Below are 288,358 nucleotides of genomic sequence, written 5' to 3' on the forward strand. Positions count from 1 at the left end.
TCACTTAAAATAACGCAGTGCTGTATCGCAAAAAATGGGCTAGTCATGAAGGGGGTAAACCTTCCGGCAGAGGCGCTCCCTCGCCAGCAGGGAAGCCAATCCATGTGGCCTGCAGCCGCGATTGAAGAGAGAACAGCGGTCCTCCTATTCAGGAACACAGGTCTCTGTATTGATTTCACAAGCCCATCCCCCCCACAGTTATAAAACACCCCCCTAGACTCACACTTAACCCTTTGGCCGCCCCTGGGTTAATCCCTTCCCTGCCAGTGTCATTATTACAGTAACAGTGTATATTTTTAGCACTGATTACTGTAGTACTGTCACTGGTCCCCCCAAAAGTGTCAAAATTGTCAGTTAGGGGTCCGATCTGTCTGCCGCAATGTCGCAGTCCCGCTAAAAATCGCAGATCGCCACCTTAATTAGTAAAAAAAAAATTACATAAATCCTTCCCCTAGTTTGTAGACGTGATAACTTTTGCGCAAACCAATCAATATACGGTTATTGGGATTTTTTTTTACTAAAAATATGTAACAGACAACAAATTGGCCTGAAATTGTGAAAAATTTTGATTTTTAAATTGTTTCTGAGAATGTTATATAGCAGAAAGTGAACAATATTGTGTGTGTATATATATATATATATATATATATATATATATTTATATATATATTTATACAGTGGGTACGGAAAGTATTCAGACCCCCTTAAATTTTTCACTCTTTGTTATATTGCAGCCATTTGCTAAAATCATTTAAGTTCATTCTTCTTCCTCATGAATGTACACATAGCACCCCATACTGACAGAAAAACACAGAATTGTTGACATTGTTGCAGATTTATTAAAAAAATCAAAAAAACTTTTTTCAAAACTACTTGTACTTTTACTTTCAGTACTTGAGTAGCAAAATTTAAAAAAAAACTACTTGCAATACCTAAGTACAAAAAATGTTGAATACTTTAGTACTTCTACTCAAGTCACTTTTTGATCGAGCACTTGTACCTTTATTCAAGTATGGGTTTCGAGTACTTTATACAACTCTGAGTATATATCAGTGCTAAATAATAGATGTAACGTTTATTTGACGGTGTACACCTCCCCTGCCGTGCGCAATTTTAAAGCATGACATGTTAGGTATCTGTTTACTCGGTATAACATCAGCTTTCACATTATACAACAAAAATTGGGGTAACTACTGGCGTAAATGCCATTTTATTCTCTAGGGCAGTGATTCCCAAACTATGGCCCTGCAGCTTTTGTAGAACTACACATCCCAGGAGGCATTGTAAAACTCCCACATTCACATACATGACTAGGCATGATGGGAATTGTAGTTCCTGAACAACTGCAGGGCCATAGTTTGGGAATCCCTGCTCTAGGGTATCTGCTAAAAAAAAAAAAAAAAAGATATATAATGTTTGGAGGTTCTAAGTAATTTTCTAGCAAAAATTACTGATTTAAAATTGTAAACAACAAGTTTCAGAAAAGCCCTGGTCTACCAGTGATTACACACATTACACATTGTTAGGCATACATTTAACCCCTAGATGTTAGCCATTTTCCAGCAAGTGTCATGTGACAGTGTATTATCATTGTATTAGTGTCACCAGCGATGTCAGCGTCAGTTAGTGCCAGATTGTCCGCCACCCTATCACAGTCACACTATAAGTCACTAATCAGCGCGATTACATTACAGTGTCCGTAGCTGCATACGTTTCAGTATATATATATATATATATATATATATATATATATATATATATATATATATATATATATATACCATAGTTTGTAAATGTTATAACTTTCTCACAAGCCAATTATAATATACTTATTGGGATTTGTTTATTTATTTATTTTTTTTACCAAAGACATAGCAGAATACATTTTTTCTTAAATTTATGAAAAAAATTGACTTTTTTTTTGTTTTTATTGGATGTTTTTCAACAGAAACTAGAAAATACAGGTTTTTTTTAGTTGATATAATAAAATAAAAAACCCAGTGGTGATCAAATACCACCAAAAGAAAGCTTTATTGGTGGGAAAATAAATACATTTATTTTGGGCACAGCGTTGCATGATTGAGCAATAACAAGTTAAAGTAGCACAGTGCTGAATCGCAAAAAAATGCCCTGCTCATGAAAGGGGTAAAACTTTCCTGGAGATCAAGTGGTTATTATAGTATTTTCTCTATAGGGTCTTTAATGTAAGCTTTTCATTTCTTGGAGTTGATTCATTTTTTTCTATTAGAAAGAAAGCTTCATTGTAATTTTCTTTTAAGATCAAATTAATATTATTTTGATCTGTTGTCGCAAGGCTTATAAATAGAGTTGAGCGGACACCTGGATGTCCGTGTTCGGCGGGTTCGACCGAACTTGAAAAAAAAGTCCGGGTCCGGGTCCGTGTCCCGGACTTTTTCCGAACTTTACCCGGACACCGAACCCCATTGAAGTCAATGGGGACCCGAACTTTCAGGCACTAAAATGGCTCTAAAACACCAATGGAAAGGGCTAGAGTGCTGCAAATGGCAGCAAAACGTAGTTAAGAGCATGGCAAGTGCTCTGAAAACAAATGTGGATAGGGAAATAACTTAAAACAACAAAAAAAAAACAGAAAAATAAAACAATGTTCTTCATCTGTGAAGGACGAGGCCCATATGGAGTAGGAGGGAGGTTGAGGTGGTGGTGGATGTGGCGGTGTCATAGGCGTGCGCACAGGGTGTGCCGGGTGTGCCTGGGCACACCCTAATCACCTAGGGCACATTAGCATTATCGCTCTGTTTGCCAGTGAGGAGATGGGAAAGATCTCCCTCGAACCTGCTCTGCCATAAGAGAAGTGCCACACACTTCTATTTCACTTTGCCAGCAGGGAGAGTAATGTACCGGGGCCATATACATGTAGGCAAACACATGCATGTGTATTTAAACTTTGGGGTGCACACCCTAATGCAATAGGCTGCGCACACCTATGGGCGGTGTAGGTGGAAGCGGCGGTGGAGGAGGACGAGGTAGCCAACACTGCTTTTTTTCAGTCATTTTAAATGAGGGTACACTCCAAAAGAGTGAGAAAGAAATATAAAAAAATAAAAATAAAATATAAAAAATAGAACAATGGCTGGGTAAGGTCAGTATCCATCTCTATTCTGCACAAGGTACGGAAAAGTCCTGTGGGATCCATGCCTGGTTCATTTTAATGAACGTGAGCTTGTCCACATTGTCTCTGGACAGGCGGCTGCGCTTGTCTGTGATAACGCCCCCAGCCGTGCTAAATACACGTTCAGATAATACACTGGCTGCAGGGCACGCCAGCACCTCCAAGGCGTAAAGGGCAAGCTCAGGCCATGTGCCCAATTTGGAGACCCAGAAGTTGAAGGGGGCAGACCCGTCATTCACTACATGTAGGCGTGTGCACACATACTGCTCCACCATGTTGCTGAAATGCTGCCTCCTGCTAAGACGTTCCATATGAGCTGCTGGTGCTGCTGTTTGTTGTGGCGTGCTGACAAAGCTTTTCCACATTTCGGCCATGCTAACCCTGCCTTCTGAGGTGCTGGCGGTGCCCTGGTTGCATTGGCGACCTCTTCCTCCTCCTCCTGTGCCTTGGCCTTGTGCTTCCACTGTGGCCCCGCTGTCAGGTGGGAATGCCAGCAGCATCGCGTCTACCAGCGTGCGCTTGTACTCGCGCATTTTGCGATCGCGCTCCAGTGAGTGAATTAAGGATGGTACGTTGTCCTTGTAACGGGGATCCAGCAGCGTGGCCACCCAGTAATCAGCACAAGTTAGAATGTGGGCAACTCGGCGGTCATTGTGGAGACACTGCAGCATGTAATCGCTCATGTGTGCCAGGCTGCCCAGAGGCAAAGAAAGGCTGTCCTCTGTGGGAGGTGTATCGTCTGTGTCCTCTGTATCCCCCCAGCCACGCACCAGTGATGGCCATGAGCTGGCCTGGGTGCCACCCTGCTGTGAACATGGTTCCATCTCCTCCTCCATCTCCTCCTCCTCATCCTCCAGAACTGTTCCCCTGCTGGACAATTGTGTCCCTGGCGTTTGTGGGTGCAGGAACCCACCCTCGGAGCCACTTGCGAATGACTGCCCTGAAAGCCTTGGAAATGTTACCTCTTCATCCTCCTCCTCCTCATCCTGTGCCACATCCTCTTCCATCATCGCCCAAATCGTTTTTTGAAGGAGGCATAGAGGTGGGATAGTTAAGCTGAGAACGGCGTCATCGCCACTGGCCATGTTGGTGGAGTACTCAAAACAGCGCAACAAGGCGCACAGGTCTCGCATGGAGGCCCAGTTATTGGTGGTGAAGTGGTGCTGTTCCGCAGAGCGACTCACGCGTGCGTGCTGCAGCTGAAACTCCACTATGGCCTGCTGCTCGCACAGTCTTTCCAGCATGTGCAAGGTGGAGTTCCACCTTGTGGGCACGTCACATATGAGGCGGTGAGCGGGAAGGCCGAAGTTACGCTGCAGCGCTGACAGGCGAGCAGCAGCAGGGTGAGAACGCCGAAAGTGCGCACAGACGGCCCGCACTTTCTGCAGCAGCTCTGACATATCGGGGTAATTTTTAAGGAACCTCTGCACCACCAAATTCAGCACATGCGCCAGGCAAGGGATGTGCGTCAAACCGGCTAGGCCCAGAGCTGCTATGAGATTTCGCCCGTTATCGCACACCACCAGGCCGGGCTTGAGGCTCGCTGGCAGCAACCACTCATTTGTCTGCTGTTCCATGCTCCTCCACAACTCCTGCGCGGTGTGTGGTTTTTCCCCCAAACAGGCAAGTTTTAAAACTGCCTGCTGTCGTTTACCCCTGGCCGTGCTGAAGTTGGTGGTGAGGGTGTTACGCTGACCGGATGAGGAGGCGGTAGAGGATGAGGAAGCAGAGTAGGAGGAGTTAGGAACAGGAGGCAAACTGAAGCGCCCTGCAATCCTCGGTGGTGGAAGGACATGCGTCAAATTGCTATCCGCCTCAGGCCCATCCACCACTGCATTTACCCAGTGTGCCGTTAGGGAGATATAACGCCCCTGACCGTGCTTACTGGTCCACGTATCGGTAGTTAGGTGGACCTTGGCACAGATGGTGTTGCGCAGTGCACACCTGATTTTTTCCCCCACTTGGTTGTGCAGGGAAGAGATGGCTTGCCTGGAAAAGTAGTGGCGGCTGGGCACGACGTACTGTGGGACAGCCACCGACATAAGGCTTTTAAAACTGTGCGTCTCCACCAGACGGAATGACAGCATTTCAAAGGCCAAGAATTTTGAAATGCTGGCATTCAGGGCCAGGGATCGTGGGTGGGTAGGGGGGTACTTCCTCTTCCTCTGAAGTGTTTGGGAGATGGAAAGCTGAACGCTTCCACGGGACATTGTGGAGATGGTTGGTGACCCAGGTGGTGGTGTTGCTGACAGATCGTCTGTTTGCGGGGTGGCAGGTGCCGGTATCACTACAGATGTGGATGGAGAGGCCGAGACTGCAGCAGAAGAGGAAGCAGGAGGAGCCAGAGACCTTTCTTGGTTTTGAAGGTGTCTACTCCACTGCAGCTCGTGCTTTGCACTTAGATGCCTGATCATGCAGGTTGTGCTCAGGTTGAGAAGGTTTATGCCTCGCTTCAGGCTCTGATTGCACAGGGTGCAAACCACTCGTGTCCTGTCATCAGCACATTTTCTGAAGAACTTCCATGCTAGAGAACTCCTTTGAGCTCGCTTTGGTGCGCTCGTTCCCTTGCTGCGTTGGGCAGTAGCAGGCGTAGTGTCTAGGGCACGGCCACTCCGCTTCTGCACCCTGCTCCCTCTTCTGCTGTGCTGGTGGCTCTGTGCGACCACCGCCTCTTCCTCCAAACTACTCAGGTCACCTGCATGACCTTCATTCCATGTGGGGTCGAGGACCTCATCGTCCTCCACATCATCTTCCACCCAGTCTTCACCCCTGCCCTCCTTGTCGGTCTCCACAATTCTGAATGCCGCAGCAGTTGGCACCTGCGTTTCGTCATCATCGGAGACGTGCTGCGATGGTCCTTCCATGTACTCATTTGAGAAATAAATGGTTGGGCATCGCTGCACTCAATCTCTCCCACTTCTGGGGCAGGGCTAGGTGGATGGCCCTGGGAAACCCTGCTGACAGAGTCCTCAAAAAGAAGAAGAGACTGCTGCATGACTTGGGGCTCAGACTGCTTGCCTGATTTGCAAGGGGGTGAGGTGAAAGACGGTTGGACATTGGCTGCAGGTGCCAACTCTGACCTTTCTGCAGTAGACTGGGTGGGAGACAATGTGAAGGAACTGGAGGCACTGTCAGCAACCCAATCTACTATCGCCTGTACTTCTTCTGGCCTCATCACTTCTAGAGGTGCATAATGCCCTACCAAATACTGCTGCAGGTTCTGTCGCCTACTCACACTTGAGGAAGGTGTTTCTCACACGTACCGATACAGACTATGCCATAATTTCATTTTTTACAATCAAACAGGGTGTAGGAGGAGTAGGAGTAGTTCGGAACAGGAGGCAAACTGAAGCGCCCTGCAATCCTCGGCAGTGGAAGGAGATGCGCGCCAAACAAATTTAAAAAGGTGTATCTCACATGTACCGATACAGACTATGCCGTAATTTAATTTTTTACAGTCAAACAGGGTGTATATTGAATAGCAGAATAGGAAAAATTTTACAAAACGGTGGTGTATCTCACACGTCCAAACACAGACTAGGCCCCGATTACAATTTTTTGTACCCTAAAGGCAGGATGAGGATGAGGAGTAGGAGGAGGTCCGAACAGGAGGCAAAATGAAGCACCCTGCAATCCTCGGCGGTATGAGATGCGCCCCAAAAATTGGAAAGGTGTATCTCACGCGTACCGATACAGACTATCCCGCAATTTAATTGTTTTTACCCCAAGGGTGTAGATTGAATAGCGGAATAGAAAATATGATATCAAAAGGTGTATCTATCTCACACGTACAGACCCAGACTAGGCCCAAATTACAATTTTTTGTACCCCCAAAGGCAGGATGAGGAGTAGGAGGAGTTCGGAACAGGCAGGAGGCAGACTGAAGCACCCTGCAATCCTCGGCGGTATGAGATGCGCCCCAAAATTTGGAAAGGTGTATCTCACACGTACCGATACAGACTATCCCGCAATTTAATTGTTTTTAACCCAAAGGTGTAGATTGAATAGCGGAATAGAAAATATGATATCAAAAGGTGTATGTATCTCACACGTAGAGACCCAGACTAGGCCCAAATTACTATTTTTTGTACCCCCAAAGGCAGGATGAGGAGTAGGAGGAGTTCGGAACAGGCAGGAGGCACACTGAAGCACCCTGCAATCCTCGGCAGTATCAGATGCGCCCCAAAATTTGGAAAGGTGTATCTCACACGTACCGATACAGACTATCCCGCAATTTAATTTTTTTTAACCCAAAGGTGTAGATTGAATAGCGGAATAGAAAATATGATATCAAAAGGTGTATGTATCTCACACGTAGAGACCCAGACTAGGCTCAAATTACTATTTTTTGTACCCCCAAAGGCAGGATGAGGAGTAGGAGGAGTTCGGAACAGGCAGGAGGCACACTGAAGCACCCTGCAATCCTCGGCGGTATGAGATGCGCCCCAAAATTTGGAAAGGTGTATCTCACGCGTACCGATACAGACTATCCCGCAATTGAATTGTTTTTAACCCAAAGGTGTAGATTGAATAGCAGAATAGAAAATATGATATCAAAAGGTGTATGTATATCACACGTACAGACCCAGACTAGGCCCAAATTACTATTTTTTGTACCCCCAAAGGCAGGATGAAGAGTAGGAGGAGTTCGGAACAGGCAGGAGGCAGACTGAAGCACCCTGCAATCCTCGGCAGTATGAGATGCGCCCCAAAAATTGGAAAGGTGTATCTCACACGTTCCGATACAGACTATCCCGCAATTTAATTCCTTTTACCCAAAGGTGTAGATTGAATAGCGGAATAGAAAATATGATATCAAAAGGTGTATGTATCTCACACGTAGAGACCCAGACTAGGCCCAAATTACAATTTTTTGTACCCCCAAAGGCAGGATGAGGAGTAGGAGGAGTTCGGAACAGGCAGGAGGCACACTGAAGCACCCTGCAATCCTCGGCAGTATGAGATGCGCCCCAAAAATTGGAAAGGTGTATCTCACACGTACCGATACAGACTATCCCGCAATTTAATTGTTTTTACCCCAAGGGTGTAGATTGAATAGCGGAATAGAGAATGTGATATAAAATTGGTGATTTATCAATAGCACATGTGAACAGCAGTGTCTTATATCAGTCAGCTCTGCTGCAGGCTATGGAGGGGAAAAAAAAAAGAAAATTCCCCTTTTAAGTTTGTAATTTTTAAATAGATTAGTACAGACTATGCCACAATTTAATTTTTTTAACCCAAGGGTGTATATTGAATAGTGGAATAGAAAAAAGTGTATAACTTTTGAAATCACTCAATAATAGCACATGTGAACACAGCAGTGTATTATCACAGTCAGCAGCACTGAAGGAAAAACGCTGCACACAACTGACTGATAAAAAAAACTTTTTTCTCCCTCCTCCTCAGCGGGCAAAAAGATTGTGTTCACACCACCCCACACACAACAAAATCGATGTGGACCACTGACCCTGCCTATCTCCAGCCTCTCCCTAAAATGATCGATAAGATCGGTCACTGCCGGCACTGCAAACCCCCCCCACACAGCAAAATCGATTGTAGAACACTGACCCTGCCTATCTCCAGCCTGGCCCTAAAAGGATCGATAAGATCGGTCACTGCCGGCACTGCAAGCCCCCCCCCCCACACAGCAAAATCGATTGTAGAACACTGACCCTGCCTATCTCTAGCCTGGCCCTAAAAGGATCGATAAGATCGGTCACTGCCGACACTGCAAACCCCCCCCCCCCCCACACAGCAAAATCGATTGTAGAACACTGACCCTGCCTATCTCCAGCCTCTCCCTAAAATGCCCTAATATCTCGCCCTGCCTGCAGCACTCCGACCTGTCCCTGAATTATTTTCGGACACAATATGATTTTTGCCTGTCTGTCCCTAATCAGCACTCAGTACAGTGCTCTGTCCCTGTACTACAGCAGAATGACGCAGCGGCGCTCGGTCTCGAACTTATAAAGACTTATAAAGACTTGGTCACATGCTTCAGATGGCCAATCAAAGCTACTAATACATTTGTAGGCATGGCTGGGATGGCTTAAGGCACAGCAGTTAAACGCTTGTTGATTGGCTGTTGAAAGCCCGCCATTAAAAGTGCGCCAATACATACAAACCCGGAAATAAAATGACCGAACATACAGTAAAGTTTTCGGGTCCGTGTTCGGGTAGCAAAAATCCAATCAGGGCCGGCCCTACCATGGGTCCCGGTGGGACCATGGGACCCAGGCGGCACTTAGAGAGGGGCGGCCCCCGGCCGCCTCTTCTCTTCGGCTATTGCTAAAAAAAAAAAAAAAAGGTCCGCGGCTGGCCTGACATGCACACTGCGCATGTGCCGCCGGCCACCGCCGCTCGGAAAAGCCCGTAAAAGTTCGGCTATTTCCGGGAATAGCCGAACATGTACGGACTTCACCGAGCGCCGGCGGCGGGCGGCACATGCGCAGTGTGCATGTCAGGCCAGCCGCGGACCTTGTGCCGACGTTCGTTTCCCCAGGCACTCGGCTCTGATCGGAACTCCGCCTCCCCAGCACACATGGATTCCGCCCCTCCAGCTTCCTCCAGCCTTCTGAACTCCAGCTCCGCCTCCCCAACCATTTTTAAAACCTAAGGCGCCCTTTAGGAACAGGTAAGTGAGACTGCTCCATACACAGCCACACTACCTGCCATTATGTGGGGCTGCATGCATGCTACAGAAGATGCAGTGCTGCGGCGGGCATGGTACATGCCCACAGCACTGCATCTCCTGTAGTATGCCCGCACCCTGCATTCTCCTGCACCATGCCCGCACCCTGCATTCTCCTGCACCATGCCCGCAGCCCCGCATTCTCCTGTACCATGCCCGCAGCCCCGCATTCTCCTGCACCATGCCCGCAGCCCCGCATTCTCCTGTACCATGCCCGCAGCCCCGCATTCTCCTGCACCATGCCCGCAGCCCTGCATTCTCCTGCACCATGCCCGCAGCCCCGCATTTTCCTGTACCATGCCCGCAGCCCCGCATTCTCCTGCACCATGTCCGCAGCCCCGCATTCTCCTGCACCATGCCCGCAGCCCCACATTCTCCTGCACCATGCCCGCAGCCCTGCATTCTCCTGTACCATGCCCGCAGCCCTGCATTCTCCTGCACCATGCCCGCAGCCCCACATTCTCCTGTACCATGCCCGCAGCCCTGCATTCTCCTGTACCATGCCCACAGCCCCGCATTCTCCTGTACCATGCCCGCAGCCCTGCATTCTCCTGTGCCATGTCCGCCACCCTGCGTTCTTCTGTACCATGCCCGCAGCCCTGCATTCTCCTGTACCATGCCCACACCCCTGTTTTCTCCTGTACCATGCCTAGAGCCCTGCATTCTTCTGTATTATGCCCGCAGCACTGCATTCTCCTGTACCATGCCCGCAGCACTGCATTCTCCTGTACCATGCCCTCAGCCCTGCATTCTCCTGTACCATGCCCGCAGCTCTGCATTCTCCTGCACCATGCCCGCAGCACTGCATTCTCCTGTACCATGCCCGCAGCACTGCATTCTCCCGTACCATGCCCTCAGCCCTGCATTCTCCTGTACCATGCCTACCACCCTGCATTCTCCTGTACCATGCCCGCAGCACTGCATTCTCCTGTACCATGCCCTCAGCCCTGCATTCTCCTGTACCATGCCTGCAGCTCTGCATTCTCCTGTACCATGTCCGCAGCACTGCATTCTCCTGTACCGTGCCCTCAGCCCTGCATTCTCCTGTACCATGCCCGCAGCACTGCATTCTCCTGTACCATGCCCTCAGCCCTGCATTCTCCTGTACCATGCCCGCAGCCCTGCATTCTCCTGTACCATGTCCTAGGCCCTGCATTCTCCTGTACCATTCCTGCAGCCCTGCATTCTCCTGTACCATGCCTGCAGCACTGCATTCTCCTGTACCATGCCCTCAGCCCTGCATCCTCCTGTACCATGCCCGCAGCACTGCATTCTCCTGTACCGTGCCCTCAGCCCTGCATTCTCCTGTACCATGCCCGCAGCACTGCATTCTCCTGTACCATGCCCTCAGCCCTGCATTCTCCTGTACCATGCCCGCAGCCCTGCATTCTCCTGTACCATGTCCTAGGCCCTGCATTCTCCTGTACCATTCCTGCAGCCCTGCATTCTCCTGTACCATTCCTGCAGCCCTGCATTCTCATGTACCATGCCTGCAGCCCTGCATTCTCCTGTACCATGTCCTAGGCCCTGCATTCTCCTGTACCATGCCCGCAGCACTGCATTCTCCTGTACCGTGCCCTCAGCCCTACATTCTCCTGTATCATGCCCTCAGCCCTGCATCCTCCTGTACCATGCCCGCAGCACTGCATTCTCCTGTACCATGTCCTAGGCCCTGCATTCTCCTGTACCATTCCTGCAGCCCTGCATTCTCCTGTACCATTCCTGCAGCCCTGCATTCTCCTGTACCATGCCTGCAGCCCTGCATTCTCCTGTACCATGTCCTAGGCCCTGCATTCTCCTGTACCATGCCCGCAGCACTGCATTCTCCTGTACCGTGCCCTCAGCCCTACATTCTCCTGTATCATGCCCTCAGCCCTGCATTCTCCTGTACCATGCCCGCAGCCCTGCATTCTCCTGTACCATTCCCGCAGCCCTGCATTCTCCTGTACCATTCCCGCAGCCCTGCAGGGCACTGTGGCATTATAGACAGTAGAAAGCCTGGTGCGCTCATCTGCCCAGTGTCAACTGCTCTGTCCTGCTCTTGCTGTCACTCCGTACACACTCACACCCCTCTGACTGCTTTCATAGTCCTATAGAATGTGGGGGCCTCTTGGAGGGCGTGAATTTTTTTTTTTTGGGGGGGGGGGGGGGGGCAGCATTTCATTCTCGGACCCAGGCAGCACAATGTCTTGGGCCAGCCCTGAATCCAATTATTCGCGAATAACACGAATAATACAGTCCGTGTTCGCTCAACACTACTTATAAACAGCATAAGGCCCATAGATCAGTGCCTACTCGGTAATCTGCAGTACCTATGCAAAACTACTGATTGAAGCTGATAGTATGAGGGGATAGGCGAACAGTATATTTTGTACTGGGACCATGGAATTTGGAAAATCGACATTGTGACAAGGCCACAGAAAATGGATTATATGGTTCTTCTCTGTCCTCTGTGTACGCAAATCTTCAATCCTTCACACCCGTTATCTCATTATTGTCAGCTGAGGACTGTCACCTTCATATCTGTACATCTGCTGATGGGGAAGTAGATAATACGGGAGTCCAATTTATTACATAGGAAAAATGTCTGATAAGATAGTGTACAATATAAAGTATTATCAGACTATAAACACTTATAGGGGGGCCCAAATACAATGCATGGGACCCAAAGCAATATTTTATTAGGGTCCCCAGCAATCTCTCTTTGTGACATCTGGAAGGCCTGGCAGTGTCAATTAAGACAATAGTGTAATTGATTTTGTCATAAAGTCTGCCTGACCAAGAACAAGGTAACAGGAGAGCTGTCAGAGGAGTCAGTACCCTTCATGGATCAGTGTGGGGGATAAAAGTGGCCAGGGAAGAGCAAAAGAGCTGGCAATTAAAGTCATATTAAAGGCAAGCTTTTTTTTTTTGTTTCTTTTTGAATAACATAGGTGTGCACAGCCTATTGTGTTAGCGTGTGAACCCCAAAGCTCAAACACAGAGCAACAGAGGCAGTGACTAGAGGTGTACACATGTTAGGGCCATGATGCTATGCTTCGCAGCTATGGCAAGGCATGTGGAAAGCACATGTGAACGAGTCCTTAATTTTTTTACATTATAATTTTTTTTCTAGATTTTTTTAAGTTTATTTTGCTTTTCTGTTTTTATTTACATTTTTTATTTTCTTTTACATTTTATTTAGATGTTTTACTTTTTGTTTTAGATTTTTATTTATTTTTCATTTTTATTTTTTTACATTTTGTTCTAGATGTTTTATTTTCTTACATTTTATTTACATGTCTTTAGCTTTTTTTATACATTTTATTTAGATTTGTATTTTTTTAGTTTTTTTTTATATTTCTACAAATTTTTTAATTTTTTTCTACATTTTATTTAGATTTGTATTTATTTTTTACTTTTTTTTGAATTTTTACTTATTTTTAATTTTTTTTTACATTTTTATTTTATTTTTTACATTTTTTAACTGCCCTTTTGGATGGCTTTGGTGAAATATCAAGGTTCTAAACAGACCCCTGATGTTTTACATTTAAGACTGAGAAACGGACTGAGGACGGGATGTAGGCGCAGATGCTAGAACTGATTCCCCCCTGAAGCTCAGCCAGAGGGAGGGACAGGAGGAGAAGCTGGCAGCGCTGCAGGGGGAGGAACAAGAGGATCGGTATCTGCAATAAGGCAGTACAGCCAGTCCTACTGCTCGGCAGGTGCCTTGGCCCTCCTTTTGAACTAATAGGACACTGGCCTGGTACAGGAGGGCAGGCTGTACTGCCTTATCATTGGCCCTGGAACACAGGGTGATTAGGGTGTGCCCAGGCACACCCCCATCACATGCCTATGTTTAATAACAAACATGATATCCTTCCCTGCTCTGTGCAATGGCTTTGCACAGAGAAGTCCCGGTTCTCCTTTTCTTGTTTTCTTGCCCCCCCCGCCGGGGCTGTTGGCCCCCCTCCTGCCAAGTGCCCCCAGAGCAAACAGTTTGCTGTGGGGTCACCCAAACAGGCTCCATTCCAAACTGCTGCTCTGTGTGTCCATTAATGTACAAAGCCGTGGCTTGGCCCCATCCCTCTCCTTCTTCATTGGCTCACTGGCTGTGATTGGCAGCAGCGGGAGCCAATGCACAGTGCTAGATTGCGTTGGGGCTCAGGTAAGTGCTGCACATGGAACTTGTGCCGGGACAATGTCATCCGGTGCCCAGGGTGAAGATGGCAAACTGCGCCCCCCCCCCCCCCCCCCGGATAAAGAAAGAGTCAGTGTAATTTCAAAACAAGGAAATACCTAAAAAAAATACAAATTAAATTAGGTTTAATTCGATAGTAACAGTGTTCGCTCACACTTTTTAAATATATGTATTCTATTAGAGGCACTTAAAGTGCCTTGAAATAATAATGCAGCTTTGGTTCCCCACTGACTGGACAGAGCTCTGTCTTGTGTGTCTTCCCAATGATCAGTGGTTGCCGGTGGTCATTCATTGGCCGGTACCCACTGATCAGCATCTGCTGTGTATTAACACAGCAGAGCTAGGTAGCCGCTGGCGCGCATGTGCCCCCTACCTAGGAGTGCTGGATTACGTACCTAGTGCGTGATCCAGTGCAGCAGAGCCGCCGTACTATTGCCACCGTAATAATGACCACCAACATCAGTCCCAGTTTCTGCAATTATATCCCCCAGCATTGGTGCAAGTTTAGAAAATAACAACTCTCAGTATAAATGGTAGTTTCCATAATAATAACCACCAACATTAGTGAAAATTTACAAAATAATAATCCACAGCATTGGTGACAGCAGCAGCAATAATAACCCCCAGCATCAGTGTCAGTCTCCCAGTAACTATAAACAAAATGATTACATTGTATCTTTTCCTTCCCTCTGCCAGGGAGAAAGGAAGTTTAACCTCTTAAAGACTAGACCTTTTTTTGACACTTGCTGCTTGCAAGTTAAAATCATTTTTTTTTTTGCTAGAAAAGTACTTAAAACCCCCAAACATTTTATATATATTTTTAGCAGAGACCCAACAGAATAAAATGGTGATTGTTGTAATATTTTATGTCACATTGTATTTGCACAGCAGTCTTTCAAACGCAATTAATATACTTTAATGAATAAAAAAAAAAAACGTAACAGTAAAGTTATCCCAATTTTTTTTGTTACACAGAGAATCGTGATCTTTATTCCAAGCTAAAAAATCGTGATTCTCATTTTGGCCAGAATCGTGCAGCTCTAATATATATATATATATATATATATATATATATATATATATATATATATATATATATATATGTGTGTGTATATATATATATATATATATATATATATATATATATATATGTGTATATATACACACACACACACACACACATATACATATATATATATATATATATACACATATACACATATATTTATATATATATACACACACACACATATATATATATATATATATATATATATATATATATATATATATACACACACATACATATATATATATATATATATATATATATATATATATATATATATATATATAGTATACCCCTATACAGAAGTTCAGATGTCATGCCTGCCCAAAAAAACGCCTGAAAAACGCCTGAAACAAAAACGCCCAGGTGTGAAAGGAGGGTAACACCATCCCTTGCGCTACTGAAATTTTAAGAAAAATAATCTGTGTTTTTTTTTCTGGTTCTGGACATGCTACAGAGCTGAAACTTCACAGGAACACTTTTTAGACCCACCAGACACTAAATCCAAAGAAATCTAGTTTTTTTTTTTTCAATTATTTTTTCAATAATTGTCGCTCGATCAAAAACGACAATTTTTAAGAACTTTTTTTTGCCTGATTCATAGTCCCTGGGGCATGATCCAGAACCTTAGGCACTTTTTAGGGGCATTTGTTGGGTTTTAGGGCTTCAAAATGGTGTTTTTTGATTCCCGAAGTTCGGGTCCCATTGATTTCAATGGGGTTCTGGAAGCCGAACTGAACTTTCGGGAAATGTGGGTGTTCTGGTCGAACCGAACTTTTCAAAGTTCGATCATCCCTAATTGGTAATTAAATAACCCAGGAGGCTATCCCACCTGTCACAGGCACACACTTACGACAGGCTGCTTGGTAAACCTCCGTTACCCTTGGTAACCACTTGTATCTCCACACCATATAGTCTCCTTGTACTGAGGTCTTCATACCCCAAAGTATTTTAGTGACCTGAGCTAAAGAAATGTGCTGGTTAGTAAATTCAGCCCAGGCGGGAACAAGATTCCAAAAGCTTTACTTGAAAAGTACAACATATTACACAGTACAACATGCGAGAACAATAATCACCATTTGCCCTAGCGCCGTCCAGTGTACAGAAATGTGTGGGGCACATGAGCACGAGGCAAGGGGGACCCATTATGCCCTGCCACGCACTACACACCCCAAGGAAACCATTGTATTTATCTGCAGCACTGAATCCGCTGCATCATCTCCCTTGCCGGCGGGGAGGAAGGTGCACTGTGCAGTGCTGATCCAATTGGCAGTGCCCAATACAGTGTGTACAAACAGGACCGAGGAAGCTGGCAGATTTAAATGCCATAGCAGCTATAGATCCTGGCTGCCTGGGCCTAGGAGAGACCAGCATGGGCCATGAATGTGAGTACAAGCATATTGAACACCCCCTCTCTCTTTTGCACCTCTCTCCCTCTCATCCTTGTTCTCTCTCCCCCCCTCTCTCTCACCCCCCTCCCTCTCTCTCTCATCCCCTTCTCTCTCTCACCCCCTCCCTCTCTCACCCCCTTTCTCTTACCCCACCTATTTCACCCTCACTCTCTCACCCCCTATCTCTCTTACCCCCCTCTTTCTCTGACCCCTCCTCTCTGTCATGCACTCTGCCCTCTCTCTCTCAACCCCCCCTCTCTCACTACCCTCTCTCACCCCCATCACTCTCTCTCACCCCCATCTTTCTCACCCCTCTCTTTCTCTCTCCCCTATCCCTCTATCTATCACACCCTCCTCTCTCTCTCTCACCCTCTTTATCTCACTTCCCTCTCCCTCTCTCTCTTTCTCTCTCTTACCCTCCTCTCTCGCGCCCCCCCCCCTCTCTCTCTCTCATCCCCCTCCCTCTCTTTCTCACCCCCCTCCCTCTCTCACCCCCTCTTTCTTACCCCACCTATTTCACCCTCACTCTCTCACCCCCTCTCTCTCTTACCCCCCTCTTTCTCTGACCCCTGCTCTTTGTCATCCACTCTCCTCTCTCTCACTACACTCTCTCACCCCCCATCGCTCTTTCTCACCCCCATCTTTCTCACCCCCTCTCCTTCCCTCTCCCCTATCCCTCTATCTCTCATCCCTCTCTCTCTCTCTCACCCCCTCTCCCTCTCTATCCCCTATCACTCTCTCTCAATCTTACCCTCCTCTCTCTCACCCCCTCTCTCCCCTCTCTCTTAACCTCCTCACTCTCACCCCCTCTCTCTTTTTCTCCTCTCTCTCCCTTCTCTCTCTCTCCCCTCTCTCTTTCTTTCTCCCCTCTCTGTCTCTTTCTCCCCTCTCTATTTCTTTCTCCCCTCTCTGTCTCTCTCTCTCTCTCTCACCCCCTCTTTCTCTCTCTGACTGGCTCTGCTATAAGATGTAAAATGTATTAAAACATTAAAAAATGTTTTTATACATTTCAACATGTTTCTTTACCATTCTTTTATATAGTATGTGTGTGTGTGTCTGTATCCACACTCGTGTTTTTTAAAGTGCACACCCTAATGGAAAAAGCTGCGTACACCTATGGGTGTGGAGGAACTGGGCCAGCACAGACAATAATTAGACACCCAACAGAGGAGCAGGGGGTTACGATGTCCAAGAAGGAAGGGTGCTGTGCTAGGTAACTGACTCTCCTGGAGTAATCATATTTGTGAACAAGAGGCGCAATCCTTTTAAAAAATAATTTAACGAAAGGAAAAATGGTGCAAAAAAGCATTTAAAATACTTGATTTTTGGTGCTTTTACCTGAAATTTTGTAAGTTGGTCACAGGGTCACTATAAGAATAAACTCCCAGTGTTTTGTGAAGTCAGACTGTAGTAGGTTTATATGGTACTGGATGAGATTTTAGGAGAAGTTTAATGCCCAGTAATTTTATTCATGAAAAACATTGCATGAGGAAGTGTGATTGAGTCACGGTGACCCTGTGCACTGTACCAAACACCAAGCCAAAATTAATAATGTACCTAGGGACTGAGAATGGCTTAATAAAATATCATAACATTAGGGATGAGTGAATCTACCTGGATTCAATTCGAGCCTGGTTCAGTAAACCCAGCAGGAACTTTACAAACCCCAAACTTAGTGTCACACCCCAATATATATGGGAGTTATCATTTTCAAGGCTAATAGACAAACTATTATTGAGAAAAGGGTGTGGGGAGAAGGACACTGCCAAGGGGGACATGTATCAATGCAAAAAGAAAAGGTTTAGCGGGTAGAGGGTATTTTCACGCAGTTACATTTTTTTATTGCCACTGATGTATGCCATACATTGTAGGCTTTGGGGGATTTTACACACACTCACTCCCGATGCCTGCAGCCATCAGAAGTGAATATATATATATGATTAGCCAACTACCAGTTGTCAGGTGGAAGCAATTGGGCAGTTTTGCAGCCACCAGATTGCATCCTTCCGGTATCAGGGGGTCTCAGGAAATGCCCCCTCCCCCTTGTGTAGGCAGGGCAGTTTATCCTCCCAGCTTTAGGTGAGGCTTTTCAGCTGGCCTTAATGCAGAAGGGAGTGGAGCTTTGAAACCTTCCTAGGTGTCATCAGGGGAGGAGTGTTCCAATTAGACATTGCTGCCCTAGCTGACCTCTGCGGCTAGCTTTAGTGAGAGCACTGCTAACAAATAACACTGCCTCACTGGTAGGCATTTGCAATGAGGATGGTGTAGGGCAGGATTCACAATTTCAAGTCCTGAGCTACTAGCCAGGCCTTAAGAGTTACTCGCCATCAGTTGCCCCACCTAACCCTTACCCTGCCTCGCCCCTAATCCCACCCCTAAACACGCCCTCATAAATTATCTGATTAAATGACACTTAAATGTTTTATGCAGAATTAAGTTACAAAAATAAACATTAACAACAACAACAACTTTATCAGTGTCCATCAATGAAGCATATAGGTGCCCATCAGTGCAGCCTCATCAGTGCAGCATATTAGTGCAGCCTCATCAGTGCTCATCAATGCAGCCTCATCAGTGTAGCATATCAGTGCAGCTTTATCAGTGCAATCTCATTAGTGCCCGTTAGTCCAGCCTATCAGTTCCCATCAGTGCCCATCAATGCAGCCTATTAGTGCCCATCAATGAAGCCTATCAGTGCTCATCGCTGCCCATCAATGCAGCCTACCTGTGCCCATCAGAGCAGCCTATCTGTGCCCATCAATGTAGCCTCATGGGAGCTGGTTCTCCTCTCAGCGATCAGCCAGGAAACAGTGGGGAAGGGAGAGGAGAGAAAGAGGAGAGCTGGCCAGATCACACAGAGGTGGGATCTCACCTGTCAAACAAAGCCCTGCCTCCTGGGTCGGCTCCTATGATAAACAGCACATTGGTCCAATGTCAGGACATTGAAGTAGTGTGCTGTCTATCATAGGAGCAGGTCCAAGAGGCGGGACTTGGATAATGGAAATCTCCTCTGTGTGATCCGGCTGGCTCTCTTCTTCCTCACCTCACCCTTCCTCACAGTTCTCTGGCCAATTGCAGAATCGACTCCCATTTAACCCCGCCTGTAGGCGGCGCCGCCCCGCCTATACGGCTCCTTACTCGCCCTCAGCTAATTTCCACTCGCCAAATGCGAGCAGGTGAGTGGAAATTTTCAGGGCTGATGTAGGGACAGGGTCCTCGCTGGCTAGAGATAGTGTATTTAGCGCTATAGAGAGGTTCTAGTCAAGGAGGCATAGTGAAGGGATATCACACCTGGCTCTGCTATCTGGGGACTCTAAAGAGTTGGAACAAGGACTTGTCATATAAGTTTAGTAAAGACGCATACACTGCTGTTCTGCCTATCAGCCCCCCTTCTTTAAATGCTGCTCTGGTAATGTAAATGTATCAAAGTGTCCTCTCAAGTGCAGAGACTGTGCATTGATTGAGACTGATATTAAGGTTTTGTTGCCATAGTGTTTGGAACTGTGACATGAGTCCTTGCTGCTTTCTTCCATGTGTTATTTGTTACTTAAGCTTATCCAAATAATATTTGTGCCACCTTCCTTGGTCTCTGTGTACCTTTACTCTTGAGTACCCAGTAACTGGCCCTGTTCAGGTGTGTGCCCCTTGTCATGTTTCCTGGGTTCTGTGTACCCATTGGTGGACCCGGAACCAGCATGGCAGGTGTCTCTGGGTGGAGGGGAGGGAGATCAGCGGACGTCCATTTGTTGATTTCTCCTTCATGTTGCTGACCTGGAAGTGATGTGTAAAATATTACTTCCGGGTCTTGGTGTCACTTTTCTTACCCAGTATGGCTGGGGAAGAAGCTAGTGGAACATAATCTGCACTCCATATGCTTTACTGGAGGGCAGGTGAGACATCGGGGGTCTTTTAGACCTCTGATATCTCATTCAGGAGAACCTGTCACCCAAAAAATCATCACACAGGGGACTTTTTGTCCTTAAATCCCAAAGAATGAATGTCCACATATAAAGTTAGCATCGCTGCCCTGTACTGATGTTATTTTCAGATGGCATTACAGTCAGATCACATAGACATATGTAACACTACCCCTGCAAGGGTTGTTGGTGATTAGGGGTAACGACTTGGATGGGGTGAAGGGATTTATGGGATGCCCAACTTGAAGTAAAGAACAACAAAAGAGCAGAGATGTATAGTAACTAAGTAGAACTACTTCACTACTGTACTTAAGTATCGAAAGGCGGTATCTGTACTTTCCTAGAGTAGAATTTTTTTCTTCTACTTCCACTTTTACTTCACTACATTTTTTCAATGATTTCAATACTTCTACTCCAATATTTTTTTTTTTTTGTGCTGCATAGTTACTCGTTACTATTTTAAAAATTACCACTGCCAGAACAGTAGATGGCAGGTTTCATGAAGCTCAAAACATGTGTATTATCAGCGCATACGAAAATAAAAGCTACTGTATGTATAAATAAAAGCTGCATTTGAAATAATAAAAAACAATATGATGTTCAAACTTTTGACTTCTTTCTTTAATAACTACATAACACAGTACTTGTACTTTTACTTTCAGTACTTGAGTAGCAATTTTTTTTTCAAAACTACTGGTACTTTTACTTTCAGTACATAAGTAGCAAAATTTAAAAAAAAAAAAAAAAACTACTTGCAATACTTAAGTACAAACAATGTTGAATACTTTAGTACTTCTACTCAAGTCACTTTTTGATCGAGCACTTCCACTTCTACTCAAGTCACTTTTTGATCGAGCACTTATACTTTTACTCAAGTATGGGTTTCGAGTACTTTATACAACTCTGCAAAAGAGGGACAACTTTCTTCTTCTGTATAAAAAGATCCTGAACTGCTTCCCTTCCTTACCTCACACAGTCCTTAGTAAGTTCGTAGCAAAAAGTCCATTACAGACTAGGAAGTCTTAGCCCCTCTTGAAGTAGCACAAAAAGGATACAAACTGCATGCAGGAGTGTATCCTTTCCTTGTGTGGAACTGCTCCCAGCCACACTACTTGCAGGCACTACCAGCCCTCCTGGCTGCTCTGAAGATCTCCCAGGGCAAGGATAAAAAGAATTTAGGACAACGCTGTCCTTTAACAAAGCTTACTACATGTGGCAGTCTCTCCCCTTGAAAATCCATGGGTGTGCTGATGTACTCACACTGTTCTCCTTGCTCCTGCTGCTCCTAGAAAAAACGTGATTATGTAAGGGTCTTCCCAAGCCAGCCTGAATGTAGAGACCCCCACCACCTTCCTCCTAGACCTAAGGGATCCCTCCTAGGACACTGTCATCCTCCTAAGCACTCCATCTTCCACCCAACTCCTCATCCATATTTAAGGCCTGACACAGCCACCCTGCCAGGTCCTGTGCCTGGAGATTGGCCAAGTTCCTTAAGTATGCAGATGCACCCTCCTGACCTTAACTCACTCATTTCAAGAAGTTTCTCCAAACTTCCAGATCCAGGGGGAGACAGAGACCTGCCTCTGAGTCATCCAGCCTGACCTGCAGTAAACTCTGACCCAGATTCAGATCACTTTATCATGAGTCAATAAATTTGCCTGCACTATTCTAGTGGCACACTAGAGGGTGCTACACATACGGGTCACCTAACAGCATTTTGTCAATAACAAACAGTGGATGAACCGCAGCAGTCGTATCTGAAAGCAGCACACAGAACATTTTAGTAAGCCATCTTCCCTATTGTCTCTCTCCTCCCGGGATCATCAGTATTCACACAGAGGCATAGTTTCCAACTGTCCCTGATTTAGAACAAAGTCCCTCTGTCCCTCTTTCCTCCTTATTTGTCCTTCAGTTTGGTCTGATCTATATAGTTGTATATAAAATGCACTTTTTATCAATCAAAAAGTGTTTCCCAGTGCTAAGCCTTTCATCCAATTTCTTATTTTCTGCATTTGTAAATTTCAAGAGCCAATATAAAGGAATAGTAGTGGTAGAAAAAAAGCACTTGTAGGTTTAACTGTTTAACTAATCATTTTTTTTAAAAATAATTCTACATTGAAGGGGCATGGCCGGGAGGGGGGGGGGGGGGGAGGGGGGTGTCCTATGCCTACATACTTTTGCTAATAGATGTCCCTATCGGGAGGTATGCAGAGGGTCCTGGTCTGCCTTAGGCTGTCTGCATCCAGCCCTATGTTCCTTTCAGGTAGTCTTTCTGGGGATCAATGCAGCAACCTTTGACTTGGGTACAATTCTCCCAGGTCCTCCAGGGGGACAGCCCACTCCAGGAACCACTTGGCTTGACTTCAAAGGCCTTTTGCAACCCACTCTAGCCTCCTCCATCAAGGTGTCTACAAGCAGCTCTTTTAGCTGCAGGTCTACCTCTCCCTGTCTTCCAGCCCTGTTGAAGGCCTCCAATTGCTGACTACATCTAGCTGATGGTGGGATCTCTGGCTCCCATGCCTCAACTGCCCCAGGGCTCCCCCCAACTTGGCACTAACTCACCCATTACATCACTTCAAGAGGGCTCTAGCTAAAAGAGGCCTAGCAACTGAGGACACCATAACTTGTAACCAGACACTATTCAGGAACAGAGCCACCTAGTGGCAGACTAGCTAACTGCTCCAACTTAAAAGCCAGGGTGTTACCTCTCAAGGCAGCTTCCTGCAGTCCTTATTACAAGGGTTTAAAACCACTATTGTCTCTGGAACCCAGGTACAGTAACAAGATCACATCAGTAGAGGTGGTACAGGCTTGGGTCGTGAGGCCTGGGGGATTCTCAGCATGCTTACCCCAGGATGGACCTTACTGTGAAAAAGCAACTTCAGCTCGCAAGTCCTATCCCGTGCTCCAGGCAGCTATCCCGCAGCAGCAAGTTCTGCCACCATTCTGTATCTGCACACAGTGCCAGGACAAGGTCATGCAGCGCCCAGAGCCAGGATGCCAAACTGCGCCCCCCTTTCCCTTAGGGTTAAGGTGCCCCCCCCCCCCCATCCCTGCAATAAACAATTGTGCCCAGGGCAACCACCCCCTCCTGCCAACCCCTTGTCCCAGCCCTGTCTGCACACATGAATATCCTCCAGCCCTGTCCATGGGACCACTGGTCACACTGGGGGAACACTTTCAGGGGTAAGTTTAATTTCTGAACAGGGTACTGGACAGCCGGAACTCAGAGTATTACTATCAGAGGAGATCAATCAGAAAATGAATAATTTATTGAAGTGTGTACGGCCATGATAAGTTCATCTTCTTGCAATCCTCTCTTTGCTCTTTACTATTCATTCTTGCACTCTGTAATCTTCCCTGATGAGCCCAGATGCTGTTTGTATTCCAGAACAAAGATGATGTGGGCTGTACTAACTAACCTTCGCATCCTTCAATCCTCCGTATGTGGAACAACGCGGCTCATGGGGGAGACTCAATAAAACCTCTCAATTAATCATCTTGTCTTTTTTTGGAAGAATATTAAACATGCACTCTGCAGCAAGGTTGGTTTTTCCACTACTATTGTAGATCTTGATGTTGACCGCCGTTGCGTCCTGTGTGTATTTTTGCAAACACATGTCTTCTGTTATGACACAATGTAGCAAATATGTCTTCGTAACATTGTCTCTTTTTTGCTTGGAGTGATTAGGTAATCTATTTATAAAAGTAAATTTTGTTGCTGCGGTTCCTAGGGCTCGTTTACGCAAATTTTTCCCTCTGAAAAGCGATTCACAGTGAGGGAGTTCCATAGGCAAGGAGGAGAAAATTTATTAACTTCCTCACCACCTGCTTTAACGTTTAACCACTTAAGCCCCGGAAGATTTTACCCCCTTCCTGACCAGGGCCTATTTTGCGATTCGGCACTGCGTGACTTTAACGGACAATTGCACGGTCGTGCGACGCTGTACCTAAACAAATTTGGCGTCCTTTTTTTCCCACAAACAGAGCTTTCTTTTGGTGGCATTTGATCACCAGTGCGATTTTTTGATCATGTGCTATAAACAAAAAAAGAGCGACAATTTTGCAAAAATAACAATATTTTTCAATTTTTTTTATATGAAATTCCCCCCCAAAAAATGTAAAAATCAAAATTTTTTAACATTTTCGGCCAATTTGTTTTATGCTACATATGTTTGGTAAAAAATAAAATCGCAAAAAGCGTATTTTGATTGGTTTGCGCAAAAGTTATCGCGTTTACTAACAAAGGAAAAGATTTTTGTCATTTTTGTTGGTTTTTTTTAACGCATAATGGTGATGATCTGCGATTTTTTTTGCGGTACTGCGACATTGCGGCGGACAGATCGGACCCTTGACTGACATTTTTGACACTTTTGGGGTTACCAGTGACATTTCTACAGTAATCAGTGCTATAAATATGCACGGTTACTGTAAAATTACACTGGCAGTGAAGGGGTTAACTTTTTTTGAGAGGGAGGGGTTATGTGTGTCCCTAGGGGCGTGATTCTAACTGTGACTGGCTGTGGCTTGAGGTGTAGGAACAGTGATCAACGGTCCTACATAGTAGAACCGTATGATCACCATTCATACACAGGGGAGAATGACAGGTGGCTTGTTTACATTAGCCGCCTGCCTTTCTCCCTCTCCACCGACGATTGCGAGTGACCGGCGGAGGATTGGGTCCGCTGGTCACACGCGCGGGGGGGTCCGTGACCGAGCGGGAGCTGGAGCGCGCCTCCGGCGGCGCTCGCTCCTCAGACCCTCACAGGCTAGCGACGTAGACCTACGTCGCTCTGCTTGTGAGGGGCTGACTGCCGCAGTAAATATACTGTGAGCAGTCGGCAAGTGGTTAAAATCCTGCACCGCCAGTCCACAACTACAGTATGTGCAATGGGTCACTTTCTGCGGGTGGTGCAGCCCACTGAAAGTGACAGGGGGGGATAATTTTTGTATATCCAGAGTTGTATAAAGTACTCGAAACCCATACTTGAGTAAAAGTACAAGTGCTCAATCAAAAAGTGACTTGAGTAGAAGTGGAAGTGCTCGATCAAAAAGTGACTTGAGTAGAAGTACTAAAGTATTCAACATTTTTTGTACTTAAGTACTGCAAGTAGCTTTTCTTTAAATTTTACTACTCAAGTACTGAAAGTAAAAGTACCAGTAGTTTTGAAAAAAAAAATTGCTACTCAAGTACTGAAAGTAAAAGTACAAGTACTGTGTTATGTAGTTATTAAAGAATGAAGTCAAAAGTTTGAACATCATATTGTTTTTTACTATTTCAAATGCAGCTTTTATTTATACATACAGTAGCTTTTATTTTCGTATGCGCTGATAATACACATGTTTTGAGCTTCATGAAACCTGCCATCTACTGTTCTGGCAGTGGTAATTTTTATAATTGTAACGAGTAACTATGCAGCACAAAAAAAAAAAAAACATCAAAGTAGAAGTATTGAAATCATTGAAAAAATGTAGTGAAGTAAAAGTTGAAGTAGGAGAAAAAAATTCTACTCTAGGAAAGTACAGATACCGCCTTTCAGTACTTAAGTACAGTAGTGAAGTAGTTCTACTTAGTTACTATACATCTCTGTGTATATCCCTGTATTGGAGATTGTGTACACATCTCTGTACAGCTACAATTGCAGCTTGGAGAAGAATGGAGAAGAAATAAAAACATGACTCAACTGCCTGTTAATACCAGAAAGTCCACCGAGGGACAAGGGGGGAATTGGGACCATGTAATACCAAATAAATAAAAATGTAATAGAGAATAGAAATGTAATTATTGGAAATGAATATTATATAAAAAAAAAATTATTGATACAAAACGCAGTAAAATACATCAATGAAAGATCATTGTTGGGTAAGATAAAAAAAAAAAAACATGAAAGCATACAAGAGGACATTAATGTATATATACGGGAAGGCCCCTGATATAAATATAAATACAGATGTCAAAAGTAGTGGACAGAGAAGGCCCGACGCATTTCAACCTGAAGTCTTCTTCTGGGGGTAGATGTCCACTTTACACAGTTATCTACAACAATTATATCAAAAGAGATAATAACCATACAAACATTTAAATATAAAACAAAGTAACAATAGTAAAACAAAATTGTCAGGGTGCCAGGAAACCAGACCACACAAAGATGCAAAAAAACGAAAGCGATTTATTTATGCAACAATAATAATCGCACAGCAAGAGAGAGGAGCAACATTTAGAACAGTCGGGGTTAAGTTCGGAAGCTGGTAGTCATCCAAGCCGAGATAGAGTCCAGAAGCGGGTAGTCTGCCAAAGCCGGGTCGCCGTCAGATGCGGGGTCGTCTGCCGATGTGGAATCCAGAGCCAGGAAGGTCGTCAGCCAAGCAAAGTCATGCACGGAGACCCCACTAAGACCAGAGGAATGCTAGCAGTGATGCACCTTGGCGCGCAAACGCAAGGGCAAGGTCTGAAAGCCATCAGGTGATATATATAATCAGGTGTGCAACATCATCACTGAGCGACGCCCAGGCAGCAGACAAGTGATGATGCAAACAGAGTTTATAAGAGACAGCAGTCTGCACATGTCCAAGATGGCTGCCAACAGGAAGGCAAGGTAAGACCTTGACAAAAATACTACATCCCATCAAACACCACTTACAGTGAATAGATCAACATATAAAAAGAAATCTGTATGAATGGTCAGGAAACCAACTGTGTGCCAGAGAATCCAAGAGGACCTCTACGGGATGATAGCCAGGGTTCCCGAAAACCGCACAAGGGATCAAGGAGCAAAAGGGCGACAGGGTCTCAAATTCTGGAAACGTAAAAAAAAAAAAATATATATATATATTGTAGTGCACAAAGGAGGCACCAAAGGTGTCCCAAATATGAACCAAAGCCTCTAGGGAAAAAAAAAAAAAAAAACGCACCAAAAGGTGTCCCAAATAGAAGCCAAAACCTCTATAATGAAAAAAAAATATTTGTATTTATATCAGGGGCCTTCCTGTATATATATATATATATATATATATATATATACACATTAATGTCCTCTCTTGTATGCTTTTATGGTTTTTTATCTTACCCATCAATGATCTGTCCTCACAAATAAAGTAAGAACAGAATAGAAAATAAAAAGAAATAGAATAAAATAGAACAGAAAAAAATAGAATAAAATAAAGACGATAGAATATAACCATCTTCTGAAATTTGAGTTTCAAATTGAATAAATTCAAATTTGAATAGAATAGAAAAGAATAGAATAAAAAAAAGAATATAACTATTTCCCAAAATTTGAACTAAAGAAATAAATATTTGAATAGAAAAAAACTAGATTAGAATAGAAATGACTAGAATAGAAAAAATAGAATAGAATAGATTAGAAAGAATTTAACCATCTTACAAAATTAGAAGAGAATGAATTCAAATATAATATAAACAAATAGAATAGAATATAAAATAAAATAGAAAAGAATAGCATAAAATAGAATAATAAAATAGAGTATAACAATATAACCATTTTCTCAAATCCGAATAGAATAAATTCAAATAGAAAAGAAAAGAATAGAGTAGAAAATAGAGATCGACCGATTATCGGCAACACCGATATATCGGGGGCCGATATGCACTTTCCCTGATATATCTGTATCGGCCTTTGGATATTGCCGATATTTTCGTGACGTCATTGTGTATGTTGCGTGCACACGTTCTGCCTTCTAACACCGCCTCCCACACCTGTGCAACCCATACGTGGCGCCATTTCACCGCGCGCTGCACACGTTCTCTGATTAAGACCGCCTCCCACGCCTCACACAGCCTCGTGTTACAGCCAGCTGCAGTCCGTTCCCGTCACGGTACCAGCCATCCATCCACCCACAGGCCCTCCCTGGCCTCAGCCACCCACCACAGGTTGCCAGCCATCTGCCCCAGAACAGAACAGGGTGCCAGCAGGCCAGCATCAAGCCACCCACTCCACAACAGGGTTCCAGCGAGCAAAGCAGCCACCCAGATGACACCAAGCCAGCCACCCGCCACCATGACCAGTGACCAAACAGTGTTCCAGCAAGCCAGCTAAGGTAACAATGATGGGCACTGATAAACTGCACTGATGGACACTGATGAGGCTGCACTGATAAGGTGGTAATGATGGGCACTGATAGATGGCACCAATGGGTACTGATAGGAGGCACTGATATGCTACACTGTTGGGCACCGATGAGGCTGCGCTGATAAGGTGGCAATGATAGGCACTGACAGACAGCACTGATGGGCACTGATGTGCTTGGCTGACAGGTACTGATTGGCACGAATGGGGCTGCACTGATGGGTACTGATTGGCACTGAAGGGGCTGCACTGATTATAAGTGTAATTGTGTGCTGTCACAGGAGAGCAATCAATAGACGTCCTTCCAGATCTAGACGACTTTCAGCTATAACGAGGTTGGCAACCACTTGACCAAACCAGAGTAAATGAGGGGGTAAGATTATCATTTAATGGCAGGTAGGCTTTAAAGCTGATATAAACCCTTAGTTTGCAATGCACTTCATTTGCAATGGTCCGAATGGTCAAACAGTAGTCTCTATTGGAAGCTTGTCTGATTGGGTGACAATGTAGGAGAGCAATTGAGAGACAGGCTGTCAGGTCACCTGTGGCCAGGTGACAACTGCACCCTGTTGGAGGCAGGGGTGCACCGCAAGGTAGTGAACCCCGTAGCTGACTGCTGCGGATGGACAGAAACGTGAACCCAAGATTCCCCAGAGCGTGAAATCTAAGACCCAGCAGGTGTTCACCAGAGCCTCTAGTGGTGAGGATGGACTTGGCTGCAGGTGGGTCCAGGTCACGGCCCCTGGGGTTCCCCGGGTCATGTTCCGTAGGGAGAGAGGGGAAGCAGCCACTCAGGACACAGGGATAGTGATGGATGAGCCGAGGTTGGGACAACAGGCAGACGAGGGAAACCAAGGGACAGGCCAAAGGTCAGGGTCACGGGCAAACAGGAGTAGTCAGAGACAAGCCAGAGTCGGTACAATGAAAGGTAGATCAAGCACACGGCAGACAAGAAACAAACACTGTTGAACAGCAAAGCAGACCTGCAGTGCACTGGTTAATATAGACTTCCTGTGATGGCCTGGGGTGGAGCCAAACAGGAAGGAGAGATGATAAAAAGGAGCCAGAAGGGGAATCTGGCCTCTAATGCAGACATGAAGGAACAGGTAAGCTGCCAAACACTATTGCAAGTTCATGACACAGGCACAGGGCATTGTCACCCAATAACAGGAATAGAGACCTTCGTGGGATGATCACCCGAAATTCTCTCAATGAAACCTGCAGATTAAAAAACACAATCTGTTTTTGCAATGAATATCTTACATCTTAGATGATAGTTAGTGAATGGGTTTGGATTTACATGAATAATCGGATAGTGGCCAGCCCAGTGTTGGAGGATCTGGTTCTGGTTTAACCAGTTACTGCCAATCAGGCACACTATGGATCAGTGACCTCAGTTGCCACTGCCTGTTGGGAAGGCTAAAAAACGAAAGACTTACACATGACTCGAGACGCATTCCGAATATGTACACCTCTCTATAGATAATCATACTTTATTATCCCTGTGCTGCAAATTATAGAGACGGGTTGTGAATTGTTAGCGGATTATTTGATGAACCATGTGTAGTTATATTGTGATTTACAATGAAAGTTGAAATTGCTGTTTTATTCATACTACTCATCTTTGGAAAACATTATGACGATCATTATTGTACACAAACTGCCCTGTCAGAGCTCTGCATTGAATTTGCTTTTTATTTCATCAAGATCATTTTTATAATAAAAAGAAGAGAAACATTTTAAGAAAGAAAAAAAGAAGACCTAAATTGCCATCCTTTTTTGAAGCTGCTACTCCTTTTCCTGATCCTCTTTATTCAATACATAATCCCCCAACCTTAGAACAAGTGTTCAGAAGGACTACATACGCTATATTGTCAAAAGTATTGGGACACATGAACTTTAATGGCATCCCAGTCTTAGTCCATAGAGTTCAATATTGAGTTGGCCCACCCTTTGCAGCTATAACAGCTTCAACTCTTCTGGTAAGGCTGTCCACAAGGTTTAGGAGTGTGTCTATGGGAATGTTTGACCATTCTTCCAGAAGCGCATTTGTGAGGTCAGGCACTGATGTTGGATGAGAAGGCCTGACTCACAGTCTCCGCTCTAATTCATCCCAAAGGTGTTCTATCGGGTTAAGGTCAGTACAGGCCAGTCAAGTTCCTCCACCCCAAACTCGCTCCTCCAACCTTGCTTTGTGCACTGGTGTGCAGTAATGTTGGAACATTAAGGGGCCATCCCCAAATTGTTCCCACAAAGTTGGGAGCATGAAATTCTCCAAAATGTCTGACACTTTAACCGGTTGCCGACCGCCGACTATATACTGCGGCGGTCAGCCCTGGCCAGGCAGAGTGACGTAGGGGTACGCCACTCGCCTGTCACTGACTTGCGAGCCAATTGCGCTCGCCCGCCCCGGCTCGTTCACTGACAAGTCAGTGCGTGTGACCGGCGGACCCGATCGTCCGCCGGTCACTCACGATCGCTCCGGTGAAGGGAGAAAGGCGGACGGTTTATGTAAACAAGCCGTCTGTCATTCTTCCCTGTGTAAAAATGAAGATCAGACGGTTCTACTATGTAGGACCGTTGATCTTTGTTTTTACACCAATAGCCATGTCCCACTACAGTTAGAAACACGCCCCTAGGACACACTTAACCCCTCCCTCTCCAATACAGTTAACCCCTTCCCTGCCAGTGTCATTTTTGCAGTAACAGTGCATATGTATAGCACTGATTACTGTAGTAATGTCTCTGGTAACCCCAAAAGTGTCAAAAATGTCAGTCAAGGGTCCGATCTGTCCGCCGCAATGTCGCAGTACCGCAAAAAAAATCGCAGATCACCGCCATTACGCGTTAAAAAAACCCACCAAAAATGACAAAAATCTTTCCCTTTGCTAGTAAACGCGATAACTTTTGCGCAAACCAATCAAAATACGCTTTTTGCGATTTTTTTTTTTTTTTTTTTTTTTACCAAACCTATGTAGCATAAAACAAATTGGCCGAAAATGTTAAAAAATTTAGATTTTTACATTTTTTTGGGGAATTTCATATAAAAAAATGTGAAAAATATTGTTATTTTTGCAAAATTGTCGCTCTTTTTTTGTTTATAGCGCATGATCAAAAAATCGCACAGGTGATCAAATACCACCAAAAGAAAGCTCTGTTTGTGGGAAAAAAAAGGACGTCAAATTTGTTTATGTACAGCGTCACACGACCGCGCAATTGTCCATTAAAGTCACGCAGTAAAAAATCGCAAAAAAAACCCTGGTCTTTTAGCAGCCAAATCCTCCGGGGCTTAAGTGGTTAAGAGTTACCTTCACTGGAACCAAGGGGCCAAGCCCAACCCCTGAAAAACAACCCCACACCTTAATCCCCCCTCCACCAAATGATTTGGACCAGTGCACAAATCAAGGTCCATAAATACATGGATGAGATAGTTTGGGGTGGAGGAACCTGACTGGCCTGACCTCAACCCAATAGAATACCTTAAGGATAAATTAGAGCGGAAACTGCAAGCCAAATGCTTTTCTGGAAGAATGGTCAAACATTCCCATAGACACACTCCTAAAGCTTGTGGACAGCCTTCCCAGAAGTGTCAAAGATGTTATAGCTGCAAAGGGTGGGCCAACTCAATATTGAACCCTACGGATTAAGATTGGGAAGCCATTAAAGTTCATGCATGTATGTAAAGGCAGGTGTCCCAATACTTTTGACAATATAGTATACTTTTTGGGTATGCAGTTGTTGGTTGAAGGAGGTTAAGAATGGCACCCTTTGTGTTTTTTCTTGAACAGGTAACTGACATACCACAATATGCAACAACCACCTTCACCCCCCCCCCCCCCCCCAATCACCTAGAGATCCCTACATCCCCCCTTCCACAGTACGAATTGGGGCTTTTTAAAAAAATGTTTATTCCTACTTCTTTTCCCACACTTTATGCTTAGTCCTGCCCACCTGCCATCATTCTTGCCTAGGCAAGAATGATATGTCTCTCAGCCTCCTGGGTTTCCTTATCACATATCCCAGGAAGCTGCAGAAGTAGGGATTGACAGCAGGCAATGGACAGAGCTGCGCACGTCATTGAAGGTTGGCTGCCTAAACCCAGAAGAGGCAGTCAGCTTCTGATTATTGAGGAGGACCAAGATGGCGGGTTGCTGCACCTGACCAGTGGACCACAACAGGGCAATGATGGATCCACTAGGCAGGTGTGTATCTGAATCGAGGATAAGCCTAGATAACCGGTAAGTGGGAGTTAAAAAAAAAAATGACAGTGCCTCCAAGTGAAGTTCATCTTTAACGTTTTATTATTAAAGAGCCATCCTGACTCTTCAGTCTTTGACTTTGCTTAGACTGAGATTGTCTTTTGTCTGCTTCAGGCAGGAGGAAGCATTTCCTCAGTCCCCTCCTAGACAGTGATCAGACTAAACATTGTAACTTAGTATGAAAGCACAAGGTGAGAGGCTCTAAAACTTCCACATTCCATCAAAAGCAGAAAAAGGCTATGGATATATTGTATCATGGACTTTCTCAACCTTTTTACCCCAGAGGAACCCTTAACCACTTTACCACTGGAGGATTTTGCTGTCTTACGTCTGGGCCACTTTTTGCGATTCGGCACTGTGCAAATTTAACTGACAATTGCGCGGTCGTGCGACGCCGTACCCAAACGAAATTTACGTCCTTTTTTTCCCACAAACAGAGCTTTCTTTTGGTGTTATTTGATCACCTGTGAGATTTTTACTTTTTGCGCTATAAATAAAAAAAGAGCGTTTATTTTGAAAAAATAACAATATTTTTAACATTTTTTTTATATGAAATTCCCCCCCCAAAAATGTAAAAATCAAATTTTTTTTTAATTTTTTGCCAATTTGTTTTCTGCTTCCTATGTTTGGTGAAAAAAAATCAGAATAAGCATATTTTGATTGGTTTGCGCAAAAGTTATTGCATTTACTAACCAAGGGAATGATTTCTGTCTTTTTTTTTTTTTTTTTTTTTTTTAACGCTTAATGGCGGCGATCTGCGTTTTTTTTTTGCGGGACTGCGACATTGCGGCGGACAGATCGGACCCTTGACTGACATTTTTGACACTTTTGGGGGTACCAGTGACATTACTACAGTAATCAGTGCTATAAATATGCACTGTTACTGTAAAAATGACACTGGCAGGGAAGGGGTTAATTTTATTGGAGACGGAGGGGTTAATGTATGCCTGATGCTTACTAACGTGTGGGGGGGGGGGGGAGGTGACTGAGTGACACAAGGACAGATCGAGGGTTCAGCTATGCTGAACCCTGCAATCTGACCCTGTCTGTCACTTAGGAGATCCGCCCGCTCTGTTTACACAAGTGGGCGGATCTCCAAACTCGATTCCCCGACGATCGGGGAAGAGCAGCGGCGATCGCCGCCGCTCCTCCCCTGGCCCGACTCCCGCTGTGACTGAAAACAGCGGGAGCGAGCCCCCAACGGCGCGCCGCCGAGAGAGGGGAATGTCTGGTGACGTAGACCTACGTCGCCAGACGATAACGAGCCACTGTGCCGCAGTAGCAGCACAGTGAGCAGTGGGAAAGCGGTTAAAATAGGGTTCCTCTGGGGTAAAAAGTCTCAGAGAACCCCTTCTAAGATTAGTCCATTGGGGTTGTTAGGAAAATGCCACTTACATTGGTGATGGTCAGTGGGAAGAATGCCACCCTTACAGTGGCAGTCACCTTGCAGTCATGTCACTGGCTCTGTCAAGTGGTGTTGGACCTGAAACTATCTAGGCAGCATTAGAATGGTGGTCAGTTAGTCAAAGCTCAAGGAACCCCTAGCAATATCTGCAGAAACTGTAGGGTTCCATGGAACTCTGGTTAGGAATGGCTGCTGTAACACAGGGGCGTAGCTACGGGGGCGCAATTTCATCCTGGCCCCATGCTCCAGGAGGCCTGTGCGGCTCCCCTGTACATACACCTGAATAGGAGGGGCGGCAGGGGTGACAGAGGAACAAAGCCCTTCCATTTTCATCCTGCAGCTGCTGACAGCCTGCTTTTTCTGCTCTCACTCCCATAGGCATTCAGTGGCTGCAGGAAGAAATTGGAGGGGATCGTTCCTCTGTATGTCGCTCCTCCTATCCAAGACCATCTGCCAGGTCTGTGTGCGGTGTCTAGCTCATCATGCCCCTGCCTTAGGAACTCTTGGGAGGGGGTAAAGAGGACCAGTCATTGGGAAAGGTATTAGAGACTGATACCCCCCCCCCCTCCCCACCCCTGTCACTGAGCCAGCTCTGCCCTCCTGTTCCTGAGCCATACACCAGACAGTGGAAGGGGAAAGAAGACCTGTGGTGGGCAAAGGGGATCCAGAGAAGACCGAACTACAAGTCGCAGAAGAGGGGGGAGGGGCAGAGGAGCCTACGAGGGTCAGCAAAGTATTATTTACTATGACTGACCTAGGTCCTGTTCCTTCCTAGATAAAATAACAAAAATAAAAACAACGGACACCAGTGGTGGAAATACCAGGGTAGGAAAGGTCACACTTGCGTCTGGGCCCTGAAATTTCACCACTGTGGGGCAGCCCTAAGATGGCAAGAAGGATGGCCACTGCAGAACATGTGAAAGGGTCCCACTGCGGGACTGTAATAAAGGGCCCTGCGCCAGGAGAAAAAAGGGACCCTGGATCAGTGGGAAGGGCCCTAGGCCCAGAAGGAAAGGCCACAGCTGGGGTTCGGGGCCCCTTCATGCTTTCTTGCACCGGGCCCTAATGGTTGTAGTTACGCCTCTGTTGTAACACAAAGGCTGGGGCCTCTTTATATAATTGATGGCTTTGTACTCCATGTTCCCTGGAAGGCACCTTTACATTTAGATTGAATTTCAAGATACACTTATATTTGTAAGGAAAGCTTTACCTGCTACTATTTATTTTACTTACATACAGTATGCAGGGAGGTGTTGTTATGGTATTTTGTAAAGTCTTTTGCCAAATGCTGTGCTTAGGGACTTTTTGTATTACACCATCTGCTAGACTCTGCTAAATGTGCTCCACAGTTCTGTGCAAGAGCAGAAAGTTCCGTCTGTCTTGTTAGCTGGTGAGTTTATCACTGGGTTGGACCAGTCCCTAACCAAACACTTGAGCACTCTTCTAGGAAGGGTCCTTTACCAGTTCTCTTTTCTTTGGGAGAGTTCCTTGTTAGTCCTTCCCTTTTTGGGAAAAGATCAGATGACACAAACCTTTGATCTGGGGGTAAACCCTACCATGGTCATGGTAAAAGGTGGGTGTTCCTAAAGTGTACCTGGGTGCTGTAACAGTGTAACACTCACCTTTCCAGGGTTCCAGCACTGGGTCCCAGTCAGGTGTCTGTGCTAGTGAGCCCTTGTATATCATCAACTCATGGTTCCCCAGGGCACAGAGTCTAAGCCCCAGCCTGCTTCTTCACCAGGGCCCCTGATGGTGGAGATGGACTTGAAGCAACTCGCTGCCCCCAGGTATGCCCAGCTGAGGATGCGAAAACCACTCATGTATGCAGAGCACAATGGCAGGAGATAAACTAAATCCATGAAAAAAGTCGAGGTCAGGCCAGGTGGCAGGCAAGCACAGATGGTAGATGAAGCCGGGGTCGATACACGGGAAGTCCGGTACATGTAATAGTAGGCAAACAAGAGCACAGAGAACTGGGAAGTTGCTCAGGCAACATGAGCTGCACTGCACATTTGTTATATAGGGAAGCAAACTGGGTGGTGTACCTGGAAGTGATGGAAGTGAAAGGAAATATAAACTCACAGAATACCAGACAAAACCTCCGTTATTCCTTTTACATGTGTTTGGCTTCTGTGCTCACGGGGTGTCAGCGAGTTGCTGAGAGCCTGAGCCAGCCGCTCCTGTCTCCTCCACAGCCCAGCTCTCCAGTGAGTGTTTGGGGGGCAGAGCAGACAGCAGTGACTGACAGTCACCAGCTCTCTGCTTATGGAGCACTAAGAATCGAGCGATCAGTGGTCTTTGATCGCTCAGTTCTCAGTCTTAGAGCAGTGGGAGACAGATGTACCAAGGTAAGTATGATTTCGAAGCCCCCCCCCCCCCAAAAAAAAAAAAAAAATCTTCTTTAAGTATACTGTTTCTCTGCTGACCCTATTTGGACAGCCCAATCAATCATGCCAACAGAGCAGGTGGTACCAGATACTTTCTTTAAGTTAAAAGACTTTTCTTCTGTCCTGCCAGCGACATTGACCGTTAATTAACTTATGCCTGACAGAGAACGTTCGTCTTGAGATAATTTGGCATTTTGTCTTCGCCAACGAGCCGTTCATCCATCAGGCAAGCATGTTTTCTAAATACATATTAGCTGTTTTAATTAACCTTATTTTTATTTGCTTTCCCAAAGCACAAATTAATCAGCAGGAGAGCAGCGGGTGGGTGTAATGCCGAACTGAATAAAGAACCGACATGTGTAATCTAATGAATATAATTCATCACTAAGCTGTTGTATTTTAACCGGTTGCCGACTGCTCACAGTATATTTACTGCGGCAGTCAGCCCCAGCCAGGCAGAGTGACGTAGATCTACGTCGCTTGCCTGTCACTCCTTTTAGAGCCAATAGCGGGCGAGCGCACGCCCGCCTCGGCTCGTTCACAGAGGAGTGCGGGCGTGTGACCGGCAGACCCGATGTCCGCCGGTCACACTACGATCGCCGGTACAGCGGGAGAAAGACAGAGCGGCTTATGTAAACAAGCCGCCTGTCATTCTCCCCTGTGTAAAAATGAAGATCAGATGGTTCTACTATGTAGAACCGTTGATCTTTGTTTTTACACTAGGAGACATGTCCCACTACAGTAAGAATCACGCCCCTAGGACACACTTAACCCCTCCCTCTCCAATACAGTTAACCCCTTCCCTGCCAGTGTCATTTTTGCAGTAACAGTGCATATATATAGCACTGATTACTGCAGTAATGTCACTGGTACCCCCAAAAGTGTCAAAAATGTCAGTCAAGGATCCGATCTGTCCGCCGCAATGTCGCAGTACTGCAAAAAAAATCGCAGATCGCCGCCATTACTCGTTAAAAAAAAAACACCAAAAATGACAAAAATCTTTCCCTTTGTTAGTAAACGCGATAACTTTTGCGTAAACCAATCAAAATAGACTTTTTGCGATTTTTTTTTTTAACAAACATATGTAGCGTAAAACAATTTGGCCGAAAATGTTAAAATATTTTGATTTTTACATTTTTTTGGGGGGAATTTCATATAAAAAATAGTGAAAAATATTGTTATTTTTGCAAAAATTACGCTATTTTTTTGTTTATAGCGCATGATCAAAAAATCGCACAGGTGATCAAATACCACGAAAAGAAAGCTCTGTTTGTGGGAAAAAAAGGACATGAAATTTGTTTAGGTACAGCGTCGCACGACCGCGCAATTGTCCGTTAAAGTCACGCAGTAAAAAATCGCAAAAAACCCCCTGGTCAGGAAGGGGGTAAAATCTTCCGGGGCTTAAGTGGTTAAAGGAAGGTAAGAATGAATTAGGAAAAAAATCCAGATTACCCAGTTTGGTGTTTTTATTTTGATCTATCTTAATTAGTAGAAATAAAAAAAGCATAAAAAATGTAATGGAGGCACCATCCTGGGACTGTAAATAGGTACTTGCTGTACCTCGTATCTTTCGAAGAATTATACAGGCAATATTTAATCTCTGTGTATATTTTGTTATTGCTTTATATCCACATTGTTCTTCAAGCTTCACAATCCAGGGGTCATAAGCTTTCTCCACCTTCCTCTTAGGCCCTGTTCACACCTGAGCGTTTTTCAGCTCGTAAAATGCTCATCTCTGAATTCTCAAAACGCCCAACCAGCAAAATCCCATTCATTTCAATGGCCCCTGTTCACATATGAGCGTTTTGTCGCCTGGAGCTCAAAAAAGTACATGAGCTTCTTTTTTGGAAGATTACCAGTATTTTTGTTAGATTTCAATGCCTGCCTTCAAACACCTGCAAAAAATGCCTGAAATAACGGGCTGAAAAATGCCCAAAGAAACGCCTAAAAAAGATACACGCAGGTGTGAATGGAGCCTAAGAGCCCATTCACACTATTACATTACCACAACGCGTAGCGACACACATTACATACTGTACACTGGTGCAGTGTGGTGCCAATAGGTTTGAATAGCGCCCCAACACAACTTAACCCCTTTACGACCACCCAACACATACACTATATTACCAAAAGTATTGAGACACCTACCTTTACACGCACATGAACTTTAATGGCATCCCAGTCTTAGTCCGTAGGGTTCAATATTGAGTTGGCCCACCCTTTGCAGCTATAACAGCTTCACCTCTTCTGGGAAGGCTGTCCACAAGGTTTAGGAGTGTGTCTATGGGAATGTTTGACCATTCTTCCAGAAGCGCATTTGCCAGGTCAGGCAATGATTTTGGATGAGAAGGCCTGGCTCGCAGTCTCCGCTCTAACTCATCCCAAAGGTGTTTTATTGGGTTGAGGTCAGGACTCAACCCAATGCGGGCCAGTCAAGTTCCTCCACCCCAAACTCACTCATCCATGTCTTTATGGACCTTGCTTTGTGCACTGGTGTGCAGTCATGTTGGAACAGGAAGGGGCCATCCCCAAACTGTTCCCACAAAGTTAGGAGTATGAAATTGTCCAAAAGGTCTTGGTATGCTGACACCCTAAGAGTTCCCTTCACTGGAACTAAGGGGCCAAGCCCAAACCCCTGAAGAACAGCCCCACACCATAATCCCCCCTCCACCAAAGGATTTGGACCAGTGCACAAAGCAAGGTCCATAAAGACATGGATGAGTGAGTTTGGGGTGGAGGAACTTGACTGGCCTACACAGAGTCCTGACCTCAACCCAATAGAATACCTTTGGAATGAGTTTGAATGGAGACTTTGAGCCAGGCCTTCTTGTCCAACATCAGTGACTGACCTTACAAATGTGTTTCCGGAAGAATAATCAAATAGACACACTCCTAAACCTTGTGGACATCCTTCCCAGAAGAGTGAAACTGTTATAGCTGCAAAGGGTGGGCCAACTCAGTATTGAACCCTACGGACTAAGACTGGGATGCCATTAAAATTCATGTGCGTGTAAAGGCAGGCGTCCCAATACTTTTGATAGTATAGTGTATGTGCGGCGGCAAAAGAGTGGGCTTTAATGCCCACACGCTACACATGTGTCGCTGGTTGGCTGATGTTTCACTGCGTGCTCCCAGCACAAGGACTGAGCTGTTAAAGCCAGTTCGCAGTCCAGACTAAAGATAGGTAGCTAGTGAAACCAGATTCTGATCTTTTACCGCTGTGACAGCGGTTGCGTGATAGCTGATCCTTTCTGCCCCCTGGAAGCTCTGAACTGTTATAAACAGGGGCTCCCCTAACCCCCAGAGCACAGACTGGTGCTGGTCTGTGGCCTGTTGATGGCTGGGCTGCTCAGCAGGAGGTGAGCGGTGACTGAAGTCCAGGACAATCAAAGGCCGCAGTCACCGCTCACCTCCTGCAGTGAGGCTGTGTCACTAAGCCCGTGTGTCTTCTCCCGGAGCTGGAGATCTGCTCTGGAGAGTGAGAGTCGTTCATAATAACAAGCGGGTAATCACCAACTTCACCAAATTGTTAACAGAATACATTTTGGCAGCTCCCGCTCTCCGTCCAGATCTGCAGCTCCTCCCATCCCTATCCTTCTGATAGGATGACATTGGCGGCGGGTGAAGACCTTGAAGACAACACACGGTTGAAAACTGCCTCTACCCTGCCACAGGAAGGACTGTGAAGGGGGAGGCAGAGGTTGAAATGGGGCACTGTGACAGGGTAGTGAGGAAGGAAAGAGGGGAGGGCAGGGGGGCATGACTGCAAGGGGCACTGGGACAGGGGGGCTGTGATTGCAAGGGACACTAATAAAAGGGGGACTGCACAGTAAAGGGGCACTGCAGTCCTCACAGTCAGAGCCAGGACAAGGGGTGGGCAGGAGGGACGGCTGCCCTGGGGACTGTGGTATCATTTGAGATAGGGGGGACACCACAAGGATATTGGGGGGGGGAGAGGATTTGTGTTGAGAAGGGGAATTTTGGGGGGTGACAGGGGGTAAGAATTGTTTTAGGAAGGAAAATTTAGGGAGGTGTGCATTTGGGGGGATTTGTGGGGTGATTTGGGGGGGGGGGGTTTGTGTTGGGAAGAGGATTTTTACAAGGAGAAGTGATTTGGGGGGTTTGTGCTATAAAATAAAAACGGAAGAGGGGAAATATTTTTTTAGGGGCTATATGTGCTAGGGGGATTTGTGCTAGAATGAGGGATTAGCGGAGAGGACTCGTGCTGGACATGGAGAATTTGGAGTGGGGGAGAGGATTTTGCTTGGAGGGGAAGTTTGAGAGGTTGAGGATTTATGCTTGGAGGGGGAAATATATATATATTTTTTTTTTGGGAGGAAGGGGGTGGGGGGGGGGTGGGATTTGGGCTGGTCGCATATGGGGTGAGGATTTGAGCTGGTGGGGATGGGGAGTAACAAAGATTTGTGTTGGGAGGGGGGATTTCAGCAGGGGGCAAATTTGAACTGGGAGGAGGGGGAATTTATGCTCAGATGGTGAGCATATAGGTAAGTGTTTAATTTTTTTGGGAGGGAGGTGGTTTTCGTTGACAGACAATGCTCATTCTTTTTTGGGGGGGGAGGGGGGCGCAATTTGGTATGTTCACCCTGGAGTACAGTGCTCCCTTTACACGGCAGTCCTCCTTTACAGTGCAGCCCCCCCCCCCCCCCCCGTTACATCACCATCCCCCATTAGGCCTCATGCACACAGGGTGTTAACCACTTCTGCACCGGAAAGGATTTGCCCCCTTCATGACCAGGCCATATTTTGTGGTTCGGCACTGCGTTAATTTGACGGAAAATTGCGGGGTTATGCGAGGCTGTACCCAAATAAAATTGATGTCCTTTTTTTCCCACAAATAAAGCTTTCTTTTGGTGGTATTTGATCACCTCTGCGGTTTTTATTTTTTGCGCTATACCTTTTGCAAAGTGAAGCTTTACCTCAGGTACTAAGTTCTGGAGCAACTGCACTTTGCAAAGTGAACAGTCTATTTGCCTTTAGTAAATCAAACCCTGTGTGTGCATGGACACATAGGGGTTGATTTATTAAGGGAAAATACACTGTGCACTTTGCAAAGTGCAGTTGCTCCAGAACTTAGTTAATGAGAAGGAGCTCTGCTGACTTCCATCATCCAATCATGTGCAAGCAAAAATGCTGTTTTTTTATTTTATTTTCCTTGCATGTGATTGGGTATTCTTTGCAAAGTGAAACTTTACTTCATTTACTAAGCTCTGGAGCAACTGCACTTGCAGAGTGCAACTGCACTTTTCAAAGTGCACAGTCTATTTGCCTTTAGTAAATCAACCCCATAGTGTATTTTCGTATGCGCTGATAATACACATGTTTTGAGCTTCATGAAACCTGCCATCTACTGTTCTGGCAGTGGTAATTTTTATAATTGTAACGAGTAACTATGCAGCACAAAAAAAAAAAAATATTGGAGTAGAAGTATTGAAATCATTGAAAAAATGTAGTGAAGTAAAAGTGGAAGTAGGAGAAAAAAATTCTACTCTAGGAAAGTACAGATACTGCATTTCGGTACTTAAGTACAGTATTGAAGCAGTTCTACTTAGTTACTATACATCTCTGGGGATAGGTGAAGGGAATAGTGGGATACTCCAAATTAACTATGCACAATTGTTTGAGGACTCCAATCTTCAGGTACAACCAGGCTGTTGATTTACTCTTGTCACTATGGATGAATTTGGGGATTTAGTCTCTTTTCCTAAGACGACTTGGTGAACTAACAATTATCTTCAGGACACTCTCACTAGCATCCTTTTTCTCTTCACTGCTGACACCCGTCCACTGACTATCCTACAGGTGGGGTGACCACCCTAAGGTCAGGCTCCTTGACACGAGTCTCTGTACTCACGATACTGTGGTCCCAGGGTCTCCAGTGTCTCCCCCTCAGTCAGCTCTCCTGGACCTCTGGGTTCAGCTCCTCTCATCCGTTCCTCTGGCCCTCAGGACTACCTCCTGCGACCGCATGCCTCTGCTACAGAGGAGGAGGCAGCCGCCCCCCTCCCTCCGGGACTCTGATCTTCAGCCAAAGACCTTGCAGCACATGTGCTCCTGGCTTTTATACAGTATACCAGAATGCACCGAGGTAACCTGCCCTCTGCCAATCACCAGGACCGTATCAAAGCCTATGGACCCATTCGTCAAGTTTCCTCCCTCTGTCCAACATGCCTTCCTATTGGACCAGTGGGAAACATTCCTCCAGACATAATGAATTGCATACTGAGCACAATGAGCAGACCTCACTAACAGATCCTGGTAGGCAGAGAACAATATAGATTTACCTGCAGCCCTTCTGGTAAGCAGACAGAGCTCAAAACTGTACTCTCCCACTAGCACCTACCTAGGAGGGTGCTACACTAGTAATGGTGTCGATCTGCGATTTTTAGCGGACTGCGACATTGTGGTGGGCAGATCGGACCCCTAACTGACATTTTTGACACTTTTGGGGGGACCAGTGACGCTAATACAGTGATCAGTGCTAAAAATATGCACTGTTACTGCAATAATGACACTGGCAGGAAAGGGGTTAAAAATGCGCCTAGGGCAGTGATGGTGAACCTTGGCACCCTAGATGTTTTGGAACTACATTTCCCATGATGCTCATGCACTCTGCAGTGTAGTTGAGCTTCATGGGAAATGTAGTTTCAAAACATCTGGGGTGCCAAGGTTCGCCATCATTGGCCTAGGGGGTGTTTTCTAACTGGGGGGGGGGGGGTATGGGCTTATGGAATCATAAGAGGAACCTGTGATCCTAAATGGTAGGAACACAGGAGCCCTGTGATGATTACTGAGAGAACAATGGTCGGCTGTGTTTACAACAGTAGACCACCGTTCTCTCTTCACAGGGAGCGATTGCGGGTGCCCTGCGGCAATCGGGGCCGCCAGCCCCGTGCGTCAGCTTTCCCACTGGCGAATGGGTGCGCTCAGGCAATTCGCGGGAACCTGCCACCGTGTATAGCCGTTCTGTCGGCAAGTAGTTATAGGGGGAACTGTGGACATTGTAAGGGGGGGGGGTGGTGTGGAGGGGGGCTAAGGACAGACTCCGTGAATATCCAGTCCACCCCCCGGCAGGAAGGAGCTAAGAAGCATGGAATCATGGCTTCACAATGAGGACATCCCAATATATACTTTATTCAGCAAAGGCTTCCTGGACAGTCCCTGCCTGTGGCCATGTCCCATTGACGCGTTTCGTCCCAGTTGGGCTTAATATTAAGGATATTTCTTTCTCCATTTAGAAGGTGAGAGAGGAAAAAAAAAGTACATGGGACAGGATTTACTGACAGATCCTTGTGATCTGCTGTACCTTTTGTGCTTAATTGAGAAAGCCCCCTCATCCAGATGAAAGAAGAAAATGCCCATAAAAACTTTTTCTTAATCAACATTACTTACAGTATTTTTAATCCTCATGCTGCTGGCATTAGTAAATAGACAGGCGGGTATATTATATTTACTTCTTTAAGTGCCGGTTCACACTAGGGCAACCTGTGAGGCTACCTGGTCGCCTCACAGGTCGGCACAGGTCGCCTCCCATAGGGAAGCTGCGGACCCGTTCTAATTGGAGCGACACAAGTCGCTCCGACTTAGAAAAAGGGTCCGGAGCTTCTTTGGGGCGACCCGGAGGCGACCGCCATAGACTTCAATGTTATGAAGTCCGTGGCGGCCGCTCCGAGGTCGCGGCGCGCTGCTTGCACTGCGACCTCGGAGGTCGCGGTGCGAAGTAGCGTCGCTGCAGTGTGAACCGGCGCTAAACCTTTTGTTTACATGTTTTCAGTTGCTTCCTGGTTTCCGGCCTAGGTCAAAAGGAGGTCATACATCCAAGAAGTCTTCATGGGCATTTTCTTCTTTCACAAGAAGAAGGGGAGGAAGCTTTATCTTAGATAAGCACACCCTCCTGCCTGCATGCCTAAGCTAAAGGCAGAAAGATTCCAGAAAGTAAATGCTACAAGAATCCTCTGCCCTTACTCAAGATAGCCACTTTAGGGGAGTGTTTTTCAAACTGGTTTCTCAACAAAATAAAGCACGGAGACATGGATGGACGGAGGCATTTGCTTTGAATGAGATATGACAGGAAAAAATGTTGGTAAAAGGCGCTACCTATAAATATGTTAAAAGATACTGAATATATAAAATCACTCAATGTGCAAGAATTAGAAATACCGTGGTATAAAGTGCAATGTGTCACTAAATCATAAAGAACAGAGGGGTGTGGGTCACACACTCCCCCTAAAAGTGCTGAGTAAATGATATACCGTGATTGTAACGGTGTGCAATAGGCAATAAATTAAAACACTTGTGCACGAGTGATAATACATTTTATTATAAAAATATGCTATATATATAGTGCAGGTGATAAGGTTAGAGTGCATTAAATAAGTAAAAAATATTAAGGCCCCGTTCACACAGGGGCGATCCGACTTCGGGGGGCAACCTCCGAGGTCGCGGTGCGAGCAGCGCGCCGCGACCTCGGAGCGGCCGCCACGGACTTCATAACATTGAAGTCTATGGCGGTCGCCTCCGGGTCGCCCCAAAGAAGCTCCGGACCCTTTTTCTAAGTCGGAGCGACTTGTGTCGCTCCTATTAGAACGGGTCCGCAGCTTTCCTATGGAAGGCGACCTACGGCGACCTGTGAGGCGACCAGGTCGCCTCACAGGTCGCCTTAGTGTGAACGGGGACTAAGTGTATATTCTGAAAAAATGTCGGTGCGCAAACAAATAAATAAATTATTAGTAGGAAAGGAAGAGGCACTTTCCTAAAGGTGCTAAGTGCATTGTCCGTGATAAACCAACAATATTCCAGTGAATGAGAGAATATAAAAAATATAAAAAGGAGGTGGTTACACCTGTGTAATCCACTTGGTGTCGCACCTCCTATACAACCTGTTGGTGTATAGTATTGGACAAGCTGATGAATCCAGGGGTCCCCTCTGCTTATTAGTGAGCGGCTGTATTCACTGATGGTCCTCAATCAGTCTGTGTGCTCAAACAGAAGGAAACCCCCGCGGGGGGAACCTTACGCGTTCCACGGCTCAGGCTCCGAAACCGGAAGTGACGTTAGACTCCACGCGTTTCGTCATCAGACGTCTGCTGGAGCCGCTAAAGTTTGCCTTGAATAATTAGAGGAGTTGTAGTTGGTGCATTCTATGCATTAAAAAACTTCTGGGTGTAGCAGCCTTCCCAGCACCCCCTAATACTTATATAAAGCAAACATGTAGCGCTTAACTAATGTGGATAAAGTGAATCCTAAATCAATAAAAAACATGGTTTTAAATGAGAAATATGTGAGAAAGTCCAGAAAAGTCCATATAAAAAAAAAGATGGATCAAAAAAAACTTGTGTTTGGAGGAGAAACCACAAGTCCCAGCATGCAGATGAAGGTAATAATCCTCTCACGACAGACGGGAAGAAGCCACCAGTGGAGTGCAAAAAAGAACAATTGGCTGCTTACCAGAGGCTGTTAGCCACCCAAATCAATGGAGAAGCCAAAAAGCGCTTTGTGAGGGATTGTAGACCACCAAGTACCGATCGCCAGGCACGGTTATTCAGGTATGCTCACAGAGAGGGCACATACCACATGTACAAAGGAGTAATAATAGCACATAGCATAATACAGTTTAAAAATTGCATTTATTAAAAAAGTAGTGCACTCTCATCAAAGCGAAGATAATCAGGCATGTAAATATCTCCAGAAATCAGTAAAATCCATACGCTGCAGCATTGGTACAGTAAAGTCAGCTTGGGGGCGTGGTACCATTACGTCTGGTCCAACCCCACACGCGTTTTGTCACAGGGTTGGCGTTGTCAGGGGCGTGGCTACCAGATGCACACCACGCCAATTTATATCCCAATAGACAAGCACAAGGGATGGGCAGAAATGATACCGCCCCTCCTCATCATGCTAAGGGCGAAAGTGCTGGATCGTGGAAATAAGCCATCTAAAAGGGCGGAAATGATGTCACACCAAACTATCAAAGAACTGGCAAAGATTCCAAATCTAAACTAATTTCACACTGAATCATATGTAAAATAGACATAGGGGTAGAGATGATATCATATACCAGCGTCATATAAAGGGCAAGGACACCACATCATAGATACGGCAAAAATATTCATGGCACTTGGGCCAAAATATAAATGAACACTTATGTACCTCCTCACACAAAAAGATGGAGCAAAAAGACAGAGAAAATATTGATATAAGGTACAATATTAATTTAAACAGAGACCCTAAGGAACGATGTATACTAATAACGCCATCTAGTGGTAAAGATGAAAATGTGCCCAACGGTATGTTATCACTCATATAACCCCCAAAAGAAGATTCATTGGCCTAAAAAAAAAAATATTTAATAATTTGCCACAATATAGCAACTTCACTAGAAGCCCTCGGTATATGATGTGTACAATACAATCATAAAAACCATATATAAAAGCCAGATAAACTAATGAAATAAAAACAATAATTAGAAAATAGAATTCTCTAAATTAGAAAAAATCCTTTTAAAAGAAATGGGAGGAACCATAACATAGCCATAACAAGGGGGGTACTAACTATTATTAATAAAACAGTTAATATCCCACTCCACGTTGAGACCATAAGGGACATTGGTTTTTAAACAATGTATCCAACGTATCTCAATACGGGAAATCTCCCTTTTGATATTAGAGCCCCTCCAATGCAGTTGAATTTGTCAATGGAAACAAAAAATGTGCGATTGGGATTCCTGTAGTGGCGAAGATCGTAATGCTTGGCCTGGAAAGCTTTTTTTGATATTTCCTACATGTTCTCCTAATCTTACTTGTAGGGCCCTGATGGTACGGCCTACGTATTGCTTGCCACATTTGCATTGTAGCAAGTATACTACATTTTAGGTGGAACAAGTAATGAAAGAATTAATGACAAACTCTCGGCCCATTTGTTGAGACCTACATTTTTCAATCCCCCTACCCCTAAAAGAATTTAAGGTGCAAATACTACATTTACGGCAGGGAAAATAACCCTTTAGATCTTGGAAAAAAGTGGGCCGATCAATAACATTTTTGCTACTCTGTGTCGTAAGAAGGCTACCCCTCTAAAAATAATGCAGGGTTGGTCAGGGAGAATTGGACCCAATACCCAGTCATTTTTTACAACGGACCAATGTTTATGAATAATGTTTTTAATCATAAAATTCTGAGTGGAGAAGGATGTAATAAATGAGTTTTTATAAGATTCATTATTTAGATTTCTCTAAATACTCGAATCCAGTAAAGATGTCCTATTGATACTAGCCACCTCTCCAATGGTATCTTCCAGGGAATTACTATTATAACCCCTGTCAATAAATCTAGATTTAAACTCCGAGGCTTGTAAAAGAAAATCATTAGGATGTGTACAATTACGTAGTTGACGCAGGAATTGACCCTTAGGTACTGCTCTTAACCATGACTCATGGTGACAGCTGCCCACCGGAATTAAACCATTACGGTCTGTTTTCTTGAAACGAGTGGTGATACAATGTCCACAAGCATTCAAATTGAGATCCAGAAAGGTCCCCTAATACTTACCGGAACCCCATCTCTCTCCAGCGATGTCTGAGTCCCTCGGCCGTCCAGGACTCACTCCTGATTGGCTGAACCACAGCTGCGGCACCATTGGCTCCCGCGCCTGTCAAAGTCAGTTAGCCAATCAGGAGAGAGAGGGGGCGGGCCAAACTGCAGCTCCGTGTCTGAATGGACACACGGAGCTGGGACTCGGCTCGGGTGCCCCCATAGCAAGCTGCTTGCTGTGGGGGCACTCGATGGGAGGGAGAGGCCAGGAGCAGGGAAAAGGGACCCGAGAAGAGGAGGATCGGGGCTGTTCTGTGCGTAAGTATACCATGTTTGTTATTAAAAAAAAACACAAGACTTTACAATCACTTTAACAATGAATGACATAGCGTTTTCAGTTTGTGGTGCTCAGGTACAGTTTAGTTCCACTATAAGGAAATCATGTCACACAGCAACAAGCCCTTAAAGCGGATCTTTACTGCATCTGAGAACCACAACCCAAAAAACACGATTTAATTCATTTTCAGTATTCAAAGCAAACCCCCCCATCCACGTCTCTGTGCTTCGCCCCCCCCCCCCCCCCACACATACACACACCCTTTTTCTTACCTGAGCCCGATCCGATCCAGCAATGTGCACGAGCACAGTGGCTCAAGCCGTTGTCTCTTCTCAGTGGTCAGATTGACAGCAGCAGGAAACATTGGTTCCCGACGCTCTCAATTAAATCCAGTGACACGGGAACAGGGGGCGGGCCGAGTCCTGCAGTCTGTATCAATGAACACAGCAGTGGGACTCAAGAGTAAGCTCCCCTGGAAAGCGGCTTTTTCCGTGGGGGCACCCAATGAAGAGGAGGGATGTGGAATGCCGACGGGGCACCCAAGAAGAAGAGGATAGGGGCTGCTCTGTGCAAAAGCATTGCACAGAGCAGGTAAATATAGGCATGTTTGTTTTTTTTTTATATAAAAAAAAACGAGGGCTCACAATCCCTTTTGGCATGTATGCATGCAGGAGAGTGTGCTTAGCTGTGAACCCCCCCCCCCCCCCTGAAGACTCCTGGGATGTATGACATAATTTATCTAGGCAAGAAACCAGAAAGAAACTGAAGAAATGTAAAAAAAAAAAAAGTAAAAAAGTTTAAAACAAGTAAATATAATGTAGCACCCTCCTAGGTGGGTGCTAGAAGAAAGTATAGTTTTTGTTGGGTTTTTCTGCTTAGCAGAAAGATTGCCAGGTACATTTATAATGCTCTCTGCCTACCAGAGAGCAGGATCCATTAGTGAGGTCTGCTCATGGTGCCCAGGTGCAGCTCAGCTTGTCTGAAATATTTCACACTGGTCCAATAGGGAGGCATATTGACAGTGGGAGGAAACCTGACAAGTGAGCACACAGGCATTGTTGCAGCACTTGCGATTGGCAGAGGAAAGTGCCTTGGTGTATGCTGGGTGACTGCATAAATGCTGCCTGGGGTAGTCGACCTGAGGGCCTGAAAGTCAGATAGGAGCTAAACTCAGATGTCCTGCAGAGCTGAAAACTGGACACTGGGAAGGATCTTATTCTGTGTACTGTGTCATGGGGGCCTGTCTTGTGAGGGGCATCCCTTCAGTGGAAGACTCCCTTCAGTGGATGGGTGTCAGTAAAGAGGATGCTAGAGAGTGTCCTGAAGATAAAGTAGTTGCATCAAGTCTGCTGCTAGATAGAGCAAGAGGACTTATTTCTTCCATACAAGTGGCATTATGGTCTAAGCAGTGTGACTACTTCCTTAGCGCTGTACCCAGGTCTGGGCCTACCATGGGTCCCGCTGGGTCCATTGGACCCAGGCAGCACTTTGAGAGGGGCAGCAATATGATGCCTAACATTTTTTTTCCAGCAGGTTTGTGTGCAATAATTGCCCCCCGGGCCGCTCCACTGCCCTGTGAAAGGGCCGCCCTGCTGCCCTCAACACACATACTCATAGTTCCTGGGCGCGAGGGTGCTCCCACCGGCTGTTAAACACCCGAGCACGCATGAAGAGCTTTGGGGGTAAAAAACATTAAATTGCAGCATAGTTTACATATTTGACTGTGAGATACACCCGTGCGATACTGTTGTTGTTTTGTTCCGCTATTCAATAAACACCTGGGGCTGTCGTTTACAGAGGACACAGACGATACACCTCCCACAGAGGACAGCCTTTCGTTGCCTCTGGGCAGCCTGGCACACATGAGCGCTTACTTGCTGCAGTGTCTCCACAACGACCGCCGAGTTGCCCACATTCTAACTTGTGCTGATTACTGGGTGGCCACGCTGCTGGATCCCCGTTACAAGGACAACGTACCGTCCTTAATTCACTCACTGGAGCGCGATCGCAAGATGCGCGAGTACAAGCGCACGCTGGTAGACGCGATGCTGCTGACATTCCCACCTGACAGCGGGGCCACAGTGGAAGCACAAGGCAGAGGAGGAGGAGGTCGCCAATGCAACCAGGGCACCGTCAGCACCTCAGAAGGCAGGGTTAGCATGGCCGAAATGTGGAAAAGCTTTTTCAGCACGCCACAACAAACAGCAGCACCAGCAGCTCATATGGAACGTCTTAGCAGGAGGCAGCATTTCACCAACATGGTGGAGCAGTATGTGTGCACACGCCTACATGTACTGAATGAGGGGTCTGCCCCCTTCAACTTCTGGGTCTCCAAGTTGGGCACATGGCCTGAGCTTGCCCTTTACGCCTTGGAGGTGCTGGCATGCCCTGCAGCCAGTGTATTATCTGAACGGGTATTTAGCACGGCTGGGGGTGTTATCACAGACAAGCGCAGCCGCCTGTCCAGAGACAATGTGGACAAGCTCACGTTCATTAAAATGAACCAGGCATGGATCCCACAGGACTTTTCCGTACCTTGTGCAGAATAGCGATGGATACCGACCTTACCCAGCCATTGTTCCATTTTTGCTCTTTCTCACTCTTTTGGGGTGTACCCTCATTTAAAATTTGTGAAAAGAAGCAGTGTTGGCTACCTCGTCCTCCTCAGGGCCAGATTAACATAGGGGCTATTGGAGCTGCAGCTCCAGGCCCCTACCTTAATATAGGCCCCGGGTTGGCCATATTCACTGTTACCGCTCTTCTGTCACTTGTAAACACAGAAGTCTGGCTTCTATGCTCGCTTCCCCAGGCAGCTCCCTAAGAACCTCCCCACACAGCGCGAAGGCCGGACAAGGAGGGACAGTTGCCGATGCATGGATGTGTTTATGGGTTCAGAGACAGCATCCCATGTTGAATTAGGCATGTATGGCTGCACCCTTCCTCCTCTGGGTGCATGCCTTAAGACCCTTCAAAATCCTCAGCACCAAGCCCATGATGCTCTTAATCCGGCTCTGGTCCTCCTCCACCGCCGCTTCCACCTACACCGCCCATAGGTGTGCGCAGCCTATTGCATTAGGGTGTGCACCTCAAAGTTTAAATACACATGCATGTGTTTGCCTACATGTACATGGCCCCGATACATTACTCTCCCTGCTGGCAAAGAGAAATAGAGCAGAGCAGGTCCGAGGGAGATCTTTCCCATCTCCTCACTGGCAAACAGAGCGATAATGCTATGTGCCCTAGGTGATTAGGGTGTGCCCAGGTACACCCGGCACACCCTGTGCGCACGCCTATGACACCGCCACATCCACCACCACCTCAACCTCCCTCCTACTCCATATGGGCCTCGTCCTTCAGACATGAAGAACATTGTTTTATTTTTCTGTTTTTTTTTTTTGTTGTTTTAAGTTATTTCCCTATCCACATTTGTTTGCAGAGCACTTTCCATGCTCTTAACTACGTTTTGCTGCCATTTGCAGCACTCTAGCCCTTTCCATTGGTGTTTTAGAGCCATTTTAGTGCCTGAAAGTTCGGGTCCCCATTGACTTCAATGGGGTTCGGTGTCCGGGAAAAGTTCGGCAAAAATCCGGGACACGGACCCGGACTTTTTTTTTAAGTTCAGCGAACCCGCCGAACACGGACATCCAGGTGTCCGCTCAACTCTACTCCTTACACTTGCCTTTGTTCAGGAATCCCTCTAAACAGATAGCTAAAAACATCAATGGGATCAGTGGGAACTTATCTGTAAGGCAGAAATTGCTCTTTGGTCAAGGAACCTCTAGCAACCTCTGGAGGAACCTTAGGGTTCTATGGAACCCTGCTCTAGACTGTTTATTGAGTAAGCAGGAGTTAGAATAGATGTGTGAGAATTCCCCTAGTGACTGTCTGCAGCAGTGGCGGCTGGTGCTCCATGGGCCGGGAGGGTGCAGCAGATGGACCACACCATACACACCCCCCCCCCCCCCCCAGCTCCAGCCCACTCACCAAACCTCCCCCGGTCGCCGACTCACTCACCTTGGACTGGCAGGCATCAGCAGCGGCTTCTTCTGCGTCTCCTCCCTCCTCCTTGGCCGATAGCATGCCTTCTACTTTTGGCCAATCGGGAAACGGGTCTCAGGACCCACTTCCTGATTGGCCAGGAGGAGAATCCGTGTGACAATAGCGAATATTCATTCGCTATTGTCACACAACTAGATGGGCTCAGGGCGCAGTGCTCTGCGCCCTGAGCCCACCCTTTTTTGAAGCCTATTAGAGCCTCTGACTCTAATCACGTTCTTAAAAAAAAAAAAACCCCATTGGAATCCATGCGTCTGGCGCCCTGCACGTAGATTAGGGGGCCGGACGCATGGATAGGGGGGGGGGGGCGCCCCTGCGCCCCCAATGAACGGGCCGCCACTGGTCTACAGGTAATCAGAGGAGACCCAAGAAGTCATCACACAGCAAGCCCTACGGGGACAGTGCTACAATAATATACTTTCTTATCTATTTACTAATGCTATCAGCATGAGGATTCAAACCAATCAATGCTGATTGGGAGAGTAAAGTTCCACTTTAAAGCTTAGAGCGCCCCCTTGATTAAAAACTTTTTTCTTATGCTCCTTTTACTTCATGGCAAAATTATTGCCATTTTTTGAAAAAAGAGATGCAAATAGTTAATTTTTCCGCTAAGTCAAGTTTTTGATGATCACTCCACTCATCGCTACTTTCCACTTGCAACTTCTTTATAAGCAGGCTCCGCAGCAAAACCGCGCTTTTTATTATAATTTTTTTTTCTTTTAACACAAATGTAGCAAAGGAATACCTAGTGAGAAGCGGTGTGTTTGTGCTGCCGCGTTACAGTTTAGCCTTGTACTCCGGAGCGTACCGCTGCAGGAATTTACACCGCCTGAGAGCTCGCTCTTATTGTCATCATGAAAGTACAGGGAATAATGCAACTCAAACAAAAGACAACATCCCTATTTTCTCTGTGAAGACAAAGGAACACTCACGAGAAAAGTACATTTGGAGGCAAATGTAAATTTTTATAAAAAAGAAAAAAAACGTATAAAAATGAAACCTGTCTACCTGCCTCTGCTTTTTGGTTGAGAATTACTTAGCAGAAAAGAGACACTATACATTTTTGGGACTGTACCAGAAAGCCTGTGTGCTGGTCAACATAGCAGCCATTACAAACAATGCAGTATGATCCAGAAGTAAATTCCTCTGCTTGCCTCCGTTCTTGATTAGAAGGTTTTGGTGTCAAATAGGGATGAGCACAATGTACAGTCCAAACACAAGTAGGCAGGCGCAGGCATTCTCACTTGCCAACATTTGAAAAAAAATTCCAGGGACACTTTGCAGCACAGCTATCAATTACTTACCACACCCACTTCCCTGAAGCTCCACCCACTCCACATAATTAACCACTTTACCACCGGAGGATTTTGCTGTCTTACGTCTGGGCCACTTTTTGCGATAAGGCACTGTGCGAATTTAACTGATAATTGCGCGGTCATGCAACGCCGTACCCAAACGAAATTTACGTTCTTTTTTTCCCACAAAAAGAGCTTTCTTTTGGTGGTATTTGATCACCTGTGCGACATTTACTTTTTGCGCTATAAACAAAAAAAGAGCAACAATTTTGAAAAAATAACAATATTTTTCACATTTTTTTTATATGAAATTCCCCCCCAAAAAATGTAAAAATCAAAATTTTTTATTATTTTAGGCCAATTTGTTTTCTGCTACATATTTTTGGTAAAAAAAATCGCAATAAGCGTATTTTGATTGGTTTGCGCAAAAGTTATTGCGTTTACTAACTAAGGGAAAGATTTCTGTCGTTTTTGGTGTTTTTTTTTTTTACCGCTTGCCGACCGCCGCAAGTAGATATACTGCGGCAGTCAGCCCCTCACAGGCAAAGTGACGTATATATACGTCACTAGCCTGTAAAGGCTCTGGGGAGCGAGCGCGTGCCGCCGGCGGCGCGCTCCCGCTCCTGCGCGGTCATGGACCCCCCCGCGCGTGTGACCGGCGGACCCGATGTCCGCCGCTCACTCACTCGATCGTCGGGGGAGAGGGGGAAAGGCAGGCAGCTTGTGTAAACAAGCTGCCTGTCATTCTCCCCTGTGTAGAAACACTGATCATACGGTTCTACTATGTAGGACCGTTGATCAGTGTTCCTACAGCTCAAGCCACAACCAATCAGAGTTAGAATCACGCCCCTAGGGACACACACAGCCCCTCCCTCTCAAATAAAGTTAACCCCTTCACTGCCAGTGTAATTTTTACAGTAACAGTGCATATATATAGCACTGATTACTGTAGAAATGTCACTGGTAACCCCAAAAGTGTCAATGTCAGTCAAGGGTCCGATCTGTCCGCCCCAATGTCGCAGTACCGCAAAAAAAATTGCAGATCGCCAACATTACGCGTTAAAAAAAAAACAACAAAAATGACAAAAATCTTTTCCTTTGTTAGTAAACGCGATAACTTTTGTGCAAACCAATCAAAATACGCTTTTTGCGATTTTTTTTTTTTTACCAAACATATGTAGCATAAAACAAATTGGCCAAAAATGTTAAAAAATTTTGATTTTTACTTTTTTTTTTTTTGGGGAATTTCATATAAAAAAATGTGAAAAATATTGTTATTTTTGCAAAATTGACGCTCTTTTTTTGTTTATAGCGCGTGATCAAAAAATCGCACAGGTGATCAAATACCACCAAAAGAAAGCTCTGTTTGTGGGCAAAAAAGGACATTAAATTCGTTTAGGTACAGCGTCGCACAACCGCGCAATTGTCCGTTAAAGTCACGTAGTGCCGAATCGCAAAATACCCCCTGGTCTTTTAGCAGCCAAATCCTCCGGGGCTTAAGTGGTTAACGAGTAATGGCGGCGATCTGCGATTTTTTTTTTTGCGGGACTGCGACATTGCGGCGGACAGATCGGACCCTTGACTGACACTTTTGACACATTTGGGGGTACCAGTGACATTACTAATGCCCAAAAAACGCCTGCGCCAAAAAAAAACGCCCAGGTGTGTTACTGCAGGCGTTTTTTTGGGCATTTCTTTGGGGTCTTTGGAGGCAGGCAAAACATCTGAACTTCTGTATAGGGGTATATATACACACACGCTTATATATATTTATACACATACACACATATAGGTGTTATAGCAGAGAAGCCATATGGGTGTTAATTATTTCATTAGCGCAAGCATAGTGTTCTGCTACTTTCACACCTATATATGTGTATGTGTATATATGCATACATGTGTGTGTGTGTGTGTGTGTGTGTGTGTGTGTGTGTATATATATATATATACCCCTACACAGAAGTACAAATGTTATGCCTGCCTCCAATAACCCCAAAAAAATGCCCAAAAAACGCTTGCTACAAAACCGGCAAGGTGTGAAAATAGCAGAGCTATATCCCTGTTCTAGAAGTGTTCTAAGAGAAATGATCTTTTCTCTATAGCGGTCACCCTGACATGGAAGGTTTTGGTCACCCTGCCATAGCAGTCAGAGTCAGTTAACCCTACACTACACTACGGTCACCCTGGCACTTAACACTTTCCCTACAGAAACTAGATTTTTGAATCTAACTAAAGTGGAATATAGCACCCTAACTACACTAGATATCCCTTTCCTCACACTAATAATTGCTAAATGACACTTTGTAGCAGAAGTAACAGAACTGCTTCCACTCTCTTCCACAGCCCTGTATTACAATGCTAGGAATTTGGCAGGGCTAGCTTATATACTGGGGGGCGTATTCACTAATGATTGGCCTCTGGACCCCCTAGTCACTCCAATCACATTCCTAGAATTCTCCTGCCCCCTCAATTGGCTTTTACTGATGGTTCTGGTCCAATCACGGGCTTTTAAAGCCCATTTCCTGTCCCATTGCATTTTGGTCGGTTCTGGTTGCCGAATTCCGAACTTTTTCAGCAAAAAGTTCGGAATTCGGCTGAACCTCAAACAGTCAATGCTCGGGTCGAACTGATGGTCGACCCGAACCGTTCGATCATCCCTACTTGTGACAGCAATAATAAAAGTGATCAGATCTTTTTTTTTTGTTTAACCGCCCCCATTGCTATGAGCTTGCGCACAAAAGTAAACCTATAAGTCGCACCCGCAAATTAAATTGTTGTTCAAACCACACATGTGAGGTATCGCCGCGATTGCCAGAGCGAGAGCAATAATTTAAAAAAAAGAGCTACTCTGTAACTCTAAACTGGTAACCGTAAACATTTTTTTAAGAGTCGCCTATGGAGATTTTTATTGACTGTAGTTTGTCGCCATTCCGCGGGTGTGCGCAATTTTAAACTGTAACATGTTGGGTATCTATTTACTCGGCGTGACATCATCTTTCTCAATATACAAAACAAATTGGCTAACTTTACTGTTTAGTTTTTTTAAATGCAGTGAAATGTAATTTTTCCAAAAAAATGGCATTTGAAAGACCTCTGCGCGTGACAAAAAAAGTTTTGCTAAAAAAAATATATATAATGTTGGGGGATCTAAGTAATTTTCTAGCAAAAAATACTGATTTCAACTTGTAAACAACATGTGTCAGAAATGGGCTCGGTCCTTAAAGTGGAGTCCCCCCCCCCCCTAAAAGTCAGCAGCTATACATACTGTAGCTGTGTAAACCGAATAGTGTAGCGCTAATAAACAAAGCAAAAAATGTGTTGTGAGTGCCACATAAATCAAAGATAAATGTTCTATTAAAAAATATATTATTAAAAATATATATACAGTAAGTGATAAAGTCCAAAAACATGAGTCCCAGAATGGATAATAGGTGGAGAGCTGTTATCCAAAGATGGAATCCCGATAGATGGTGAGGCAGGAGGGAAGACACCCGTGAGAGGTGATGAAAGATGGCTGCTTACCAGAATATATTAATTAATTAATGGATAGGCCACAAGAAGCTTTGTGGGAAATCAGCATTCAATCTTGCCTCCACATACACAGGGAGATCCATAGATCCATATACCAGTAATCAACCTTGACTCCAAATGCTAAGGGTGAAGCGGTGGACTCATATGCAGCTCCAACAGTGTGTGATATCTTACACATAGGAAGGAAGATTAAGGAAGACCATAGCGTAATCCAGTTTAGTGGAATAAAACATTTATTAAAATTGCACTTATATATGGGTAGACGAATACAGGCGAAAACATTAAAACCGCGGCATCCCGCAGATGTACAAAGCAAGCCGGTGTTCCGAGGGGCGTGGTCAACGTAGTGTCCGGTACCGCCCGGTACCGGACACCACGTGGCGGTGCCGGACACCACGTCGACCTCTCACGGGTGTCTTCCCGTAGCTGCTGACTTTTAATATAAGAACACTTACCTGTCCTGGAATCCAGCGAAGTCAGCACCGCAGCCGATGTTTCCATCGGCTGTCGGGTGCTCCCACCACCATTGCCGGTCAGGGAACCCGGCAGTGAAGCCTTGCAGCTTCACAGGCGGGTCCCTACTGCGCTGCACATTGGATTGGCTCGGTGGCGGAGGGTAGGAGGTGGGGACCTCACTTTGCCGCAGCGCCGTTCCTGGAAGTGGGGAAGGGTACCTGTCAAAAACAGGTACCCGTTCCCCCCCTCCCCCTGAAAGGTGCCAAATATGGCACCGGAGGGGGGAGGGAGCAAATGAGCGGAAGTTCCACATTTGGGTGTAACTCTGCTTTAAATGTATAGGTAAAAGCAAGAGAAGGAAGTTTACTTCCTCTTTAAGTCCTGAAGTAGCAGAAATGTGAAACGCGTTGACCTATGGAGACTCATTTCCACAGCATCATTTTATAATAATTGGATATTATGGTTTACACTCATACACTTTGTGTTACAGTGGTCAATGATTTGCAGTATTTTTTTGCATTTTTCGAATATGTTCTTTTATGACCCGATGGAGTTCTCAATGTTTTTATGAACTCCTTGTAATAAAAAATTGTGATCTATTTTTAACCACTTGCCGACCAGTCACTGGGACTGTACTGTGGCAAAGTGGCTCGTTCCGGTCCAGCGACGTAGACCTACGTCGCTGGACTCCTCCCCTTGTGGGCGGCGCTCGCACGCCGCCAGAGGCTTGCTCCCACTGTTTTCAGTCACAGCGGGAGTCGGGCCAGGGGAGGAGCGGCGGTGATCACCGCCGCTCTTCCCCGATCGTCGGGGAATCGAGTCTGGAGATCCGCCCGCTTGTGTAAACAAAGCGGGCGGATCTCCTAAGTGACAAACAGTGACAGATTGAAGGATTCAGCATAGCTGAATCTGTGATCTGTCCTTGTGTCACATAGCCACCTCCCCCCACACACGTCAGTAAGCACCAGGCATACATTAACCCCTCCCTCTCCAATAAAATTAACCCCTTCCCCGCCAGTGTCATTTTTACAGTAACAGTGCATATGTATAGCACTGATTATTGTAGTAATGTCACTGGTACCCCCAAAAGTGTCAAAAATGTCAGTCAAGGGTCCGATCTGTCCGCCGCAATGTCGCAGTCCCGCAAAAAAAATCACAGATCACCGCCATTACTCGTTAAAAAAAAAACACCAAAAATGACAGAAATCTTTCCCTTAGTTAGTAAACGCAAAATACGCTTATTGTGATTTTCTTTACCAAACATAGGTAGCAGAAAACAAATTGGCCAAAAATTGTAAAAAAATTAGATTTTTACATTTTTTTGGGGGGGGGAATTTCATATAAAAAAATGTGAAAAATATTGTTGTTTTTTCAAAATTTATGCTATTTTTTTGTTTATAGCGCAAAAAGTAAAAATCGCACAGGTGATCAAATACCACTAAAAGAAAGCTCTGTTTGTGGGAAAAAAAGGACGTAAATTTCGTTTGGGTACGGCATCGCACGACCGCGCAATTGTCAGTTAAATTTGCACAGTGCCGAATCGCAAAAAGTGGCCTGGACGTAAGACAGCAAAATCCTCCGGTGGTAAAGTGGTTAAAGTGTTTTTTTTTCCTCGTGCCTGTGAAGTCCGAATAACACTTTTCTTACATGATCTTGGTTCCTGGACATTGAATTGCTTTATTTCAGCAAAAATTACTTTCTTGGCTTTGAATTGGTACCCTGTGTTTTTGCAAGTAAACCGTATCATCAGGGCAAGGCGATATCCGTTATGTTTTGCTCAGTCCCATTCACAAAAATAAAAATAGAGATTTATGTTTTTCTCTGGTGTCTATAGACCAGATTAGAAATAAATAAGAGGTTATGTCAATAGAAAATGCCAGAAGCATTAAGTCTCCTCTGGTTTTCCCGAGCAGAGTGGGCGATGTGTTTGTGTTGTGGCGCTCACTGATGATTGGTAAATACATTTTCCAGCTTATTATTCTATTCATTGGCAAGGATGTAAAAATACTTCTTGATGGAGGCTGCCCATAAAAGCCTGCACAGATGGAGACATATTAGTTCTTCGCTGCTGTAAACAAATTATTTTTTTCCTTCTAATACTGGCTTCTTGAAAATCTGACGGCATGTTGATTAAATGTCCGAAATAAAAGGGACCTGTCAATATGGGTCCAGTCCTTCTCAACCATTTTGGAGGACCCCTTGAAATAGAATTCAGGTCTCAGGGAACCACTGCTAAAAAATGTTTTTATCTACTGCACATGAGGGGGGGTCAGTAACCGGTATCGCTATCTACCAGTAGATCACAGCCAGGTGACTGGTAGATGGCCGTCTGGGCTTGTTAACCTGCCATCCCAGAGCATAAAACAAAGTGCAATCCAAAGGGACTACAAGCGGCCCCCGGGTTACAAACAAGATAGGGTCTGTAGGTTTTTTTTATTCCAACATTAGTTTTTATTACATTTTGTAAAACATTACAATGATGTAGAAGCATGGTAGCTTATACAGTACAGAAACATGAATAAAACATAGAAATTATCATGAGTATACCATACAAAAACATACAGTGAATATCATGAGAAAAGTACAAAAGATGTCACTTGGGAGACAAGCTTATCCAATGGCTCCAAGATCTAGAGAAGATATGGAACCTATTACCTCTAATAGAAAGATCACGTTCATATTCAAATATCAGTGAAATATGATTGAGTAGGGCCGATATGTTTGGGGCTTGATCCGATTTCCATAGTCTAGTGATCAGGGATTTGGCACTTAGCAGTATGATAGCTATGATGCTGCAAAATTCTGTAGGGAAGTTGTCTATCCCTAGGCTTAAAATGGCAAGAGCTGGGTCTGGATTTGTGATAATACCCGTAATTTGGGATATGAGTTGGAACACCTTGTTCCAGAAACTCATCAAGTTTTGCATGACTATAGAATGTCCGAAATAAAAGGGACCTGTCAATATGGGTCCAGTCCTTCTCAACCATTTTGGAGGACCCCTTGAAATAGAATTCAGGTCTCAGGGAACCACTGCTAAAAAATGGATTTATCTACTGCACATGAATAGAGTGTAAAAGGGGGGTCAGTAACCTGTACCTACCAGTAGATCACAGCCAGGTGACTGGTAGATGGCCATCTGGGCTTGTTGACCCGCCATCCCAGAGCATAAAACAGAGTGCAATCCAGATGGACTACGAGCGGCCCCCGAGTTACAAACAAGATAGGGTCTGTAGGTTTTTTTTTTTTCCAACATTAGTTTTAATTCAATTTTGTAAAACATTACAATGATGTAGAAGCATGGTAGCTTATACAGTACAGAAACATGAATAGAACATAGAAATTATCATGAGTATACCATACAAAAACATACAGTGAATATCATGAGAAATATACTTAGTGTACAAAAGATGTCACTTGGGAGACAAGCTTATCCAATGGCTCCAAGAGAAGATATGGAACCTATTAGCACTAATAGCAAGATCATGTTCATATTCAAATATCAGTGAAATATGATTGAGTAGGGCCGATATGTTTGGGGCTTGATCCGATTTCCATAGTCTAGTGATCAGGGATTTGGCACTTAGCAGTATGATAGATATAATGCTGTGAAATTCTGTAGGGAAGTTGTCTATCCCTAGGCTTAAAAGGGCCAGGGCTGGGTCTGGTTTTGTGATAATACCCATAATTTGGGATATGAGTTGGAACACCTTGTTCCAGAAACTCGTCAAGTTTTGCATGACCATAGAATGTCCGAAATAAAAGGGACCTGTCAATATGGGTCCAGTCCTTCTCAACCATTTTGGAGGACCCCTTGAAATAGAATTCAGGTCTCAGTTTTTGCATGACCATAGAATGTGGAGAAGAGAGCCATTATCGCCGCAACTTCTCCATCACAGGGGTGAATTGTTTGGGGAGCACTTGGCTAGGCGGATTGGAGTTAGGTACCAGCGAGATAGTACTTTCTGGTTAAGTTCCCAGTGGTTGGTGCAATGCGTAGTTTTGTATGATATTTTTTTAGCTGCTTGCCATTGTGCATCTGAATATGCCTTGTGCAATTCAACTTCCCATTTTTGCATGGGAGTCGTTTTGGAGAAGGTGTTTTTGACATTTAGGATTGCATAGAATAATGATTTCCCTTTGTGCGTAGGTTTTGGGTTAGTTAGGTGATGTCAGACCGAGTGGATATATACTATCCTCTTAGGGTGGCGTTTTAGAAAATATTGTATACGCATGTATGCAAAGAGTTCTGTAGGTTTGTTCTTAAGTCGAATTTGTTTGTAAGTCTGAACAGGTGTTATGTAACAGTATCAGTCAAATGATCAGACCAGTGGCGCTGTGCAATTTCTACTTTACTTAACAATGAAAATCAACTTAGATTACACAGGTGATTATGTGAACATGGGTTTGCAGTACAAAACGGCAATATGAGGAGTAGGAAAACAGGTGTAACACATATGAAAACAACTCTACTGCTGTTCTACTAATGGCCACTGGATGGCAGCAGAGTGCTCTGAGTTCAGTTTACTGATAGGATAGAGAGCTGAAAAACCTCACATGTCCAAGACAGCAATCTTTCATTCAACAGACTGTGAGCTGATGGGATTTCCTGCTGGCACAGACTTCACACTGGCACTGCTGATGCTAACTTCGGTCAGGAGGCTCTGGGGGCTGTAGATAGGACCACCCCACTGCTTGGACAGCTTCTCCACATGGACTGTAACAGAGTCCTCTCCAGTGAGGGGGCTTGGATAGATGCTGCGTGCTCTTGTGCTCACTGCTGGTGGCCCGCACACCAGACGTATCAGGTGAGGACCCAGCACCTGGGGATAGCTCACTTGCTGTCCCATCAGGCAGGATCGCTCTGAGTGACGGAAGCTGGGAGGAGCTGGCATTTATACTCTCTGGGCATGTCCATGAGCTCAGGGGATGCTGGGAGCCTAGAGGATTGTGGGAAGTTGAGTTAAAGGGACTTGCACCTGAATCTGGACAAAGGGGCACACCACTACACAGGTAAATTTTTTTAAGTGTAGCTCCAGCCAAAATAATAATTTTAAAGTTTTTTGGATAGCATAGGGAAGGGTTAACACCCCTGTACCATTTTTTTTTTTTTTTTTGCTGTCTGTACCCCCATTCAGAAGATTCCACCTCACTTTCTGTCCCTATGACAACTGGATTTTGAAAATTTTGGGTTGTTGTGGAAACAAGGGTTGGTGATAAAGCTTTAGTGGAGACACCTTTTCCCCATGAGAACTTATTCAGGAGTGAATTTTCCTTCCTAGGGATAGATTTCTTCTTACTTCCTGTTGTCTCCTTCCGTTTGTAAGTAGGAGTCATTTGTAAGTCGGATGTTTGTAACCCGGGAACCGCCTGTACTTGTAAAGTTGGAGGTGTAGTAGAAAGATCCACATAAGCTGATGCCTCCTCTGTAGTGCCGGCTCCTGTCCCATGCAGAGTGATACCAACTGCACTCCCCCCTCTTATCCCAGCTAGCGGTCTCCAGAGTGTTGCCAGCAGCAGGAAAAAAGAGATTTTCAGGTCAGTGTGAAGCAATACACCGGGCATATTAGTATAGGGCTTCTTTCATACTGATCTGCTGCGGTTTACCCACACCGCGGAAGCAGTGCAGTGTACCTGCAGCTTTCCTGCAAGTTTGCTGCGCTTAGCCATAGACTTCTATTATATCCTGCGGGTTTGATTTTTCTTTTTGGCCTTCTGAATGCAGTAGTTTTGGTGCGCTTTCAGAAAGTGCACCATACCAGCAGGATATAATAGAACTCTATGACAAAGTGCAGCTAACCCAGGAAAGTCGCAGATGTGCGGTGCAGGTAAACTGCAGCACATCAGTGTAAAAGCAGCCTTAAAGGGGGGTTCAAAACAGTAAGGATTTATTTACATTTGTAGTTTCAGGGCTTGGTAAAACCCCATAGTTAGGATGTGTTTTTACCACCCCTGCCCCAACCGCACCTCCTTTAACTGCAGTAGCCAAGTGTGTACAGCTGTCACAGCTGCAGCAGGAGTTATACGCCCTGTCATGGTTGGTGGGTGTAGCTCCTGCCAAGCATGACCCAGTCATGTGAGTGAGGCTGCTCTGCAAATGCCCTGAAACCTCGTGCATTGCAGCAAACAAGGGGATAAAGTGGTCAACGTTGTGTTGCTTTCTCACCACCTGCATTCAACCCTTGGACCCCGCAGAAGCATGCAGTTGCGGGATGCTTGCAGAGTGGCCCCATTTGGCAGGCGGTAGCACCCACTAAAAACGGGGGCTGTAATTCCTGCTGTAGCATGTGTACACCTTTGACTGCTGCCTCAGTCAAAGGGAGTAAGAATTGGGGGGGTAAATCAGTGAATCAACCACAGGGTTTTAACCCCCCCCCCCAACTTTATGTGTGAACGAGCCCTAAGGGTGTCACAGTTGAATGCAACTTGGGGCTCATTCGCAAGTGCAGCAGGCACTTTTGCTCCTTTGACAGGTGGTGAGGAGGGGATATGTTGTCTCCTCACCACCTACGGCAATTAGAGGTTTAAACCAGGTGTGAGGAGGTGACACTGTGCCCGGTGATCTTTGACTTTTCCCCATGTTCAGGTCAATCTCCAACTCTTTAAGGTTGCCTATCCCTGGTATAAAAGATGCCTTGACATCCACACTGCCTGACCATCAGTCCATTCTTTACTGTCCGTTATACATTACACAGGTCGGAGTTCAATGGCCATAGCAGCCTTTTATTAACAAATCAACATATGGACCTTCAGTACAGTTCTAATGGGGTCCCAAGGTCCTTGTAGGTATTTACACCATATTACCAAAAGTATTGGGACACCTGCCTTTACATACATATGAACTTTAATGGCATCTCAGTCTTAGTCTGTAGGGTTCAATATTGAGTTGGCCCACCCTTTGCAGCTATATCAGCTTCAACTTTTCTGGGATGAATGTCCACAAGGTTTAGGAGTGTGTCTATGGGAATGTTAGACCAATCTTCCAGAAGCGCATTTAGACTTCTTAAATTGTGGTTATGAGTAAGCGATCATCTGTATCGTGAAACGCGTCAACCTGGCATGTCTTTGATGCAATGTCTGTATGAATTTATCCATAAAGGAATAAAGGACACCATTGATTTCATTTCTTTCTTGAGTGCGGTCATACTCTTTTGATTTTCAACTATTGTGGATCACGGATCCGACCTGCACCTGGATCAACGCCTCACCTGAGCAGCTTTCTCCCCTTTGTTTCCCTCTCTGGAATGAACACAGAGCGCCTGTTATCCTTCTATTTAGGTCACAGGTCTCTGTGTTGATTCTACAAGTCCCTCCCCCATACAGTTAGAAAACACCCCCTAGGCTCACATTTACCCTTTGATCGCCCCTGGGTTAACCCCTTCCCTGCCAGTGTAATTATTACAGTAACAGTGCATATTTTAGGAGAAGCAGCAGCACACTGAGCTTCCCGATGAATGGTTGTACAGCAGGGGCGTGTCAGGACAAGTCTGATCATTGGAGGAGTGTACAATTCTAGCATAGCAAGAGAACTGACCACGATGCGCTCTCCTGCTTAGTGTGATCTGTTTTTTAAATAGGAAAGCATAGGGACTGGCAGGAACACCAGGGATTTTACATAAAGGAAGCAATACAAAGAAGAGGGGGCTTTCTCATACAAGTATACGGTACAGCAGCCACATTTTAGGAATATGAAGTGTTGGGGTATCAAACTCTTTAACCGGTTCTTGACCGCTCACCGCATATACAGTATACTACGGCAGGCAGCCCCTCCTGCGCAAACAGACATAGGGCTATGTCAGTTGTGCTCCTGCAGCTAGGGGGCGAGCGCTCTCCCGCCCCCACTCGTCAGCGGGGACTCCGATGCATGGGTCAGGCGGTTCCGATTGCCTCCTGACACCCGCGATCGTTCCCCGCTGAGAGAGAAGAACGGTCAGCTGTTGTAAACACAGCTGACCGTTCTTCTCTCTGGAATAATCACAGAGCGCCTGTAATACTTCTATATAGGAACACATATCTCTATGATCATTTCACAAGCCCAACCCCCATACAATTATAAACACGCCCCTAGGTACACATTTAACCCCTTGATCACCCACAGTGTTAACCCCTTCCCTGCCAGTGTCATTATTACAGTAACAGTGCATATGTATAACACTGATTACTGTAGTAATGTCACTGGTCCCCCCAAAAGTGTCAAAAATGTCAGTTAGGGGTCCGATCTGTCCGCCGCAATGTCGCAGTCCCGCTAAAAATCGCAGATCGCCGCCATTACCAGTAAAAAAAAAAAAAAAACGATAAAAATGACATACATCTTTCCCCTAGTTTGTAGACGCGATAACTTTTGTGCAAACCAATCAAAATAAGCTTATTGCGATTTTTTTTTTTTTTACTAAATATATGTAGCAGAAAACAAATTGGCCTAAAATGTAAAAAAAATTTGATTTTTACATTTTTTTTTGGGGTTAATATTTTATAGCAGAAAGTGAAAAATATTGTTTTTTTTTTTTTTTTAGAATTGTAGCTCTTTTTTTGTTTATAGCGCAAAAAATAAAAATCGCACAGGTGATGAAATACCACCAAAAGAAAGCTCTATTTATGGGGAAACAATGACATCAATTTTATTTGGGTACAGCGTCGCACAAATGCAAAATTGTCCGTTAAAGTAACACAGTGCCGAATCACAAAATATGGCCTGGTCATTAAAGCGGAGTTCCGGGCACAAAATCGGTATTTTTTTTTTTGTGCCCCTCCGCTAGCTACACATAACCTGAAAAGGAATTGGATAGTTATTTTTTTTTTTTGTACACTCACCTTGTAATCGAAGATCGTAAATACTCACCTCAGGGTACTTCCTCCTCCAGCGCCGAGGCTCACCCCGTCACTTCCTGCCTCGCGATCATTCATGGGTGCTGAACGTCATCGCTCCCAGGAATCAATGCGACGGCACCGGCCCCGCACGTCACTTCCGGGCGACGCCGCATTCCCCTGCTAAACGGCTTCTGGGCATGCCGGAAGTGACGAGAGGGGCCGGTGCGGCGCATTCTGGGAGAAGAAGACGCGGAAGAAGACTCCGAAGAGGACCGCGCCGGCTTCAGCTGCCCACAAGAGAGATGGAAACGCTGTGGAAGAAATTTTCAAAGTAAGTATTTCTTCTAAAAGGTAAGTGCGAACCGGGAGAGATCAGAGGCTAGCCATTGTGGAATGTGCTAGCCCTGACTGTCCCGGGGGCATGTTCATTAAAAAAAGAGATCTGTGCCCGGAACTCCGCTTTAAGGGGGAATATCTTCCAGTCCAGAAGTGGTTAATAGTAACAAAAAAAGAAAAAAAAAAAACACCACCACACGTAGAATTCACAATGCAAAACAGCTCAATTAAGTTCTTTTGAAGACCTCCAAAACATATATCAAAATATCTGTCTGTGGAAATTTGTGCTCACTCAGCCTAAATAACATTTGTGGGGTCAAGTACTGATGTTAGAAGACAATTGGCAAGACCTGGCTCACAATTGGCGTTCCAAGTCATCCTAAAGATGTTCAGTGGGTTTGAGGTCAGGGCTCTGTGCGGGACATTCCAGTTCCTCCACACCAAACTGGTCAAACTATGCCTTTATGGAGCTGGCTTTGCACACAGGAGCACAGTCATGCTAAAACATATAAAAGCCTTCCATGAATTGGTTCCACAAGGTTGAATTAGCACAATTGTATAACATGTCTTTGTATCAAGAATAGGCCTGGAGATGGATGGCAACAGTAGGCGGAAGGCTGGACATGACTAGGTTAGCAGTAAAGAATAGGAGAATTTCAGGGGTTAAATAAACAAATTTGGTGTAGACATAGGGACAGTTTTGATTGGAGACAGGTAGGGTGGGGCAGGGTGGAGTCAATGGGAGAGATAGGGGTGGTTCTGGGGTCTAGGTGTTGGAGCAGGACAGCGTGGAACTAGCTTTTCCTTCCCTCCCTCATTTTTTTGCGGTTACGATTGTTTTGGGGTTTTTCACAGTGCTCTCCTGTTAAGGTCATGTTGTTCAGGGGATCACCCAGGATGGGAATGGACTGGGGGCAAATATGGTTTGGGAATGTCGGCTTTCGGGAGTTTTTGTCATAGCAGTGGGCAGGGGTCTTAGGGTCTTGGAAGGCTGTGACAGTTTTAAAAGGTGTAAAAGGAGGGGTGGGGCCCATCTCAGGTATGGGTGTATGTAGCTTGGTAAGAATTTGACGGTAATGGCTAAGAGTAACTGTATCGAGGGTATCCTAATAGTAATAATCCTCGAGCCATTGTAGTTGCGGCTGAGGGCCTCACAGTGTATTTTGATGGTAGATACAGCCAGTTGGTTAATATAAGTTTCCTTCAAAGACCCTAGACGTTGACGAGGTTAGTTTACAAGGTTAGTCACTGTACTGATTTTGGGTCATTACTGTTCAGTTAAGTTAAAACAATTTATTATGTAACAAAACTGTATTTGGTTTAATAAAATGGCTGCTATGGCCTTGCTAACCCAAGAAGTTGATGGTGTAGTTTGTTTACAGTTGGTAGATGTTGGTTGGGTTTTTAGGTAAAGCAGCCGTAATATCGGCTATACCTCAGTCATGTGGTATTAACAGTACCCTAAAATCAATAATTTGGAGGGGTGGTCTTATATTTTGGCCATATAGGAGGAATAATGGTTCTGTTGCCACTAACCTTTGGCCAGGGCTGGCCCAAGACATTATGCTGCCTGGGTCCAAGAATGAAATGCTGCCCCCCCCCAAAAAAAAAAATTCACGCCCTCCAAAAGGCCCCCACATTCTATAGGACTATGAAAGCAGTCAGAGGGGCGTGAGTGTGTATGGAGTGACAGCAGGAGCAGGACAAAGCAGTAGACACTGGGCAGATGAGCGCACCAGGCTTTCTTCTGTCTATAGTGCCACAGTGCCCTGCAGTGCTGCGGGCATAGTACAGGAGAATGCAGTGCTGCAGGCAGGGTACAGGAAAATACAGTGCTGTGGGCATAATACAGAAGAATGCAGGGCTGTAGGCATGGTACAGGAGAATGCAGGGCTGTGGCCATGGTACAGAAGAATGCAGGGCTGTAGGCATGGTACAGGAGAATGCAGGGCTGTTGGCATGGTATAGGAGGATGCGGGGCTGCGGGCATGGTACTGGAGAATGCAGGGCTGTGGGAATTGTATAGGAGAATGCGGGGCTGCGGGCATGGTACAGGAGAATGCGGGGCTGCGGGCATGGTACAGGAGAATGCTGGGCTGCGGGCATGGTACAGAAGAATGCAGGGCTGCGGGCATGGTACAGGAGAATGCGGGGCTGCGGGCATGGTACAGGAGAATGCGGGGCTGCGGGCATGGTACAGAAGAATGCGGGGCTGCGGGCATGGTACAGGAGAATGCGGGGCTGCAGGCATAGTACAGGAGAATGCGGGGCTGCGGGCATGGTACAGGAGAATGGGGGGCTGCGGGCATGGTGCAAGAGAATGCGAGGCTGCGGGCATGGTACAGGAGAATGGGGGGCTGCGGGCATGGTGCAAGAGAATGCGAGGCTGTGGGCATGGTGCATGAGAATGCGGGGCTGTGGGCATGGTGCAAGAGAATGCAGTGCTGCGGGCATGGTACAGAAGAACGTGGGGCTGCGGCATGGTGCATAAGAATGCGGAGCTGTGGGCATGGTGCAAGAGAATGCAGTGCTGCGGGCATGGTAGAGGAGATTGCGGGGCTGCGGGCATGGTACAAGACAATGCGGGGCTGCGGGCATACTACAGGAGATGCAGTGCTGCGGGCATCTTCTGTAGTATGCTCGCAGCCCCGCATAATGGCAGGTAGTGTGGCTGTGGAGCAGTCTCACTTACCTGTTCCTAAAGGCGCCTTAGGATTTAAAAATGGCGCAGCCCGGCACCAACACGTCACCACGCATGCTCCACTGCCACTCGGGAAAGCCCGTACATGTTCGGCTCTTCCCGGAAATAGCCGGACGTTTACAGGCTTTCCCGAGCGGCGGCGCATGTGCAATGTGCATGTCAGGCCGGCCGCGGGCCTTTTTTATTTTTTTTTTTGAGTATTAGCCGAAGAAGAGAAGAAGCCCTTTCTAAGTTCTGCCTGGGTCCCATGGTCCCACCGGGACTCATGGTAGGGCCAGCCCTGCCTTTAGCCATATGGTGCATAAGTAGCCTAAACACCTTTTAGTGCTTGCCTAGAGAGTCGTTTTCTATGTTATTTTATGTTAACACATGACCTGATCAATCTGAATGCTAATTGAGCCCAATCAATCAATCTCACAGATGGTTTTATTATGCCCTAGCCATTGCGAGATGATTAATGAAGGTTCTGGTATACACAAACTGGAAGGTCATTGCAATAGGAAAAATAAATATATAGAGGTGTTTGTCACCTGTCAAAAAAACGTGTGCACACGATTAGTAAATTAGCAGCCATCAAAGGCCAAATGCATAGAAATTTAAATACCTCAATAAATACACCAGCAGGCAATGAACAATATTTAGGCCTCTTGCACACGCTGCTGATATTTGAGCTTCTGATTTTTTAGACATCATTTTAGGTGCTTGTTTTGCATGAAGTTACACGTGTGTTTGCGAGTATATTCACGCTTACTCATTTGTGCGTACAATACCTTCCTAGGCAAAAACTCATTCATATTTATGTTCATACGCATGTATTTGCGCTCACCAGCACAAAATACTGACCAGGAACACAAATTTTCCTATATTCTTTTTTCTTACTGAGGAATACTCGGCGCTTGTTCATGCGCCTGTGTGCAGAGGCACATTGTAAATAATGGGCTATCTTTTAGCTCAGTAAAAAAAAAATGCAGTACTGAGCTATTTAAAGCCGAAGTGTGCGACACCAAGCCAGCCACCAACAACAGGGTGCCAGCCAGCCAGCAGCCACAGCAGAGCAGGATGCCAGCCAGCCAGTCACCCACACCACAACAGGGTTCCAGCAAGCCAGCCACCCACAACAGGGTGACACCAAGCCAGCCATCCACCCACCCACAACAGGGTGCCATCAAGCCACCCACCCCAAAACAGGATGCCAGCAAGCCAGCCACCCACAACAGGGTGACACCAAGCCAGCCATCCACCCACCCACCCCACAACAGGTTGCCAGCAAGTCAGCCACTAACAACAGGGTGACACCAAGCCACCCACCCTACAACAGGGTTACAGCAAGCCAGCCACCCATCCCACAACAGGGTCAGGGTGCCAGCAAGCCAGCCACCCACAACAGGGTGACACCAAGCCAGCCAGCCACAACAGGGTGACAGCCAGCCAGCAGCCACAGCAGGATGACAGCCAGCCAGCAGCCACAGTAGGGTGAAAGCCAGCCAGCAGCCACAGCAAGGTGCCAGCCAGCAAGCCAGCCACTCACAACAGGGTGACAGCCAGCCAGCAAGCCAGCCACCCACAGCAGGGTGCCAGCAGCCAGCAGATTTTTTAACCTTATATTGTCTCTTTCAAATTGCAATGGATATGGATGCAGACACAAAAAGTAAAAGTGTGATCTGGGACTTTTTCTCATCTCAACCATCTCCAGGAAAAGCAACAGTGTGCAACACATGCACAAACAATGTAAGCATGGGATCAGTAACTGCAACAAAAACAAAAATATGTCAAATCTTTGGGCCCATCTAAGAGTTCATCATGTTGAATTATATTATGCAGCACAGAAACAAAATGAATCACAATCACAATGTGAAATACCTCCTCCACTATCCCAGGCAACAATAGGAGATATGTTTCAGAAAAAAAAAACAGGTGGATAAATTCAGATGGAAGATCCCAACTGCTGGACAGAGTAATCACAGAGATGATGGTCACTGATAACCAGCCATTTACAAGGGTGTCTGACTCTGGATTTTAAGCAGTTAATGTCCATAGTTGAGCCAAGGTACACACTGAAGAGTGAGAGGTATTATTGAACCAAAATGCTGGAAAAAATTCACCAAAAGGTCATTGAGAAATTAAAGGCTATGCTGAAACCAGAGAATGCTGGCAACTCACTCTCATGACTGCTGGTCAGGACAAACAGAGTCATTAACCGCTTGCCGACCGCCGCACGACTATTTACGTCGGCAGTCAGCCCCTCACAGACAAAGTGGCGTAGGGCTACGTCGCTAGCCTGTGAGGGTCTAGGGAGCGAGCGCGCGCCACCGGAGGCACGCTCCTGCGTGGTCACGGACCCCCCTGCGCGTGTGCCCGGCAGACCCGATGTCCGCCGGTCACTCGCGATCGTCCATTAGAGCAGGAGAAAGGCAGGCAGCTAATGTAAACAAGCCGCCTGTCATTCTCCCCTGTGTAAGAATAGCGATCATACGGTTCTACTATGTAGGACCGTTGATCACTGTTCCTACACCTCAAGCCACAGCCAATAACAGTTAGAATCACGCCCCTAGGGACACACATAACCCCTCCCTCTCAAAAAAAGTTAACCCCTTCACTGCCAGTGTCATTTTACAGTAACAGTGCATATGTATAGCACTGATTACTGTAGTAATGTCACTGGTAACCCCAAAAGTGTCAAAAATGTCAGTCAAGGGTCCGATCTGTCTTCCGCAATGTCGCAGTACTACAAAAAAAATCGCAGATCGCCGCCATTACGCGTTAAAAAAAAAACAAAAATGACAAAAATCTTTCCCTTAGTTAGTAAACGCAATAACTTTTGCGCAAACCAATCATAAAAACGCTTTTTGTGATTTTTTTTACCAAACATATGTAGCATAAAACAAATTGGCCTAAAATGTTAAAAAATTTAGATTTTTACATTTTTTTGGGGGGAATTTTTATATAAAAAAATGTGAAAAATGTTGTTATTTTTGCAAAATTTACGCTCTTTTTTTGTTTATAGCGCATGATCAAAAAATCGCACAGGTGATCAAATACCACCAAAAGAAAGCTCTGTTTGTGGGAAAAAAAGGACGTCAAATTCGTTTAGGTACAGCGTCCCACGAATTTTCCGTTAAAGTCACGCAGTGCTGAATCGCAAAATAGGCCCTGGTCAGGAAGGGGGTAAAATCTTCCGGGGCTTAAGTGGTTAATGAATCTTACATGCCACTTCATTGACAGCGGATGGACAAAAAGGCAATTTGTGTTGGATACAAAAGTGATGCAAGGATCCCACACTGAGAAATGTTTCTAGACATGCTTGAAGACTGGGGAATCAACAAAGACAGAGTGATGCTTGTGCTCCTTCCAGACAGTGGAGCAAACATGCGGAAAGGAATGAGGCTTGCTGTTGTGTCAGACCTCCGTTGCATGGCACACGACAACACCCTCCAACTTCTAAATGATGGTCTGTCAAGCCAAAGAGCTTTCATTGATATATGTTTTGAGAAGCATGAAGAGATTAAAAATGTTGTGCTGGCAAGTCTTTTGGATCCTCGATACAAGAACCATGCTTTCTCTTCTGATGATGTATTGGCCAAGGCAAAACAATGGCTGACAGAAGATATTCAACAGGAGGTGCAGGAGGTTCCTGCCTGAAAAGTCAAGTCCAGAACAGCATTTTTATAATCTGGAAGAGCAGCAGGATGCTGCAAAAACAGAAAAATGTCCAAAAAGAAGACAACGAACAATCTTCTTCATCGTGGTCGAACTAATGGCATGTTCAGTGTTTTTTTGGGGCCCCATGCAAAAAAACATCTATTGCATTAATTCCTTCATTTATGATGCGACCAAAATACCAATGCATGCCCTAATCTTATCCTACCCTGACTATTGCCGCCTTTTTACCTGTGGAGTCTTATACTAAGTAGACCAGAAAACTTCCTGTCTGTTATGAAGGTGGGCTGCTCAGATGATAAATCTCTTCACCTGTCCTTTCCATGCTACTGCTCTTTGTCAGTCATTGTACTATTTCAGAGTAGTAGGTACAATTAAAAAAGTTCTGAATAATTTGGTGCCTATTAAGACTATAACCATGGTTACCGAATTTCTAAAGTTAATTTTTTTTTTATATATCCATTTGTGGTGGTATATGTTGGCTATTACTACATTAACCACTTGTTTTCTCTTTGGGGTGGAGGACATTTGATCCCCTAGTTGATATTGGCACTGGTATGTTTTCCCATCTCCTGATGACATTTGAGCAGCGTATACGTATAAGCCACTGGAACATAATCATATTTGGCACTGTTTACCCCAGAGACTGTACGCTTTGTATTTGAACTCATTTCTGCTTGGTTTCAACGTCACTCAGTTGAATAACACAACGTAGCAGAAGCTTGGGATTTTTCCGCAATATTGAACTCATGATACACTATATTACCAAAAGTATTGGTACGCCTGCCTTTACATGAACATGAACTTTAATGGCATCCCAGTCTTAGTCCGTAGGGTTCAATATTGAGTTGGCCCACCCTTTGCAGCTATAACAGCTTCAACTTTTCTGGGAAGGCTATCCACAAGGTTTAGAAGTGTGTCTATGAGAATGCTTGACCACTCTTCCAAAGAGCTTTTGTGAGATCAGGCACTGATGTGGATCAGAAGGCCTGGCTCGCAGTCTTTGCTTTAATTCATCCCAAAGATGTTCCATCAGGTTGAGGTCAGGCCAGCCAAGTTCCTCCACCCCAAACTCGCTCATCCATGTCTTTATGTACCTTGTTTGTGCACTGGTGCGCAGTCATATTGGAACAAGAATGGGGCCATCCCCAAACTGTTCCCACAAAGTTGGGAGCATGAAATGGTCCAAAATGTCTTGGTATCCTGACGCCTTAAGAGTTCCCCTCACTGGAACTAAGGGGCCAAGTCCAACCCCAGAAAAACAAACCCACACTTTTATCCCCCCTCCACCAAATGATTTGGACCAGTGCACAAAGCAAGGTCCATAAAGACATGGATGAGTGAGTTCAGGGTGGAGGAACATGACTGGCCTACACAAGGACTGAGTCCTGACCTCAACCCGATAGAACACCTTTAAGAATTAGAATGGAGACTGCGAGTCGGGCCTCTTTGTCCACATCAGTGCCTGACCTCACAAATGTGCTTGTGGAAGAATGGTCAAACATTCCCATAGACACACTCCTAAACCTTGTGGACAGCCTTGCCAAAGAGTTGAAGCTGTTATAGCTGCAAAGGGTAGGCCAACTCAATATTGAACCCTATGTACTAAGACTGGGATGCCAGTAAAGTTCATGTGCATGTAAAGGCAGGCGTCCCAATACTTGTAGTAATATAGTGTATGTTAATTTAATTTCTGATCTGGAGGAAGTCCAGTAGCTTCGGGCCTATCAAGGTTTTGTATCTCTCCCATTTGAGTTTCGTCTTGTGGCTGCTTTCTTTGTCTATGGCCAGTGCCCTTTTGTAGAACTCATCACAAGCGTTTTCATGTGATGTGTTATATGTCAAATATATTTTATATTTCTTTGCATGCTAAGGGTGTTATTAGCGTATTAAATAGCTTGGTATACGTCTCCTTAAAATTTTAAATAAAATAAATATATATTTCTCCTTTTTTTTCTTTTTTCTGTTTTGCGTCTGGGAAAGTTTTTTTTTTTTTTTTTTTTTTTTCAGCATGGATTCACAGAGAACAGAGAAATTAAAGGCAATTTTTGATAGGTTCTCTAATAAGGCAATGGGTGTTGCGGGCTCATCAGTGAAGGACTTAAGTGCTCCAGATGATAGAGCTAGCAAATCTCAACCACCCCATTCACAGGAATTTGAGGTAAAAATGCGAAAAACCTTTTTTGAAATTGGAAGATGCCATACGTATTAAATGCACACAATGGTGAGGCTTATCTTTCCTTACCAAACATCTAGACCTACACATAACCCCCAGAGGTTTAAGGATTAAAAAATATAGATATGGACTTAGGAAAGATTGGCAATTATTGGTGGAATTTTGCACTTTTCAGGAAATGAAATTGGTGGTTAAACACTTCCATTCCGGGCAAATTCTGACATTCCTCTCCTACATGTATAAAACATAATTTTCTTTCTAAAACTACTTAGAATCCCTAAACAATTCTATATTTTTTTTGTTAAGCAGAGGCCCTAGAGCAAGGGTGTCAAACTCAAATTCATTGGGGGCCGTATCAGCAGTATAGTTGCCCTCAAAGGCCTGGTTGTACGGAGTGCGGGGTTCCTGAGTGCGCTGCGTACAGAGTGCGGGGTTTAAGAGTGAGATGGGTACGGAGTGCAGAGTTCAGTAGTGCGCTGCATACGGAGTGCGGGGTTTGTGAGTGAGATGGGTACGGAGTGCAGAGTTCAGGAGTGCAGAGTTCAGGAGTGCGCTGCGAACGGAGTGCGGGGTTCAGGAGTGCGCTGCGTACGGAGTGCAGAGTTCAGGAGTGCGCTGCACATGGAGTGCGGAGTTCAGGAGTGCACTGGGTACGGAGTGCGGAGTTCAGGAGTGCGCTGGGTATAGAGTGCGGAGTTCAGGAGTGCACTGGGTACAAAGTGCGGAGTTCAGGAGTGCGCTGGGTACAGAGTGCGGGGTTTAGGAGTGTGCTGCATACGGAGTGTTGGGTTGCGTACAGAGTGCTGGGTTGTGCACAGAATTTTGGCGTGCGCTGGGAACGGAGTGCGGGGGTCAGGAGTGCGCTCTGTTTCCATCCTCCCACCTGCCTCCACAGCCCTCACCACCCCACCCCAGCCCCCCAAAAAAACTCTCTCACATCTGTAATTTCTCCTACCTTCCTATCTGGCCCAGCTCTGGTACAACCCCATATAGGCGGCTCCCTGCCTATGTATTGGTAAAAAAGCCCGCTCTCAGGGTGCAGCCCGCTGATGAAAAAAAAAAAAAGAGGCACTGACACTAATGGCCGACGCCGCTAGAGGGACTGTGGAGAGAGAGCAGGTGTCTCATTGGAGACTGGCCGGCCTGCTGCACATGCGCTCATCTCAAACAGGCAGCGCCGCTAGAAGGACAGAGAGAGGGGGAGATGGTTCCTTGGAGACCGGCCGGCCGCACACAAAGCCGGCGCAGGAGGATGTTTTCGCTTGTTGCCTGGGAGACAATGAGTAGACAAAGAGGTGGCAGGCAGCGGCAGCTACGCGGACCACATGAAAAGGTCCGGCGGGCCGGATTCGGCCCATGGGCCTTGTGTTTGCCACCCGTGCCCTAGAGAATAAAACAAAGTTTTCCAATAAAGTGGAAGTTACATATTTTTAGGTCACACATTATTTGCGCAACTGTTTTTCAAATACAATTTTTTAGGAAAAAATACACTTTCATGAATTTTAATGCACAAAAACACAATATAATATCCAACGTTTTTGGTAAAATATAAAAGATGATGTTACGCCGAGTAAATAGATAACAAACATGTTACACTTTATAATTAAACCATATAAATATAACCGCCAAACTACGGTACCTAAAAATCCCCATAGGCAACACTTTAAATGCCTTTACAGGTTACCAGTTTAGAGTTACACAGGAAGTTTGGAGCTAGAATTATTGCTCTCACTCAGACGTTCATGGCAATAACTCACATGTGTGGTGCGATCACCATTTACATATGCGTGCAGGACCGGAGCGCATGGGCCGTGATAGATAATCTCTAAGGAGAGATCTGGAGTCTTTTATGCCTCGTTTCCACTGAGTGGTACGGTACGGTTCGGTTCGGTACGGTACGCAATTTTTGCCATTTCCATTGTCAAAAGTTGTGAATGGTACTCTAATTCCCAACCGTACCGTACCGTACCACTTTTTTGGTACACTTTCGTTGGGGTACCAAGCACATTAGTACTGTACCAACAGGGTGGAGCTATACTGTTGAGGTACTGTTGAGCTGAGGTACTGTTGGGGGTGTACCGTACTGAAACGTACTGAACTGTACCGAACCGAACCGTACCGCTCAGTGGAAACGAGGCATTCAAGACCTCTCCTCTGGCCTCCAATCCAGCTGATCAAACACCGATCGGTCTGATCAGCTGCTTTCCTGGCCAGTGGTTGCTTCCAGTTTCTGACATCACACAGTAGGAGGAACGACATTTGTTTCTCTTAGTGTGTGCCCGAAGCCAGATGCTGATCGCTCAGAAGAGCCCGGTAAAGGCGGTGGAGGGAGGGGGGGGTAGGTACCCCTTCCAATTTTCAGCCTTCAGCACAAATTTTTATCATTTTTTTCACACAAATAGAGCTTTGTTTTGGTAGCATTTAATCACCACTGGGTTTTTTATTTTTTGCAATATAAGTGAAAAAAGAGCGAAAATTTTGAAAAAAAAAAACATTTTTTTACATTTTTTTCATGAATTTCGGCCAAAATTTATACTGCTACATATCTTTGGTAAAAATAATCTACAATTTTTTTGTAAAATTCTCTTTTATTGTGTTATATTATGCTTAACTTGTACTGTTCAATTTTCACGAAAATAAAAACTTTAATGGAAAAAAAATAAAAATAAAAAAATAATCTACATTTTTTGATATTATTTAGTCTGTGTGAAAGTTATAGAGTCTACAAGCTATGGTGCCAATCATTGAAAATTAATCACACCTAATCACACCTGATGTACCAACGGCCTATCTCATTTCTTGAGGACCTGAAATGTCAGGACAGTACAAATACCCCCCAAATAACCCCTTTTTGGAAAGTAGACATTCCAGGATATTTAGTAAGAGGCATGGAGAGTTTTTTTAAGTTGTAAATTTTCCCACAATTGTTGGGAAAATGAAGAAATAATTTATTTTGTTTTTTTACACAAAATTGTCATAATAACAAGTTATTTCTCACACACAGTATATGCATACTTGCAATTACACCCCAAAATACATTCTGCTCCTCCTCCTGAGTATGGCGATACCACATGTGTGAGACTTTTACGCAGCCTGGCAACATACAGAGGCCCAACATGCAAGGAGCACCGTCAGGTGTTCTACGAATATAAATTACACATATAATTTCCTAGCGACCTATCACACTTTTGAAGGCCCTGGAGCACCAGGACAATGGAATTACCCACAAAATGACCCCATTTTGAAGAGCAAACACCCCATCGTATATTCTATGAGGCATTATGAGTCTTTTGAACCAGTCACTTTTTTCCACAAGTTTTTGGAAAAATGTGGAAAGAAAATGAAAACTTATTTTTTTTTACACAAAGTTGTCAATTTATAAGATATTTCTAACACATAGCATGTACATAGCAAAAATTACACCCCAAAATATATTCTGCTACTCATGCTGAGTATGGTGATACCACATGTGTAAGACTTTTACACAGCCTGGCCACATACAGAGGCCCAACATGCAAGGAGCACCGTCAGGTGTTCTAGGAGCATAAATTACACACATCATTTCCTAACGACCTATCACACTTTTGAAGGCCTTGGAGCATCAGGACAATTAAAATACCCAGAAAATAAACCCCATTTTGGAAAGCAAACACCCCAATGTTCTATGAGGCATTATGAGTCTTTTGAACATGTAATTTTCTTCCACATGTTTTCGGAAAATGGGGAAAGAAAATGAAAACCTATTTTTTTTTTTTTACACAAAGTTGTCAATTTATAAGATATTTCTAACACATAGCATGTACATAGCAAAAATTACACAACAAAATACATTCTGCTACTCCTCCTGAGTATGGCGATACCCCACGCGTGAGACTTTTACACAGCCTGGCCACATACAGAGGCCCAACATCCAAGTAGCACCTTTAGGCATTCTAGGAACATAAATTACACATCTAATTTCATTACAACCTATCACACTTTTGAAGGCCCTGGAGCACCAGGACAATGCAAAAACCCACAAAATGATCCCATTTTGGAAAGCAAAGACCCCAACACATAATCTGAGGCATGGGCTGCAGATAGGTACTCAGGTACTCTGATGAGCTGCAGATAGGTACTCAGGTACTCTGATGGGCTTCAGAGAGGTACTCGGGTACTCTGATGGGCTTCAGAGAGGTACTTGGGTTCCTTTGATGGGCTAGACATAGGTACTCGGGTAATCTGATTGGCTGCAGACAGGTACTCGGGCACTCTGGGCTGAAGACAGGTTCTCAGGTACTCTGATGGCAGGTACTTGAGTACTCCAATGACGGGTACTTGGGTACTCTGAGTACCTGTCATCAGGGCACTCTGAGTACCTGTCATCAGGGCACTCTGAGTACCTGTCATCAGGGTACTCTGAGTACCTGTCATCAGGGTACTCTGAGTACCTGTCATCAGAGTACCCCAGTACCTGTCATCAGAATACCAGAGTACCTTTCATCAGAGTACCCGAGTACCTTTCATTGGAGTACTAGAGTACCTGTCATCAGAGTACCCGTCATGGGAGTACCCGAGTACCTGTCATCGGAGTACCGGTCATCGGAGTACCCGAGTACCTGTCAGCGAAATACCCGAGTACCTGTCATCGGAGTACCCGAGTACCTGTCACCAGTCCATCAGAGTACCCGAGTACTTCTCTGTAGCCAATCAGAGTATCCAAGTACCTGTCTCCAGCCAAAGTACCCGAGTACCTGTCTCCAGTCCAGAGTACCTGAGTACCTGTCGCCAGCCCAGAGTGCTCGAGTACCTATCTGCAGCTCATCGGATTACCTGAGTACCTGTCTTTAGCCCATCAGAGTACCTACAGTAAGTACCTCTCTACAGCCCATCAGAGTACCCGAGTACATGTCATCAGCGTACCCAAATACCTGTCACCAGCCCATCAGAGTACCTGAGTACCTGTAATCAGAGTACCTGATAGGCTGGTGACAGGCACTCGGGTACTCTGAGGGGTTGTGACAGGTACTCGGGTACTCTGATGGGTTGGTGACAGGTACTTTGATGGGCTAGTGACAGGTCCTCTTTATTGGGGGGGGGGGCAATCAGTGTGTTTTAGTGTGCACTGTAATTGGTAACTAGCTGTTACCGCAATCTCCTCCTTACACATGATTGGTGTGTGAGGAGGAGAACACGGTAACACCTAGTTACAGTGTTTTTTTTTTTTACATTCTGTCACCGGCTGTGATTGGACACAGCCGGTCACGTGGTAAAGAGCCAATTTCTTTCAGAGTGACACTCTCCATCCCCAATCACCGCTCTGCGGTCCTCTGGGGGCGCGCATGAGCGGCGTGCATGAGTACAGTGCATGTGGCCAGCTGTGATTGGACACAGCCGGTCACATGGTAAAGAGCCATTTTTTTATTGCCTCTTTACACCGATCGGAGAAGGGCTGTGTCCCGAGGGACACGCTGCATCCCCGTTCACCGCACTGTGCTCCCCTGGGGGCATTGGAGAGCGGCCAGAATGGGCGGACGTCATATGACATCCAGCCGAGAGAGGAAGCATCCCTGCCGGCGTCATATTACAATGCATTGGTAGGGAACTGGTTAAATAAATAAGTGTTTTTGAAACGTGTTGCCAGTGGCTAAAAAGACAGCTAAGGGCCAGGAAACAACATGCCGATTGGTACATGATTTAAGGGCTCTGAACAAGATTATTACAGTTCCGCAAGGAGAAGGTTACATTGCACATCTCAGGGTACCCGACATCTAACCACCCAGAGAGTAGAGACCTTGAAAGACATCCAGAGACCTCAGAACACTCGGCAATTGACACCTTCTAACCTGAATCTAAGACGATGCACCATTTTGAACCCAGTGTCTCTTCTTCCTGTTATTGAGGAGGATGAAGGGGGGTAATGGTGTGAAAAACGTCAATTTTCAAACTAACAATACTAATCTCTTGACCTCCAACCAAATTTCCAACCTAGTAGGACTACACGTTGAGGAGCAACAGGACTGCCATTCTTTGATGGAATGGGAATCAGCGGCTGTCAGTAGTACCTTCAATCCTAGATGTTGAGAACCTTTTTATTGATGGATCCAGGTATTTCACCCCAGATGGTAAGTTGCTGGGGTCTACCTGAAATGATCAAGTCAGATCGCGGCTCCCACTTTACCGGTCAGATCTTTGCAGAGATATGTAAGAATCTTCACATCAACCAGGGATTACATACCCCTTATCATCCCCAAAGTAGCAGTAAAGTTGAACAGCTAAATGGGATCATTAAGAACAGAATCTCAAAAATGATGGCTGGTACTGGAAAACCATGGCCTAAATGTCTCCCCCATAGCTTGCTACTCCATCAGTAATGCCCCTAGACAGCCCCATGGGTTATCACCCTACAAGGTTTTGTTTGGGAGTCCACCAAACACTGGATTGTATTTTCCTCAGCACAGCTGTCATCTTTACATTTCCAGATGACAGGGTAGGTACAGTCCCTGCAAAGGGAGCTCCAAAAGGTCCATCATAGGGTTCAGGAGTCCCTCCTGGACTCTGACATGATAACCGGTGTACATTCTATTCAACCAGGTGACTGGGTTGTTGTGAGGAAACATCAAAGGACAGGACTAGAACCGAGATACAACGGGCCATTCCAAGTTCAACTGACAACCCCGACTTCCTTAAAGCTTGAGGGACACGTCAACTGGGTGCACGCCCGCCACTGCAAGAAGCTGCTCAATTTCATCAAAGAATGAGGAGTATCATATTTATTTATTTCCTTAGCTTAGTGTATTTTAGCGAGGGTAATGATGAAAAACCTATTGTTTAAAATGCATCTCCAATTAGCTAAGACGGTGAACAGGACCAATTGCTGGGTTTGCTCTAAATCCTCATCAAGTCATTACACCCCAGCAATGGCAGCAATTCATGCTATATACGACATTCGTATTGGTATGAAGAAATATGAGAAACTTGCAAAGACGACCAGGAGACACTTGTCTACAGAATGATAGACACATTCCTAGAGGGTAACATCAGTTATAATTTAATGTTAGCTCTAGCTCCTGTTCTTCGATTTTCCAGTATGGGTATCGGGACAACTAGGTAGTCCACAGATGTGCTTCAACCTTAGTTTTGGCAAAGGGAATAGATTTGTAGGATCTACCACTTGTGAGAAAGGTATAGCAGTCAATCTTACCAATAAAACCCTTGGTTTCTTTATGACACCCATAGACCAGATTATAGCTGCTGGGAGAAAGGGTGTGACGTTCAGACTGAGGGAGCAATCCCCCAGTCTATTATGTTATTTCTTAGTGCCTGTGACCATCAGAGAAATTCTTCCTGTACAGTTCTGACCGGTCCTTATAATTTCATATGTGGTTCTGCCACTTATAAGGTAATTCCCCCTAATGAGAGAGGTTTATGTGCTTTAGTGAAACTTGTACCGGCATCCTAAATTGCAGCCAATCGTGAGGATCTGCTGATGTGATGGAAGGCAAGGACGTCAGGGAGAGCTAGCAGGGAACTGTTCTCCAACTCCGACCAGGCCTGGGCATGGTTCCCAGCTTGGACCGGGTGGGGGATTGAACTTATGAAGCGATTGAACAATTTCTCGTTTATTGTGGATGAGATGTTCAATGAGACTGTTGAAGCAGTAAGGGAGATTACTCAGGAACAATGACAACCGAAGACTCTTGTACTGCAGGAAAAGATGGCACTTTGTTATCTGTTACCTTCCAAGGGGGGTTTCTGTGAATTTATAGGAGAAGACTGTTGTACCTGGATAGCTGATACCAGTGACAAGTTTGAGGCCCATATGGATAAGGTTTCTTCCCTGCAAGGCAGAGCCAGAACTATAGCTAGTGAAGGTTGGAATCCTTTAAGGCTTTGGGAAGTTTTGGGGATTTCTTGTTCTCCATTAGATCTTGGTTGAAGGAAAATATAGGAGTATATATACTTATGTTGTTTTTGTTTCAATTCCTTCTATACGTCGTGGTGAGATTTTCCTGTTGCCTGATCTATCGAGTCACCAAAGCCCAAACAGATGACCACATCCTTATTGCTGAGACGAGACTTCTTGAAATCCAACCCATGCACCAGATGCTGAGGGTTCCAAACCGACCAACGATCAAGATGACCCACCACCTCATGTCCTCCCTCTGAGTCACCTCCTGAAGAACGGAACCTACGTGTCAACATTCGTTTTCTTTTGAGTCTATGTGACAACACAAATTCCGTTATCTTTTATCTTCTATCTTATTTTTAACTTGTTGAAATTGATTTTTTTTATTGTATGAGAAGAGCTGGTCTGTTTATTTGGAAGAAAAAGATTAAGATTCATCGAGGGACACATGGAAGCTTATGACAAAGGGAAGGGCCTGTTGTGGAAATTTTATTAGGATTAGTGTGGACATTTTTCAGGCTGTGTTTTATTTATATTGTCATTATGGCAATAAGTGTACAGGCAAACCGGCATTGAGGAAAGACTACTGGCAGTGAAAACCTTACCTTAGATGTGTAGACGTGTTTGCTCTACATAGACATCTCCGTCGGCGAACATCTTATGCACTATGCGCGAACCTGTTTGCCGATATAGATCTATGTGTATTGCTGTGTGGAGTCAATATCATTTTGATATCTATTTGCCTTTATAAAGGGAAACACGCTCATGTCTTTCTACTATACCTGATGACCATAATGGAAACCGCATGCCTTTTTCCCTGCAACTAGCCTCACGTCTATGGGAAAAGTAGTATAATCCGATTAGGCATTTGTAACGGAACAGGGCACCCCTGACTGGGTACCTCCATTGACAGATGCTCCTAGTGCTTCCCGAGGGCTCCAAGCACTCCACACCAGACGCCATAACCACTTCAGACCGCACGAACCGCCGCCGCTTGGTTAGGGTCTTGGCATCTCCTACCCAGCCTGGACCTATGACAAGGCTCCAGGTTCCCGTGGGTGAACCTCTCTTTCCCCAGAGAGTGCAGCAGAACAAGCTCTTACACAAGCTCTTACAAGAGCTTAGGGATTATCCAAGGGAGTATGGAGGACATAGCAATCCTTTGTAGCTGATTCCCCCAATGAGAGACAGGACTCTAGATTGAGGGTGAAGTAACTCTAGGACCCCTTTATTAAACAAGAAAGAGACTTATATACAGTTTTCACACACAAGGTTACCGCCTAGGTGGACCTTGTTTAAGACTGGATGTGATATTCACAATCCAATAGGAACAGAGTTTTACACTATCATACAGTGTACACAACAATATACAATGTGGGACAATCCCCCCTCCCCCTTAGCATCCAATCCACATACCTATACATCCCATAATAAGTTTCTCTTAAGTCAGACAGACAGAACAATGTGAGGTCCTTAACACTTAACATTGAGACAGGGCAATCCACATTCCCTCCCAATACACAAACAATAGGGAAGTCTTCGAATGACAGTCTCTGTGTCTCTCTCACAGCCAAGCATGGAATACACTGTGTAAGGTGGTATTAAATCTTCATATTTCTATATGAAGATTTTGCTGACAAATATTGAAGCAATCCAAACCATTATTTATCTGTCTTTCACTCATAGTGATGGTGAGTACTGTCACATAATTGTTCTCTGAAGCTTTGCTAAATGGGATTCACACCAGTAGTAGTGGTGGAAGTGCATGCTCGAGTTTGATCAGAGCAGCGCTCACTGTTCTACACGTTGGTTTCAATGTGTAGTTCTAGGCGGGAAGCAGTGCACTCTATTGTGTACTTCCCCTTTTCTATTGTACATTTGAATGTATACAAGTGTGCCATTGGCTGATTCTATGTGAGTAACTTGTGTCATATGACTGTACATTCGGAACTGATTGGCTGGTGTAGTATAGTCATCACTTCCTGTTGATTGTTCCTTTGTCTCATAAATAAACAAAGCTTCCTGTCTGAGACTGGACATTTCTTGTGAGTATCCGATTTGATAACAGCCTATGTGTCTGTATTACTGGGAACTGCTGCATTACCTTATACAAAAAAGCTGAGAACTGTGCTTTTTACGCTTGGCGTATATTAAATTCCAAAAGAGCACTTTTTAGCGCAGCAAAGAAGTGTATCAAGCGTAGAATAATTGTATCAAGCGTAGAATTGATACAATTGAAGTGTATCAAGCGTAGAATAATTTCCAAGACAATATATATAGTCTATACATTTATATACAAAGTGTATATATATATATTACATGAAATCCCTGTGCAGAAAATTCTTTCTTAAACATATAATTCCACTTACACCTTTACCTCATCACTCCATGCATATTAACTGCTCACTAGATTCTGAGACCCTATTAGTATACAGAAGTCAAAAAGCGCTCAAAATATTCAGACACCTAACGTTCTTCAGGAAAAAATGCCTCCAATTGTCTCCTTCTGTAATACCTGCAAATCACCTCAATGGCAATGGGAGAAACTGAAAAAAGAAGCCAAATCTTTTTCTTGGACGATGGCTCCGGCCCAGGCTGTGTCCCCCTCAGGGGGGCCCACCCTTGGTCGGAACCTTAGATGGTTTCTCGCCTGTCGGTGAGCTATGTTGGTCACTTGTAGTGGCCCATGTGTGTTTTTTGTGTTTTACATGTCTTCTCCTGATCTCTCATGTCTCCTACTTTTGTTTCCTCCCTATTTCTTTTGGTCCCCTGACGTGCCTGCCGCCATGGATCCACCCACTGCCCTGCACTTTGAGACGGGCCGGCTGCCTCCTGTGGATCCTCCTCCCCCTCTCGTCTACTGATGGCGTCGCTTAAGGTAATATCATACAATGTCCGTGGTCTGTGCTCTCTGCATAAGCGTAACCGCCTGTGGTGGGAGCTGAAACGGCTCAAGGCACAGGTGGTCCTCTTACAGGAGACCCACTTCACCCCTAGATCTCTCCCGAAGCTTCCCTCCCACCTATTCACACAGTGGTTCCACAGCACCTCCCCGATTAGCAAATCCCGGGGCGTGGCTATTGCCATCCACAGGGCATGTCCATTCCAGCCAGTGGCTCACCTGGTGGACCCCCTAGGCCGCTATGTGTTCTTGAAGGGAACGATCATGGGTAAGATGTATACGTTTGCATCTGTTTATGCCCCCAACACGGGTCAGCTTACTTTTATTGACGCGACACTTGAACGCCTGGCCTCGTTTAGGGAAGGTTCCCTGATCGTTGGCGGCGACTTCAATGTCTGCTCCGATCCACTCCTGGACACCTCTCATGGTCGCTCCTCCCACTCATTCTCCTTCCTGAAGCACTACCGCAAGACTCTGCAATCCCATCTCCTTATAGACTCCTGGCGGGTACTTCACCCCCAGGACAAGGACTTTAGCTACTTTTCCTCCCTGCACGGGGTGTATACACGGATCGATGCCATCTACATCGATCACTCCACCCTGGAGTCCCTCCTGCGATCGTCCATTGGTAACATTACGATTTCGGATCATGCTCCGGTTGTTACGGAGCTGTCTTTGCCCCATGGCTCTTCTAGGTCTTGGACCTGGAGGCTGAACGAAAACTTATTGGACGACTCGCAGGTGGTCTCCAGGGTCTCGGAGGTCTTGCAGTGTTATTTTGCGGAGAATGCGTCGGATGAGCTGAGTGGGGGGCTGATATGGGAGGCACACAAGGCGGTGGTGCGGGGTGAGGTCATTTCCCTGGGCGCTAAGCTTAAACGGGAACGCCAGGCAGACTTTAACCGTGTTCTGTCCTCCCTGCAGCAGGCAGAACTTTCCCATAAGCAGACGGGCACCCCCGATGCGCTGGCTAAACTGGTCGACCTGCGCCTCTTATTCTCCCGTCTTTTAGACAGACATACCTATGCCCGCTTGCGTCATGTCTCTCACAAATTCTACGAACAGGGCAACAAGTGTGGCCGCATGCTTGCCCGAGCCCTGCTTCGAAACCATGCCCAGATGTGTGTACACAAACTACGCTCCCCCTCCGGCGACCCCATTATTAAGCCTTCGGAGATCGCTAACCAATTTCGCGCTTACTATGCGGGCCCCTACAACCTCTCTGGCTCCTCCACGGCGGACTCCCACGCGACTAAGTTGACGGCCATTAGAGAATACCTTTCGGACCATGTCTTCCCCCTCCCTCTCCGCTGACCAGCGCTCTGACCTGGACGCCCCCATTACGCTGGCTGAATTGGAACGCACCATACTCTCCCTGCCTAACGGCAAAAGCCCCGGCCCTGACGGCTACACGAAGACCTATTACAAAACGTTCCTCCCTCTCCTGCAGAAACCCATGTGTGACTATTTCAATTCGCTGGCCACGGATGGGGAGATACCCTCGGAAGCCTTACTGGCCCACATAACGGTGATTCCGAAGGCTAACAAGGATCCCACGGCCCCACAGAGCTACCGCCCCATTTCATTGCTAAATGTGGATATCAAAATTTTCGCTAAACTCCTGGCAAATCGCCTGAAACATCTTATGCCCCAGATTATTCACCTAGACCAGACCGGGTTTATCGCCGGTCGTGAAGCTAGAGACAATGCCATCCGGGCGATACAGCTGATCCACTGGGCTACCACCCGTTCTGACTCCCCGCCCTACCTGATCCTCTCGACCGACGCCGAAAAGGCGTTCGATCAGGTGGACTGGACTTATTTGAAGGAGGTTCTGGAGTCGTTGGGCCTGGGGCCGCACATGTTGGCATGGATCATGGCACTGTACAGAGACCCGAGTGCTAGGGTCCGAGTTAATGGCTGTCTCTCCACCGGGTTCCAGATCCGGAACGGCACCAGACAGGGGTGCCCTCTCTCGCCCCTTCTTTTCGCCCTGGTCCTGGAGCCCTTCTTGGCCAAGGTCAGGGCGAATGGGGACATCAGAGGCGTGCGTGTTGGGACAATGGAGCATAAGCTCTCGGCTTACGCCGATGACATCCTGTTCCACCTAACAGATCCCCTGCTCTCGTTGCCGGTCCTGATGCGGGAACTCGAGCGGTTTAGCCTGGTCTCTAATTTTAAGATCAACCTTGGCAAATCCGAGATTCTCCCCGTCTGTGTGTCCCCGCCCCTGTCTGCTTACCTGCGGGCCGCCTTCCCTTTTAGGTGGACTGACTCTTCCCTGACGTACCTGGGCATACAGCTTACAGACCGCTTTGACTCACTCTACAAGACCAATTACCCCCGCCTCTTGGCTGACATCAAACAGGACCTCCTACATTGGACTAAAATGGCCTTTACCTGGTTAGGACGGGTGAATATTATTAAGATGAATGTCCTCCCCAGGGTGTTGTTCTATCTCCAGATGCTGCCTATACCTTTGCCCCGAAGTTTCTTCCGCCTTCTGGACGGCCTGATTACGGGTTTTGTCTGGAATGGTAAACGCCCCTGCATTGCCCTGGCCACCCTGAAACGCCCTAAACACCTGGGAGGCCTTGGCCTACCGCGCTATTGTCCTTCAGCGCATCCTCAACTGGCGCTTCCACACCCGATCCAAGCTATGGGTCCCTCTTGAAAAGTTCATGGCGGGTAGGAACCTTTCCTATGCCCCCTGGCTTTCGAGGGAATACCGGGGGCTGTCGGACAATGTCTCCCCCCTCACGGTCCACGCGCTGAAAGTGTGGGACCATGTGAATAAGCTCCTGGACCTGGCACCCCCTGTGTCCCCATTGGCCCCCTTGGGGGGCTACCTCTGGTTCCCCCCAGGGGAACAGATGGCCTTTTTTGACCCATGGGTGGATGATGGCAACGCCAGTTGCGGGAAACTGATGGAAGACGGTAAACTCCTGTCCTATGACGTCCTGAAGGCACGTCATGGTGGGTCCCCTATGAATTTTTGAAGGTACAGGCAACTTCACCACTTCTTCGCTGTCCATGGCCCGAAGATTCGTCCTCAGGCATCTCTTACACCCTTTGAACGCCTGTTCATTCAGGACGACCCTACCCCTCACATGGTTTCCGAGTTGTACCAACTGTTGGGAGCTGCATCCTCCGATTCTGCACCCATATGTATTAGGCTTTGGGAGCGGGACCTGGGAATGCAGTTTACTGCTGCTCAGCTTTCTGGCCTCTACCAACTGACCCACTCGAGTTCGGCGGACTCAAAGATGCAAGAAACCAATTATAAGCTCCTGACGCGCTGGTACCGAGTACCGGCGGACTAAGCACGCATCTACCCCTCGGCTTCCTCCGCATGTTGGCGAAACTGCGGCGGTACCGGTACCCTGCTGCACTTGTGGTGGGAGTGCCCGGTGATCGCCCCTTTTTGGCACGACGTCCGAGACCAGGTCAAAACTATCCTGGATCTGGATGTGCCATTTAGCCCCCTCCATTTTCTCCTGCACGTGCCCTGCATGCCGCTCAGCCCTTATAGACGTAGCTTGCTGCCCCAGGAGATTGCCGCGAGGAGATTGATCCCGATTTATTGGAAGCGACAGCAGGTCCCGGGCAGGGCGGAGTGGCGGCAGATGGTGGACACTATACGAGATGCGGAGGACTGGGTCGCTAGATGTCGTGGGACACGAGAGCGCAATGACTCGAGGTGGCAGCCGTGGACCGATCACTCTGGTGGTATGTCCGCGCTGCCCTCGAGCCTGGACCATGCCCTGCTGGTGTTGGCCGACCCTTCCCTAGCAGCCCTTCCCAGGCCCAGCCCTTAAAACCCTCCCCATTGGCTGTCCTTGGCCCTCAGGAGGATCCCGCAGGGGCGTGGCGTTGGCAGTGCTCCGGATTCCGGCAGGTATGCTCTTCTCTCTCCCTTCCTCCCTCTTCTTACCTAGGCTACTTTCTTTTTCTCCCTCGCCCTACCCTTCCCTCTGGCTTCCTTTTTCTGGTATCCCTGTTTCTGGACTTCTCTCGTTTTCTCTCCCTATATGCTGCCTCATCCACCTAGGGTGGGCGTTTATGATTAATGTTTTTTGACAGTCTGCCGGCATTAGACACAAAGCATCTTTCTTACCTTTGGTCCCCCGCCCGCGGGGCTGGCCCTAGGTCGACACAGCCCCTCTGTGTGGTACCTCCCAGTCGCCTACTGTACCCCCACGGTTAGTTAGGGGGCGGGTCTGAGTTGCCTGGGGGGCACCGGGTGGGGTCGTCGCACTGGGGGGCGGTTTGATGGAGGCTGGTGCCCCCCTCCCCCGGCGGCGTGCTCCCGCCTGGGGCTCCCTCGGGCTTGCTATTGCACCCTCTGGGACCCACAGTCGTCTGTTGCTGACCACGACGCGCGACACCCGGCAGACCGCCCTCTGCTCTGTCCCGCTGAATGTTGATTTGCACTATGGTGTGCTGACGCACGCTACTGTTTTTTTCGATATGTTCTGTACCGTATTGCACTTTTACGCCCCTTGGGGAGCGGCAATGTTATGCTGCCTCCCCTACTTTGTAGTTCTGTTGTTGATGTCTCATTTTTGTCTGTTCTCTTGTACACTAAATAAAGATTCATTAAAAAAAAAAAATGGTTTTGCCAAACACCATGGTGGTATCGGGCAGTATGTAAGCTCTCTCTATTTTTTGATCATATGTTTGTGGAAATGGTTACAGTCTTAATAAAGTAAACTCTTTTTTGGACATATCCATTTGTGGTGGTATATTTTGTCCATTACCCCATTAACCACTTGTTTTCTCTTTGGGATGGAGGACATTTGATCCCCTAGTTGATTTTGGCACTGGTATGTTTTCCCATCCCCTGATGACATTTGAGCAGTGTATAAGTATAGGCCACTGGAACATAATCATATTTGGCACTGTCTACCCCAGAGACTCTGTGCGCTTTGTATTTGAACTCTTTTTTGCTTGGTTTCCACGTCACTCCTTTGAGTAACACATTTTTTTCAGTTCTATTGAACTCATGATATGGTAATTTAATTGCTGGTCTGGAGGAAGTTCACTGGCGCCGGACTTATCCAGGTTTTTTTTTTTTTAAAGAACTAAATTTACCTAATCTAGCTAGCATCTAACTAGGAGGGTACTACATAAAAAAAAAAAAATATATATATATATATATACTGTATATATGTATATACTGTATATATATATATATATGTACATACTTGCACAGGCACTGGAGAGAACGTTATTCTGTAAGATGTCTTACATTACTTAACTGCCCTGCTTGTTGGAAGATGCCATTTGCATTAATGTTGCACTGTATTTGCAAGCTACTACTGGTATCATTGGAGTTACCTTGCTGTGGTGTGTCTGCTGTTTAGCCTGCTAAGGGTCCAGTAGTTGGGGTATTTAAGCCTAAGGGGATGGCTCTCTGGGGTTCTCTTTTGGGAAACTGGTCATGGGAAGGGAAACCATACAAAAAGAAATGTAGTGCTGCACTGAAGAAGGTGTCACCCCTTGGTGGGACCCTGAATGGAACTATTAGCAAGTAACTACCAAGAGATGGAAACCATTTAGAGCTAAAAGTATATGACACCACAGCATAACCCTAAAGACTCTGCCTAACTTAAAGAGGAGCGCTGACTATATAAAGTCAGAAGTCAGTATAGTGATAAACTGTTAAATGGCCATGTGAATGCTGAATCTACATTTTTTGGAGAAGTCCTGTACATTTTGCCAACTTTATTCAGTAAACAGAGTTGCTGGTATGATTTACTGGGAATGCTGAGTGAGATCCTACAGTGGTTAGGAAATGGGAACAATATACAGTATATGCCCAAGTGTTAACTTGTTGAGTAATGAAGAGAGAAAGTAAAAGGAAGGAGAGGAAATGGTGGTGGCTGGTGATGGAGATTCTGACAGAGGGGTGCATTGGTGGTCTACCCTTTTAGTGGCAGGGACAATCAAGTTTAGGACCCACTGCATAGCATCACTCCCCTATGGACTGGGCCTGGACCATGACTGTGTGAGGCCTTGCAAAATTTGCAGCAGATTCCCTCCATGCCTTTGGGTTGAAGAATAAAGTGTAAAGAGTGATGTGTGCTAAAGAACTGCTGGAGGAAGATCAGTGTTTTGTGCTATTCCCTCAAAATAGCTTCATAGTCAGTGCTGGGACAGGGGTCACCAGTGGAGAAAATGGATGATATTCTTCTGGTGTGGCACCCATTGTAGCAGGTTGGCCTCTGGCCATGTGAGAGTGTTAACTTCCACAGTGTATGGTATTATTATGCAAACACTAAGAAGTACTAAAACAGAGGGTCGAAGTATGCTGGTTCCTCCATGCTCTTGGTGGCCCTCCATCATAATACTGTACTGCTGTTTCAGGTGCTAGCTGCTTCTCCTTAAAGTGGTTGTATACTCCTAAAAAAAAACAAAAAAAAAAAAAACAAACCCTGTAAGACAAAGGCATCATGAGCTAGAAAGAAGCCCCGGCAGGGTCGTCTGGACAACGCTGAGGGAGCTGACATGCTCCCTCTGCGTCTCTTCCTGGTTTGGCGGCTCCAGCGCTGTGTGTGGCCGGAGCCGCGATGACGTCACTCCCGGCAAGATCCAGCAAGATCAGCCGGACCTTCAGAGCGCACGCACCACAGACATCAGCGGCTGCATGCAGGTTAAATATCTCCTAAACCGTGCAGGTTTAAAACATATTAATTGTACCTTCAGGTAAGCCTTATTATAGGCTTACCTGTAGGTAAAAGTCATATAGCGGAGTATACTACCGCTTTAAGTGCAGTGTTTTTTCTGGTTTGCACATGGCCCTCCAACATGCTTGATAATAACTTCTTTTCTCATCCCCCAAAGTCAATGACTGTTTCAATACTTAGAAGACACTCTAATCAAACAATCTAACTGTGTCTCAAGCTAAACCTTTTATTTTTTTATTTGGTATGGTATCAACCTTATAGTGATATCTTAATGTTTTATTGATTCTATAGAGTTAAACTAGCTGACAGTCTCTTCCATCTCTCAGCTCTGGTGAGATCGCTTCCTGAGTTCTCAGTTCTGCACACCTGTTGTGCCCATTTTTAGGAGCTTCCAACATACCTGCACGGAGTTGTCAGGTCTGCACACCTACTGTGCCCAAAATGAGGGGCTCTATCCATACCTGTTCCTGAGTTTGTACACTTGCTGTGCCCATTATGAGGGGCTCCCACCATCTCTGAGCTGAGTTCTCCTGTCTGCACACCTGTTGTGCCCATTATGAGAGGTTCCTTCCATCCCTGGGCTGTGTTTCCAGGTCTGTGCACCTGCGGTGCCCATTATGAGGGGTCCCACCATTCTTGCTGGATATCTTATTTATTTTACATTATGAAGAATGTGTGAAAAGGAGCTGGAACAAACAAATGTGGGTGGGAAACTCCAAAACTCCCAGGTGGAATGGAATCACCACAAGGAAGTCTCTCAGTTGGAGTGTCCAAGACATGCATAGAGCTGCCTCAACCTAACTAAAGGAAAATCATTACTGTCGGCTGGACTGCCCATTTACATCCAATGGTCAAAAAATGGCATATCACCTTGAACCAAGCAATTGCTCTCTCAACACCTGAATATATTGGACTTCCATGGAAGGACAAGGGGACCTGTGCAGATGAGGAACCAGGAGGTGGAGGGGGGGGGGGGTGTTTAACCACATAACGACCACTCACATTGCTGCTACTGCGGCAATGTGGCTCGTTATCGTCCAGCGACATAGACCTACGTCACTGGACTCCTCCCCTTGTGGGCGGCGCGCGCACGCCGCCGGAGGCTCGCTCCTGCTGTATTCAGTAACAGCGGGAGTCAGGCCAGGGGAGGAGCAGCGGCGATCGCCGCCGTTCTTCCCCGATCGTCGGGGAATCGAGTCTGGAGATCCGCCTGCTTGTGTAAACAAAGCGGGCGGATCTCCTAAGTGACAGGCAGGGTCAGATTGCAGGGTTCAGCTTAACTGAACCTGCGATCTGTCCTTGTGTCACTCAGTCACCTCCCCCCACACATGTCAGTAAGCACCAGGCATACATTAACCCCTCCCTCTCCAATAAAATTAACCCCTTCCCTGCCAGTGTCATTTTTACAGTAACAGTGCATATTTATAGCACTGATTACTGTAGTAATGTCACTGGAACCCTCAAAAGTGTCAAAAATGTCAGTCAAGGGTCCGATCTGTCTGCTGCAATGTCGCAGTCCCACAAAAAAAATCGCAGATCGCCGCCATTACTCGTTAAAAAAAAAAACACCAAAAATGACAGAAATCTTTCCCTTAGTTAGTAAACGCAATAACTTTTGCGCAAACCAATCAAAATACGCTTATTGCGATTTTTTTTCACCAAAAATATGTAGCAGAAAACAAATTGGCCAAAAATAATAAAAAATTTTGATTTTTACATTTTTTGGGGGGAATTTCATATAAAAAAATGTGAAAAATATTGTTATTTTTTTGAAATTTTCGCTCTTTTTTTGTTTATAGCGCAAAAAGTAAAAATCGCACAGGTGATCAAATACCACCAAAAGAACTATCTGTTTGTGAGAAAAAAAGGACTTAAATTTTGTTTGGGTACGGCGTTGCATGACCGCGCAATTGTCAGTTAAAGTCACACAGTGCCGAATCGCAAAAAGTGGCCTGGACGTAAAACCGCAAAATCCTCCGGTGGAAAAGTGGTTAAAATACTCCACAAATGATCGTTAAATATTGAAGCAGACTGGCAAGAGGTAAAAGTTCCCCTTCACCAGCTCATTTACAGTTGGCAGCCCATTGTTAAAAAACAGACCTGCCATAGTTCTGATTCACAGGATTGCCAGCAAAAACAAAACCTTCTTACACGTACTAATAATTAATTCCCATCATCTATAGCACATCATTCTTCTCAATTGGAGGATTGTCATTTTTAGGGTGTTTGATGTATATGTGTAATTGATGTTGTTATTTTCAGACATCAGATGCTCATTTTGTACAGGAAGATGTTGATTGTCTCCATCCATTATACATCTGGCTATATCATCTCTCCGGAATGTATAAATTTGGCATTTTTATTCTTGATGTACACATCATTGCAGCTGTTTGTATTTACACATTCTTTCGGCATTCCAAAGATGTCAACATCTTTACATTCCTACAGAATTCGGAGGATGTCACCGTCTTTGAGTAAATCCCGAAGCCTCACACACATAAAATGAGACCTTAGATGGGGAGCAGATGCATTTCTGTGCCTTGACATCACAAAAGGTGCTTAATGCTGGTGGACCACCCATGAAAGGCTGCTCTAATTTGCCTGCTCGTTCCAGGTTAAAGACTCATTACGGACCAGCATTTAGTTTTAAAAGGGTTAAAGAGAAATGTGGCCGGTGGTATATACAAATAAATACATGTTACTGGTTGGTTGACCCATTAACCTCTAGCCCAGTGGTCTCCAAACTGGAGCCCTTTGCTTACCTTTATCCGGGCCTTGGGGCACTTACAATTCCTCCCACTGATACAAGACACTTTTCTGCCAATGGACATCAGCAATGGGGCACCATTTCTCCCACAAACACCAACAATGGGTGTGACAGAACCCACTGTCACTGTGTGTTTTGGAGGGGACTGTGCGCAAGCCTCCTACCGACAGACTATGGGCCAGAAGATACTGGAGACCTAGGGACATTGCCTTTTATTTCATTTTATGTTCCCTTTATTCATCTTCTGAACAGCTGAAGATTGCATGACTCATGGCATTGAGTTAATGTAATGTAATGCTACAGCCCTTCTTCCCCCACCACCCCCCCCCCCTCCTGTTTCTATGTCTAATTGTGTGGATTCATGACACAGACAATGGTCTGGACTGGAGACATCTCTCCGCAGGGGGTGTGTATTAAGAGACTGCCTGTTTCAATGTACATATGTGCCGTTCCCATTGGCTGGTCCTTGTCCCCTCCCCCCCCCCCCCTTTGGCAAGGCTAAGGGGAGTGTCCCATAACTGTGTGTAAAACTGTTTGTCTTGGAATTTAATAAACAGTTTAAGCTCTGCATGTTGAACCCTCAACACCTGTGTGGATTGTCTCGTGATTGAGGGGTTAAGGGCTGGTTATGGCTTCTACGCAGGCTGTGGGTGCGTTTGGAGGACAGGAGACACAGGTCCGGCGGATGTACCCACCTGGGGTACTAAGATCCGTTACAATGGGGTACTACTCCTTCCAATTATACTAAAGATGGGGCACTATTCCTCCCAATGATAACAAATGTGGGGATGTTTACTCCCACTGATACCAGGAAAACTCCACTCCCACTGGGCAGTCCAGTCCCCCTAAAACCTAAAGAACAATAAAGTGGCCCTTTGCTTAGAAAGTTTAGAGACCCCGCTCTAGCAACCCGCTTAAAACATTTATGTGTCAGCAGGTAGAGCGGGCTTTTCTCTCCAGAAGAAGTACACTGAGTTCCCAGGTCTTCATCTTTGTTCAGACTGGGTCACCATTTCCTTCCTGGGCTGAGATGCCATGTCAGAGATGACAAAGTTAGATAAATCCCAGGCTGGCACTTCTTTGCCGAATTCACAAATATCTGAATCATATCAGCCCCTGTTGCAACCTCTCATCTTGTGACTTGCTACAAAGTTACAATGTTGCGGTCTGAGCACTGGGAGAGAGGAGACTGAAGAAATGCTTATTCCAGCCTGCAGCAGACTGATAACATCATCTCAGCCTAGAAAAAGTCATTGGAGCTTAAGGACAGCTTTTTATTGATAGAAGCTAAAGATTCAATGAAAAATGGTACTGTCGCTGTAAATTGTGACATATCAGGAATTTGTTTATGCAGACTCATAAAAGTACTGAAATGTCTACTTTAACCCTTTTGTTGCCAGGTCTGCACACGGGAGGGTGTAGCTTATCTCCTGGTGGGGGAAAGGGGGGTGGTTTGCAGCCTGTAACCTCGCGGGAGGAGTGTTGCCACTTGTCACCTCGGGGGGGGGGGGGTGCAGCTTATCACCTGGTGGGGGAAGGGGGTGTGGTTGCAAGGGGGCGAGGGTGTTGCAGCCTGGCCCATTCAGATGTGGGGGTTAAGGGGCATTTGCAGCTTGTCAACTGGGGGGGTGTTGCAGTCTTTCACCTTGGGGGAGGAGGCAGCTTGTCACCTGGTGGGGGAAGGGGGGATACAGCTTATCGCCGGGGTGGGGGGGGGGGGTGTTCGCAATGGTTTCACCAGTGCTATTAGATCCTGTCTCAAACCCAGCTCTCCTCCCTCTCCTTCTCCTTCTTCATGACCGCAGAGAGGGAAGAGAGTAGTGCTAGGAGAAAGAGAGCGGGCGCCCTCTGATGGCTGGAGGGTGGCAGTACAGGTTGTGCCAACCCCTACCCTGTGGCCTGTCTCCCGGCGACCACGGCCCAGGGGTTGGGGGCCCTTGCTTTAGAAGACAGGGGTAAGTAACAGAGCGGCAGCCTGTGAAACCCTGAGAAGCCCTGGATAATCAACCCCTTCTCCACTGATTACAAACTAAATTTACCTATAAGCCTGCTCTATATCTGGAGGGTGCTACACAAACAAGCAGTACAGGGACTATATCTACACTAATACATAGTTAAAACAACGCTATACATGTCTACAAAGTATAAGCTCTTAAAAAAATAAAATAACATTTTTGTACGTAAGAGATTATTAAAATGTTATTGATCCAGCTGTTTCTATGCCTATGCAGCAACGTATTCGCCAGGATGGTGTAAACAGTAGAACAGTTTTTGTTCTAATCGACTAATCATCATCTATGGAAGAAAAACAGCTTTAGACACACCAATAAGCCGAATAAAAAGCAGGAAACTGTGCAGCACGCTGCCCATTGTCTCACAGGACATTCTGTAATGTTCAAAGGATAAATCTATTAGGGACCGTGTAATATTCAATCTAATCCTTGCCTTTCGTTTAAAAAAAAAAAGGTCAGCGTTGTGTCATTGTCACTGTGACCGGAACATTGCTGTCACTCTATATGTCCTTCACTGCTTTGATAATGGACATTTGTGCCATCATGTAATTGTTACATTTCAAACAAAGGATCTCATGATCCTCTTCATGCAACGCAGCCTGCAAACAACTTTACGAGCTAAACTCCAAGCACAGGCAGATATAAAAAAAAAGACACAAATAATATATTTCTCTATCCAATAATACATGGTTACATTTATGTTTCAAATACAAGCCTAGTAGGCATGTAAGCAGGTGCAGTCTGCTTTCTCCACTGCAGGTGGTGCTCAAACCGCATCAGCCTTTCAGAGGGAGAGGAAGTCTAGAGGAACATGGTTCCTCTATGGTTTCCTGGGTGGGGGAGCTATCCGATTGGATGCTGGCACCCCATGTGACTCTTGCAGACATCTTGGCTCAGGCAGAGTTTATGTAAGACCCTGGCTCCTGGGTTTGGAGTTTATTTCAAGTGTGGGTAGTGTAGGGACAGAAATAAGCGGCAGGGAGAGGTTCCAGATGAGTAGGGAAAGTGCAGGGACATGCCATCCTTCCTGGAAGCCTCCCCCGATTGGGTACAGAGTGGCCAGGCCACATTCTGTCCCTCGAGAAAGACACTGTTGGTGCACCTTAGACCTACTGCTACTGAGACCTACTGTTGGGTGGACAACTAAGGAGGTCAGTGTGGAGCGAGAGGATTGGTTTCAAAATGACTGGACACTTCTTACAGTGGGAAAGGCGGAGAAAGAACTGAAATACAAGGATCCCATTTAAAGGGACACAAGCCAATTCTGACCTTACATTTCGTATGTGGGTCAAAAATTTAAGGTGAGAGCACAGCCAGTGGAGGGTGTATGTACTAACGGTGGATAGGAGAAATAAGTGTGCAGGATCACATGAGCGATTGGATGTTGGATGTTGAGGATCACATGAGAGATTGGATGTTGGATGTTGAAGATCACATGAGAGATTGGATTATATATGGACATTAATTTTATTTTGTAAACTTATGATAGTGCGATGTTATGTTAAAGGAATAATAGTGCTACACTTTATTTTTAGTTGATTGACACATGCTATATGTGGGATTTGGAATAAGTGTTGAATGAAAATTCTGATTGTAAGGTGATTTTGACTTTCACAATTTAAAAAAAAAAAAAAAAAAAGTTTTGACTTTATTTACTGTACAGTGCTTAACCACTTGCCGACCGCCGCAAGTAGATATACTGCGGCGGTCAGCCCCGGCCAGGCAAAGTGACGTATATATACGTCACTAGCCTGTGACCGGCTTGTAAAACCAATAGCGGGTGAGCGCACGCCCGCTGAGGCGCGCGCCCGCCGCGGCTCGTTCACTAAGCAGTCAGTGCGTGTGACCGGCGGACCCGATGTCCGCCAGTCACTCGGCGATCGTCGGTAGAGAGGGTGAAAGGCAGGCGGCTAATGTAAACAAACCGCCTGTCATTCTCCCCTGTGTAAGAATGGAGATCAGACGGTTCTACTATGTAGAACCGTTGATCTCTGTTTTTACAATAGTAGCCATGTCCCATCACAGTTAGAAACACGCCCCAGGACACACTTAACCCCTCCCTCTCCAATACAGTTAACCCCTTCCCTGCCAGTAACAGTGCATATTTATCCGGTTGCCGACCGCCGCACGACTATATACTGCGGCGGTCAGCCCCGGCCAGGCAGAGTGACGTATCGGTACGTCACTCGCCTGTCACTGACTTGCGAGCCTATAGCGAGCGGGCGCGCGCCCGCCGAGGCGCGCGCCCGCCGCGGCTCGTTCACAGGCAAGTCAGTGCGTGTGACCGGCGGACTCGATGTCCGCCGGCCACACTACGATCGCTCCTGTGAAGGGAGAAAGACAGAGCAGCTTGTGTAAACAAGCTGCCTGTCAGTTCTCCCTGTGTAAAAGTAAAGATCTGACCGTTCTACTATGTAGAACGGTTGATCTTTGCTTTTACACCAATAGCAATGTCCCTACACAGTAGAAAGCACGCCCCTAGGACACACTTAACCCCTCCCTTCCCAATAAAGTTAACCCCTTCCCTGCCAGTGTCATTTTTGCAGTAACAGTGCATATGTATAGCACTGATTACTGCAGTAATGTCACTGGTAACCCCAAAAGTGTCAAAAATGTCAGTCAAGGGTCCGATCTGTCCGCCGCAATGTCGCAGTACCGAAAAAAAAATCGCAGATCGCCGCCATTACGCGTTAAAAAAAAAAACACCAAAAATGACAAAAATCTTTCTCTTTGTTAGTAAACGCGATAACTTTTGCGCAAACCAATCAAAATACGCTTTTTGCGATTTTTTTTACCAAACATAGGTAGCATAAAACAAATTGGCCGAAAAATGTTAAAAAATTTTGATTTTTACTTTTTTTTTTGGGGAATTTCATATAAAAAAATGTGAAAAATATTGTTATTTTTGCAAAATTTACGCTCTTTTTTTGTTTATAGCGCGTGATCAAAAAATCGCACAGGTGATCAAATACCACCAAAAGAAAGCTCTGTTTGTGGGAAAAAAAGGACGTCAAATTCGTTTAGGTACAGCGTCGCACGAATGCGCAATTGTCCGTTAAAGTCACGCAGTAAAAAATCGCAAAAAAACCCCTGGTCCTTTAGCAGCCAAATCCTCCGGGGCTTAAGTGGTTAAAGCACTGATTACTGCAGTAATGTCACTGGTAACCCCAAAACTGTCAAAAATGTCAGTCAAGGGTCCGATCTGTCCGCCGCAATGTCGCAGTCCCGCAAAAAAAATCGCAGATCACCGCCATTACTCGTTAAAAAAAAAAAACCACCAAAAATGACAAAAATCTTTCCCTTTGTTAGTAAACGCGATAACTTTTGCGCAAACCAATCAAAATACGCTTTTTGCAATTTATTTTTACCAAACATATGTAGCATAAAACAAATTGGCCGAAAACTTTAAAAAATTTTGATTTTTACATTTTTTTGGGGGAATTTCATATAAAAAAATGTGAAAAATATTGTTAATTTTGCAAAATGTACGCTCTTTTTTTGTTTATAGCGCATGATAAAAAAATTGCACAGGTGATCAAATACCACCAAAAGAAAGCTCTGTTTGTGGGGAAAAAAAGGACGTTAAATTCGTTTAGGTACAGCGTCGCACGACCGCGCAATTGTCCGTTAAAGTCACGAAATAAAAAATCGCAAAAAAAACCCTGGTCAGGAAGGGGGTAAAATCTTCCGGGGCTTAAGTGGTTAAAGGTTTTTTTTTTTTTTTTTTTTTAATTAATTTAATTTATTTTTTATTTATTTATTTATATGTATCAGTGTTTTTATTGGATTGTTTTTGTGTACTGTCACTTAACCCTAAAGGTAAAACATTAATACTTAAGCACAATTTCGCAACTTTGACATGTGTTAGTAAAGCTGTACATATCATCTTCTTTGTGTATCCAGGTAGATTATACCTTGTTTTTTTTTTGTTTCAGGACAAATTGGGCTTTCATTTGGTGGCAAATGTTAATTGATTTCTCCTGTTTAGTTTTTTTTTATTATCAAAGGAAAACTGGCCCAAAATAGTAAAAAAAAAAAAATATATATATATATATATATATATATATATATATATATATATATATATATATTTTTCAATTTAACTGTATGTTTCTTGCTACTACCATAACCTTCCACCAAAGAACACCCCAGATTCTCCTGCTTCTAACAATCGCAGCCATACCAGATATGTATTGCTGTTTGTACCCGTAGTACAGCCCAGAAAAAACAGTGAACATTTTACTATTTTTTATCCTTCCTAAAACACAGACACTAACACTAATACTAATCCTGCCCAAAAAAGCGCTGACCCTAACTTTGACCTTTGACCCTGACCTTTGACCCAAACACTAACCTTGGCACTGACCTAGATCAAACCTTAAAGTAGGTTTTTTTTTTTTATTTATTTTATTTTTATTATTATTATTTCTTTTTTTTTTTTTTTTTTTACACATCGTTGTTTTTTTTCTCTCTGCAAGGAGAGAGCGAGATATGATGTATCTCTCTCCTTCATTCAGAAAGAGAAAAGACGGGCACGGGCTTCACAGTGACTGATTACTATGACAGTCAATCAAAGGCTATCACAGCGATCAGTTGACCTGGAATCGGGAGTTCTGGGTCCCGATCGTTAGTACTCGGTCCATCGCTCCCAGTACAATATGCGACCCTACGGAAAAAAGCCCAGTCCATCAGGGCCACATATTTGCATACGCTCGGCGCAAAGGGGTTGAAATTCTCTCTTTTACTTCTTTTTTCAAGATTTATTTTTATCTTACTGTAAAAAATAAATGAAAAAATAAAATAAAATAATGAAGGCTAATGATGTTCTGTTTTTTGGTAAAAGATTAGGTTCTAGATAGTTGAAGGGAACTTCTGTATACCTCAATTTAAAAGCCCATTGCAGTCTTAAAAACCATCAATAGCTAATTTATTTTGCTCTTCCCATTGACTCCAATGCATTTCACCAAAATGGGGACATTTCTGGGAAACTTCCCGATTTTTATTTACATTTCAAGAAAATTAAAACTTTCAATTTCGCTCATACTTAAATTAAAAAAAAAAAACACTTTTTTAACAACTCTTATGCGCTACAATAACTTTTTAGGTAAATTGTCAAGACTTGCCCACTAAGTCAAAGTCCTTCAGTTGACTGATATCCCTATAGTATAACATGCGATCGAGAAGACTATCACTTGGTGGACTGTATATTACCAGCAAACTGCTTATATTATATAACCTTCGGGCATGTTTATTTTTGCTGTTATAGCTGTCCTAATTTACATTATGAGGTTGTCTATTAATCGACCATGTATCCGGTCATACCGTGTGTGAAAGCTAAATGACTGGTGCTTTAATGTATTTGTAGTGCTACCCCTGCAGGGGCTCCTGATTTTTACTGTTTCTCCGCTAAACAGCACAGAAGCTACCAGCCATGCAAGCAACAGTCCATTTACTTTGGCTCCAGTAAGCAGTCTTGGTGTTGCCTTTTTATGATTTATTGCTGGTAAAACTTGGAACTGGATAGGGATTGGGGCATGGAATACTCCAAAATGCTCAGCTGTAAACAGTGAACCGTGGACAGTGTTTCTAGCAGAAGCAGCAGAGGCTAATAGTGAGCAGTCCAAGGCCCCCGCAGCTGAAGACCATGGGGCAAGTCTTTGGTCATCTATCAATACCCGGTGCAGCTTCCAGCATACAGTCTCGGTAAAGTAAAGTTCACCATTTGTGAACTACACATTCTACCGTCTCTCCTGTCATTTCTCCATCTTCCTTTCCTGCTCTGCCCTTATCATTATTATTATTAATTTGCATCCGGAAAAAATCCTACTCTACACCTTTAGTGATTATATTATATAGCATATATACATGCATTCTTTTATTTATTTATTTTTAATTAAGGAAATGCAGATTTATTTTGGAATCAACACACATTAATTGTCAGATACACCTTATTATTTATGGTCAGGTACACTTTAATAAAAGATTAAAATATATTGCATTCTTTTTAATAATTTAACCTTTTTCCCACCATACAGGACCCTTAAGGTCACCTACAAAAGAGAACCTTCAGAAGTGAGTAACTGTAATCTACCTGAAATATATATAAATACTATTAACAATACTGTGCTGTACTCTAATATATCACATATATTGTCTTGTTAATAATTATAGTCCAACCTCTACACCAAAAAACCCTTTTCTCTGCCCCCCCCCCTTACTAACATAGTTTCTTGCCCAAAAAATCAGTACATCTTGGTATTATTATTTTTATTAAGATTATTATTTTTTTATCTTATTCAATTTTAATTCTTTATAAATGTTATTTTTTTTGTAAAATAATTTGTTTTTAATTCTCCGATTGCACTGTGCATTACTTTTTCACCTATGAGCCACCATCTGCTGCGTGGTATCGATTGGGAGGTAGGCGGAGTCGGCAAGCTAAACCTTGTGATTCACCGACAACGCCACCCCTACTTAACCCCAGCTAAGTTGGCCATCCGGGAGGCCTGAAGAAGGATCACACATGCTCGCCATTTTGAACACGACCACCGCTGCCTTTTGTTTTCCCTGGTGACACTAGACTGACCGCTTCTCCGCCCACTCTCCGGTAATCAACCGGCTTGGCTAGCAATGTGGGACACCTCAGATTACAGTCCCTCATCCAGACTCTGGCACTATGTGGCTCTGTATCTACATGCCTTTATTCACCATTAAAAGATAAATAAGTGTAGCGCTTTGGATAATAAATTAGTCCATAAACAACACTTATTTGCAGGTGTGGGGGAGTGAATCAACCAATCAGCTAGGAGTGCAAATGAAGCCACCACCAGACACCAATCACACTGCCTCTTACCCTCCAAACGATTTAGTAGAGCATGAAATCTCCCACAGTAGACTCAGCCAATATTACTTAATGCTAGGAATGACAATCCAATCCTTTTAGTACTGCCTCCATATATCTCACGTGGCCAGAGACATAAACCAGAAAAGGCCACAAAAGGAAAAGAAGGTGCTAATAGAGTAGTACGTTCCAATCATCAAATATTTATTGAAGCAATGATAATATACACTCACATTAGGCAGAGTTCATAAGCGCTCTATGTGCTGGGTTACAAACCACAAAGATGGCCGCTGCGTCCCGAAGCGTGATGATGTCACACGTCCAAGTCCCACCCAACAAGTTTCGTCAGCGATGACGTTCCACTTGAGGACCCTGACGATGTCAAAAACGTTTTGGGTGGGACTTGGACATGTGGCGTCATCACGCTTTGGGACGCAGCGGCCATCTTTGTGGTTTATAGCCACCCTAAACAGGAATTTTGTTACTGGCTGGATCTCCAGGTGAAAATGAAAAATAAAAAAGCCTAAAAAAAGGAAAAAGTATGCAGCCACGACATCTACAGACCGGTAAGGTGCACTATATTACATTTTTGTTTTTTGGTTTATTCGTGTTTTAACTTTAGGCTCAAACTTTTTTCCGCTTCTATAATACTTGTAATGTTTTTTTTTTTTAAATTGTCCTTGATTTTAACCACCTAACGACCGCTCACATTGCTGCTACTGCGGCAATGTGGCTCGTTATTGTCCAGCGATGTAGACCTACGTCCCTGGACTCCTCCCCTTCCCCCTCCTCCCCCTCCCGCCGGAGGCTCGCTCCCGCTGTTTTCAGTCACAGCGGGAGTCGGGCCAGGGGAGGAGTGGCGGTGATCACCGCCGCTCTTCCCCGATCGTCGGAGAATCGAGTCTGGAGATCCGCCCGCTTGTGTAAACAAAGCGGGCGGATCTCCTAAGTGACAGGCAGGGTCAGATTGCAGGGTTCAGCATAGTCGAACATGCGATCTGTCCCTGTGTCACTCAGTCACCTCCCCCCACACACGTCAGTAAGCACCAGGCATACATTAACCCCTCCCTCTCCAATAAAATTAACCCCTTCCCTGCCAGTGTCATTTTTACAGTAACAGTGCATATTTATAGCACTGATTACTGTAATAATGTCACTGGTACCCCCAAAAGTGTCAAAAATGTCAGTCAAGGGTCCGATCTGTCTGCCGCAATGTTGCAGTCCCGCAAAAAAAATCGCAGATCGCCGCCATTACTCTTAAAAAAAAAAACACCAAAAATGACAGAAATCTTTCCCTTAGTTAGTAAACGCAATAACTTTTGCGCAAACCAATCAAAATACGCTTATTGCGATTTTTTTTACACAAAAATATGTAGCAGAAAACAAATTGGCCAAAAATGATAAAAAATTTAGATTTTTACATTTTGGGGGGGGGGGGGGGGAGAATTGCATATAAAAAAAATGTGAAAAATATTGTTATATTTTCAAAATTCTCGCTCTTTTTTTGTTTATAGCGCAAAAAGTAAAAATCGCACAGGTGATCAAATACCACCAAAAGAAAGCTCTGTTTGTGGGAAAAAAAGGACGTAAATTTCGTTTGGGTACGGCGTTGCATAACCACGCAATTGTCAGTTAAAGTCGCACAGTGCCGAATCGCAAAAAGTGGCCTGGACATAAGACAGCAAAATCCTCCGGTGGTAAAGTGGTTAAAGACCGTATTGAATGAGTTTGACCGCACACATCCGTAAAAAAACCCCAAAAAAATATGTTGGAACATAATTAGTAGAAGATGTTAATAATTTCAGAGAAAATTACACTTTGAAAGTTTCTTTTTTGATCTTCTGACGACAAAGAAGAAACAATGACAAAAAGAAAATTTGCGGTTATTATGTTGCCGCAGCAACCAAAAAACGCCATTAACAACAGAAAAAAATTTGATAAGACAGAAAGCTTAAAGGAGAGGGAGCGAGTGGTAAGTGTATATAATGGTGGATTATGTGAATTACCGATGACAATAACATTAAAAGCTCTCTATTATACAGTTATCTGGTAGCGAGCTGCTGGATACAATGGCTGTTTATACAATGAAGGCAGCATAAACTATATAAATATAAACCAATGACACTTCTGAAGATACACTGCAAAGTGAAAGAAAAAAAAAAATTGTTTTGCAAAGACGTCTCATAAAAATGCCTGTCTATTTTTATTGCTCCAAAAAATGCAAATTGGACAAAAGCACGCAATGTTAAAGAATAAATGGCAGGCAGTTAGCTATGATGAAGGTGCTTGCCGATACACATTAGCATCTTGTTGATCTCGTGGATACTCTGGATAACTTGCCTTTAAAATAAAGTAAAACAAGGAGTACAGACATACTCCGGCATTTGTGCTTATTTTATTAAATAGAAGAAGAAATCTATAATATTAGAGCATATCTATGGTCAAAATGTAAAATCATATATTTTTATTTCCACATTGTATTCCAATTATTTCTAGCTTACTCTTATTGATCCGAACCATCTTGAGGTTTGTAAACTTTTGAGGATTCCCCAAACAAGGAAAAAGAAAAATAGAGAACTTTTTTTCTCTTCTTTATTCTCTCTTGCTTTCACCATATACACTAAGAAGTAATTATTTATTTTTTTCAGATGCTACATTGTTCTGCTGGGTTTATAGGATATCTTGAGAAATGTCTAATCTTCTCTGGCTCATATGAACCCATCTGGGTTATTAGGTAGTGTAGCACCCTCCTAGGTAGGTGCTAGGAAAAAGCGTCTAATTGGGGGTAAGGTTGCCTGTTGCATGTCTCCAGGTGTGATTCACTTGGTCTGAGGGAGTGTCCCCACTGTATCCAATGAGGGAGCTTGTTGGACAGTGGAGGAAACCCAGCTAGTGACACATTGGGTTTTATGGCAGTCCCAGTGGACTGCATTCCTGCAATGCATCCTGGGATTTACCATAAATACTGAGGGGACATGTGACAGGGCGTCTTTGGGCGGGAAGCAGAGTCCCAGGAGGAGGAGGACGGCTGCCTCTCCTCCTGCAGGTGTGAGGAAGGTGGTTCAGGCAGTCGGCCTAGTGAACCAGGTGTGGAGCTGAGCTGCAGAGGATCCAGAGTGCTGACAGTGGAGCTGCTGGCAGAGTCTCTTGAGAAAAACAGTGTCTGTGAGTACCAGGAGATTTGCCAAAGGGTGTGCCCAGGGAGGGGGGCCACTCCAATGAAGTCAGGGGATCAAGGAGCTAGCTCACACAGAAAGTGTTACAGAAAATGGGGTGCCGTGTAGAGAACCCTGAAGCATAGGAACAAAGGTGGTGCCAGGAAGGGCCCTGAAGATTGTTCTGCAGTACAGTACAGTTTACCTCAGGCAGTTCACTTACTACTACTTCACTGCTATTGACAGGGTGAAGCAGCGGCCTGGCCGCACTCAGCAATATTCAGTCGTCCCAGCCAATTGTGCATAGTTATACAAGTTGAAGTATCCCACTCATCCCTTCTCCCATCCAAGTTCTCAATAATAACACAAGGCTGGTATACATGTCTATTCTGCACAAGGTACGGAAAAGTCCTGTGGGATCCATGCCTGGTTCATTTTTTTAATGAACGTGAGCTTGTCCACATTGGCTCTGGACAGGCGGCTGCGCTTGTCTGTGATAACGCCCCCAGCCGTGCTAAATACACGTTCAGATAATACAGGGCAGGCCAGCACCTCCAAGGCGTAAAGGGCAAGCTCAGGCCAGGTGCCCAATTTGGAGACCCAGAAGTTGAAGGGGGCAGACTTGTCATTCAGTACTTGTATAGTACGTAAGGAACGATAAGGAACTGTATATGGTATATATGGTAAGGAACGGTGATGGCGGCGGGGGGCCTTGGAAAAGGTATGTGTCCCTGGTTGTGGGCCGGGCTCTCCCAAAGCTGTCTAAGTTCTGAGGCCTTCTGGTAGGGACGGGGCTACACTGGTCTTGCCAGAAACCAGGATTCAGAAAAGGATGTGGTGTATGTGCCCCTGGAGTGGCAGTCCAGGGGTGCCATAATTCACGGTGGATGGCAACACTATGAGTATGGCACCAAGGACACTGAACTTCCTACACACGTTTTTCACACCTGCCTCTAGGGCTGGGCATTTTGGTCAGGAGTCAAAACCAGAGGAATTTTTTATTCCTGGCCAAAGGGCCTGCCATAGTATTGCAATGTGGCACTAACCTTGCACTTCTCCACTATCCCTTTCCCCACTTTTATGTGTTGTGTGTCTCACGTTTTGTGTTTTTTATTGTGGCGGTACACTTTATTTTGCACAGCCTGATTAGTAGGGTGTAGGTCCTTGGGCCTGTCCCTGAAAGTCTTGGGAGGAGGTAGATATGGCCTTTTGGCTTGGTTCGCCCTCTCTTATGGGGTCTCTCTTCGGGAGAGCCCCACCTAATACTTGGGGTGGTCTGTTTCAGCAGATCTCCTAAGGAACGGGGCTGCCTGGTTTCGGCCAGGTTAGCCAGTGTAAGTACCCCAGTCCCTGTCAGGAGCCTTGCACCCCGGATCAGGGTCAAGGACCATGTGTACACCCTGTGCACTTTTTGTGTTTCACTTTTTTGGTGTGCACTTTTTTATGCACCCACCAGGTGATAGTCTGAGTGTGTTCACACACCACGGGCTTAAAAAAACGAGAAAAAAAAAAAAAAAACAGCTGGTGGTCCTGGTTGTTGTGGTGTGCCGACAAAGCTTTTCCACATTTCATACATGCTAACCCTGCCTTCTGAGGTGCTGGCAGTACCCTGGCTGCGTTGGCGACTTCCTCCTCTGCCTTCGCCTTGTGCTTCCACTGTGCCCCCGCTGTCAGGTGGAAATGCCACCAGCATCGCTTCTCGACCTTTTGGCTAAGATCAAGTGTAGTATCTGTTGTTATCAGTTATCTGGGTGCCACCCTGCTGTGCACTTTGTTTACTCCTCCTCCATCTCCTCCTCCTCCTCATCCTCCTCATCCTCCTCATCCTCCACCTTGCCATCCTCCAGAACTGTGCCCTTGCTGGACAATTGTGTACCTGCCGTTTGTGGGTGCAGGAACCCACCCTCGGAGCCACTTGTGAATGACTGCCCTGAAAGCCTTGGAAATGATCACTGCTCCGGATGCGGAGGCGGTAGAGGATGACAATGAGAAAGTGGAGTAGGAGAAGTTAGCAACAGGAGGCAAACTGAAGCACCCTGCAATCCTTGGTGGTGGAAGGACATGCACCAAACAAATTTAAAGGGTGTATCTCACAGTAACATAATCAGCAAACGCTGCAACATTATTATTTTTCCCCTAAATGGGTGTTTATTGAATAGCAGAATAGAACAACAGCATCCAAAGGGTGTATCTCACAGTAACATATGCAGACTAGGCCGCAATTTAATATTTTTCCCCTAAATGGGTGTTTATTGAATAGCGAAATAGAACAACAGTATACAACGGGTGTATCTCACACGTACAGATACAGACTAAGCCGCAATTGAATATCTTTCTTTCCCCTAAATGGGTGTTTATTGAATAGCAGAATAGAACAACAGTATCTAAAAGGGTGTATCTCACACATACAGATACAGACTAGGCCGCAATTACATTTTTTTTCCCTAAATGGGTATTTATTGAATAGTGGAATAGAACAACAGTATACAATGGGTGTATCTCACATGTACAGATACAGACTAGGCCGCAATTTAATATTTTTCCCCTAAATGGGTGTTTATTGAATAGCGGAATAGAACAACAGTATACAACGGGTGTATCTCACACGTACAGATACAGACTAAGCCGCAATTTAATATCTTTCTTTCCCCTAAATGGGTGTTTATTGAATAGCAGAATAGAACAACAGTATCTAAAAGGGTGTATCTCACACGTACAGATACAGACTAGGCCGCAATTTAATTTTTTTTCCCTAAATGGGTATTTATTGAATAGTGGAATAGAACAACAGTAAACAATGGGAGTATCTCACATGTACAGATACAGACTAGGCCGCAATTAAATATTTTTTCCCTAAATGGGTGTTTATTGAATAGTGGAATAGAACAACAGTATACAACGGGTGTATCTCACAGTACAATATGCAGACTAGGCCCCAATTTTTTTCCCCCCTAAATGGGTGTTTATTGAATAGCGGAATAGAACAACAGTATCCAAAGGGTGTATCTCACAGTAACGTATGAATGAAACATTTTTATTTTTCCCTATAATTGGTGATTTTTGAATAGCAGATTAGAACAGCAGTGTCTAAACGCTGTATGTCATAGTAAAATATGAAGGAAAAAAGTTTTTTTTTTAAAAATCCAGATTAGGCAGACACATATGCACTGAGCTTGCATTACATGGCCGCTACACGCCGCACGCCACCCACCTAACAGGTTGGATACTGTTGTTGTTCTATTCCGCTATTGAATAAAAACACATTTGAATGAAAAACTGAAAAATAATGATTTTTCCCTAAAAACTGAAAATTAATTATTTTCCCCTTAAATTGGTGATTTTTGAATAGCAGATTAGAACAGTCTAAACACTGTATGTCACAGTAAAATATGAAGGAAAAAACGTTTTTGTTTTTTTTAAATGAAGATTAGGCAGACACATATGCACTGAGCTTGCATTACATGGTTGCTACACGCTGCACGCCGCCCACCTAACAGACTGATAAAAGTTTTTTTTTATCTCCCTCCTCCTCACTGGGATCAGGTCAGGGCAAAAAGATCGTGCACTGCACCCCCACACAATAAAATCAATGTAGATCGCTGTCTGATTAAAGAAGATTCTCCTATTCTTTCCCTGAAAGCAATTTCCAGTCTGCCCCTACAATAATCTCCTATCTCTCCCTCATATCAGCAGCAGCAGGAACCTGGCCCTACAGTAGTTAGAGCAGAGTGACGTGTGGCGCTATGTGACTCCAGCTTATATAGAGGCTGGGTCACATGCTGCACTGGCCAATCACAGCCATGCCATTAGTAGGCATGGCTGTGATGGCTTCTAAGGGCACACAAGTTAAACGATTGTTGATTGGCTGCCCTGCAGCTGTTGAAACCGTGCCATTAAAACCACGCCAAAACATGAAATAAAATTAACGAACAACGGACTGTATCCCGAATATACAGTAAAATGTTCGGGTCATCAGGATGACGTCTTTATGATGAAACGCGTAGAGCGTCATTGCATCACTTCCACCCTTTTGGAACGCACTTCCCGGATTGCGTGGAACGCATAGCGTTTCAGAAGTCCTACAGCGCGGCCGTTCTCCCGGCTTGTACTAGTTCTGAATGCCTGCATTTTTCATTGTAAATGTGAGTACATATTCTATTAAACTTGGAAGTTTTTAAATACAGTACTGCACTATACAAGTTTTTTCTCCTCATATGTTACCTGGACCACACCTGAGTATTTGAGAATATACAATGCATGATCCCCAGTACTGTCAATATCCACCTGATAGGACCCTTATTGAGGTCATTGGTACCAGAATTTTTATGCAGGCCCATTACCCCTGTAGGGGTGCCTACATCTGGTAAGTGCGGTCCTGGGAGAGTGGGGAGCACCCTGACTCACCACACCGGCCAAACTTAAAGAAGCACTGGAGACGCACAGATCACCCCTGCTGTGAAGTCGCACCATCAATATTTGCACTGAAGCTCTTTTGTTCATGCAATTTGGGACTATTATTTAATATTACACATCACCCTGCACTGGAATTTTTTAGTTGTGCGATTTGAACTGAATTTAGTTTTTGTAATCATATGCCTCACATATTTATTTTTACTGTTTCTTTTATTTTGCGATTTGTTACCGCATTTCATTGAAGTACACCAATTTATTTATTTATTGTCACCATAGTGTGGATACCAAATAGTTTCATCATCCATCATCCACATCTACTTCTCAGTGGCCCATTTAGATTTAATTTATTTAAGCATGTTAGCACCTTAAATTTGCACTTTTAACTTTAGTGCACTTGATTGATTTTTTATATTCCTTTTAATCACCCAGTCACCTTAGCAATTTTTGCACTTATTTAAGTCACACTAAAAGTCACTTACTTGCATATATTTTTATATATCTACATGTGCATAGTGTGTAGGTTTTTATGGTTTAGAGCAGTGTTTCTCAACTCCGGTCCTCAGGGCACACTAACAGGCCAGATTTTAAGTATTACCTTAGGGAGATTCAGACTAGAATACTGCAATCAATGAGCAGCAAATGAGATCAACTGTGGATGTCTTTCAGTTTTCTTGCAACCCTGGCCTGTTAGTGTGTCCTGAGGACCGGAGTTGAGAAACACTGGTTTAGAGTGTACTTATTATATCTACCCCATATAAGGCTGATTTGACCTAAGATATATAAATTCCAAGGATCTTCTTCCTTCCTAACTTCCATCTTTGGCAGCGCCATTCACCTCCTTAATTGTTTCACATATGGATCTTTATCAAGAATAGATCTGGCCTTGGGAAATGAAAATTTTCTTCCATGGGTAGATTATATTGAATATGGTCCTAGGGGCCTCTCAGATCACTCTTCTCTAGTATTGACTATGGAGATGAGGGGGCATTTATCCCCCCCCCCTCTTTGGAAAGTAAATCCAAAATGGTCAGCTATTATTAGAATTTCTTGAAAATAACAAGGGTACTGCTCCCCCACTGGTGATATGGGACGCTATGAAGACCTACCTACGAGGTATAGTGATTAAGGAAATTTCTAAAGTTAAGAGCTCATCTAGGCAACAAGAGGAGGAAGTCATGCAGATAGTGAAACAGGCAGAGCAGGATGTCATCATGGACCCCACTGACGATAGGTGACTAGCTTGGCAGGAAGCTCAGAAAGTATATAGAACGCTATCTCTAACAAAAGCAGAGAATACAAGATTTTTTCAAAGTCAGAAACACTATGAAGTAAGGGAACAGGCAGGACATATGCTGGCTGTGATAGCTATAGCTCAACAAGGCCCCTCAGCTGTCACGGCAGCTAAAGACACAAGAGGGGTGGTAGCGTATGATACAAATGATATCCAGAGTATATTTGCTGATTTTTATACCTTGCTTTATGAGTCTAAAATGTCTGAGGTAACAACTCAAATTAAACAGTTTTTATATAAACTCCCTATCCCTTAACCTAAATCAACAGACAGAGAATTCCTAGAAAACCCTATATCCTTAGAAGAGTAAAAACAAGCAGCATCACAGATGTGTAATAACAAAGCCCCAGGACTAGATGGACTGCCTATGGAAATCTATAAGAAATATGGTCAGATTTTATTACCGGAACTTTTGGAAGTAATAAATGTAGCTTTTTAGATAGCAAAAACTCCCTGAATCAATGCAGGAAGCAATATTAGTAGTAATTCCAAAACAGGGTAAAGACCCTCTAAAGCCGGAATCATACAGACCTATTTCCCTCCTTACATCTGATGTTAGGATTCTAGCCAGAGTACTCGCAAATAGGCTGTTCAGATATATTAAAATATTAATTAATGGAGATCAAATGGGCTTCATTCCCTCAATAGCTGCATCAATAAATATCCATAGACTATTTACTAATATGCAATTACCTATGGACTTACGTAGGTACAAGAGCTACACTGAGTTTGAATGCCCATGAAGCGTTTGATATGGTAGATTGGGAGTATCTATGGGCTGTACTCACTCCCTTTGGTATTGCTCCATGCTATTTAACTTGGTTAAAAATGTTATATAGAGAACCCAAAGTGAGGCTGAGAATAATAACACCTTCTCCACATCCTTGAATTCATTGTCTAGAGCAGGGGTCTTCAAACTATGGCCCTCCAGTTGTTCAGGAACTACAGTTCCCATCATTCTTAGTCATGTCTGTGAATCTCAGAGTTTTACAATGCCTCATGGGATGTGTAGTTCCGCAACATCTGGAGGGCCATAGTTTGAGGATTCCTGGTCTAGAGGAACTAGACAGGGTTGTCCCTTAGCCCCGCTTTTGTTTGCCTTAGCCATAGCCATTGGCTCTTGCTATTAGGCAAACATCTGGAATTATTAGGTTTCAACATGCTGGACGAGAGGATAAAATAGCCTTATATGCAGATGATTCTCTTTTTTTTTGGGGGGGGGGGGGAATATCTCAAATTCTTTATCAGAACTTATGAAGCTAATCTCTACACTTGGGTTATTTTCACGTTTTAGGATTAATTGCACAAACAAATGGTTACCGCCCACACCTGTAACTGGTCTCTGCAGTAAGGAGCATTGGAAGGGCAACGCATGAAACAAGACACAAAAAGATTCCAAGCTCTCCTTATCTGGTAGAGGTTATTTTACTTCATCCAGTGGTAACAATATTGATTTCTCCCAATTAATCCTAAATAACAAGACACAACAATACACCCCCTTTAAGAAGGGGTGGGCTCCCTTCAGGTATATCTGCCCTACACCTGTCCATTTAAATGCATGTGCTTCCATTGTTGAAGACTCACAGAATTTAGAGTTAGGACCACAGAATATGGGGTGCCTTGTCGGGGCTCTGTGGCTTACGCATGTATTTGCAGATGTGTGCAACTAAACCCCTGTTTTAACGCATACTGTTAGACAGGTCAATTTGGTTGGTCGCAGACTGGTCGGTAAGGAGAGCTTGGAATCTTTTTGTGTCTTGTTATTTAGGATTAATTGGGAGAAATCAATATTGTTACCACTGGATGAATTAAAATAACCTCTACCAGATATAGCTTTGGGAGTAGAGGTATCACGGATTGTAAAGAACTATATTGATCTAAATCTCAAGCCATTATTAGTCAAATTTAAGGATAAATGTCGGAGTTTGTGTAAACTCCCATTGACAGTGATTGGTAGACCCAATCTTATTAAAATGATATGGACCCCGCAATTACTCTATATACTCCATAATTCCCCCATATGGATTACATCTTTCTGGTTTAAGAAGATAGACTCACTTTTTCGAGAACATATTTGGAGGAAAAAACAACCCTGTATTAAATTGACCACACTAATGCTAGCTAAAGGTGCAGAGGGCTTAGCTATTCCACACGCCAAAATTTACTTTTTAGCTTCGCAAATAACAGCACTTTGTTCGATAGACAGAAATGACAGACTCAGACCCAATTCAGGGTCTGTTATTATCCATGTATGGTTATTATCCATTAGCTCTTTTGGAGACAAGAAACCTGCTAAGGGATAAGGGTTTTTTAACGGGTAAATTATTTGATAACACGTGGCAGGAAAGGAAAACCATCACAAGTGTTAAGGGGTATATGACACTTAATCATTCCAATTCCAATTATGGAGAACTACAGAAATTGGAGGGGGTTTAATTTATGGAAGACTAAAGGGTTGAGGTATCTATCTGGGATATTTCATAATGATGTGTTAAAAACTTTTAGACAGTTGAGTAAAGAATATGGGATCCCAAACCAAAGATCCTTTCAATATCTCCAGCTTAGGCATGCTACACAGGCACAGACTCGCTCTCAAATAGTGAAATTTAATAAATCTAAAATAATCTCACTGCTGTCTGAAAGGGATGTTAAGAAAGGTCTCATTTTGCAATTATACGGAAAATTATACAATGATTTTCAAGAATTGGTGAATATACCATCAAGGGCACAGTGAGTATATGATCTAGGGCCAATATCGGACGATCAATGTGGGGTGGCATTATCAGCATTGCCCATGGTCTCTTTATTTCCCACACAAAAACAAACTCAATTATTTATTATACATAGGGCTTACCAAACACCGGAAAAGTTATTTAAATGGCGGTGCAGGAAATGAGATAAACAACGGTGACCAGCGCTATGGAGTATGTAACAAGTGTGTATTGGTTATAAGGTGTAAGCTGCCAACAGCCAAACCCACAGGGGTTAAAAAGTGAAATGAGTGCAGAAAGTTGAAACAGCGCTACCTTTTAGGTGGTTGGGTGCCAAGTGAATAATATACCAGGCAAATAAATAGTGTATCAAAATAAATAAATAGTGATGCTCAAATTTGTTGGAATAATTAAATCCAAAATAAAGTGTACAAGTGACTTTGCGGTCTGAGGAATGACCAGTTCTTATCCTGGCCTCAGAATAAGGTGCAATAATAAAGTGCGAAGTGCTAGTGCAATAAATCAACAAAGCAAAATAGAGAGACAGTGAATTTTATTCCAAAAAACAAATATGCTATACAGTGTGATTAACCAGTGGTAAATAGTGCTTTATAAATTATAAGATTGTAGTGAAATGAATCAAATCAATAAATGGGGACATTTCTTCTTAGAAAAGAGTGTTTGTGCAAACAAAAATAAGTAAAGAAAAGTTCCAATAAGAAAACAAGAAAAGTTCCAATAAGAAAACAACCCAAATGAAAGAAAAATTCCAAATGAGTGAAAAATTGGGTTGCATCCACCAGTGTGACCACTAGGTGTCGCACCCTATATACGACCTGCTTTTTGTAGCTTCCGTGAAATAAGGGAGATCATTTTCAGGGGTTCCTCCGATATAATAAGCGTTTGCAGGCTTTCTAATTCCTCAAACAAACAGAAAAAGGAAACCCCATGGTGCCGTATACAATGCAATGGAGAATTGAGAAAGTAGTAACTCACAGGGTAGGCTGTCCGCGATCAGTTTGTTAGCCGGGAAGCTTCTGCATTCCACGGCCCAGGCTCCAAGTGCCGGAAGTGACGTTGTGACGTAATAGACTCCACCCTACGCGTTTCGTCAGAGGACGTCTGCTGGAGCATGCTCCAGGAAAATCACCCTTATGTCCTAGGTGTAATCGGGGATCGGACAATTTGATACATGTGCTGTTGAGATGCCCCAAACTACACTGATATTGGCAGGGGATTATTTCTACTATCAACTCTCTCTTTAAAACAGAGCTGTCTTTCGAGCCTGGTATATGCGTTCTGAGTATGTTAGATGAAATAAAGATTCCGGAAAAAGGCCTGGTTCCGATAGCAAGGAGCCTTTTTCAGGCTCGTAAATTAATAGCACAAAAATGGATGTCATCATATCCCCCTACAATAGCTTAATGGAGAATGCAAATAAAGGAAATTATACTTAAAGAAAAATATATATTCTTTCATAGAGGTTGTCCAGAGACATTTGAAAGGTGTGGAAGAGGTGGTTGGGCATTTTGGATATGGCAGCTATCCCGGGCCAATTAGAGAAAGGTGATAGTGGAGTAGAGGAATATAATCAAAGCAGCAGGTGATTTCTTTTTTTTTCTCGTCTTTGTCAAAATATTTGTTTATTGTGATTATAAATATGTGCATGGGTTGTATGTGTGTTTTGTATTGATTGTTCAAAAATTATTAATAAAAGGGATTTGATTAAAAAAACATTTACTTCCTTGAATTCTGTGGCACGCAGTTGCTATGCCCTGTGTGTCACTGAGGATAGGAGCGGCGACTGAAGCCAAATTGCAGTGGAGCTCTAAGTCACCAGTGTCTGCAGGTTTTTCAGTCATCCATACACCAGCTAGGGTGAGGTTATCCACTCCTATCCTCAGTCTTGTGGATATCATATCCTTTCCTTAAAGCAGAGTTCCACCCTGAAAAACATTTTTTAGATAAAAATACCCCTAGGACAGTCAGGGCTAGTGCATTTAAGCAACGATAGCCTCTGAACTGTCCCCTGTTTCACTTACCTTTTTAGAAGAAATACTTACCTTGAAAATGTCTTGTCCAGCGCTGCCATCTCAGGTGTGGGCAGCTGAAGCCGGAGCGTCCTCTTCGGTGTCCTCTTCGGTGACGTCGGAGTCCCAGAATGCCCCTGCATCGGCCCTACTCCTCACTTCCGGTGCAGGTGCGTCATCTCTGCACAGCTTCTGGACATGCCCAGAAGTGGTTAAGCAGGGAATGATGCGCCTGCACCAGAAGTGACGAGCGGGGCCGGTGCAGGCGCATTGACTCCTGGGATCAATGATGTTCGGCTCCCAGGAGTCAATGCAAGGAGAAAGTGACGGCGTGGGCCGCGGCCGCAGAGGGAGGAAGAGGAAGGAAGGTAAGTATATTTTCTTTAAAAACAAGGTAAGTGAATCAAAAAAATGTTTTAATTATCCAATGTTTTTTCAGGTAATTTAGAGCAAGCGGACTGGGAAAAGTTCATTTTGAGGGTGGAACTCCGCTTGAAAGGGAAAAAAATATAATACTAACAACCAGAAATCAAAAAATCTGATGCAATCTCGGCCAGTGTAACTGGAGACAGGTGTTTTTATCCGCTATACGCAAACCCCAATGTGTTACCAATACAGAGAATAGAGTATGTATAACTAAATATTATACCCCTGAAGAAGAAGCAAAATATAGCTTTGAAACGCGTTGGGTATTGTTACGCTGCACTACCACATCATCACTCTTGTATTGTCGTGGCATAACCCATGGTTTGCATTTTCTTTTATCTTTTGTATTTTTTGTTGTATTATGTATATACATTTGTCTTTTTATCTTTGTATCAATAAAATACAGTTTTATATGAAAATACTTTGTATATCCTACTGAGTGCCTTAAAAGTCCCAAACCCTGGATGTAGCACAGTAACTGGAGAACCCTATGCTGAGAAAATTTGTTTACACTTTAAAATTATAGACAATCTCAAGGCATCCTTGTGATGGGAGTCACTTTGGGCGGGGGGCTCGTGGAACCCAGCTTACCTTACAAAGGTTGGGAAACTCTTGCTTCAGCACCCCATGCCCTTCTTATGTGCAAGTCACCCTGTGTCTATTAGGGGCACAGGCTGACTGAAAAAAAGATTTGACAACTACTTAATGGATGCTGGACTACTTCAAATGGGACAGAAATATTTAATAACCATAACCATCAAGAAATATATGAAGATTTATTCCCACTTTACACTGTAAGACTCATAGCAGAGGTTAATCTCATCAACTCAAGCCACCTGTCTTTCACCCATTGTTAATTGTGCTAATTAACACACCTATTGCCTGTTACCAAACTGTCTGTTAGCAAACTATTGGGGATGTGTTTATACTTGCAATAATGTGTATTGTACTTTGTGAGCTCGATGCTGACAAGTCTGACCTAGAATGAGATCCCTGATTGTCCAGGTGACTAGTTGTTTAATTAACTTAATGTTTATAGTGTTAATTATATTTCTGTATACAGTTTGCATATGATAATGTAATCAGCCTCACCTGAGTGTGTAGTGTATAAAAAAATGTATTTTTGCTCAAAAAACCTGTCTTTCCTTTGGAGTTTACCTTACATCTTGTCTGTGTACAATGATTGGGGTAAAAATCTGGATCTCGATCGGCTCGGAATGGTTTGGAGGGCAGGGCTCACTGTTTGGCGGAAGTGAGCACCTGGTCGGGGTACCCAAGCAGTTTGTCACAACCCTTTTAAATTATGGACAGGTTTACTGCACTCCATTCTAAAATGTAAAAACTATTTTAATAGCTTTCATTTAATGCAGGATACACACAGGACACCCAATGCTAGAGGTCATTTATTCTTCCAAAGCAAATACATTTTTGCGCACTGGTACTGACTAGTATTCCAATGTTTCTTTGCTCCCTCGGTTTCTTTCCAGTTAGCTAGTGTTACCCCGGTGCTGAGGGAGAGGGGCACAGGAGGGTCAAACAAGGATGCTGTGGAGGCAACAGACTTTCTCCTTATTAAAGCGGAGTTCCAGCCATTTACTCACCTGTCCAACGGTCCAGCGATGCGGCCGCCGGAAGCCTCGATCCTCTCCCTCGGCGCCGGCATCACTGCTGTGGGCACCCGGCTGTTACAGTTTGCGGCTTCACAGCCAGGTACCCACTGCGCATGCGCGAGTCGCGCTGCGCGCCGTGATTGGCCGGCAATCTTCTGGGACCTCTGACGTGTCCCAGAAGATTGCAGGGAGGGAGGGGGAGAGGAGAACTTCCGCTCAGGGCGCCGCGGCGCTCCGAGCGGAAGTGGGAGCGGGTACCTGTCAAAACTAGGTACCCGCTCCCCCCCCCAAAAAATGACATGCCAAATGTGGCATGTCGGGGGGTCAGGACTCCCTAAAGCGGAAGTTCCACTTTTGGGTGGAACTCCGCTTTAAATTATGTCATTAGTTGCAAGGATGCCAGTGTCTAGAAAGGCTTTGTGTTACTAAAAGGCAGACTTGATCCACCTGCAGGCTTGTATACAATTTTTGATCAATTTTTAGGCATTTTTGCCAAGGTACCCCTGAAGAAACCTCAAGGCACCCTGACTGAAAAAGTCTGGTATAGTGTAACGCTCCTGTTCCATGGCAGCTGCTGGTCTCATTCCAGCATCTCAGTTTTGGCTAAGCTGCACTCTCCCTGTTCGATCAGCAGATGGATTGGGGATAGTAAAAGAAGGGGAGCATCAGAGAAGACAAGCATTTTTACACAATGCGGAGGATTAACCCCTTAGGTTCCACAGTGAGTATAACAAGCATGCTTTACTGCATATACAAACTGATTCTACTGTTGTGGGTTTAGTAACACTTGAATGGAAATGAGCAGCTATCCCCCCTTCAGTCTATTATGAATAAGCCACCTTACCTACCTTACCTTACCAAATATATGTTGTCTGCTAACCCTCTCTGCCAATCCCTTCTGCTCACCCATCAAATAGAACTCAAAATGCTAACAACAACCTAAAATGCTATCCACAACTCAACTCAACCTACAACGCTACATCATTAAACTTGTCTCAGAATACCAACCAAACTATTCCCTTCACTCCTCATATGACCTCATGCTCTCTGGCTCCTCCAATTCTTGCCTCCAGGACATCTCCAGAGCATTTCCCATCCTCTGGAACTCCAATATGTCTGACTATCTCCTACTTTGTCCACCTTTAGGTGATCCCTTGAAATCCATCTCTTTAGAGAGGCCTATCCCGCCTCTAACTAATAAACTGAACTTTTTCTTTCGTCATCATCGAAACCCTAACAGTCATTACCTTTAGTATCACTTGACTTTACCTCTTGGATTGTAGGCTGCAATGAGTAGGTCCCTCTGATTCCTCTGTATTGAATTGCATTGCAACTGTACACCCCTCACATTTTTTTAAATATTTTATTATAACTTTTCACGTGAAAACACTGAAGAAATTACACTTTGCTACAATGTAAAGTAGTGAGTGTACAGCTTGTATAACAGTGTAAATTTGCTGTCCCTTCAAAATAACTTAACACACAGCCATTAATGTCTAAACCGCTGGCAACAAAAGTGAGTACACCCCTAAGTGGAAATGTCCAAATTGTGCCCAATTAGCCATTTCCCCCCCTGTTGTCATGTGACTTGTTAGTGTTACAAGGTCCCAAGTGTGGATGGGGAGCAGGTGTGTGTTACATTTGGTGTTATCGCTCTCACTCTCTCATACTGGTCACTGGAAGTTCAACATGACACCTCATGGAAAAGAACTCTCTGAGGATCTGAAAAAAGAATTGTTGCTCTACATAAAGATGGCCTAGGCTATAGGAATATTGCCAAGACCCTGAAACTGAGCTGCGGTACAGTGGCCAAGACTACAGAGCAGTTTAACAGGACAGGTTCCAATCAGAACAGGCCTCGCAATGGTCGACCAAAGAAGTTGAGTGCTCATGCTCAGCATCATATCCAGAGGTTGTCTTTGGGAAATTGACATATGAGTGCTGCCAGCATTGCTGCAGAGGTTGAAGGAGTGGAGGTCAGCCTGTCAGTGCTCAGACCATATGCAACACACTGCATCAAATTGCTCCGCATTGCTGTCGTCCCAGAAGGAAGCCTCTTATAAAGATGATGCACAAGAAACCCCGCAAAGATTTTGCTGAAGATGAGCAGACTAAGGACATGGATTACAGGAACCATGTCCTGTGGTCTGATGAGACCAAGATAAACGTATTCGGTTCAGATTGTGTCAAGCGTGTGTGGTGGCAATCAGGTGAGGAGTACAAAGACAAGAGTGTCTTGCCTACAGTCAAGCATGGGGATTGGGATTGTCATGATCTGGGGCTGTATGAATGCTGCTGGCACTGGGGAGCTACAGTTCATTAAGGGAACCATGAATGCCAACATGTACTGTGATATACTGAAGCAGAGCATGATCCCCTCCCTTCAGAGACTGAGCCGCAGGGCAGTATTACAACATGATAATGACCCAAAACATATCTCCAAGACGACCACTGCCTTGCTAAAGAAGTTGAGGGTAAAGGTGATGGACTGGTCAGACATGTCTCCAGACTTAAAACCTATTGAGCATCTGTGGGGCATCCTCAAATGGAAGGCGGAGGAGTGCAAGGTCTCTAACATCCACTACCTCTGTGATGTCATCATAGAGGAGTGGAAGAGGACTCCAGTGGCAACCTCTGAAGCTCTGGTGAAGAGGGTAAGGCAGTCCTGGAAAATAATGGTGGCCACACAAAATATTGACACTTTGACTTTTGTTGCCAGCGGTTTAGACATTAATGAGCCTCAGCCAAGTAGGAGTTTAAAAGTTAGGGGGGGGTTTACTAAGACTGGTGCCCACAGAATCTGGTGTGGCTGTGCATAGTAACCAATCAGCTTCTAACTTGAGATTGTTCAATTAAGCTTTGACAATAAAACATAGAGGCTGATTGGTTACTGTGCACACCTGCACCAGATTCTGTGTGCACCATTTTTTAGTAAATCTCCCCTTAGTGTCCTGATATTCTTAACACTATAGTGCTTCCACCTATAGGGTTTTTGCAGGTGTAGGAGGGACTTCCCTTTAGAACTTTACTAGTTCCAAGGATAGATCAAAGTTACTTGTCCTTTGTTGGAAACTTGGTAGTTTTCAAAGCTTTACTTAAAACATGTACATAGGACAAGAGTACAAAGGAGGTGGACCACCCAAAACACACATGGGGGTCCTACTACTCCTTGGCTCAAAGTTATTAGTGGGACTTGACATCCAGAGGCATCACAAAGAAATTCTGGAGTGCAGGAGCCACAAAAAAAGAGGTTTGATTGTATCTCTGTTGTGGTGTTGTAAACCACTGAGAAGGCTGACATCTTCCCCCAGTCTTTCAACCAGATTCACGTGCTCCAGTTGTGTGACTGGCTGGAGCTGCAATGACGTCACTCCTGCAGGAGAGCCCTCACTGTCCCGTCTGCATCCAAGGTGAATATCTCCTAAACGGTGCACATTTAGGAGATATTCCTTTTACCTACAGGTAAGCCTTATTATTGGCTTACCTGTAGGTAAAAATCACTAAGCAGGCTTTACTAGCGCTTTAAGCAGAAAACCTCCTTATTTCTATGCGGTCTCCAGTTACACAGCCTGCTCACAGGACAAGCTTCTGTAGGACTCACCTCAAAAGGGGAGTGCTACATGAGGACCCTTCCAAAACATCGCTTTCCTGTGTTTTTTAAACTAGATCTAAGAAATAAAAAAATAAAGGAACTAATTTTGGGCTCAAGACCAAACCATTGCAGAACTCTATAGGGACCCAATTCTGTGACGGTTTGGTCTTGAGACCAAAAGTAGTTCCTTATTTTTTTTTTTTTATATTTCATGATTATTTGCTAGGGGCTCCTAACCACATTCGATCGATATGATGGTCCATGTTTTGGAGCCGAGTGATTTTGGGACCTGGAGGGAGTTTTGTAAGTTTTGAGTTTCAAAATTAGGTCTAATCCACTGATAAACTCAGAGGTGTCCAGGGGACAGAAGTGACGGGACTCTGTACCAGTGATAAAAAAGCAAAGGTGCTGCGCTATTCTTCAAATTATTAGGCGGACCGGAAGTCGGGACGGTTAGCACGCTGATATATATATATATATATATATATATATATATATATGCTCTATTTTACATGTAAGTGCAATACTTAAATAATTTTCATCTGCTTTAACATACTACACTATCAGCCTATTTATTACTCTGAGGTGGCGGTGTGCTACAAGAGAGGAACATTCAGGCTGCTCTGCATCTTCACTGTGTACCCATCCATCTGCCTGTCTGCCAAGTGTTGGAGTTAGATTATGTGGAAGGATATCTAAGGGGTCTGCTACATATACCATCAACAGTGTTTGCCTTGGCTATTTCTGACCACTCTGTGAAAGGAGGGTCAGAAAATCTGGTAAGCAGTTTGTCATTACCACCGGGTGTGTGCTTTCTCTTTCATCATTCCACATGGCGGGTGTTGGACGCTTTGGATCTTGTCTTTCTCATGATTCTATAAGAACTTTGGGACTTAATTTTGTACATCATTTTAATTAAGCCAAAGACTGTTATATGTTTCCTATGATCAATTTGGGAACTGCTTTTTATTATCTATGATGTTATTGGGTGTTTAGCCTACCTGTTTAGCTGGCTGCCTATTAGTTTGAATACATTTACGATGCTGTTCCTATTTATATTTTTCTCCTGAGCGCTGATATTCCCAATTTGTACTAAATTCTTACATCACAGCTGTAAGGTAACAGCATAAAAAACCCAGCAAAATGACAGGTCTGTGGCATCTGGATCCTTTTGATATCACCAAGGAGTTCCCAGGGGTCCCGATAGTGTCTAGTAGGCACTGGGATCCTCTTCAATCCTGGCGTGTATGGATAACCCTAGGAGATGTCTCGCAGGGAGGTGGACAAGATGAGAGGGAGGCTCCAACTGTTTAGTACTTAAAATTAGTTTTATTATGAACAAAGACAGGTGCACTCAGGTTTTAAAAAACAGCGATCAGTGTGCAGTACACAGGTGGCCAGCTTGTCCTCCGGCAACGCTTCTGGTTTTATCAGCTGCTCGATGCGTGTCGTCATCGTCTCATGACTTCATCAGGGGATTCTGATAGGTAGTTGAAGGTATGTTTATATAGACAGAGCCGAGGGAAATTACGCCAGTCATTACATTGAAGTAAATGGATCGAATGCTGCGCACGGGTAGTCGCAGTGTTAATTTTGTCGACTAAAACCTACTAAAACGTTTTCGTCGACTAAATTAACACAATTTTAGTCCACTAAAATACGACTAAAACTAAAACAATTCAGATGACTAAAATACGACTAAAACTAAAATGGCATTTTAGTCAAAAGACTATAACTAAAACTAAATCGAAATTTGCTGCCAAAATTAACACTGGTGCATGCTCAAAGCTTAATACCATAAATAATAACATATTAGATTTTTCACTCCAGGACCAGTAGTACTGTATATAATGAGTTTGGAAATTGTAGAGAAATGCTTAAATAATGCATTACAAATTGCAATTGAACTACACCCATTCGATTATAGATGACTAAAATGAGTTTTAGTCTACTAAAATGTAGGACGTTTTAGTCGACTAAAATGTACTGGAGTTTTAGTTGACTAAATACGACTAAAACTAAAACACTTGCAGAAGACTAAAATGGGACTAAAACTAAAATGCCATTTTAGTCCTAAGACTAAGACTAAAACTAAATTGAAATTTGCTGCCAAAAAATTAACACTGGGGTTATGGTCATTTTGGTGAAGACATAAACATAAGATCCAGAGTGAAATAGAAGAAATAGGGTAAATGGTAACAGACTAAGTGGAAAGATGTTAATGCTATGCCCAATACAGTGTAGATAAATAAAGTGAGTGGAAGTCAATAGCTTATAAGTGACCAATTATATGACAATAATAAAAAGTAATTAGTATCCATAAAGGACTGGAGAAAATTAGATACTATATAACTATGTAAATAGAGAAAAATGCAGTGCCATATCAAATACAGTGTAAAGACGAGTGGAAATGATGGAACAAACAGCCAATATCATAAGGCCCCCAAAGATTATAATCAATACAATTGAATAAATGGGGACATATACACTAATAACTGTTAATTAAGCGAAATAGAGAATGTGAAGCATAAAACTTATACAGTGATGAGCCGTGGGAGAAAATAAGTGAAGCGGAATAAAATAGTTGTTAACCCAACGTAGATACCCGAGGTGACAAAACCAAATGATGCGACCAAGGGTAAATGGGCACCAATATTGATTGGAAGAACTAAATTGACAACGGAATAAGACAAGTAATTGGCAGTCCAATATACAAGAAAAGTTACTGGGGCCAAAAGGGCCCAAACAGTAATAAATATATTAAAAAACATAGATAATAATATTAATAAAATGACCTATAGCATATTGATAACAATAAAAAGTAGACCCTAAAATAGTCAAAAGAAGGCTAAGTAGCAATGTTGACCATAAAAATAAAAAATAAACTTAAATAAAAATATTCACAACAGGAAAATTAAAAATCACTAATAAAACAATTCAAATTGAATTCTATATTAAGCCCCTTTGGAGTAAAAGTATCCATAAGAAAAATCCATTTGGATTCTAATTGGCTAAGGGTTCTGACCTTATGACTTCCTCGCCAATGTCTCTTGTAGGGAATAATGCCCCAAAATTTTAGATGTTTAGGGTCTTGTACCATGGCGAAATGCTTGGATACACTATGCTTATCGTATCCTTTAATGATATTCAGGACGTGTTCCTTAATTCTCACTGTAAGTGGTCTTTTAGTACGTCCAACATATTGTAGCCTGCAACTGAATTCTAGGACATATACGGCCCCTTCTGTATTGCAGAAAATAAAATCTTTAATATCATATTTAACATTAGCACTGTTGGCAATAAATTGAAATTTCCTTTCATTTGGACAGTGAGTATGGGTACAAGCAAAACATTTTTTACAGGAATAAAATCCCTTGCCATTAAAGAACATAAAAAGCTTTGCTGAATGGAGTGGGAAGAGGTAGAGAAGATGATGGAGGAATTATACTGTAGTCAATGTACCCTCTTCCCTACTCCATCCATTAAAAAAGTTCTGTCTGGATTTCCACTTTAAATTTCAAAGATACTTTGTGTTAATCTCAAGACAACTTCAATAAAATGCCATGAAGTTCACATCTACTTATGAAACTTTCTATATTAAATTTGTTACGTTTGCTCTTGACTCTTTGACTTCGGTACTGTAGAGTAGATGCCTTAAAGTGGTTGTAAACCTCAGTCATGGAATCGGAAAGCACATATATCTGTAGTGTATACTTATCTCTCTCCAAATCTCTAAGAGCCATTTCTCTGTTGTGCTTCGTTTCTCCGTTATCAACACATGTTACTTCTGAGAGGTTTTCCTGACACATGAGATGAATTTGTGTCAGGGGGAAGGGGGGCGGAGAGCTCAGAGTGGAGCTTAACTATTAATCATCTCCGACCTGCGCTATAGGCGAAAGACGGCTACAGCGCGGGCCTTATATTCCGCAAGGATGTACCTAGATGTCTTTCCGTTCTCGCTCTTCCCGCGCGCCCCCTGAGGCACATTGGTGGCGCACTTTGTGATCGCCAAGTCCTTGGGATCCTTGCTATCCCGGCCCTGCTACGCTGGGGGGCAAATTTTGCTCCCATAGCTACCCCTGTCCTCTGCTGGTAGTAGTTATGATGGTACCTGAAATAGTTATTCCTCAGGCAGTATTCAAAACATTTAATCAACAATACAATTTCCTCTGTGAGCGCTGTAAATCAGTATGTACCCTCAGGCCCCATTTGGTGGCTTCACAAGCCTGGTGGTGTTGGATAATCCTGTATAATGGGGAAACGTCCGCGATTGCCATCATAAACAGTCCATTATCAAATTGCAATTCTTCTATCAGTTGTAACATCTGTTTAGTGTCTCTTAAATATGCTCTGGTATTCTGAATGGCTGGTTGTAGATAGTTGTCTATATATTGTCCGATCCTCGATGTAACAGAATCAATGCCATTTACGATGGGTCTTGGAGGTGGATCGGTTTTGTCTTTGTGAATCTTCGGAAGCATGTATATAATTGGGATTCTACATGCTTCAGGCACTAAAAACATTGCCTCTTTTTTGTTTAAGATGTTCTTTTTTAGCCCCAAGTGTACTACTTTTTCAAGTTCTCACTGCGCTCACAGAGGAAAATCTTGATTAAATGTGTTGAATACTGCCTGAGGAATAACTATTTCTGGCACCATCATAACTACTACCAGCAGAAGACAGGAGTAGCTATGGGGGCAACATTTGCCCCCAGGGTAGCAGGTCTCTTCATGGCAGAATGGGAAGAGAATGTGATTTTTATGGAAACACTGAATGAATTGGTCTTATATAAAAGATACATTGATAATGTGTTCATCCTTTGGAGAGGGAATATCAAGCATTTCTAAACCAGCTGAATAGGAATAATAGGAATATTAAATTATCATGGAAAATCAGCAACAGGAAAATCTCTTTCCTTGACCTTGATCATGCAAGAAAATCAAAGATTGAGCACCAAGACTCATTTAAAAAATTTTGATCGTAACAGCTATCTTCCTATTGCCATCACAAAAATTGGCTCTACAACATTCCAAATGGACAACTAATGAGGTTGCGACGGAATTGTATAACAATAGGTGATTTTTCTATACAAGCTAAATGGCTAGGAGAGAGATTCATACATAAAGGGTATGGTAGAAATTTCATTGTTCAAAAAATCAAGGCGGTGTCACAAATGGATCGGTATCAATTTTTTTAAAGATACTAACAGAAAAGATGAAACAGGCGGAGATCAAGTACCTATCATATTAGACTATAACATTCAACACAAGAAGATTGAAAGTATTTTCACCTGCCACTGGCACATTTTTAAATTTGATAAACATTTAGGAAATATCTTACCATCGAAACCAGAATTTTTGTATAGAAGAGCCCCCATTCTGCGACAAAATTGTCAAAAGTGTACTAGAACCGCTGAAAAAGCTCTTACATTTTTTAATGGCAAGGGATTATATCCCTGTAAAAAATGTTTTGCCTGTACCCATACTCACTGTCCAAATGAAAGGAAATTTCAATTTATTGCCAACAGTGTTAATGTTAAATATGATATTAAAGATTTTATTTGCTGCAATACAGAAGGGGCCGTATATGTCCTAGAATGCAGTTGCGGGCTACAATATGTTGGACGTACTAAAAGACCACTTGAAGTGAGAATTAAGGAACATGTCCAGAATATCATGAAAGGATACGATAAGCATAGTGTATCCAAGCATTTCGACATGGTAAAGACCCTAAACATCTAAAATTTTGGGGCATTATTCTCTGCAAGAGACATTGCCGAGAAAGTCATTAGGTCAAAACCCTTAGCCAATTAGAATCCAAATGTATTTTTCTTATGGATACTTTTACTCCAAAGGGGCTTAATATAGAATTTGAATTGTTTTATTAGTGATTTCTAATTTTCCTCTTCCTGTATAACCCCCTCCCCTCTGGTTTGTCTGGTTGGAGATATCTATTGATTTTATCATTGCTCCTCTTCTCCTCCATGTGGTTCTCTCGCTTTTTTAGCTATTACATATGCATTTTAGGCCATCTTTTTCTTATCACCTGTATTTTTTATTCTATTTACATTGCTACTTAGCCTTCTTTTGACTAATTTAGGGTCTACTTTTTATTGTTATCAATATGCTATAGGTAATTTTATTAATATTATTATCTATGTTTTTTTAATATATGTATTCTTACTGTTTGGGCCCTTTTGGTCCCAGTAATGTTTCTGGTAAATTGGACTGCTAACTACTTGCCTTATTCCGTTGTTAATTTAGTTCTCCCTATCAATATCGGTTCCCATTTACCCTTGGTAACCCATTTACCCTTGTTACTTTTTATTATTGTCATATAATTGGTCACTTATAAGCTATTGACTTCCACTCACTTTATTTAGCGTACCTAGCAGCTTTTGCTGGCTTCTGTCTTTATCACTCTGATCTTAATTAACTTCACCTTGTGGCTTTAAGATACTGGCCGTTTGTTTTATAAATTTCACTTAGTCTGCACCATTGTTACACTGTATTGGGCATAGCATTAAAATCTTTCCACTTAGTCTGTTACCATTTACCCTATTTCTTCTATTTCACTCTGGATCTTATGTTTATGTCTTCACCAAAATGGCCACTACCCGTGCCCAGCATTCGATCTATTTACTTCAATGTAATAACTGCCGTAATTTCTCTCAGCTCTGTCTATATAAACATACCTTCAACTAATTATTAGCAGTCCCTGATGAAGTCACGTGACGGTGATGACACGCGTCAGGCAGCTGATAGAACCAGAAGTGTTGCCGGAGGACAAGCCGGCCGCCTGTGTACTGCAGCTGATCGCTGTTTTTAAAACGTGAGTGTACCTGTCTTTGTTTGTAGTAAAGCAAATTTTAACCACTTTAAGACCTGAAGATTTTACCCCCTTGCTGACTAGGCCCTATTTTGCAATTGGGCACTGCGTAATTTTAACGGACAATTGCGCGGTCGTGCGACGCTGTACCCAAATAAAATTGATGTCCTTTTTTCCCACAAATAGAGCTTTCTTTTAATTTTTGCGCTATAAACAAAAAAAGAGTGACAATTTTGAAAAAAAAAAAAAAACAATATTTTTTTTCAAATTCTGATATATAACAATCCCAAAAAAATAAAAGTAAAAATCTAAATTTTTTAACATTTTAGGCCAATTTGTTTTCTGCTACATATTTTTGCTAAAAAAAAATGGCAATAAGCGTATTTTGATTGGTTTGCGCAAATGTTACTACGGGTAAGAATTATGTAATTTTTTTTTTTAACTAGTAATGGCGGCGATCTGCGATTTTTTGCAGGACTGCGACATTACAGCGGACAGATTGGACCCCTAACTGACATTTTTGACACTTTTGGGGGGACCAGTGACATTACTACAGTAATCAGTGCTATAAATATGCACTTTTACTGTAATAATGACACTGGCACAGAAGGGGTTAACTCTATGGGTGATCAAAGTGGGTAAATGTATACCTCATGCTTATTGACGTGTGTGTGTGTGTGTGGGGGGGGGGGGGGTTCTGTGACACTGACAGAGATCGCAGGTTCAGCTATGCTGAATCTTGTGATCTCTCCCTGTCTGTTACTGAGAAGATCCGCCTGCTTTGTTTACATAAGCAGACGGGTCTTCTCACACTTTCCCCGACAATCGGGAAAGAGAGGCGGCAATCGCTGCCTTTCCTCCTCCGGTCCGACTCACGCTGTATCTAAAAACAGCGGGAGCGAGCCTCTGGCGGCGCGTGAGCGCCGCTGAGACCACTAGGAGTCCAACGACATAGGTCTACTTCGCTGGACTCAGGGGAGCCGCACTGCCGCAGTAGGATTACTGTCGGCAGTCCGTAAGTGGTTAAATACTACACAGTTGGAGCCTCCCTCTCTCCTTGTCCACCTCCCTGCAAGACGTCCCCTAGGGTTATCCATACACGCAAGGATTGAAGAGGACCCCGGTGCCTACTAGCCACTATTGGTATCCCTGAGAACTCCTTAGGGATATCAAAAGGATCCAGATGCCACAGACCTGTCATTTTGCTGGGATTTTTACCATTTTGCTGGGATTTTTACCTTACAGCTGTGAAGTAAGAATTTAGTACAGCCAGATTCACCACGGATCATCCTTCGCTATTTCACCAGTCATCCATTGTCTATGCTTTCTCCTATCCCCTGCCTTGTGAGGCTATCTATTGGATAGAGACTATATGTGCTCACATTATTCATTATTAGTTGAGCTGTGAATATATTTTATACTTGTCTATATTGTCGCTTATTTTCCACCGGAGTGGCTTCCTTTGTTTTATTTTAAACAATTCCATACACGATTTTATTAAGTATCGTACTTCACACTGTTAAGGATTTTCAGCTATTGTCTGATATTTTCACTCTCCCAAACTAGATTTATTCTAGTTTAATATTATTAATTTGCCTATTTGATTGAAGATTAAGGCAACGCTATTGTTTTATTCACTATTGTCATTTCAGCACTTATTTTCCATAAAGGTTTTATTGAATGAAAAAACAGGTGTACAAAGAAACAACACAAACTTACAAGCTAGGCTACAAAGAGGGTGTAACATAAGAATTGCACCATGTATAACAGAAAACATCTTGGTAATACAACAATGACCGTGTATATAGAAAACAATTGTAATCAAACGATCACCTGGGTTATGAGAGATTAAACACATGTACCACAGCGGTACTATGAAGAGGTAGGGTTAGCCAGAATGATCAAGTTTGCTCACTCCGGCCAGGCCGATGAAGAGGTATTAGGCAATATTTGATAGGATCACCGCGTAGATGCAGCCTAGAGTGTTGGCCAAAAAAAATGTTATAGGTAAAGGAGGAGGAAGGAATAGAGAGATCAATAGAGACAGGGACAGAGGTCAAAGAAAAATCCCATAGGGGGTAAATGTGGATCAGAAGGCGAGGCACAGGGTAGTCAGAAAGGACAATGCCCCATAACAGTCTTGTAGGACATAGAGTCTTTAAATCTCAGCCAGTCAAACCATGTTTTCATGAATTTGGATAAGTTGTCGAGAGAAATACTAATCAGTTCCTCCATCTCTTCCATATGATTTAATCTGTGGAACCATTCTCGCATTGATGGGATAGAGGTAGCTCGCCAGTGTCGCAGGACACAAAGTTTTGCAGCATTTAGCATATACATGGCTAGGTCATTTTAGCATTTATCTATCAAATATTTATCACTGGATGATGTAGCACTTTGTCACATATATATATTTTTTTGGTTTATTGGTTTATTATTAGCGCAGCACCTTTGCTTTTTATATCACTGGTTTATTTGGAATAGGAATTTGTCATTTTGGTGTATGCAGCAATTCACTGTTTTTATTATCTTGAGAGTCTTTTGTCCAGGGCTGTCGTGTCTGTTGAAAACTGAAAAAGACTGCACACGAATTTTGTCAGCCAACAACAGCCGACTGCAGAAGTGATGTCATGTGATGGTTAACTTTCCTTGTCTTTTTTCTTTTCTGAGCATGCCCAGTCTTGCTAATCTGCTGTCTGTTGGCCGAAATCTGTACTGACTGGCGAACAATCGGCCGTTCTGGTGTTGGCCAACAAAAATTTTAAAGTCTGCACGACAGATTCTGTTCGGCCGAAAATGCGCTGTCGGAAGCATCATACTAACAAGCCTACAATCGGCCGATCGGTCGGCGGCCGAATATTTACGGCCGACAATCGGTACGTGTGTACGGGGATTTAGGGAACACATCCCTGTACACAAAAAAGTAGATACGTAGAAGACAAGGATAGAGGAATCTGAATGAAACTAAATTGACACAGAATATGTTAAGAAACATAAAGGAAGTGCATGGCAGTGTTAATTTTGGCAGCAAATTTCAATTTAGTTTTAGTCTTAGTCTTCGGACTAAAATGGCATTTTAGTTTTAGTCCCATTTTAGTCTTCTGCAAGTGTTTTAGTTTTAGTCGTATTTAGTCGACTAAAACTCCAGTATATTTTAGTCGACTAAAACGCCCTACATTTTAGTCGACTAAAACTCATTTTAGTCATCTATAATCAAATGGGTGTAGTTCAATTGTAATTTGTAATGCATTATTTAAGCATTTCTCTACAATTTCCAAACTCATTATATACTACTGCTGGTCCTGGAGTGAAAAATCTAATATGTTATTATTTATGCTTTGAGCATGCACCAGTGTTAATTTTTGGCAGCAAATTTCGATTTAGTTTTAGTTATAGTCTTTTGACTAAAATGCCATTTTAGTTTTAGTCGTATTTTAGTCTTAAGACTAAAATGCCATTTTAGTTTTAGTCGTATTTTAGTCATCTGAATTGTTAGTCGACAAAAACGTTTTAGTCGGTTTTAGTCGACGAAATTAACACTGGTGCATGGAAAGAAAGAAGTAAAAACAACTGAAGAGCAGAGTAACAAGAGCATCTCAGACTAGATCAGGATGAGCTGACTAGGTTGGAAGACGGCAGGCAAGCCAAGGTCAAGGCTGGCAGTGGAGAAGTGATGACCTGAAGACAAGCAGAGGTCAAGAATAGGGGCAGGGGAGCAGTGGTCAGAAAACACTCTAAGGTAGAGAAGGCAGAGCACTGGTCAAAATGCAAGATGAGACCAAAACAAGAGGCACAAAAGTGTTGGTTAGAAAAGAAACCAAGGTCAGAGCAGGCACCAAAACAGTAACAGTAAGAGGCATGATGAGGTTATAACAGGCAGCAGAGAAACAGTAGTCAGAAGACAAGGTCAGAGCAGACAGCAGAGGATCAAGACAAAAAAACAAGCAAGGTCAAGGCAGCAGAGAAGCAGCAGTAAGTAGACAAGCTAAGGTCAAGGCGGGCAGCAGAGGAGCAGCAGTAAGTAGACAAGCCAAGGTCAAGGCGGGCAGCAGAGGAGCAGCAGTAAGTAGATAAGCCAAGGTCAAGGCAGGCAGCAGAGGAGCAGCAGTAAGTAGAGAAGTCGAGGTCAAGGCAGGCAGCAGAGAAGCAGCAGTAAGTAGACAAGCTGAGGTCAAGGTGGGCAGCAGAGGAGCAGCAGTAAGTAGACAAGCTGAGGTCAAGGCAGGCAGCAGAGGAGCAGCAGTAAGTAGACAAGCCAAAATCAAGGTGGGCAGCAGAGGAGCAGCAGTAGGAAGACAAGGCATTAAAGCTGGCAGCAGAGGAGCAGCAGTAAGTAGACAAGCCGAGGTCAAGGCAGGCAGCAGAGGAGCAGCAGTAAGTAGACAAGCCGAGGTCAAGGCGGGCAGCAGAGGAGCAGCAGTAAGTAGAGAAGCCGAGGTCAAGGCAGGCAGCAGAGGAGCAGCAGTAAGTAGAGAAGCCGAGGTCAAGGCAGGCAGCAGAGGAGCAGCAGTAAGTAGACAAGCTGAAATCAAGGTGGGCAGCAGAGGAGGAGCAGCAGTAAGTAGACAAGCCAAAATCAAGGCGGGCAGCAGAGGAGCAGCAGTAATTAGACAAGCCAAAATCAAGGCGAGCAACAGAGGAGCAGCAGTAGGAAGACAAGGCATTAAAGATGGCAGCAGAGGAGCAGTAAAAAGGCAAGTTGACATCAGGGCAGATAGCAGAGAAGCTGGAAAAATGGGAATGGAATGATGTGAAGATGGGAAAGCAAGGGAGAAGTGAAGACATAAGGGAAAAAAAGTAAGGAGAGAAGAAGAGAGATGAGAGGCCTTTACCACATAAAAATATAATGGTATTGGGAAAATACTACATTCATTTACCGGTACCCAAAAATAATCACCCTGTAGATATCTATATTTTTCTGGTACAGAATGTGCATTGAATATAAATCTTGTATTCTGGCATTCTTTAGCTGGTCCTTGTCACTGTTCCTGCTCATCCCATCTGATGATGACCATGGGGGTCAAAAAAAGAAATGTATTCTACAACAATAGAGGAAACTGAACATTCTGTGCTGTGAACTTTATCTGTACAAGAGGAGTCGTGAATTTTAGGCTCTTTCCATTTATGAAAGCTCTAAGGAAAACATTCAGAATTCAGCTTATTAAAAAAAAAAAAAGTTCTTATTTTGACGTTTTATTTTTGCTAAGGCTAATTATATGTTCTGTTCCTTCACAGGACTCTGGTTTCAGCTTGAGATCCTATACCAGAAAATTGTTCCTCTTACCATGCTGGTGTATATCATCACTGACGAATTTACAATGATTGGATGAAGCAAAAGCAGCGGGTAGAAGGGGACTCAGGAGCGAGTAGGGACCTTTTGACCTTGGAGGCAAACACAACCAGCCATTATTTTCATAGTAGGGCCAACTTTCTGTAGACTAAAGCCGCAAAATGTGCCATGGTTTTGCTTTAATTTTAGGCCGTGGTGAAACGTGGGTGTTGTCATAAAGGGCAAGAGTACTTTTTTTTATAGGGCTGTGTCCTGAGCAAATGCCCCCATAGAAAATATATGGGCCTGCACATACATAATGCACAGGCATGGCCTGGGCACTGAAGGCTTCCGTTGCCAAAATTATACAAACAATGGAGACTAGGGATGATCGAACGGTTCGGGTCGACCATCGGTTTGACCCGAACATTGGCTGTTCAAGGTTTGGCCGAATTCCGAACTTTTTGCTGGAAAAGTTTGGAATTCGGCAACCAGAACCGACCAAAATGCAATGGGACAGGAAATGGGCTTTAAAAGCCCGTGATTGGACCAGAACCATCAGTAAAAACCAATTGAGGGGGCAGGAGAATGCTAGGAATGTGATTGGAGTGACTATTGGGTCCAGAGGCCAATCATTAGTGAATACGCCCCCCAGTATATAAGATAGCCCCCGCCAAATTCCTAGCATTGTAATACAGGGACATGGAAGAGAGTGGAAGCAGTTCTGTGACTTCTGATACAAAGTGTCATTTAGTAATTTTTAGTGCGAGGAAAGGGATATCTAGTGTAGTTAGGGTGCTTTTTTCCACTTTAGTTAGCTTTAATAATCTAGTTTCTGTAGGGAAAGTTTTAAGTGTAAGGGGACCGTAGTGTAGTGTAGGGTTAACTGACTCTGACTGCTATGGCAGGGTGACAAAACCCTGGTTTATTGTTATCTTTTCAAATACATATGATAAAAATAATTGATGAATTGTAAACAAAAAAATACAAAATGACAGCCTTTGTACAATAATGATATGGACTAAATTGCTTTCCCTTGCCACCATCCCCATTCTGTCAAATGACATCTCAGAGTTGCAATGGAAGATGATGCTGGAATGCCTTCTCTCTGCCAGGCATCTCATTAAAGGTCTGAACAAGTAGCAGGAAGCTATACAACCCCCACTGCTGGTCCCACTCTGAGGACTGAACGAGGCAGTATGACCACTCAGGGCCATCAAATCAATCCAACATCTCATGTTAGTGATAGCCTAGGATAAAATTCTATCCTATCCCCTAAAGACAGTTTTCCTCTGGAAGAGGCCAATGGTCAGTATTCTATGCAAATTGCTAATACATGATTAGGAGGCCAGAAAACAGTATGTGAGGACCTGGATCTCCTGCTGGTGGCACTGTACTTCCCAAAGGGCAAATTTGTAGTTCCAGTGTCCACCAGTGGGTGTCAGCAGCCAGCAGATCCCAGAAATCAGTTACACCTGGTACTGGCTGCTGGGAGGGTATTAGTCCCTCTTCTGCTGTTACACCTTGCTCCTGTGTTTTGCTTGCTGTCAGATACTGATAGCCATTATCTTGTTCCTGCTCTTTGATCCTGCTCTCTGCCTAGTACCTTTACCCCAAACCCTGCTGCCTTGTTCTTACTCCCCCTTGTTCCTGATCCCAGTTTTGGTTTCCCCTTCCAATATGTTCTCTGAACCTCCAATTTTACCTTGCTTTCCTGTGTTCCCCATTTGTATACTGCGTTATGTATATACATAGTTTGACAGTTAAGATTTCTGTTATTCTGGTACGTAATTTAGTTAGATATTTTGTCCCTGGAGTTTTGGTTCACTTATATCTATATGTTTGCTTTTGTTTAGACCATTCCTCCAGAAGCGCATTTGTGAGGGCAGGCACTGATGTTGAATGAGAAGGCCTGGCTTGCAGTCTCCGATCTAATTCATCCCAAAGGTGTATTTGTCTATGGGAATGTTTGACCATTCTTCCAGAAGCATATTTGTGAGGTCAGGCACTTATGTTGAATGAGAAGGCCTGGCTTGCAGTCTCCAATCTAATTCATTCCAAAGGTGTTCTATTGGGTTGAGGTCAGGACTCTGTGCAGGCCAGTGAAGTTCCTCCACCCCAAACTCGATCATCTATGTCTTTATGGACCTTGCTTTGTGCACTGGTGCACAGTCATTTTGGAACAGGAAGTGGCCATCCCCAAACTGTTCCCACAAAGTTGGGAACATGAAATTGTCCAAAATGTCTTGGTATGCTGATGCCTTAAGAGTTCTCTTCACTAGAACTAAGAGGTCAAGCCAAACCCCACACCATAATCCTCCCTCCACCAAATGATTTGGACCAGTGCACAAAGTAAGGTCCCTAAAGACATGGATGAGAGAGTTTGGGGTGGAGGAACTTGACTGGCCTGCACAGAGTTCTGGCCTCAACCCAAAAGAACACCTTTGGGATGAATTAGAGAAGAGATGGCGGGCCAGGCTTTATTGTCTACATTAATGCCTGACCTTACAAATGCGATTCTGGAAAAATGGTCAAACATTTCCATAGACACACTCCTAAACCTTCTGGACAGCCTTCCCAGAAGAGTTGAAGCTGTTATAGCTGCAAAGGGTGGGCCGACCCAATATTGAACCCTACGGACTAAGACTGGGATGCCATTAAAGTTCATGTGTGTGTAAAGGCAGGTGTTCCAATACTTTTGGTAATATAGTTTTTGTGTTTGTGTATATATATATATATATATATATATATAGCCCCAGTTTCCTAGTATAAATATGCAGATTTGGTCATTCCTGGTGCTGATCCCTGAGTGTGAGAGGAGCAGGAGGTAGCTGTGTTATAATATTAAATACTGATTATTTTGAATGTGGCCTCCCTGGAGCCTATTTATAAAGATTTTACAGCGGGATCTCTTAACATTCTATGCCTGGATAGAGTTGGAAAAGCTTCTAACCTATGTTGGGTTTTTACTGCTGTCGGTGCCCCTATTGGCACCATTGCTTTTTGTCCCATTGGCGCCATTTACAAAGGACAGAAAGTGAACTAAAATCCCCACAATTGAGGCCCAGACTTCAGTAAAAACCTAACATAGATTATAGTCCTTCTGTGCTCTCTTTAAAAAAAATGTGTTTTACTGTTGTGTTCTGGTGACCCAACAGCTATAAGTATAATTCTTCAATGGAGACACAAACAACAATTAAAACCTGAACAAGAGGGATTTTTAATTAGTGAAGCTTGGGGCACCAACCATTTATTTTTTCAAATGCAAAAATCTTTATTGTTTTAAAAATTATTATATCCAAAGACTGGTTGATCAAAACACACACAAAGATATGAAATCATTAAAACCTGACAGGGGTTTATTCCCTTGCTTAGCAATGCTAGATGCTTGTATAAGTGACACCTATTTTGTCTATTTCTAATCTCCCTTGTTCACTTAAACTAATGCCTTTCACTTCTTGGCAGGTCAGTTAATCTTTTAAATTCAATTGCAGAACGTGTTCATAATGTAGACAAGCCACTAAATAAAAACATTAGAAATAAGAACATTAGAAAGTTGCTAATGTAAAGAGGATACTTTGACTCCAAAATAATTCCTTCAACATCTACTCTATAGTGAAGTAGTATAGTCAAGTGCAACCACAACAAATTATTGGTACACTTTTTCATAAGGGGAAATGTGGGCTTCGTAGAAGTTGTTTTAAACACTTTGGAATTTAAAGTGCAGATCCAGACAGAACTTTTCTTTTTTTTTAGTGTTGAATGGAGTGGGGAAGAGGTAGAGAAGATGTTGGAGGAATTATTCTGCAGTCAATGTACCCTCTTCCCCACTCCATCCAACCTTTAAAAAACAGTTTTGTCTGGATTTCCACTTTAACCACTTAAGCCCCGGAGGATTTGGCTGCTAAACGACCAGGGGGTATTTTGCGATTCGGCACTGCGTGACTAACGGACAATTGCGCGGTCGTGCGACGCTGTACCTAAATGAATTTGGCGTCCTTTTTTTCCCACAAACAGAGCTTTCTTTTGGTGGTATTTGATCACCTGTGTGATTTTTTGATCACGCGCTATAAACAAAAAAAGAGCGTCAATTTTGCAAAAATAGCAATATTTTTCCCTTTTTTTTATATGAAATTCCCCCCCAAAAAAATGTAAAAATCTAAATTTTTTAACATTTTCGGCCAATTTGTTTTATGCTACCTATGTTTGGTAAAAAAAATAGCAAAAAGCGTATTTTGATTGGTTTGCGCAAAAGTTATTGCGTTTACTGACTAAGGGAAAGATTTTTGTCATTTTTGTTGTTTTTTTTTTTTAACGTGTAATGGCGGCGATCTGCGATTTTTTTTGCGGTACTGCGACATTGGGGCGGACAGATCGGACCCTTGACTGACATTTTTGACACTTTTGGGGTTACCAGTGACATTTCTACAGTAATCAGTGCTATATATATGCACTGTTACTGTAAAAATACACTGGCAGTGAAGGGGTTAACTTTATTTGAGAGGGAGGGGCTGTGTGTGTCCCTAGGGGCGTGATTCTTACTGTGATTGGCTGTGGCTTCAGCTGTATGCAGAGTGATCAACGGATCTACATAGTAGATCCATATGATCAGCTCTCATACAGAGGGGAGAATGACAGGCAGCTTGTTTACACAAGCTGCCTGACTTTCTCCCTCTCCCCCGCCGATCGCAGAGTGACCGCCGGTCACACGCGCGGGGGGGTCCGGGACCACGCGGGATCGGGAGCGCGCCTCCGGCGGCGCGCGCTCGCTCCCTAGACCTTCACAAGCTAGTGACGTAGCCCTACGTCACTTTGCCTGTGAGGGGCTGACCGCCGACGTAGATCGGCGTGCGGCGGTCGGCAAGTGGTTAAATTCCAAAGATATTTTGCGTTGATCTCAGCACAACTGCAATGGAATGCCATGAAGTCCACATATCTACTTATGAAACTTTCTACTGTACATTCAATTTGTTATGTTTGCTCTAGACTCTTTGACTTCAGTGCTGTAGAGTAGATGCCTTAAAGTGGTTGTAAACCTCAGCCATGGAATCTGAAAGCACATGTGTCTGTAGTGCTTACTTATCTCTCTCCAAATCTCTAAGTGTCATTTCTCTGTGGTGCTTCGTTTCTCTGCTATCAGCATGTGTTACTTCTAGGAGGTTTTTCCCGACACATGAGATAAATTTGTGTCGGGAGGAAGGTGGGGGGGCGGAGAGCTCAGAATGGAGCTTATCTGTTAACCACTTCATGCCTGCGCTATAGGCAAAAGATGGGCCTAAAATGCCGGGAGGACGTACCTGGATGTCCTTTCATTCTCTAGTTTCCTCGCGCCCCCTGAGGCACATGGGTGGCGTGCTTTGTGGTTGCCAAGTCCTTGGGATCCTTGCGATCCTGGCCCTTTACCACGTGATCAGCTGTCAGCCATGTAAACGGAAGCCGGTCATCAGTTCTTTTTTTCCAGCGTGAGGAGAAAGCAATAAAGCCGATCACTGGCTTCTGTAAGAGGGACATCGGTCCCACACTGTCCCCACCAGTGCTGCTAACTAATACCCATCAGTACTTCTAATCAGTGCCTACCAGTGCCCATTAGTACTGCTAATCAGTGCCCATCAGTGCCTCTGCATCAGTTCCACTTATCAGTGCTGCCTATCAGTGCCACCTATTAGTGCCCATCATCAGTGCCACCCAACAGTGCTGCCTATTAGTGCCACCTACCAGTGTCTATCAGTAGATACAGGAGGAGTCCTTTGTAGTGCATTAGCACATCCATCCCAGCAGGAGTGTTGTCTCCAAGGGTTAGAGAGGCTGGATTCATCCTTTTTTATGGATAGTGTAGGACCCACTGATAATGGGGTACTTTGACGCAGTGGTGGGCTTGAGCACTATATGGCCATATGGTGGGACTAAACCCCCATTTTTATTTATGGATTGTCTCCATATTTAATAGTCATTTCTTTTGCATGGTTGCGCTATTCTTTTTTAATATACAGTGTCTATCATTGCCACCTATTAGTGCCCCTCAGTGGCACCTATCAGTGGAACCTATCAGTGCTCATCAGTGCTACCAATCAGTCAGCCTCATCAGTGCCTCCTGATCAGTGCCCACCAGTGTCGCCTCATCAGTTCCAACTATCAGTGCCAGCTATTAGTGCCCATCAGTGCTGCCCTATCAGTGTCCATCAGTGCAGCCTATCAGTGTCCATCAGTGCAGCCTATCAGTGCCCATCAATGAAGGAGAAAAATGACCTGTATGAAAAATTTTATAACAAAATATGACCACTTTTTTTTTTTTTTTCAAAATGTTCTGTCTTTTTTTATTTGTTTAGCAAAAAACAAGAAACCCAGTGGTGATTAAATACCACTAAAAGAAAGCTCTATTTGTGTGAACTAAATTATAAAAATGTCATATGAGTACAGTGTTGCATGACCATACAATTGTCATTCAAAGTGTGACAGTGCTGAAAGCTGAAAATTGGCCTGGGCAGGTAGGGGATAGATGTGCCCAGTAAGCAAGTGGTTAACAATACAGTTCTTCTGCTGTGTGGAGGGGGTGTGTTCCTTTCCTTTCAATCAGTTCTCACACACTGTAACTGCAGCCTCTCTGCCCTCTCCTCCAGAGGAAGAAAGGTTTTTTAACAAGATCTGGCCTTTTGAAGGGTTGTAGTGGAGAGAAGGCTGCAGTTAAACAAGTAAAACCTATGTAGGGGGATTTGGGCCATAATGGCATGAGTTGGAGATATAGGTAAAACACCCTATTGTCTAAGTTTAATTGTTTAATTCTACTTGAAGCTGTTAAAGAATTTCAAACTCTTGTAGCTTTACTCCCAAGGAAGCAGCTGAGTGTGGGTCCCCCTGGGTTACCGCTAGCAAAAACAGTACTTTCAGACATGTTTTCAAATGTGAGCACCTTACAGTTTCTTTGGTTTTTAGGATTTATTTGAGAACTTGGATGGGAGAAGGGAGAAGTGGGATACTCCAACAACTGAACTATGCACAATTAGGCAGGGACACTGAATGATGCTACTTGGCATTTTGTTAGCGCTCCTCTGACGCTGGTTAACGCTGACTGATGCTGGTCTCAGCAAGGCCAGATTCTAGAACTTCACCTCTGACTGTAGGAAAAGTCCCTCTTAGCTCCCCAAGACACTCCTTCCTAAGGTAGCTGACTCTAAAGCAAACTGTATTGCTGAACGCTTGAGGGCCCTTCCTGGCGCCCCCTTTTACTCCCCAACTTCAGGGTTTAACTACTTGGCACCCCCTTTACTGTGCACTCCTGGTTAGCTGGCTCTTGGATCCCCTTTGACCTCTCTGGAGTGGTCCCCTCTCTTAGGCAGACCCCTGAGCAGTTCATGAGTACTCATGATACTGTTTTTCCTGAAGATTTCTGCCCAGCAGCTCCACTTGGTCAGCAACTCTGGATCCCTTGCAGCCCAGCTCAACCTCCGGTCCCTAGGCTGAATGCCTGGACCACCCTCACACTTTACAGAAGGAGAGACAGCCGTCACCTCCTCCTTGAATTGATGCTCCTGCCAAAAGACCACTCTGTCACATCCCTTAGATTTATTTCCAATCCCAGGGTGCACTGCGGCAAACCCCACCCAGTGGGACAGTCATAAACCCCGGTGTGCTTTTGGCTAGGTTTCCTCCACTGCCCAGCAAGATCCCTCATTGGATACAGTGGGGAGACTCCCCAGACTCAACAGGTCACACCTGGAGGCATGTGACAGATTACTAATAGATCAGGCCCCCCTGATAAGCAGACAGGACCACAATTGTGCTTTTCCTAGCATCTACCTAGGAGGGTGCTACACTCCTATTTGCACACGTTCGGGAGATTGTAACGATGCCAAGTTTAGCCCAATTTAGTTTAGGAGTAGATCAGTAAGCCATATAGGGTTGAACCGAGTGTACCTGGTTGTCCCAAGAAGATTACAGTCGGAAGCTGCAGGTGCGACTTAAAAAATGCAGGAGATTACAGGGCATGCAGAGGGCTTAGCTCTGCAAAAGTCCACTTACCTACTCTTAAACTTTGTATATTTAATTTGCTATGTTTGCTCTTGGCTCTTCCACTTCAGAACTGTAGAGTAGATGTTGGAGATTTTTTTATGAAGTCGACTAACTTTCTTTCCTTTACTTTATTTTCTGACTTAGTTACATTTTTTAACACCTTCCGCAATAGCATTTAAAGGATTAGCCGGTCTGCCAGCAACTAGAAATCATCAGCTTAAGTGAACAGAGAAGATTAGAACTAGACAAACTACGCAACACTTGTACAGAAGCCTAGCGGCGCTAAGCATCACATGAAGAAGAAAAGGAGTTTGGCAAAGTTCTAAATTTTTTTTCTTTTTGCAAAGCACAATTTGTAAGGTTTCTTCTTTCACACAGCTTGACAAATAGATTCTGCTTGGTGCTGACGACATTCAACCCAATTTACAAAAAAATCCACCAAAGTCATATAAAAGGTACTTCGAACAATACATTATCTAAGGTTCAAAGTGGCCAAGCCAGGCTAATTAAATAGGCTCATTCAGAACTATTACGCCGGTGTTGCATCCCTCCCATGCTCTCGGGGATTGACAACCCAGCAAGCTCCTGACTTACTAAAAGCCATCCTGAGAATTAGGTAACTGCTGACGACTGTTTGGGGTAGTAGGAGAACACGTTGGATATAACCATCACACATGATGAATCAAGAATGGAGGGCTTCACAATTGTGCCGTCAGCTTTCCCACAGATTTGGAGAAAATGGGTGGAAAGTAACGTCACCGTAATACTTGTTTGTAAAACAATGGGGGTTTTGAATGGTTTTGATACTGGTGGGAGTAAAGAAGCTGAGAAGCTGGAAACGGTCTCCTTGGCAACTGCTGCTACAATATTGCAAGTTCTGTCACTTTTTTTGTACAATAAAGATAAAAAGCTAAGATAAATTTAGCTTTATTTGACTGCCCGAGGAATGACCTTTGTGCTATCTGGCTATCAAGTCATAGAATGCCCATTCTACCTCTAGACTATATATTTAAATTTAATGTTGACTATCATTTGTGTTTAACTGCAATCTTCCAGCCACCTTAACAGAGTGTTTTGCTTTAGTAGTCGTTTTTGATGCCAAGATTTCAGTACTAGTGAATGGAAATGGTAGTTTTTGGCATCAATACTTCAGATGCAGATACAGAAACCCCCATGCCTAGCTAATTAAGCTTTTAAGGATGCTTTATAAACCTGTAATTAATTACCTCACTCCACAGTCACATGACCTTCTTTCAATGGTGAGGACTGGTAAATTCATGCTGTTCTCTCTTGGTCTCCAGTGTTCTCGTGATGGGTCTACCAACCTTCGTGATGTCACAGTCCTTCAAGACTAAAATAGCCCCTGTGGAGCAAGTTATTGGACAACTTAAGCAGCCAATAGGCAGAACCCATGTCACTAGGATTGACATCATCACATACTTGAAGAAGGGTCCCTGGTAGGTTTTGGCATCAATACTTCAGATGCAGATACGGAAAGTTGAGTCTTCAACCGCCACACCTAACTTTTTAGGCTTTTTACAAACGCTTTATAAACCTGTAATTACTTACCTCACTTCACAGTCACATGACCCTCTTTCAGTGGTGGGGACTGGTAAATTCTTGCTGTTCTCTTGGTCTCCAGTGTTCTCTTGATGGGTCTACCAACCTTTATGATGTCACAGTCCTTTTGAGACTAAAAAAGCCCCTGTGGACCAAGTTAATGGACAAATTAAGCAGCCAATAGGCAGAACCCATGTCACTAGGATTGACATCATCACATACCTGAAGAAGAGTCCCTGGTAGGTGTAGGCATCAATACTTCAGATGCAGATACGGAAAGTTGAGTCTTCAACCGCCACACCTAACTTTTTAGGCTTTTTACAAACGCTTTATAAACCTGTAATTACTTACCTCACTTCACAGTCACATGACCCTCTTTCAGTGGTGGGGACTGATAAATTCTTGCTGTTCTCTTGGTCTCCAGTGTTCTCTTGATGGGTCTACCAACCTTCGTGATGTCACAGTCCTTCAAGACTAAAATAGCCCCTGTGGACCAAGTTAATGGACAACTTAAGCAGCCAATAGGCAAAACCCATGTCACTAGGATTGACATCATCACATACCTGAAGAAGAGTCCCTGGTAGGTTTTGGCATAAATACTTCAGACGCTGATACAAAAAGTTGGGTCTTCAATGCCCATGCCTAGCTAATTGGGCTTTTTAAAAATGCTTTATAAACTTGTAATTACTTACCTCAATCCACAGTCACATGACCCTCTTTCATTGGTGGGGACTGGTATATTATTTCTGTTCTCTCTTGGTCTACAATGTTCTCTTGATGGGTCTGTAGAAAAAAGCGGCACTTCCAGCAGATGGAAAAACTTGATTTATTGCAGAATCAACGGTCCAACATCCAACAACGAACACACAGGACAAATTGGATCAGCAGACGCGTTTCACACCATGTGTGAAAAGCACATGGAATGAAACACGTCTGCTGATCCAGTTTGTCCTGTGTGTTCGATGTTGGATGTTGGACCTTTGATTCTGCAATAAATCAAGTTTTTCCTACTGCTGGAAGTGCCACTTTTTTCTACATTTGCATGGACTTTTGGGTTACGGACCTTTGGCGAGCACCCAGCATTTAGGATCATTACAGCCCGCCTGAATCCTTTGTTTAGCTGACAGCCTCTGAGCGGTGATTTGCCTTCCTTTCCTGCCTCTTGATGGGTCTACTTGTGATGTCACAGTATCAGTCCTTCAAGACTAAAAAATCCCCTGTGGACCAAGGTAATGAACAACTTAAGGCTGACCATAGATGGGCCAAATTTCTTTCCTGCAAACACGGGTGCAACCACAGACAGTGTTGACAGGGGAATCTCTCCTGCCAATCCATGGTATTCTCCCGGCGATGGAAGCCGCTACCGCTAGGAGAACACAATGATTATTGCGTGTAATATCCTGCAGGCTGGTTGTACCCAAATTAACCAATCGATTCCTACTGAACCGGCCGAGATTGAACCGTCTATGGCTGGCTTCAACAGCAAATAGGCAGAACCCATGTCACTAGGATTGACACATGCCTGAAAAAGGGTCCCTGCCAGTCCCGAAACATTGTCTTTGTATGAGATTTTTTAAATTTAGCTTGTCTGTGTGCTGACAACTTATCTTGTCAATGTTATACACCCTGACCAGTTGGGAGTCATTGCAGGAGCCTCTCATTAATGAGAAAATCTCATTAATGTGCAGACAGTAGGAGTCAATAGGGAATTCTCAATTAGAATGCTCAGCTGGTGCAGCCCTCCTGAGAATCTAGAACTTAACTGTAAGAAAAACAGAAGGTCACAATTGCCTAGTATATTTCTAAAAGATTTATTGATTATTAAACAGGAAAGCCACATTTATTTTCAAAAAAGAGGAAAAATGCAAGCATTTTATCACACCAATGAAAGGTCCAGTGTTGGTAAAGTTTCACCCAATCCAATGCACCACAATATCAGCAAGATGATGCGTATCGGGGGGCACACCCCCCTTCCTCAGAGGTAGAAATATAGATAGCTCTGAGGAAGGGGGTATGATGTCACAGTACCAGTCCTTCAAGACTAGAAAAAGCTCCTGTGGACAAAGGTAAAGGACAACTTAAGCAGCCAATAGACAGAACCCATGTCACTGGGATTATTATCATCACATGCCTGAAGAAGGGTCCCTGCCGATCCTGAAAACATTGTCTTTCCATGTGATCTTGTAATAAAGTAGAGCTTTGGAAACAAGCTTGTCTTGTGTGCTGACAACATATCTTATCAATGTTATACATCCTGGCCAGTTGGAAGTCACTGCAGCAGCCTCTTAGACCCCTCTCACACGGGCTTTCCGATCAGTTCGGCCTGTCGGTTTTTTCAGGTGGACCTGATCAGATGCCCCATGCACCCCAATGAAGCAGCGAATGTCAGCGGTGATATCTCCGCTGACATCCACTGCTATCCGATCTGATCCTGTCCGTGAAATGCAGACGGATGGAAACCCTATTGAATTGGATAGGATCAGATGAAAATGGACAGGCGGTCCATTTTCATCCGATCTCCCATAGAGGAGAGCGGGGATCTGACAGGTCTGTCTCTGCAAAAGTAAGACGGACATGTCATCCGCCTGCTCAGTGGGGATCGGGGAATCCCCACTGGGCAAAACAGAGTCCGTGTGAAAGGACCCTTAACCATATGATTGATTCCAGTATTGTGTGCAAAGGGAATATTTTATGTCACCAGGAAGAGATGTGGGCACCACAAGAAAGACCCAACCAATCATGTGACCCCCTTTTTCAGGAAAGTGTTTGTCTTTAATTGAATTTTTCAATTTTTTTTTTTTTTTAGGTGTGATTAGCTAGGGATATGTTGAATGGGAGGAGAAAGGGTATTTTTTAATGGCCAGAGATGAGGTTTAATTTACCATTAGGAATCAAGCTAAAGTAACACTGCAAAAACAGACCGATAGCACAGGCTGCTCAAGGAGGCTTCTACACAATATCAATAATGTGCAGACCGTAGGAGTCAATAGGAAATGTTTAATTGGAATGCTCAGCCGGTGCAGCCCTCCTCAGAGTCTAGAAGATAACTGTAGGAAAAACAAATGAAGGCGGCAAACATCTAGTACATTTCTAAAAGATTTATTGATAAATAAACAGGAAAGCCAAATTCATATTCACAAATAAGGAAAAATGCTAAAATTGTATCACACCAATGACAGATCCAGTGTTGGTAAAGTTTCCCCTGATCCAATGCACCACAATATTGGCAATCTGACGCGTATCGGGGGGGGGGGGGGGCACTTCCGTCCTAAAACCTAGAGACAGAGATAACTATGAGAAAGGGGGTGTGTCTCCCGAAACGCGTCACCTTGCCAATATTGTGGTGCATTGGATCCGGTGACATGTTACTAGCACTGGATCTGTCATTGGTGTGATACAATGCTTGCATTTTTTCCTCTTTTGTAAATATGAATTTGGCTTTCCTGTTTATTTGGAAATGTTTTAGTGATCTTGCTCTTATACAATTGATGAAAAGGGTGCCTACACCCTAAATTAATATATTCTGAGCCAAAGTGCAATTGCGGGGGAGAGGGGGGAAGAAGCATTTTCCCTGGTTCCATCAGAAGCATTACAACCAAGTAAACTCAAAATACTTTATTACACTTTTTTTTTTAAAATATACAAAAAAGGTTTAAAACCAAAGGTTTAAAAATAACCCATTAAAATGGCCTAACTGTAAATGAAATGTTATACCCATAATGATGAATATAGCAATATATACTAATAGACTATACAATTAGCAAGTACTCCACATGTTTCACGGTTGGCCCGCTTCTTCAGGAGTTCAAATGGGAAAAGAAGCAATCCTAAAAAAAAATAGTGAATCAAATCTTACAGTCAAAATAAATGAATAATGTACTTATTCCTAAGTACATTTTCAATGGTTATGATAATCACCAAAATCCAAAATGCCAGAAACATCAGATACATATATAATGGCCACAGATAATACAAAGGCGGCAACATGAATCCCCCAGGGCGAGTGTGGTAGCAGGTAAAGGGGACCACTAGAAGCTAGGTGAAATAAATCGGTGGATATTAGTCTGAGGCACTGAAGGTAAACTGGTGATAACAGCATTTCTGGCCAACCTTTAAGGTATGCAGAGGACAGTAGGTCCATACATACCAACTTGTAGTGGGGATAGGCATGCACCTGGAGTCCCATTGATTGGAGTAACCATGCATCCAGGGTCCCAAGCTAAGCACCACATCGATGATAGGTCAAGTGTATCCAAGATTTATAGATTATAGATACTGTAACATATATATATATATATATATATATATATATATATATATATATATATATATATACTGTATATACACACAGTGGGGAAAAGAATTATTTGATCCCTTGCAGATTTTGTAAGTTTGCCCACTTACAAAGAAATGAAGGGTCTATAATTTGTATTATATTATTGTATTATAGGTGTATTTTAAATGATAGGAAGACCAATCCATTACCCATCTTCAGTGTTCTGACTGAGGGAAGAGGGTTCTCATCCAAGATTTTACAATACATGGCCCCGTCAACTTGCCCCTCAATGCAGCAAAATCTGCCTGTACCTTTAGCAGATGCTGACTCGGCTTGCCCTTGACTCTCCTTTGGATTCCTGCCTGCCTACCTGTGACCCCGGCCTGTGATTGACCCTGCTCCTGTCTTATGCCTTTGTACCTCGCTGCCAGACTGTGTACCGACTTCGGCTTGTATCTTGACACTGCTTCTGTCTCACATTCCTGTACCCGCGCTGCCCGGCTGTTGACAACCTCTTGGCTTGTGTTCCGGCTACGCTCCTGCATTCTCATCCAGCATCACGGAGTTCCAGTTCCAGGTGCTCATCCGGTGATCCACGCCCATTGGTCTCCTGCCAAGGTGCAGCCAGTGCCACCTGCTATACCGGCCCTCATGCCACTCTGTGCCCCACACCGCCTGTCATCTCTACCAAGGGTGTCGGACAGGAGATGTATGAGAAGCCCCCTCTACAGCTCGATCTCCACCAGGTACGTGATAAAATGATCCTGGCCCATTGGCCCAAGGGATCTGCATAGAACGTTCAGCAAGAACAACTTCTGGTAACCACTAAAACATAGAACTAAGTAACTACTGAATTTTTTTGAACAAAGAGTCTCTTTTGTAGTCAGAGGGTCGGCCCTCCTTAATGACACTACCCGATGGTGGCAGTTTTTCTGATTTCCCAATCCCTTTTGCAAGGATAGAAGGAAAAGGGGTATTTGGGAATAGGGCTTGGCCCTAGCAACAGGCGGCAACAACTCAAACTTTTCATTTAAACTGTAGGCTCTCCTCTTCAGCCCCTCTTCTTCTTCTTCTAAGAACTCTCAGGCTAACTAGCCTTGCAACCATATCTCTGTAGTAGTGGGACCCTACATCCTGAGCAATAAAAGTCGGGAGGAGGGATCCTGGACGGACTTTCCCTCAGTCTTTAACATGGACAGACCAAGCACGGCCAGATCTGTTTGGGCGGCGGACCTCCACACGGTCTATGCAGATAGCTCGCCCTAGATTCCAGTTTGTCTTTGTAGAGCAGAAGGTGTCCCATAGAACAGCTCTTTCTTTGTTCCGGTATGGTTTGGGAATGTAAAGAAACTCCCAATTCGCATCACAGCAACACTCCTTTCTTCTGGCCTCAACCTCCAACATGATCTCCCGGGGAGCATAGGGGTAGTAATACCCATACTCCATGGCCACCTTCCTCTGAATCAGATGCTGGCATCTTGAGAATCTGGGGAGGGTTTGTCTGTTTCCTCTCCCAGGTGGGGAGTATAGGGTCTCTTGTCTCATGATGAGTTTTTTAAAGGCCTCGTTTTGATCCCAAGCCCGGGTGTAGGTACAAGGACAGATCTGGAATCCCTGTAGCATAGGCCTCACAGAACCCCAAATTCCTGCGTACCACCGAATCCCTTGTATCCTCATCAGGCAAACTGGGACTTGTAGAGCTGCTCCTCTCATCTGCTCCCCAGTCCCACTCCTTCTCTTTCTCAGACTTCCAGACATCAATTCCCTCCTCTAAGGATCCAAACCAATGCTGAAAGCTGGGGGACCCTGTATCAATGCCTCTCCTTCACTCGACACACTGGGAGCCTCTCTCTCTGGAGCCCATTGGTTCCTCTCTGCTTTGATAGAAGCTGTGGACTCTGCCCGTACAGGTGTGACTGACCCTTTTCCTGGCCGCGACTCGGCCTGTACCACCTGGGTGCACTTCACCTCGGAGGTGTGAGTCTCCCTGGTCTGACATATGGCATTGTAGGTCTGCACTACTGCTCTCAGCACTCCCCTACCTCTGCCTACAGGGATCTTCATGGGCACCAGTAACTCCTGAGTAACCCCAGTCTCCCAACTCACATACAGCTTCTTGGGCCGACACTCACTCTGAACCACCTGTATGAAGATATCCCCGCAGTGTGCACACTGACTCCAGGCCTGCAGCCGCATAGACACACTCAAGCACCGGCTACATACCAGCCCAAAATGCTCCTTGTCCTTCCTGCTGCACAGCGCCAGTCTTCCATTGGGCACCAACTGAACTCCGGTGTCCCACAAGACCGACTTCCATCAGTTTCACAGGTTCTCCGCCAACACGTGAAATAGCCCCTGCCTTCTGGCTCACTCTGGCATCCGCCATCATGCTCCTCCACACATGTGTCTGCTCCTAAGCTACACCCGAAGGCGGAAGTGATGTTTCAGCTCTCTTCCTCCATTCGGATTGGCAGTCTGTGGGCGCCAACCCTGCCCACAAATCCAGGCTAGCTTACTCTCTGGCAGTGGCTCCTCCTGTTAGGCAGATCTCTTTAGCGTGCACTTTCCTGCGTGGTGCAGTAACCTCCTTAGTGCTCCGCCTCTGCTCAGCCAGCATGAAGATCACTGCCTGGCAGACTGTGTTCCTCAATCCACACACATCCGCCATCTCTGTCTGTACTTGGGCCTCAGTTTCACTTCCATCTCACCAAGCCAACTGTCCCGCTGTCACAAATTGTTTATGAAAATTGTTCCGCTGTCAGGCATTACACGGCTAACACTTTTCTCCACAGCACATGTACAGACATGACTTCCCATACTGTTTCAGAAAACTGTCCCGCTGTCATAAATTGCACGGCCAACACTTTTCTTGCAGTATATGCACAGTCATCACTCTCCGCACTATCTAGGAAATTTGTCCCACTGTCATAAATTGCACGGTCAACACTTTTCTTCATGTACAGACATGACACTGATCCCTATGTCCCAGGTCACCACTTTCTTCATCCACACTCGCACCGATTACTGTAAAGCAGACACAGTCCTTTTGTACAATACAGTGCATCTTCTCTCCATCAACTCTGCTGCATTTTACTTGTAGAGACAGGCTGTTTCTCTGACAAAAGTGCATCCGTTGCCGTTGGCAACCATCATTGCAAACTTGACTTATCATCCCACTCTCCCTAATCCCTGCAGAGCAGACATCACTCTTTCCGCTGGCACTCCAGTACATTTCTTGAAAAAAACATGACGCTACTTTGCAAGATCTTCCGGCTGTTACCATTAGCAACCGTTGCGGTAACCCAGAGGCGAATCCGGGATGATGCCCCCAAATGTAGCACTGCCCCCTTGAGGACTGCTGGATTGTTCACCTTGGGATCTCCCTGGGTCACCAATAGCAACTGCGGCATACACAATTTAACTCTTTACTCTCTGGCTCAGTCATTGAATAGTCTAGGTGATGTAGCTGTTTTTGTGGTTTTATTTAAATTAGGGATGGAAGAAGGGAAGAGTGGCATACTCCAACTTGAACTATTCACAGTAGATAAGGACTCCTGTCTGAAGATGAAGCCAGGCTGCTGATTCACCTCGCCACTTAGATTAATTTAGGATTAAACCTCTATGTAGATGACTTGTTAGGAGGAATTATCTTCGGGATACACACCTAGTACCCCCTTTCACTCGACCTGTTGACACTCATTCTCTGGCTATCCTACCCTGGGGTGGCCCCCTCAGGTCAGGCCCCTAGACACGATCCCCTGTTCTCACGATACTGTTTTTCAAGGGTCTCCAGTGTCTCTACCCCTTCAGTCAGCTCTCATGGACCTCTGGGCTCAGCTCCTTCCTCCTGGTCCCCAGGCCGAATGCCTGTGACCATGTGCCACTGCTACAGTGGAGGAGGCCACCACCACCCTCCCTCTGGGACTCTGCTCACCAGCCAAAGACCCCACAGCACATGTGCTCCTGGCTTTTATACCACACCCCACAATGCACTGAGACAATCAGTCTGTGGCAATCACTGGGTCTGTATCAAAGCCCGTGTACCCATTGGTCAGATTTCCTCCACTGTCCAATATGCCTCCCTATTGGACCAGTGTTAAACACTCTCTAGACCAGATGAATCACACACTGAGAACTATGAGCAGACCTAACTCACAGATCCTGCTCTCTGGTAGGCAGAAAGCATTATAGATTTGCCTGTTGCTCCTCTAATAGGCAGACGGAGCCAAAACTATACTCTCTCACCAGGACCTACCTAGGAGGCTCAGGCTACACAGAAAATGTGGGATTTTCTTTCACTTTCACTTTCGATGATAACGGTAAACAGGACAAATAGAGAGGGGGAATCTTCCTAAGCCCTCATTCACATTTGAGCGACTTGTCATGCGATTTGACAGGTCAAATCGCATGACAAGTTGAACCCTATTATCGGCAATGGCCTTGTTCAAAGGGGAGCGATGATGAATTTTAAAAAATAGTTCCTGCACTGCTTTTGGTGATTTCGGGTGTGACTTGCATAAACATCTGCTCATGAAGTCACACAGATGTCTTCCAAGTTGCACATGAAGTCACACTGACATTCAGCTTTGATTTCAAAGCAGCATTCAATGTGAACAAGGTGTAAGACTAGGTTCACACTTATGCGGTGTGGGAAATACAACGATCTGTGGGTGTTTTCTCGCACTGCATGCAAATCGCGCTGCCCTTGTAATCTGCTGCTGGTATACAATACATATCAATACAAAGTTAACAACACCCCAAATGCAGGTTGCAAACGCAGTGCATTTACCTGCACCAGATCGCATTGTACAAAACGACCATGTGATTCAGTTGTGGTGCCGCTCAAGAAAGGTGCATGCACTTCTATGGTGCAATTCAAAATGAATTGGCTCAAATCACACTGCACTGATTTGCATGTGAATTGAACGATGTGGTGCGGTTCCTGTGTGATTCCTGCGGTTCCTGTGCGATTGCCATGTAGTCCATAGTGTGAGCCATGGATAACAAAGAAACAGACCGTAATAAAAACTGACTGCGGTTCATTTGGCTTTCCGCTTTGTGCAAACTTTTATATCTGCTTATTTTTGGCACCAAAAGTCTTATTTAACCACTTGTCAACCGCCCGCCGCAGTTTTACTGCGCAGGCTGGCCCGGCTGCGCAAAAGGACGTAGGGCTACGTCGGTCACGTGAGTGTTGCTAGAGGGTGAGCGCGCGCCGCCAGTGGCACGCTTCCACCCCCACTAGGCAGCGGGGATGCCGATCCACAGGACCGCCGGGCACCCGTGATCGCTCCCCACTGAGAGAGAAGGACGATCAGCTGTTGTAAACACCGCTGACCGTTCTTCTCTCTGAAATGATCACAGAGTGCCTGTGATCCTTCTATATAGTATCACAAGTCTCTGTGATCATTTCACAAGTCCCTCCCCCATACAGTTAGAGAACACCCCCTAGGCTCACACTTAACCCTTTGATCACCACAGTGTTAAGCCTTTCCCTGCTAATGGCATTATTACAGTAACAGTACATATTTTTAGCACTGATTACTGTAGTAATGTCACTGGTCCCCCCAAAAGTGTCAAAAATGTCAGGGGCCCGATCTGTCCGCCGCAATGTCGCAGTCCTGCTAAAAATCGCAGATCGCCGCCATTACTAGTAAAAAAAAATAAATAAATAAAAGTTACATAAATCTTTCCTCTAGTTTGTAGACGCGATAACTCTTGCGCAAACCAATCAAAATACGCTTATTGGGATTTTTTTTTTACCAAAAAATATGTAGCAGAAAGCAAATTTGCCAAAAATTATGAAAAAATTAGATTTTCATTTTTTTTATTGGGAATGTTTTATAGCAGACAGTGAAAAATATTGTTTTTTTTTTTTTTTCTTGCAGAATTGTCGTTTTTTTTTGTTTATAGCGCAAAAAATAAAAAACACACAGGTGATCAAATACCACCAAAAGAAAGCTCTGTTTGACCAAAAATATGTAGCAGAATACAAATTGGCCTAAAAGGATGAAAAATTTTGATTTTTAAATTATCTTTTTTTAAGAATGTTATATAGCAGAATGTGAAAAAAATATATATATATTTTTTTTTTTCAGAACTGTCGCTCTTTTTCTTTTCTTCCAAATCTTTTTCTATGTTTATAGCGCTAAAGATAAAATACAACCAAAACAAAGCTCTATTTGTGGGGGAAAAAAGGACATCAATTTTATTTCAGTACAGTGTCACAAGACTGCGCAAATTTACGTTAAAGTAACGCAGTGCCGAATCTCACAAAATGGTCTGGCAATGGGGGCAAATCTTTCCGGTCCAGAACTGGTTAAAAAAACCACCAGTGCCAATTTATTGGTGCCATCGCCTTATTTACTGTGAAAATAGGGAAATGTTGGTAATAGCTGGGAGGGACAGAAACCCGGAATATACAATGTATTCTTATGGTACCTTATTTAGGTCAGCGCTGACATGCCTGGTGCAGATCAGTCTTCCAGATTAGATAAACTCTAATTTAATTTTCGTTAAATATTCAGGATCACACGTCTGTCTGCGGGATTCAGTGAGGCCGCAGGAAATGTGTGTTTCTCATAATTTTAATGAATTTAAAACAAACAAGCTAAAATTATTTTCCTGGGAATCCATGTTTTATTTACTCCTCCGATCCTCTTTTATAGAGCTTTTTGATACCGTGCCGCGGCCTTTCCTGGGATTCGGCTGGGATCTATTAATATGCAAGAAACAGAACATGATCAAGGACACATTGCTTTGCCCCACATTTAGGAAATCTAAAATAGAAGCCCCGAGGTCTGCTGGTATCTGGTATGTGTTTTCCTAGTAATGCCAATGCCTCTGTGCATTCTGGTCGGAACTGTGATGCTTCACAATTTAGAAGCTCTGTAAACACACAGGAAGGGTCACAGCTTCCCAGAAAAATGACCGACTCTTATTATCCTGATTTTTGACCGATTGCCTCTCTCCAGGGCCACATGGGATAATCACAACCGACCTTCTGCTGCTCCCCAACCTGCAGCTTGAGGGCTACATGTGGTTATTGTTATCCTAATTTTTCAAAAAAAATTAATCATTGGCACACTATTAGCTGGTTGCGGAGGGCGTGAGCGATCAATATAAAAGTTCAATTGTAAAATGGAGTCTCTGGGGAAGGCACTTGCGGGGTGGGGTGGAGGGTGCTTGAGCACCTGCCCTTTTGCCTCTTGATGCCCAAAGTGCCCTTTTGTCAAGGCAAAATTTCCTGCCGGGCTCGGGAAAGCTTGTACATGCTCGGCAGTGCGGGCGCATGCGCAGTGACGTAATGGTGCAATTTTTTAAAGTGAAGCACAGAGACGGCGCCTCGTTGTCACATCAGCAGGTAAGACCACACTCGGAACCACTCCACAGCCACTGACTACCCCCTGCAGACTATGACCAGACCACCACCTACACCATGTCCACAGACTCTTACCACCCCCTGCACCATGTCTGCAGCCTCTGACTAGACCACCACCTGCACCATATCCGCAGCCTCTGAACACCCCCTGCACCATATCCGCAGCCTCTGAACACCCCCTGCACCATGTCCACAGCCTCTGACCACCCCCTGCACTATGTCCATTGCCTCTGACCAGACCACCACCGGCACCATGTCCGCAGCCTGCTGACCAACCCCTGCATCATGTCTGCAGCCACTGATCACCCCCTGCACCATGTCTGCAGCCACAGATCACCCCTGGCACCATGACCGCAGCCACTGATCACCCCTGACACCATGTCCACAGCCACAGATCACCCCGGCACCATGTCCGCAGCCACTGATTACCCCCTGCACCATGTCCACAGCCACTGATCACCCCCTGCACCTGCCCTATTTAAAGCTTTGTTCCATGTATCCCTTTTATACTTTGAGCACCTGCCCCTCCAAAGGTCTCTGCACAGGCCCTGCTCTGGGGTAAGCTGCAGCCTCTGACTAGATAACCACCTGCACCATGTCCGCAGCCTCTGACCACCCCTGCACCATGTCCGCAGCCTCTGGCCACCCCCTGCACCATGTCCATTGCCTCTGACCAGACCACCACTGGCACCATGTCCGCAGCCTGCTGACCACCACCTGCACCATGTCCGCAGCCATTGATCACCCCCTGCACCATTTCTGCAGCCACTGATCAACCCCTGCACCACGTCTGCAGCCAATGTTCACCCACCGGCACCATGCCCGCAGCCACTGATCACCCCCTGCACCTGCCCTATTTAAAGCTCTGTTCCATGTGCCCCTTTCATACTGTGAGCACCTGTGAGGTCTCTGCACGGCCCTGTTCTGGGGTTGATGCTGGCTTGGTAGAGCTAGAAGAGACTCTGCAGAAACAGTGGGCGGCTGGTGAAGTTTTAAGATGGGGGTGCGCCAGACCCCCCCCCCCCTTCCATTTGACCCCTCCCATTTCTCAGAAGCCCCACCCCTTATAGACTCCACCCATTTTGTCCCCTGTATTTTGCTTGCTTGAAATTATCTGGTAAGAGGCTATTTTGGTTCTTGCACCAGTGGTGAAGAGCACGGTCGTTTTGGTGTGGTCACATGAAGAGTGTATCTTGGTCATTATATTTTGCACTTATCTATCGTCCGCCGGGTAAGGAGGAAATTCACCAGGTGGAGGGATTTCATCACTATCAATTTGATAATATTAATTTGAACTTCACACCTGTTTTCACATCATCATATCACTGATTGAAAGAATTTATTCTTTGGACTGTTGGATTTTATGATTACAATTGTTTTGCACCTTATTCATTTTATTTGAATATGTTCAGTTGGATTTAGAGCACCATATTTTTTACACAATAAATTTGAAATGAAACAAACAAGATGTGCTTTAACTGCAGACTTTCAGCTTTAATTTGAGGGTATTTACATCCAAATCAGGTGAACGGTGTAGGAATTACAACAGTTTGTATATGTGCCTCCCACATTTTTTAAGGGACCAAAAGTAATGGGACAGATTAACAATCATAAATCAAACTTTCACTTTTTAATACTTGGTTGCAAATCCTTTGCGGTCAATTACAGCCTGAAGTCTGGAACGCATAGACATCACCAGACGCTGGGTTTCATCCCTGGTGATGCTCTGCCAGGCCTCTACTGCAACTGTCTTCTGTTCCTGCTTGTTCTTGGGGCATTTTCCCTTGAGTTTTGTCTTCAGCAAGTGAAATGCATGCTTAATCGGATTCAGGTCAGGTGATTGACTTGGCCATTGCATAACATTCCACTTCTTTCCCTAAAAAAACTCTTTGGTTGCTTTCGCAGTATGCTTCGGGTCATTGTCCATCTGCACTGTGAAGCGCCGTCCAATGAGATCTGAAGCATTTGGCTGAATATGAGCAGATAATATTGCCCGAAACACTTCAGAATTCATCCTGCTGCTTTTGTCAGCAGTCACATCATCAATAAATACAAGAGAACCAGTTCCATTGGCAGCCATACATGCCCACACCATGACACTACCACCACCATGCTTCACTGATGAGGTGGTATGCTTTGGATTATGAGCAGTTCCTTTCCTTCTCCATACTCTTCTCTTCCCATCACTCTGGTACAAGTTGATCTTGGTCTCATCTGTCCATAGGATGTTGTTCCAGAACTGTGAAGGATTTTTTAGATGTTGTTTGGCAAACTCTAATCTGGCCTTCCTGTTTTTGAGGCTCACTAATGGTTTACATCTTGTGGTGAACCCTCTGTATTTACTCTGGTGAAGTCTTCTCTTGATTGTTGACTTTGACACACATACACCTACCTTCTGGAGAATGTTCTTGATCTGACACACATACACCTACCTCCTGGAGAGTGTTCTTGATCTGGCCAACTGTTGTGAAGGGTGTTTTCTTCACCAGGGGAAGAATTCTTCGGTCATCCACCACAGTTGTTTTCCGTGGTCTTCCAGGTCTTTTGGTGTTGCTGAGCTCACCGGTGCGTTCTTTCTTTTTAAGGATGTTCCAAACAGTTGATTTGGCCACACCTAATGTTTTTGCTATATCTCTGATGGGTTTGTTTTGTTTTTTCAGCCTAATGATGGCTTGCTTCACTGATAGTGACAGCTCTTTGGATCTCATATTGAGAGTTGAAAGCAACAGATTCCAAATGCAAATAGCACACTTGAAATGAACTCTGGACCTTTTATCTGCTCCTTGTAAATGGTATAATGAGGGAATAACACACATATGGCCATGGAACAGCTGAGCAGCCAATTGTCCCATTACTTTTGGTCCCTTAAAAAGTGGGAGGCACATATACAAACTGTTGTAATTCCTACACCGTTCACCTGATTTGGATGTAAACAGTGGTGGGATTCAAAAATTTTAGTAACCAGTTCCGACTTTCAGTAAAGGTGTCCGATCTGTCCGCCGAAATGTTGCAGTCCCACTAAAAATCGCAGATCGCCGCCATTACTAGTAAAAAATATATAAAAATGACATAGATCTTTCCCCCAGTTTGTAGATGTGATAACTTTTGCGCAAACCAATCAAAATACGCTTATTGTGATTTTTTTAACCAAAAAGATTTAGCAGAAAACAAATTGGCCTAAAATGATAAAAAAAATTGATTTGTGTGAATTTCACCTCAGGGGTCTCATCATCCCCGTCGGGCAGCAGTAGGTCCCCTGGGACTCCCTGTAGGGAAAGAGCTACTGGTGGGAGATAGCCACGGAGAAGCCTTAAGGTGAGAAGGGTCCCTGTCTCCAGGGGAGATAGAGTCCCTGTCCCCAGGGGAGAAGGCACTATATATATATATATATATATATATATATATATATATATACTTTAACATATTTATAGTTATTTATTATATTATAATTTATGATTATAATTGTTTATGATTTTGTGTTTCAAACGTTATCATACCCGAGATGTTATAAAGAAGAACGCACAGTAAAAGGAAGGTTAAAGTTCATGTGTGTTTAAAGACAGGTGTCCCAATACTTTTGATCTATCTATCTATCTATCTATCTATCTATCTATCTATCTATCTATCTATCTATCTATCTATCTATCTATCTATCTATCTATCTATCTATCTATCTATCTATCTATCTATCTATCTATCTATCTATCTATCTATCTATCTATCTATCTATCTATCTATCTATCTATCTATCTATCTATATCAACTAATAACAAGCTCTTGGCTATTTCTACAAAAGTGGCCTGGGGAGCTGTAGAGCTTTCTCTCTCCACCATTTGTGTAGCTCTCGGGCTCTCCCATGAGCCTGGAACCACAACAAATACTTTCTGGGTGGTGAGTGGAAGCAGATGGAGCAGACAGAGCAACAACTTTTCCCATATCTGCTCGATGATAAACGAACCCAGAAGTGGTCAACTTTGAGCACTTCTGGGTCCAGAGCTCTCAGAACCTGGCAGCTCTCAAAGGGAAAACAATTGATTGAGCACCGAAACAATGAAACATAGAGTAATGTCAGAAAAAAAAACCAAGTGGGCCATCAAGTCTGCCCAATTTTTTAATTATATATTTTTACAAAGGAGCTCAGCTTTGAGAAATGATTAGCTGCATTGAATTTATTATCTTTATATCTCTAAATACATGTTATAGACGGGTCAACAATTCTTAATCAGATCGTACCGCACTATTCCACTTAATCAACCTTATGACATGGAGGACTATCGCTTACAACCTTATAATGCAATGTGCTATGCTGTCATTGTAATTTCATGTTTATATGTATCGCAACACGTTATTAATATTTACTATGCGTGTACAAACTCTAATGTGTCATGCCACTTATTGTTTTAGAGAATAAACAAAAATACTTTTTATACTTTTACAAATCTTTTAGTTATGCAACACACACCTCATATAAAGTCCCACAACTCCCCCCTTTTTCCCTTTTTTGCATTTTTGCATACAGATACAGGAATGGAGGCGTATATATTCCCACACGTTTCATCTAAAGTCCCAAAAATCCCCCATTAGTTTACATAGGACTGTATATAGAGGACTGTATCATTTTTTTCTCCCTTCTGTTGGAACTGGATGGACTAGTAACTATATATATATATATATATTGCAGGAACTCTTCATGCGGATATATAGCGGGATTTCCCTTAAGAATGGGTTATAATTAGGGGTTTTTTTCCCCTCCTTATCCCTTCTATATGCTGATTACCATTATCATGGCATCAACAACTCTAATGGAATGGGTTACAAACAACTCTTCTTAGAAGCCTTCCCTCTGAAAGTGAGATAATATATAATCGAATGCTTAACCAAGAAGTGACATCAAAATGTATACACTTGATATCAATCCCTGCTTCTAGGCTTTATTACAGCGTTAGGAAACTCAGGACAATATCACTACAGTACATTATATACCCCTGAAGAAGCAGTTTGTTGAAACTGCGAAACATGTCGGGTAAATATCCGGTCTTTCCATATCGGATGTACTTAGTACTGAGGACTTCATTATAAACATGTACCTTTCATATATATTTTTTTTTTCTGTTATGTGGTAACTGTTTTTAATGTTTTGTATTAATACATTTGATATTTTTTATCCTATGGCAATGTGTTTATATACATAAAGTAGTACAGTACCATTTAAAAATCCCATCAGCCCTCTGTCTATTTTCATTTCTGTTTTGCTCTTCCTGGCTGTGTCCTTCCTTTTTTCTTTGGACTACTTTTTCTTCTTCTACACCCTTTTGGGTGATAGGCTCTGACACCTAGAACCTATCTCCTTTTTCAAGTTCCTTTTTTTTGGGTTACTCCCAATTTTGCCATTTATATTTGGGGATGTTGGTACCTTATTTATTATTAATGCCTACCTCAAACACTATTACTCTGTCTTTTTTTTTAATGTTTTGTGGGTGCTTGCAAAGTTATGGCTTGACATGTTTGGCATCTATTTACTTAAAATATTCTCATTTTTTACATTTTACAAATCAATAGAAATGATATTCTGTTTTTTGGGTCTAAAGTTTAATTGAATGTATTTCTTACTGAAAATAAAAAGGTTGATAAACTGTTGCACAAATATCTACAAACATAAACATCTTTATCTACCATATTTCCATCTTTTTATTCTTCAGGTTTTCTGGTATTAGAAAATATATCATTTTTTTGGTGGTTTTATTCAATCTTCAAAAACACGGAAAAAAGCCAGGTTGGTGACTTAACTTTTCTTAATTGCAGTTAGACAATATAGTTTAGCCACCACCCTTTGCAGCCTATAATTGGACATAGAAGGAGAAGCGGCACATTGACTTTGCCTCCCCACTGCTCTCCCATCCTGTAGAGAGTGTTACCCCTTTTTCTATTACAAAGCTCCTAGTTCCCTCCCTGGTCATCTCGTGCCTGGACTACTGCAATTCCCTTCTCATTGGCCGACCTCTACACAGGCTATCCCCCTTCAATCCATCATGATTGTTACCGCCAGACTCATCTACCTTACCAACTACTCATTGTCTGCTACTCCCCTCTGCCAATCCCTCCACTGGCTTCCGCTCACCCAACAAATTAAATTCAAAATACTAACATCATCTTACAAAGCAATCCACAATTTAGCCCCTAGCTACATCACTAGCCTAGTCTCAAAATACCAACCCAATCGCTCTCTTCGTTCCTCTCAAAAACTCCTGCTTTCTAGCTCCCTTGTCACCTCCTACCATGCTCGCCTGCAGGACTTTTCCAGAGGCTCTCCAATCCTATGGAACTCCTTACCTTTATATGTCCGACTATCTCCTACTCTAGACGATCTCTGAAAACCCTCCTCTTCAGAGAAGCCTATCCTACCCACACCTAACAAATATACCTCTATTTTCCCCATAAGCCCATCCCCACGGTTATTGCCTTTTGTTTCACTTGACCCTCCCTTCTAGATTGTAAGCTCTAACGAGCAGGGCCCTCTAGTTCCACCTGTATTGAATTTTATTGTAGCTGTATTGTCTTCCCTCACATTGTAAAGTGCTGCGCAAACTGTTGGCGCTATAAAAATCCTGTATAATAATAATCATAATTAATAACATCTGCAAATGAAAAGAAAAAAAAATACTTTATAACTTAAACCATTTGACACATTGCAGTTGACTTACTAGACAAATAAACTGTGCACTTTGAAAGTGCAGTTGCACTCATTTTCCCTAAAATATGGGATATGTCAGTGTCACCTGCTGACCAAGTGATGGGGAGAGCACCGCATAGGTTGTGAACCAGACGGCTGACTGCTGAGGGTCGATGCCTCAGAGAAGCAGCTACACGGGCTCGCAGCCACGGTCCTGGACAGGGAGATAGAGCATAAGATTCCTCAGGGCGCGGAGTCTAATGGCACTTTTCCACTGCAAGTACCGGCTCGGCTCTACTCGCCCCTGCTTGGCCCGGTTTGCTTTTCCACTGCTGGTACCGCATGGTACAGTGTTGGAACGGTTCGGTACGGTACGGTATGGTTTGCTTTTCCACTAAAGTAGTACTAAAGTTAAGTGGGTGGGATAACAACGGGGTGGGTGGGATTCTCTGACCAATCAGTGGCTAGTAGTGACTGCATGCAAAGAATTGTGGGATATGGTACCGGGTATGGTACCTCTTGGAAACACAATCAAGTAGGTACTGTTTTTAAGATCCGTACCGTTCGGTTCCATGCAGTGGAAAAGCGCCACCGTACCGAACCGTTCTTACACCGTACCATGCGGTACCAGCAGTGGAAAAGCACAAAAGCGAGCCGAACCGTTCGGTTCCATGCAGTGGAAAAGCGCCATAAGAGCCAGCAGGTTTTCAGCAGAGAAGAATAAGAGACATACTCTCAATGTATTGATGCCACATCCCAAATAAATGTGTACTGAAGGATTGGAAGGGGAAAAAGAATAATCCTCATCCCCTTCTATAGATAATGAGACTTTTAAGGCATCTTGCTGGCTGATCCCAAAAGGAATTAACACTAACAAATAGATAAAAAAAGGGTGCGTATAAGAGCCTTAGCCCAAATAAACACTAGCAGCGCTAAAAACCGCCTCTGACGAGGTTGAAGGTATATGGCAATTATTAGCAGCCTAACAGAGTAGGGAATAAATATAAAGCCTTAAAGTTCATGAGTCCATAATATTCTCAGGGTGAAGACACACGAAAGGTTGGATACTCGTTGTGTGATGAAACACAAAACTTCTTTATCGATCACTCAGCAACCATCATATCCTTCACCTCACCACTGTGCTCCCCCCCTTGAGAGTGGACACGTACCCTTAGCGCTAGGGTTTAGCGCTTTATTCAATCAATAATCCTCCACTTCCGGATGGCGATCCCCTCAGGATTCCACTCCAACTAGTAGGGATATAGGCAGCACCTCCTCCTCTCCTCTCACATAAAGGGGGAACAGATACCTCCTCCTCTCGTCTCACATAAAAGGGGAACAGATACCCATAGCGTAATATGTACAAACTAGGCTTTATTAAAAGGTTAAAATCACACTCACATGGAATCGGATGTATTAAGCGAACAACATATCCAAGGCACAAACCTGGTCCTCCCGCTACTAACGTTGTCCCCACTGAGCCACACGGTACGGGTGATCCAGCCACCCTATCGTGATGTTGCCCGGACTCAAATGGCGTTTGGTGCTGGGGATCCTCTGGGATGTCCTTGGTGTGGAACAGAATGGCCGCGTGCTCACGCTCTGACGCGTTTCGTCGGCACTGGACTTCTACTGAGGGCGTCCTATATCCCTACTAGTTGGAGTGGAATCCTGAGGGGATCGCCATCCGGAAGTGGAGGATTATTGATTGAATAAAGCGCTAAACCCTAGCGCTAAGGGTACGTGTCCACTCTCAAGGGGGGGAGCACAGTGGTGAGGTGAAGGATATGATGGTTGCTGAGTGATCGATAAAGAAGTTTTGTGTTTCATCACACAACGAGTATCCAACCTTTCGTGTGTCTTCACCCTGAGAATATTATGGACTCATGAACTTTAAGGCTTTATATTTATTCCCTACTCTGTTAGGCTGCTAATAATTGCCATATACCTTCAACCTCGTCAGAGGCGGTTTTTAGCGCTGCTAGTGTTTATTTGGGCTAAGGCTCTTATACGCACCCTTTTTTTATGTTATGATTTGAGTATAGCAGCTGCTTCGCTGGTTATATAGGCATATGAGTACATCTTGCTGCAGTGCTAGATATACAAGGTTGATCCTAGGAGTATTGCATACACATGAGCGCTGAGTGGGTGGGATAAGGAATATTGTTTCTTTCTTGCTCCTTTCGTATAACAAATAGATAAAACCAAATGTATTTGATACAAAAGACACATAAGTATCATAGAATACAAAATCATGGTACAAAGACAATAATAAAATAATATGCTCCTCCATCAGAGGGAACCCTTCTGCAATGCAGAGTGTAACATTAAATACATGATATCCAGACCATAAAAATGGTCAAACGTATCAATTTAGATATACAGGGTTTGCTTGTAACGGAATAATGACCAAAGAATCGCTACGCGTTTTGCTTCTTAGCTTCCTCAGGCGATTCTGTGGAGTTATGGTAGCAGGAGCCGTGAATATCCTACTCAATAAATTCACATATTCACTCAGGGTTTATATTGGTTAAGGAGGGACTTGAATTTGTGTGTCTCTTCTTATGTCCAGGTATACTGAATGCAGTGTCGATCAGGGTAACAGACAACCAGCCTCCTCGGGAGACGCCCGTGATGAATTTATTGACGAGGGAACAGAGGATATTCACGGCTCCTGCTACCATAACTCCACAGAAGTTTGAAGGCTGCAGATTCCACTTGCCACAGACATCCCAACCTGCAAAAACTAATTTCAGGGAGGTGGCAAACTCATTTCAGGGAGGTGGCACTCTGTGCCCTCCCCCTCCCTTCGCCAGTTTAACACAACTAGAGGATGATCAAATGAAAAGCAATCAGTATACAGAGGTTTATTTCTTCTGAGATATAATAAAGGAACACTCTAACCACCATGACTACCTCAATGATTTGAAGTGGCCATGGTGGTAGAAGTTAGAAACACTGCACATACTGGGATATTTACAATTATGTGCTGGGGCTAGTTGCACATGTGACTTACTGCTGGCTGGTACTGCTGGTGGGTACTGCTGGCTGGTACTGCTGGTGGTTATTGCTGGCTGGTACTGCTGGCTGGTACTGCTGGTGGGTACTGCTGGCTGGCACTGCTGCCTGGTACTGCTGACTAGTTACTGGTGGCTGTTACAGCTGTCTGGTACTGCTGGTGGGTACTGCTGGCTGGTACTGCTGGTGGTTATTGCTTGCAGGTGTGGGTACTGCTGACTGGTACTGTTGGTGGGTACTGCTGGCTGGTACTGCTGTGGGTACTGCTGTGGGTACTGCTGTGGAGTACTGCTGGCTGGTACTGCTGATGGGAAATGCTGGTGGAGAGTGTGAGGAGTGGCGCTGGAGGAAGCGTGCAGCGCCAATGCTTCCTGTATCTCTCGGTTTCCTCACAGGTGGAGTGCATTTGATATCACTTACTGTACAAACTAAGGAATGTAGGTATGGACCATAGGGTGAGTACCTGGATATAAAACTGTCTCCAGGGGAGAGTTCAGAGGGTGGTGATTAATGGGGAGTACTCGGATTGGGCGGGTGTGGAAAGTGGGGTCCCCCAAGGTTCTGTCCTGGGACCAATCCTGTTTAATTTATTCATAAATGATCTAGAGGAAGGGATATCTAGCACAATCTTGGTATTTGCGGATGATACTTAACTAAGCATGCCAATATCTTCTATGCAGGATGTGGAAATCTTACAAGCAGACCTAAACAAAATAATGGGGTGGGCAACTACATGGCAGATGAGGTTTAATGTTGAAAAATGTAACGTAATGCACTTGGGAGTCAGAAACACGAAAGCAAGGGGGGGAACTAGGGGGGGAACCTCTGGGTGAGTCTAGGATGGAAAAGGACCTGGGGGTACTGGTAGACAACAGGCTTTGCAGTGGCAAGCAATGCCAAGCCGCTGCAAGCAAAGCCAACAGAATACTGGGATGTATAAAAAAGGGGATTCACTCCAGAAATAAAGAGATTCTTCTCCCACTCTACAAGACTCTGGTCCGGCCACATCTGGAGTATGCTGTCCAGTTCTGGGCACCGGTCCTCAGGAAGGATGTGCTGGAACTGGAGAGAGTCCAGAGAAGGGCAACAAAAATAATTAGGGGAATGGAGGACATCAGCTATGAGGAAAGACTACAAGCACTGAACCTATTCTCTCTGGAGAAGAGACTATTGAGGGGGGATATGATAACAATGTACAAATACTGTACTGGCGACCCTAGCATAAGGAACAAACTATTCAGAGAAAGGGAATACAATAAGACACGTGGCCACTCACTAAAACTAGAGGAAAAACGGTTTAACCTTAAAATACGTAAGGGGTTCTTCACTGTAAGAGCGGTAAGGATGTGGAATTCTCTTCCACAAGCAGTCGTATCAGCAGGGAGCATCGATAGTTTCAAAAAACTATTAGATGGGCACCTTAAAGACCACAACATACAAGGGTATACAATGTACGGTTAGCAGCAAACACACACAGACATCATAGGTTGAACTGGATGGACTGATGTCTTTTTTCAACCTCACAAACTATGCAACTATGTAACTATCACTCGGCCTTTGAAAGGATGGAGTCGGAACTATACAGGAAGCATTGGCTCCGTTCTGACAGCTGACACATACAGGCGGGATATCGTGCTGCACTTGCGGGTGTCAGGGAGCCGAAGCCCGCATGTGGGAGACTCCCGCACCTCGTGGGAGACCTGGGATGTCTGTTGCTACCTGCTAATTTCGGATGCACATGTTGCTTGGCTGGGGCTGGGTCGCTGGGCAGGTGGGGCCCCCCGGGCTAGTAGGGCCCAGGCAACTACCAGCATGCCCATGCGGTAAGACAGCCCTTCCTAAAGCTGATACACAGACCAGAGAGGTAAGCAGACAGTTGGGGCAAGAAATATTACTGCAGATTCATGACAGGATAGCCTTGTTTTCAAAAAATAAAATTATCAATATCCTATATGTGTAAAGAAGTTCTCAGAGCCAATTTTCCAGTAAAAAATAAATTTCATTAAAATATAAACCACCCCAACACTTAAAAAAATAAATATCTAAATATGTGCAGCCCTAAATATAAATTAAACATATATCAAATAAATCACCAACAATAAATGTGCACAAACAATACCTGGCTTGTGCATCAAAACCCTTCATACATAATTTAGTGTAAGTCCATGTGTAATCCACACATGCAGTTTCAAGGTGCAATGTCATTAATTCAGTTCAGGGGCGTAACTACAGGGGTTGCAGGGGGTGCAATTGCAACCGGGCCCCATGCTCCAGGGGGCCTTCACGGCTCCCCTGTACACCTGGGTAGGAGGGGCAGTGGGGGCAGGATGAAGAGAAATCACTGTCCTCCTTTTTTCCTCCTGTAGCTGCAGGAGGAAAATAGAGGAGATTGGTTATTCTGTATGCTGCCCCCCCCCCCACTCCTCCCATCCAGTTCACTTGTGTTCTGCTGTCTTTGCAGGACTTGTGAAAGGGTCCCACTGCGGGACCGTAATAAAGGGCCAAGCTACGAGAGTAAAGGGTCCAAAGAGCAGTGGGAAGAGCCCCAGGCTTGAAGGAAAGGGCCCTGGCCAGGGGTCCGGGGGCCCTTCATGGTTTCTTGCACCGGGGCCCTGAAGGTTCTAGTTACGCCTCTGATTCAGTTAATGGCAACTTCTTTGTGAATAATGAATTAAAAATCATGATCCCTAGTGAGCCTCTTCCCAAACCCCATCTTCAATTGTGCAATTTCTTTAAATGCCAACCCGAATAAAGACCTCTTGATCACAGGAGGTCTAGACCAGCCCGATACAGATCATCTTTTCCAAAGCTCAGCAATAGTTCCACCTGCCTGGTTTCCAGCACTTGAGACAGCCTCACCGCATTCGCATTCCCCCCCAGGAGTTCCTCTGCAAGAAATTACAATTATATCTAGTGCTCTCTGTTTTTTAAAGCTTAATTACAAATTAAACAGCACAACTAATCTCATAAAATAGAAAACAATGCATCCTAAAAGAGGTCTACACTGAAACCACAGGGATAGCTATTTGTATGCTGCTTGGTTACTATTGCAGCTGGTATCCATCCACATACAGTACAGCAGCTCTGTTTGAGCATGATGATGTTAGCCCCACCTTACCTTACATCAGAGGATCGCATAACACTTAATTTACCCACACTTGAACCCTGAACACATAGTGGTCTATCAGTGTTATTTTCATCATAAGTTTTGTTTTTCTAGTGAAAAAAACTAAACGAAAATGACCCTGAATTTTTGTCAATTGAGCAAAACTATGACGAAAATTGTTCTGCAAATTTTATAGATAGGCAACTCCTATCCCCATACTGATTAGTGGTTTCTAAATTAATAATACTTATTGCAGTAGGGACCATACACAAAAAGACACGCTCAGCATCTTTCCCATAATAACTGTTCTGTTTTATTTGACACAGCCTGTGGATGTGGTGTATCTGGACTTTGCAAAGGCCTTTGACACCGTTCCCCACAAACGCTTACTGTACAAACTAAGGTACGTTGGTATGGACCATAAGGTGAGTACCTGGATAGAGAACTGGCTCCAGGGGAGAGTCCAGAGGGTGATGATTAATGGGGAGTACTCGGATTGGGCGGGTGGGGAAAGTGGGGTCCCCCAGGGTTCTGTCCTGGGACCAATCCTGTTTAATTTATTCATAAATGATCTGGAGGAGGGGATATCTAGTACAATCTCAGTATTTGCGTATGATACTAAATTAGGCATGCCAATATCTTCTATGCAGGATGTGGAAACCTTGCAAGCAGACCTGAACAAAATAATGGGTGGGCAACTACATGGCAGATGAGATTTAATGTTGAAAAATGTAAAGTAATGGACTTGGGGGCCAGAAACCAGAAAGCAAGCTACTCACTAGGGGGGGAACCTCTGGGTGAGTCTAGGATGGAAAAGTACCTGGGGGTACCGGTAGACAACAGGCTTGGCAGTGGCATGAAATGCCAAGCCGCCGCAAGCAAAGCCAACAGAATACTGGGATGTATAAAAAAGAGGATTCACTCCAGAAATAAAGAGATTATTTTCCCGCTCTACAAGACTCTGGTCCGGCCACATCTGGAGTATGCTGTCCAGTTCTGGGCACCGGTCCTCAGGAAGGATGTGCTGGAACTGGAGAAAGTCCAGAGAAGGGCAACAAAAATAATTAGGGGAATGGAGGACATCGGCTATGAGGAAAGACTACAAGCACTGAACCTATTCTCTCTGGAGAAGAGACGATTGAGGGGGGATATGATATCAATGTACAAATATTGTACTGGTGACCCTAGCATAAGGAACAAACTATTCAGAGAAAGGAGATACAATAAGACACGTGGCCACTCACTAAAATTTGAGGAATGGCGGTTTAACCTTAAAGTGCGTAAGGGGTTCTTCACTGTAAGAGCGGTAAGGATGTGAAATTCTCTTCCACAAGCAGTGGTATCAGCAGGGAGCATTGATAGTTTCAAAAAACTATTAGATGGACACCTTAAAGATCACAACATACAGGGGTATACAATGTACGGTTAAAAGCAAACACACACACACATCATAGGTTGAACTGGATGGACTGATGTCTTTTTTCAACCTCACTAACTATGTAACTATGTAACACATTTGAAGGTTTTTATACACATGATTATGTAGGTATCACATTATTATTACAATTGTACTTTTATGGGGCATAACATAGGCAGGCTAATTCTAATCAGAAAAAAACTTACTGCGCTACCCTTTGTTCTAACTAGTGAACAGCTCTTAATATGGGTTGTTTTTGACAATGTGCAGTATGGTGAGTAAATAAATAAATAAAAAGATAAGTATGGATCACTCCAAACTCAAATATAAAGTGCAATAATGCCCATATAAAATAAATACAATAACAATATCAATATCAGAATGGTGCAACAACAGGATTTACATATATAATTTAACTTGAATGGTGACAGTCCATTTAACGTGACTAAAGTGCAAAGTGCTGGAAAAAAGTCTCTTTGTGCAGATTTCAAACGGTGGTGGCTCCTGTGACCCTCTGATCACCCTCCAGTGCTCGAAGGTAAGGTATCCCACTTACCAGATATGGTGGATTCTTATGGCATACGCCAAAAAGAATCTGTAAGCGCTCGTGTGTTTCTCCTGACCTCAGATGGTCCGGTTCTGTGTTTCGCCCATAAGTACTCGGGATAAACAAGAAAAAGAAATGCTCCTCATAGTGTAGAAAGGTAACGACCTTTATTAACACTCGAACACATGTATAAAAAACACACTCTTCATGTAAAAACAAATCCAATAAAAGTCCTTAAAAACTGTGGTGAAAAAAACTCCAAAAACTCTTGTGCAAATATCGCAAGGAAAACCGTGATAGGTCACAGCAAAAATTGGGGTACCCGTTAGGGTAAATGGTAGATACTAATACCGCTGCTGAGCTTCCTTAGTGCCTCGCGGCACGGTATGTCAGGACGCTGTTTGATTTCCGCTGTGTTCGCCTTACCCGGAAGTGGTGTGGCGGCGTGCGGTCCAACGATAGCTCAGAGCGAGGCAGCGTGCGTACCAACTTGGTTGGTATGCAAAGTTGGTACGCACGCTGCCTCGCTCTGAGCTATCGTTGGACCGCACGCCGCCACACCACTTCCGGGTAAGGCGAACACAGCGGAAATCAAACAGCGTCCTGACATACCGTGCCGCGAGGCACTAAGGAAGCTCAGCAGCGGTATTAGTATCTACCATTTACCCTAACGGGTACCCCAATTTTTGCTGTGACCTATCACGGTTTTCCTTGCGATATTTGCACAAGAGTTTTTGGAGTTTTTTTCACCACAGTTTTTAAGGACTTTTATTGGATTTGTTTTTACATGAAGAGTGTGTTTTTTATACATGTGTTCGAGTGTTAATAAAGGTCGTTACCTTTCTACACTATGAGGAGCATTTCTTTTTCTTGTTTATCCCGAGTACTTATGGGCGAAACACAGAACCGGACCATCTGAGGTCAGGAGAAACACACAAGCGCTTACAGATTCTTTTTGGCGTATGCCATAAGAATCCACCATATCTGGTAAGTGGGATACCTTACCTTCGAGCACTGGAGGGTGATCAGAGGGTCACAGGAGCCACCACCGTTTGAAATCTGCACAAAGAGACTTTTTTCCAGCACTTTGCACTTTAGTCACGTTAAATGGACTGTCACCATTCAAGTTAAATTATATATGTAAATCCTGTTGTTGCACCATTCTGATATTGATATTGTTATTGTATTTATTTTATATGGGCATTATTGCACTTTATATTTGAGTTTGGAGTGATCCATACTTATCTTTTTATTTATTTATTTACTCACCATACTGCACATTGTCAAAAACAACCCATATTAAGAGCTGTTCACTAGTTAGAACAAAGGGTAGCGCAGTAAGTTTTTTTCTGTTCACAATCTTAGATCACTAACTTTTAGTGCACCTGATTACATTGCAGCTTCCCACAGACACTACTTTGCACTCCTTGGCGCGAGTATTTCCATATCACATTGCATAATTCTAATCAGGACTCGAAAGAATGCAAACACGTAATGAAAACATTATTATTAGTGCCGTGAAAGAAATATATTACAGAGTAATTGGCTGTGCACTCCTGTGGCCAGAATGGCCTTCAAGCTTAAATGTGGACATGCTGACTTAGAAACATACGTAAACACAGAAAATTCTACATAAAATGGAAGACATATAATCGACAACATGACTTCAGAAATGGCTGAACTACTTTTCAAATCACATTAAATATATATTATATATATATATATATATATATTATATATATATATATATATATATATATATATATATATATACAGTGCCTTGCCAAAGTATTCGGCCCCCTTGAACTTTGACCTTTTGCCACATTTCAGGCTTCTAAAGATATAAAACTGTAATTTTTTGTGAAGAATCAACAACAAGTGGAACACAATCATGAAGTGGAACAACATTTATTGGATATTTCAAACTTTGGTAACAAATAAAAAACTGAAAAATTGGGCGTGCAAAATTATTCAGCCCCTTTACTTTCAGTGCAGCAAACTCTCTCCAGAAGTTCAGTGAGGATCTCTGAATGATCCAATGTTGACCTAAATGACTAATGATGATAAATAAAATCCACCTGTGTGTAATCAAGTCTCCGTATAAATGCACCTGCACTGTGATAGTCTCAGAGGTCTTTAAAGCGCAGAGAGCATCATGAAGAACAAGGAACACACCAGGTGGGTCCGAGATACTGTTGCGGAGAAGTTTAAAGCCGGATTTGGATACAAAAAGATTTCCCAAGCTTTAAACATCCCAAGGAGCACTGTGCAAGCGATAATATTGAAATGGAAGGAGTATCAGACCACTGCAAATCTACGAAGACCTGGCCGTCCCTCTAAACTTTCAGCTCATACAAGGAGAAGACTGATCAGAGATGCAGCCAAGAGGCCCATGATCACTCTGGATGAACTGCAGAGATCTACAGCTGAGGTGGGAGACTCTGTCCATAGGACAACAATCAGTCGTATACTGCACAAATCTGGCCTTTATGGAAGAGTGGCAAGAAGAAAGCCATTTCTTAAAGATATCCATAAAAAGTGTCGTTTAAAGTTTGCCACAAGCCACCTGGGAGACACCAAACATGTGGAAGAAGGGGCTCTGGTCAGATGAAACCAAAATCAAACTTTTTGGCAACAATGCAAAAAGTTATGTTTGGCGTAAAAACAACACAGCTCATCACCCTGAACACACCATCCCCACTGTCAAACATGGTGGTGGCAGCATCATGGTTTGGGCCTGCTTTTCTTCAGCAGGGACAGGGAAGATGGTTAAAATTGATGGGAAGATGGATGGAGCCAAATACAGGACCATTCTGGAAGAAAACCTGATGGAGTCTGCAAAAGACCTGAGACTGGGACGGAGATTTGTCGTCTAACAAGACAATGATCCAAAACATAAAGCAAAATCTACAATGGAATGGTTCACAAATAAACATATCCAGGTGTTAGAATGGCCAAGTCAAAGTCCAGACCTGAATCCATTCGAGAATCTGTGGAAAGAACTGAAAACTGCTGTTCACAAACGCTCTCCATCCAACCTCACTGAGCTCGAGCTGTTTTGCAAGGAGGAATGGACATACTTCAAGCGACTTACAGCTGTAATCACAGCAAAAGGTTGCGCTACAAAGTATTAACTTAAGGGGGCTGAATAATTTTGCACGCCCCATTTTTTATTTGTTAAAAAACGTTTGAAATATCCAATAAATTTCGTTCCACTTCATGTGTCCCATTTGTTGTTGATTCTTCAAAAAAAATTACAGTTTTATATCTTTATGTTTGAAGCCTGAAATGTGGCAAAAGGTCGAAAAGTTCAAGGGGGCCGAATACTTTCGCAAGGCACTGTATATGTCTTACAATTAAAGCATTTGAATAAATAGTACCCCATACTGTGATTCCAAGAAGAAAACAAACCAAGCATAGAGATATTTTTATTTAGTCATTTTTTGCAGCGTCTGGTGTGGACCCAGGTGACGTTTTCTTCAAGTTTTGTCTTTTGACTGTACATGAAATAGACTCTGTATCGTGTCCCCAAACATTTCCTTATATATAAATGTCTCTTAATCCACAAGTCATCTTGCTTTAGTTTATGAGATCCTTCCAAACTGTTAGGATCTGGAATTGGGGAGAAAATACATAATTAGGTTCGTCAAAAAACCTTAAAAGTTTAGCAACATTCTCTGTGAGATCCAAGTGGAGGCCTTCAGCTGCTGAGACAAAATATAAGCATCAAACACTTTGTTCACCTTGGTGGTGGGATTTTACACGGGCCTAGAAGTTCACTATTTCTTCTACTTCTAAATATGAACTTTGGACACTATTGTTTATATATATTTTTTCACTGAATGAACTTTACTTTATTTATTATATCATTTTTTTTAATGGAAGATTGCAGAATTGATGCACTAATTCACCTCATTTTTTGCCTTGTTTGATATATTGCACTCACCTAGTGCATTAAGTTTTTGGATTGGGTGTACACCATTCAATGTTCATTTACCTTCTTTTGACTTTTTACAACATTGTATTTCTATATTTACCATTGACGTTACGGATGCATTTACACCTTTTTTAGTTATTATTTGACAGTGCAGCACTACTTTTTTTATTTTTTTCCACCTTACATTATTTTCCTGATCTCACAACAAAATAAATGATAACAGTACCGTGCAGTCATGTAGAGACGTCCGTAAATTTGAAAGTTGTCTTCAGCTTACCAAAGCACTTACAAGGAAAAGGAACAAATCATTCCACAATCCACAAATTCTGCTTTGGATTCCAAACTTAAAAATAAATAAAAACAAAATGTACCAATGATCTGTATATGAAAGAACAGAAAAATCATCAACCAGATCAAAAACTATAAAACAGATAATGGACCGTACATCAAGTTATTATCAGACCTTTAGATTTCATCTTTTGTAGAAAATTCCCATGTATCCCATCCATCTTGGCTTTGTTCAGTATTATGGCAGCTGTATTCCAATTAACAAACCTCATCCTAATACCCAATAACCTGTATTTCATTTCCAACCAAAGGTTGTCTAAACCAATCACAATATATCTATATTTTGTAGGAGATTCGTTCGGTGGCGGGTATGGATGACCCCTTTGGGGGGTGCGTTTACACAGGGAGATAGCCGAGAAGTGGTTGCAAACAGTTTGGTTTATTCTTGCAATTTTCTTCACCAGACTGCAAGCGTCAAAAATATCAAAATAAAATAAAACACAAAATAAATCCTTGCCACTGTGGGCGGCTACCTTCTCACATACAGGAACCTACCTACGGAGTCTGTCTCCAACCTACTGTTGGGCAAACTTTGCTGATCCTACAGCAGACACTCAATAGTCCATGTTTGTTCTCTTCACACAACAAATGTCCATTTAACATATCCCTTATCTCTTCACATAGAACACATTCCTTTGTTTGTCTCTGCACATAGCAACCATTCCTTTGCTTGTCTCTTCACATAGCAAACAGTGCATTTATTTCCTTCCACATAGAAATAGTCCAAGACCTCACCTTGAGTAGTCTTCAGTCTTAATTAATTTCCCCTTCACACAGGAAATGTCCATTGGTTTCTTATCACATAGAAACGATCCTTGCGTAGTCTTCACACTTGTTACCCTCCTCAGCGCACATCGCTCCAGGAGGTCTTCCCCTCCTATGCTCACACAGCTTCAGGGGGCACCCATCTGATTGTCCTCCGCTACCCAAACGGCGTCAGGAGGCAGCAATCCTTCTCCCAGGCTCTCACAGCGTCGGGAGGCACACATCTGACTGTCCTCCTCTCCCCAGCCCACACGGCGTCAGGAGGCAGCAATCAATCGACTTCCTCTGGACCAATTATAGAGGCCTTCATTTCCTCATTCTGAACAGCTGAAGTCTGTTCAACATCCTTAGACAGTTCTGGCTACCTTTGCAGCCGACACCCTATAGTAATTGGTGAATTTTCTAAACCAGGTGGAAATGTATCTCCTGTCTGTGACTACATCCACAGATTTACCTGACTTCCTGTCACAATTTTTAATAAAATTGTTAATATCATATCATAAATTAATACTCGATTGATAATATCAATACCACACCCTATTCCAATATATCTCCACAGATATATCTCCTTAAAGGAGAAGGTTTCACCTAATTTCCACTTTTTTTTTTTTTAATGCACTGTTTTCACCATCAAAAGTATATCTATTTGTGTGATTTTATACTATGTACATGTTTAAATGTAAGCGCCCATTCACACTGGCGCGACACTACTTGCTGGGGCGACCTGTGAAGTCGCGGTGCACGCTGTGCCCCGCAACCTCGGCGCGACTTGCAGGGACTTCATATAATTGAAGTCAATGCAAGTCGCCTCCAGGTCGCCCCAAAGTAGTACAGGACCCTTTTTCTATGTCGGAGCGACTTGTGTTGCTCCTATTAGAACGGGTCCTGTACTATTCAATGGCAAGAGACCGACCGCGACTTGTCAGGCGACCAAGTCGCCTGACAAGTCGCGCTAGTGTGAATGGACCCTAACTTTCATTTTACTAAGTTAGGAAAACATATTCAAAATATCCGTGATCACATTGTTTACCATTAGATTAATTAACCAAGGACATTTTGTTATTATAACTCGTAGTCATCTCATGACCTTGCCGGTTATCACTAATGTTTCATCCAGCAAATCTTTCATGAGAAAGGGAAAAAAGGAGAGGGGCAAGGGAGGGGGGTTACGTCTGCACAGAGCTAATATGACACACACATACAAGATGTGGAACTAAGAGTTCCAGCATTCACAAACATACACGATTATCTCTCTAAAATCGCTTACATTTTTCCCATTTGTACAGAACACATTCATATCGTTCTCTCACTTTCAAAGTTCTTTAAAATTTACCTGCTTGAATTTGTTTTACCTCCCTAAATGTTATTTCTCTTACGTCCTCCGACAGTCGCCGCCATCTTCATATTCGTCACAATGGGGTATTAGACTTTGCTCCGTAGGAGTAGCTAGGCAACAGAATATGTTAATATTAAAGCTTTTAACATATCCCACCCCCAGGGGGTGGTCCCCTCAGTCAATACCCTCCTACTTCCTGTATCCATACCTCAGTTTCAATGTCTAGCTTGTCAGGAGTAGCTTGATGTCTCTATGCTGGGGCATTTTGTCTCAGCCTTTCTCTTCTTTTTTGATTTTATTTGAGTTTTTTTCTCTTTCTTTACTTAGCTGTTACTTTTGTCAGCATTAGTTAGGTCTTCTGATGAAGAAGATCATGCGGGCTGGGTCTCGGGCTGATCCCCCTGGTCGCAGGTTGTGGGTCAGTGGCTTCCCAGCCTGCCATCGAGCGTTCAGTCAGGTACTTCTCCTGGCATTCTGAACGACCCATCCCTGTTCGGTGCAGGGATGCTATGGTGAGGTGGCTACCTCACTGGACGCTGTGCGGTTTCTCAACCCCAGTTCTTCTGCGTCCTGGATGCGACTCTCCCTGTCACATGTGCAGTGGCTTGTTCGCCTGTGCGGGTTCCCCACGCCATTTAGGAGGTAAGTGTACCAGGTTCCTTCGCAGGTTGACCTCGGAACCAAACGCGGTGATTCTTGTGGCACCGGACTGGCCTCGCCGGTCCTGGTACGCAGACCTCGTGAATCTGGCGCTCGACGTCCCGTGGCGTCTACCCCTTCGAGAAGATCTCCTGTCTCAAGGGCCGATATTCCATCCTGCTTTACAGTCACTGGCTTTAACGGCCTGGCTGTTGAAACCAAGGTCCTGAAGAACAGGGGTCTCTCCCCTGAGGTCATTCACACTTTGATCAACGCGAGGAAGTCTTCCTCGGGGAAGGTCTATTACCGTACTTGGAAGGCCTATTTTGCCTGGTGCGAGTCCAGGGGGTTTTCACCTCACACATACTCGGTGTCTAGGGTGTTGTCCTTCCTTCAAACGGGTGTTGACCAGCGCTGGCTACGATCAAGGGTCAATTGTCTGCGCTTGCCGTTCTTTTTCAACGTCCTGTGGCATCTAACTCCTTGGTTAGCACTTTTGTTCAAGGGGTGCGACATCTGGTCCCTCCTAGGAGGGAACCTCTGCCCCCTTGGGACTTGAATCTTGTTCTGTCCATGTTACAACATGCTCCTTTTGAACAGATCAGGAAGATCTCGTTGTCTATGTTGTCCAAGAAGGTCGCCTTTTTGGTGGCGATCACTTCGGCTCGCAGAGTGTCGGAGCTGGCAGCTTTGTCCTGCAAGTCTCCGTATCTGATCATTCACTTGGACAAGGTGGTCTTGCGACCTAACCCTTCTTTTCTTCCGAAGAGGGTTTCGGAATTTCACCTCAATGAGGACATTGTCTTGCCTTCGCTCTGCGCGAAGCCTAAACATCTGAAGGAGGTGGAGTTGCACTCCTTGGATGTTGTTCGGCGATTAGGGTTTACCTGAAATCGACTGAATCCTTTCGCAAGTCGGATTCCTTGTTTGTCCTTCCGGAGGGTCCTCGGAAGGGCATGGCGGCGTCGGCTTCTACCATCGCCAAATGGATCAGACAGACCATTGAACAGGCCTATGCTTTGAAGGGGAAAGTTCCCCCTGTGCCTGTGAAGGCGCACTCTACCAGATCTCTGAGTACGTCTTGGGCCTGTCGTCATGGGGCTTCTGTGGCCCAGGTGTGTAAGGCGGCGACTTGGTCGACCGTGCACACCTTCACAAAATTCTACAGAGTGAATGTTCAGGCATCGGCAGATGCTTCCTTTGACCGCAAGGTTCTTAGTGCGGCGGTTCCTTAGAGCCCCTTGTTTTGGGCTCCTTGGCTGTTTGGGATATGTTTTTGTCCCTAGGATTATTTGTTTTTTCCTGGGTTATTGCTCCTGTTGAGCAAGTTTTTTTCTCATGTTGCCCAGCTGGTTTCCTTCCTTTGGTAAGGTTCCTTTCTTTGATGTGGAGACTGCGTTGCCTTAGGCGCGGCTGCGTTTCCCACCCCTCATGTTTGCACTGCTTTGGGACGTCCCCATTGTGACGAATATGAAGATGGCGGCGACTGTCGGAGGACGTAAGAGAAAACTGAATTTTTGTAAAATCTTACCTGTAAAATTCCTTTCTCTGAGTCCTCCGACAGTCGCCGCCCCCGCCCCTCTTTGGGGTTTGGTTGTATACTCTACTGCTATTCCACTGAAACTGAGGTATGGATACAGGAAGTAGGAGGGTATTGACTGAGGGGACCACCCCCTGGGGGTGGGATATGTTAAAAGCTTTAATATTAACATATTCTGTTGCCTAGCTACTCCTACGGAGCAAAGTCTAATACCCCATTGTGACGAATATGAAGATGGCGGCGACTGTCGGAGGACTCAGAGAAAGGAATTTTACAGGTAAGATTTTACAAAAATTCCGTTATTCCTTATTTTGTTCTGATATCCCTTGAATCCCATGTACTATAATTCTGTATTAACTGACTCTAGGTCTATGATCAGATGGGCAGCCATAGTGCTCATCCCATGATTCCTGTCTGACCACTTATAGACCTATGCCCGCCATAGGTTTTACTGTGATAACTCTCTATAAAAGAATGTATCAAAAATGTATAAGGCATCACATGCTCTCTGTATGAGATGTGGTCCTTGCGCAAGTAATCTCAGTAAAGCTTACCTGAACAGATGCAAACCTGATTGGCGTAGATTATTTCATGGCTCAAACTTAACATTTGAACTTAACATGAACTTAACAGTGTTCTGTTTTGGGCCAGGGCCACCAATTGTGTTATTCCTATACAGTTTGACTATCGTTTCTCTGTTTTGGCTTTCTCTCATGTTTTAAAATTTACTAGTTGTAGTGCCTGACCCTTTGTCCCGAAAATGCCTTACCGATCAAGGAAGTCTGAGAACCCAAATGTAAGCAAAAGGCTTACCTTAACCGTCTGATTATCAGAAATACCCGAACCATCTCAAGCTCCTCGTTTCTGATTCTCAGGGTCACATGTAAATTCCCTCCTGACTGGCTTGCCAACTGTTCTGGAAATAATATTATGATCCCCTTCAGTCTGGATTTCGGCCTCAACACTGAAACTGCTCTCCTAAAATGATCTACAAACTGCCAAAACCAATGGACATTACTCTGTACTCGTACTCTTGGACCTTTCTGCTGCCTTTGATACGGCTGACCACCCCCTCCTCCTCAAAAAACTCCATGCCTTTGGTCTCCGTGACTGTACTCTTTACTGGTTATCTTCCTACTTATTCAACCGCACCTTTAGTGTTACTTACAATTCTACTTCCTCCTCTCCTCTTCCTTTTTCTGTTGGGGTCCCCCAAGGCTCTGTTCTCGGACCCCTCCTATTTTCAATCTACACGTCCTCTCTAGGTCAGCTGATAGCCTCCCACGGCTTCCAATACCATCTCTACGCTGACGATACCCAAATCTATCTATCCACTCCTCAGCTCTCTCCCTCAGTCTCCTCACGTATCACTAATTTACTATCAGATATATCAGTCTGGATGTCTCACCACTTCCTCAAACTCAATCCAACCAAAACCGAGCTTATAATTTTTCCTCCACCACGTGCCCCTTCCCCTGATCTCTCTGTCAATATCAATGGCATTACTATCAGCCCATCCCCGCATGCCAAGGTCCTAGGTGTTGTTCTGGACTCTGAACTCTCTTTTAAGCCCCACATCCAATCACTGTCCAAATCTTGCCGCCTCAGCCTCCGCAACATCTCCAAAATACGCCCATTTCTAACCAAAGACACAACAAAGCTCCTAGTTCACTCCCTGGTCATCTCGCTCCTCGACTACTGCAATTCCCTTCTTATTGGCTTACCTCTATATAGACTATCCCCCCCTTCAATCCATCATGAACGCTGCTGCTAGACTCATCCACCTCACCAATCACTCAGTGTCCGCTGCTCCTCTCTGTCAATCCCTCCACTGGCTTCCGCTCACCCAACGAATTAAATTCAAAATACTAATAACATCTTACAAAGCCATCCACAGCCTAGCCCCCAGCTACATCACTAGCCTCGTCTCAAAATACCAACCGAATCGCTCTCTTCGTTCCTCTCAAAACCTCCTGCTCTAGCTCACCTCCTCCCATGCTCGCCTCCAGGACTTTACCAGAGCATCACCAATCCTATGGAACTCCTTACCCTTATCTGTCTGATTATCTCCTACTCTATTAGCTTGTAGGCGATCTCTGAAAACCCTCCTTTTCAGAGAAGCCTATCCTACCAACCCCTAACAAATGTACCTCCTTTTCTCCATCAACCCATCCCCCACAGTTATTGCCTTTTGTTTCACTTGACCCCCCCCCCCCCCCTTCTAGATTGTAAGCTCTAACGAGCAGGGCCCTTTAAATCCTCCTGTATTGTAACTGTATTGTAACTGTATTGTCTTCCCTCACATTGTAAAGCGCTGCGCAAACTGTCGGCGCTATGTAAATCCTGTATAATAATAATAATTATAATATAGATAGTCAACTCCTATCCTCATATTGATTAGTGGTTCCAAATGAATACCGCAGTGAGGAACATACACAAAAAGATACGCTCAGCATCTTTCCAAAATAACTGTTCTGTTTTATGTGACGCAATTGAAGGTTTTTATGCACATGATTACGTAGGTATCACATTAATATTACAATTGTACTTTTATGGTAACAAGTGGAGTAACATAGGCAGGCGAATTCTCAGGACTCAAAAGAATGCAAACGTGTCATGAAAACATTATTAGTGCCGTGTGCAATACATACAAAATAGAATACAATAATATACAGAACTTACAAATTTCCTTTACAAAAATCAATTCCAATTTTCATCAATGAACGAAAACGGAAGGAAAATGTGAGGGAGGAATGTTTTATTTATAAAAATGTTATAAAATTGGTAAAATTGGTGTCTGTATTGTTTGTTCAAACCTTAATACCATAAATAATAACATGTTATTTGATTTTTACTCCAGGAGTGTATAATGAATTTGGAAACTCTAGAGAAATGCTTAAATAATGCATTACAATTTAACTAAAGCCATTCGATTTTAATTGATTAAAAATGTTTTAGTAATTTTAGTACTAAAATGTACTGGAAATTGTAGTCGACTTAAATACGACTAAAACTAAAACAATTCAGGTGACTAATAAACGACTAAAACTAAACTGGCATTTAAGTCAAAAGACTGTGACTAAGGCCCCTTTCACACTATTCGCGATTTACCGCGATTTTGCCGCGACTTTTGCCGCGATTTTGACTGGGCTTGAATGTCTTTGCCCTCAAAATCGTGCCAAAGTAGTGCAGGGACTACTTTGAAGTTGGTGCGACTTCAAGTCGCACTGATATGAATAGGGCTCATTGAAAATAATGTAAAAGGACTTGTCATGCGATTTTGCGGTCCAAAATCGCGGGACAAGTCGCATTAGTGTGAAAGGGGCCTAAAACTAAATTTAATTGTGGCACCTTCCTAGGTAGGTGCTAGAGAGGGAGTATAGTTTTGAATCCTTTCTGTTTACCAGTGGGATTGCAGGTACATCTATATTGTTCCCTGCCTACCAGAGAGCAGGATCTGCTAGTGAGGTCTGCTCAATGTGCTCTAGTGCAACTCAGTCTGTCTGAAGAGTGTCTTATACTGGTTCAATAGGGAGACATATTGGACAGTAGGAGGAAACCTGACAAGCGAGTGCACAGGCGTTTAGTACAGCCCTGGTGATTTGGCAGAGGAAAGTGCCTTGGTGCATGCTGGAATACTGTATAACTGCCAGGAGCAATTGTGCTTGAGGTCTTTCAGCTGGATAGTGAAGTCCCGGAGAGAGGGGGCTGCTGCCCCCTCCTCTGTAGAGGTGCCATGCGGCCTCAGGTAGTTGACCTGAGGGCCTAGAGAGCTAGAGAGGAACTGAACCCGGAGGTCCTGTGGAGCTGATTGAAAGGGGAGACACTAATGCCCCATACACACGTGCAGATTATCTGCAGACTTTTGTCTGAAGACTTACCAAAACCATATAATATGAGGTCAAACCTAAACACTTTCAATTTGTATGCAATCCGGCAGGCCCTTGCACTACATTGAAAAGGTAAGTCTGCAGACAAAAGTCTGCAGATAATCTGCAGGTGTGTATGGGGCATTTAAAGGGTCTGATTCTGCAGTACAGTGAGTACAGATCTGTGTCAAGGAACATGACCTGAGGGGGGCCACCCCTGCAGCTAGAATAGTCATTGGATGGGTGTCAGTAAAGGAGATGCTAGTGAGTATCCTGAAGAGAATGTAGATCACCAAGTCTATTGCTGGAGAAAAAGCAAGGAGACTTAACCCTTTCCATACATGTGGCAGTATGGTTTAAGCAGTGTGACTGCTTCCACAAGCAACCTGGTGAGATTAAGTGAGAGTTGTCCTTATCCAATGTACATAATTCCAGTTGGAGTATTGCATTATTCCCTTCTCCCAACCAAGTTCTACCATAAATACTAAAAACAAACACCCCTAGACTGTTTATTGAGCAACAAGCCATTGGGAGTAAGGATAAATGTGTGAACTGTACCCTAAGTGACTGTGTCCTGGTAATCAGGAGAGGCCCAACAAGTCATCATACAGCAAGCCCTACAGGGACAGTGCTACCTTCCTCTCATAGATACACTGCAAGCAGCAATGAGGATACACAGACTATCAACTTTCTGTTTATTGTAGTCAGGTAAACAGATGAAATCTTTTGATGGATTGTCTTCTTTGCATAAAAGGTACCTTGTTTAAGCGTAGTTGCATCACTTCCTGATCCGGAGTTGTCGTGCAACGCATCGCGTTCCGGAACTACATTTAATTCGGCTGTCTGCCTGCATGCTTTCTCCCTGCATAGGGATACAATTTTACGCTGATTCTTTACCATGCAAATGTGAGTACCCTATCTTATGAACTTTAATAAAGTATAATACGGTATCACACTATATGTCCACCCCCCTCCCCCTGTTCATTTTATACACATAACCACCGGAGCCTATCCTGGGAGCATTAAGGAACAGCACTGTCCCCCCCGTAACACTGAGAAGTACGGAAGTAGAGGACTGACAGGAGCATTTACCTCCACACTGTGGTATACAGCTTTAATATACCCTGCCTAATATCCCTGTGTGGGGTTAGGCACTCTGGTGAGTGCAATCTTTTTTACAACCACCCTGGGCACCTTTCCTTTGTACACGAAGAGTTTTAGGATTGCCACCTGAAGATCAAACACTTTCACCTATGAACTTTATTTTTATGATTTATGCACTTAAAACCCAGGAGATGTCACTGTGCATATTTTAACCTGCACCTTGTTTGATATACTAGGAGTCATTTGGATGACTACCTTCACACTTACCGTTCACCTTGAACCTTTTCAGTGTATACACCTACCTTAGGTAGTACACTGTTGCGCTCACTACTATACTATTTATTTACAGTGGGTACGGAAAGTATTCAGACCCCCTTAAATTTTTCACTCTTTGTTATAGTGCAGCCATTTGCTAAAATCATTTAGGTTCATTCTTCTTCCTCATGAATGTACACATAGCACCCCATACTGACAGAAAAACACAGAATTGTTGACATTGTTGCAGATTTATTAAAAAAGAAAAACTGAAATATCACATGGTCCTAAGTATTCAGACCCTTTGCTCAGTATTTAGTAGAAGCCCCCTTTTGATCTAATACAGCCAGGAGTCTTTTTGGGAAAGATGCAACAAGTCTTTCACACCTGGATTTGGGATCCTCTGCCATTCCTCCTTGCAGATCCTCTCCAGTTCTGTCAGGTTGGATGGTAAACGTTGGTGGACGGCCATTTTTAGGTCTCTCCAGAGATGCTCAACTGGGTTTAAGTCAGGGCTCTGGCTGAGCCATTCAAGAACAGTCACGGAGTTGTTGTGAAGCCACTCCTTCGTTATTTTTAGCTGTGTGCTTAGGGTCATTGTCTTGTTGGAAGGTAAACCTTCGGCCCAGTCTGAGGTCCAGAGCACTCCAGAGCACTCTGGAGAAGGGTTTTGTCCAGGATATCCCTGTACTTGGCCGCATTCATCTTTCCCTCGATTGCAACCAGTCGTCCTGTCCCTGCAGCTGAAAAACACCCCCACAGCATGATGCTGCCACCACCATGCTTCACTGTTGGGACTGTATTAGACAGGTGATGAGCAGTGCCTGGTTTTCTCCACACATACCGCTTAGAATTAAGGCCAAAAAGTTCTATTTTGGTCTCATCAGACCAGAGAATCTTATTTCTCACCATCTTGGAGTCCTTCAGGTGTTTTTTAGCAAACTCCATGCGGGTTTTCATGTGTCTTACACTGAGGAGAGGCTTCCGTCGGGCCACTCTGCCATAAAGCCCCGACTGGTGGAGGGCTGCAGTGATGGTTGACTTTCTACAACTTTCTCCCATCTCCTGACTGCATCTCTGGAGCTCAGCCACAGTGATCTTTGGGTTCTTCTTTACCTCTCTCACCAAGGCTCTTCTCCCCCGATAGCTCAGTTTGGCCAGACGGCCAGCTCTAGGAAGGGTTCTGGTCATCCCAAACGTCTTCCATTTGAGGATTATGGAGGCCACTGTGCTCTTAGGAACCTTAAGAAGGAACCTGCAGAAGAAATCTTTTTGTAACCTTGGCCAGATCTGTGCCTTGCCACAATTCTGTCTCTGAGCTCTTCAGGCAGTTTCATGATTCTCATTTGCTCTGACATGCATTGTGATCTGGAAGGTCTTATATAGACAGGTGTGTGGCTTTCCTAATCAAGTCCAATCAGTATAATCAAACACAGCTGGACTCAAATGAAGGTGTAGAACCATCTCAAGGATGATCAGAAGAAATGGAAAGCACCTGAGTTAAATATATGAGTGTCACAGCAAAGGGTCTGAATACTTAGGCCCATGTGATATTTCAGTTTTTCTTTTTTAATAAATCTGCAACAATGTCAACAATTCTGTGTTTTTCTGTCAGTATGGGGTGCTATTTGTACATTCATGAGGAAGAAGAATGAACTTAAATGATTTTAGCAAATGGCTGCAATATAACAAAGAGTGAAAAATTTAAGGGGGGTCTGAATACTTTCCGTACCCACTGTATATATAAATTTATTCACATATTGCCACCAGTTTTATTGTATTAAAACACCATCATTTACCGGTTGTTTATTATCAGTATTTTCATAAAAATATTTATTGAGGTTTACCTCCCACAAGTCACCTTTATCACCTTATGGTTTGCACTTTATGTCACATAGTCACCCTATTTGAATAGATCACTATACTAAGCACTTTATTTATGTATTTTTTATATTGTGATCATTGATCAGCTCTATATAATACTTGAATATACTACCTATTTTTGCAGAAGGGTTATATATATATATATATACACATCCATTTCACCTGTGACACCCACTAGAGTGCATCCTTACTATATCTAACCTCATTGGGCAGCGCCATTTCCCTACCCCTATACATCTATTTTCTAGATATAGTGTAGCTCCTTGCTATATTTTAGGGAGGCTATGGGCCCCTTCTCCCCTTGTAATTCCATAGCGCAGAACTTTGTCTTTATATACACTAGAGAGGAACTGAACCCAGAGGTCCTGTGGAGCTGACTGGAAGGGGAGACACTGAAGGATCTGATTCTGCAGTACAGTGAGCACAGATCTGTGTCAAGGGGCCTGACTGGAGGGGGGCCACCCCTGCAGCTAGAAGAGCCAGTGGACAGGTGTCAGTAAAGGGAATGCTAGTGAGTATCCTGAAGAGAATGTAGATCACCAAGTCTACTGCTAGAGAAAAATCATGGAGACGTAACCCTTTCCATACATGTGGCAGTATGGTTTAAGCAGTGTGACTGCTTCCACAAGCAACCTGGTGAGGCCAAGTGAGAGTTGTCCTTATCCAATGTACATAGTTTAAGTTGGAGTATCCCACTATTCCCCTCTCCCATCCAAGTTCCACAATAAATACTAAAAACCAAAACCCCTGGACTGTTTATTGAGCAACGCCCCATTGGGAGTAAGGATAGATGTGTGAGCTGTAACCTGAGTGACTGTCTGCAGGTAATCACAGGAGGCCCGACAAGTCATCATACAGCAAGCCCTAAAGGAAGAGTGCTACATAAATTTTGCATCAAAATTAACAGTGGGATCTATTTATAAGAAAAAGAAATTGCTGTGCAAATGTCCCAGCAAATAATCCCCTTATTTCCTAATAATCAGCAAATAATCCCCCTATTATTTTTTCTATAATAGTCCGCTACATGCAGTGGCAGACAAAGCTGCTGGTTTCAAATAAACAGCCCTGCACCTGCGTGTCCCCAAAATGCAGTGGGGACCCGCAAAGCTGTTTTCCTGCAGCCATTGCGTCCCAATAGACATGAATGTGCCTCCCTGCATGCAGATGCAGAGAACACCTGTGCATTCTGTGCGGGTAAAGACGGCTTTTTGCAGGGGTGTACTCAGGACCGCTGATAGGGGGGGACCATCAGTCCTCCTGTAGGGGGCCTGGGCACACAGGGGGTCCCCAACATCACGGGGAATCGGTGCGGTCAGGAGTAGGGGTGATTACAGAAAGAAGCCCTGTGTGGCTCTCTGCAGCAGCTGAAAACCTGTTTTTCCCCCTCCTGCCAGCTTTCAGCTGCTGCAGAGAGAGACACAGACACAGGGCATCATTCCCTGACATCGATCCCCCTCACTGATCTGCCTACTACTGATCATCCCCTCCCTGTGTGCCCCCTTTAACTGTGTCCTGCCCCCCTCCCCTCCAGCAGTGCTACAGGCTTCCCTGTCCTGTAAAAAGATAAAAAATTGTAAAAAAAAATAATAATAATAATAATAATAATAATAATTAAACATAATAATACATAATTAAAAAAAATGAAAAATAAAATAATTGTAAACATTTTTAACATTTAAAAAAAATGTACATTTTTTTTAATGTAAAAAAAAATCAAAAAAGGGCGAATTCACACGGGTTCTCTGCTATGTTTGTGTCCCCTAATAAGGATTTTAGTGTATTTTTAGTAAAAACATTGTCTTGATAAGTTCAAGGGGGGCTCTGCTCGGTAGGCTGTATGGGGCCCCGTGATTTCTAACAGCAGCCCTGGGTGTACTAATAGCTACAACAGTGTGGATGAGGCCTTACTTCCCAAATAAATATCTCAACAGGAAATGAGAGGAGATCTGTTCCAAGCTAAGAGAATTCTGCTTTCAGACAGCCATCACCAGAAAAGGTCTCCTTTGTCACCAGGAAAAATACAGAAGGTGAACTACCCAATGGGGACACAGACAGCACTAAAAACTTGACAAGGGCTCCTAGGCTGCATTTACACCTGGCCGATTCTGCCTGCGTTTGTTTTTTTATTTTTTGCTAACCAATAAAAAAAAAGACAGAAAAGTTTGAAAAAAAACCCAATTTTTTATAGTTTGTTATAAAATTTTGTAAACAGGTAATTTTTCTGCTTTACTGATGGGCACTAATGAGGCTGCACTGATGGGCACTGATAGGCACGGATGAGGCTGCACTGATGGGCACTGATGAGGTGGCACTGATAGGTGTTACTGTTGGGCACTGATAGGTGGCACTAATGGGCACGGATGGGCTCTGATAGGCAGCACTGAAGGTCACTGAGATGTGGCACTGATAGGCAGCACTGATGGGCACTGATAGGTGGCACTGATGGGCATTGATAGGTGGCACTGATGGGCACTGATAGGTGGCACTGATAGGCACTGGTAGGCAGCACTGATAGGTGACACTGAAGATGAGGCACTGGTGGGCACTGATTAGTAGCACTGGTGGGCACCTTTAACAGAAGCCGGTTATCAGCTTTCTTCTTCTCTCCTCACGATGATAACCGGCTTGTGTTTACATCCTGTGATCAGCTGTTATTGGCTGACAGCTCTGCTCACAAGGTAAAGGGATACTGTGATTGGTCCTTTACCATGATCACAGAGTGTGCCACCTGCACGCTGCAGAGGGCAAGCAGGCAACCCAATCACGGGAGGACATCCATGTACGGCTGACCTCCTGGCATTGTAAGTCTGGGCTGTAGCCGTCTTTTGGCAGGCGGGAGGCAGTTAAGCTGCATTTTTAAAGCTATTGGCAGCGATCAGCAATTTTTAGCGGGACTGCGACATTGCGGCGGACAGATCGGACCCCTAACTGACACTTTTGACACTTTTGGGGGGACCAGTGACATTACTACAGTAATCAGTGCTAAAAATATGCATGACACTGGCAGGGAAGGGGTTAACCCAGGGGCGATCAAAGGGTTAAATGTGAGCCTAGGGGGTGTTTTCTAGCTATGGGGAGGTTGGGCTTATGGAATCAACACAGAGACCTGTGTTCCTACATAGGAGGAACACAGGAGCCCTGTGTTGATTGCTGAGAGAACAATGGTCTGCTGTGTTTACAACAGCAGACCGCCATTCTCTCTCCACGGGGAGCGATCGCAGGTGCCGAGCGGCAATCGCGGATCAGCTTCCCTGCTGGCGAATGGACGCGATTGCGCCCCCAGGAACGCTCCCGGTGCGGTGGCTGGTCGGCAAGTGATTAAAAAGCATGTGGCACAGCAGCAGTGAGAAAAAAGGGGGAAAGAAATCTACAAATGGTAAAATAAACTATGAAATGTGAAAAGGCAAGTACAGTATGTAAAAAAGGAAACACCGCATAAAGATTTACTTTGAGGTAAGCACTCCAATAATAATTGCCTTTAGTAATAAAAGCTTTCTTATGTATTCCTGTGTTCAGCAGGTGAAGGGCATACAGTACAGCTCTGTAGGTTCCTATGAGTCCACAAGTGATGTCACTTTTACTACTCTGAATTGATGTGTTTCTCTCCCACTCGCCTTCTACACTCCGCTCAGCAGCCTTTAACATGTTTTAATGACGCAATGACATTCCAGAACTTAAATTAAATTATATATTTATGTTTAGTTTATTTATTACTGTTGCACTACCCCCGCAAGGGCAGCAGATGACTGGTTTCCCCACTCCTGCACAGCCAGGTGACAAGTATTTTCCACTCTCTTCCAGACACAAGGAACAGTCTTTGAGCTTGGTTTTTGTTGTTTATTAGTGGTAATATCTTGGATGGGGAATAGGAATTATAGGATGCCCAGCTTGACTAAAACAATAACTTCCTCCCTGTGTACAGTGATCCTGAATTGTTCTCCTCCTGGACACTGAGAGTATCTGATGATAAAAATGCAAAAGAACCACTTTACCACCGGAGGATTTTGCTGTCTTACGTCCAGGCCACTTTTTGCGATTCGGCGCTGTGCGACTTTAACTGACAATTGTGCGGTCGTGCGACGCTGTACCCAAACGAAATTTACATCTTTTTTTCCCCACAAACAGAGCTTTATTTTGGTGGTATTTGATCACCTGTGCGATTTTTACTTTTTGCGCTATAAAGAAAAAATGCATTTATTTTGAAAAAATAACAATATTTTTAACATTTTTTTATATGAAATTCCCCCCCAAAAAATGTAATAATCCAAAATTTTTTAAATTTTTGGCCAATTTGTTTTCCACTACCTATGTTTGGTAAAAAAAAATCACAATAAGTGTATTTTGATTGGTTTGCGCAGAAGTTATTGCGTTTACTAACTAAGGGAAAGATTTTTGTCATTTTTGGTGTTTTTTTTTTTAACGCGTAATGGCGGCGATCTGCGTTTTTTTTGCGGGACTGCAACATTGCGGCGGACAGATCGGACCCTTGACTGACATTTTTGACACTTTTGGGGGTACCAGTGACATTTCTACAGTAATCAGTGCTATAAATATGCACTGTTACTGTAAAAATGACACTGGCAGGGAAGGGGTTAATTTTATTGGAGAGGGAGGGGTTAATGTATGCCTGGTGCTTACTAACGTGTGGGGGGAGTGACACAAGGACCGATCGCATGTTCAGCTATGCTGAACACTGCAATCTGTCACTCCTTGTCACTTAGGAGATCCGCCCGCTCTGTTTACACAAGCAGGCGGATCTCCAAACTCGATTCCCCGACGATCGGGGAAGAGCAGCGGCGATTGCCGCTGCTCCTCCCCTGGCCCGACTCATGCTGTGACTGAAAACAGTGGGAACGAGCCTCCGGGCGGCGCGCGAGCGCCGCCTACAGGGGGAGGAGTCCAGCGAGCCACTGGACGGAAGCGAGCCACTTTGCCGCAGTACAGTCAATGTGAGCGGTTGGCAAGTGGTTAAAGTCGATGTAAACCCTCACATATACTCAGTGAAGTGAACAGCTTCAGATGATACACAGAGATTAAACAAATCTCCCTACATACGTTTTATTTGTATATCTGCCGTCTCCCGCTTTCTACACTGTTTAGAAAGTGAACATCATGTTAGAATTTTTTCTTTCTTTTTTTTCTTCCTGTTCCAGCACTGTAGGTAGACCTGGGAGAGGAATCAAGTGACACATTTTGGAGAACCGATCCACCACTATCCAGATGACCAAAGAACCTGCTGCTGGGGGGGGGGGGGGGTCAGATCTGAGATAAAATCTATGGAAATGCAACGCCAAGGTATATCGGAACCGGTAAGGGTAGAAGCGGCCAAGCTGGGGGGGGGACGTGGAAGACTTGGATTGTACACAAATCATGCAAGCTTGAACTTACTCTTTGATGTTCTTATGAAGAGAGAGCCACCAGTAGTAACACTGGAGAAGGTTACAGGTACAATGTATATCAGGATGTCCAGAGAACTTGGAGTCATGTACCCACGCAAGGAGTTTGGGAGGAAGTATGGGCACCACAAATGTTTTACCTGGAAGAGGCTGCGAGGGCAGGAGCTGAGTAGTGGCTAGAATTCAGTGCGAAGGGATGATGGGGCCAGGATCTAGGTGATTCTCAGAATCATTGAAATCGATTGACCTGGACAAGGCATCGGCACGAACATGTTTGGCACCAGGACGAAAAGTAATGTTGAAGTTGAACCGGGCAAAAAAGAGAGCCCAGTGAGCTTGTCGTGGGTAGGGTTGAGCGAACACGGACTGTATTATTCGTGTTTGTACCGAATAATTGGATTTTTGTTACCCGAACACGGACCCGAAAACTTTACTGTATATTCGGGTAAAAATCTGTGTTCGGTCGTTTTATTTCCGGGTTTTGCATGCTTTGGCACGCTTTTCATGGCGGGCTTTCAACAGCCAATCAACAAGCGTTTAACTGGTGTGCCTAAGCCATCCCAGCCATGCCTACAAATGTATCAGTAGCTGTGACTGGCCGTCTGAAGCATGTGACCAAGTCTTTATAAGTTCGAGGCAGCGCCGCTGCGGCGTCATTCTGCTGTTTAGTTCAGGGAGAGAGCACACATCAACGTGCTGGCTGCTGATTAGGGACAGACAGGAAAAAAAAAACATTTGTGTCCGGATAGAATTGAGGGACAGGTCGGAGTGTGTTAGGCAGGGCGAGTTGTAGGCATTTTAGGGATAGAGTCTGCTGATTTTTAGGGTCAGTGTGTTCTACAAACTACAATCGATATTGCTGTGTGGGGTGGGGTTTGCAGTGACCGATCTACGATCTTAGCAATCCTTTTAGGGACAGAGTCTGCTGATTTTTAGGGTCAGACAGTGTGTTCTACAAACTACAATCGATATTGCTGTCTGGGGTGGGGTTTGCAGTGACCGATCTACGATTTTAGCAATCCTTTTAGGGACAGAGTCTGCTGATTTTTAGAGTCAGTGTGTTCTACAAACTACAATCGATATTGCTGTGTGGGGTGGTATAGGAGATAGGCAGGTGTCAGTGGTCCACATCCATTTTGCTGTGTGTGGGCTGCAGTGAACACAATCTTTTTGGGCTGCAGTAAACACAATCTTTTTGGGGTGCAGTGAACACAATCCTTTTGGGGTACAGTGAACACAATCTTTTTGGGGTGCTGGCTGCTGATTAGGGACAGACAGGAAAAAAAAAACATTTGTGTCCGGATAGAATTGAGGGACAGGTCGGAGTGTGTTAGGCAGGGCGAGTTGTAGGCATTTTAGGGAGAGAGTCTGCTGATTTTTAGGGTCAGTGTGTTCTACAAACTACAATCGATATTGCTGTGTGGGGTGGGGTTTGCAGTGACCGATCTACGATCTTATCAATCCTTTTAGGGAGAGAGTCTGCTGATTTTTAGGGTCAGACAGTGTGTTCTACAAACTACAATCGATATTGCTGTGTGGTGTGAGATAGGAGATAGGCAGGTGTCAGTGGTCCACATCCATTTTGCTGTGTGTGGGCTGCAGTGAACACAATCTTTTTGGGGTGCAGTGAACACAATCTTTTTGGGGTACAGTGAACACAATCTTTTTGGGGTGCAGTGAACACAATCTTTTTGGGGTGCAGTGAACACAATCTTTTTGGGGTGCAGTGAACACAATCTTTTTTGCCCACTGAGGAGGAGGGAGAAAAGTATTTTTCTATCAGGCACTGTGTGCAGCATTTTTCCTTCAGCTGTGCTGTGCTGAGTGACTGATCATACACTGCTGTGTTCAGTTCACATGTGCTAATATTGAGTGGTTTCAGAAATCATACACTTTTTTCTATTCCACTATTCAATATACAGCCTTGGGTAAAAAAAAAATTAAATTGTGGCCTACAGCAGAGCTGAATGATATTTGGGGTTCATCTCATACTTCTGAAGATTTGAGGGTGCTGCCTGTTCCATACTCCTCATACTCCTCATTCAGCCTTTTAGGGGTACAAACAATAGTAATTGGGGCCTAGTGTGGTTTTGTACGTGTGAGATACATACACTTTTTTTGATCATATTTCCTATTCTGCTATTCAATAAAAACCTTTGGGGATCGATTAAATTGCGGGATAGTTTGTGTTGGTACGTGTGAGATCCACCTTTCCAAGTTTTTGGGGTTCATCTCATACTTCTGAAGATTTGAGGGTGCTGCCTGTTCCATACTCCTCCTACTCCTCATTCAGCCTTTTAGGGGTACAAACAATAGTAATTGGGGCCTAGTGTGGTTTTGTACGTGTGCGATACATACACTTTTTTTGATCATATTTCCTATTCTGCTATTCAATAAAAACCTTTGGGGATCAATTAAATTGCGGGATAGTTTGTGTTGGTACGTGTGAGATTCACCTTTCCAAGTTTTTGGGGTTCATCTCATACTTCTGAAGATTTGAGGGTGCTGCCTGTTCCATACTCCTCCTACTCCTCATCCTGCCTTTAGGGGTACAAACAATAGTAATTGGGGCCTAGTGTGCTTCTGTACGTGTGAGATACATACACTTTTTTTGATCATATTTTCTATTCTGCTATTTAATCAAAACCTTTGGGTATAAACAATTAAATTGCGGGATAGTCTGTGTCGGTACGTGTGAGATACACGTTTCCAATTTTTGGGTCGCATCTCATACTGCAATGTGGACAAGCTCACGTTCATTAAAATGAACCAGGCATGGATCCCACGGGACTTTTCCGTACCTTGTGCAGAATAGCGATGGATACCGACCTTACCCAGCCATTGTTCCATTTTTGCTCTTTCTCACTCTTTTGGGGTGTACCCTCATTTAAAATTTGTGAAAAGAAGCAGTGTTGGCTACCTCGTCCTCCTCAGGTCCAGATTAACGTAGGGGCTATTGGAGCTGCAGCTCCAGGCCCCTACCTTTATATAGGCCCCGGGTTGGCCATATTCACTGTTACCGCTCTTCTGTCATTTGTAAACACAGAAGTCTGGCTTCTATGCTCGCTTCCCCAGGCAGCTCCCTCAGAACCTCCCCACACAGCACGAAGGCCGGACAAGGAGGGACAGTTGCCGATGCATGGATGTGTTTATGGGCTTCAGAGACAGCATCCCATGTGGAATTAGGCATGCATGGCTGCACCCTTCCTCCTCTGGGTGCATGCCAAGGCACGGCCCTTAAGGCCCTTCAAAATCCTCAGCACCAAGCCCATGATGCTCTTAATCCGGCCCTGGTCCTCCTCCACCACCGCTTCCACCTACACCGCCCATAGGTGTGCGCAGCCTATTGCATTAGGGTGTGCACCCCAAAGTTTAAATACACATGCATGTGTTTGCCTACATGTACATGGCCCCGATACATTACTCTCCCTGCTGGCAAAGTGAAATAGAGCAGAGCAGGTCCGAGGGAGATCTTTCCCATCTCCTCACTGGCAAACAGAGCGATAATGCTATGTGCCCTAGGTGATTAGGGTGTGCCCAGGCACATCCGGCACACCCTGTGCGCACGCCTATGACACCGCCACATCCACCACCACCTCAACCTCCCTCCTACTCCATATGGGCCTCGTCCTTCAGAGATGAAGAACATTGTTTTATTTTTCTGTTTTTTTTTTTTGTTGTTTTAAGTTATTTCCCTATCCACATTTGTTTGCAAAGCACTTGCCATGCTCTTAACTACGTTGTGCTGCCATTTGCAGCACTCTAGCCCTTTCCATTGGTGTTTTAGAGCCATTTTAGTGCCTGAAAGTTCGGGTCCCCATTGACTTCAATGGGGTTCGGTGTCCGGGAAAAGTTCGGCAAAAGTCCGGGACACGGACCCGGACTTTTTTTTAAAGTTCGGCCGAACCCGCCGAACACGGACATCCAGGTGTCTGCTCAACTCTAGTCGTGGGTTCAAGCGTTTTGCAGATTGTAAATATTGCAGATTTTTATGATCAGTATAGATCAGGGGTCTTCAAACTACGGCCCTCCAGCTGTTGCGGAACTACACATCCCATGAGGCATTGTTAAAACTCTGACATTCACAGACATGACTAGGCATGATGGGAAGTGTAGTTCCTGAACAACTGGAGGGCCATAGTTTGAAAACATGCAATGGGGGGGGGAGCCCTCTAGTAAATGTCGCCATTCTTGAGGAGTTAGTTTAATAGCCAGTAGCTCTTGGTCCCCAGTGGTATAGGTTTTTTTCTGCATCTGAAAACTTCTTGGAAAAGAATGCGCAAGGCTGAGACTTTCCCTTCTGAGCTTGTGGTAAGACGGCACCGACTCCTACTGAAGAGGCATCAACCTCCATAGAAAAGGGTTTAGTAATGTCCGGACATAGGAGAATTGAGGCGGAGAGGAGTTTGTGGAAAGCATCAATGGCTGCAGAGGACCAGGACCTGGCATTGACACCCTTACAGGTAAGAGTTGTAATTGGAGCCACCACAGTGGAATAGTTACAAATGAATTGGCGATAATAACTGGTGAAGCCCAAAAAGCGTTGGGTGGCTTTAAGACCAGAGGGCTGAGGCCACTCAGAGATGGCCCGAAGTTTGGCTGGATCCATGAGGAGACCCTGATATGTGATTATGTAGCCCAGGAATGGAACTGTTTGTTCAAATAGGTACTTCTCCAACTTAGCATAAAGACAATTGTCCCGCAGTCACTGCAGCACAGCTTTCACATGGAGATGATGGGTGGTCAAATCTGGAGATAAAATAAGAATATCATCCAGATATATAATTACACAGACATATAAAAGGTCATGGAAGATCTCATTAAAAAAGTTTTGGAAGATAGCTGGGGCATTACATAGGCCAAGGGGCATCACAAGATATTCATAATGTCTGTCCGTGGTGTTAAAGGCGGTCTTCCACTCGTTTCCTTCATGGATTATTACGTTGTAGGCCCCTCTAAGATCAAATTTAGTGAAAACATGAAAACCCCCGCGTTCTTTTAAAGAGTTCCGAAATTAAAGGGAGAGGGTATCGGTTCTTCACGGTAATGGCGTTAAGGCCCCTGTAATGGATGCAAGGATGGAGTGAACCGTCTTTTTTTGTTTTCTACTAAGAAAAACCTGCCTCCGGCAGGTGAGTATGGTAGCTTCAGCCTGGGGGAGGAGAGGTTCCTGGTAACAGATCAATAGAGCAGTCTTAGTCTCTGAGGAGGAAGGCGATCAGCGGACTTTTTGCAAAAAACATCACAGAAGGACTGATATTGGGAAGGCAAAATGGGAGTTGTGGAGGTTTCGGTCAGAGGGATGCTAAGAGGTGGTAACACCTTGGACACACATCGTTCATGACACTGAGGCCCCCAAGCCAATACTTGTCTAGAGTTCAAATCTAGATGTGGCGAGTGTTTCTGCAACCATGGGATGCCGAGAATGATGGGACTGGAGAATTTGGGCAGAATTAGGAAAGAAGTTTCCTCACCATGCAAAACCCAATGTGTAACGCAATAGGAGAGGTTTGAAACTGGATATCCATCTACTGCAGTCATGGAAAGGGGTATAGTCAGGGCAACAAAGGGAATGCCCAACTCGGAGGCCAATGATTGGCCAATAAAGTTCCCAGCTGCTCCAGAGTCCACATATGCAGAGTTGATAAGCATTTGAGCCCAATGGATAGACACGGTAGGGTAAAACGAGGGAAGCTGACAGAATTAGTCGGTTGGTCTAGATCACCTCCGTCAGAGTGACCTAGGCCCTGAAGTTTACTGGATGAGCCAGACAGGAGTTCAAAATATGTCCTTTAATACCACAGTAACGGAACAAGCCCAAACTAATGCGACAGGTGCGTTCCTCTGGAGTGAGGCGAGGTTCGGCCGAGCTGCATAGGTTCTTCCAAGGTTTGAGAGGTTGGAGATGGAGAGGGTTTCATACGTTTTTGGGATACCTGTGCTGGATGGCCAGAAGGAGGACGATTGGGTCTGGATCTTTCTAGGGCCCGCTACTGGAAGCGTATGTCTATTTGAATGCTCAATGCAATCAAATCATTAAGCGTGGTAGGAATGGTGCGTCCAGCGAGTTCATCCTTTACACACTCAGATGGGCCTTGCCAGAAGGTAGCGGTAAGAGCCTCATTACTCCATGTAAGTTCAGCAGCCAGCGTACGGAATTGAACTACGTATTGGATGACTGTTATTCCTTGCTGACAAAGGTGAAGGAGGGCCCCAGCAGCATAAGATGCTCTGCTGGGCTGGTCAAAAGTTTTCCGGAATGCATCCAAAAATGCATGGAGGTGATAGGATCTTGTCATTCCCAGAGTGAGGAGGCCCAAGCTAGGGCATCACCAGAAAGGAAGGAGATTATATATTCCACTTTGGTGAGATCTGCTGGGAAATGGTGGCTGGAAAGTTCAAAGTCGATGGAACACTGATTAATGAAGCCATGACAAGCCTTAAGCCCCGTACACACACAACGATTATCGGCTGACCGATAGTCCGTCTTTTGTCCAGAGTTGTGTTTTGTTGGTTGGAATGTGCCTAGACTGCACACGAATTTTCTCGCCCAACAAAATTCGACTTCAGAAGTGATGTCATGTGTTGGTTTGCTTCCTTTATGTTCTTTCTTCACTGAGCATGCCCAGACTTGCTCATAAGATTTTTCCCTGTCGAAATCTGTACTGACTGCACGAAAATCGGCCGTTATGTTGACGGGCAACAAAAATTTTATAGCCTGCACACCAGATTTTTTCCGGCCGAAAAGTCGGAGTTGGTTGTCGGAAGCATCATACTAACAAGCCGAAAATCGGCAGATTGGACGTTGGCCGAAAATTCCCTGCCAATTTTCGACGCGTGTGGCTTTAGGCCCCTTTCAAATGGGCTTCATGATCAGGTCCACCTGTCAGTTTTTTCAGGCAGACCTGATCGGATGCTTCACGCATCTCTATGGAGCAGCAGATGTCAGTGATGACATCTCCACTGACACCTGCTGCTATCCGATCCAATATGGTCCATAAAATACAGATGGATGGAAACCCTATTTTCCATCCGTCTTGAGGATCGGATTGGATAGAATCAGATGAAAAAAGGACAGGCGGTCTGTTTTCAACCAATCTCCCATAGAGGAGAGTGGGGATCTGACAGCTTGGTCTCTGCAAATTAAGCGGAGACGGACCTGTCATCTGTCTGCTCAGCTGGGATTGGCAGATCGATCCCCACTGAGCAAAACAGAGTCCGCCCGGCAGCAAGCCCGTGTGAAAGAACCCTTAGGGTCACCAGATAAACAAAATGGTGGTGGCAGATAGAGGCAGGGATTGCCAGGTGTTGCGGGTAACACGGGAGCCGATGAGGCAGGAGCAGGGACTGTCGAGGTTAAATCGGCATGCAGACGATCCAGGCAGGAGGTAAGATCCTGTAGAAACAGCATTATTCGCTCTTTTTTTGCCTGCTGGGAGTTAAGTCTCTGAGCTAGGTGTTGCATTTGGTCTTCGGCCGGTGACGGACTCTCAGAGGAGCTCATGGCTTGAGCATACTGTCACAATCCTACTGGTGTGAGCCCACATGCGAGCAGGTGACATGGGATCTCCCAGGGCGTGGAATCTAAGGGCCACTCTGTGTTCTGCCAGGGACCACCTTACCGAGGTGTTTGGACTTAGTTGCGTGCGGACCCCAGGTCACAACCCCCAGGTTCACCGTGCTCGTGGGGAGAGTACCCAAAGACACAATGCAGGCATGGATGGATGGATGGAGCAAATGGAGAGCCGGATAACGAGCCAAGGTCAGGGCGGGCAGCAGACAAACGTAATCAGGAGAACTAGCCGAATTTGTACACAAGAGATCAGCCCACAAGAAGTCAGGTTAGGAATGATTGCACAGACGGGGCTCAGGAACAAGTGTTGCTCCAACAATCAGAAACTGGTCTGAGTGGGATTTAAATAGGGAGACACATTGGAGGCTGGACAGGAAGCAGCAGGAAGGAAGGTATATTACCCATCAGGGGAAGTGGGCAACACCCATAGCTACTAAGTCAGTGCAGAAAGAGCAGTGCACAAGCTTGTGGAACCACAAGTGACAGCAGACCTACAGCAGCAAAAGGTAAAAAAACGTATGCAAACAGTACAAATTATTAGTAAGACCTCATCTGGAATATGCAGTTCAGTTTTGGGCACCCGTTCACAAAAAGGATATTGAAGAACTGGAGAAAATGCAGAGAAGGGCAACCAAACTGTAAGAGGCATGGAGGACCTCAGCTATGAGGAAAGATTAGAGGAACTGAATTTATTCTCTTTTGAGAAGAAGAGATTAAGGGGGGATATGATCAATATGTATAAATACATAAGTCAGAAGCATAACTAGAACCTTCAGGGCCCCGGTGCAAGAAACCATGAAGGCCCCCCCCATAGATAAGTGGGAGGAGGGGTCAGTGGCAAAGGTGGTGATGGTGGTGAGGAGGGTGGTATCAGTCCACTGATGGTGGTGGAGGGGATGGGATCAGTCCACTAATGGCAGAAGAGGGGGATGGAATCAATACAATGAGGATCCTGGGGGGGACGGGATCAGTCCACTTGGGGAGGTGGGGGGATGGGATCAGTGGCAGAAGTGGTGGTGGTTGAGTGGGGTGGGATGGGATCAGTCCACTTGGGGTGATGGGGTAGAATGGGATCAGTGGCAGTGGTGGTGGGGATAGAGATGACATCAGTGGTGGTGGAGGGGATAAGGATGACATCAGTGGCGGTGGTGGTGGGGATAGGGATGACATCAGTGGTGGCGGCATGGATAGGGATGCCATCAGTGGTGGGGATAGGGAGAACATCAGTGGCAGTGGTGGGGATAGGGATGATATCAGTGACAGGGGTGGGGATAGGGATGATGTCAGTGCCATTGGTGGGGATAGGGATGACAATGTCCACTGCCACTGATGTCATCCCTATCCCCCCATCACCACTGCCTCATGGGAGGGGGTGGGGAGATCAGGCAGATGGATGGTGGTGAGAGGGGTGGGATCAGGCAAAAATATGGTGGTGGGAGGAATGGGATAAGGCAGAGGGATGCTGGTGGGAGGGATGGGATCAGGCAGAGGGATGGTGGTGGAGGAATGGGATCAGGCAGAGAGATGGTGGTGGGAGGGATGGGATCAGTGACACTGGCACTCATCTGCTCTCAGTGTCAGTCGATTCCCCCTCCTCCATGCTCAATGTGTCTCTGCCTCTCTTCTCCCTTCATGTGCCTTCAGTGATGCCTCTCCTTGCATGGGGTCTCTTTGTAGAATGGAGAGCTCCTCCCTCTCCACTCTTCTGGCTTTTAGCTGGTCAGCTGACTTTCTGCTCTGCCTCCCAACATCACTGGATTATGCAGCAATATGTTGCGGTGGGCGAGCATTCCGGCACCCTACCCGCCTTTCGGCGGGCGACTCTTTAACAGCTGGCGCCCCCCCACGGTGGAACATTTGGCTCTCCCGCAGTGACAGAACAGGCAGACAGGACCCCCCATAGTGGCGTAATTCCAGGGCCCAGTCACAATGGCGACTGCTGTGACCCAGGTAGTTCTGCCACTGATATAAGGGGTCCATATAGTGAACTGGTGTTGAGTTATTTACTTTAAGGTCATCACAGAGGACAAGGGGGCACTCTTTACGTCTGGAGGAAAAGAGATTTCATCTCCAAATACAGAAAGGTTTCTTCACATTAAGAGCTGTGAAAATGTAGATAGTAGATAGCTTTAAAAAAGGCCTGGATTATTTCCTAAATGTACATAATATGAATAGATACTAACATTTATAGGTAAAGTTGATCCACGGAATAGCCAATTGCCTCTTGGGGAATCAGGAAGGAAATTTTTCCCCTGCTAGAGCAAATTGGATCATGCTTTGCTGGGGTTTTTTGCCTTCCTCTGGATCAACTGTGGGTTTAGTGTTATCTATATATATATATATATATATATACAGTGCCTTGCAAAAGTATTCGGCCCCCTTGAACTTTGCAACCTTTTGCCACATTTCAGGCTTCAAACATAAAGATATAAGTGGGCGTGGCTGCCAGCGCAGAAGATGGCTGCTTGTTGAGTCAGCTCCGCACGGCCACCCAGGACAAACGCCGCTACTAGGGCCCACAAAGCTCCTACCCACCCCGGACACGATCAGTGACCTGCGGGGGACCATCCGCCATGGCTAGGCGCAAGAAGGATACCGGACAGTCCGGTGAAATGACGGGATATCTCATCTCCCAAGCCTCCGGGCTCCGCCAAAATGGCGGCGGGACCACGAGCGGAGGGCAGCGCGGGAAGCCGAGCCCGACGCAGATCCCCAAGCTTCCACAGCTCCAGACTACCCCACCTCAGCGCCGCATGTTTGCAAACCCGGATAGCGGACAATCTTCGGGTTCACCTTCGCCACCTTCTCCGTCATCCCGGAGCCCAGCAAAGCACAGACAGCGCAGGGACTCTCCTCCTCCAGCGCTGCACGATTCAGGTATGGAACTTACTTTTAACAATCAGGCCTCAGCGGCCTTCAGCCCCACTCCTGGAGACTCCTTTGCTGCCTGCCCTTCGGGGGGGAACCCTATCTCAGAATCCTCAATGAAGAATATGCTGTACTCCCTGCGAGCATCTATGCAGGCTGACATGCAGCAGCAAACCAGGCAGATAACTAAAGAAATCTCCTCTCTGGGCTCCAGGATAGATTTAGTGGAAAGAACTGTTAATACCCATGCTGAATCCATCAATATGGTTATAGACAGGACGAACTCTCAATCCGAGGAAATCGCATGGCTGAAAAATAAGGTCGCCGATCTAGAAGATCGGAGTCGGCGCAACAATATAAAGCTGAGAGGTGTTCCAGAATCGGTACCCCCCACACAACTTCTGCAATATGCGACGGAGCTGTTTAAAACTCTGGTCCCCACTATCCCGGACTCAGAACTTTTAATAGACAGGATTCACCGTCTACCCAAACCCTCCTTTTTAACGCATGATGTTCCCAGGGATGTTCTCATGAGGGTGCACTTTTTCCATGCTAAAGATCGCATCATGCTTGCCTCCAGACAGAACAATCAGCTACCGGATCCATATAGCGCTGTACAACTCTTGCCGGACCTGTCCAAGCACACACTGCAGGCTAGGCGCAACCTATCCACGATCACTAAGGCTCTGCGCAACCATCAGGTACAACACAAGTGGCGATACCCTGCGACCCTTCTGGTCACCCATGAAGGTTCATCTGTGGCTATTAGATCCCTGGAAGAAGGGATCTCAGCGCTCCGTAGATGGAACATACTGCCGGCGAATCAGGCTTTGCCGCCCTTCTCTCCGCCTTTACGCCCATTGGAAGCTGAATGGCAAGTAGCATCGCGCAAGAGATCCTCCAGGTCTCCGTCTGTGCACTCCAGCCCCAACGCACACTGAGGACCCACGTTTTTTTGTCCTAGGCCACGGATAGCACCTCTATCTGGCCTCCTGTTATTTTTCTAGCGGTTGGTTCCGCTCTCGGACTGCCGAGACAGTCCATTTCTTATGCTTTTTGTTTTCTTTTGCCCTCATACCTATTCCTCCCTCCCCTGTTACCCCCTCCTTGGACTATAAGGATGATTCGCAACTGATGCATTTTTGTTCTGTTTTGTACGCCCAAAGGTCAGCTCTAAGGATCCCTATGTCTCCCCATGACCATTAAGGTAATATCCATCAACGCGAACGGTCTCAATCACCCCGCAAAAAGACGCTCTCTGTGGAAGGAGGCTACCTCACGGAAAGCTGATATATTAGCTGTACAGGAAACACATTTTCAGGTTGACAATCAACCTCGCTGTACCCACAAGAACTTTCCACTGATCCTGTCTGCCTCCTGCAACGACAAGAAGCGGGGTGTGATGCTGGCGTTTAGAGACACTTTGGCGGTCACAATCCACAAGACTGTACTGGATCCTGACGGCAGGTTCATCATCACCACCTGTGACATAAATGGCATGCCAATGACTCTGTGTGTACTCTACGCACCAAACTCGCACCAACTTCGGTTCCTGAAGAGAGTTCTCCCGCAAGTATATGATGTTAAATATGGTCATTTATTGTTGTGTGGGGACTTCAACGCTGTCGTCGACCCTGGGTTGGACACCTCGGCGTCCCCCCGGGATCGACGGCAGTCCTTGGGGCCCCTTCTTCATAAAGAGAAGCTGTACGATGTTTGGCGATGTCAACATGCAGCGGAAAGGGACTATTCCTTTTTCTCTCCTAGACACAATTCCTATTCTAGGATAGATTTGTTCTGTGTAGACTTATTTTTGCTGAATAGGGCGACTTCCTCTGGGATCGCTGACATCACCTGGTCCGACCATGCGGTGGTGGAATTGACCATAGAGAAATCCGCCAAATTCTCCCCAACGCATATCTGGAGATGTGACTCCCGGGTCTTGCAGGACGACGGGTGTCGTAATAGACTCAACAAGGAGATACACGAGTTCCTTGCCATTAACGAACCCTCTGTCTCCGACCCGTGGGTGCTGTGGGGTGCACTCAAGGCCTTCATTAGAGGGGTGTGCATCCAGCAGCAGTCGCGGCTTCGGAGGCAGAGGAGGGACAAGATATCATCCCTAACGACTAACATTCACAATCTGGAAATGACCAACAAAGCACGGCCGAACGATGCGGACTCGATGGCTTTGATTAAGCTGAGACAGGACCTTAGACTCCTACTCCTAGAACAGTCAGACAAACATCTCCAATACCTTAAACAACAACATTATTTCCAAGCTAACAAAGCGGGGAAATACATGGCCAATCAGGTTAAACACAAACAGGCTAAGTCAAGGATTGCACATCTGCTGCAACCCTCGACCAAAACGAAAATTACACACCCGCAGGCCATAGCCGACGAATTTGCCAACTTCTACGGCGCGCTGTATAACTTACAGAACGACCCTAGCGAACACCAACCAACAGCTGCGGATATTGACCAATTCCTTGCGGCCGTGTCCCTGCCATCTCTCACTAATGACCAACTGGAATCGTTGAATTCGCCGATTCTACTATCTGAGGTCCAAACCAGCATCTCCTCCTTGCCCAAGGGTAAATCACCAGGGCCGGATGGATTCTCAAATGAATTCTTCAAGCTCACGTCCCACCTCACGAGCCCCACTTTAGTTGCAGTATTCAACAAGGCCATGGAGGTGTCTTCACTCCCACCTGACATACTAGGGGCCCACATTGTTACGCTACCCAAACCAGGGAAAGAACCTAACACCCCTGCTAACTTTCGCCCCATCTCCTTGCTTAACTCCGATGCCAAAATATACGCCCGTATACTCGCCAAACGCTTGCAAGCTATATTGCCGTCCCTTATACATAAAGACCAGATGGGATTCACGGCTGGTAGACAGACGTCGGACGCGACTAGAAGGGTCCTAGGAATCATGCATCTAGCTCATACATCCAAAACCCCGTCAGTGCTACTCACTTTGGATGCCGAAAAGGCATTTGATAGGGTCCACTGGGGGTACATGCGAGCCACGTTGTTGAAATTTGGCTTTCGGGGCCCAATACTGTCAGCTATTACAGCGCTGTATTCTTCCCCAACGGCTCGGGTATACACTACTGGCACTCTGTCCAAACAGTTCCATATATCGAATGGTACCCGTCAGGGATGTCCTCTCTCTCCATCGATTTTTAACTTAGTCATTGAGCCCTTGGCGGAGACCATTCGATCCAACCCCTGTATAACGGGCTTCTCCCTCCCTTCCTATCATCATAAGATAAACCTTTTTGCGGACGATATTATCTTAATGCTTACCCAACCGCACACGTCCCTCCCAGCAGCTTACGATACACTTCAGGCATATAGTAAGGTATCGTACTACAAATTAAACGCATCCAAGTCCACGGTCCTCAACATGGGGGTCCCCTCCGCCTCCCAGATATCCCTCGCGAGTAATATTCCCATTCCATGGTCCTCGGATAAAATACACTACTTGGGTATAGATCTCCCAGCAAACCCTGCCAAATTACTCTCAACAAATATGTCCAGAATACAGGCAAAGATCAATGCTGACATATCTCGCATGCGCCCCCTGTGGTTCTCATGGAGCGGCAGGGTGGCGGCGTATAAAATGTTTATCTTGCCACAACTGCTGTATTTGTTCAGAGCTCTCCCTATCCATTTCCCTATGACGCACCTCCTCAAACTATCTAGGACCTTGACGACTTACGTGTGGGAGGGCAAGCACCCACGCTGTGCTTTTGCGACTCTAGTTCAGAAGAAACAATTTGGGGGGGCATCGATCCCAGACATACCGACGTACTATTGGGCCACTGTCTTGACTCAGCTACGACATTGGCTAAACTCTGCCGAACACCCGATTTGGGTGGACCTGGAGAGAGACATTGCACCCATTTCGGACCTCAAAGCGCTGCTTTTGAGTGATAAATGGAAGGCTTGGGACCTACGCTTACTCCCTCCTGCTATGCAAGCTTCGCTGAGGGTGTGGCGTCGCTCTCCAGTCCCGCTCAATGAAAGAGACATTCTGTCCGATACCCTATTACCGATTTCTATTCTCCGATTGTATATACCTGATCTCCCCACACGCTTACTGACTAATTGGGGCCTTGGGTCACTTAACTCCTTCTATGATAACGGCACTTTGCTCTCAACTCCCGACCTCATTCGCAAGTATGCACTCCCACACAACTCCTTTTACCAAGTGCTCAGGGTAACGCACTTCCTACTATCTCACCCATTATGCAAAATAACCGTGGACGGGAAATTATGGGACGCACTCACAGACACATCGGGACATTCCCCTAGACTGTCAACCTACTACAATATATTGCTGGACAATGTGACGTTTCACAAGACCACACACATGTTCAGATGGGACAGGGACCTGAATGAGACTTTCTCTATTACTGAGTGGAAGGCAGCTCTCCAGGCGATTCACAAATATTCACACTGTGCCACCCACTGGGAAAAGGCTCTCAAGATAACGAATCGGTGGTACTACACCCCCTTTCGACTGGCAGGCTTCTCCCCAAAATATTCCCAACTATGCTGGAGGGAGTGCTCCCAGGTGGGCACTCTGCTTCACATACTATGGTCGTGCCCCTCCCTACGCAGTTTTTGGAACCAAGTGTTCTCTTACATATCCTCTCACACGGGCTGCCTGACCTCACCGTCCCCAGCTATGGCCTTATTACATCTAGGTATAGATAAAATCCCTGTCATGTATAGACCTTGGGTGACCCATGTTCTTCTGGCGGCCAGGACGGTGGTCCTACGTAAATGGAGAACACCCGATGCCCCGAACCTGTCAGAGGTGGTTTCATTATTAAAAACGAACTATCAATTTGAAAAGGCTATCGCCATCAACCAATTGAAGTTGCAATCCTTCAACTCCCAATGGAACTTCTGGGCAACAACATTGTAGACCAGTTCTAATGTACTGACATTATTGTTATTTACTGCATCCTTACTCCACTCTAACTCACCTAACCTGTACCTTTCCCTCCCTCCTCTACCCCTCCTCCTCCCCCACCCATGGGACAGGCACTGTTCGGCTTGTACTGTTATGCTTCGTTAAGCCTGTACCATGTCAATATGTTACTGTATTTGTACGGTTGTTCATTTGCAATGTATGCATTTAATTTTCAATAAAAATCATTTACATAAAAAAAAAACATAAAGATATAAAACTGTAATTTTTGGTGAGGAATCAACAACAAGTGGGACACAATCATGAAGTGGAACGAAATTTATTGGATATTTCAAACTTTGCTATCAAATAAAAAACTGAAAAATTATTCAGCCCCTTTACTTTCAGTGCAGCAAACTCTTTCCAGAAGTTCAGTGAGGATCTCTGAATGATCCAATGTTGACCTAAATGACTAATGATGATAAATAGAATCCACCTGTGTGTAATCAAGTCTCCGTATAAATGCACCTGCACTGTGATGGTCTCAGAGGTCCGTTTAAAGCGCAGAGAGCATCATGAAGAACAAGGAACACACCAGGCAGGTCCGAGATACTGTTGTGGAGAAGTTTAAAGCCGGATTTGGATACAAAAAGATTTCCCAAGATTTAAACATCCCAAGGAGCACTGTGCAAGCGATAATATTGAAATGGAAGGAGTATCAGACCACTGCAATCTATGAAGACCTGGCCGTCCCTCTAAACTTTCAGCTCATACAAGGAGAAGACTGATCAGAGATGCAGCCAAGAGGCCCATGATCACTCTGGATGAACTGCAGAGATCTACAGCTGAGGTGGGAGACTCTGTCCATAGGACAACAATCAGTCGTATACTACACAAATCTGGCCTTTATGGTAGAGTGGCAAGCTGCAAAAGATCTGAGACTGGGACGGAGATTTGTCTTCTAACAAGACAATGATCCAAAACATAAAGCAAAATCTACAATGGAATGGTTCACAAATAAACATATCCAGGTGTTAGAATGGCCAAGTCAAAGTCCAGACCTGAATCCAATCGAGAATCTGTGGAAAGAACTGAAAACTGCTGTTCACAAACGCTCTCCATCCAACCTCACTGAGCTTGAGCTGTTTTGCAAGGAGGAATGGGCAGAAATTTCAGTCTCTTGATGTGCAAAACCGATAGAGACATACCCCAAGCGACATACAGCTGTAATTGCAGCTACAAAGTATTAGCTTAAGGGGGCTGAATAATTTTGCAAGCCCAATTTTTCAGTTTTTTATTTGTTAAAAAAGTTTGAAATATCCAATAAATTTCATTCCACTTCATGATTGTGTCCCACTTGTTGTTGATTCTTCACAAAAAAAATTACAGTTTTATATCTTTATGTTTGAAGCCTGAAATGTGGCAAAAGGTCGAAAAGTTCAAGGGGGCCGAATACTTTCGCAAAGCACTGTATATATATATATATATATATATATAGGATCGTATGATTTTTCCCTTTTTTTGGTTGAACTAGATGGACTTTTGTCTTTTTCCAACCAAACTAGTGGTTTAACTATGTAATTCCATCTTAATGAACATGGTTTTGTAGTGGGATGTCCAACAACCTCTTATAGGTGTGATGGATGATGGTCATGTGTGCACCAACATTAGTATCTGACCTCACAAATGATCTTTATGCAGAATGGGCACAAATTACCAAAGACACAACAATTTCATACTGATGTGCATGGGTTTGGAATAGGATGTTCAGCAAGTTCATATAAGTATGAAGGTCAGGTGTCCACAACTTTTGGCCATGTAGTTAATAACAAAGACTGATTTCTGTCAAGTTCTAACTCTAATGACTCCCTATTCACTCATTACCTCAATCAATTTCAATGTAGCCTAATCAGGAAACCATACTATATAAGCACCATATTTTTCATGTCCCTTTTTATTTATTCCAAGATTGTTTTTGCAGCTGCTACTTGGCATTGAGCACTGTTACTATGCTCATTTGTATCCCATTTGTATCCCATTCAATGTATGGTTGGCATTGTGATATCTCACGCCCCATCCTTGGTGCATAACCTTACATTTTTCAACTTTAAACTAGACGTAAACCCTAACATCATAACCATTGCCATTTTTTCCTAATAAAATACTATTTCTTCCCTTTTTTGCATCCTTCGTTGCAGGTCATTGTCTCCGCAGCCTTAGCTTTCTGTCTACATGCATGCCAGAGATAGCCGTATGGGCATTTTTCAGGGAAGGAAGGTTTTCTGATGGTGACAACAGTGAACCATGCCTGTGAGTTGAAGCCCAAGTGACAAGGTGAAAATGCTGGTGCACAGTTGGGAGACAGGGTCTCAGATCGCTTACATCACTTCCGATCAGAGATGTATAGTAACTAAGTAGAACTACTTCACTACTGTACTTAAGTACCGAAAGGCGGTATCTGTACTTTCCTAGAGTAGAATTTTTTTCTCCTACTTCCACTTTTACTTCACTACATTTTTTCGATGATTTCAATACTTCTACTCCATTTTTTTTTTTTTGTGCTGCATAGTTACTTCTTACAATTATAAAAATTACCACTGCCAGAACAGTAGATGGCAGGTTTCATGAAGTTCAAAACATGTGTGTTATCAGCACATACGAAAATAAATGCTACTGTATGTATAAATAAAAGCTGCATTTGAAATAATAAAAAACAATATGATGTTCAAACTTTTGACTTTTTTCTTTAATAACTACATAACACAGTACTTGTACTTTCAGTACTTAAGTAGCATTTTTTTTTCAAAACTACTGGTACTTTTACTTTCAGTACTTGAGTAGCAAATTTTTTTAAAAAAACTACTTGCAATACTTAAGTACAAAAAATGTTGAATACTTTAGTACTTCTACTCAAGTCACTTTTTGATCGATCACTTCCACTTCTACTCAAGTCACTTTTTGATTGAGCGCTTGTTCTTTTACTCAAGTATGGGTTTCGAGTACTTTATACAACTCTGCTTCCGATTTCCCCAGAAGTGCTAAGCGTTCTAGAAGTTTAGAAGTGAATGGAAGCAGTGAAATGGGTCTTAAGTTGTTCAGGTTGGTGGGGTCTAGTGAGGGCTTTTTAAGTATGGGAGTGATCTGCGCATGTTTTAATCCTTCTATGCTCCAATAAATGGTCTATATTGCACTTAGAGGTAAGTTGTTCTTCTCCATCATCCAACATCACTACCTGACCTCAGAAATTATCTATTGGGTAAATGGACACAAATTTCCCCGACACCCTCCGAAATCTTGTGGAAAGCCTTCCCAGATGAGGCTGTTATAGCAACAGAAGGGGGGGCCAACTCTACATTAATGGCCATTGTTTTAGATTGGAGTATCCAACAAGCTCATATAGGTGTGGTGGATGATGGTCAGGTGTCCACCAACTTTGGGTCATATAGTCATATAATAGAGAAAGTGTTTTTTGAAACAACCACAGATTCATTTTAGGAGAAATAAAGCTACTGCAATTCTTTTTAGCATTCTCTTTATGAATACAATCTAGAGTTTGTCTCCCTTGGGCTGGCAAATGACCATTATTAGCTATGGTAAGTGTACTAACCTCTTTGTCAGATTAGAGCCCATCAAAGCCCGCAGACATCTAAGATATAAACAGAAGCGGGCTTATTAAATGCTTATCTCTAGCTGCGGTAATTGAAAATAGAGATACTGTAGAAATAGCTGCTGAGCCAAGCTTGCGATTTTTATAACGTCTTTTTGGCGGTGGCCTGGGGAGATGTGTTTTCTAGATACAAAGGATACAGGATTTCTATCCCAATTCAATTCCAGGATGTCTGGTCATTCATTTCTCAGCATGCAATGGAAGAATATAAAAGCCACAAAACAAAGTAAACACTGTCCATAAACAATCGCTACCAACAGGGGAAATTAGTGTAATCAAAAATGTTCAGGTATAAAAAAAATGAATATATATAATAGGATCACTTTAAAATCCACCATTGTTTTAGTTTAAGAAAATAGATTCTCTGTTTCGAGAACTTATTTGGCGGAAAAAACAACCACGCAATAAATTTTCTACATTAATGCTAGCCAAAGATGCGGGAGGATTAGCAATACCCCATGCTAAGAATTATTTTCTAGCTTTGCAATTACAGCATTTTGCTGGATGGTCAGTGGTGACAGACTCGGACCCAATACAGGGTCTGTTATTGTCTGTCTATGGCGATTATCCATTAACCACTTAAGCCCTGGAAGATTTTACCCCCTTCCTGACCAGGCCCTACTTTGCGATTCGGCACTGCGTGACTTTAACGGACAATTGCGCGGTCGTGCGACGTTGTACCTAAAAAAATTTGACGTCCTTTTTTTCCCACAAATAGAGCTTTCTTTTGGTGGTATTTGATCACCTGTGCGATTTTTTGATCATGCGCTATAAACAAAAAAAGAGCGACAATTTTGCAAAAATAACAATATTTTTCACATTTTTTTATATGAAATTCCCCCCCAAAAAAATGTAAAAATCTAAATGTTTTAACATTTTAGGCCAATTTGTTTTCTGCTACATATGTTTGGTAAAAAAAAATCACAATAAGCGTATTTTGATTGGTTTGCACAAAAGTTATTGCGTTTACTAACAAAGGGAAAGATTTATGTAATTTTTGTTGTTTTTTTTTTTAACGAGAAATGGCGGCGATCTGCGTTTTTTTGCGGGACTGCGACAGTGCGGCGGACAGATCGGACCCTTGACTGACATTTTTGACACTTTTGGGGGGACCAGTGACATTACCACAGTAATCAGTGCTATAAATTTGCACTGTTACTGTAAAAATGACACTGGCAGGGAGGGGGTTAAGTTTATTGGAGAAGGAGGGGTTAAGTGTGTCCCTAGGGGCGTTTTTTTAACTGTGCAGGGATGTGGCTTTACATGTAACAGCGGAGATCTACGGTCCTACATAGCAGGACCGTTAGATCTCTGCTGTTACACAGGGAAGAATGACAGGTGGCTTTGTTTACATTATATTACATTTACATTACACAGCGGACGATCGCGAGTGACCGGTGGACATCGGGTCCGCCGGTCACTCGCGTGGAGGTGTCCGTGAACGAGCGGGGGCGGGAGCGCGCCTCCGGCGGCGCGCACTCGCCCCCTATTGGCTCACAGGCTAGTGACATACCTTTACGTCACTTTGCCTGGCCGGGGCTGACTGCCGCAGTATATGTACTTGCGGCGGTCGGCAAGCGGTTAGGAAAATAGATTCTCTGTTTATTTGGCACCTCCCCAAATGGAAAGATAATATTCCTTTTAGCCAGTTCTTTCGGTTGCACAGAAATTGCATGGATACCCAGGAATATCTCTCCCAGGCAGAGGTCCTTATTGATAAATTTATGGAAAAGGAATATGATAGAGACATGTCCAGAAGGCATGAGACCGTTATAGGAATGCCTGTAAAAGCAAGAGGTCCAATATGTTGCCCAGGGGCCCAGGAGATATCATACAGGGTTCAATGACCAGCATTGGGCCATTAAAAAGGCCATCCGGAAGCATTGGCCCATTTTAGAACAGGATATGGCCCTCTGTTGTATACTCCCAAAAATGCCCAAAGTTGTGTTCAAGCGTGCCAAGAATGTTAAGAGCTTGTTGACACCGAGTAAGATCAAGGGCACACAACGATCTGTAAAGGACATCCTGATGTTCCTGAACATGTCAGGGTCCTACAAATGTAAAACAATACGATGTAAAGCCTGTGCGTTTATGGACCATGGGAAGAAGAGTTTCTGCTTTGGAGATGGTCGGGTTTTCAACATCAAGCAGTTCATCTGTTGTAGCACTAAATTTGTTATTTATCGATTGAGGTGCCCATGCGGTTTGTTCTATGTAGGGAGGACAGTTCGGACCATGCACACCAGGTTTGGTGAGCATCGTCGCTACATAGAACAAAAGAAGACAAAACATGGTGTGCCTCGGCACTTCTGTGAGGCACATGGGGGTAGCACAGCAGGATTAGAGGTGTTTGGCATTGAAGCCATACCATTGTCTCTCCCTGAAGGTGAAAGGTTTTTTAAGGTTGTGTATGCGAGAAAGTTTTTGGATTTTCACCTTGAATTCTATGTCACCTGGGGGATTGAATGAAGAATTGGAAGTAAATACTCTTATATAGCGTCGTCAATGTCTTAGTGTGCGGTGAGAAATAGCCTTTGAGCCTGTGTTTTTAAATAAAAATATATAAAAACTTATTACATTATTTTTTTTTGTGACTTGAGGCAATAGTATAAATAAATGCATATTTTATGATTATTTTTGTGCATATATATATATATACATATGTGTACTGTATGTCGTAAAATATATATATATATTTTTATAAATCCAGACTGATGATATGCCTGGAAATAGAAAAACTTTTTTAGAGTTTTAGAGAGTCTTTTTAGATTTTTTAATTTTATAATGATCTGTTATTGCCATTATAGCTACCTGTATATGCCTGCCTATGTTCCTGTGTTATGAGACCTCTCCAATGATGGCCTCTTTAAGTTGAGGGGAGGGGAGGGGCCAGTACACATATAATGCCATGGAGCATGGGTGGGTTTGTGACCTGAAGAGGGAGGCCACGCCTCCGAAACGCGTCGTCATAGCAACAGACCAGATCTGGCATCTTCTCCTTCCTATCCGCTGAGAGCTCCTCGCCACCATCGGTCTTCCGGCCTGGACCGATGTGTGTATGCGCGTTAGGGGCCGTGCAGGTCGAGACGAGAAAAGGCGTGGTGACCGGAGACGCCGGAGCGTGCTGCGTCTTCACTAGACCGGCAGGAAGCATCAGTTTTTCTGGACACAGGGACACAGATCGGGCACCCAGTTTCCACCTAAAGAGGCCATAAATGGATAGGAGGTGTTTGACATGCTCAGTACCTATGGTCAACATGTGAGTGCAACTTTTTCTTATATTTGACGATCTTAATAAAACGGAATTACACTAGGTCAGATGTGCGCCCTGTCTCCTTTTTTGTCTCCTACAAGCTGTAACCAGTAGGGATGATCGAACGGTTCGGGTCGACCATCGGTTCGACCCGAACATTGACTGTTCGAAATTCGGCCGAATTCCGAACTTTTTGCGGAAAAAGTTCGGAATTCGGCAACCAGAACCGACCAAAATGCAATGGGACAGGAACTGGGCTTTAAAAGCCCGTGATTGGACCAGAAACATTAGTAAAAGCCAATTGAGGGGGCAGGAGGATGCTAGGAATGGGATTGGAGTGACTAGGGGGTCCAGAGGCCAATCAGTAGTGAATACGCCCCCCAGTATATAAGATAGCCCCACCAAATCTCTAACACTGTAATACAGGGGCTGTGGAAGAGAGTGGAAGCAGTTCTGTTACTGTGAGGAAAGGGATATCTAGTGTAGTTAGGGTACTATATTCCACTATAGTTAGATTCAAAAATCTAGTTTCTGTAGGGAAAGTGTTAAGTGTCAGGGTGACCGTAGTGTAGTGTAGGGTGAACTGACTCTGACTGCTATGGCAGGGTAACCAAACTCTTCCATGTCAGGGTGACCGCCATAGAAAAAAGATTGTTTGTATTAGAATTGCAGTAGAGCAGGGTAGTGGCTCCGCTACTTTTACACCTGGCCGTTTTTGTTTCAGGCGTTTATTGGGCATTTTTGTGGACGTCTTTGGAGGCAGGCATGACATCTGAACTTCTGTGTAGGGGTATATATACACACACACATATATGTATATATACACATACACACATATAGGTGTGAAAGTAGCGGAACCCTATGCCTGCGCTAATGAAATTATTTGCAGGCATAGGGTTCCGCTCCTATCACACCTATATATGTGTGTATGTGTATATATACATATATGTGTGTGTGTATATATACCCCTACACAGAAGTTCAGATGTTATGCCTGCCTCCAAAGACGCCCAAAAAAGGCCAATAAACGCCTGCAACAAAAACGCCCAGGTGTGTTGTTGCAGGCGTTTATTGGGCATTTTTTTGGCGTCTTTGGAGGCAGGCATAACATCTGAACTTCTGTATAGGGGTATATATACACACACACATATGTATATATACACATACACACATATAGGTGTGAAAGTAGCGGAACCCTATGCCTGCGCTAATGAAATTATTTGCAGGCATAGGGTTCCGCTCCTATCACACCTATATGTGTGTATGAGTATATATATACATATATGTATGTGTGTGTATATATACCCCTATACAGAGGTTCAGGTGTTAAGCCTGCCTCCAAAGACGCCCAAAAAATGCCCAATAAACGCCTGCAACAACATACCTGGGTGTTTTTGTTGCAGGCGTTTATTGTGCATTTTTTGGGCGTCTTTGGAGGCAGGCATGACATCTGAACTTCTGTATAGGGGTATATATACACACACATATATGTATATATACACATACACACATATAGGTGTGATAGGAGCGGAACCCTATGCCTGCAAATAATTTCATTAGCGCAGGCATAGGGTTCCGCTACTTTCACACCTATATGTGTGTATGTGTATGTGTGTACATATATGTGTGTGTGTATATATACCCCTACACAGAAGTTCAGATGTCATGCCTGCCTCCAAAGACGTCCACAAAAAAGCCCAATAAACGCCTGAAACACAAACGCACAGGTGTGAAAGGAGCGGAGCCCCATCCCTGCTCTACTGCAATTCTAAGACAAACAATCTTTTTTTTTTTCTGGTTCTGGACATGCTACAGAGCTGAAACTTCACAGGTACACCTTTTAGACACCCCAGACACTAAATCCAAAGAAATCTCTTTTTTTTTTTTTTTATATTTTTTTCAATAATTGGCTCTCTATCAAAAACGACAATTTTTAAGATTTTTTTTTTGTGTGATTAATAGTCCCTGGGGCATAACCCAGAACCCTAGGCACTTTTTAGGGGCATTTATTGGTTTTAGGGCTTCAAAATGGTGTTTTTTCATTACCAAAGTGCGGGTCCCATTGACTTCAATGAGGTACTGGAATCCGGACCTGAACTTTCGGGAAGTTCGGGTGTTCTGGTCGAACCGAACTTTTCAAAAGTTCGATCATCCCTAGTAACCAGACACTGATGGAAGTCACAGGACTGCTGATGAGAGAATTTAGTAGTTTATATTTGCTAAAATAATTGTTTTTCCATGCTCTGTGTGCTGTGGGAGAGCAGATATAGTGAATGAGTCCTGGGCTTAGTAACACTTTAAGTAATGACATAGTTGATGCTTAATACACAGGCCCATAGCAGAAATATAAAAATGGTTCACAGGGGATGTACAGGTGTGGGAGATGAACTGGTAAAGCAGACAAATGTACCATGCTGATAGAACAAAGTAAATGCATTTTATTTAGGGCCATGTGCTGCTATGGAGGAGAACAAGCAGCTGCGGAGTGATTTAATAGATGTTAATCCCCTCGTAAATGTGTGTATTTTTATTGGCTTATGATTGTAAGAAATGTTCCCTTCACTTTATCATCTACGGCGTGCGCCTTAAATACACCCAGCAGGTTTACAGCTTGGATAAACTGATGAGCAAATCCTACAGCCATTATTAAAGTCCTAATAACGTGCAGCAATGACGGACTACTAAACAGTTCCAGGTTTATGGACTTTCAGCTTTTAAAGAGCAATTTTTTTGTTCCTTTTCAGCTAAGAACGTAATTCGAAATTTTGTATGACGCATTTGTGGGGAGCTTAACGCGAACCTCCCAGCTGCTCCATTGTTGTCCTTTTTTACATTCTGGAAAAATAAATAATTATTTTAAAATTCAGTAAATGTTTTTGAATCATTTAGGACTCATGCACACAGGGCATTTGAGGTTCTCCTCACCTTTTACTCCTCTAAGGAAAATACAGCTTGAAAAATGTGCCTAAGGCTACGTTCACATGTGGGCATAGCAGATCGCGGGCAGAATCACCGTGATTCTGCCCGCGATCCAGAAATCATTGCAAATCGCAGGGCGCTTGTGCTACGTTCACATGTGGGCGTAGCGGATCACAAGCACAATCACCGCAATTCTGCTCGCAATCCGGAAATCATTGCAAATCGCAGGGCGCTTGTGCGTTGCCCGTGATTTGCAATGGCACCCCAAACGCTGTGCGATGTTGCCGCGATTTCCGCCTGCTGAATCGCGGTAACATCGCGCAAACAAAATCTCGGGACGCATGACACCCCAAAGAAGCTCTTGTACCTTTTTTGGGCGTCATGCGTCCCGCGATTTTGTTTGCGCGATGTTACCGCGATTCGGCAGGCGGAAATCGCGGCAACATCGCACAGCATTTGGGGTGCCATTGCAAATCACGGGCAATGCACAGGCGTCCCGCGATTTGCAATGATTTCTGGATTGCGAGCAGAATTGCGGTGATTCTGCTTGTGATCCGCTACGCCCACATGTGAACGTAGCCTAAAGCTGCGTATGGCACGGACGTTTAGGCACATTTAGGTGCATCAAGCATTTGAGTGTTTATGGATTTTATTAGCCACAAAGTTAATTTATTCTGGCCATTGGAATGAATAAAAGTTTAAGTCCCGGTTCACACTTGTGCGATGCGGGAAGGCTGCGAATTCGCTGCCTGTTCCCGCATCGCAAACGCACCTCTGGCAGTTCACACTGCCATATGCGATACGCTGGGGGTGTCAATTAAATGTTAACGACACCCCCAGTTTGATCGCATATTGCAGTGCGATCTGACAGTTCGCACAGGATCGGATCGCACAAGTGTGAACCACTGTGCGATCCGATCCTGATGCGGCTGGAAAAACGGGTCATGTAAGTGTGTTTGGTGCAGATACAGTGCGAATTCAGCCATACAAAGTGTATGGCTGAATTTGCATCTGCACATCCGATCGCATGTAATGAAGGAGCAGTGCGCTCCGAATTACATGTGATCGCCGCACTCGCACAAATGTGAACCGGCCCTTAAGCAGATCTTCGCCCACCACTCCTCCTTTTTTTTCCCTTTGCCTACCAGCTGGTCGGATGTGCAAATTTCCAATACTCACCTATCCCAGAGGATCCAACGTTGTCTAGCTGAGATCCTCTTATATTCTGCCACCTCTCAGTCCCATGCAGCCATGTTCATTGTGACATCATCAAGAGGCCCGCTGGTGCCTCCTGATGATGCAGAGCTAGAGACAGAAGAACCATCTCAACTAGCGGCTCCTTTGGGGATAGTGTTACAGGTCATTCACTGTACTGTATCTATAGAGGGAGCCACGGTTGTCACCCAGGCTGAATTTTACTCCTCCCTTCTGAATGAAGCGCTGTGATGGGCTGTATTGGAAACCCAACTGGGTGCCTTCACCAAACAATGCCTCCTGCCCTCCAAACCCTTCCAGCAGACCAATAGCTTATACCAGCCTTTTACCCCAAGCATCATTTGCAGACAAGATGTTGAGGTAAAACCAAAGGAATAACTTTATTGAACAGAAATACAGGTTTTCATACACTTCAAAAATAGGGGTAGTCACCACATGAGCAATAAAACCAAATAGTACAAATTGGGGTAAATATCCCACAATGATTAGGTAATGAGGTAAACTTGACACAAGACTAATCACATTCTGTAGGAATCTCTGGAAGAATAAGCAAACAGACAGAAACAATAGGTGACTCAATTAAAGTGGATGTAAACCCTCACTTATATCAAGTAAAGCGAACAGCCTCAGATGATACACACACATGAAACAAATCTCCCTACTTAAGTTTTACATGTATATCTGCTCTCCTCAGCTTGCTATATTGTTTACAAAGTGCACATTGTGTTAGAATTTTTCTCTTCCTGTTCAGCACTGGGTGTGGAGTCTTGGCAGACACTGTGAGACATCTGATTGGAGGAAAGGCACACACCCCCACTCCACATAGGCAAAGGAAGAAAGGAATGTGCTGTAAATAGACAAGCTCTCTGCTAATCTATTTATAGCACCCGCCCTGCAACAAATTTCAGCCTGGTTTTATCTCTGTTGTTGGAGAACTTATCAGAAGTTATCATGCTGATAACAGAAGAACACATACAGGACCCAGGGCTTTGGAGAAAGATAAGAAAACACTGCATATATATATATGTGGCTAGGTCAAATTTCATGAATCAGATATACAGCCACTTTAACAGAGGGAATTCAAACCTAGGAGGCACACAATGGGGACATTACAAAATGGGAGAAAAACACTTCACACCTAGACACGTCTTGAGACGATTATAATTTTTTACTTTGATTCCCTGAGACTAGGGGAGGTGGGGGGAGGGTTAAAGCAGTCAATGCTGGTTTGGGCTGTTGGTTCTATACCTCAACAAAACACAGAGCCCCAAGTCTGTATCCGGGTTCACCAAAGGCTAGGTGTGAACCTATCCTTTATTATATCTAAACCCAAGAGCAAAAATGTAATATATTGCAACTCACCTGTCCTTAGATGTGGCTGCATTTGTTTTTCTTTTTCAGGCCCAGATACTTTAATTGTATACTCTACACACAAGATACTTTTAAGGTTCCAAGCAACAAGCTTTACATATTTTTTTAATTTTTTTTACAATTTTATCCACTTGCCGACTGCTCACAGTAATATTTCTGCGGCCGGTCGGCTCCTCTAGGTCCAGCGACATAGACCTACATTGCTGGACTCCTAGTGGTATCGGCGGCGCGCGCACACCGCCGAAGGCTCACTCCCGCTGTGTTTAGATACAGCGGGATTCGGGCCAGAAGAGGAGAGGCGGCGATCGCCGCCTCTCTTCCCCGATCGTCGGGGAAAGAGTGAGAAGATCCGCCCGCTTGTGTAAACAAAGCAGGCGGATCTTCTCTGCAACAGACAGGGAGAGATCACAGGATTCAGCATAGCTGAACCTGCGATCCCTGTCTGTGTCACAGAACCCCCCCTCCACACGTAAGTATGCATGAGGCATACATTTAACCCCTTGATCACCAACAGTGTTAACCCCTTCCCTGCCAGTGTCATTATTACAGTAACAGTGAATATTTTTTAGCACTGATTACTGTAGTAATGTCACTGGTCCCCCCCAAAGTGTCAAAAATATCAGTTAGGGTTCCGATCTGTCTGCCGCAATGTCACAGTCCCGCAGATTGCCGCCATTACTAGTAAAAAAAACAAAACAATAAAAATGACATAAATCTTTCCCATAGTTAGTAAACACGATATCTTTTGCGCAAACCAATCAAAATACACTTATTGCAATTTTTTTTACCAAAAATATGTAGCAGAAAACAAATTGGCCTAAAATGTTTGATTTTTAACATTTTTTTGGGGGGAATGTTATATATCAGAATGTGAAAAATATAATTTTTTCTTTTAAATTGTCGCTCTTTTTTTCAAAAATTAAAAAATCGCATAGGAGATCAAATACCACCAAAAGAAAGCTCTATTTGTGGGGAAAAAGGACGTAAATTTAATTTGGCTACAGTGTCACACGACCGTGCAATTTTACATTAAAATAACGCAGTGCCGAATCGCAAAATATGGCCTGGTCAGGAAGGGGGTAAAATCTTCCGGTCTTAAATTGGATAAAAATACACTCATTGAGAATTTTTCTTGTCAAAGACATGTAGCTAAATACATTTTGGCCTAAATATATGACAAATTCAATATATTGGATATTTTTTAACAAAGTAGAAAATGTCAATTTTTCTCAAAATGTTCGCTCTTTTTTTATTAATATCGCAAAAAATAAAAAGTGCAGAAGTGATTAAATACTACCAAAAGAAAGCTCTGTTTGTAGAGAAAAAAAGGACGTAAATTTCGTTTGGGTATAGCATTGCATGGCCGCGCAATTGTCAGTTCAATTCATGCAGTGCCAAGTTAAAAAAAAGTGGCCTGGTCATTAACCACTTGCCCCTCACAGGCAAAGTGACGTAGGTCTACGTCGCTAGCCTGTGAGGGTTTAGGGAGCGAGCGCGCGCCCCCGGAGGCGCGCTCCCACGCAGTCAAGAACCCCCCCGCGCGTGTGACCGGCGGACCCGATGTCCGCCGGTCACTCGGCGATCGTCCGGGGAGAGGGAGAAAGGCAGGCAGCTTGTGTAAACAAGCTGCTTGTCATTCTCCCCTGTGTATGACAGATGATCATACGGTTCTACTATGTAGAACCGTTGATCACTGTTCATACACTAGTAGCCACAGCCAATCACAGTAGAAAGCACGCCCCTAGGGACACACATAGCCCCGCCCTTTCAAAAAAAAAGTTAACCCCTTCACTGCCAGTGTATTTTTACAGTAACAGTGCATATGTATAGCACTGATTACTGTAGAAATGTCACTGGTAACCCCAAAAGTGTCAAAAATGTCAGTCAAGGGTCCGATCTGTCCGCCGCAATGTCGCAGTACCGCAAAAAAAATCGCAGATCGCCGCCATTACGCGTTAAAAAAAACAACAACAAAAATGACAAAAATCTTTCCCTTTGTTAGTAAACGCGATAACTTTTGCACAAACCAATCAAAATACGCTTTTTGCGATTTTTTTTTTTTTACCAAACATATGTAGAATAAAACAAATTGGCCGAAAATGTTAAAAATTTTGATTTTTACATTTTTTTGGGGGGGGAATTTCATATAAAAAAATGTGAAAAATATTGTTATTTTTGCATAATTTATGCTCTTTTTTTTGTTTATAGCGCATGATCAAAAAATCGCACAGGTGATCAAATACCACCAAAAGAAAGCTCTGTTTGTGGGAAAAAAAAGGACGTCAAATTCGTTTAGGTACAGCGTCACACGACAGCGCAATTGTCCGTTTAAGTCACGCAGTGCCAAATCGCAAAATACCCCCTGGTCTTTTAGCAGCCAAATCCTCCGGGGCTAAAGTGGTTGATTAATAATTGAAAATATTTGTCTTATTTTTAATTACTAAATACACTTGTAAAAAAATTATTTCTATAAAGTTTATTGCTAGGCACCTTTAAAGTTAATGTCGTGTACTGTAGAGTATATGTTTCCCCGAAAATAAGCCCGGGTCTTATATTAACCACTTTAAGACCAGAAGGATTTGCCCCCTTAATGACCAGGCCCTATTTTGCGATTCGGCACTGAGTTACTTTAACGGACAATTGCGCGGTCGTACGACGCTGTACCCAAACGAAATTGACGTCCTTTTTTTCCCACAAATAGAGCTTTCTTTTGGTGGTATTTGATCACCTGTGCGATTTTTATTTTTTGCGCTATAAACAAAAAAAGAGCGAATTTTTTTTTAAAAAAATCAATATTTTTCACATTCTGCTATATGACATTCTCAAAAAAAAAAATTAAAAATTAAAAATTTTTAACATTCCAGGCCAATTTGTTTTCTGCTACATAGTTTTGGTAAAAAAAATCGCAAAAAGCGTATTTTGATTGGTTTGCGCAAATGTTATTGCGTCTACAAACTAGGGGAAACATTTATGTAATTTTTATTGTTTTTTTTTTTTACTAGTAATGGCGGCGATCTGCGACTTTTTACAGTACTGAGACATTGCGGCGGACAGATTGGACCCCTAACTGACATTTTTGACACTTTTGGGGGACCAGTGACACTAATACAGTAATCAGTGCTAAAAAATATGCACTGTTACTGTAATAATGAAACTGGCAGGGAAGGGGTTAACAGTATAGGTGATCAAGGGGTTAAAAGTGACCCTAGGGGAGTGATTCTAACTGTGAGGGGGGGCGTGGCTTCTGAGATGACCATAGAGACACGTGATTCTATATAGCAGGATCACATGATCTCTATGATCCTCCCAGGGAGAAGGACGGTTGGCTGTATTTACAACAGCCGACCGTCCTTCTCTCTCAGTGGGAAACGATCGCGGGTGTCAGGCGGCAATTGGAGCCGCCTCCCCACTGCATCGGCTTCCCCGCTGAGTGTCGGTTCACACTATTCCGACCCAAAGTCGCCCGACTTCGGGCGACTAATGAAGTCACCCGTGCGGCGCGACTTCGGCGCGGCTTGAAACGACTTCACATAATGGAAGTCAATGCAAGTCGCGCTGACTTTGCAACAAAAAGGTGCAGGAACCTTTTTCTAAGTCGGAGCGACTTGAGTCGCTCCTATTAGAACGGTTCCATTGCAAGCATGGACCGCTACTTGTCAGGCGACCAAGTCGCCTGACAAGTCGGAGCAGTGTGGACCGGCACTGAGAGCGAGCAATGTAGACCTACGTTGCTTTGCCCAGGAGCGGCTGCCTGCCTCAGGCGGCCTGAAGAAGGAGCGCATGCTCCGAAACGCGTCGCCGTTTGTCTGCAGTTCGGCTTCTAGGAAGTGATGTCATCGTCCCTGGAGGTGCGAATGATCGGAGCTTCAACAGCCTACGGATCAGGACAGCCTCCTGCCAGAACACAGGAGACCTACGCTCCCCTGCACTAGCTATGTCCGGTTCCAGAGGAACCCCCTAGATGCCTGATGCCCAGGACCTTCCAAATTATGTTTGATGCCTGTTTATACGCTACTCTTGTGAGTAACATTGCTTTTACCTTGTATTAAAGTGTTTTTCACTATCAGAGGCGTGGCTTCCGGCGGAGTGAATGGACGTGTGCTAGTCCCGCTCCGCTGGCCATCGGGAACACCGCAGCATCACAGCCCCAGACGAACCACCGGAGCCGCGCTCTGACACCCGCGAGTGCCGCCGGATCACACCACAGCAATGACCCGCCGCAAAAAGGTTCCCGGTCAGCTCAACAAGCTGTCCGGGTTCTTCATCCAGCAAGGCCCCGGACCACGGCAAGATGGCGGCGGCGGACCGCGCCATGGCAGCTCCTCATCAGGCCTGCGCAGTCCGGCCCCATCCTCGGCACATCCCGGCAGGGTGATCGCCAACCCAGACAGCGGGACTTCCTCTGGCTCTGCTTCACCTCCATCTCCTCCTCTCTCTCCCTCCTCCAGGAGCCCGGCGAAGAATAAGCCTAGAACAGCTTCTCCACCTAGGCCTCCTCAAACTGCAAGTATGGATGTATCCCTATCCCCACACACAGCTGCACATGCATCACAACCCTTCTCTGATCCCTTTATCTCCTTTCCATCCGGAGATCAGCCTGTGTCAGTATCTGTCCTCAAAGACATGCTACTTGCTTTTAAGACTTCCATGCATGCTGACATGATGTCATGCATGCAGCAATACAAATCCGAGGTGCATTCCCTAGGTAACAGGGTGGACAGTGTTGAGCATGCATTATCAACTCAAGCTATCTCCCACAATGACATGGTTGATGCGTTTAATGCTCAAAGGGAAGATATTCTGTGGCTGAAAAATAAGGTGGCTGATCTGGAGGACCGCTACAGAAGAAACAACATCAAAATTAGGGGCATACCGGAGTCGGTGCTCCCGGATCAGCTGCTGTCTTATGTTACCAATCTTTTCCGCTTGCTGTTACCCACGCAACATCAGCTGATCTCCTGGTCGATCGGATCCACAGGCTCCCCAAACCGTCATTTATTGCAGGCGAGCTGCCAAGGGACACGTTACTGAGGGTCCATTTCTTCCATGTCAAAGACCAAGTTATGTGAGCCACCCGTAACGTCCCCTCCTTACCAGCGGAATTTTGTGGACTCCAACTATTGCCTGATCTGTCTCGGCACACCTTGCAGAGCAGACGCAACTTGGCCACAATCACCAAGGCCTTGCGAAACCACAGCATACCCCACAAGTGGCGTTATCCTGCTACCCTCATTGTCACACATGGAGGCTCCTCAGTTACCGTGCGGACCTTGGAGGAAGGTCTATCTGCTCTACGCTCCTGGAACATTATCCCCCCCTCTGAGCCGGGTCCCCCACGGTCACCACACCCAGAGTATCAGGAAGAACCGTGGCAGGTGGTTTCCCGCAAGCGCTCAGCCAAATCTAAATGATGTTATACTTCGGGGCAAGACCCGTATTCAGCTTGCAACCCTATGGTGTTCCCGGCCTAAGGATGTTCTCCTTGTATGGCCCTCCAGTTTCTTTACGACAGGTTTCATTGTCCTCGGACTGCTGAGACAGTCCTTTTCTTAATGTTTACTTTCTTGTTACCCCCCCCCCCCCTACCTTCCCCAGTCATCCCTTACTTGACTTTCCGTCACCTGAGTGGACACATTCGTACTTTTCACAACTGGTCACCCGCTCGATAGTCGTCTTCCTTTTGTATGCAACTGTTCGCTACACCTGCATCTCTTTCCAAGTTCCACCATGACCATAAAGTGCTTGACGATAAATGCTAATGGCTTAAATCACCCAGCCAAGAGACACTCTCTATGGCGGGAAATTCGTGATAGCAAAGCGGACATTATAGCAGTGCAGGAAACGCACTTTCAATCGGACAATCACCCGAAGTGTCTGAATAAAAACTTTCCCCATGTCTTTTTGGCGAATGGCCCTAGCAAAAAGGCAGGGGTAATGTTGGCCCTGAAAGACACTTTGACCTTTTCTCACAAATCTACTACACTGGATCCAGCTGGACGCTACATTATCCTTACCTGTGATATTAATGGTCTCCCCTTAACTATTGTGGCACTGTATGTTCCTAATGCTCACCAATTACGGTTCTTGAAGAAGTTACTGAAACAGGTGGAAAAAGTTAAATATGGACATTTACTGTTATGTGGTGATTTCAATTTAGTTGTCGACCCCGGGCTGGACTCTACAGGTCCATCCGGGGGCCGACCTGTATCTTTATCTTCTACGCTGAATATTTCCTGATTGTTTGATGTGTGGAGATGTTTGCATGCATCCGAGAGGGACTACACCTTTTTTTCCAATAGACATTTTTTTCATATTCTCGCATAGACCTATTTGTCACTGATTTCTTCCTCTTGGAGAGGTCCTCTTCCTCGGTGATCAGGGACATTACCTGGTCGGACCATGCAGCGGTTGAACTGATCATCGAGGAGGGTGCGCCGGTCAGCTCGTCCTTTATCTGGCGTTGTGACAGTAGGACGGTGCAGGACCCTGCTTCCAACGAGCATATCACTAAACACCTTCGTGAATTCTTTGATTTCAATACAAACTCGGTCTCGGACCCTTGGGTGCTGTGGTCTGCACACAAAGCCTTTATAAGGGGGGTGTGTATTCAACAGCAGGCCAGGGCAAGGAGGAACCGTAACACTAAAATTAAGAATCTTTTGTCCCAGATTCACCTTCTCGAAATAGAGAACAAACGGTCCCCCTCGGATGCAAGATCATCTGAATTGTCTCGATTACGCCATGACCTTAGATTGTTGTTTCTTGAACAGTCGGACAAGCTCTTGAATAGGCTTAGGCAGTCCTACTACACACAAGCCAACAAGACGGGCAAACATTTGGCCTCCAGGGTCAAGCAGAACCAGGCAAAAACACGTATCCCCTTTTTGTTGACCGCACCCAATTCACAGAAGGTCTCCCACCCTCAGGCCATTGCGGACGCATTTGCCGATTTTTATGCAGCGTTGTACAATCTTAAAGATTGCCACGACGAACGCCAACCTACGGACCACACGATCAACGAGTTCTTAAAATCACTTAAACTTCCTACTCTCTCATCTGTGCAGTTAGATGCCCTAAACGTCCCCATTAAGGCGCACGAAATAGAAACCACCATTAAATCGTTACCCAAGGGAAAATCGCCCGGTCCGGACGGGCTTATTAACGAATACTATCATCAATTTGCGCACATTTTAGCCCCTCACCTAGAATCAGTCTATGCGAAGGCCTTATCCAGCGGCTCTCTTCCCCAGGATATTCTGACCGCGTATATCACCACACTCCCTAAACCAGGAAAGGACCCAGTGACCCCGGCAAATTTCCGCCCAATCTCCCTTCTTAATTCAGACGCCAAATTATTCGCGAAAATCATAGCTAAACGAATACAGACTGTCCTACCCACACTCATTAAACGTGATCAAATGGGGTTTATGCCTGGTCGTCACACCTCTGATGCCACCAGGAGGATCATAGACATTGTTTCTTACGCGAATGCTCATAACACGCCTTCAGTTCTCTTGACTATAGATGCGGAGAAGGCTTTTGATAGGGTCCATTGGGGGTACATGCACGCCACCCTTTGTAAATTTGGCTTTTCTGGACCCATTCTTCTGGCCATCTCCGCTCTATACTCTAACCCATCAGCACGGGTGCATGCCTCAGGGGTGCTTTCGAAGCCCTTTCTCATAACCAACGGGACCAGGCAAGGATGCCCATTGTCCCCCTCCCTATTTAATCTCGTTATCGAACCCCTGGCGGAATCTATCAGATCCAACCCTGATATCTCGGGATTCTCTGTGGCAGGCACAACCCACAAAATCAATTTGTTTGCGGACGATGTCATCCTTATGATGACAGACCCGCTACACTCACTACCAGCTGCGTACGAGACGCTGCTGTCCTTTGGAGCTGTCTCCTACTATAGGCTCAATGCAACAAAATCCTCGGTACTCGACCTGGGAGTGAGTGCCACAGAGAATCATCACCTGCAAGAACTTATCCCCATCCCATGGACCAAGGATAGCATCCGATATTTAGGCATAGACATCACACCCACGCCTCGCACGCTACTTCCCACGAACATGACTCAAATACTCAAAAAAACGAATGTCACATTACAACAAATACAGAAATCCGAATTAGCCTGGTGCGGGCGTCTGGCAGCATATAAAATGATAATTCTCCCCCAAATTCTCTACCTTTTTAGGAATCTACCCGTTCCTTTCTCGCACACTAATCTATCCTTATTCACTAAACAACTGCATCGCTTCCTATGGGAGGGTAAACGCACCAGATGCGCAGCCTCTATCCTTCAGAAAAGTAGACAATTTGGCGGGGCAGGCTTACCACATATCCCCTCGTACTACTGGGCAACTACTCTATCCCAAACCAAAATTTGGCTGAAGAACTCCTCTCCTCCTCTTTGGGTGGAGCTGGAATCAGCTTTAACTCCCACCAAAGATCTCCGCTTGTTCCTACTTGGAGACAGATGGCTCCACTGGGACCTTAAGGTATTTCCCCTTCCTATCCAAGCCTCCTTACGAGCGTGGCGAAAGCCTACTCTTCCTCATTACGATCTCGACATTCTATCCCAAACTGCCTTACCTCTACGAATCCTGACTACACATGTACCGGATTTACCCTTACAATCCTTGCAACGATGCGGTCTCTCACGTGTCTCCCAATTTCTCCAAGGCAATACTGTGGGATCCGTCCCAACCTCGATGAGATTGCATAAGATTCCAATATCGCTACATTTTCACGTCGTGCGTATACACCGCATTTTGACCCAACGCCCACTGACTGCTCTCTTAGTTGATAGGCGAATATGGGAAGCCTTTACTGATTGCCCAAAAAACCCCAAACGGCTCTCCTGCTACTAAAACATACTCTTAGACAATACCTCCTTTCTGAAGACTCCTCCTATGTTTAAATGGGATACTGATCTGGGTACCACATACTCTGTCGCTCAATGGCAATTGGCCCTGCAAACGGTCCAAAAACATACGCATTGTGCTACCCACTGGGAAATGGCCATGAAAATTACCAACAGGTGGTACTATACCCCCTATCGATTAGCGGGCTTCTCCAGAGCATATTCCCCCCTCTGCTGGAGGGATTGCGGGCATACCGGAACTCTCCTGCACGTTCTGTGGGATTGCCCATCCCTGACAAGTCTATGGAATAATGTCTTTAAATATATCGCCACACACACCGGCTGCATCATAGCTCCTAATCCGGCTCTAGCTCTCTTAAACTTAGGCATCGAAACTCACCCTCACCGCTTCCACGCATGGATAACACACACTCTGATAGCTACCCGTCTATTGATCCTCCGCAAATGGAAAATGACCACTCCCCCCATCATGCAGGAAGTGATCTCATTGTTGCAAATCAACCACAAATATGAAAGATCCCTAGCTATAAATGATAGGACTCTGAAAAAATTTGATCATCAATGGAATTTCTGGTTATCTACATGACACAGATCTCATGTAAATGACAGGGACCCCCCTCTCCCCCGCCCACTTCCTCACTCCCCCTCTTCTCCACCCCATCCTCATACCCCCATTCACTCTGCGGGCTGGAGACCCAAAGGCAGCTCCCAGGTGTCACCCTACCCTCCCTACCCCCCCCCCCCCTCGCACCCTACTCCCTGCCTTCTCATATGCTACTATGTTTCCATACAGTCCTGTATATTTGCATATTACGGCTGATACTCTAAAGAGATGTATGCTATACCTGTTTATGAGCACTCACCTTTGTACCTGTGTGGGACTGCCTATGGGGAGCCCACTCTCTCCCTCTTCCTGGCCCTATATGAATATAGGGTTGCAAAGCGGGAACCAATTGAGGTTGATAACCACGATGATACATAGAGGACAACTGCTAACTCTTGTAACCGTGTGCCTTCCTATTCTTCTTCTCCTTCTCCACCTTGTGCCTGCCGATCCCCCCACCACCATTATACCTATCTTCTTATGGACGACGGACTTCCATCCCCCCCCCTTTCCCCCCCCCTTCCCCCCTCTATTTCTCCTACTCTACTCAATGTTACCTTTGTTACTTGTTATTATTGATACTTTGTTGTCATTTTCTTGGCATGTATTGCAACGTACTGGATTGCTGAACGTTTCTTACTTGTTTGTTACTTTTCTTTTGAAAACAAATCAATAAAAATTATTTAAAAAAAAAAAAGTGTTTTTCACTTAGATTGGCGCTTGTGGTTCTCTCCCCTTGTGATTAGCACAATTGCCAACTGTCTTAAAAAAAAAAAAAAAAAGAACATTCTCAAGGATGAGTCACAGAAACAAAGTCGCTTGACAAATAATAAAATAGCATTTGTTTGGTACCTGGCATTAAAGGCTAACTATAACAAAACATGCCTTTAGGAATAAAACAAAGACCAATAGATTTTTTACTACATAAAGCAATGAGTCAACCAGCTGCCCCATGAGGTTGTTTTCCCGTCCTGTGGGTTGCTGATACATGTGCGGCTTTTGTAATACTCTATTCGTACTGCTTTTTGACACTTTTCTTATTGGAGTTTTTTTGCTTCCCACATCCAAATAAGTGTAGACTTAAAAACAGAAAATCAATGAGGCAACAGTTGACGTCTGACAGCTCAGTCAGAGGTGACATAGAGCTCCTAAGTATAACGTTGTCTCTCATATGCAGTTTTCTTTGCAAAACTTCACTCTGTCGAAAACATTTTTTCTTTCTGTAATGGACAGAGTTAGGTTAGGATAGAATGTCTTTAGATATTTTTCTGCTCTGTGTAGCCTAAGGGAGGGAGGTTTAACCTCAAAAAGGCCTCAGAAGTTGAGGGTTGGCAGGCTAGGAACTGGTAATATTGCACCATGGTAATGGGCTCCAACAAGAATACTGGTCTAGTGATGGGCTGGAACTTGATGATTTGCTGGATCATGGTGATGCACTGAACTGTGGTGATGAGCTATACCATGGTGATGGACTGGACCATGGTGATGGCTTGGAGTATAATGACATACTAGACTATAGTGATGGGCTAAATCACTATAATGGAGTGGACCATGGTAATGTGCTGGACTGTGGTGATAAGCTGTATCATGGTGATGGACTGGAACATGGTGGTGGTCTGGACCATGCTTACAGACTGAACTATAGTGATGGGCTGGATCATGGTGGATAAGCATGGTGATGGCTTGGAGTATAATGACATACTAGACTATAGTGATGGGCTGAATCACGATAATGGAGTGGACCATGGTAATGTGTTGGACTGTGGTGATAATCTATACCATGGTGATGGACTGGAACATGGTGATGGTCTGGACCATGCTTACAGACTGAACTATAGTGATGGGCTGGATCATGGTGATAAGCTGGACTGGACCATGACGATGGCTTGGAGAATAATGACATACTAGACTATAGTGATGGGCAAAATCACTAAAATGGACTGGACCATGGTAATGTGCTGGACTGTGGTGATAAGCTATACCATGGTGATGGACTGGAACATGGTGATGGTCCGGACCATGCTTACAGACTGAACTATAGTAATGGGCTGGATCATGGTGATAAGCTGGACTGGACCATGACGATGGCTTGGAGTATAATGACATACTAGACTATAGTGATGGGCAAAATCACTAAAATGGACTGGACCATGGTAATGTGCTGGACTGTGGTGATAAACTATACCATGGTGATGGACTGGACCATGCTTACAGACTGAACTATAGTGATGGGCTGGATCATGGTGATAAGCTGGACTGGACCATGGTGATGACTTGGAGTATAATGACATACTAGACTATAGTGATGGGCTGCATCAATATAATGGACTGGACCATGGTAATGTGCTGGACTGTGGTGATGAGCTATACCATGGTGATGGACTGGAACATGGTGATGGTCTGGACCATGCTTACAGACTGAACTATACTGATGGGCTGGATCTTGGTGATAAGCTGGACCATGGTGATGGCTTGGAGTATAATGACATACTAGACTATAGTGATGGTTTGAATCACGACAATGGACTGGACCGTGGTAATGTGCTGGACTGTGATGATGGACAGGACCATGATGATGGCCTGGACTATAGTGATGGTTTGGGCCATTTTGATGGACTGGAATATGGTGATGGGCTGAAACATGCTGACACGCTGAACTACAGTGATGGGCTGCTTCGTCATGATTCGCTGGATCATGGTGATGGGTTGAACTGTAGTGATGGGCTGGACCATGGTGAAGTCCTGGATTAAAGTGACCTGCTGGACTATAGAGATGAGCTGGAATATGATGATGGGCTGGACCATAGTGATGCGCTGGACTGTGATGATGGGCCAGACCATAATGTTAGAATGGACTATAATGATGGTTTGGACCATGGTTATGTGCTTGACTGTGATGATGGGCTGGACCATGATGATAGCCTGGACCATATGTGCAGGGGGTGTGCCAGATGTGCCTGGGAACAACTTAATTACTGTGTGCAGTACAGATTCCCCCCTACTGCCTTGGCTTCCCCCCATGTTGCACCCCCCCCCCCCTGCAATGCTGCTGGCTTCCCTTCTCTCCTCCCCCTCTGGCTGCTGTGAGGGATGTTTCAGGGTGGAGAGTGGGGAAAAGGGGCTAGTAAATATGTAATTTACCGGCCCCTTCCTTTTCTAAATGAACATAGTGAACACTCTAACTCACTGTGTTCATTCATAACTAAAGCATAGTAAACTGTGTTTGTTATGCTTCAGTCTGTGAATGAACAGGAAGCCACTCAGTACAGAGCTTCCCATTCCTTTACTGTGCAGTTCAGCTGAGGCTGCAGAAAAAGGCATGTGTGTTTGAGCTATGAGGTGCACACTCTAATGCAACACGCTGCACACACCTATGGCCTGGGCTATAGTTTGAATTTTAATATACTAGAAAAGAATAGATTAGAATACAATAGAACATAACAAAATAGTATAGAAAATATAACAGAATAGAATAGAATAGAATAGAAAGAATATAACCATCATATTCTAATCTATTCTTTTCTATTCTTTTAAAATGTGAATTGATTCTTTTTGAATTATAGGAAATGTTTATAATATTTCAATTCTATTCATTTGTTTTTTGAATTATTTACTTTTTCTATTTGTGTATTCTATTCTTTTCTATTCTTTTTTTCTATTCTATTCTATTCTTTTCTATTCAAATTCAAATGTATTCTATTTAAAATTAAAATTTCAGAAGATGGTTATATTCACTCTATTCTATTCCATTCTAGTCTATTGTTTTCTTTTTTTTTTCTATACTATTCTGTTATTTTCTATTCTAGTCTAATCTATTATTTTCTATTCAATTCAAATTTGAATTGATTCTATTTGAGTTTTGGCAAATGGTTATATTCTTTCTATTATTTTTGCTATTCTATTCTATTGTTTGTTTTTTGTTTTTTTTTTTAATTCTATTATTTTCTATCCTATTATAGTCTATTCAATTTTTTTTTCTATTCTATTCTTTACTATTCTATTCTTTTCTTATGTATTAGAATTCAAATGTATTCTATTTTAAATTAGAATTCCAGAAGATAGCTATATTCTTTCTATTTTATTCTATTTTTTTTATTCTATTCTATTCTATTTTTCATATTCTATTCCTTTACTTTCTATTCTATTTTATTTAAATAAAAATTTCTATTTAAAATTAAAATTTCATAAGATGGTTATATTCACTCTATTCTTTTCCATTCTAGTCTATTGTTTTTTTTTTATTTATTTTTTTCTATACTATTCTGTTATTTTCTATTCTAGTCTAATCTATTATTTTCTATTCAATTCAAATTTGAATTGATTCTATTTGAGTTTTGGGAAATTGTTATATTCTTTCTATTCTTTTTGCTATTCTATTCTATTCTATTGTTTGTTTGTTTGTTTTTTTCGTTTTTTTTATTCTATTATTTTCTATCCTATTATTGTCTATTCAATTTTTTTCCTATTCTATTCTTTACTATTCTATTCTTTTCTTATGTATTAGAATGCAAATGTATTCTATTTTAAATTAGAATTCCATAAGATAGCTATATTCTTTCTATTTTATTCTATGTTTTTATTCTATTCTATTCTATTTTTTTCTATTCTATTCCTTTACTTTCTATTCTATTTTATTTAAATGAAAATTTCTATTTAATTTAAAATTTCAGAAGATGGTTATATTCACTCTATTCTTTTCCATTCTAGTCTATTGTTTTTTTAATTTTTTTTCTATACTATTCTGTTATTTTCTATTCTAGTCTAATCTATTATTTTCTATTCAATTCAAATTTGAATTGATTCTATTTGAGTTTTGGGAAATTGTTATATTCTTTCTATTCTTTTTGCTATTCTATTGTTTTTTTTATTATTATTCTATTATTTTCTATCCTATTATAGTCTATTCTATTTTTTCCTATTCTTTTCTTTTCTTTACTATTCTATTCTTTTCTTATGTATTAGAAATCAAATTTATTCTATTTTAAATTAGAATTACAGAAGATAGCTATATTCTTTCTATTTTATTCTATTTTTTTATTCTATTCTATTCTATTTTTTCTATTCTATTCCTTTACTTTCTATTCTATGTTATTTTCTTTGGAAATTGGAAAACAAATTGAAAACTTTTCGAATTCGGAAACTTTTCGAAGTCGAAAACTATTTGAATACGAAAACAATTCAAAAGCGATTCAAAAAAAATATTCAAATCGATTCGAATTCAAATTTCATCCAAATTTTTTTCCTGTTATTTTTTGGATTCGTTTAAATTCGGTACTATTGCAATTTAAAAATTCGGATACATCCAAATTTCCAAAAAAGGAAAATTCGTCCAAATTTTAATTTGGAACAAACTGCAGATGTCTAACTGTGCAGGTTTATTGAGCTGGTGCCAGTCAGAGCACTTTTAAATGTAAGCACAACTACTGCAGAGTTGTTTTATACATTTTTTTAGATTTTATTAAATGATGTTGCACGATCACCTTGTCATTTGTTTTTTATACCAATTGCCATCGATTGTCTGAGGGGAGGAGGCTCCTTCATGCGGATTGCCTGTAATTATGGAAGAGCTTTAAAATCCTACACAAAGTTGCATTTACCAAAAGGCATGCATGATCCCTGGGACCTGGGGGCTCTGAGTGCGTTGAATATCTGCACGTGGTGGAGCACTGAATTTTTTGAAGAAAGCGAGCATATTGCACAAGCACGGTTCATAGTCACAGAAACTGTCACAATTTTTTCTAATGAACTGTCACAATATAAAGTGGACTTTTTTCATTTATGTTTTTTTGGGATCTACCTTGTTTTTTCTTTTTTGTTTGAATAATTTTTTTTTTTTTCATTTATGTTAGCATTTCACGTTGATACACATTGTTTTTTGTCAGTGACCTCATCACTGAGGTCACAAGTATTGGATTCCTATGCTTGATATCACTTGTTTTTTTGGATAATGTATATGTGATTTTCTACATTTCAGCACATTTTATTAGGTTGTTGCAGTATAGGTTATGCTATCTTTTTTCATTGCTATTCACGTAGATATTTTATTTGGGGAGCACATACTAAGATATCAAATTTTATATATATCTATAACAGTGCCTTACTTTACTTGAATTATAAAGTTTGGCCCACTGGGACATGATGATGGGCTGGACCATGCTGAAAGGCTAAACCAGGGGTCTAGAAACTATGGCCCTCCAGTTGTTTAGTAACTGCAATTCCCATTATCCCTAGTCATGTCTGTAAATGATAGAGGTTTACAATGCCTCAAGGGACGTGGAGTTCCGCAACAGCAGGAGGGCCATAGTTTGAGGATTCCTGGGCTAAACTATAGTGTTGGGCTGATTCATTGTGATGGTGATGTTTCATAGTGATGGGATGTATGTATCATAGTGATGGGCTGGAGCGTGGTAATGGTCTGGATTATACAGACCTGCTGAACTATAGCGATTTCCTGGAATATGATGATGGGTTGGACCATGGTGATGTACGGGAATGTGGTGATGGGCTAGAGCACGGTAATGGTCTGAATTATAGTGACCTGCTGAACTACATCGATGAGCTGGAAAATGATGATGGGTTGGACCATGGTGATGTGTTTGGAATGTGGTGATGAGCTGGAGCACGGTAATAGTCTGAACTATAGTGACCTGCTGAACTATAGCGATGAGCTGGAAAATGATGATGGGTTGGACCATGGTGATGTGTTGGAATGTGGTGATGGGCTGGAGCACGGTAATAGTCTGGATTATAGTGACCGGCTGAACTATAGTGATGAGCTGGAATATGATGATGGGTTGGGCCATGGTGATGTGCTGGAATGTGGTGATGGGCTGGAGCACGGTAATGGTCTGGATTATAGTGACCGGCTGAACTATAGTGATGAGCTGGAATATGATGATGGGTTGGGCCATGGTGATGTGCTGGAATGTGGTGATGGGCTGGAGCATGGTAATGGTCTGGATTATAGTGACCTGCTGAACTATAGTGATGAGCTGGAATATGATGATGGGTTGGACCATGGTGATGTGCTGGAATGTGGTGATGGGCTGGAGCATGGTAATGGTCTGGATTATAGTGACCTGCTGAATAATAGCGATGTGCTGGAAAAGGATGATGGTGATGGGTTGGACCATGGTGATGTGCTGGAATGTGGTGATGGGCTGGAGCACGGTAATGGTCTGAATTATAGTGACCTGCTGAACTACAGCGATGAGCTGGAATATGATGATGGGTTGGACCATGGTGATGTGTTGGAATGTGGTGATGGGCTGGAGCACGGTAATAGTCTGGATTATAGTGACCGGCTGAACTATAGTGATGAGCTGGAATATGATGATGGGTTGGGCCATGGTGATGTGCTGGAATGTGGTGATGGGCTGGAGCACGGTAATGGTCTGGATTATAGTGACCGGCTGAACTATAGTGATGAGCTGGAATATGATGATGGGTTGGGCCATGGTGATGTGCTGGAATGTGGTGATGGGCTGGAGCATGGTAATGGCTTGGATTATAGTGACCTGCTGAACTATAGCGATTTCCTGGAATATGATGATGGGTTGGGCCATGGTGATGTGCTGGAATGTGGTGATGGGCTGGAGCACGGTAATGGTCTGGATTATAGAGACCTGCTGAACAATAGCGATTTCCTGGAATATGATGATGGGTTGGGCCATGGTGATGTGCTGGAATGTGGTGATGGGCTGGAGCACGGTAATGGTCTGGATTATAGAGACCTGCTGAACTATAGTGATGAGCTGGAATGTGGTGATGGGCTGGAGCATGGTAATGGTCTGGATTATAGTGACCTGCTGAATAATAGCGATGTGCTGGAAAAGGATGATGGTGATGGGTTAGACCATGGTGATGTATTGGAATGTGGTAATGGTCTGGATTATAGTGACCGGCTGAACTATAGTGATGAGCTGGAATATGATGATGGTTTGGACCATGGTGATGTGCTGGAATGTGGTGATGGGCTGGAGCACGGTAATGGTCTGGATTATAGTGACCTGCTGAACTATAGTGATGAGCTGGAATATGATGATGGGTTGGACGTGCTGGAATGTGATGATGGGCTGTAGAATGATGTTTGCCTAGACCAGTGATGGTGAACCCTGGCACCCAAGATGTTTGGGAACTACATTTTCCATGATGCTCAGCTACACTGCAGAGTGCATGAGCATCATGGGAAAAGTAGTTCCAAAATTTGTGAGGTTCGCCTAGACGATAGTGATGGGCTGGATCTTGCTGAAACATGGTGGTAGACTAAAACATTGTAATGAGCTGGAACATAATAATTGGTTGGACTATATTGAAAGATTGGACCATGGCGATAGGCTGGACATGGTCTTAGGTGGGGGCCTTTTAACAGGCAATCTTACACAGGGGGGAAAAGTACACATATGCATACATGTTCACATCACAAGACTTTTTTTTATGAATACAATGAAGGACATAATTGTGAAATGACAGACAAGCCAAAAGCAAGTCAAGGGAGCCTTTGACTTTAGTAAATCCAGCTCTTTGATTTGTGCCATGACTTTGACAATGACATTTCCCCAATCCTCGTGTTAACCTATTATGCCACTTCTGTCTACACATAAATAAGGCATTTCTTTCCATCCCTGTGTTTATACATATAACACAATTGTTACAGTTTAAGCTCCTGCATCATCTGGACATGACAGTTCAGTTTTGACAGGGTTGTGCCTTGCATCAGCGAGTGTTGATTTCACAATTTCTGTAATCCGTCATGGTGTATTTTGGCATTGGATAAATAAATCTTCTCAGCCAGAACAATGGTGCAGCGGGAAACGATTCAGAGCCGCCAGTCACAGATTAGACTGTGCTGTTGATGCAATGTGTGTGATGGCATTTTGTGAAATGTACTTACTGACACTTCTTTGTTTTATCATTGCTGGACTTCTCCCTAATCTCAGAAATACTTGGCATTTACTGTTCTACACAGGCAAGGAGTATATAAAATATAAATCTGCAGGACTGGAGCAGCATTTACCCAGAATTCTAAGGGGCCTACTTACAATAAAACAGTTACACTCATATGTTTGCACACCCCTAGCAAAATTTGACAATTTTTTAGGAAATCAACCATTTTTCTTTCTTTTTTATGCGATTCAAATAAAAACTATTATGCATTACATTATAGCACACACATTAAAGTATACTTATTCTTTGCATCCATTCTATGCACAATAAAACATTTACTTATTCCGAACATTCATCTCTGTAGCTATAAGCATTGTGGAGAAATTAATCAAATAATATAGTTATAAATAATATAGTATTCCCTCCTTGGGGACATAACGCATAAGGTGGGGCTACCCACCAAAAGTACTTTAAACCAAGCCTTCATTCATCTCTGTAGCTATAAGCATTGTGGTATTGAGGTTTGAACACACAGATTTAGATGTTGTATAACGTCTTTATAATGAAACGTCCCTCCCTCATATTTTTGTTCCATTTCCATTCATTGATGAAAATTGGAATTGATTCTGTCAATCGGAGTAATTTTCATTTCATTTTCGTCACTGGAAATATGCCACTGATGTAAACTATGATGAAAATATTTTTGTAGACAGAATTAACACTCATAGACCCCTTTGTGTTCAGGGTACAAGTGTGGGTAAGTTAAATGTTATGGGATCCTCTAATGTCTTCCCCTCCTTGGGGACGTAACAGGTAAGGTGGGACTACCCACCAAAAGTACTTTAAACCAAGCCTTCATTCATCTCTGTAGCTATAAGCATTGTGGAGAAATTAATCAAATAATATAGTATAAATAATATAGTATTCCCTCCTTGGGGACATAACGCATAAGGTGGGACTACCTACCAAAAAACTTTAAACCAAGCCTTCATTCATCTCTGTAGCTATAAGCATTGTGGTATTAAGGTTTAAACAAACAGATTTAGCTGTTGCATAACGTCTTTATAATAAAACGTCCCTCCCTCATATTTTCATTCCATTTCCATTCATTGATGAAAATTGGAATTGATTCTGTCAATTGGAGTAATTTTCATTTCATTTTCGTCACTGGAAATATGCCACTGACGTAAATTATGATGGAAATATTTTTGTAGACAGAATTAACACTCATAGATCCCTTTGTGTTCAGGGTTCAAGTGTGGGTAATTTAGGTGTTGTGAGATCCTCTAATGTAATCCCCTCCTTGGGGACGTAACACGTAAGGTGGGACTACCCACCAAAAGTACTTTAAACCAAGCCTTCATTCATCTCTGTAGCTATAAGTATTGTGGAGAAATTAATAAAATATCACAACAGCAGAACTAAAATCTTAAAGTTGTAGTTTAGTTAAATCCTTTTTGTTTTTATTATTTAGCATCGACATCAGGGTTAATACTTACATTAAATGATGAGTATCCCATGTGATGGTGGCTGCTATCTTCATCGAAAGCTTATTCCTCCACCCTCCGCCTCATAGCTGTGATCCTCCAGCACTGCAGGGGTTATTACGAGCTGCTGGACTTTTCACAGGCATTCATCAGAAGTGCAGCCTAGGCAGTGTTCATTTTGATTTAGTTTTAGTCAAAGTCTTGTGATGAAAAATGCCATTTTAGTTTTAGTCATATTTTAGTTGACTAAACTCTGCAGTGAATTTTAGTCGACTAAAATATCCTACATTTTAGTTGACTAAAATCTCAAGTACATTTTAGTCAACTAAAATCTCAAGTACATTTTAGTCTACTAAAATAATTTTGGGTTTAGTTAAATTGTAATGCATTATTTAAGCATTTCTCTAGAATTTCCAAACTGATTATATACTCCTAGAATAATAAACATTGAATAACGGTATTATTTATGGCATTAAGGTTTGAACAAACAGATTTAGCTGTTATATAACATCTTTATAATAAAACGTCCCTCCCTCAGATTTTCATTCCATTTCCATTCATTGATGAAAATTGGAATTGATTCTGTCAATCGGAGTAATTTTCATTTAATTTTTGTCACTGGAAATATGCCACTGACGAAAATTATGATGAAAATATTTTTGTAGACAGAATTAACACTGAGAGACACCTTTGTGTTCAGGGTTCAAGTGTGGGTAATTGTTATGGGATCCTTGAATGTATTCTCCTCTTTGGGGACGTAACACGTAAGGTGGGACTACCCACCAAAAGTACTTTAAACCAAGCCTTCATTCATCTCTGTAGCTAAAAGCATTGTGGTATTAAGATTTGAATAAACAGATTTAGCTGTTGCATAACGTCTTTATAATAAAACATCCCTCCCTCAAATTTTCATTCCATTTCCATTCATTGATGAAAATTGGAATTGATTTTTGTCATTTGGAGTAATTTTCATTTCGTTTTCGTTTCATTTTTGTAGACGGAATTTACACTGATAGACCCCCTATGTGTTCAGGGTTTAAGTGTGGGTAAGTTAAGTGTTATGGGATCCTCTAATGCACAGGTGTCAAACACAAGGCCCGGGGGTGCCGAATCTGGCCCGCCAGGCCATTTAATTGGGCCCTCACACCTCTCCTGCAGCTGCAGCACCCCCCTCATCTCCGTTCCACCTTGTCTCAGCAATCGGCAGCAGTGAGGAAAGAACTCCTCTGCCAGATCCTGTACTTCTCCATGCAGCTGTGGAGAGGCTTGTCTCTTCCCCCCCCCTATCTCAGCAGTCGCATCAGAGATCCCACAGAACCTGTGCCTCTCTTTGCAACCACAGCACCCCCCTCGTCTCCTCTTCCCCTGGTCTCAGCAATCAGCAGACTCCAGCCCTCTTCTGGTATTCCTCCATGTGATTCTGGAAGAATGGTTAAACATTCCCATAGACACACTCCTAAACCTTGTGAACAGCCTTCCCAGAAGAGTTGAAGTTGTTATAGCTGCAAAGGGTGGGCCAACTCAATATTGAACCTTACAGACTAAGACTGGGATGCCATTAAAGTTCATGTGTGTGTAAAAGCAGGCATCCCAATACTTTTGGTAATATAATGTATATCACTTCCTCACCAAGCTATAACACACGGTTCATGAATTTCATGTGCTCAGTTAATAAGACACATTATGATTCCTCCATCCCTCTACACATTTACACCACTGACAAATGATTCCCATATTCGAGTGTTTTCGTTGCGGCATCACCCCAGAGACATAGGTTAGAAGCTTTCCCAACTCTATCCAGACATAGAATGTTAAGAGATCAAGCAACAAAATCTTTGTAAATAGGCTTCAGGGAGGCCACATTCAAAATAATCAGTATTTAATATTATAACATAGTTATCTCCTGCTCCTCTCACACTCAGGAATCAGCAACAGGAATGACCAAACCTGCATATTTATACTAGGAAACTGGGGCTATATATATATATATACAGTATATATACAGTATATTACCAAACGTATTTGGACACCTGCCTTTACATACACATGAACTTTATTTGCATCCCAGTCTTAGTTGGTAGGGTTTAATATTGAGTTGGCCCACCCTTTGCAGCTATAACAGCTTCAACTCTTCTCGGTAGGCTGTCCACAAGGTTTAGGAGTGTGTCTATGGGAATGTTTAACCATTCTTCCAGAATCACATTTGTAAGGTCAGGCACTGATGTGGACGAGAAAGCCTGGCTCTAATTCATACCAAAGGTGTTCTTTCGGGTTGAGGTCAGGGCTCTGTGCAGGCCACTCAAGTTTCTCCACCCCAACCTTGCTCATCCATGTCTATCTGGACCTTGCTTTGCGCACTGGTCCAAATCATTTGGTGGAGGGGGGATTATGGTGTGGGTTTTTTTTAGGGGTTTGGCTTGACCTCTTAGTTCTAGTGAAGGAAACTCTTAAGGCGTCAGCATACCAAGACATTTTGGACGATTCCATGCTCTCAACTTTGTGGGAACAGTTTGGGGATGGCCCCTTCCTGTTCCAAAATGACTGCGCACCAGTGCACTAAGCAAGGTCCATAAAGACATGGATGATCGAGTTTGGGGTGGAGGAACTTCACTGGCCTGCACAGAGTCCTCACCTCAACCTAATAGCACATCTTTGGGACGAATTAGAGTGCAGACTGCGAGTCAGATCTAAGCCTTGTGGACAGCTTTCCCAGAAGAGTTGAAGCTGTTATAGCTGCAAAGGGTGGGCCAATTTAATATTGAACCCTACAGACTAAGACTGGGATGCCAATAAAGTTCATGTGTGTGTAAAAGCAGGCGTTCCAATACTTTTGGTAATATAGTGTATATCACTTCCTCACCAAGCTATAACACACGGTTCATGAATTTCATGTGCTCCGTTAATAAGACACATTATGATTCCTCCATCCCTCTACACATTTACACCACTGACAAATGATTCCCATATTCAAGTGTTTCGTCGCGGCATCACCCCAGAGACTTTAAATAAAATTCTGTCCTCCAGTTTAATGCATTTGTAACGTAAAGTTATGGATGCCGCCAGATCCCTAGATACGGAGGGAAAATATAAAAAGAAAGGAGAGGAAGCTACAGAATTTAATAAAGGTCAGGTCTTTGTTTCCTAACTATGGATAAATGTGCAGCGTTTTGTATTCCGGGCAGAGAGCAGACATTTGTGGCTCATTCATTACCTCTGTCTATGTGGAGCTTTTTATTTTACAAACATCCTCGCGTCCTAAAGTTCATCTAGACTTTTTTTTCTTCTACCTACAGTATATCTACAGTATATACAGGGTCGCATTAACATAGGGGCTATTGGAGCTGCAGCACCAGGCCCCTACCTCAATATAGGCCCAATAAAATAAGCATTTCGGCTTCAGGACCAGGTATGTGACACTACTGCTCCGCTCTCATCCGAATAAAATGAACAATGGCGAATTATTACATATTCATTTGTTATGTTAAGTTGAATTCTTTTTCGTATTCCCAACTGACTTTGGTGGGCCCCACGCATACAAATTAAACGAATGGTCTCTCAACACCAATACAAAAAGGATCTTATTAGAATATTCAAGGTACGCTTACTAGAATAACAACTAAATGGATCCAAATCAATTTGGATCCTTTGTTATGTCGTTACGTTCTTTAAGATGCTTCAAACATTAACAAAAGTCCCAAACTATTGCATCATGTCATCCAAATGAAACAAATGAATACGAATGAACTCGTTGTTTTTGGTTTAATTTATTTTTGATTTGTTGAAAGTCGTTACTATTGTGATTTGGAGAATCGGATATGTAACGGAACCTCAACCCACACTGTACTTGTGGACTTCCGTCAGTATACGGCTTCCTCCCAGTCGTGAATATAAATATCAGATTTTCCCAGCCCCCCTACACACAAAGCTAGCTTGTACTGGAATCAACTCTTTATTGAAGAAGAAACAGACTTTTATACACTTGAGAAGTATGTCAGTCACTACATGCACAATGACCCGAATATTTACCCAAAACATCACACAATGGTTAGATAACGAGTTACAGTTGACTCGTGGCTAATCCCATCTAGACAAGGTTATCATTAACATGCTAATTAACTCAGCACACTTAAACCAGCATGGAAGACCAGACTGCCAGCACCAAGGCTAAATCAAAATACAAAATTACACATTATCCTAAGTATAAACACAGAACACCTTGTTATACAGACAATAGCAAGAGACCCCAGTAGCAGTCTGTCCATCTCCTACATTCAAGTACATGGAATACACATCTAAGCATTGCTTTGAGTATTTAGGAGTCACAGACTTCATGTAAAGTGGGATTAAATCTTCATATCTCTTGAGAGATATTGTTGATAAATATTACTCTCCCATTTGAAGTTATCCAAACCATTAGGTATCTGTCTTTCACTCCCAGCGACGGTGAGTACCATCACAGGATACATCTGAATCTCTAAATCATGCAAATTTCGTCCAAATTTTGATTTGTAACAAAATTAATTGCACATGTTTATTAGACACATTAGAGATTACGCGTGTAGCACTGCCCCCCGTAAGGACTGCTGGATACTGACTCTGCGGGCTCCCCTGGTTACCAACACACGGTTATGATTAGATAAAGCTCCTGGATCCCTCCTTGCTCCTGTTGGCTCTTGACAGAAATAAAGAGTCTAGGGGTGTTGGTTTTTGTTGTTTATTGGTATTTGGGATAGGAGAAGGGAATAGTGAGATACTCCAATTGAACTATTCACAACATTTGAGGACTTCTAACTTCAAATCTCTGCTGATAGATACTGTATGGAACAGCTAGGCTGTTAATTCACCCTGCCACTGGGATGAATTAGGTTTTTTTTTTTTTTACTCTCTCTAACAAGGAGACTTGATGGATGATCACCTATCTTCAAGACACTCTCCCTAGCATCCTCTTCTTGCTGACACCCATCCACTGACTATCCTATGAGCAGGGATGGCCCCCCTCAGGTCAGGCCCCTTGACACAAGTTCCTGTACTCCCGAAACTGCAGAAACAGGACCTCGAGGGTCTCCCCTCTCAGCTATCTTCCCTGGACCCCTGGGTTCATCTCCTATTGACCACTCCTCCGGCCCTTAGAACGACCTCCTGAGACTGCATGGCACCTCTACAGAGGAGGAGGCAGCCGCCCCCTCCTTCCGGGACTCCGCTCCCCTATGAAAGACCCAGAGCACATGTGCTCCTGGCTTTTATACATTATCCCTACATTCACCGAGGCAGCCTGCCCGCTGCCAATCATCATGACTGTATCAAAAGCCTATGCACCCGTTTGTCAGGTTTCCTCCCACCCACTGTTCAACATGCCTCCCTATTGGACCAGCGTGAAACACTCTCTAGACTGAATGAATTGCATACTGAGCACAATGAGGAGACCTCACTAACAGATCCTGCTCTCTGGTAGGCAGAGAACAATATAGATTTACCTGCAGCCCCTCTGGTAAGCAGACAGACCTCAAAACTATACTTTCTCATTAGCACCTACCTAGGAGGGTGCTACACACGTGATTATATATTTTATATAAAAAAGATCCCTTGCTGTTTGGCCCTGGTAATTGGTCATTCAGGCCCAAGCACTGAATCCAGGGAGGGAGGGATGAAGATCACATGCTTCTCCAGACCCAGAAGAGTTCCAACAGACAAATAGAGCAACAGGGAAATGAAGAGGGTGGGAGGGTGTTATTAAGAGGCAATTAAACAGGATTCAGGAAGTACATTCCCTGTAACTCTGCAAGGTGCCCTCTGTATTCTGGCTACAGCAGCAAGGATCTAGATGGGCGCAATCAGACACAGTAAGAGAAATACAGTCATGAAAAGGTGCAATACAAAGTGGTTACATTTATGAATGCTACATCCATTTTACTTTTATATTTCTCAGTCAAAAATGCAGCACAATAATAATTTATGACTCAGAATGTCCATTCACAGGAAATACACTCTCAAGGATATATTATCTCACTGCATTTTATCTACCAAATACATTCAATGCATTGAAAAAAAAAATCCTTCAACAGTAAGACAAAATCTATTCTAGATTGCTTGTGGTGCCATAGCAAGAGGGAGGATTATGTAACTCTGTGGAGAGACACGTGTCCCCTACAGCCACTTCTGTCCTCTTATTTCTGGGAGCAATTGTGCTAGATCTTGAAATTGTATCCTGCCTCCAGAGATTTCATCATTGGAGGCATCAGATTCTGGTTCCCTGTAGACTCTTGCGGAAGCCTGAAAAGGTTTGAACTTGTGCAGAAGAATCTAGTTCAGTGTATTACAGTGTGAGATATATGTGGCACGTACTGTTAGGGCGCGGGATAGATTCTGTCATTACAATAAAATAATATAAGTGTAGCTACAGTAGGCAAGTAAAATGGGTCAATAGATGCCAAGGAAAATGAAAGAAAATAAGTGGAACTTCCCCCCGTTCCCTCTTTTTTTCTTTTCCCTTACCTCCTCTTCCTCTTAAGATGGAGTCTTGTGCCACCATCTTTCTTTCTTACGTCAGTGGGAGCTAGTTGTCTCTTCCATGTTCAAGTAGTCGACCCCCACAGACCCCCCCCCCCCGGCCCCCCTTTGGCTGTTGTGTGTCCCTGCTCTTGCAACCTAAGATGTGAATATAACAAGAGGCTGCAGAAGGCTAGGCGAGAATGGTGGTGGTGTGGCTGGAGGAAAAAAAAAAGGATTCCATTTGAAAACTCCAAATCATTTGTCCAGCCAAAACATTTTCTTAGCTTGGGTAGAGTGGGAAAGGGTTAAAACCTCGGTCAAGTTTTTACTGTTCTTCATGGCTCCACTAGAGTAGTAACACTTGATGTTTCAATCCCTGGAACTGGTGAGCGAAAAAGTGGAGGGTAGGTACAGTATGTCGTTAGGGTTATCAGGTGGGCACCCTGCCTCTTTGACGTTCTTTGAGCCAACAATGTCTCCAGAGGGCTCAAAGATGATACCTGGTGTCCCAGGTACACTCCCTTAGTTCCATACCCTCCTGTCTTATACTGCAGCTCAGTTTTGTTCTTTACTTCAAGTGTTCATGCACACTGTCATAAGGAAATTTTACAGGAATTAGAGCCTACTTCCATGCACATACTTTACACAACCCCTGGTACATACCTGCGTACAGCTGCATCTTATAATTACTGTCTATAGGCGCTTCCATCTACTTCAGAAGGCTGGTTGTAGATGTAGAAACTTAACCCTTTCTTCAAACAATTCTAAGAAGAGTTCTCAATTCTGAGCACTTCATCTTCTTTCTTTCATAAGCTTCATTAACATCATCTTTCCATGGTACCATTAAGTTTTTTTTGCCAAGTCCACATCAACTTTTTTAATCCAGAGCAATCTGCATTTGATAAAGACTTGGCTGTTTGTTGGTGGGAGCGACCCCTCACTCTTATCTTCTTCAGAAGGCTGCTTGTAGATGTAGCAACAAAAACTCTGCTTCCTACTTCTGCAGGGAAATTCTTAATCTTCTAGCCAATTCTGAGCACTTAGTCTTTTTTTCCCATGAGTTTCATTAACACCATCTTCCCATGATACCATCAATTCCATAATGTATGTCAGCCTGGACCTCATAGACCACAGGACCATGGCTAGCTGGAATGTTGCAGCCACTACATCTGGGACAGCTATCATTTTTTTCCAAGTCCAACATCCATTTTGCAAGCCAGAGCAGTCTGCATTTGAAAAGGGCTTGATTGTTTGTTGGAGGGAGCGACTCTTTACTCTTATCTTTTTCAGAAGCCTGGTTGTAGATGTCGCAACAAAAACCCTATTTCCCACTTCTACAGGGAAATTGTTGATTTTCCAACCATTCTGAGCAGCTTTATTTGTCAAGTCTAAAAAAAAATTTAATTTTTTGTTTCATGAGGTTCAATGCCACCATCATTCATCACCATGGTACCATCCATTCCATAACTTATGCCAGCCTGGTTGCCATGGACCACAGGACCATGTCTGGCTGGAGTGTTGCAGCCACAATGTCTGGGGGAACACACAAGATGTTTTTTCAAATCCAGATTCATTTTCTAATCCTGAGAAATCTGCAGGACACTTGTTTGATCTTTCTTGGTGCTCTGAAGGTTGGCCTGCAAGTACAAAACATGCAATATGGACACTCCCTGCCGAGGTTTGTCGGAGAACAATTATTCACCTTTGTTTCAAGTCCTACTGATAATATTTTATCAGATGGGAAGTAAGGTGAACACTTCCACAGCAACATAGACAAAAATGCATACACTTTAATTTGTTCAGAACTAGAAAAATAAAAATGTAAAATAAAGATATAATTATTTAAAGTGGTTCTAAATCCTAAACATTTTTAGCACTGTGCCCATCTGTAGGGGCTCTGTTTACTCTCCCTGATTCCACAGGATTTGCTGAGGTAGTGAGAGCCATTGGCTTCCATTGCTGTCAGGTAAATTCTGTGACATGGAGTGGAGGGCAGGGCCGATCCGCGCAGAGTCTATTAACGCAGGCAGAGCGGCTTGGGATCAAGCCTGCGCGAGTGTCCCCAGTGCAGTTTGCGATAGGGGCACTTGCAGAAAAGGAGGAGCCAGGAGCGAGAAGAGGAGGTTCCAGGTCGCTCTGTACTATTCCATTGCACAGAGCCAGTAAGTATATCATGTTTGTTTTTAAAAAAAAAAAAAAAATTGGCTCCAGAAAATACAGATGAAACAGATACAGATATAAGGGAGCACTTTTACCTGCCAAAGGATTTGTATTTCTGTATAGTCATGAGATTTACACAGTTCTGCTATAGTGCAGAGCCATGTCCTGCAGGATAGGAAACCTGATTTTATCCTGCTGCAATTAGGAAACACTTCATTCACAACTAGAGTTTCGTTAACACGCACATTTATGTGTGCATTTTTGTGGGACATGAATAGGGCAACCCATTCGTTTCAAACATGCCAAAGTAGCCCATCTACTATTTTAGGCACTGAGCTTTGCATGTTTTTTAACCACACGTTTGTCAAGTGTTTTTTTATCGAGCATTAACAATGAATGGCACCACAAGTGTGACAGGCGTTTTTCACATGCATTTTTAACCCTAGGTGTGCATGGGGCCTTACAGGTCTTTTTTTCCAGTCCGGGACTGGACAGTGAAAAGAGAAGCAGGAGGCTGATGAACTCATCTCGGTCATTCTTCTTTTTCCTCCTATCAGACATCCCCACACAACTGATTGACTCCTTTTGCTGCTTCTTCCTTCCCTAGTCCTAGCTCTGCTGTACAGAGATTTTAGGAGGCTGATACCAGGTCAGAATAAAGCGGAGCTAAACTTACTTTTCCTTCACTGGTCCCCATCCCTCACTGGTTCCAGTATCTTGCTTGCCTTTGGCTTTTTATATTGGCTGGAGAAAGATGACATCACTTCTGCTCAGGAGTCAGTCATCCCGGGACACACAGTGCCAGTGATGTAAGTTGAGCAGTGCATGTGCAGCTCGCATAACATGCTGCAGAAGACAGCGTGCAGGCAGGTAGGTGCATTTTATTGTAGAAGTTACATTGAATGTCTCTTCTGCAATAAAGGGCCTGCCTGCTCGCAGTTCTTGACAGCTGGGCTTTATGTAGCACCCTCCTAGTTAGGCTGCTAGGCAAATTCAGTTTTGTGGCTCCTGCTGTAGCTGGAGGAGCAATGATTGTTTATTTTTGTCTGCTCAGGGCTGCACTAGCTGCGAGTTTGATTGCTTCCCCCTGCCCCGAGAAGAAGTTTCTAGAGTTTAGGGAGGGAAAATTTAAATGACCGCCTAGAATATTGAGCAGGGCCCAGTCAATCCTTGGGGAGGTGTGCCCAGTTGGTGGCTGGGAGATCTGTAAAATAGTTTGGAGTCCTGACAGGATTGTCTCTTCTCCCCCACTGAGGGAGTGGATTAGTAAGCTGAGAAGGAGAGGAGCTGCTTGCCCCTGACTTCCAGGGACTTGGTACTGTATTACTGTTTAAGAGACTGCACCTATGGACCTGTCCTGTTCCGAGGATCTGTTAGTAGAGCCTCCTTTCTGTGCTGCACCTTAAAGCTACTTCATGGTCCCCAACTGTGAACCTGATTAGCTATACCACTTCTTCAAAATCAAATTTCCCCAGCTGTGAGTGCAAGACTGTGTTGCTGTTGTTTAGAGGAAGAGAGAATTGCCCTCTGCAGAATAGTGCTCAAACCATTGGAATATCTCACAACACCTCTAATTCTCATCCACGTTTCTACAAGCAATAAAATACAAAAAAAAGGCAGAAATCAGAGACAAATATCAAGCCCCCTAGTCTGAAATTTTATGATTTCCACAAATCGAACATTGGCTAACTTTGCTGATCGCTGATGGAGACTCCATTGTTGGAACACATTTGTTATCGGACGCCTCTCTCTCCAAAACTTTTATCTATTCTCTACTTACAGTTGAATAATCTCCAAAAACCTAATAACCATAACCACACTTGCATCTCCGTGTGGGAAAGGGACCTTAAAAGCACTAAGGATAGGGGAAGCTGGTCACAAAATTGGACTACGCTGACTTCCTGTTCCAGTAATATCCTCACAACCCGAATCAGCCTTTAAAAATGTTACGAGGTGGTACCTTGTCCTGTCCTTGTTTGGTACATCTTTACAAATCTGCTCCTGGCACCTATTTCAGAGGTTGCTCTGCTCTGGGAGTCCTCCACATATGGTGGACATGCCCGATGCTCTCCCAGTTCTGGACAAAAGTCCTTTAAACCTTTACAATTATTACTAACCTGCCCTTTTCCAAAAGATACGTGGTACACCTTGTTACACCTGAACCCTCCGGGCCTCACCAAATCTCAGTTCAAACTGGCTACCTTTGTACTACTGGCGGAAAAACAAACAATAGCAAGAGCTTGGAAACAACAGTTCATACCCTTTACAGAAGTCTGCCGCTGCTTAAACTTTTTATTCATCAATGAGAAGCTCTCCATTATTATTTTAGATACTCATGGGAAATTTTTTAAAATATTGACCCCATGGATCCAATATGCTCACCCTTCTTTACCAACAGCCAGTTATACATTGCTATGAGCGCTGAGACCCTGGGGTTCCGGTTGGGCTGCTCTTGATGGTCTTTTCCACTTCCCTCTTCTCTCTACCTCCCCCCCAACCCCGTCTTTTTTGATTCTCCTATTTTCCTAGGCTCTTCCGTAGGGATGTTTTTATCCCTATGCACTCCTTTGTTTATTACACAGTGAACTCTTTGCACTGACATCTCATCCACTAGTGCTTGTTTCTCCGGTATAGGCGCACAGATTTCATTTCCTGTTATCCACATTGCTTTTCTGTTATAGTATGATTAACATACTCTTTGACATGCTAAATGTTTTGTCAATTGCTGCAATTTCTCTGTGTGATGTAAGACTGCCATTGACTTGCAAGTCATCAATATAATGCTTATATCTGTATATCTGATTGTGGTCACATGCTGTATACTTTTAAACTTTTCAACATTTATTGAAAAAGATAGAATATGGGGGAACTTGTTTATCCATCTATTTTTACCTAGCAGCAATATTTTTATTCCCCATACCTTCCCCATTTTATTTTGTCAGTTTCTGGCATTGGGGGTCTTTTCCCCTCTTATGGCTACTACCGATATACCAATCTATCCTATTGCATTGCAATGGGGCTGGGATGTCCACTCTGATCCGTCCCTGATCGGGAACTGCAATGCGCTCCATCCGTTTCCGTTCCCCTCTCCCCTGCACCGACCTAGTGGCTGGGAAGGAGGCGGGGGGTGTGGTCGCGGCCGCAGCGCATTGGCGCCACTACTTTCCATGCAGAACGTGACGTCATCACGGCGTCGGCGTCCGTGCACATGACTTCCACCAGCGTTCACATAGGGACGCCATCTTCAGCAGCTGCAGTCTGCCTGGTGATGTCCCGGAGTTCGAACGGCTAGTGACGCTGGGAGTGATCTCTGCCTCCCCCTCGGTGCAGGTCTGCATTCACCCTCTCCAATTTTACCCTCATTCACCTCACAGCCCATGGTCACCTTCTCTATGCAGGCTTGAGATGCCTCTTAATTCACCTTTCTTGGATTACTTCTTCCATTTTCATTCTACTTTACTTTGGGATCTACTTTTTCCCCACACTTGTCTCTTGCTGGATTCTTCAGCACACCCTTTTTGGACATCCTCACTTACCTATTTTGGATGGGACACCTTCTACCCCCCCTACATAATATCACCTTGACACACCGCCATACCCATTTTGGTTTTGGCCCATGTTTCTTTTCACATTCCTGTTTTTTTTTGGGTCTATTCTACCTTCCATTATCCTTGGTCTTGGGTCCAGCATTTTACCTCAATCTATACATCATATATTACAGTTTACCCTATTATCCATTATGTTCTCGAATATATTTCCCCATATAGCCCATCTTATGCCACACCATCTCTGGTTTTGGGCTTAATATTGTACCTTTATATCATTATATGGGTTTACCCTATTACTAATTATATCCAATTATATCTTTAAACATCTCCCAATCCTCACTTATCACATGTGGACCATGCGCCCAGGTCGTGTGCGGAATCCTTGCTCCCTCAGTTCCCTTTATGGACGTACTCTCGGGTGGCCTCCAGCTCTTTTTTGGCAGTGTTAATCCTATTGTAAGTTTAATTCTACATATTTTCTCAATTTTTCAACCCTTCCTTTGGATGCTATACCAAACATGTTATATTTTCTAGAGATCGAAATGTGCCTGCTCCTGGGGAAGTGAACTATGTTTCACGAAACGCGTAGAGCCTAAGAGGCCTTTTCAACTGATAGCCAATGTACAGCAGGCATCCAATCATCATTTACATCTGATATATGTTGGTCTTTTTTGTCAATTTGTGTATCATTCATTATGATTGTATTATGGTATCTTTGTGTATTTTGTATACATTCCCCGTTTGATTTTATTAAGATTCAATGTACCAATGTTTAAGTGTTATGGAATATGTCAATAAACACGTGATGATGATTTATCATATGCTCCTTTATGCTTACCAGCAGTTGTATATGCATTACCAATATATCATCATGTATACACTGGCTACACCTCATCTAAAGTCCCACATGTTTAGTCTTGTCTTGAACACTACGTGTTCCCCCATATTCTATGTTTATCATATTAGGGATGGAGACTCTATTGCACGGGTCTCATTTAAAGTCCCATTCCCCTTTCCTTCCCCTTTTTGTCTTTTTCCTGTTCCTCCCCATTTTTTCCTTATACCCATCTTGAACATTTATTGAAAAAGAAAATACAAAAAAAAGACAAACACCTGGACTGTTCAACGAGCCGGAGTGAATGGGATGTTGCTATGTGCCTGGCTGCCTCTGCACTGTTGTGAGAAAGAACCAGTGAATCACAGCATCTCCATCAGGGGTCGCATTACATTTAGTTCCACTTTAAGGTACTTACAGTACACTGCTTGCATTTAAAAAACACATTTAATGATATATTAATGTGTAGCGTTATACTCCCATAGGAGCTGCTAAGTAGTTTGCCCAGGTCCTTTTCCCAATAGTTTCCTCACAGCACAACATACAGTTCCACTCATTCTTCAGGCTCATTAACCAGTCTAGGGGTATGCTTTTTTCTGATGCTTTATTGTAGAACTTGGAGAGGTAGTGGGTAATGGTAGAAAACTCCAGTAACTCTCGGCAGCAATTTGAGGACACTGAAAATTCTCTTGCAGAACTATGAGTCAGGCCCTTGTACAAGTAAAGAGTGGACTGGGTTTTGTAGTAGCAACTTGAGGAGTTTTATCTTCCTCTGGTGAACAGTCCAAGTAAAGTCCTTTCATTGGAATTAAATGGAAACCCAATGTCCCCTTTGAACCCGCTGGCTATAGCACAAGAGGGATGGCAAACTGCACTCAGTCTCTAGGATCCCTCTCTCCAGTCTGTACTCGCAGATGTGCTTGGAAAATTGGTTGCCTCTAATACCCTCGCAACACTTTTACCCTGTGATACCAGAATAGATCCTCAGGCTACAGTCCCTCAGTCAGCTTTCCACAACTTTCAGTAAAGCAGGCGCCTGAGGCCTCAACACTCCACAGGCACATGTCCGGATTGCTAGGGGGCTAGCAGCCTCACTAGGCTGTGATCTCCTTCTCAAGAAAAAGACCTGGCTGCACTTAGTCTCAGTATTTATACAGACTCCCTGCCACCATCTGAGCACCTTTTCATAGGGATTGGCCAGGGCTGTATGAATATTCTGCTGCTGATTAGACTCTTCCTGCCCTCTAACTTTCAGAACATTTCTGGACCAACCAGAGGGAAGCAGTCAATCCTGCAGCCACTGAAACACAGAACAGGCCAGAACAATCAACACAGCCACATTGATTACAGTGAGCCCAAACTAAATTTACTTACATCCTAGCACCTGCCTAGGAGGGAGCTACACATGAATACAGAGCTGTATTAATTTATGTTTTTTATATCTGCCTTATATCTTACATCTTATCTTATAGCTGACTGGAGTTCAGCTTTGTGTAAAAAAATTTGCAAGAATGGTTCATATTTAATACTTACAGCCTGCAGGTAGTGCACTGAAGACCACTATTTCTTATACATTAATAACTAGAATTGAGCGTATAATCAGAACTCTAGACATGTGGAACATACCTTTAAATGTTCCAGCATTGGATCATCAATCCAATTTCCTTAGTCCTTCTTAAACTATTTCAGTTTCACCAAGTTTTAATTACAATATCCGCAGAGTCCATTCTGCATTTGTAATTACTGTGGATTTTATGTCCTAATGATCACACATTTACATTTCCTCCGACAGGGCTTCAGGTGTTTTCTGTCTTACATCTGTGCCTGAGTAGACACGGTGATTAAGACACAGTAAGCCACCTTTCATGTAATGTGGCGGCTGATAGATTGTAGAATGAACGTCAGGATTGATACCGACGGTTTGGTTTTATGTGCATGTTTCTGTAGCTTTGCGCTATGGAGATGTCATTAAGGACAGCATATTATTATTATTTTTTTTTTATTGCAAGGTACCAAATGTTAAATGTGCTCTTGCTAAATAGTTTTTTGGGGGTTTTTTAGATAAAATGTGAAAGTTCCAGCTGGAGACTGCACTGCTGGCACAATTTTTTAATTGTTGATTCAATAAAATTTTATTTGAGAAGAAAAAAAAAGTGTGAAAGTTCCAAATCATTTTAATACCATAGACCGTATGGTATTAACATTGTTTGGCATTTTGAATAATGCTGGGATGTGGTGCCCTTATTCTCCTTTTTTTATACTTTCTTTGGTGGAAAGTGTGATAGTTTTTCAGGCTGTTTTTGTTGTCTAAAGGTGGTCATACACTAAGCAAATTTCAGCAGGTTCCCAACAAACAAGATGAAATTTGATAAGTGGGTGGCCCGGTTGGCACCTTTCTGCCCAGCATCCTTTGAATGAAAAATTGAAGGAGCCAGGCAGAAATTTGTCGGCTGTAAAATGCAACCACGAGGCTTTGGGTGTGGTGGTCCACAAAGTCCCAAGTGGTTTAGTCACCTGAGAGCTGGCAGTTGCTATTGCAAGAAAAGGCAGGAGTATGTTTGTTTATATAAAGAAATGGCAGAGGGTGCCAACTAAGTGCAATATATCCATAACATGTATTAAAACATGCAAATGGCAATTCACTTGATAAGAATTAATAATGTCATATTTCCTTTCCACAATGTGCCTTTAGTAGTGGTAAACCTCGTGGTGTGCTGTCAGAAATGTAGACGCTAATGCGATCGCTAGCCAGATAGACACTCAAAACCAAACCTGGAAGTGCCTGAACCACCGCGGAGGGTATAGAGAGTGCATGACATCATGCCAGAGAGGGCTGCAATGGAGGGGGCATGGCTTTTAGAGCATTGCTGCCTCTTTTCTCAAGCCTCCTTTGCACAAGCTTGAGAAAAGAGCAGCCACGTTGTTGGAAAAAAAGGAAATGGCCTACATCTGTTGAGGCTGTGATCACCCAATGGGGTAGGAACAAACAACCTTCCTTGTGCACAGGTGGAGAAAACCTTGTCTCCACACAGGGTGAAAGTGGTCAATCTCCATGCTACAGGGATGCCAATCCTGGATTCTCAAAGGAGTTCTCAAGCAGGTACAGTATTTGAAACTAGCTGAGTTAAATGAGAACTGAAAAAGCCTGATGGTGGTCCAATCAGCAAAGATGCCTGTTGTTGTCTCTGTAAGAATAGGTCAGAGTCATTTGGTTTATCAGGTTGCTTTATTTTATCAAAAAAACAAAAATTGCATTTAGTGGCTACAAATACACAAATTATTTTGCGCCACAGTCCTTAATTACTAGCCAGCAGTCACTGATAACCTCTAAGGTTAATTAAAAGTGTGCAAGAAAGTGACCATGCTAAGTATTATTATGCAAGTATTAGTATGCTAAGTATTATTATTATTATTATGCAACAATATTCACATAAAAGTGCAACCAATTAATAAATATTCCTGTGATAATCATCCAATAAAACAAGTGTCTAGAAAATCAGTGTGTAGGCAGGTGCAGTCTATTTTCTCCACTGCGGGTGGTACTCTTCCGCAGTGGCATTATTGTTGGAGAGGAAGTCAAAAGGAAACAGGGTTCCTCTATGGTTTCCTGGATCACTGGGGAAGCTATCCTTTTGGATGCTGCCACCCCATGTGACTGGAGCAGCCATCTGGGTTAGGCAGAGCCTATTTAAGGCCCTGACTCACCGGTTTGGCATACATTTTGTGAGTTGGCAGAGTAGGGACAGGTACCTGAGCTTTTAGGGACAGTTCTAGCGGCAGAGAAAGATTTGTGACGAGGAAGGAAAGTGTAGCATTTGCTGCTCTTCTGGATATCGTCCCGCTTGGGCAAGAGAAGGCCAAGCCGCATTCTGCCCCTCTCTACAGACGCTGGAACCCGCTCTGTTCACGTTGCTGGAAACTGTGAGTGCACCACCTGGCTGGGAAGTCTTTCCACCAGGTTTGTTGTGAACTATTACTGCATTACTTCAATAAAGTTTTAGATTGCACCTGTGTGAATTATTTTTGCCGCACTATGCTGCACTCCACTCACACTTAATGGCTTTAACATTCCTCTTGCAGAGTGGGAGTAGAGACTGGAGAGTACCAGCCTCTCCTCCCACGCCTGTATTAGATCCCAGCCCAGCTGGTGGCAGAGCTGGCCATAAATGTCTTAGAGGCCGATGCCTGCCATACAATGATGGCGCTCCCAGAACGTGGGTCACTTTAGAACAGATTGTGGCTCACTTGGAGGGTCTGCTTGGGGAGAATCTACCTTGCTGGAGCTGTGGCAATGATTCTTCCTAAGGAAGTAGCAGGAGGACGAGAGTCTCACCTACTTAGCTGTGGCTATGCACAACCTGTGGAGATGCCTCCAAAAGTGGCATGTTCATGGCTGTGCTGACATTACTGATTCAGAACATATACTGAGGAACCAATTCATTACTGGTCTAAGGGCCGTCCTGGTTCAGAGAGCCCTGCAGGAATAAGTTAATGTGCAACCCACTACAATGCGGTGGTGGGTGCGGTTGTGCTTGAACAAGAAGAGGTGGAAGCAACAGTGGCAGTCACCAAGAAATTTGAGCCTGGGTACCTCAAGGAGGAGGCCCTGGCACCCTCACCCCTGTCAGCCATGCAAACAGCCCAGGAAGCTAGCTCAGGATTTGGCTGCCTTGAAACAGGAGGTAGCTTCATCTAAAAAGGACTCACCCCAACCCCATATGCGCGAGAAACTATTGAGCAAGGACAGGGAAGAAGACAGACGGTGTTGTTGCTATGGACACATATCCAAGAACTGTGGGCGGTGTGGACCCAGGAACCCTTCCAGGCTGTCATTAAACTACTGACTCCTGGGGTAGAGGAATAACCTCTGGGACAGTCAACCCAGAGTCCCAACAAGTTGTAAGGCATGGTTGCTCGGAGCCCAGTGGTGTCCTCCCTAGTCAATGTGGGGTCCAAGGCCACTGTAATGGAATATGATTTCTATGTATGATGGTTTGGAGCCCAGGAACAGCTGGACCCCTGTTGGCTGTCCCTAAGTGTGGCCACTAATCTGCCTATCCTAGTCAAAGACATCACTTGAGTGAGCATTCAAATCGAGGGTGATGTGGTGGAGCGAGTCAGAGTAGTTGTGACCTGTGGCCTAGTTAACTGCACAGTGCACATGGTGCTGGGCATGAATGTCTTAAAGGACATGAACCTGTTTCTCGTGCTAACCAAATATAAACGTTTGGGCCGGTGGGCCCATAGAGGCGGCCTGTGGGCAGTATGGCTCAGAGTACTTCAGGCTTTCAAGGCACAATGCAGAGCTTCTAAGAGGCAACCTGAACAAGTGGGGGTGGCCCGCACCCCTTCAAAGCAAAGTTAATTTTGGCACCATTACAAGAGGTGGTCTGGTCCTTGGTGGGGGAGGCCCACAGGAAGCTACAAGCAGCCACAGTAATGGTAGAACCCCACAAGGTTCCCATGACACCAGGAGAATGGTTGGTGGATGGTACCCTTTCTAAGGTTCATCCCAGAAGGGTGCTAGTACAGCTCATCAATCTAGAAACAACACCGATCTAGCTGCATGCTGCTTTGGCCGACATATATGCTGTACCTCTCCACTGCATTCGGAGACCCAACCAAGGGTTAATGCAGTATGTTCCCCCTTGCAGACAGCCATGGCTTCTTGGGACAAGAACCAATACCAATACAAGTCCCTTTTAGAACAGCTGGACAATAGCTTTAAATACTTCTCTCAGCAAAGACTGCTTCATCAGCTATTGTAGAAGCAATTGTTGGTGTATGCCTCAAGCCTTGAAGATTGGGGATTCACAGAAGCCATTGACCACCCTATTCATACGGGGGGACACCACCCATCTGGGAGCGGTACCGCCACATTATCCTGGTGCTGTGTCAAGAGGTTAAAGAGTTACTTTACAATATGCGACAAGGAGGGGTGATCCAGGAGAGCCACAGTCCATGGACTGCTCCTGCTGTACTGGTGCATAAGAAAGACTGCAGTCTATGGTTCTGTGTGGACTATCGCAAACTTAATGCATGCACCCACAGGAACACTTACTACCTTCCTTGGGTTGAGGAATCCCCAACTGACTGGTTCCTACCACCTATCATACTCAAGTCTCCGGCCTCTCAGAATCTAAGGACTTTGCTGACGGCAGCCCGGAGGGCCCATCCACCCCATCCAGTATATAGACTGTACTGACTTGTCCGAGGAACCCCCTGTGGGCTCAGACAATGGTAGAAGACACACCTAGTCACCTTTCCACCTGAGGCCCCTGAATCACTACCGTCTGATAACTGTTGGCCAAGTGACTCCAAGGAGAGTCAAGAGAACCAGTGGCCTTCATGGTCTAACCATGGGCAACTCCCTGCAAGATGTTTGGACTGTGTTGTTTGAAACCATTTATTGTTCTGCTTAACTATACAATACTTGTGTTACCAGTATTACTGTTGTTTTCATATTGTTGTGATGCAGATGACAGCATCTGTTAATTGGGTGGGGGGGTGTAGACATGTGCAGTCTCTTTTCCACTGCGGGTGGTGGTCTTCCAAAGCGACACTGTTGTTGGAGAGGAAGTCAAGAGGAGCAGGATTCCTCTATGGTTTCCTGGGTCACTGGGGAAGCTATTCTATCGGATGCTGCAGCCCCATGTGACTCAAGCAGCCATCTGGGTCAGGCAGAGCCTATTTAAGGCCCTGGTTCCCAGGTTTGGTGCTCATTTTGCAAGTTGGCTGTGTAGGGACAGGTACCCTGTCTGTTAGGAACAGTTCTATCAACAGGGAAAGGCTCCTGCTGAGGAAGGAAAGCATAGGGCCGCTACTCTTCACAGAAGTGATCAGTCCTGCCTGAACCCTCTCTTTTCACATTGCTGGAATTTGTGTGTTCACCCAACTGGGATGTCTTTCCCCCGGATTCCTTGTGAACTGTTGCCACATTACTTCAATACAAGTTTTATATTGCACCTGACTGTGTGAATTATTGTCGCCACACCACGATGCACTCCACCTACAAGTGTACCAAAGAAATCAATCATAAAACTACATACAAAAAATGTTTTACAAAATGTTCATTAACAGAAAAGTTCATGTGCAAAAAAAAAAAACAACCTTTTTTTGTATAAAAACCCAGAAAAACTATATAGTGTTTTCTAGAGTTACAATAACTAAATAAATAAATAAATAAATAAAAAGTCCAAAGTTCATTAATGCTGACCACCCCATAGCAGATTAACTGTTACAGGGCAGCCATTCTGTGCAGAATCACGTATATATGCATGATTTTGCACTTCCTGGTGGGGGGCGTCCCGGTGGCGTGCTACTTCTGCTGTGTCACAGTGAATGTCTGCCGCCACCTGCAGAGACACCGGACGGAGCTCTGCCTATGTAAACATTGCAAATCTCTGTCCTGTCGGTGGGGATGTGCTGAATTTTGTTTCTGTGGAAATTAGGGAAAAAATCCATCACATCTCTTAGTGAAAGCATGACACTGTGTACACATAAACACTGGTTAGGCACACATCCACCCTTTGATCGCCCCTGATGTTTAATACCCTGCCCAGCCAGTGTCATTAGTACAGTGACACTGCATATTTTTAGCTCTAATCTTTGTATTAGTGTCACTGGTTTCCACAAAGTTTCAGTTAGTGTCAGACTGTCTGCTGAAATATCGTCCCGCTATAAGTGGCTAATCGCTGCCATTACTAGTATAAAAAAAAAGTAAAAGAAATAAAAATTCCAGTATATCCCATAATTTGTCGACGCGATAACTTTTGCGCAAACCAATCAAGATACGCTTTATGGGATTTTAGCAGAATACATATTGGCTTAAATTTATGAAAAAATTTAGATTTTTTTTTTACATTTTTTTTATTGGAAATGTTTTATAGCAGAAAGTAAAAATTATTATTATTATTATTATATTTTTTAAATTGTCAATCTTTTTTTTGTTTATTGCGCAAAAAATGAAAACCCTAGTGGTGATAAAATACCACAAAAAGAAAGCTCTATTTGTGGGGAAAAAGTGACATGCATTTAATTTATGTACAGCGTTGCATGACCGTGCAATTCTCAGTTAAAATAATGCAGTGCCAGATCACAAAAAATGGCCTGGTCATGAAGGCGGGTAACTCTTCCAGAGCTCAAGTGGATAAGCCGCCATTAAAGTGCAACGTACAAAAAAAAGCACCTAATGTCCTTCACCCTCAAGGGTTACCTTACCCCCAAAGTAATGCACAAAACCACTGCTGCTAAAAGGACACCAATAACACAGTTCAATCTGGTAAACTGTCTTCAGTGCATGTGAGGGCTAAATCTCTTGGATTCACAGGGTCATACCAGTGCTCTCCATATAAAATAGGAAAACGCCACATAGCGTAAAACCATTATACAATATATTGGGGAAACACAGTAATTACACTTACATATCCCAGTGTCATGCTCAACATAAAGGAATGTGGCTGTAAGTGGGAAAGGCTCATACAGGGTGATGTGAGTGAAAACTTGGCTCAGCCTAATGCGTTTTGACATCTGTCGTCATCACCGCACGCGCACCATATAAGTACAATTCTGACAGACATTACACTAATAAGAAAACTTTTACATTACTTTATAAACACAAATACAGTCTAAATACAATCTTACTGTAAATGCTATCCAAATCTTGCCTCATTCTCTCATTAACCCATTAACTCATTCTCTTATAAACAATAAATCACCTACTCACGCTTTATTTAAAAGGCCCGTCCAATCTTAAAGCCGCACTCCAACTACCTGAAAAACAAAAATAAATCAATGAAATAAAATTACATTAAAACTGTTTCCTTTTATATATTAATTATTTCAAGTATTTTTTTTTTTTTATGGCTATTCTTATAAACTAAGTGAATATCAAGTTATTATTAAAAAACATTAAAACACTTAATAGATTACTCTCACTCATTTCCTATTCCAATAACAACACGATTTAAAAAGGTCACATCCCTTTTAAGCAATACTCCAACCTCTTAAAAAAAGATTCTTATCCAAAATATTTTTAAGTATTTTTCTTGCGCAAAATCGTGTGTATAAAAAAGTTTTTATACAAATTAGAAATTACTAAGAAAACAGTTGACATCAAAGTCTATATTAAGACCTTCAGGATGTAACATTTCTAATTGATAAATCCATTGAGTCTCTTTTTTAAAATTTTGTATATACTTTTACCTCCTCTCCAATGTAGTTTGAAACAATCAATGCCATAAAAATTCAGACCACTAGGATCTTTATTGTGTTTTTCTTTGTCTGGATCCACTATGCTTCACAAACCTACTTTTTATGTTTGTTATATGTTCTCCTATTTTAGCGAGTATTTTTCTTTTTTTCCATCCTACACTACAATATACAGGGACATTCTAAAATGTAGACGTCACGGGTTGTGTCACAAAATATGAAATCTTTAATCTCATGCCTCTTGATAGTTTTAAATGAATAGAAGTCACACTTCCTTATATTTCCTATAATCATCAGCTCCAAACAGTGGCCATAATGATTTTAATGATTATTGTATTTCAGGAAAATGCCACATTGTGGCTACTAGATGGAACTGAAATTATTTGCAACAGCCTTGTAAATACTGAGACATTTGAAAGGCACCTTTTTTTTATACATAAATTCTTGAGAGTAACAAGCAGTGCAGACAAATACTTAAAGTGGACCTGTTGCTTTGCTCATGCTGGGTCAGCCATCAGGAGTAAAAGGAAATATACAAATCCAATTCAAAAAAAGTTGGGACACTGTACAAATTTTGAGTAAAAAAGGAATGGACTAATTTACACATCTCATAAACTTATATTTTAGTCACAATATAATATAGATAACATATCAAATTTTGAAAGTAAGACATTTTGAAATGTCATGCCAAATATTGGCTCGTTTTGGATTTCATGAGAGCTACACATTCCAAAAAAGTTGGGACGGGTAGCAATAGGAGGCTGGAAAAGTTAAATGTACATATAAGGAATCGCTGGAGCACCAATTTGCAACTTATTAGGTCAATTGGCAACATGATTGGGTATAAAAAGAGCCTCTCAGAGTAGCAGTGTCTCTCAGAAGTCAAGATGGGCAGAGGATCACCAATTCCACCAATGCTGCGGTGAAAAATAGTGGAGCAATATCAGAAAGGAGTTTCTCAGAGAAAAATTGCAAAGAGTTTGAAGTTATCATCATCTACAGTGCATAATATTATCCAAAGATTCAGAGAATCTGGAACCATCTCTGTGCATAAGGGTCAAGGCCAGAAAACCATACTGGATGCCCATGATCTTCGGGCCCTTCGACGGCACTGCATCACATACAGGAATGCTACTGTAATGGAAATCACAACATCGGCTTAGGAATACTTCCAGAAAACATTGTCGGTGAACACAATCCACCGTGCCATTCGCCGTTGCCGGCTAAAACTCTATAGGCCAAAAAAGAAGCCATATCTAAATATGATCCAGAAGCGTGGGCGTTTTCTCTGGGCCAAGGCTCATTTAAAAATGGACTGTGGCAAAGTGGAAAACTGTTCTGTGGTCAGACGAATCAAAATTTGAAGTTCTTTTTGGAAAACTGGGATGCTATGTCATCCGGACTAAAGAGGACAAGGACAACCCATCTCTGATGGTATGGGGTTGCATGAGTGCGTGTGGCATGGGCAGCTTACACATCTGGAAAGTCACCATTAATGCTTAAAGGTATATCCAAGTTCTAGAACAACATATGCTCCATCCAGACGTCGTCTCTTTCAGGGAAGACCTTGCATTTTCCAACATGACAATGCCAGACCACATACTGCATCAATTACACCATCATGGCTGCGTAGAAGAAGGATCTGGGTACTGAAATGGCCAGCCTGCAGTCCAGATCTTTCACCTATAGAAAACATTTGGCGCATCATAAAGAGGAAGATGCGACAAAGAAGACCTAAGACAGTTGAGCAACTAGAAGCCTGTATTAGACAAGAATGGGACAACATTCCTATTCCTAAACTTGAGCAACTTGTCTCCTCAGTCCCCAGACATTTGCAGACTGTTATAAAAAGAAGAGGGGATGCCACACAGTGGTAAACATGGCCTTGTCCCAACTTTTTTGAGATGTGTTGATGCCATTTTCTCAGTTTAAACATTTGATATGTCATCTATGTTGTACTCTGAATAAAATATTGACATTTGAAACTTCCACATCATTGCATTCTGTTTGTTATTCACAATTTGTACAGCGTCCCAACTTTTTTGGAATCGGGTTTGTACAATACTTTGAAGTATGGAGGAGCACAAGGAGTCCTCAGCTCTGTGTAAGCACCAAGTCGCAAAATACATGTTCAATTTAGGACACTAAAGGTAGACAGTGACCATTCTACCACTAGGCATTTTTTTTTTTTTTTTTTACTAGAACCCCCCTTTAAGAGATGTGATTGAAGGTCATTTGGTTATGTAAGAACACTTTACAGCTGTGCTTAATATTGATTTTGAGAATTGCCAGACCTGCCTATGAATCTGTATTTCTGACCATACCCAGCACATGACCCCAGTTACTTATTTGTTTGCATTCTTGGATGGATACAAATAAAAATAATCCCAGCATCTCGTGTCTGTGACCCGATAAGATAAAGGTGGGGGCTTTACGGACACAAAGCCACCTGTCATTTTCACATATGAATTCTGTGCACTTTGATTTAGGCTTCATGTCACCGAATAACCATTATTGGCTTTCAGTAGATATATTGAGCTTGCCAAGCTGTATCTTTGCTCTGTTTTGATTCATGCTATTGACAAAACGAAAATATTTTTCTCTTCTACATTTTCCAGTCTCCAATTTTTCACTTCTAATGTATTATATGTGGTTTCCATGACTGCAGTGTGTATTATCTGCCCGAGAATAGAAATGTTCTTTCCAAAGGAGCCTCTGCCTTGGTGACATTGTTAGATCTCCACCTTGAGGGCAGCGGTGGTAGTGTCAAATCAATAAAATGTACAATGTACTGTATATATTAAACAAATCGACTCTGTCTATTATTGTCTTTTATCTTCATTTACCACTTTCCTATTCATTTTCTACACATCCCAATCTTCTTTCTTTCTTTCTTTCTTTTTTACCTTTCTTTTTTCCCTCTTTTATTATTTGTATTTTCTTTCTTTCTTATTATGTAAAATAATATATATCCAATAATTTTATTATCTGTGTCCCTTGTAATGACATCATCACACTTCTTTCTTTCTTTCTTTCTTTCTTTCTTTCTTTCTTTCTTTCTTTCTTTCTTTCTTTCTTTCTTTCTTTCTTTCTTTCTTTCTTTCTTTCTTTCTTTCTTTCTCTTTCTTTCTTTTTCTCTCTCTCTCTCACTCTCTCTTTCTTTCTTTCTTTCTTTCTTTCTTTCTTTCTTTCTTTCTTTCTTTCTTTCTTTCTTTCTTTCTTTCTTTCTTTCTTTCTTTCTTTCTTTTTCTCTCTCTTTCTTTCTCTCTTTCTTTTTCGGAAATGTAGCCATCCTCCTCTGCCCGCTCACACCATGGGCTACAGCAATGTGTGCCAACACACCCAACACCTGCACGTACAAGCACTGTAAACCTCCTATTCTTAAAAAATGCCCCCTGCCCCCACACACACACTTGCACATTACAAACTGCAGGGCCAAATATCTTTCTTTTTCTTTCTTTCTCATTTCTTTCTTTTTCTTTCTGTCTTTTTTCTTTCATTTTTTTTCTCTTTCTTTCTCTCTTTCTCCTTTCTTTATTTCTCTCTCTCTTTTTCTATCTCTTTCTTTCTTTATTTCTCTCTCTCTCTCTTTCTCTCGCTTGCTTTCTTTCTTTTTTGGAAATGTAGCCCTCCTCCTCTGCCCGCTCACACCATGGGCTACAGCATTGTGCGCCAACACACCCAACACCTGCACGTATAAGCATTGTAAACCTCCCATCCTTAAAAACGCCCCCCTGCCCCCACACACACACTTGCACATTACAAACTGCAGAGCCAAATATCTTTCTTTTTCTTTCTTTCTCATTTCTTTCTTTTTCTTTCTGTCTTTTTTCTTTCATTTTTTTCTTTCTTTTCTCTTTCTCTTTCTTTCTCCTTTCTTTATTTCTCTCTCTCTCTCTTTTACTTTCTTTCTCTCTTTCTTTCTTTCTTTCTTTCTTTCTTTCTTTCTTTCTTTCTTTCTTTCTTTCTTTCTTTCTTTCTTTCTTTCTTTCTTTCTTTCTTTCTTTCTTTCTTTCTTTCTTTCTTTCTTTCTTTCTCTCTCTCTCTCGCTGCTCATACTCCATACAAGTTGGAAGTAAAAGAGAAAGATTCTTCCACGGGGAGTGCACTGAGAACAAAAAAGTGTACGTACAAGCACTGTAAACCTCCCATTCTTAAAAAATGCCCCCCTGCCCCCACACACACACTTGCACATTACAAACTGCATGGCCAAATATCTTTCTTTCTTTTTTCTTTCTTTCTTTTTTTCGCTTTCTTTAATTTTTTTCTCATTCTTTCTCTATTTTTCTCTTTCTTTCTCCTTTATTTCTCTCTATCTCTTTTTCTTTCTTTCTTTCTTTTTTCTCTTTCTTTCTTTCTTTCTTTCTTTCTTTCTTTCTTTCTTTCTTTCTTTCTTTCTTTCTTTCTTTCTTTCTTTCTTTCTTTCTTTCTTTCTTTCTTTCTTTCTTTCTTTCTTTCTTTCTTTCTCTCACTTGCTTTCTCTCTTACTTTCTTTTTCGGAAATGTAGCCATCCTCCTCTGCCCGCTCACACCATGGGCTACAGCAATGTGCGCCAACACACCCAACACCTGTACGTACAAGCACTGTAAACCTCCCATTCTTAAACAACGCCCCCCTGCCCCCAACACACACACTTGCACATTACAAACTGCAGGGCCATAAGAGAAATGTCTGGCTGATATTGGACGGGGTCCGGGGGCCTTGTGATTAGAGCCCTGGATGTAGGATCCAAGTTACTTGTTGCATGCTTTAACCCCTTGAGTCACTGTTCCAGTGTTGCTGAACTGGGGCTTGTCCTTACTTTGAGTGCCAGTGTTGCTTGTGTTCCTACTATCTGCCAAGAGGGGAATATCCCTGAAAAGAGTTGACAGGGCAGAGCAGAGAAGAGGCGTAACTAGAACCTTTAGGGCCCGGTGCAAGAAACCATGAAGGGCCTCCCGTACCCCTGGCCGGGGCCCTTCCCTTCAAGCCTGGGGCTCTTCCCACTGATCCTGGGGCCCTTTACTCTCGTTTCGGGGCTCTTTATCACGGTCTCGCAGCAGGACCCTTTCAGTGCACATGGGCTGCACGCTGCAGTGGGCCCACTTCCTGCCATTTTGGGGCCTCCCCACGGTGGTGGAATGCCAGGGCCCGGTCGCAAGTGTGACCTTTGTGATCCTGGAAGTTCACCCACTGGTGTCAGTAGTTTTTATTTTTTCGTATTTTAATTGTATTATTTTTTATCATTTTATTTTATTTTTTTTACAATGTCACTAACTATGACTCTGCCCATTCAGAAAAGGAAGGAGCTGGTAAATTACATATTTACAGGGGAGCCGCACAGGCCCCCTGGAGCATGGGGCCTGGTTGCAATTGCAACCCCTGTAGTTACACCCCTAGGGCAGAAAGTATTCTCTGGTTACTTTGTGCACTAGATTCAGAGTATTCCAAAGCTCACCCTGCACCCCGACCAAGTTCAATGGGAAAAAAAAGTACAAAAAGACATTCCCTGCCTGGTCATTGAGTTGAGAGACTGTCCGAGTTGCCTGGCTGCCTGACACCTCAATTAAAGGAGAACCTGGGGCAAATCAGCGGGACCCGACAGGGGGTCTCTTCATTCTTCATTCAGGGGGTCTCTACATTTGCTTTAGGGCCTGTTACAGAATATTGCCATGTCGCAATGTAAGTAGGCAGTGCTGCATTCACCAGAGCCAAATGTCGTGACTTTGACATCACCTAGGGTTCTCAACCAAACAAGATGAGGGGCTCAAGGATAGTTGTCACACAGGGAGAAAATTAGCTTTGCTGGGTTTTTTTGGGATTATTAAAGTGTTACTAAATCCAGGAGCCTGCATTCCATTTATCTGCTCACCCACAGTATGCAGAACATGGATATGCAATTATTTTAGTAAATGTAAACTGCTAAATATTTTTCTCATCAGCAGTATATAGCAGTCTTGTGACTTCTATCAGTGTCTGGTTAAAGCTTGAAGCAGGAGTTTTCATTCTCATTTGACGGTCCTATGAGGCTGCAGTACCCCTGACCCTCTGTCTGGACAGTGCTGATTGGCCCTGTGCCGATCACATGCACCCTCCCCATAAAAAAAAAACTATCTACCAATACACACCAAACTGAGCATGTGCAGAGTGTCCCCAAGGCTCTGTTCTTTCAGGAGATGGTTTGGAGGATCAGAGAAGACAGGATCAAACAGCCTTTTTACACAATGCAGAGGATTAACCCCTTAGGTTCCACAGTGAATATAAAAAGCATGCTTTACTGCATATACAGACTGATTTTACTGTTGTGGGTCCTGTTAGGTCCTGTCCAGGGTCCTGGAGACTTTGTAGAGATTTGGGTGGGATGAAGCCTCCAACCTTAAGTCTATGGTTTGTTGATGACCAACTGCTTGTGCAATTGTGCACAAATTTTGTTAGGAGAGCTGACTGCTGTTCAAAGCTCCACTCAGGACACAAGGGGGCTCCACTGAGAGGACAGAAGAGGGCCCCACCTAAACCAGAAGTTGCAAGATGGTGCATGTGTTCATTGAGGTTTGTAAAGAGAACTGCTTAAGCCTGGGGCCAAAGCAGTGGGGATGCAAAAGGAAGCCGGGAGGCTATATGTACAATTTGCTTTGTGACAAGGAAAATGCTGCACAACCCCTGGGAATGTAACCGTTTGGGGTTTATTAAAGGTCTTTTGTGTCATTGGACATCATGCAGGCTTAGATGGGTGTCCGCAAGGGGAGGCAAGTGCCCCCCCCCCCCGGAAATACCCTGGCCTGACCTATGAGGGGAATCTATGGGGACCCTGCTCTAAAGGGGATCTATGGGGATCTTGGCCTGCTCTTAAGGGGGTCATATTGGCTAAATATATATATATATTCTTTGCAGGGAGAACCTGGAGTACCTGGTGGTGCAGGAAAACCTGGTAGCACAGGGAATATAGGTGAAAAAGTAAGACTAAACAGGGATCTATAGGGACCCTGGCCTACTCTAAAGGGGGATCAATGGGGGACCCTGGCCTGCTCTAAAGGGGATCTATGGGGACCCTGGCCTGGCGTGCTCTAAAGGGGGATCTATGGGGGGCAAAAAAGGGGCAGAGCATGGGTGACCTTAAAATGATGGCCCCCCTGAATCTATGGGGACCCTGCTCTAAAACGGGGATCTATGGGGGACCCTGGCCTGGCCTACTCTAAAGGGGGATCTATGGGGACCTGGCCTGCTCTAATGGGGATCTATGGGGATCTTGGCCTGCTCTAAAGGGGGTAATATTGGCTAAATATATACTGTATATTCTTTGCAGGGAGAGCCTGGAGTACCTGGTGATGCAGGAAAACCTGGTAGCACAGGGAATATAGGTGAAAAAGTAAGACTAAATAGGGATCTATATGGACCCTGGCCTACTCTAAAGAGGATCAATGGGGGACCCTGGCCTGGCGTGCTCTAAAGGGGGATCTATGGGGGCAAAAAAGGGGCAGAGCATGGGTGACCTTAAAATGATGGCCCCCCCTGAAAAAAGTCCTGCGGACACCCATGGCAGGCTAGACGTATTCGGTTTTCTGTAATAGTAATTTCAATAAGCGTCACCTCCATCTAGTGTCTTAAATGCTGTATAGCTTTCTAAAACAACTTCAGCAAAAAATAAATATACCGTATTTTGGGCATTCGATGAAAATGTCAATCATAGGAATTAATCTATTACAGAAAACATGGTAGAATTCATCCAGCCTGCACGGAAGTCACACACATTTGTGCAGACTGAGCAAATTTTCCCCATATGTTCTGCAATAGATTAATTCCTATAAGTGTCCCCTGCATCTAGTGTCTTAACCACTTTCACCCCCTTCCTGCCCAGGCCAATTTTCAGCTTTCAGTGCTGTTGCACTTGGATTGACAAATGCAACACTGTACCCAAACTAAATTTTTATAATTTTTTTCACACAAATAGAGTTTTCTTTTGGTGGAATTTATTCACCACTGGGTTTTTGCTAAACAAACGAAAAAAGACCGAAATTAAAAAAAAAAAAATATATATATATTTTTATAGTTTAACATTTTAATTTTTCTCCTACTGATGTGCACTGGTGAGGCTGTACTGATGGGCTGCCACTGATGGGGGAGGACTGGTTGGCACTGATGAGGAGGCGCCAAAGAAGCTGCACTGATAGGTGGCACTGATGGGCAATGATAGGCAGCACTGAAGGGCATTGATAGGCAGCACTGATGATCACTGATAGGCCTTTTATTGTGGCCAGCCTAAGGCACACCTGTGCAATAATCATGCTGTCTAATCAGCATCTTGATATGCCACACCTGTGAGGTGGATGGATTATCTCGGCAAAGGAGAAGTGATCACTAACAGAGAAATAAGTAGTGGTGGCCCATTAGGGGCGCGTGGGCGCCGCCCCCCCATCCATGCGTCCGGCCCCCTAATCTACATGCAGGGCGCCAGATGCATGGATTCCAATGGGGGATTTTTTTTTAAGCATGTGATTAGAGCAAGGGGCTCTAATAGGTAACAAAAAAGGGTGAGCTCGGGGTGCAGAGACTGCGCCCAGAGCCCACCCAGTTGAGTGGCAATATCGATTAAATATTCGATATTGCCACACGGATTCTCCTCTCTACCAATCAGGAAGTTGGTCCTGAGACCTGTTTCCCGATTGGCCAAAGGGAGAAGGCATCCTATTGGCCAAGAAGGAGGGAAGAGACGGCCGCCGAGAGGGAACATGGAGATTGAGGGGGAAGCTGCCTCCACTGCTGCCGCCTGTCAGTCCCGCAGAGCAAGCTGGCACGGGGGGCACGGGGGGGGGGGGATATGGTGATGCGGACTGGAGTGATTGGGGGGGGTCCGTCCGTCTGCTGCCCCCTGAACCCCCCCCCCCCCCCCCCCGACTAATGGAGCACCAGCCGCCACTGGAAATAGGCCTTTTGTGTACATAGAAAAAGTCTTAGATCTTTGAGTTCAGCTCATGAAAAATGGGGGCAAAAACAATAGTGTTGCGTTTATAATTGTGTTCAGTGTATTACAGAAAATATGGGGAAAATTTGTCCAGCCTACACGAATGTGTGTGACATTAGTACAACAAATTTATACATAGGCCTCTTTGTGTTGTATAAACTTTGTGTTGTATAAGTCCTAAAAAGAACATTTCGGTGAGGGGACTGCATCCTTGCAGCACTTTAAGTAAACTGATCACCACAATCCCCATGATTCATAGTTATGCCCCTGGTTGTATGGCAATCAGTATCTGCAAGCTGCATTTCAGGGATAAATGCATTTGTCTCCGGAGAAATTGCTGCTGTTCCCGGCGATAATATAGATGGACTTCTCACATGCTGACAGCTTTGGGTTAGGAAAACACACGCCAGCCATCTGAGGTGGAAGATTTTTTTTCTGGTAATTGTTTTGTTAGGAGATTCTATATTAGGCTCCTCTATCATTGGAGTGCTAAATGATTCCAAAAGATTTAAATACGCTTCTAAAAAAATAATTGTAAATATTCTTCACAGGAGCACCAGTGCCTGGCAGTATTCACAAATCTCTAGACATGGAGCTACATAGCAGATAGTAGGCAGCAGTCCAGTTCCTTTCTCCAACAGACATGGCACCAGATATGGCTCTGCAAATACTTTAGGCTTCGTTCACATGTCAGCGTATGGATCGCGGGCAGAATTGCCGCGATTCCGCCCGCGATCCCGCCCGCGATCCGGAGATCATTGCAAAATCGCGGGATGCCTGTGCGTTGCCCGTGATTTGCAATAGCACCCCAAACGCTGTGCGATGTTGCCGTGATTTCCGCCTGCCGAATCGCGGTAACATCGTGCAAAAAAAATCGTGGGACGCAATACGCTCCAAAGAAGCTCTTGTACTTTTTTGGGGCGTAATGCGTCCCGCAATTTTTTTTTTGCGCGATGTTACCGCGATTCGGCAGGCGGAAATCGCGGCAACATCGCTCAGCGTTTGGGGTGCTATTGCAAATCACGGGCAACGCACAGGCATCCCGCGATTTGCAATGATCTCTGGATCGCGGGCGGAATCGCGGCGATTCTGCCCGCGATCCATACGCTGACATGTGAATGCAGCCTTAGCGCAATATCGCTGCAAAACAAACTGCAGAATTATGCATCTTGTGAAACTGCATGTACAGCCATCATGCATAGGTGTGCGCAGCCTATTGCATTAGGGTGTGCACCCCAAAGCTCAAACACATATAGAGTGCCACCTGCTGTCACAGGGAGGAGGTTCTGGTGGTGGGAGGCAGTTTATTAGGAGCATATTACGTCACCCCCTAAACACTGGTGTAACGTGTTCCTAAAGTTGAACCTAGCCTTTAATATAATGGGACATTTACACTGGCCACTGGCACCCCCAACCACCCACCTGGTGCCATCCCTGGATAAAACTAATGCAAATGGGGTGATTAGAGTGTGCCCAGGCACACCCAGCACACCCCGTGCGCACGCCTATGCAGCCATGGCCAAAAGTTCTGAGAATGACACAAATATTCGTTTTCACAAAGCCTGCTGCCTCGGTTTTTATGATGGCAATTTGCATATACTCCAGAATGTTATGAAGAGTAATCAGATGAATTGTTATTAATTGCAAGTCCCTCTTTGCCATGAAAATGAACTTAATCCCATAAAAAAAAAAAAAAAAAAAAAAAAAAACATTTCCACTGCATTTGTGAAGAAGGCTTCAGGGCGCCCAAGAAAGTCCAGCAAATGCCAGGACCGTCTCCTACAGTTGATTAAGCTGCAGGATCGGGGCACCACCCGAGCTTGATCAGGAATTGCAGCAGGCAGGTGTGAGTACATCTGCACACACAGTAAGGAGAAGACTTTTGAGGGATGGCCTGCTGTCAAGAAGGGCAGCAAAGGAGCCACTTCTCTCCAGGAAGAATATCAGAGACAGACTGATATTCTACAAAAGGTAAAGGGATTGGACTGCTGAGGACTGGGGTAAAGTAAATTTCTCTGATGTATCCCATTTACAAATGTTTGGGTCATCCGGAGAAAATCTTGAGCAAAGAGTTGGTAGCAAGTGTGGTAGTAATTTACAATTATGAGCTCTCAATCTCCGACACCCCAATTTGGGAAAAAACTGTGTCTAGAGAGTGCCCGCATTACGTTGGTGTTAGTATAACCAGAAGAGTGACTAGGCTTAGTGTGCTTTACCTGTGAACAATGTAAACCAGTTGAGCCATGCAGGTCATGTATTGGATATTTTCTTATATGAGTTTCTATCTAGGGACAGGGCCAGTTCGTAAGAGTTGTGTGTCTGGGTAGTTTGGACAATTTCAAGGATGGTCAGTAAGGATTGGGACCTCCATTTTTGAACAATAGACAATCTTGTGGCCAGTAGAATGTGAGTTACAATTTTTCTTATGCTAGAGGGATATCGTTCAATAGAAAGGTTTAGGACGGCCAGAGCGGGGTCCGGTGTTGACGGGTGTCAGTGATTTGTGCTATAATGCCAAATACAGCTTTCCAAAAGTCAGATATGCAGGGGCAGGACCACAAAATGTGGAATAGAGTGCCTTTGATTCCACAATTCCTCCAGCAAAGGGGTGAGGGGTGTTGAGGGAATTTAGAAAGGATCTCAGGGGTTAAGTACCACCTTTGGGTGATCTTTTGTGTGAGTTCCCATAGGGAGGTGCAAGAAGTAGCTATACAGTATATACATTAGACAGGGCTTGTCTCCATTGTGCACCAGAGAATGTTTTTTAATTCTTTTTATTTCAATATGTGCATAAAAACGAACATTCCAAACGTCCTTTCAACAAAGGGACAAAACAATATAAAATAAAAAAATTATACAATATCCAAATAATTATCTGTTTACTTAGTATTCATAATCTCTTTATGCTAAGGTATATCCATTTAGCTTAATTGATCGCCGTTGTCCCGGTGTGCCCCAACCCCTTGCTCTATTGCATTCATAGATTTATTTCCTCATCATACTATGTGCATCCCTCTATATCCTCTTAGTTATCTCCTTATATTCAACCATTGGTTAATGTTGATTGACTCCAATTATCCCAAATTTTATTATATTTCGTTGAGCATCCTCTATGCATATACAATACTTTTTCAAATGGTAAAATCTGATTTACCGCTCTTATCCAGTTCTTAACAACAGGGGGCTTCACTTGAATCCACTTAACTGTGATTATTTTCCTTGCCATAAACAGCGTTTCTCTAAGCATTATCTTGTGATATCTAGACCATGTTATTTCATCTAATATACCCAGCAAACAGGTTTCTGGGGTCAAAGGTACAGGCATATTCAGGACAGAGGATAATATTTGAACCAGAGAATGTTTGTTGGAAGTCTGACTCCCATTTTTCTAAAGGGGGGAGTTTGACAAAGATGTATTTGCTTAATAGCATGTAGAATGTCGAGATGCCTTTGCAGGTAGTAATGGGTGACATAAGATAAAGGTGGGCTTGCACAGGTAAGGAGAAGAAGATGTGGGAGTTGTGTCTCAGGCAGTGAGATAGCTGAAGGAATTAGAAATGAGCAGCGGGGTTGAGGCCATATGTTGAGCGGAGGGAGGAGAAGGGTATCACCTGTCCTTGTTTACAGATTGAATCCATACAGTGGTTTAACAGGACAGGTTCCACTCAGAACAGGCCTCGCCATGGTCGACCAAACGAGTTGAGTGCACGTGCTCAGCATCATATCCAGAGGTTGTCTTTGGGAAATAGACATATGAGTGCTGCCAGCATTCCTGCAGAGGTTGAAGGGGTGGGGGGTCAGCCTGTCAGTGCTCAGACCATACGCCGCACACTGCATCAAATTGGTCTGCATTGCTGTCATCCCAGAAGGAAGCCTCTTCTAAAGATGATGCACAAGAAAGCCTGCAAACAGTTTGCTGAAGACAAGCAGACTAAGGATTACTAAGGATTACTGGAACCATGTCCTGTAGTCTGATGAGACCAAGATAGACTTATTTGGTTCAGTTGGTGTCAAGTGTGTGTGGCGGTAGCAAGATGAGGAGTACAAAGACAAGTGTGTCTTGCCTACAGTCAAGCATTGTGGTGGGAGTGTCATGGTCTGGGGCTGCATGAGTGCTGCCGGCACTGGGGAGCTACAGTTCATTGAGGGAACCATGAATGCCAACATGTACTGTGACATACTGAAGCAGAGCATGATCCCCTCCCTTCAGAGACTGGGCTGCAGGGCAGTATTCCAAAATGATAACGACCCCAAACACACCTTCAAGACGACCACTGCCTTGCTAAAGAAGTTGAGGGTAAAGGTGATGGACTGGCCAAGCATATCTCCAGACCTAAACCCTATTGAGCATCTGTGGGGCATCCTCAAATGGAAGGTGGAGGAGCTCAAGGTCTCTAACATCCACCAGCTCCGTGATGTCATCATGGAGGAGTGGAAGAGGACTCCAGTGGCAACCTGTGAAGCTCTGATGAACTCCATGCCCAAGAGAGTTTAGGCAGTGCTGGAAAATAATGGTGGCCACACAAAATATTGACACTTTGGGCCCAATTTGGACATTTTCACTTAGCTGTGTAATAAAATTCAGGTGCCCAACCACATTTAGGAGTAATATGTGCTTGTCTTGCATATACAGTTTATATACGCACCAATCAGCTCTAACACTACAACCACTAACAGGTAAAGCGAATAACATTGATTACTTCATTACAATGGCATCTGAAAGTGGATGGGATATATTAGTGAAAATGTTGTCCCTGAAGTTGATGTGTTGAAAGAAGAAAAAATGGGCAAGTGTAAGGATTTGAGATAAGTGTCAAATTGTCCTGTCTAGAGTAGACGACTGGGTCAGAGCAACTCCAAAACTGCAGCTCTTGTGGCATGTTCCCAGTCTGCAGTGGTCAGGACTGACCAAGAGTGGTCCAAGGAAGAAAAACCGGCAAACCTGTGACAGGGTCATGGGTGGCCAAGACTCACTGATGTACGTGGGGAGCAAAGGCTGGCCTGTGTAGTCCAATCCAAAAGAGCTACTGTAGATAACACTGGTGAAAAGGTTAATGCTGGTTCTGATAGAAAGGTGTCAGAACACACAGTGCTTCCCAGTTTGTTGTGAATGGGGCTGTGTAGCCGCAGACCGGTCAGGGTGCCCATGCTGACCCTTATCCACAGCCAAAGGAGACTACAATGGACATGTGAGCATCAGAACTGGACCACAGAGCAATGGAAGATGGCCTGGCCTGATGAATTCAAAAATGGTGTGAGGAACACAATGATGAGTTTGAGATGGTGACTTGGCCTCTAAATTCTCTGGATCTCAATCCAATTTAGTATCTGTGTGTAGCACCCTCCTAGGTAGGTGCTAATGAGAACGTATAGTTTTGAGCCCTGTCTGCTTACCAGCAGGACTGTGGGTAAATCTATATTGTTCTCTGCCTACCAGAGAGCAGGATCTGTTAGTGAGGTCTGATCATTGTGCTCAGAGTGCAACTCATTCTGTCTAGAGAGTGTTTCACACTGGTCCAATAGGGAGGCATATTGGACAGTGGGAGGAAACCTGACAAATGGATGCACAGGCTTTTGATACAGCCCTGGGGATTTGGTAGAGGAAAAATGCCTCGGTGCATGCTGGGATACTGTAAAAAGGCCAGAAGCACATGTGCTTGAGGCCTTTTGTCTGGATAGCCAAGTCCCAGAGGGAGGGGGGCAGGTACCTCCTCCTCTGTAGAGGTGCCATGTGGCCTCAAGGGGTCATCCTGAGGGCCTGGAGAGTAGCAGTGAGGAATTGAACGGTCCAGAGGAGCTGACTGAGAGGGAAGACACCGGAGGATCTGTCTCTGCAGTACAGTGAGTACATAATCTCATGTCAAGGGGCCTGACTTGAGGGGGGCCACCCCCACTCCTAGGATAGTCAGTGGACGGGTTTTGGTTGAAAGGGGATGCTAGTGAGAGTGTCCTGAAGATAAGTTATCATCCACTAAGTCATCTTGCTAGCAAGTGAAGAGCAAGAGACTTAACCCATTTCTACACTTGTGGCAGTGTGGATTAAGCAGCCTAGCTGTTTCCAATCAACTTAAAAGGCTTAACCACTTAAGCCCCAGGCCTGTTTTTCACACTCGGTGTTTATAAGTTAAAATCATTTTTTTTTTGCTAGAAAACTACTTAAAACCCCCAAACATTATATATTTTTGTTTTCAGAGACCCTAGAGAATAAAATGGAGATTATTGCAATATTTTTTATCACACTGTATTTGCGCAGCGGTCTTCCAAACGCAATTTTTTTTGGAAAAAAAATCACTTTTTTGAATTAAAAAAATAAGAAACCAGTAAAGTTAGCCCAATTTTTTTCCATAATGTGAAAGATAATGTTACGCCGAGTAAATAGGTACCCAACATGTCATGCTTCAAAATTGCGCAGGCTCACGGAATGGCGACAAACTTTGGTACTTAACAATCCCCATAGGCGACACTTTAAACATTTCTACAGGTTGCCATCTTAGAGTTACAGAGGAGGTCAAATTATTGCTCTCGCTCTAGCGATCACGGCGATACCTCACATGTGTGGTTTTAACACCGTTTACATATGCATTCGCTTCTGTGTGCGAGCTAATGGGGACAGGGCGCTTTCATTTTTTTTTACTATTTATTTTATTTATTATTTTTTATTTTTACATCATTTAAAAAAAAATTGATCATTTTTATTCCTATTACAAGGAATGTAAAGAACTAGGCACGACAGGACCTCTTTTTTGTGAGATCTGGGGTCAAAAAGTCCTCAGATCTCACAAGTACACTAAGAGCCGATTCACACTGAGGTGACACGACTCCTTACTACTTCGGGGGCGACTTGTGCATTACCATGCACCACGACTTCGGAGCGACTTTCAGGGACTTCACATAATGGAAGTCTATGCAAGTCGCTCCGAAGTAGTACAGGACCCTTTTTCTAAGTCGGAGGGACTTGTGTCACTCTTATTAGAACGAGTCCTGTAGCAGTCAATGGACCGCGAGGGAGCGCGACTTGTCAGGCTGACAAGTCGCCTGACAAGTCGCGCTAGTGTGAATGGGGTCTAAAAGACGAAAAAAAAATTAATAAATAAAATGAAAAAAAAAAGGGGACCATTAAAACGGTTGCTAGGCAACAACGTTTGCCGTCGCTCCGGTCTTCCAAGTCCATAGAGTCGAGTGAGGACAAGCTTGCCCTCACTCGACATCGTGTCTGTGAGGATCCGGGACCGGATCGTTTTCCCTGCTGCCGGCGCGTCCGGTAAGCAAGGAAAAGTACCGGGACGCAGAGGGAGGGGGGCACCTCTTCCGCCGCTCCGGAAGGGTGATCCCGCGGCGAATACGCCGCTGGGACCACCCTTATCGGAAAGCCGACCGGCCGCAGTTTTAAAAAATACCGGGGTTATGGCAGCTATCTCCTATTCCAGTTCCAAATAAACACCAAAAAAAAACCAACACCCCTAGACTGTTTATTTGTGTGATGAGCCATCAGGAGCAAAGAAGGTATCCACGAACTATATCTCAAGATAACCGTGTGCTAGTAATTAGGGGGGCCTGTCAAGTCATTATTCAGCAGACAGTGCTACATGTGGGATGTCCTAAAAAAAATAATTCTGATCCATGGAGGCCCTACCTCACAACTTACGGGGGTTAAAGGTTCTGCTACATATGGCTTGGTGCCAGATACCACAGCATGCTTTCAGTGGTCTGGTGGAGTCCATGCCTCTACAATGGGATCGGTAGCATTGGAACTGGACCTGGTCTGGCCATGTCTGAATCACGTTTTCTTTTATGTCATGTGGATGACCAGACGAGCGTGCGTTATGTCCCTGGGAAAGAGATGGCACCAGGATGCACTATGGAAAGAGGGCAACCCAACCTAGACAGATTTATGACTTTTCTAGTCAAGTGGAGTCCATGCCTCAATGGGTCAGGTTTTTTTTTTGGCGGCAGAAGGGGAAGCTACTCAATATTAGGTGGGTGGTCAAAATGATATGGCTGATCAGTGTATATACTGTGTATACACTCACCGGACACTTTAACAGGTACTCCTTGCTGGTACCGGGTTGGACCCCATTTTGCCTTCAGAACTGCCTTCATTCTTCATGACCATGATTCAACAAGGTGTTGGAAACATTCCTCAGAGATTTTTCACCATAGTAACATGATGGCATCATGCAGTTGCTGCAGATTTATCGGTTGCACATCCATGATGCCAATCTCACGTTCCACCACATCTCAAAGGTGCTCTATTGGATGAGATGTGGTGAGTGTGGAGGCCATTGGAGTACAGTGACCTCATTGTCATGGTGAAGAAAGCAGTGGTGAGATGATTGGAGCTTTGTGACATGGTGCATTATCCTGCTGGATGGAGCCATCAGAAGATGGGGACACTGTAGTCATAAAGGGATGGACATGGTCAGCAACAATACTCAGGTAGGCCGTGGCATTTAAACGATGCTCAATTGGTACTAAGGGGCCCAAAGTGTGCCAAGAAAATATCCCCCACACCATTACACCCCCACCACCAGTCTGAACCATTGATACAAGGCAGGATGGATCCATGCTTTCATGTTGTTTACACTAAATTCTGACCCCACCATCTGAATGTCGCAGCTGAAATTGAGACTCATCAGAGCAGCCAACATTTTTACAATCTTCTATTGTCCAATTTTGGTGATCCTGTGCCAATTGTAGTCTCAGTTTTCTGTTCTTACTGACATGAGTGGCACTCGGTGTGGTCTTCTGCGGCTGTAGGCCATCTACTTCAAGGTTCGATGTGTGGTGCGTTCAGAGATGGTATTCTGCATACATTGGTTGTAACGTGTGGATATTTGAGTTACTGTTGCCTTTCTATCATCTGGAACTCTCCCATTCTCCTCTAACCTCTGACATCAACAAGGCATTTTCCTCCACACAACTGCCGCTCACTGGATATTTTCACTTTTTCCCACCATTCTCTGTAAACCCGAGAGATGGTCGTGTGTGAAAATTCCAGTAGATCAGCAGTGTTTGAAATACTCAGAGCAGCCCGTCTGGGACCAACAAACCATACCATTATACCAATATCCTATTTTGATCTTTTCACCATGCTTTCAATTTCTGGCTCTAGGAGTTTATCCATCTTCTCAATATTCTTCATTTCCAATACTCTATTACTTTGTGTAATGCAATGCACATTCAGTGCAATATATACACTTAATTCCATTATTGATACTTTATGAGTTGACTTATTGAGATGCTTGTTATTCCTCTTACTACCCAGATTCTTTTACTGCAAATTTTGTGTTCACCCCCGTGCGTGCCTGGTACTGTTCCCTCAGCTCCTGGGCCAGACGATATGGAGGTCCTTCTATGGCAAATTCCTTGAGGCTACAGCCTTTACTCTATTGTAAGCAATTCCATTTAAAACAACATATTTTTAATTGGGTGTCCATACTACCAGATACATTGTGATTTCCATTTATTCTCCCCTTTATAGTTAATTCATTGCACCAGCTCCTGAGGAAGTGTTACAAATACACGAAACGCGTCGAGCATACATGATGCAATTACTATGGAGTATCTACTACTTTGTTACGGAATGTTTTAGAATCCAATTTATACTTTTATGCTATGTAATTGGTTGTGATATGCTATATTATTGGGATTCAATGTATGTCATTATTGCATTTATTATGTCACCACTGTGCATGCAAAATAAATCAGATTACATGTGTACCCTTCATGTTTTTTGTTTGGACATGTATGCACATATATTTTTCTATATATACAATCTTTTTGGTCATCTTAACCACACGCCTCATTCAATCCCCCTTTGTTCCAACAAACCATACCACGTTCAAAGTCACCTAAATCCCCTTTCTTTCCCATTCTGATGCTCGGTTGGAACTTCAGCAAGCCGTCTTCACCACATCTAGATGCCTAAATGAATTGAGTTTCTGCCATGTGATTACTGATTATCAATTTGTGTTACCAAGAAATTAAACAGGTGTATCTAATAAAGTGGCCGGTAAGTGTATATTGTCTAAATGAACCACTTCAGCTCCGGAAGATTTTACCCCCTTAATGACCAGGCCATTTTTTTGCAATTCGGCACTGCGTTACTTTACCGGACAATTGCGCGGTTGTGTGATGCTGTACCCAAATAAAATTGATGTCCTTTTTTCCCCACAAACAGAGCTTTCTTTTGGTGGTATTTGATCACCTCTGCGGTGTTAAGATTTTGCGCTATAAACAAATAAAGAGCGACAATTTTGAAAGAAAAAACACCAATATTTTCTACTTTCTGCTATAAAACATTCCCAATAAAAAAAATTAAAAACTTATCAGTTTAGGCCAATTTGTATTCTGCTACCTATTTACGGTAAAAAAAAAAATCCCAAAAAGCGTATTTTAATTGGTTTGCACAAAAATTATAGCGTTTACAAACTACGGGATTGATTTATGGACTTTTTATTTTTACTAGTAATGGTGGCGATCAGCGTTTTTTTTTTTTTTTTTTTGCGGGAATGCGACATTGCGGCGGACAGATCGGACCCCTAACTGAAATTTTTGACACTAAATAATATGCACTGTTACTGTATAAATGACACTGGCAGGTTAGGGGTTAACACCAGGGGGTGATTAAAGGGGTTAATATATGCCTAAATGTGCTTACTGACTGTGTGGGGGAAGGGCTCTGTGACAGGCACAGAGAGATCGGGGTTGTAGCTTAGCTGAAACTTCTGATCTCTCCCTGCTTGTGTGACAGAAGACTCGCCGGCTTTGTTTACATAAACAGGCGGGACTTCTGTCAGTTTCTCTGAAGATTGCGGGAGGTCGGCGGCATTTGCTGCCGCTCTTCCCGCGGCCCGCCTCCTGCTGTGTCTAAACACGGTGGGAGCGCAGCACCGGTGCCGCGTGCATGCTGCCGAGACCTCATGCATAAAATCATGTAGATCTACATGATTTTGCGCAGCCGAGCCGCCCTGCTGCAGTATATCTGTGGTGGGTGGTCGGCAAGAGGTTAATCACTACCGACCGCCCGCCATCGATTTACATCTGTACTTTGACACTAAATACCGGGGGTTATGGCAGCAGATAACTGCCATAACCCCGGTATTTTTCTAAACGGCGGGCGATCTTCTTTCAGATAAGCGTGGTCCTAGCGGTGGATTCACCGTGGGATTACCCTTACGGTGCAGAAGTGGTGCCCCCCCCCCTCCCGCCACGTCCCGGTCATTTTCCCCGCTTACCGGACCCGAAAGTGGAGTGAGGACAAGATGGCCCCCACTCAACTCTATGGTCTTGGAGGACCGGAGCGACATCAAACGTCGTCTCCTAGCAACGGCTTTAAAGAGGCAATTTTTTTTTCAGCAATTTATTTTTATTTTTTCCTTTTTTTTTTTTTTTTTCCCAAAAAATTTTTATTTAGAAATTGTCAGAAAGTATACAGAACATACAATCTCTTCGTACAAGAAACAATAATTTGTCAACAACTTTAACTTTAACTAGCATGGTTTCCATGAGAAAGACAACATGTCATGCAAAGAAAAGCAGTATATCATGAATATTGCTTATCGAGCTGAAACAAAGTAGGTAACAATAATATTCTGCCCTCCATAACTCTTTAAGCCTTCAAAACGGAGGATCATGAAATCATTCTTTCAAGGGCTAATTTCCCGTTCAGTTTTTAAACAAAACAAAACAAAAAGGGCGAGTAGAGGCATTCGGTATCACGTCGAAGCGAAGTTGTTGTGGGGGTGATTTGTCCATTAGGCGTATAAAAGTAACGTACTTATTCTAAACAGAGATTCCTAATGGAATTGGGCGTGTGGGGTTTGGAAAGGTTAGAGTCGTAAAAAAAAAAATAATTAATATGATCACATGAGAGAAAGTATGTTCCTATAGGGAGTTGGAGTCTCCTATGATCAGGGTCCAACTTCCCACTAGAAATGGGAAGTGTTGTGTGAATTGGTGAGGAGAGGGGGAAGAAGAGTGGGGGGGAGGGAGGAGGGGTAGGTAGAAGAGGATGGGGGAGTAGTTGGGTAGGGTAAAGGGGGAGGGAGGGAAGGCATCGGCGGTCCCTGCCTCCGAACCAAAGCGGTCGATAAATCTGAGGATGACCAAATCAAGCAACTGGTGATTATCAAGGTTGGTAAATTATCAACTGAAGACGGATCCGAGATCCACTCCCACTACTTCCCTTGTGTAGGGGCGGGAGGGATCCACGGGCCCGGGTCCAGCCGGACAAAAAGGGTTGGCAATATGTTTTCCTAAGAATCCTTAGGAGATGTAGAGCAATCTTGAAGGGTTAACAGCAGGAGTATCATGAATTATTATTCATAGGCTAGGTCGGTATTCCATGTATGTTGGAAGAAGAAGCTTGAGAATAAGACCCACGGAACAAGGTCCAGGGAGCCCACATTTTAGCATATAAATCTGTTCTATCACGGGCAATAGCTATCAACTCTTCTAATTTAGCAATTTTATCCATTCTATTTAGCCATTCCTGTTTTGTAGGCAGATTGGTTGATTTCCAATGGGGCGGGATACATGCCTTGGCTGCATTAAGCAGATGAGGTATGAGGGATTTGCAGTATCTATGAGGGGGGGTTTCAGTAAAGTGTAGTAGAAACTGGGCGGGTGAGAAGGTGATATCTATATTCAGATCTTTAGTGATTGTGTCACGAATTGAGTTCCAGAAAGGACGGATCTTTGGACAGGTCCAAAAGATATGGAGGAGGGTTCCCGTGTCGGAATGACACCTCCAGCATGTGTCTGGGATGTTAGGATTAAATTTGTGGAGGAGCGCTGGGGTTCGGTACCACCTAGTTAATAGTTTGTAGCAGTTCTCCTGTGTGGAAACATTAAGGGAAGCTTTATGTGTGATCTGAGACATGTTTTCCCATTCTTTATCAGAGAAGGAGATGTTGAGATCTGTTTCCCATCTTGGTTTTGCTTTGTTGATATTACCTTGTGGATCTGTAATCAGGAGATTATATGTGATAGAAATGAGATGGCGCTTGGGTGAATTGTGTAGACATAACTTTTCAAATGTAGAAAGGTCTCTCGACAGCTCTCCAGAGTGGTTATGTGAGTTAAGGAAATGTCTGATTTGAAAATAAGACCAACTGGGGATGGGGGCGGATAATGCATTAGATTTAATTTGAGCGCGGTCCAAAAGTGTTCCTTTCTCGAAGAAGTGAAAAGCAGCAATGTGTTCATCTTGCCATATATTACTTAAAAAGGAAGGAGACATCCCAGGGAGGAAGTCCGGGTTTAGTTTAATCGGAGTTAAAGGACCAGGAGCCGAAGAGATCGCTGTTAGCTTACAAGCGTCCCTGAAGGAAGATAGAGTTGCATGTATGAGGGGGTGTTTTTTTAGTGATAGGGGGGCGTGATCTTTTGCAGACCAGAGAATAGTACAAAGGGGTAGAGTACAAAAGGATTTTTCTAAAACTACCCAGTCTTTGTTGGGTTCGTGTAGGAACCAGTCTAGTACTCTTGTCATATGACAGGCCCAATGATATTTCTGGAGGTCCGGAAGACCTATACCACCCTCTGCTTTCGATTTAGACAGAAGAGCGAAAGAAAGCCTGGGATTTTTCTGAAACCACAGGAATTTAGTGCAGAGGGTTTTGAATGAATTAAAAAAAGTTTTGGGAATTTTAATTGGGATGGCTTGGAGAAGGAAGAGTAAACGCGGGAGAATATTCATCTTAATGATGGCAGCACGACCAAACCAAGAAAAATGCGGTTTGGACCATCTTTTAACATCATCTCTAATCGTTTGCAGTACTGGGAGAAAATTTGTGGGGAAGAGGTCAGTCAAATTGTTAGTAAGGTGGATACCAAGATATTTAATTGAAGAATGTGTCCATTGGAAGGGGAAGTTGGATTTACATTGGTCTACCAGGTTTTTGGGTAAGGATATGTTGAGGGCATTCGATTTCGAGAAGTTGATTTTAAAATTAGAAATTTTTTGGAAGAGTTTGAATTCCTGCAGGAGGGATGGGATGGATATAAGAGGATTACTAAGAAATAAGAGAATGTCATCGGCGAAAGCCGCTATTTTATATGTGCGATGTGAAACAGTTATTCCTGATATGTTTGGGTTTAACGCAAGGGATCGTAAAAAGGGTTCCAGGGTTAAAACAAATAGGATCGGGGACAAGGGGCATCCCTGTCTCGTCCCGTTTCCAATGGAGAAGGCGCTCGACAGGCTCCCATTGACCCTCACACAGGCCGAGGGTGTAGAGTACAAGGCAAGTATGAGGGTGAGCAAGCGGTCAGGAATGCCTATATGTTTTAAAACACCTGCCATATAATTCCAGTCGAGCCTGTCGAACGCCTTCTCGGCATCGAGAGAGAGCATGAAACCCTTTAACTTGTTTGAAGTTATCCAATGGTGGATATTGATGGCTTTAATCGTGTTATCACGAGCCTCACGTCCAGGGACAAAGCCCACCTGGTCTTTATCTATCAACTGGGGGATTAGGGGGAGAAGTCTGTTTGCTATGATTTTGGCAAAGAGTTTTATGTCGACATTTAGTAAAGAGATAGGCCTGTAATTGGACACACAGGATGGGTCTTTGTTTTCTTTGGGTATCACGGAGATGTGAGCATCTAATAGTCTATTGTGAGGATAAGGGGGAGAGGCCAGTGCGTTGAACGCTTTCAACAGTGGTGCGGAAAGTAAGGTTGCGAAAGTCTTATAATAAGGGGCTGTGAATCCATCCGGGCCTGGGCTCTTGCCCGCTTTAAGTTGGGAGATTGCTAGCTTGAGTTCTTCTTCCGATAGGGGGTTTTCTAAATCACTAGTTTGTGAGGAATTAAGGGTTTTAGGGCACGCATTCTGGAGGAAGTCATGAATGAGGGAATTTTGTGTCTGCTCGGGGATTGCGCGGTCTAGGTTGTATAATTGGGCGTAATACTTCTCAAACTGGTAAGCAATGTCAGGAGTTTTAACGTAAGTATTTCCATGTTTGTCTCTAATTGAATGAATAGAGGTCTTGGCTTTTTTCTCTTGAAGGGCTTTGGCCAGGAATTTGCTACTTTTATTCCCGAATTCATAAAAGAGTTTCTGTTGAAGAATGAATTTGCGTTTAACTTTAATATGTAATTCATCAAGTAGCAGCTGTCTATTGTGGACGAGTTCTAGATACGTGTGCTGGGCTTTAGTGCTTTTATGTGCTTTTTCTAATTCCCGGATTTTGTCGATTAGGGATCGGGTGTGGGCTTCGAGGGCTTTCTTTTTAGACGATTTAAGAGAGATAAGTGAGCCTCTCATGACACATTTGTGCGCCTCCCAGATAGTTATGGGGGATACATCATCGTCATTGTTAACCGAGAAATATTCAGTAAGTTTGTGCCTTATGTATTGGATGTCTGGTTCGTGGGTAAGAAGTGAGGAATCCAATCTCCAGAATTTGTTATGTGAAAAATCTTTGGGGATTGATATTGTCAGGGATACGGGGTGGTGGTCTGAAATCAACATTGGCTCAATTGTTGGCTTCCTGATCAGGGGTAGGTCTTTTTGAGAGAGGAAAATATAATCTAGTCTAGAATATTTTTGGTGAGGCGGGGAAAAGAAAGTGAAATCTTTGGCCGAGGGATTCAGCGTTCTCCAGGTGTCATGGAGAAGTAGATCATGGAGGGACTGTCTAATCTGTTTAAGAGCCTTGTATGGGAGAGATGTTGTTCCGGAAGACGAGTCTAAGATTGGATCTAATGCCACATTAAAGTCTCCACCTAGTATCGTGATTCCTTGCTGGAAGCCTGCTAGTAAGGTTGATATTTTCCTGAAAAACGGAACTTGTGCCGAGTTGGGACTGTAAATGTTTGCTAATGTGAACGGTTTTTGCGAAATGGTGCCCTTTAGGAGGATATATCTACCGTCAGGATCAACAATAGAATCGGTGCATTTCCAGTCTAGGTTTTTGGACAGGAGAACTGCTACACCTTTAGTCTTACCTAGTGGGTTGGTGGCCAGGTAGGATGTGGGAAAACAAATGTTGCCAAGTTTTGGAGTGTTTTGTGCGTGGAAGTGCGTTTCTTGGAGGAATATGATATCAGCTTTTAGCTTGTGCATTATGTCTAGTACTTGGCTGCGCTTCTCTGGTTTATTTAAACCCTTGACATTCAAAGATACGATCTTGAGTGGAGAAGATTTGGGGGAATCTGAAGAGGACGTCATCACAAAAAAGTTGCTGGTCCCTCAAAATGGGGGACGTAAATGTGGTGGTTTTGAGAATATAACCAAGTTAGCACAGGAGGCAGAGACCGCCGGGAATGGAGAGGATTAAGGGGTACGAGAAGGTTGGGGAAATGTAGGAGGGGGCAGTAAGAAAAAGGAGGGGTAAGGTAAGGGTAAGTAAGAAGGGTTAAAGACCGAAAAATAGGGTATGAAAACGATTCACACCCTAACTGGATTTACAATTGTCGGAAGAGTTGACAGGAAGAGCGTCGAATACACTCAACCTATCCTGTGGGGTAAGTGGTAAGTATCAGAACGAGATAACAAATATATTTAGAGGTACTGCCGGCCGGCATGTGGAGGGTGATTGTGGTGGGGTTAAGTGCCCCTCCAATCGTGACAATTAGAATGAGA

Source organism: Pelophylax lessonae, assembly GCF_965119305.1.
Source record: "Pelophylax lessonae genome assembly, chromosome: 5".
Lineage (NCBI taxonomy): Eukaryota > Metazoa > Chordata > Amphibia > Anura > Ranidae > Pelophylax > Pelophylax lessonae.